At 37.4% G+C, this 287,167-nt stretch overlaps 10 protein-coding genes and 1 non-coding gene across 18 annotated transcripts; 7 read left to right on the forward strand and 4 right to left on the reverse strand.

The window, feature by feature from the left end:
- Positions 1–1,562: 1,562 nt before the first annotated feature.
- Positions 1,563–19,803, reverse strand: Sec24CD (COPII coat complex component secretory 24CD). Its single transcript, XM_076131195.1, has 18 exons — positions 19,689–19,803; positions 15,193–16,749; positions 14,605–14,765; positions 14,136–14,253; positions 13,910–13,995; positions 13,375–13,564; positions 11,773–11,882; positions 11,297–11,410; positions 10,973–11,062; positions 10,490–10,675; positions 9,929–10,076; positions 9,408–9,568; positions 8,917–9,085; positions 8,610–8,822; positions 6,421–6,615; positions 6,020–6,211; positions 5,456–5,649; positions 1,563–3,375 (listed from the first exon to the last, which is right to left on the reverse strand). The coding sequence occupies exons 2-18, from the start codon at positions 16,727–16,729 to the stop codon at positions 3,238–3,240; spliced, it is 4,002 nt and encodes a 1,333-aa protein (XP_075987310.1). The 5' UTR covers positions 16,730–16,749; positions 19,689–19,803; the 3' UTR covers positions 1,563–3,237.
- Positions 19,804–22,765: 2,962 nt separating this feature from the next.
- Positions 22,766–40,807, forward strand: GABA-B-R2 (gamma-aminobutyric acid type B receptor subunit 2). Of its 4 annotated transcripts, none has more exons than XM_076131123.1 (32): positions 22,766–23,034; positions 26,056–26,208; positions 28,456–28,559; positions 29,397–29,534; positions 29,947–30,114; positions 30,339–30,514; positions 30,876–31,050; positions 31,455–31,533; positions 31,727–31,881; positions 32,041–32,195; positions 32,442–32,588; positions 32,869–32,978; positions 33,346–33,372; positions 34,323–34,453; positions 34,690–34,812; positions 35,142–35,252; positions 35,457–35,585; positions 35,689–35,784; positions 35,871–36,056; positions 36,131–36,251; positions 36,341–36,434; positions 36,534–36,717; positions 36,942–37,106; positions 37,242–37,446; positions 37,597–37,710; positions 38,081–38,203; positions 38,636–38,711; positions 38,795–38,850; positions 38,930–39,006; positions 39,117–39,197; positions 39,283–39,604; positions 39,843–40,807. In XM_076131123.1, exons 2-32 carry the CDS (start codon positions 26,058–26,060, stop codon positions 40,091–40,093), a joined length of 4,230 nt encoding a protein of 1,409 aa, XP_075987238.1. In that variant the 5' UTR covers positions 22,766–23,034; positions 26,056–26,057; the 3' UTR covers positions 40,094–40,807. The 4 variants fall into 4 exon arrangements, with proteins under 4 accessions (XP_075987238.1, XP_075987240.1, XP_075987241.1 ...); XM_076131125.1 differs by having other exon boundaries at positions 38,081–38,188; XM_076131124.1 differs by lacking the exon at positions 22,766–23,034 and adding an exon at positions 25,338–25,524.
- Positions 40,808–41,511: 704 nt separating this feature from the next.
- On the forward strand, positions 41,512–78,179 carry Vinc (vinculin). The gene is made up of 25 exons (XM_076130856.1): positions 41,512–41,672; positions 58,262–58,369; positions 59,180–59,325; positions 61,014–61,119; positions 61,571–61,672; positions 61,931–62,063; positions 62,854–62,935; positions 63,063–63,180; positions 63,413–63,534; positions 64,529–64,595; positions 65,391–65,500; positions 65,659–65,761; positions 65,865–66,001; positions 66,375–66,505; positions 66,888–67,036; positions 67,397–67,462; positions 67,572–67,683; positions 67,763–67,856; positions 68,099–68,288; positions 68,470–68,709; positions 69,055–69,184; positions 70,617–70,729; positions 71,230–71,320; positions 72,656–72,720; positions 73,026–78,179. Exons 1-25 carry the CDS (start codon positions 41,616–41,618, stop codon positions 73,131–73,133), a joined length of 2,880 nt encoding a protein of 959 aa, XP_075986971.1. The 5' UTR covers positions 41,512–41,615; the 3' UTR covers positions 73,134–78,179.
- Positions 78,180–82,399: 4,220 nt separating this feature from the next.
- Positions 82,400–159,068, forward strand: LOC142983900 (uncharacterized). 3 transcript variants are annotated; one of them, XM_076131084.1, is made up of 98 exons: positions 82,400–82,472; positions 89,312–89,460; positions 90,415–90,564; positions 91,171–91,274; positions 91,458–91,602; positions 92,208–92,399; positions 99,084–99,165; positions 100,177–100,345; positions 100,693–100,868; positions 101,317–101,472; positions 101,873–101,964; positions 102,241–102,326; positions 102,678–102,792; positions 104,171–104,248; positions 104,728–104,849; positions 104,998–105,102; positions 105,356–105,478; positions 105,871–105,985; positions 106,269–106,346; positions 106,537–106,658; positions 107,208–107,300; positions 107,658–107,819; positions 108,514–108,727; positions 109,380–109,489; positions 111,193–111,304; positions 111,689–111,766; positions 112,299–112,414; positions 114,040–114,132; positions 114,435–114,593; positions 115,031–115,241; positions 115,462–115,571; positions 115,807–115,921; positions 116,010–116,087; positions 116,832–116,947; positions 117,539–117,631; positions 117,769–117,927; positions 118,051–118,267; positions 118,567–118,676; positions 119,089–119,203; positions 119,290–119,367; positions 119,704–119,819; positions 120,208–120,300; positions 120,473–120,631; positions 120,898–121,105; positions 121,398–121,510; positions 121,600–121,714; positions 122,030–122,107; positions 122,198–122,313; positions 123,207–123,299; positions 123,400–123,558; positions 123,631–123,838; positions 124,112–124,224; positions 124,506–124,620; positions 124,699–124,776; positions 124,900–125,015; positions 125,149–125,241; positions 125,411–125,569; positions 125,794–126,001; positions 126,372–126,484; positions 126,558–126,672; positions 126,850–126,927; positions 127,207–127,322; positions 127,410–127,502; positions 127,636–127,794; positions 128,200–128,395; positions 128,771–128,886; positions 129,158–129,272; positions 129,434–129,511; positions 129,934–130,049; positions 130,310–130,402; positions 130,603–130,761; positions 131,206–131,410; positions 131,747–131,835; positions 132,082–132,196; positions 133,509–133,586; positions 133,935–134,050; positions 134,679–134,796; positions 135,214–135,354; positions 136,032–136,165; positions 136,831–136,951; positions 137,043–137,120; positions 137,437–137,555; positions 138,200–138,292; positions 138,620–138,796; positions 139,059–139,346; positions 139,756–139,881; positions 140,605–140,718; positions 141,326–141,415; positions 142,130–142,246; positions 149,082–149,200; positions 151,636–151,768; positions 152,152–152,300; positions 152,798–152,912; positions 153,301–153,431; positions 157,808–157,973; positions 158,322–158,414; positions 158,584–158,658; positions 158,829–159,068. In XM_076131084.1, exons 2-98 carry the CDS (start codon positions 89,325–89,327, stop codon positions 159,051–159,053), a joined length of 12,297 nt encoding a protein of 4,098 aa, XP_075987199.1. In that variant the 5' UTR covers positions 82,400–82,472; positions 89,312–89,324; the 3' UTR covers positions 159,054–159,068. The 3 variants fall into 3 exon arrangements, with proteins under 3 accessions (XP_075987199.1, XP_075987198.1, XP_075987200.1); XM_076131083.1 differs by lacking the exon at positions 82,400–82,472 and adding an exon at positions 87,478–87,825; XM_076131085.1 differs by lacking the exons at positions 82,400–82,472; positions 157,808–157,973; positions 158,322–158,414; positions 158,584–158,658; positions 158,829–159,068 and adding an exon at positions 87,478–87,825 and having other exon boundaries at positions 153,301–153,556.
- On the forward strand, positions 94,563–96,098 carry LOC142983951 (uncharacterized). The gene is made up of 2 exons (XM_076131168.1): positions 94,563–94,802; positions 95,235–96,098. The coding sequence occupies exons 1-2, from the start codon at positions 94,658–94,660 to the stop codon at positions 95,825–95,827; spliced, it is 738 nt and encodes a 245-aa protein (XP_075987283.1). The 5' UTR covers positions 94,563–94,657; the 3' UTR covers positions 95,828–96,098.
- On the forward strand, positions 96,192–98,437 carry LOC142983952 (uncharacterized). The gene is made up of 2 exons (XM_076131169.1): positions 96,192–96,943; positions 97,875–98,437. The coding sequence occupies exons 1-2, from the start codon at positions 96,790–96,792 to the stop codon at positions 98,399–98,401; spliced, it is 681 nt and encodes a 226-aa protein (XP_075987284.1). The 5' UTR covers positions 96,192–96,789; the 3' UTR covers positions 98,402–98,437.
- TRNAT-AGU (transfer RNA threonine (anticodon AGU)) lies at positions 109,847–109,920 on the reverse strand. Its single transcript has one exon. It is a non-coding gene; the product is annotated as a tRNA-Thr (tRNA).
- A 70-nt stretch (positions 159,069–159,138) lies between the features above and the next one.
- Positions 159,139–169,924, forward strand: LOC142983902 (vinculin-like). The gene is made up of 15 exons (XM_076131088.1): positions 159,139–159,259; positions 159,625–159,737; positions 160,349–160,471; positions 160,922–161,098; positions 161,742–161,887; positions 162,964–163,098; positions 164,106–164,151; positions 164,771–164,799; positions 165,095–165,197; positions 166,781–166,890; positions 167,265–167,392; positions 167,887–168,035; positions 168,370–168,435; positions 168,761–168,957; positions 169,614–169,924. The coding sequence occupies exons 2-15, from the start codon at positions 159,648–159,650 to the stop codon at positions 169,807–169,809; spliced, it is 1,695 nt and encodes a 564-aa protein (XP_075987203.1). The 5' UTR covers positions 159,139–159,259; positions 159,625–159,647; the 3' UTR covers positions 169,810–169,924.
- Positions 169,925–170,847: 923 nt separating this feature from the next.
- LOC142983905 (vinculin-like) lies at positions 170,848–174,603 on the forward strand. 2 transcript variants are annotated; one of them, XM_076131091.1, is made up of 6 exons: positions 170,848–170,994; positions 171,489–171,575; positions 171,770–171,890; positions 172,455–172,567; positions 173,180–173,341; positions 174,090–174,603. In XM_076131091.1, the coding sequence occupies exons 1-6, from the start codon at positions 170,965–170,967 to the stop codon at positions 174,183–174,185; spliced, it is 609 nt and encodes a 202-aa protein (XP_075987206.1). In that variant the 5' UTR covers positions 170,848–170,964; the 3' UTR covers positions 174,186–174,603. The 2 variants fall into 2 exon arrangements, with proteins under 2 accessions (XP_075987206.1, XP_075987207.1); XM_076131092.1 differs by lacking the exon at positions 170,848–170,994 and adding an exon at positions 171,009–171,129.
- Positions 174,604–174,723: 120 nt separating this feature from the next.
- apolpp (retinoid- and fatty-acid binding glycoprotein apolipophorin) lies at positions 174,724–212,741 on the reverse strand. 2 transcript variants are annotated; one of them, XM_076131087.1, is made up of 56 exons: positions 212,575–212,741; positions 206,094–206,120; positions 205,654–205,850; positions 205,147–205,311; positions 204,639–204,788; positions 204,041–204,233; positions 203,540–203,703; positions 203,243–203,313; positions 202,741–202,906; positions 202,194–202,376; positions 201,623–201,775; positions 201,112–201,259; positions 200,516–200,636; positions 199,926–200,088; positions 199,330–199,530; positions 198,766–198,945; positions 197,367–198,635; positions 197,077–197,206; positions 196,203–196,578; positions 195,728–195,947; positions 194,948–195,102; positions 194,300–194,459; positions 193,591–193,815; positions 193,091–193,269; positions 192,277–192,388; positions 191,729–191,885; positions 191,164–191,333; positions 190,579–190,724; positions 189,888–190,145; positions 189,326–189,467; positions 188,747–188,891; positions 188,053–188,244; positions 187,435–187,676; positions 187,040–187,138; positions 186,902–186,955; positions 186,628–186,784; positions 185,906–186,087; positions 185,391–185,590; positions 184,430–184,559; positions 183,863–184,034; positions 183,346–183,464; positions 182,902–183,030; positions 182,164–182,310; positions 181,629–181,794; positions 181,034–181,239; positions 180,480–180,611; positions 179,982–180,086; positions 179,545–179,732; positions 178,952–179,183; positions 178,450–178,597; positions 177,838–177,975; positions 177,279–177,394; positions 176,762–176,885; positions 176,195–176,310; positions 175,622–175,816; positions 174,724–175,250 (listed from the first exon to the last, which is right to left on the reverse strand). In XM_076131087.1, the coding sequence occupies exons 1-56, from the start codon at positions 212,648–212,650 to the stop codon at positions 175,233–175,235; spliced, it is 9,909 nt and encodes a 3,302-aa protein (XP_075987202.1). In that variant the 5' UTR covers positions 212,651–212,741; the 3' UTR covers positions 174,724–175,232. The 2 variants fall into 2 exon arrangements, with proteins under 2 accessions (XP_075987202.1, XP_075987201.1); XM_076131086.1 differs by having other exon boundaries at positions 186,619–186,784.
- Positions 212,742–235,368: 22,627 nt separating this feature from the next.
- Positions 235,369–280,680, reverse strand: LOC142983999 (uncharacterized). The gene is made up of 4 exons (XM_076131261.1): positions 280,497–280,680; positions 241,377–241,623; positions 240,891–241,047; positions 235,369–235,445 (listed from the first exon to the last, which is right to left on the reverse strand). The coding sequence occupies exons 2-4, from the start codon at positions 241,557–241,559 to the stop codon at positions 235,369–235,371; spliced, it is 417 nt and encodes a 138-aa protein (XP_075987376.1). The 5' UTR covers positions 241,560–241,623; positions 280,497–280,680.
- Positions 280,681–287,167: the final 6,487 nt, after the last annotated feature.

Below are 287,167 nucleotides of genomic sequence, written 5' to 3' on the forward strand. Positions count from 1 at the left end.
TAGCCTTCCTCGATAAATGGGCTATCTAACACTGAAAGAATTTTTCAAATCGGACCAGTAGTTCCTGAGATTAGCGCGTTCAAACAAACAAACAAACAAACTCTTCAGCTTTATAATATTATTAAGTATTAAGTATATTAAGTATTAAGTATAGATAAGTAATATAAGTAATAAGTAATAAGTAATCCATACTAATATTATAAATGCGAAAGTAACTCTGTCTGTCTGTCTGTCTGTCTGTCTGTTTGTCTGCTACTCAATCACGCCTAAACTACTGAACCAATTTGCATGAAATTTGGTATGGAGATATTTTGATACCCGAGAAAGGACATAGGCTACTTTTTACCCCGGGAAAATGACGCATTTCCCGGGAAAATTCAGGTGGCGAACGAAGTCGCGAATAATCAATATTTTAATGACATTGAATTAACAAAATTCCGTTGTCATGGCAACTGTTTTAATGGCGGATATGCCTTAGCGCGACTTCGTTATATTAAGAGATATAAATAAATAATTTTGAGAATATTTTTCGTGAAAAAAAAGCATATTTTATATCATCACGCTACGACCAATAGGAGCAGAGTAACAGTAAAAAGTGTTACAAAAACGTGGAAAATTCTGACCCATTCTCTCTTAGGTGACGCAAGCGAGGTTGCGCGGGTCAGCTAGTAAGTATATAAGTATAGATAGATTAGTTACAATTAATGAAACTTCAGTCTCATACAAAATGTAATATTTATTACCTCTGAAATCCTTACTAGCTACTAAGATATTCCAAACACTCACTATACACTATTTAACAATAACCTGCTATTACTATAAGGTTCAGCTCGCAACAAGACGCACGCTACGCGCACACTTTTATAGAGCAATTCGAAAATACAACTTTTATTATACAATAAGATACACATTTCGTTGTGACAATGCAGAATACACCACACTTTGCAGCGCAACGCAGCAATCTAAATTCTCACAAGGAAATGTGTCGTGCTACCTACGATTTTAGTTGCATCTCGTGAGGTTAGGGTGGCGTTTCGTAGTCATAGTCTCCGGTCGCGGTCTCGCTTGCGAACTGCCGCCTTTACGAGGCGTCGCGCGGCGCCGCGTCTCGGTGTGAGCTGACCCTTGGGCCCGCTCACTACTTCTGACTAAGCGTCAGATATCTTATCCGATGCAATTCTGACAGTTGCTTTAATATATTTCCTGTCGCTTTATCTAGCAGCCACGTTATCTAACACTTATTCATAACTTGTGAAACTGGCCATAACTATTTTTAATGGAAGTTATTTCCTGGCACTTCAGGTTTCATGTATGTGTGCTAAGTATTCTATCGACAGTCGCTGAATAATTTTGTGAAGGAAATTTAACTTTAGCAAATCTAGATCTTGAGTTGTAGTTTTAAGTTTTATTATAGAATATTCATCGTTACGATCGACTTGTAGTTAATTATATTGAAAATATACTGATCACCTCATCAATCAATTCCATTATTATTATTTTATAATAATAGCACTTGCACACATCTACCTCACTCACTAATCTAAAAATAAGAACAACACAAGTATTAAATAACGCCATATTTTATTTACATTTACAATACATTCCAATATAGATAAAAATATATCTAGTTTTAATTAATATCGTACCGAACACAATTATACCGAATACAAACAAAAAACCTATAACTTATTATTTTTCATACATTTTATTTTATTCGTGTAGCAACACCGTTACTATACAATACTTTAGGGGTTGTCAGAGTCTTAACACTTTATTTAACAATTTCGCTGACAAATTATATGAATTTTAACAAGTGTTTAATAATCTCTAAGTTAATTAATTAGTTGACAACAAGAGACAGTCACGCGGCCGCGGCGGTCAGACGCATAGAATCATTATTGCACATCATAAGAATACACGTTTAACCAAAGTTAAATGTCAAAAATCTCTACATATTTTGACAATAAACTCAAGTTTACCGATAATCGTAGTTTAGTCCATTGAAACGTTACATTTAGGGTTGCTTTTTTTAAGGGACGCAATTCTTTTCTTATGAGTAAGTTGCAATAGGAGCCTAACTATATCATTAAGTCCGGAAAAATGCAAGATAAGGCCTAAAAATGTAACATTTCAATGGACTAGTTGCGTAAAAAGTTATTGCACCTCCAGTGCATTGCTACGGCGTCTGATCGGCGACACTACAAAATGACTTCTCTCACAAAAGTCACAATACAAATATTACAAATGGAAGTTCATTATTGTTCTTACTGCAGTTATTTGACTCCATACAAAACAACAAGCCTCTGTTTAGAAAAATAATAATTTTGTACAACTAAACTGACTACGCGCGTTGTTTCAAGACTGTGTTATTTTGTATAGGACTCAAATGTCAGTCGTTTGCAACCCCCTGTTATTTTGGACACGAGGGGTCGCAGTGACGTCACGAATACGAAAAATTGACATTGCGAAATTAGTTATAAATGCTGAATTGATAATGACTTGGATGAAAGACAAACCAAGCATTTATATACTTGACTTTTCAATGAAAACGGGGTGTATGAAATACACCCACGATTCGACATTTACAATGTTAGTCCCATGTAATAGGGGGCGAGCCTATTGCCATATACCGGGCACGTTAACACACTTCGAGCTTCTATAGAAAATGTTGGTTTGTCTTTCGCGCAAAAATACAAAATATAACGAAATATTTAACCATGAATGATTAAATTTAAACAGATGTAGACATACAGACAGACAAAGAGTGTCTGTGTGTATGCCTGTCAGTGATATAGAGATATAATTGATAGTTCACTCCACACAATGTCCGTCGGATCAGTCCAGTCTGAATGTACACGTTACTGCGCGACACTTCCGTGCAACGTACACGTACGTGCACGTATACGTACGAGGATATACACTTGAAAGATGTTTAGCACATGAGCATTAAGGTTAAAAAAAAAAGTAATAACGCATTTTAAAATAGGATTTTTAGTAGATAGTTGAATTAATCTATACGTCAGAATAAAGATTACTGCTGGGTATTTAACATACTTCTTGGCGAAAACTAATAGGAACGAAACGAAATTTTAAGTAAACAAATTTTAGATTTTGAGAAATAGTTTCAACAAACATAGTATTGAATGCTCATTGTGCATCGGCCATGAGATAGGGCCTGGTGTAGAGGTGCATATCCTCAGCGCGGCGGAGCTAGCCGGGCTAGTAGGCGTACAGGGGCTATAGCAGCGCGCGGATCTCCTTGTGCACGTGGCACAGGTAGTCCACGTACGACGCGCCGCCGTCCACGCCGCGGTCCTCCACCAGGAAGTGGCGCAGCACCGTCTCCAGCTTGTCGTGCTGACGCATTATCGTTAGCTGCAACAAACGAATTCCATCACTCTTCGGTTATATATGAGGTGTTTCAATGACTGAGCGTCTTTCAAAGGCCGATATGATGCTAGTGTCATTGGTAATATGTATAAGTGTTGTATTAATGATACCGTACCTGCTACAGGTTATAAACTTGCCTTAAGAAGTCAGTAACTTATTAAAACTAAATAAAAAATGATGTTGAATTTCGACATCGTGAAGATATTGAGACGGTCAATGAAAAATGGTTCACGAAAGTCCCAAGAATGTAAAATATTGAGAACTTGAGTGAAATCATCGTGCATGCATGTCCCAAATGCGAAGAGACAATAAATCTATCGATTTCAAAACCAAAAAGCATCACACAATAAGTAAAACCTTCAACCTTCACTCCTTCCTGCCTTCACCAAGATGTCCCCAACAAACTCACCCAGCAAATCTGATATTCCAATAGATCACCATTGATTGGCCAAATCCCACCAAATTAAGATCAAGACAGTGTGCATTTACTTACTACTGCCATCTTTTTAATACAGATTTTTGTCCAACACAAAAGGTACATTTTGAGCTACACATATATTTGGTTCGGCACGCTTGGCAATATTTACATCACAACAAAACCGACACTTGTTCAGCTCGTGCCGATCGGGTTCGCCGTTTTCTTCAATCGTCACAATTCGGTTCAAACATTTAGACGCGGCAATGTCGAGCAACATTTTTCTCGAACATTGATCCACACAAATTCGATTATGCTGCCCGGCAAGGCCGATTAATGACGAACCGAATATGTGTGTAGCAAGTCTGAGACGGTTGTAAGTAAACACACATTCAAAACCCCCAGAAAACCCGTCACACAGTCCTCCACCTGGGCACTAGGTACCCTCAAACGTACAGCAGTTTGAGCACCGCCTTGTGCACGGCCATGAGGTGCTCGGTGTAGTTGGCGGCGCCGTCCAGGCCGCGGTCCTCCACCAGCAGCGCGCGGAACTGCCCCTCCTGCTGCGTGTTCTGCACCACTACCCTCAGCTACCCACCGACGGCATGTTAGAGCGAGATGCAAGATGCACGTGCAACGTTTACAGTCTTTACAGGGTGGGACTTTTTTCAGATGAGTTAAAATGTGCAAGTAATTTACATGGGAAATAAGACTAAGGAGAAAATTAAAATAGTATAGTCTCACCCAAAAACTAAAGTTACTGTTTAAGTTAAAAATTATGGAGAAATATGTGTTTTGTGTGTCAGAATGTTTTACTATCGTGTACGAAAAATATAATGTAATATTTTTATACAGGTTTTGTGCCCTAAGGACTACTGCTTCTTATACTTCAGTTTGATATTTCATGCTAAACACATAATAACATGCACCACATGCTTACATGCACGAAATAAAGTCTTCAAAACGTTACTACTCAATTCATTTTCAGGCGTGTTTTCAATATTTTTTAGGTTTAAACTTTACTCTAAAGTGAAATCAGTAAGAATCTTTTGTCAAACAACAACCAGAGTGTTCAAAGCTTAGAAGCCTAGAGCTTCATTAAGCAACCTTATGTTCTATATATAGCTCCTTAGCTACCGGCAACAAGCAATACAGCGTTTCTTTTTCGTTAATTGTGGAGTCTACATAAAATCATGAATTGGCTACAACCTGTCACTTTTGAAAAAAAAGAAGTTGCCTTCAATTCGTCAATTGACGGTGGAACTTTGTTGAATACACATCGTTACTATGACAGACGACACTGCTGGTCGTTGTGTAACGCCATACATGGTCTGTTGCTTACTACGAAATTATACCTTTAGTAAGGTCAATTTGGGTAACTTTGAATCATTTGGGTAACATTGACAGTGGGAATTTGAACTAGTTTTAATTATTTATTTTTTCATATGAAACCGACACAATTGATAAAAGTTTGCAAAACTAGAATAAACCTTTATCATTTGTGTCGGTTTCATATGAAAAAATAATCGAAACTAGTTCAAATTCCCACTGTCTATGTTACCCAAACGATTCAAAGTTACCCAAGTTGACTGTAACCATAAAGAGTATTACTTTACATCTCAATAAGAAACTCCAGCGTGATGTACTCACCCTCATGGCAGTCCTCCTCTTGGCCCGGGCGTCATCCACCAGCGCCCGTACCGCGGCGGAGGCGGGCGTGTCGAGCACGGGCAGCTCGGCCACCTGCGTGTCGATCTGCTGCGGCGAGCCCACGCCGAACACGTCCCGCACCAGCTCCGGCGGCGCCGCCGACCCCACCCACAGGAGCATGTGCACGCCGTTTTCTAGAAAAAATATGCATTTAATACATTGCAAAGCAAATTTTATCGGATTTAATTTTTTTATCGGATTTAATTAAAGATAATTAATTAACGTAACATTGGAATCGTAAGACAAACTGATTTACATAACACCAAAAAGCGAGGGACCTAGATTAGGTCCCTGTGGAACTCCTATGACGCAAAAGTAATAGATCATCTGATCGATATTTAAGCTTTCTGGTCTAGGTTTCATATCTAGGTTTTTATCTTTGATCAATCATCTATATCCCCTTTTTTTAGGATAAAATCTTTAGCATAACCATATTTTTTTTGTTGGGAAAATATACTTGTATTATGTAATCAAAGGCTTTATTTATGTTGGTGTAATAGTTACCGAGTAGATAGACTCCCTGGTCGTTCATCTTGTCGACGGAGGCTCTGAGCGGCATGAGCGGCACGTCGGGCTCGTCGGCCAGGCGCGCCAGCGGCAGCAGGCGCGGGTACGTGTACACGACGGACTGCGACACGTCCGCGGTGAGTGCTCGGTACATGGCGCACGACCGGTCGTCGCACGTTATGTCCGGACCTGAGCACACACAACACAGATATAATTATGTTTTTTTCATAATTTATTAATGTTGTAGCATTTGATAAACAATAAGTTTTGTAGTATCTGTGGTGCAACGTTAAGGACGGTATCGATACGATAGTGTTGCGGTGCGCACGTGACAAAGATTCCTAATAAGAAGGAAATTTGTAAAGCTAGAAAAAATGTCAATAGAGTGCATGTGTTACCTCCGGCGATGGCATCAGAGCGCAGCACACAGTTGGTGTAGAGCGGCAGCAGCTTCATGGGCTCGGGCAGCACCAGCTGGCCGGCGGAGGACGGCGAGGCGCAGTGGCGCCGGTAGGCCGCCAGCGAGCGAGCACAGCGCGTGGATAGTGTCTCGCGGACCTGGCGCGGACTGTGCTCGCGCAGGGCCCACACCGCTGGGAATGTACCACACAGTTAATATGATTAGGAACCGGAAAAACCGTATACGAGTCCCCCTTAAGGTAGACTGACGACCTGACAAGGATCGCCGATCCGTTCCTTCATCCGAGTGGTCCGGGACTGGATGTTGTGAAATTATCTTGGTAAGGTCTACGACAGGAAGGCAGCGAATTCGCTATTGTATAGAGCAGCGCCGCCCGGATGTGTCCGTTACCTTGCTTGGTGAGGAAGTTGATGCAGGTGTCGAGCTCCATGCTGCGGTACACGTCGGCGAGCTGGTGCGCCACGCTCAGCGCCAGGTTCAGCACCCGCAGGCGGCGCTGGCCGCTCTTGTATAGAGCAGATGTGTCTGTACACGTTACCTTGCTTGGTGAGGAAGTTGATGCAGGTGTCGAGCTCCATGCTGCGGTACACGTCGGCGAGCTGGTGCGCCACGCTCAGCGCCAGGTTCAGCACCCGCAGGCGGCGCTGGCCGCTCTTGTATAGAGCAGATGTGTCTGTACACGTTACCTTGCTTGGTGAGGAAGTTGATGCAGGTGTCGAGCTCCATGCTGCGGTACACGTCGGCGAGCTGGTGCGCCACGCTCAGCGCCAGGTTCAGCACCCGCAGGCGGCGCTGGCCGCTCTTGTATAGAGCAGATGTGTCTGTACACGTTACCTTGCTTGGTGAGGAAGTTGATGCAGGTGTCGAGCTCCATGCTGCGGTACACGTCGGCGAGCTGGTGCGCCACGCTCAGCGCCAGGTTCAGCACCCGCAGGCGGCGCTGGCCGCTCTTGTATAGAGCAGATGTGTCTGTACACGTTACCTTGCTTGGTGAGGAAGTTGATGCAGGTGTCGAGCTCCATGCTGCGGTACACGTCGGCGAGCTGGTGCGCCACGCTCAGCGCCAGGTTCAGCACCCGCAGGCGGCGCTGGCCGCTCTTGTATAGAGCAGATGTGTCTGTACACGTTACCTTGCTTGGTGAGGAAGTTGATGCAGGTGTCGAGCTCCATGCTGCGGTACACGTCGGCGAGCTGGTGCGCCACGCTCAGCGCCAGGTTCAGCACCCGCAGGCGGCGCTGGCCGCTCTTGTATAGAGCAGATGTGTCTGTACACGTTACCTTGCTTGGTGAGGAAGTTGATGCAGGTGTCGAGCTCCATGCTGCGGTACACGTCGGCGAGCTGGTGCGCCACGCTCAGCGCCAGGTTCAGCACCCGCAGGCGGCGCTGGCCGCTCTTGTATAGAGCAGATGTGTCTGTACACGTTACCTTGCTTGGTGAGGAAGTTGATGCAGGTGTCGAGCTCCATGCTGCGGTACACGTCGGCGAGCTGGTGCGCCACGCTCAGCGCCAGGTTCAGCACCCGCAGGCGGCGCTGGCCGCTCTTGTATAGAGCAGATGTGTCTGTACACGTTACCTTGCTTGGTGAGGAAGTTGATGCAGGTGTCGAGCTCCATGCTGCGGTACACGTCGGCGAGCTGGTGCGCCACGCTCAGCGCCAGGTTCAGCACCCGCAGGCGGCGCTGGCCGCTCTTGTATAGAGCAGATGTGTCTGTACACGTTACCTTGCTTGGTGAGGAAGTTGATGCAGGTGTCGAGCTCCATGCTGCGGTACACGTCGGCGAGCTGGTGCGCCACGCTCAGCGCCAGGTTCAGCACCCGCAGGCGGCGCTGGCCGCTCTTGTATAGAGCAGATGTGTCTGTACACGTTACCTTGCTTGGTGAGGAAGTTGATGCAGGTGTCGAGCTCCATGCTGCGGTACACGTCGGCGAGCTGGTGCGCCACGCTCAGCGCCAGGTTCAGCACCCGCAGGCGGCGCTGGCCGCTCTTGTATAGAGCAGATGTGTCTGTACACGTTACCTTGCTTGGTGAGGAAGTTGATGCAGGTGTCGAGCTCCATGCTGCGGTACACGTCGGCGAGCTGGTGCGCCACGCTCAGCGCCAGGTTCAGCACCCGCAGGCGGCGCTGGCCGCTCTTGTATAGAGCAGATGTGTCTGTACACGTTACCTTGCTTGGTGAGGAAGTTGATGCAGGTGTCGAGCTCCATGCTGCGGTACACGTCGGCGAGCTGGTGCGCCACGCTCAGCGCCAGGTTCAGCACCCGCAGGCGGCGCTGGCCGCTCTTGTGGGTGTACAGCAGAGCCGCCTGGATGTATACTCCATCCTCCGCTGTTAGCTTGTCGTCGTGCTTGATCTCGATGCCGATGGCCTTGTCCGCGTCTGAGGAACGAAGATACAGAGATTTAGATTAGCAATACAAAAATATGTTTTAAAATGAAAGGCAAACAATATGAGCTGTAGCGTAGTATCTCACCGATGGCAGCGAGCTCGACGTCGGTGGTGTTGGACATGAACAGGTGTCCGTAGAAGTCGGTGGGCCTGACGCCCGTGGAGGTGCGCACGCGCATGACCGCGTCGTGCGCCGTGGCGCGGCTCACCACGCGCTCCACGTCACACATGAGCCGCGCGCCGTCCAGCTCCGCCTGCGCACACACATCTTATTACACATACGAATCTCGCACTCGCACTCCGCCGCAATTACCATAGGTGTGCAAGATAGTACGTCGGATCCCGATTCTGTGTTACTTCATATAATAAAATATTAAAAAAAGAACTTAATTTGTGTGTAAATAAACAAATTCTACAGTTATTGATTGTTGATACAGACATGTGCAGAGGCATTCTGCTTAAAAAAGCTACTGCAAACACAATCGCAGTACTCGTACCCCGCGTTTCTAAATCGAATACGCTATATCAAATGCTCTAAATGAATGAAAGAAACGGAAAGATCAAAGAGTGACATACCGTGAAGTAGGTATACTTGTGCAGCTGGCCGCCGGTGAGCCTGGCGAGCTGTCCCACGGTGGCGCAGTCCACGTAGGCGTTGTTGCACACGAACAGCTCTACGCTCACGCCCGCCGCCGAGCACAGCTGGCCCAGCTCGTTGTACGCCGTCGTCTGCGGAGCTGCAACACACACGTTACGTTACGATTGAACGGCGAGTGCACTGGCACGTGTCAACGCGGCACGAATTCCAATAATAGCTACGTCACTTAAATTAACATTGTCTTGTCTTTGTTTATAATTTATGCATAAGACTCGCGTGAATATACGAATGCAACCAAAACAACAAAACAAACGACCAATTCAGATATTATAAGGAAAGCTTCTCTAAAATACATATCACAAATATTTTCTTAAACCATCAGTATATAATACCGCCAGTGTATTTATTTTCAATATTTTTTATCACAACTACTGCCAACTCATGCTAAAATCTAATAGACACAATATAGTATAGTAAAATAAACCTTTGGTATACATACCTAGGATCTGTTTCTCCTTGTCGGTGCCGAGCAGTTTCCTGTCCTCCCTGTTGATGAGTTTCCCGGGCGCGTTGTAGGACGGCAGCGTGGTGTGGAACACGATCAGCTGACCTGATGTGTCTGCCGCCTTCAGCGCCTCTAGACCTGCCTGTAGTATAATGAGGTTAAGTCAAGTTTAGTTTTACGTAAATAATTACCAATAAGAACAACAAATACCAAGATATATAATAATATACGGAAATAACATTGTTTCATGAGAAAAGAGTTCGAGTTCAAATCAGTTACGTATTTTTGAGTTGTGACTGACTAAGTAATAAATACGTTTGCTGTAAGAAGATAAAAGCTTCTTTGTCAAAATAATCAATTTACTTGGAACCAAAATGGCTAAAGCATTAAGCTGTCTCAAACAACAAAATTTCACATGTTTTTTTACATTATGCACGCTAATCTGCACTGTTTATGTGCGTTACCTAAAGTGGAAGATATTGTTGTTTTCGTTGTGTCTATATATTTCTTAGAGTTCATTATGAGTCATAGTTGAAAGATTTTAGATAAAGGTACCTGGCAGGCGGGCAGCAGGATGGTCTCGGTCTCCTTGTTGTCGTGGAACATGGCGGGCAGCTGCTGCAGCAGCTGGCTGAGCACGGGCCCCGACTCCTCGGGCGCCACCAGGAAGCCCTCCAGCAGCGGCACGAACATGTCGCCCACGTCGCCCACCGACATCATCTGAGGCTGGCCCAGGGAACCCTACACACAAACAGACAAGTTTAATGTGGGTGATGCGGTTGCCGCTATCAATAGCAACTATAGTGCATAGTTATTTATCGTATCGTATAGTTAGTGGTCAACCAAGTCTCAAATTTGTTCAAGCCACATAAGGGCCTTTGATATACTAGATTTACGACTATAGTCCTAATGGACAACAATTTTACGTGTCCTCCAAAGTATGGGAATACTTTCTTCGCATACCACCGTTACTATGTTACAATAGATGATTCAATTAACTACGTCACATATTATTATAATGTATATTTTATTACATACCTTGATATTATAGAAGTGTACAGTGGAGCTGTACGTGATGAATCCGACGCGAGTCCAACTCTTACCGGTCTGCTCGTCGCGGGGCAATGACTGTAACAAACACACATAAATTAATACCATCTTATTTAACAATACTTCTTTACATTTTCTAATACTGACTGCCTCTGTCACCTGAGGAATAATGCATGCAACTGCTGACAACTATGTTTCTCGTATCCGTCTTGGGTTTGAGCCCCAAATTCGATTCATATGACAGCATACAGTTCAATGTTTCACGCGACGATTACTCAATAGAAGGAAAAGAGTTTAGTATATAATATGTACCTCGATAATCTCAAGTATATTGTCACAGACGGTCTGCACGAGTCCGTTCTTGATGGCGTTGTACGACACGTCGATCACGAACACTATCGCCGGCGGGTTCGGCAGCGTGTTGTTCTGAAAACATAACATCATATTTACACTAATAGAAAACAAACTTATGGAATTGTGAACACGAAGAAATTGTAAATAAATGACCAAACAATAAGGTTATGTTAATAAAATTTCAGTAACCCAACCTAAAATTTTCTATAGCCGACTAATTTGCGACCATGACCAGGTTAAAGGCTACTCTGATCATTCATCATTAGTCATTGATAAAAGTTTATAAACTGCTTGCTTGCGTTTAAATCTGTGTAATATAAGATTATATTTTTCTGTATATTGGGTTAATCAGTAAAACCAGAATACTAGCTAAAGATTAAAAAATGTCACAAGAGACTAGCCTAGTAGAACTAGTGTCAGTTTAAAGCACATACCCTGCAGTACTCCTTGGTGGCGACGATCTCGTAGGCCCCGAGCGCCATCTCGGCGGGCACGCGGCCGTACTGCTGCGTGCTGTTTATGTACTGCGTGTACTCCATCGGCACTGCAATATTACATCACCTTTATTTACACTGATGGATACAACCGAGTACTTAAGCTCGCCCACTGTCCCACTACCGGGAAAGGTTCTCGGTTCGAAATGACAAAGGGACTAAACCTTGAGGTCACCACACTGTTGCCAAGAACTTTGTAACCCTTCAAGAACTGTTTTTAAGAACTGGCATACCTATATAGTCCATTGAAATGTTACATGAGATTTACATTTCTTAGAGGACGCAATTTTATTTTTGGAACATGTAGGGGGGGTCTATAGAAGCTTAACTTGAAGTTTGTGGGGTCGGCACCCTTGTCCCCCGGCCGCCATCTTGGAAAAGGGGGTGGAAACACTTTTTTCGCTATATCTCGGAAACTATGCGTCTTACAATAAAATTGTAAAAGCATAATTTGTAGCAAATTATTTTGTCTTCAAATATGTTTCATAACTTTTTGCCCTAAATTAACAATTAAAGAAGTTATAAGCAAAAAAGTGCAATATTTTTTATGATTATTTTCTTTATTGCTCTATAACTTTTTTAGCGACAGCTGCGCGGATGTATCTGAGGTTAAGCCACGCTTGCCGAGGTTGTTTTGTGGATGGGTGACCATCTTACACATATTGAGTTCCTCCCTGTTTCGGAAGGCACGTTAAATTGTGGGTCCCGGCTGTCATTTTCGAAGACATTTGACAGTCGTTAACAGTACTCAGAAGCTTGAAGGTCTGACAACCAGTCTTAACGAGGGGTATCGTTTTATATCCCAGGTAAATGGGTTGTGGAGGTCAGATAGGCAGTCGCTCCATGTAAAACACTGGTATTCAGCTGCATCTGGTGAGACTGGAAGCCGACTCCAACATAGTTTGGAAAAAAGGCTAAGCTGATATGAAAATATTAAAAGAGTTACCTCAGACCAATCTTGTAGAGTATTTTTCGAGGAAAATTTTGCCCTATATTTTTTTTTTAATTTCATTAATTAGAAGCTCAGTAACAGCGCACCGAAATAGACCGGATTCGGAAAGAAAATTTTTGTAAAAAATATTTCACTTTTTTGCTTATAACTTCTTTAATTGTCAATTTAGGACGAAAAGTCATGAGACATATTTGTAGGCAAAATAATTTGCTACAAATTATGCTTTTACAATTTTATTGTAAGACGCATAGTTTCCGAGATATAGCGAAAAAAGTGTTTCCACCCTCTTTTCCAAGATGGCGGCCGGGGGACAAGGGTGACAACCCCACAAACTTCAAGTTAAGCTTCTATTGACCCCCCCTACATGTTCCAACAATAAAATTGCGTCCTCTAATAAATGCAATATTCGGCCCTCAAATTGTAACATTTCAATGGACTAATAATGTTTTATTTCGATACTTTTCTACACCATTGGAATACCAGTGATAGTAATTTCTAATACACGAAAAACGTTCGTACCCTTAACAACTTGCAGAAAGTAAGCGTTTAGACTCCTCAACTATAAAATCAACATCAAAGCAAGTGTTCACCTTCAGTGGTAGCCTTGCAGAAGGCACACTTGAAGTGCCTGCCGGCGTCGATGAACTTCATGTTGGGGCACATGTAGGCCTTGCAGCGCGAGCAGCGCACGGGGCCCATGGATGGGGAGCCCGTCAGCGCCGCGAAGTCGATCAGCGGCGGCTCCTGCTCCGTGCCCACCGTCTCCGCCATCGGGGAGATCTGACAAACACGAATTATCATGTTATATCTTTTATATACTTAAGGTTTGCCAAACCAGATGAACGGATAAATGGATTGATGGATGCTTAAATTGCCTTTCACGTGCAGCTGCTGAGCTGATTTAGATAGCACCTAGATGGCTAATTTATAATTAGGTAGCTCAACTAATAAGCAGTTACTTTTTCCCGGGAAAAATTGCTTATGGACTAGTTCAACTATTTTGTGTCATCTTAGTGTTGGAAACATGAACATTAATGCTTCTTGTTGGGTATTGTTCCGTTCACCACTAGCAAAAGAAAATATGTCACTAAAATTTCAGTATTTCTTAAGATATTGTATACTCACGACTAAGCAGAATGGCATGGAGGTCTGTTTGAGCAGGTCGGCGGTCACCGGCACCGTGTACATGGAACTTCTGATATAACGAGGACCTGCAAACATTCAATTCAAATTATTTACATACAACAATACACCTTCGTCATACGTCTCATACTATCGTTCTGTCAAATTATGTATACGTGTGTATACGTAATTTGACAGACACGTGGCTATATCGTATACGTGTACATACTAGCGTTTCCCTTGTCATCAACGATGAAGTCCGTGGTGGCGAGCGGCGGCACGAGCCCCTTCTCGTTCGTCACGAAGATGCCGCTGCGGTTCTGCTGGTCTTGGGCCATCACTTGGATCTGTGGAATAACGGTATTATGGTTAAGTAAAAGTAAGTATTTTTTGCCTTCCGCCTTGTAATTTATGTTTGTAAGTAAGAATTTTTTTACTCTAGAATAAAGTTTTAAGTTTATGATAAGAGAGTGAGAATCACAGTGAAACAAACCGAGTATAGACCGAAGGAGTTAACGTGGTCTCAAAGCTGAAAAATCACAGATATGTTCTAATTCTTCTAATTGACCGCAAAAAGCATAACCCATTTTTTTTTGTAAACAAAGAAATCTAAAACCCGCGTCAAAGATAAATTGCACTTTCTGTCTACTTGACGCATACGTTGTACAGCAAAAAGGAATCTCGTGTCCAGTACTTACAGGGCTGGGCATCTGTTCAGGGTCGAGTCTCTTCTGCTCGGGCTGCTGGTACTGTTGGCCGGGGTAGGGCTGCTGCTGGTACTGCGGCGGGTAGCCCGACGGCGCCGCGCCGTAGCTGCGCTGCTGAGGCGCCGGCACCTGGCCGGGCATCGGCGGCATGCCTGAACAACAATATATAGTAATTTGTACTACTACTACTACTACGTTATCGGATTGGCTAACGATCAGTGGATTGACCCCCGGTTTCTGAAATACATTTAGTGGTAGTTTATCTATTCCATAGCGTTTAATCTCATGTAAACATGACAGTTCGAATAGATAAACTACCTCTAAATGTACCACGGAAACCAGGCATAAGCAACAGGTGACCGTGCAGGCTCCATGCCTCGAGCACGACTGCCGTCAATCAATAAAGCAGTCGTAAGGTCTAATCATCAAATGGTCATAAGCCTTCAGGCGTCTTGAACAACTTCAACATTAGGTTGACCACTAACCATATAAGTGGTTTAACAATTTTTAAGTCCTCTATCCTAAGCTATAGCCTAGACTATAAATAAATACAACAATAATAAGTATCTGTTGACTCACCAGGATACTGAGCCACAGGCTGTGGTGTCGGTTGTTGTCCATACCCTGGTTGATTGGTGGTTGGCATGCCAGGGTACTGCTGCGTCTGTTGATTTAACGGCGGTGGCATATGTGGCAGACCAGGCATCTGGTTCTGCTGCGGGTACTTAGAGGGGAGCCCTTGTGGTATTTGTCCAGGTAGCATTGGCTGCTGCCCTGGCTGGGGTGGAAGCCCGGGCTGACTTAACATTCCAGGTTGACCAGGCTGCGGTGGTAGTAGTGGCTGGCTCAATTGACCAGGCTGGGATAGGAGACCCTGTTGGGGTACGTGGCTCGACTGTTGTGGAAGCCCCGGCTGTCCCTGCATTTGACCAGGCTGGGGTGGAAGACCTGGCTGACTCATTTGTCCCGGTTGTGGAGGTAGACCGGGTTGACTTAACTGACCAGGTTGTGGTGGTAAGCCCGGTTGACTCATTGGACCAGGTTGAGGTGGCATGCCAGGGTGACCAGGCATTTGTTGACCCGGAGGCAACCCTGGCGGCCCAGGTTGTGGAGGTAAACCTGGTTGTGGAGGCCCAGGTTTACCAGGCATTTGACCAGGCTGTGGCATCTGCCCAGGTTGTGGCATTTGTCCAGGTTGTGGCATTTGTCCAGGTTGTGGAGGCATCATACCAGGCTGCGGCGGAAGACCAGGCTGTCCAGGCATCTGACCAGGTTGGCCAGCTCTCGGCTGTGGGGGCATGCCAGGCTGTGGCATCGAGCTCGGTTGAGATTGCGGTGGCATGTTCATCTGTTGTCCTGGCTGTCCTGGCTGCCCAGGCTGCATGGGAGGTACACCCATCTGAGATTGTGGAGGCATACCAGGCTTCGGTGGCTGTGCACCCGGTTGTGGCATGCCTGGTCTTCCCATCTGCTGCTGGGGTGGTTGACCCGGCTGAGATATAGGCGGCATCTGACCGGGCCCTTGCAGACCTTGTTGTTGCTGGCTCATGGGAGGCATCGGTTGACTAGCTTGTGCACTCGGCGGTCGCTGCTGAGGAGGCATTGACGTCGGAGGCTGGAACTGCCTGCTCTGCTCCATGTTAGGAGTCTGACTTTGAGGAGGCATCTGTCCAAATCCAGGCTGTCCTCCCGGCGCCGGCATCGGTGGCATTTGGGGTCTCTGCGCCATTGGGGCCATTTGTGGAGCTCCACTGACTGGTGGCCTCCCTGGCATGCCTGGCGGGCGTTGACCGGGAGGCAGCTGTCCTGGCGCGAAATTGGAAGTAGGGGGATAGTTTCCAGGAGGGTACTGTCCAGGGGGGAGCTGGCCAGGTGGCAGTTGAGTGGGAGGAATGGACGGGAAACCTTGAGGGCCATTAATGTTCATATTTTGCATCTTTTGTGACATGTCAGTCTGGTCGAAGGGCTTGGGCTGCATCTGCGGGCCGTTGGGCGGCATCTGACTGTAGATGTTGGCGTTGTGGACGCCGTTGTAGTCTTGCGACGTTGGTGGGAACATGGGGTTGCTTGGCGCGTTGTTGTTCTGCCCCGGCGGAGGATACTGTGGGTTCATCATCTTGCGTGGAGCCGACTATCCTGCACAACATAATATGAAGAACTTAATTAATAAATATACCAAATTATTTCAATCATAGTTAGTGACATATCATGTATATATTTAAGGTAGGCTTAAATCAAAACAATATTTTGTTTGCTGTGTCAATGTGCATCAAGAAAAATAAATATTGAATTGTATGAATAAGGCACATAGGAGTCTGTTAATTATTTTTAAGGTAATAAGGCATGAAATTACGTAAATCTATATCTCTGCGTACACCTTTGAGTAATGGAGGCGTGATATTGTCAGTCTACAGTATTCCTGTTGCTAAACTTAGCTATTATTTAGTAACAATCTAAATCAGTTTGCCTTCAACATAACTATGGTTATTACATACAAAAAGAACTCTTTTACATAGCAATATTATATATAAATATCCACACTGTTTCCACAGTTATATTATATGTGACTAACTTCAGTTGTATTAAAAACAATAAAATTGTAAGTTGAAAAGTCATCATGAAATAATATTTTAAGAGATAATGAATTACATTTGATGATTGAATGTTATCTGATGACTTACTCCCAACACACGAACCGGCAATCAATCGTGACGAATTCGAGCTAACACAACATTTTATTTATATATTCAAAACTAGCACAAGATCTAATGCTAATTTAAGATGAAAACAACCTGAATGAAATAATCTAATTAGTTAAAATTAAAAACATTATTTATTCATATATTAGTTTGTAATTTAACAGTATGGTTTAACTTAAACTAAACTAACACTGAGCATAGAGTGAGGGTAAGCCAACTGAACTCAAAATTAAATATCATAATATGAAGGACATGTTGTACACAAGACACTTGTATAAATAAAGTGAAAGTATTATTTTAATATGAGTGAAGAGTATTGATGAATTGTCTGTATTACATCATATATGATGTAGTGACTCAGTGGTTAAAAGTGCACAGAGACTGTACATTTGATTCTCACACAACACAAAAAATATATAGCTTGTAACTGGAGGTCCCGTATGACAAGATGTATGTATGTAAATAAAGTAAGGGGATTTTGTTAAGTTTCTGGTAAAATGAAGAATAATTTTAAGGCTCAAATATTTTAAATAAGGCAGGTAAATAATTCATATACATAAAAAAAATATAAATCCTCGTATTTTTATTACATCGCATAGGTATTAATTTATATTAGTTATATTTATAACCTAGAAAAGCGGGCCTGGACTGTTTCTCTATTGTAATTACAACTTCATTCATGAATCAACCTCAATCAATGAAGCTAGATAAGGGACTGCTATAAAATTATAGTTCATTCAACAATTGGCATTGATTGACCAACAGTTTATTGACCTATGTTTAATTGAGCAATACACTGGCGTATTAACAAATAAATACTTTGGTTTTATAAAGGATAGCTAGCATCTTTAACATAGGCATTTTTTTTTGTATAAAATGCTTTGAAACGCATGTCTTTATAATGTCCTCAACATGATAAGTTGCTATAATAATAGACATTTGTTTCAATTTGTCATAGTAAGACTTACGATTTATCTCATTTTACTGCCAAGCAAATAATATAAAGATTTCCGCTTAACCTGTTTGCAAAATCTCATAACCTACAATGGCATATTTTTAATTTGCATGACTAAAACTATAAAGCATGAAATGCTTATAGCTTCACTAATATTTAAAATTTCCAAACACATATCAAAGCATTTTGAGCCTCAAGCAGAAGAGTATAATGTAAAATAATTAAGTGTTTATCTTTCATTGAAGTTGCAAGGGGTCAGTTTTAAAATTAGGTCAATGTATCACAACACACACTATCAACACTCACTGGTATATTTGTACAATGTTGTTTTTCATACTGCACACTAAGATAGTCCGGTCTTGTTACACTTTTGTAATAAACAATATTTACTTTGCAGTATATGAGTAGTCACATACTATAATTTATATGTCAGCCAGTAACCAAGACCCATCAAAAACTTTGACATCACCAGAGTTTTTGGAAAAGGATAGGAGGGATTGCTTGAGAACTTAAGAATTATTTTTAAAATATATCAATCAATGGAACATACATTTTATATTTTTTGGTCAACCTTACAATCAATAAGCTGGCAGTTAATATAATTTACATGAATTTAAACAAAATATTTCACATGCACCAATCATAGTGAAAGGACAACACTAATATATGTGACAGGAGTAATGTAAGTGCTTGATAATACACCTACAGTGAGTACACTTTCACTGACAAGCTACAGGTAACTAAGTATAATGTTTGGTAATCTCATTACTAGCATGTAGCACTGTTGTAACACAACACTACTACACAGATGCTTCATCAGTGTCTAGGATAAGATAACAACTTTATCTACAACTCTACCAGCTGCCACGGGAGCCCCTGTCGTCTGCTACTTCTATTTTTACATATAAACAATATTCAGAGGTAACTAATGATCTGTCGTGGGAATTGTTTGACGGAAAGTATGTTACGAAATTATCGTAAGGTAATGCAGTTTCGATCAAATTCATTAACATACAGACACGTAGCTAAGTTGCTATGATAAATATTATGTAGCTGCCGCTTGCAAACGATTAGCTACAGTAAATGTATGAAGAATTTCAAGAGTACTTAGAACGAAACCTGATTTCTTATACAGTGCAGTAATTTTGACAGGCTACTCACATACACAATAATTAACAGAAATAGCACTTCCCCGTGAGAACAGAGTTAACGTCACAGTTACTTGCAGAATTGAGCTCAAGATTTACGTTACATAATCTAAAAATAATTAAGAAATTAAGAAAAACACAAGAAAATCTTGTTAGTAAAAATTTGACAGCTGCAACCTCAACTTTGTAATTAATTTGTGTGAGAAACCCTTATGGTCACGTCAATGAAAATTTGTCAGAATAAAGAATAATAACTTATTTTTGAGCACTTACGGCTTCCGAGGAGATTTTCGTTGAATTAACACAATTAAAAATATAAACAAGACACACTAATCACACAACTTTGGGGCCACGTATTCGGCAGTGTTGTCAGTCGCATACCGCTTATGTGGAACTTTTCGATTTTCATTGTTGTCGCGTACAACGGAACGCAATCGCTTGCGTTAGCTTCGTCTAAAAACACATATGCAGCGGTTTTGAGAATGAATATAGCGTTTTAAAATTCACTACGCATAATTCATTTAGTAAAACGAATTTATTTGTAAAAATATAATTATATTTGTAGCAATATTTTATTAAAATTCCTAAATTGATAGTAATGAAACGTTAATAGTCAGTCTGGCAATTATGATTAATCATATGTCAAATTAAGTACAAGATGTGGCCAGATTTCAAATTAAAGACAATCTAGAGATTGTAATAACCAGAAATCAAATAAATTACGTGTACCTCAGACAATACAACACAATGATATTATGAATGAATCATCAGACAACGGTGTAACAGCTGCCACATGCCATCTCGGATTAAATAGATACGATACGTATGTAAATATTTTACCTGGGTACGTCATGGAGTTGCCTACTTCATTTTGAATTAGGTACTCTGTTTCCGTTTTTAGCAGGTATCATACAGAGATAGAATACCTAGTAACCAGGAATAGATCCCATATTAGATCAGTATCAGTTATTGTAATGTATGTATAAAATGTATTTGCTGCTCACGTTGGTAGAATAATACAATACACCTAGGTACCTGTCGGCTGTCTGTTATTTTCAATACATGGGTACGTTTTTATTAAACTGGAAATCGAACCTGTTAGGTACGTTAATAGTTCTGTGGCAATTGTATGGCACAAAAATTACTTTGTCGTCGTCATAATGATAATACCATTACACATATTTATTCTGGTGGGATATGAACACACGACTGGCATTGCTATATCTAATTTGACAAGTAGGTAGGTACCTACCTACTAGGCTAGGAATTACAAAAACTAGGATAACAGATGAAATATTTTAATAAAGAATATGCATAGGAACATTTACGTTGACAAATGATATATTGTAGATCTATACATCCCACAGAAGTTGAAGACTAAACATTTTACTTCTCTTTGACGATACAGTAGCTAACTTCACATACGGTAGCTACGCTTGTCATGATGGCCTGCTCTGAATAGCCACTTCACATCCCACGTGTGTCATAGCGAGTAATGAAAGTAACAATATGTCAGGTTAACAGCTCGTTATCACGTCATCAATCTGACGAATGTTATGTTTATGACCGCCGTGTCGCTTACTGTTCATTGTTACCATCTTTATGTACGTATATGGTGTTGTAAACGGATATTTGAGAGACGAAATTATGGTACAGGAGTTAGGAAATTTGGTATTTTGGATTTTTAGACTCTACCTACATTTCGTGATAGGTCAATGCTCTTTCGGGTATTTGGTTCTTTAGTGTCGAAGCAGTTTAGTAGAGTAGTCACGGGTTCGATTCCCTGGTCGTTTTAAGATAAATGGGACAAGATAGAGATATGGCGTTAGGTTCAGCAGTTTTTGGCACCTATTACATAGGTCTAACATTGTAAATATGGCTAAACGTGGTTATATTTCATACATCTCTGACTACATCTGGAGGTATAACAGGCAAAATGTTATATATTATTATGTATGTGATATTCCGTAACTTAAAAGCGTATTAGTTACCTAATTTATTTTAGGTAGTAAAAAACATAGATTTTTTCAGTTTACAAGTAGGTCCCCCGACACCAGGAGTCATTCAACTTAACCAGAGTACCCTTAAGGGTTCGTAAAGGGACTCATTAAACATTAATACACACTAGTGACCATCAATGTCATGCTTTGATGAAAGACTAAACGATATAGATACGAGCATGGCTTTAGACTATATTCAATTTTGATTTATCGCTTCGTAACGAAATTATAATAATATCATCTTTTAACATCAAATCCACTGCGGCAAATATAAGCTTTATATCTATTACCCCTACATTTTATTAAACCAATATCTTTTATATCATCTAAAAAAAATCCAACTCGAATCATAAAATAAATAAAAGCTGAGCCACCCTCGCAGACGGTTTCAATAAATACACTCATAACTGGAAGGTGGTGTGTATGCCGCGTGGACGTCGGTGCGTATCATCACGGCGCGGTACATAGCGGGCAGGTAGACCGCGGGCACACAGGCGACACACCCCGACCCCGGGGCGCGCATGCTCGGTCTAGCTCTCTACGTCAGCGAGTAAGGATGAGGGCTGCGTCGATATCGATGCCTTCCGTTATTTACTGAATAGGTACGAAGAAATGTAGTGTTCAATTCATCTATATTCGTAGTAAGTAAATAGAATATATGGATAAGTATTTGGGCTTATTTCGATTCGCACTGCATCTTGTGTCCGTGCTTATAGAGTCGTAAACTCGTAACACGTCTCAAAGCCAAATAACTTTCAATACTGATTACTGACCTAGTAATACTGATTACTAGGCACCAGAGCCTCACGGAATTAATTGCTTGAGTCCAGCAAACTCTTTTTCGGGTAGCGGACTTTACATGTCTTGAACTCTCTAAGCTTAAAACTTTAGGTCAATGTCCACTCGAGCCTCAAGGTTTCCACACATTTAAGTAACTAGGTTTTTCATCCTGTTAACGGTTGGTTAAATCAGGAATCAAATTAAAATAAGTAAGTGCCTAGATAACTGTTGTCTATAATACAACAGTCTTCTTATTTCCAACATCGACAACATTTTCCACATCACTAGGGTGAAAACCCACCCTCTATCGATTTCCACCGCCAGAGCCTAATTTTATCTGTTTGTACAAACCCTGCGTTCACCAACCGTCTGAACGAACACGACGATACAATCCAAACTTTACCTTGTAGTCTTCAATATAGAGACTACTTTTCTCCGTCTCGGAGATCCAAGTTAAGGCTTTGAGTATCGAACCAAAAATTGTACCATGGAACGAGGGATGTTAAGAATTGAATCTTATGCTGAAGGTAGTAAAGTTTGTTTTCCCGTACAGTTGGTCATTGGCCGGAGTGTGTAGAGCCCGGCTGCAACGCCTGGACTTATTGCTTCAGGTGAACATGTAGATTTAAGTTGCGCTTTCCGTTTTACACTGATTTTCATTCAAAATTTACAAAATAAGCTCAAATAAGCAAGTGGAGGTGATAAATTCGGTTAATTTGAACCAGAAATGAACAAAACTCAGTGATTTTCCAGTAACTACACGTTCGTCGCGTTTTAGCTGACCGAGCGTGAATTTTTGAACCGAAATTATATTTTTACGTGAAGATTTTTATTAAAAGGTGAGTGTTTATACATTTTACTAGTTATATTAAGAGATTTTGTGGAAAAAACTCAAGAGATTGCGTCCAAAATACCTAGTTAAAACCTATGAAGAACGAGAAATGGTGTCTATAAAATTGATTTGATGACCTTTTGGATTGAACTGTACCTTGAAGTGAATTAATTGTTATTGTAGAACATTTGTACCTGTAGTTTAATATCCACCCAGATCGATCATTGCTAGGAATGGGTGCTGAAGGTCTGTGTGTAGATTCTGTAGCTTATAGTCTGTGGTACAGTGGCTCATCTTAAAAATAGACCCAGTGTCCCTGGGTGATGGGGTCAATTGTGTGTGAAAATTATCTTTATATTGTGCTGCTTCAGTGGTTTCCCATAGTGCGGAAGTTTGATATAAAGAGCCCTTTTTACGGTTCCTGTGCGAAGATTCTAGAGAGACAGTGTCATGGTTTAAGGGATGGGTTTATCAGTGTTAGATAATATCTTGACGTAAGACTAACTCGCTGTGCAGTTATAGGTACGTAACTTGTGTACCTTTGATATTGGTAAAACTATTATCTATTATGTGTTTTTTGTATCTCGGGAATTCTGCGTCCAGGAATTTTGGAAGGCCTTGAGGCTTAGGCCAAAACGTAAAGGCTCTTTTTTAACGAAACGCTTTCAAAAAGACATTAGTGATAGAGATAGGAAGTTTCAAAACGAGACCATAAAAATCAAGCAGATTTTTTCTTAAAAAATTACGAGGCAAGTATGTTTTTGTGTATTAGTGATGAACCCACACGAAACTTTAGAAAAAAAATAAAAGAATGTTTTTTTTAACTCGTGACTATCCCACTGGACATTTGTGGGTTATTTTTTTTTTATTGACTGTACTACTGCCGGGCGAGGGTCTCCATCTGAACCAGGGAGGGGCTAGGCCTTAAGTCCACGTAAATGAATAAAAAAAAAACATAAAATTTATAGTTTGTTGTCGCGTAATTTTAATGGTAGATATGGTTTTTAAATTCTCTACCAGTACCACTATCACTAGTTCTGGTTTACCTGTACCGTATTCATTACACCCTGTATAATATAAACTTATAATTTGCTCTGTGTACTCACAACGCAGAAGCTCCATTTTGGTATACTTTCTCAGTTTTTGAAAAAATTGGAAATTATTCCTTGCGACATTGCTCATAGAGTACCTAGCTTTAAAATAAGTAAGAAGAGCTGATGAAGATGAATCTTGATGATGAGCAATGATGATCACTGAATCTAAGAGTTCAGTGATAAGATTTTGAACCTTGATGGAGTAGATCTAAACAGGGTGGAAAAACATTTGAAACTATTTTGAATGTGAATTTACCATTCACTGAAAGGAAATAAACTTACTTTTATATGTGAAAATAAGCACAGCTGTGTTCAAACGTTTTAGTTAAAGCAAGATGCCGATTAGCCGAGAATCGAACCCCTAAACAAACATTCGTACGTATTTCAAAACTTAAGAAGCCATCTAAAGTATTTCTTTTAATACCTACTTTTTTAATAGGTGTACTGGTTAAAACATTAACTTTGATTTAGAGATAAGAAATAGAATAAAATCAGCCAAGTGCGAGTCAGACTCGCGCACGAAGGGTTACGTACCAAAAAAGAACGAAAAAACGTTTAGCTACATTGTATTTTTTATTTAAATTTTTATGCTGCAGAAATACATAATTTCAGCTTGATAGCTATCACGGTGTATATGAGATACAGTCTGGAGACAGACAGGCAGGCAGCGGAGGCTTAGCAATAGGGTCCCGTTTTACCCTTTGTGTACGAGCCCTAAAAATATTTTTTTACATGTTTTTATTGGCGTGGGTACGCATACACATATTTCTAACGATTTACGTGATTTTGTTATGACTAAAGTAATAAATTATTATGAAACTCAAAAATGCATTTATTTCGTACATTTGCTAATTAACGATTAAAAACATCCTATGCAATGTTATTGTCAAAATCGGAGAAATAACAAACGTACAACAATTTGTAATATCCGATGAAAACCAATCAGAACCACATCCCCGTACTCGACATAACTATTATAGAGCATATCCTGCAGCAGACAGAGGCAGCAACATCCTTCCTATGTACCATAAAATCAATATTGCAGATAAAGTGCCTAGGTACAGCCTGGGGAGGCAGCCAGACAGGGAGAGCAGGGGGGGGGCCAGGGAAGTACATAGCGAATTACATTGCGCGGGGAGAGGGTCCTGCCATAGCTGTATACTAGTGTATACCTAAGTCTAGTGCATTCGGAGGGGCGATGCCGTATCGATCCAGCCCTGCTGTCTGGCGCAGGCAGGGCGTTGCTACATTATTTGCATCGAGGACTCCCTTCGAGCTGCACGCGTCACTCTAGGCTCTTCCTAGGAAATTACATTTTATTACTATTTGATTTTAGTGCCTTTTAGTATTATCTAGGCTATCAGTTCATTAATAATGGTGGCAGCCGCGAGATTTATAGAAAGGTAAGGCTTTTTTGCACATAAATTTAAGCACGCGGCGTTCTATAATTAGCAATTGCATTTAATCATCGATTGAAATTACCTTTAAAATCTTTTTTTACCGCACCAAATGAGGCAGAGAGACGAACACCGGAATATAAATCATTATCATCATCATCATCATCATCATCATCTCAGCCGGGAATCGTCCACTGCTGGACAAAGGCCTCCCCCATCGAGCGCCAATAGGACCGGTCCTGGGCCGCCCTCATCCATCGGACTCCGGAAAAAAATAAATTATTATTATGTTTATTAAATTATTATAATTATCGTAAATTATACCAGATCAGATTGGGGCGAGGTGGTCACCACGTTGCAGTCGGGGTGCATGGGCGCCATATTGGATTCGTTCTGAATTAAGATCCGCGTGATCTTCAAATAGCTTTAGGGGTCTTCGTTTCTGGAAACGTTTTTGCAACATAAGATTTTAATGCAGCAAAATTTACTTCAAATACTGTATTGGCCACTCCCATCTAACAGTTGGTATTGTTACAGGTATGATGTGGACACTGCTGCTCCTGGCGCTGGTGTCGCCCAGCCGCGGCCACCCCCAGAAGCCGAACCTGGACGCCATCTTGAACCGCCGCACCGACGTCTACATCGCTGGCTTCTTCCCCTTCGGCAAGGGCGTGGAGAACTCTAACACAGGTATGTTTTACAAACATTATTAGGTTTTTATTTTAGTTTCATTTAGGTTCCCAACAAGGGCGTTTCCGCCCGCTTGTGGGCGCTGGAGCTTTTCAGGTGGACAGTAACGGATCCGAAGAAAAATGGAGGGCGGCTTAAGGCGTACTTAGATTACAAGATTTTTTTTATCGCATCACTTACAATTCACGTTTATGGTAAATTTTATTATTAGGGCGACATTTTTAGGAAAACAGAGAATTGCTGAAAACAAGCCTTTTTCTATAATATTTTACGAGAAAAGAGAGCCGGACATATTGAAGTTTTAATCGATTGGTTTTATTATTATTAATTTACATTATTCCGTATTTGGTATGATTAACTAATATTTAATGATTTCATCTGAGGTCTGGGTGGTACTGTGATTGTTGGACACGATGTTTCGGATTCGATTCCCGGGTCGGGGAAAATATATCGATCTTTTCTTATTTATTTATGTACAGGGTGGTAAATGCAGGAAATCAACTTTAATAAATAATAATAAATTTAACCCATTAATGTCCCACTGCTGGGCAAGGGTCTCCTCCCGTAATGAGGGAGGGGTTAGGCCTTGAGTCCACCACGCTGGCCAAGTGCGGGTTGGGGACTTTGCATGCCCTCAATAAATGTTTTTAAACAAATTTTTTGGCATGCAAGGTTTCCTCACGATATTTTCCTTCACCGTTGGAGCATGTGATAATTATTTCTAATACACACATAACTTCGAAAAGTCATTGGTGTGTTGCCTCGGGTTCGAACCTGCGACCACTTGCGTGGGAGGTGTCAACTTATACCACTCGGCTATCACTGCTCTTAAAAAAAATAAAGAAAAAAATGAAGGCTTACAGAAATCGGTGAATCAATTAGAATTACGATGCCCCACTGCCGCAAAGGAGGGGGATTTTTTTTGAGTTCATCTTTCTCGCAATATTATGAACACGTCATGAATACCCTTTTATTTCAAACCCTACTTGTGTAGTGTGTAGGTACATAACACAAAATTAAATAATACCACCCCCAACACCCAGTAAACGCCGCTGAAAAACATGCTTTGAACAAATAAAACCTGTAGGTCTGAATTGGTTCTCATAATTATATTATACGGTATCACAGGGTCGAGGGTTAAAAGTACACACTAATCCAACTTTTTTTAATAAAAAGCTTCCTAATTGAACAGTTAATTACTTTGCTATCGAGCAAAGAAAACTAGTGAAAGAGAAACAAATCTTTACCTCTATATCAGCCCGTACTCCCAAGAGTTCACGATGAGTAAACATCTATTAAGAAAGTTTCCGTCGAGGTCATGATGTGTTTATTTATTCAGCGAGACATCTCCGAACAGTTCGGGACATTTCGGAACATCTCGGGTCGTTTCGGGACAACTCGGGAACAATCTCACTGATGGGAAAGTTTCACACTCACTTATGAAGTTATGGGACTATTTGATGCGTCACACGGCTTCCCTTAGATAAAGTACTTAACGTAAGCTTGTGAAAGTTTCGGACAAATCGTTTAGCTGTTTTATTAAGTTACCGTGAACTCGGATTAATATCTCGCAAATTAAATACAATAAAATCCTGTTATGATTTTTATCAAATGCTTATTACGAATCAATGGATTACATACCTATATGTGGTTTTTGTTTATTCGGTACTTTTTACATTACTGTGACTCGGTTAGAAAAATAAGAAAGTTTTATACTTTCAAAACAATGCCTTGTGCAGGCTGTTTCTGTAGTCGAGGTGGAAGTGTATACGACTGCTAATCACATTATAAAAGGCGTGATGTTACGTATCATGGGTAAGTTGGAGTGAACTCGTAAAAGGGCACATATTAAAATATAGAACGTACGTAATGGTGGCTTATATGCAGATTTGTATGAATGGATAAATATTTAGTACCTAGTCAGTTTGTTAATTCAGTAATTATTACGACGCGGTATGAAAACATCAAGAAGTTACCCATATTTTGAGCTAATAACCTTGATATTCTTCTGATCGGGTGATTAAAGCGCAATAGTCCTCGCCATCACACCCTAACGTTCTTTCATTACAATGTAGCTAAAGTACTCCCGGTTTCTGAGTACATTTAGCGGTAGTTTATGTATTCAATAGGGTATTTTTTGTATGAAGTTTTACGCTATTGAATAGATAAACTACAGTTAAATGTACCTGAAAAACCGGGGGTTATTCAAGTAGTTTAGCAGTACCTATACCTTCTGTCCTGCTGTAGGTCGCGGCGTGATGCCGAGCGTGAAGCTGGCGCTGGACCACGTGAACGAGCATGACTCCGTGCTGCGGAACTATCGCCTGCACATGTGGTGGAACGACACCGAGGTAACCACACACAACGATTAACTCTATACTTTGACTTTGTATCACTATACTTTGATAAGTACTTTGTTGTTCGTTCTTATGTCTCAAACCATATTTGTACAAAATATCATCTGGACCAGCTCAGTGGTTTAGACATGCAGGAGATATAATTAGATGACAGACTGAGTTACATTCGTATTTATAACATTAGCAAGAATATGTGATGTGACATGGTTGTTATAGCTTTTGTTTCCAGCAAGAAAATACATAAAGAAGATTTTTGTGTCATATACCATATACCTATTATTCTGTCCTATGCATCCTCCACGCACTAAGTTGTGCGATACGATAGTAATTGGAGACTGTTTCGATCGCTCTCCGAAGATAGTGGCCCAGCGATGGATACCGCCATTGCGGGGCCACGATCTTCAGTGAGCGATATCGATGCTTGTACGCAATTTAACCCTCCTCGAATGAGACACGGCTTCCACACGATAATCCTGTGCTAGACGGCAAGCACAGGATTATCGTGTGGAGGTCGTACCCAGCAGCACCCGACGACGATGACCACGAGGCCTTCACCAGCGACCGCGAAGACTTAGAGAGTGCTGCTCCACTTCAGCGGTTAAGTTGTTGTGAGTACCACAACTTAACCACTGAAGTGAGGCAGCTATCCTCAACCACGCACTGCTCAACACTCCTGCCGACCTGCTCTCAACTATACTGACAACAAGGACACAACCACACAACGACCAACTTTTCAACTTGATATCGATGTATTTACTTGTTACATGTATACGTGCAACTTTCCATTTCAAAATAAGACAGTCTAGAGTATGTTATTAAATTGTTGTTCAGTGCAACGCGGCTGTGGGCGTGAAGTCATTCTTCGACATGATGCACAGCGGGCCCCACAAACTGATGCTGTTCGGAGCCGCGTGCACGCACGTCACTGACCCCATCGCGAAGGCCTCCAAGCACTGGCACCTCACGCAGGTAGGAGGATAAGTTAGTGTACATAGATAAGTAACTTTAAAATATCTTAATTCTATAATAATATACTTCAATGGGTTTAAAACTAACAATAATGGAAAATAGGACTACGGTAATTGAACTATTTTCCTAGATAATGGATGGTTGGTGGGCTACAGCAAATTCGTTTTATATATTGCTGATGATACTTAAAATGCGAGAATCAACGCGGACAGCCATTTTACGCTGGAATGCCTGACGTTTCGGCGCAGGTTACATTGGCGCGGTTGCGAGGTAGTAATTTTTAAACGATTTGGAAAGAGAAATAAACACGCACTTTAAGACTGTAATCCTAGAATATGTTTGGATTCAGTCTCACATTCGGTTAGGGTGTGTTGTTGAGAGCGGTATTCCTCCTTGTCTCTGTCTACTACAGTTGTCGTATGCGGACACACACCCGATGTTCACGAAGGAAGCCTTCCCAAACTTCTTCCGCATCGTGCCCTCGGAGAACGCCTTCAACCTGCCGAGGATCCGCCTCCTGCAGCACTTCAACTGGACCAGAGTCGGGACCATCTATCAGAATGAACCGCGATACGCGCTGGTAAGTGTGGAACGGTCAAGCTAATTACCTTTTCAACCATCATATCGAAAACCTGGTTGAAAGTCTCGACAACCTCTTTGTTTAGGGATACAACTTAGTATAGAAGGCACTCCAATTCTATAGAGTTTTGAATTTCTAACTTGACTGCACATAACAGTTATTTTAATTCCTATCACAAATACCTTTATTGAGAAGTTGCTTAACACTTATTATTTTCCATTGAGGCCCACAACCGCTTGCTGGCCGACCTGGACACCAACGGGTTCCTGATCGAGGAGACGCAGAGCTTCGCCACCGAGGTGAAGACGGCGCTGTCCAAGCTGAAGGAGAAGGACGTCCGGATCATCCTGGGCAACTTCAACGAAACGTGGGCCTTGAAGATATTCTGCGAGGCTTACAAGTAATGCATCTCGTGTGATCATACACTCTTCTAATTTAAAAAGTACTTTAGTTTTACTTAAGATTACGATGTTTAAGCGAGAATAATTTCTGTGTGTATTACACATATAGGTAAATGCTATAAATATTTTTTCAATATTATACACCCTTCTAATGTTGCTTTATAATAGTTTATTTGGATGCACGGTTACCTGACTCCAAAAGTCCAAACTAGGAAATACTTGTACTAGGTATAGTAACTAGTACCTACTTTATAATTTTAAATGCATTAAGTTACATTCAATCTCAGAACAGCTCATGCTCATCACTCAAATATTTATCCTGGGTGGGATTTAGCAAACTTGACGATCATCTTCATCCAGTTTAGATATGTACGGGCGAGCGTACACGTGGCTGCTGCTGGGCACGTACAGCAACAACTGGTGGAACCGGCGCGCGCCCTGCTCCAGGAAGAACCTGACGGCGGCGCTCGACACCACCATCCTCACCGACCTGCTGCCGCTCTCCACCACCGGCGAGACCACCGTCTCTGGGATCGTTAGTAAACTATTACATGACGTACAAAAATCTGATCTAGGAATGATCTGCTCGCCGAAGCTAACCATGCTTAAGCATATCAAAGTAGGGCTGCTGATAAAATAAGGAGACTGATTCTCACAGCGCTGCTATTACAAAAAGTTTTTCCCTGACACGACAAAAGTTTATGCTCATAAACAATTACGACTTGAATAAGCGGTTGCAATACAACCTGCATATTATTATGAGAATCACGCTCTTTGGCGAATATTGAAGTAAAACTGTAGGCTAAAGAACTGATGAATTGAACTCTATTATACTTGAATTTTTGCTTAATGATGACTACAAAAAATCTGATGTTTTGCTGCAAGAATTATAGACTCTGAGCATTTGTTTCACTTATACACGTCAGTCGTTGGTTTCAGACGGCGAAGGACTACCAGGTGGAGTATGATAGGAGAAGAGGCCTGGAATACTCCAGGTTTCACGGTTACACTTATGATGGTAAGTTGGCATTACTATTACAGCTGCTCTTAGAAAATACCAACATTCAATTGGCTTATCGACTTTTCTAATGATGAAGTAGGGATAGAACATATATGTGAGTCAGGACTTACAATCAAATCGTAGTTAATTTTCCCCAATCAGAATCAAAAGTATGCCTTACCAGGGATAAAGATGTTTTTTTTTACTGCAGGGATATGGGCAATGGCACTAGCTATACAGACAGTGGCGCAGCGCGTGAAGTCCAAATACAAAGAGAAGACGGTGCAGGACTTCAAGTACAGGGACAAGGAGTGGGAGCTTCTGTTCCTCGACGCACTCAGCAATGTCACCTTTGAGGGGGTCACGGTAAGTCATTGTTACAGGAATTTGAGAATAAATTAAAATATAAATTAAATCAAGTTATGAAAGAAGAAAGTATCATAAGGACTCTAGCAATGATTCACTCTAGCAATATAGCGTAACGCAGTAGGTACTTGAATGATGTCTATAATGTCCCGCACCCAGGGCCCGGTCCGTTTCTACGACAACGAGCGCAAGGCGTCCATCCTGCTGAAGCAGTTCCAGGGCGACAACGTGGGCGAGGTGAAGGTGGGGGAGTACTGCGCAGAGCGAGACCACCTCGACCTCATCAGTGGAGAACCTTTCAGATGGTTTGGCAAGTACGTATTAAATCCTCTCTTTTTAAACCTTAATACAGAAGATTTGACGCACAACCATATGATGATGAGTTTTTCTAGTTAGAGCATAAATTTCCTATAAAAAATAGACCTATAAAAGGTAGACTTAAGTTTGAAGCAGAGAAGAAAGAGCCATGGTGGTCAGCTCTAAAGCAAATTCAATATGACGTAGTTTTACAACTGTATCCATAACAATTTATTTTTATCTATTCTGTCTACTATTCCCAGGAACCCCCCCAAAGACCGCACACTGCGTCTGATCGAGCACACGCAGGTGAACATCACGATCTACTCCATCCTGGTGGCGTGCTCCGTGCTCGGCATACTGCTCGCCATCGGCTTCCTCGCCATGAACATACACTATAGGAACCAAAGGTTACTAACATTTTATCACCATCCCTTTTTGTCCTTCTAATACTCGACACTTAGCTTGATTCACACACTGAATAGAGACCTTTTATTCATTGAAAAACATACACTTACTCCGTAGCCAGATATCGTCGGAAAACTAGATATACTTAACTAGGCAAAACTAAATTCGACTTAGAGGAATTAACTAACTAAAATGAACAGTAAATATAGATAGAGCTCAAAAAAACCTATATGTATGTATATTGTCATACTACCTTCAATATGGTTCCTATTTACTACACAGGTATATAAAGATGTCATCTCCTCATCTGAACAACCTGATCATCGTGGGCTGCATGCTGACGTACCTGAGCGTCATCTTCCTCGGCCTGGACTCCAGCCTCAGCTCCATCGGTACGTACCGCGCGACGTTGCCAGCTCGTCTGTCTCTCGCCTTATTATTAATGTCTTTGTGTCCTTACTTGCGCGGGATCCGAAGGTAATCAGCTTCTTTACTGATCTTTTGAGATAGGCTGAGAGGAATGACAGGTGGTAATGTACTCTTTGCTCATTCGGGACATGATGAACGGGATGTTCGTGATGATATGGCACATGTTCGATCACTTACCATCCTGCTTACCTCATCCAACCTTCTAAACTAGCAAAACTAAATTGAAAATCTAAAAGACTAACGTTAAAGCACATTCAATTCGCATGTTGCTAGCACGATCATGTCCACGCTACTTGGTCATCTGATCTCATCATTGCCATTGGTTCTTAGGTCTTTCTCAGGACTCGCCGCGCGGAGGTAATCGCTTGCTCCCACCCCAAAGCTTCAGCTTGTATCCTGTGATATGGATCCTTCAACCAAATTTTGGGAACTAACCCTACCTTATGTTTAATTCTGAGAAAGACCTAGGCGGTTTTCTAGGTCGGAGGAGTCGCCAGCATGTTTCCAAGTTTTGGTTTGTTTGTTCCTTTCATCATGCGCGATGCTTTTGTCGGTCGGTATGTCTCAGACTTATATTATAGCTTGGTACTCGTATGCTTCGTATCCACAGATCAGAGTTGTGCTATAAATCGAACTAAATTATAATCAATCTGCGGTTTCGACATCTATGATCTGTTTTTGTTTTATACTTTTTCTCTGTCTGTCTCGTCTCTTGTTTTACATACTTTCAAACATGTGCACTATAATTATTTTATTAATTATATTTCATTAAAAATTGATTTTAAAATATGTTCTGTTTTATTCTTGGTGATTTCCTTTGCTACTAAGCATGCAAAATTATTATCATTTCGCTGCACAATGTAAATAAACAAAGAATAAATGTAAAATGTATAAAGTTTTAATAGAAAGTTATTTTATGTGTCAAAATAATAGTTTGTAACGAGGTCCAGCGTCTAACATAACATTTGTCACCATACATCTTCATTAAAATGGAATAAAGCCCTTCTATGACTACTACTTCTACTTAATTAATTATTAATAATAATTATTGACTCAATGCGCATACTATAATAACTACTGGCGTTCGTTTATAATCATAATCAATTTCATAGTCGTAACAATAAAAATACATGATATGTTTTTGTATCATGGGATTTTTCCAAATACATAAGATACACAAAGTAAAGCTTATCAAACAAACTACGAGTAGTTGGGCCTCGACCATGTTTGTAAATACACGAAGTTGTGTCAATATTCCCTGATGTTCCACCTCCGTATGCTCACCCCTCGTGGTCGTGTCTCCACAGCGGCGTTCCCGTACATCTGCACGGCGCGCGCGTGGCTCCTCATGGCAGGGTTCAGCCTGGCCTTCGGAGCCATGTTCTCCAAGACCTGGAGGGTGCACTCCATCTTTACTGATGTCAAACTTAATAAAAAGGTTAGTTAGTTTGTTTTTATATTTCTGTAAGTATTTAATATCCTTGATAAAAAAAGTTGTCCGATTTACAAAAAACATTAAAGAGTTGTTAATTCAGTTCGCGTCCGCTGGTAAAAAAAATATCCAAGAGTTTCAATATCAACAGCAACATCGGGCATAAAATTTTATTAAATACTTTATTTAAAGAACAATTCTGAAAGTGAACACAATAACCATTAAAAGGGTAATCTTTGCAGGTTATAAAAGATTACCAGCTGTTCATGGTGGTGGGCGTACTGCTGGCCATAGACCTGGCTATCATGACAACTTGGCAAGTCTCGGACCCCTTCTACCGAGCTACTAAGCAGATGGATCCTTACGTAAGTATCTCAAACAGCAACCTTATTTTACTAACACATTATTGCTTCACACTTCTACTAGACCTTTCCAGACCTTTTTGGCTCAACCATTCGCACATCAGCATATTGAACATGAGAAATTCAATCAATTCGAGAATAGAGAATAAGAATCATTTTGAATACAACTTGTTTTTTCGACAACTTATCTCGTAGTTTACATAGAAGTTTAGAACAGAAACAGTAAATGAAGTGATATTAATAATTTTAATGTACCTACAACTTACATGTGTAGTACTTAAATACTGTTAATGTAAGGCGGTAATAAATATATAAATAAATATTGTTGACAGCCGCACCCGACGAGCGAGGACATAGTCATCGTGCAGGAGAACGAGTACTGCCAGTCTGAGCGCATGACCATCTTCATCGGCATCATCTACGCCTACAAGGGACTCTTGCTGGTAAGCTTTCACTTTTTATTTCAATTAATATTTCATAGGACCGAGAGCTAACCTTAGCTTAGCTTTGATATTTGAATACAATCAGTATCTACAACAATCTCTTGAATTAATATTTTTTTCGGTCGTATCAACGCTTGCTCTTTGAAATGATATTAAAGGTTAACACTTATTTTAAGAACTTAAAAAAACTCATTTATTCCGCAGGTGTTCGGTGCGTTTCTAGCGTGGGAGACACGTCACGTATCGATCCCGGCACTGAACGACTCGCAGCACATCGGCATGTCTGTCTACAACGTGCTCATGATGTGCATTGCTGGTGCTGCCATCACTCTTGTAAGTCACTCACTTAATACCTACAATAAGTAAAATTTTGAGAATTCATTAAATATGCAGTTAAGGTTGTTGTTATTTAATTTTATTAATTTGTTGGTTCCAGGTGCTGCAAGACCACAAAGACGCATTATTCATCATCATCGCAGTGTTCATCATATTCTGTACAACTGGGACACTGTGCCTGGTTTTCGTACCTAAGGTAAGCACACCCAAACTAGGTATACCGCTGAGTAAAGAGCCGCTGCTATTATAAATCTTTCATAATTATCAACTTATTTTCCTCAGTTACTGGAACTCCGTCGCAACGGTCCTGGCGGCGCTGGCACGGGTCGTATCCGCGCCACCCTGCGACCGGCCTCCACCCACGAGTGCCGCTCACCTGGACCTGAGCTAGAGAGACGACTGAAAGAACTGAGGCAGTACAACAACCGGTACAGAAGGACTTTGCAGGCAAAAGAAAACGAACTGCAGGTAGAACTTTATCCATGCCAATATTGAACAATTAAATGTTGGTCATTCATAAGTAATGGGACATTGCTTCCCAGATGCTGCTCAGCAAATTGGGAAGTGATGCCAGTTCGGAGTCGTCAACTCGTGGAGACTCACGCTCACCAGCGACACAGAGAACCAGACTACCAGTTCCTAAGGAGAATATCAGTCATCCTGGTAAATATTTTTACTACTTAGTTCTTCTAGCAGGTTTCTTTTATCTACCTACTCATACTGAGAACCTTACAAAGATATGAAATTTGCAGAAACGAGTGACATAACATCAGTATGTAGTCTGAGCGCATCTGCTGGAGCTGAAGCCGAGTACATCAACCTGACGAACCAACAGCACATTGACAAGTAAGACTACTAGCTTACAGCCTTCTGAACCATTTGAGTTCCATACACGTCATAAAGTACTAGAGCGAATAGAAATATGGCCTTATTTTTCTTCTGCAGGCCTAAGCCCTCAGCCCCTCCCGAACCCGTGCTAAAAGACCCAACACCGCCAAAAGAACCGAAGAAGGAGCAGACGAAGAACGTATCATTCAAAAATCACCTGGACTACACCAGTCCACCGTCTTCTAAAGCTGTTCCGGAGAAAGACCAACTTGCTAAACTGCCTTATGGATGGACTGCAGAGGTAACAAACACAATTCTGAATCAGTATTTTCGGAAAATACTCAGTAATTGCAACGAAGTGGTATGATCGCTTTCATATACAAAGAATAAGCTAGGCCAGTCTAAGAAGTACTACAACCAATATGAAGCTCTTTAAATTACGAGCCTGTTTCTTTCCGAAACACTCATCTCATATAGATTTAGCTGGCATTTTTCTAATATAGCCTCCGAATTATAATTTCACAGGAACCGTCAGAACCTCCAAAGGTGACGAAGGTACCTGAACCAGCGAAAGCGGAAGCCAAGACAATACCAGCTCTGAAGACAAGCGACACTCCTACAGTCAAATCCGTGCCAGCCAAAGTGCAAGAACCTATGTATACTAAGGCAGCCACACCGAAAATAATTAAGGTAATGATTTTTAATCAATTCAATGAGTTTTTAATCAATTCGAGAAGAGTAGCCATGATGGGAAACTACACGTATTAATAAAATCTATATATTTATATTTTAGTTTATAATTGCTTAAATTTGATTGTTTTTCAGACACCCGAACTGCAAAAGAAAATTATCAAGACGCAAGAGCCAGTATCCACAAAGACCACACCATCGAGAGACCACAAACCTTCGTCAAGAGGTCACAGAAGAATGTCAAGTGTCAGTCAAGGAGCACTTCTGACTGACCTGATGCATGTATCCGTAGACCAGGATGACCTGGAACCTCCACCAGGAATGGAGAGAAAAGTTATAGGTAAGATATCACATTCACATAACTACAAAACTGTATTATCAAGGAGTGATTTATTTTAGTTACAAGACAAAAGCAATACGTATATATTATGTTCGAAGTTTCAAAATGTATAGTAGAATTTATAAATTGTTTCTTTTTCCTATTTTCTAGGCCAAGAACGAGATCCACCTCTTCCATTAAAACCAACTCCATTGAAGCAAGAGCCAGAAGACATTCTCGACGTAGACCACGTTGATTACTCTTCTACAGAAAGAAGAAAATCATGTAAGTATCGACAAAGTTACACTTTAGATTGTTACATGCCTAAAAGCATATTCTCACTGCGAAAGTATTTGTAAGTAGTATTTTGTGATGGTTTAGGGTTCCAATTGGTTAAAAACAGTGGAATATTTTACGTTGTTTAAATTGTCTTAGGGTAGCATCCAATCCGAGGTCCGGCAGGGTCTCTGGTCTGCAAGTATCACGGTACGATATTGGGAACTCGTCCTCATACCCCCTTCCTTATTCCCTGAATGTACCAATGTACAGTGCGTTGTGACTTGTGACCAATATCCGTTACCATTTGGCCAGACTTAGTGAAAATCCCCTATTAAGGAATTTATTCTTTGTCTAAAAGTGATCTGCTCTTTTCCAGGTCAACGTAGGGATTCAGAAAAAAGGAAGAAGGAGAGTTTCATAGTAGTACAAAGTGACTTGTGGGATACGAACACGTTTCAGTACACGTGTCAAAAATCACCGCCAGGTGAGATCACTCCAGGTGAATTAAATTTACTGATTTTTGTAGGATCATAGAAGATGGAGGTAGCGTAGTACCATTTCATCATCATCTTCTCAACTGCTGTAAGTCTTTACTGCTTTCGTATTTCATTTAGAAGAGTAGAACGATGTGGATGTGGTCTTTTACTACTTTTCTCGCTCTGGTAAATTACTACTGTGTTCGGTTGTGCACCTTACACAAATCTATATCTTCGTGTATTCTATAGATGTATGTATATAGCCCAAGGTATCTTAATCTGTCTTTCTCCTGTTGTAATATATGTTAAAATCAGATAAAATCTTTTTTGGTTTTTAATCAATCTATTCTTTGCTGGATATCCTATACTAGTCTGAAATAACTGAACTTCAGTAATGTATGTGAATGAGTTTTATCTATTATTAGCATTTGTTACTATATGATTGCTGTCTGTAGGTCATCACCACTCTCCAATGCAACGAAGTGTATCAGAAAAGACGAGACAATCACAGTCTTCACCACATCATCACAGGTAAATGCTTCATAATTGTTTTACTATAACTTTATAATTATAAAGACTCAGGTGGTTACAAACAGTTATTTTCTTTATTACAGGGAAACAGATACCAGAAGTATGGAAAGAAGAGCTTCAAATGCTTCTATCAATTACTGTGAGTTATTAATTTGTGTTTAATAGATGTACTATCTGCAAACGCAAAGATTCTTCTAAAGATTAATTTGTATTTCCAGCTGGTACGACGAGAGGCGGCACTCCTGAAGGTTACCGGGAAGCAGAAACACTTAGAATGACAGATAGGTTATCAAAAGTAAGACTACCAAACTTAATTATTACTAGCACTATTAGGTACTTAAGTATACGAAACAGATCGTAAGATAGAATTGGTTGCGTCTTAAAATCTTATTAATATTATTTCAGCGACGTGGGTCAGAGTTCCCTCAGCCCGTCAGCACCCCTCCACAACAGAGTCTAGTTAAAAGAAGACAATCTTCAGCTCAAGTAAGCAAACAAATTACATAAGTTTTCAAAACTCATTGTCATTAAAAAAGCTAATATTTGACTGACTGAAATTCTTCGTCTCCAGGTTAGGTCATATCAAGAAGAAAGGTTACAAAAATCTGAGGCACCAGAACGAGAAAGAACTCCTAGAAGACACGACGACATTCCTAGAAAAGCACCTCCAGTCCATGAGTCCAGCCTGGAGTCGGACTCGTACAAGCCAGACCCTGACACTATCAGGGTGTCGAAAAACCAAGACTCGCCGGCGAAGAGGCTAAGGCAGGAGGCCGAACCTTTGAAGAGGGCGAAGGGAGTGGGAGACTCACCGAGGCTAACGCAAGCCAGCCACCAACCCAGACCTGATCACCATAAGAGTAGTCCTAATGTAGCGTCGAGGCATAAAACGGGTGTGTTGATGACGGTTATTCTGTTCAAGTTTTCTTTTGTTTTACATGTTTAAGGTAGAAAGCCCAAGTAATTTATAGATTTGATTGAGGCACTTCATGTCACGAAGTTAATTAGCCCTCTTACAGCGATAGACTAATACCTAATTATATTATATTTTCAATCTTAAATATAATTCCCAATAAAACATTAATGTTGAATCTGGTGTATGTTTAATTAATAACTTGTCCTGTTTTCCAGATTCACCAAACAAACGCGAAGACCGTAAATCAGCGACGTACAGAAGCGACTCGAAACGCCAGGACTCAGCAGACCAGCGCAAGATGTACACGGCCAGCTCGGAGTCGGAGCTGTTCGAGTGCGCCATCCTGCCCATCTTCCACAAGCTGCTGACCGAGCGACACAAGAGCCAGCCTCACGGACTCAACCTCAGCTACGGCGTCAGCTGTCCTAATATATCCATCAAGTGCGATATAGTTGAATACTTGTAATATCTCTGTATATTGTATGGGTTTTTGTATCATCGGCATTAGAATAGGTACATTTTTGAGCGGTAGGTGGTCTATCTTATAGCCTGTAAGTCAGTTACTAAGGTTACTCTTTTGTAAATCTTACAAAGAAATGTACCTATTTTATAAAGCTTATCTTTTGATTCGGCTATATGTCTGTTGTTAGTTGGTGTAACAGAAGATAGTAAATGATTCTAAAATAATGTAGGTGTAATGAAATCATCGACAAGTTCGCTCACGGGTCTACAATGTAAATGTAAAGAAAATATCGAAAGTATTAATTTTTTTAACATCGAATATGTGTATAAAGTTTTAGTGGAATCGCACCGGATCTGTTAACGCACAACGTTGCCATCCCACTGCTGGGCAAACTTCGCAAATATGTTTCTTTGTGATATACCTACCTAGTCAGATTAGTTGTTAGATTTTAATGTGTTCAGTTGTTTATTATAAAGTCTATCTTATTTGTAGATACCTGATAGAAGATAAAGTATAGTCGTCAGTCGGTACACCGCATTGTTCAATTATATCGACCTACGTGTTAAAGTTTATTAAATGTATATTGTTGTAGCCGACTGTAATATGATTTTTTCCTATTGTGTAAGAAACATTTTTGTCTATTTGCACGTAATTTTAAAGACTTGATAGTTTTTAAGATTTATTTATAATGTTAATTAAGTAATAAATAATTTGATTACTGAAGTTTTGTGTTTTTGTTTATTAAAATACCATGACAATAATTTTACTTCACAAAGCCAAATAAAGGTGAAATATAGAAAACACCAAAACGCTATTATCTAACAAGTCTCTTTGAAAATTGCAAGCCTTTCCTACATCCCCTTCATTCAGGGTCGGCAAGTACCTACTAAGTAGATATTAATACGACTATATCAGTTTAAAGGAGACGATTGTCCTTACTTGGTTAGTGGTAGATAACTTCCTAACTTAGCAGCCTATCTGAGACTTAGTACACAGGATAAATAGGTACCTACCTACCTGCTTATAATATCTGGTTAGGTAGTAGTGTGGACGTCGAGCTATAATCCTGTTAGGCCTGATGTAAAGTGCAATACTATATTAAATATTTTAAATATACCTTAAATTATAAGCTGTTTTCTGACTGAGGATCCCCCTTATTATAAGTCAAATTCCAAACAATGATACCGATTTTAGAGCGAAGTCTATATTTAACCAAAAAATATTAATCATCTGGAAACTATAATATTCAAATCATTTCGTTACTTATCTATGATATACATAAATAAAGAAACAAAACAATGTAATTATTTTATATCGATACTAATTATGACGTTACAAGACCATTTCACTACTCTAGTTTGACGTATCGATGCAGCGCCTACGCGCGCAGCTCTATTCTGTCAGTATTTTTCTGTCTCTCTTCTCGTTCGGTTGTGTTATTTTTATTTTGTGAATATTGTGTGAGATCATTGTTATTTGTGTTTATTATCTAATGTAATTACAAGTCGGACATACAAAAGTCAAAATGCCGGTGTTTCACACGAAGATTATCGAGAGTATTTTGGAACCTGTGGCTCAACAGGTGAGATTATAACTCGGAATTATTTATAGATTGTAAAATGTATAGTTTCGCCGTGTAGGTGTGAGATTCTTAGATTATTGTTTATATTTGATCGTTTACTGAAAGACTATCAGTGTATTATGTCATAGCAGTGATTAAAGTAGGAGGAATGCGATGAAAATGTCTATATTTGGTGTGGCGCGGTGTTACCTTCTGAGCGCCTGAGCGAGTGATGCTGGGTGTCGTATAGTGTTATAACCTTGGCCGGTAGATGTGTGAAGTGATTCAGTGGTCTCTGCTCTGTTGTCGATTACAAGAAGTAGGTTTTATTGGTCAAAATTAGGCAGAATCGATGTGTGACTAATTATTGTACAAGTTCTGTGAATAAAGATCGGCGAAAACAACAAAAACCGTTTTGTAAACCGACAATAATATTCATGAGTAGGTTTACTTCAATACTAAAGCACGAGAAATTCACATAAAACTTGTTATTCTGAGTCACATAACAAAATACTTTATTAGTCTAGAAGTCTTTCTACTATTGTTTAAAACTAGAAAACAAACTTTAACTTTCAAATAAACAAATTGCTTGAAAGCAATCTGTAGTTTGTACCTATTCTAAGCTGATTCTGTAATTATCATTTACTTAAATTCAATAAGATCCCAATAAGAGTGAGATAAACTCCAAAATGATACATTAGAGATTTCATATATATACCAAATTAATTTCAAAAGTGCATAAAAGTACTTGTGATATCATGTTTTCTTTACAAGACTATATCACTGACTGTTTACATGTTTCAAACATTTGTTTTAACACCTCTCAAAGTTAGAATTTTAAACAGTTAACTATTTACCTGAGTGAATGGCTTCATGTTAATGCTAATTAATTCATTACCATGATCAATAAAATAATGTAGGATTAAAACTACCTATCTAATCAAAATACGGTCAAGAAAAAGTAGGTATCTACATTAGTAGTTGTGGAATGTGAAGGTGTGCTGCATAGTTAGATAAAGTTCATATAAAAGCAACAATATGAAATGAGCAAGGTACTGGTGTACCTGCTTATTATTTTAAATTCTTATTGCAATTAAAACAATTGTGTATTAATTGTGTTGTAATGCATTGACACATCTTTATTTAGGTTTTATGTCTTTATCATGGCTAATAACTGCCCATGTAAAACTTGCCTTTTAGGTAAATATTTTATAGACAGTTTAAAAAGTAACAAATATCGGAACTATGAACAATTAATGAAAGTTATAAGTCCTTTACCATATTATGTACAGGCTTAACAATAAATATCTGTTTTTAATGTTATATAAAACAAAATTGGAGTTCTAATCACTCCACCTGATCATCCTTGAGTCATAATAAATTAGTGAATGACAATAACATGGCTCCAATTCATTATAATCACATTACACTGATGGAGCAAGTGCCCTACGCATATGGTCACTGACTCATCTGTTTATGTTATGACTGGTTCAAAGGTCACTTGATTGCAGGTTTCAGTTCTAAGAAATAGGAGAGGTTTGTCTAGTTTGCCTTTTGGAGGAGAACCTTGTAACATTATGATGAAGTTTTTAAACTTGTATGAGTATAGATAGACAGACAACAACATAATAACTTTAAAATAATTTAAAACAATAAAAAAATATACATATATATAAAGTTTTTATGTGTCCACATTACATACTGATTACATTTCATTGTAGATAATGTAAAATAATCAGTATTGATGGAATTTCCTTTATAATTTTGTCTGTGTATTTTTGCACTTACATACCTACTTGCCTAGGTAATTAATTCCATATTTACTCTGCACTCACAAGTAAATATAACAAACTTATCAAAAGTCAAGGCTTTGAATGCAAGGTCCGCACACTTAGGTATTTAAACAAGCCTCTGTTATGATAACAAGCCCACTCACTGTTAATTCAGGTCACCGCAGTGTACAAGTGCATCAATATGTACGAAAGAGAACATACGTTTTAGCACAAAACAAATAAACACCTGTTTTTATCTGGTGATATTTTATCTGTCAGACGTATTTGGTGATTATGTCTCAATTTGTATACCGGTTACACTTATCGAGTAAACTGCAGTTTGCAATGTCATTCTGTTAAATATTTTGTGGATTTTTAGTGCAGCATTATTTGGTTTGTAAATTGTATGCCATCAAAAACATTCTGTAAAAACCTCAAGTCTCGCCGTAAAAAGTTGTGAGATCTATATAATACCAAGTCGATTAATCTATTTAGTCTCTACTTAAAGGACCTTCTGTCTTAAGTTATTACGTATGTTATTATCATGCCAATTTAAAAAAAAAATACCTCTAAAACAAATAGACCGACCTGGCCATCGCATGATTTGATTATTAGTATGTATCACACTACACAGCACGACGAGAAGTTAATGCTCCTGAAATGTTAATGGCGAATTTGTGTTTTCTTGCGATGACCAAGTCGATCTATTCGTTTTAAAGGTATTTTTTTTTAAATTGGCATGATAATAACATACGTAATAACTTAAGACAGAAGGTCCTTTAAGTAGAGACTAAATAGATTAATCGACTTGGTATTATATAGATCTCACAACTTTTTACGGCGAGACTTGAGGTTTTTACAGAATGTTTTTGATGGCATCTCACTTCTTTTTGTAGAGCGAATAGAGCAAACATAAGTCCAATTTGTATGGAAAGCCGTATTTTTTTCATAATTCAACATATTTTCCTATGGGAATGTTGTTCAGTTTCATGGGCTAAACACCCTTACCCACCCTATACCCCCTCCCGTTATGTCTCATATAGTAGATATATATTTACACCTATTTATTTTATTTTCTACAGCAATAATAATTTAATTCATTAACTGCAAATTTAACCTTGTAATCTTATACATTTATATGGGATTACAAAGTTATTGTTGCAGTTAGTGTATTTAGAAAACTTGACCGAAATTAGAAAATATTGAATTTTTCCCATGATTAAGACACTAAACCCTATTTGTATTCTAAATTTTAAGCTTCTAAGTCTGCTAGAAGTACCTTAGACTTTTGATGATCGGTGAGTCAGTGAGTCAGTGAATCAGTGAGTGACAAAATTCAAAATTTTAACAAGTTGTCATTCTTAAACTACTTGTTCAAATTGACTGAAATTTTAAATATACCGTGTTTATACAATGACTAATTAGTTGCTGAAAATCCAGGCTTCTTGTTTTATCCACTACGAGATTATAGGGGTGTCAAAAATAGCCCGAATTGCTTCGAGAAAAGGATGTTACGGCCGTGCCGCTTTTTTTTTGCTCGACTTGCGGGGGCACTTCCGTGCCCCCAGATCTTTTTGCTGTGTTGTGTTTTATTGCTATTGTAAAACTAGGTTATAATATTTTGTTAGACAAAAACATAAATAAGAACAAACAAAAAGCAGTAGTTAGTCATAAATTTAACAATAGAGTCTCAATACAATCCCTGCAATCGCCATTCGCTATTACTACTACTCTGAAAATAAATATTTCACAAGATATTCCATCATATAATAAAAGATGCACTACATATCATAAACACTTTACAAAAATGCAGGCATCTGTCTGATTTACGGATTGTTTAGTCTTGTTATCTTGTAACAAAATAGTTTTGTGTCATAATATTATATGGTATGCAGTGTTTTACTTGCTGGTGCTCTAAGGAATAGTGTGTGGTTATCTTATAGACCTGTATTAGAATAATTTACTTGATCCATATCCTTTCTCAAATCTGGACTGGTTGGAGATGTCCACTATTTAAGATTTTGCATGTATTAAAAGTATTAATCTAAATAACACAATCAGCCCTAATGTACCTACCTACCTTTCTTGCTTTGCCCAAGGAACTTACAGGGGCCACCAGTTACGTCTAAAAGCATATTTCCTAAACACTATGTATGTCTAACTGGAGGAGCTCGTGGCTTAGTCTACAACAGCCGCACGGATCGATCTCTGAGGTTAAGCTACGCTTGCCGAGGTTGTTCCGTGGATGGGTGACCATCTCAGACATATCGAGTTCCTCCGTGTTTCGGAAGGCACGTTAAATTGTGGGTCCCGGCTGTCATTTTCGAAGATCTTTGACAGTCGTTAACAGTAGTCAGAAGCTTGAAAGTCTGACAACCAGTCTTACCGAAGGGTATCGTGTTAATACCCAAGTAACTGGGTTGTGGAGGTCCGATAGGCAGTCGCTCCATGTAAAACACTGGTATCCAGCTGCATCCGGTGAGACTGGAAGCCGACTCCAACATAGTTTGGAACAAAGGCTAAGCGAATATATATATATGTATGTCTAACTGATCGGCCCTTACATCCACTCGTTGCGATTTCACCAGACCATAATAAATCAAATCCGAAGATTACAGGCAATTTAGATTTACAGCGGCCAATCCTTTCCTTCACAGAAGGCGCCAAGCATGACTCACGACTCCTCCGGGTGAATGATGGCAATCACTTGATTGATCAGTTGTCAGCTGTTACAATATGAAATCATCATAGCACAATGCGCCATTATATAACACGCCAACCGTGAAGTCTCGGGTTCGATGACTGACATTGTTTGATGACAGGTCCTCGCTATTGTCTGTTTGTTTATGCGTTTACTTAGTATTTGCCGAAACTGAACGGTTTTCTAAGACGTAGTTCGTTTTTAAATCTCTTATTTTCCGAAACTGTCGAGTGTCGACATATAGGTGATTCATAGTCATAAAAGGTCCCCTTTTCTGTTCTCTTGCTAATACCAATGAAGTATTTTGATAGGGCCGTTTTGAAACTTGGATCGTAAAGTTTAATCTTCATATTTGTCTTGGTTATAAACTGGTCATCCTAGTCACCGTTTCTCAAAAAAATAGTTATTATAACAAAAAATAGCCACCGAAAACGGCTTCAGCATTGAATTGGCTCCATTTGTCCTTAGTATCGACATTGCTCTTGTCGAGACCAGTTATATCAGTTATTATGTAAAAGAACTGAAGCTGAAAGATTTGAACGTCGTGAAGTGAAACGATCCAGTGTTATTCCCACGTGTATAATTAGGGCAGGTGCGCAACCTCGTGCGTTTCCGCCGCTATTTCTAACATGGGACCGACTGCCCTGTCGCTGAGGTCGCCGCAAGGTTGATCCGGGGAGCCCTTTCCCTGTTGTTGTTATTTTTGTAGAAAATTCTCGAAATGGCGCTTATTGTGAAGTGGCGAAAGCCGTGACATGATAGGAGGAAAACGTATGTTGCATGACCGCAAAAGTAATAGATTAAGAACAAGAAAATTGTGCTTTAAACATACCTTTAAATATAAATAATACCTTTGTTTAACCGATTGACGGTCACTGCTCGAGCTGGATATCCTAATAGTCAAATTTCGTAGCAAGAAGAACAATCGAACATCATTTAGTATCTATATCATTACATTAATATAGTTTATTGGACCGTATTGTACTAAACAAAGAATTGACAAGTAGTAACAAAGCGAAATCAATTAGCGCCACTTAGCTACTGAATATCATACGCCTATCATTCAACACGTAGGGGTCATTCTACCTTCGTTGTCATCGAAGGTCTTGCGTAGGACTACCACTATTATCTACTATGCTAATACTCTTGATTTATGACGTACGATGACATAATAAACGTGAACACATTCTTAAACAGATGCTTGTAGTTTTAATTAATTCCGTTACATTTTGGTGCTGATCCTTGGTCACTTCCGCCGCTGGGTTTATTATTTAAACGAGTGGTGTTCTCCGAGTCTTTTGTTATTCAGCCGGGTTAAAGCACGGATGAGTACTCTGAATACTTTAGTATCTTTTACAAGCTCTTTTATGATCGGTTGATAAAGAGGTGTTGAAACTTTCTCCTTGTATTAGTGAATACTTAATTCGATACAATCTCGATTCTAATGTTATCTTTTTGAGTTAATATTGCTGCTGATTTGTAGTTTATTCTTCTTTTCTCTAGTCCAATTTCCTTGCAAATTCCATGAGCGTAGTTTTAGTATCTTTACTAGGTATTTATTAAAGTAAAGGTTGCTGGCTGTAAATAGAAAACAGCTGCAAAGATTTACTTACCAAACAATTATCTGTATCGAAACGATTCCCCAGCTAAATAAGTAGTACAATATACGGGTCCTTAGTCACCATTTTCCACGAAGATCCAATATCCAATTTACATTCGTAATTTATCTCACTTAACCTAACAAAAGGGGAACCATTATAATAATATTGCTGGTCATATTCCAGCAAGTTTTGAGTAAAGCTCACCATCAGAATATCTAATTTTGTTGTATACTTGTGTGCGCAACTTTTTCTGCTTTGAGAGATTTTCTGAGTTTCCTCATTATATTGCGCTATAAAATTGAGAATGTACCTAATTCTTTGGAATTCCGAATTCCTTCTTTGGAAACACACAGCATTATAAATTACAAAATCGATAAATTCAGCGCGTCAAGGTTCTCTTGTAAATTTTCGGACTAACGCAAAACTTTCCACAATCTGTTCCTCAGTTTTAGAGATAATTCTCATCAAAATTTTACTTCATCAGTGTCCATGTTATCTTCAAAAGTTGGTAGTAAAATGGATAGTTAAGTGCAAAACGGACATGAACAGTATTAAGTATTCATCGGACGCGTTTCTGTCTCTATAAATAAACTGGTCCCGGCTGTTGCAACCTTTTTGTTCCTCGCTGTCTGCGCCCAGGACACTGCCAATGCGAATCTCTTCAACGGGAACATTGTTTCTGTTTCATGGAAGTTTTTGGCGTTTATATTGTTTTAAGATGATGTTTGCTGGACACAAGAATCCTTGAATACATGTATTAAGTAAATTCTGAATGAGTAATGTTTTTCCTTATTTTTGTAGTGTAGTGTTTGCGTTAGTTCTCAAATAGTACATTAAATAGACTAGCTAGCCTAACTATTGATCTTTTTGCAAACAAGGGACATTTCACTGGATAAAAATATTTTGAAGAAAAGTAGAAAAAGCATTATTTCTCTCACACATTTTTTTAAAACATACAGGGAATTAATCGCCATCTCGAAAAGTCTTTCTTAAAACCATTTCTAAACATGATAGTGCATAACTTTAGCCTAAACTAAGAAGATTTCTAGACTAGGTAGTACCCGCATTAACTATGCAAGACATCGGCGGAGAGCTAGCCGTTACTTAGAGCTAAAAGCTAAACCTAGTCACTGCTCGACTAGTACTCTGCTAAACGTAATTTATAGCTGAGAACACTACACAGTACAGTTTCAAGATGTGTCAAGCACGAAAGAGTGCGTGTGTAAACTCCATAAATACTTGGTGAAATAAAACTGAGCTTTAATGTAGTCGTTAATTTGCTATTGTCAACTGCTTCCATAGTTTGAGGATAATGTTGGTCTATCACTGCTAATTATATGGTCCTGGTATGCTCTCTCGAGCATGGGAAATTTATAACTTGCTTGAAGTTTAAACAGACTAGAAAGTTTGCTAGCGCTTGGTGGTTCTACCTTTTCCAATACAGTGTGTTATTGGCAATTTCGTAGGCCAGAGGTGGAAACATTGATCAATAGCGAAATAAACTTAATTAATACCTTGTCCACTCCTTTGGGAAACCAGGGGCAATAATTTTTAAAATAAAATAAAATAAAGATGTGAGAAACACGAAGGTGCGTGCACAAACTTCATAAATAGTTCATAAAACGGCGACCTTTAAATGAAGTCGTTAATTCCCACATTCGCCACGCACAGAGACTTGGTCAACACGACTCTGTTGACTGTATACAACACGATAATGTTGCCAGGTGATTTAATACCAATACTCTAATTTTAAACGTTGACTCACGCACTGGCTGTTTGTTATAGTTTTCGCGCGCTCTGTTGGCGCTTAAATTTAAATTTGGAATCTCCGCAGCCATTTTGTAATATTTTTTTTTTTATAGAGATTGATGCTTGTTGATTTGAATGATTCCTTTTAAATGGAGTGTTATTGATTAATTTGGTTAGTTAATGAGTGATATAAAACAGAAGTGTGCTGGGTTACTTCAGCGTGGATGGGAAGAGTTGGTCGTAATGGGGTCACTATTACGTTATGTTTGTAAATATAGATTAGATAACCACGTGGAATCACGACGCACAAACTACGAGTAGGAGGCATGTGGAACTGAGCTAGGGAAAGTTAAATGTTTATGTATGAAAGTGTAGCGTATTGAGAAAATACTAACTATTTACACTATACCTAGTTATCCCTACAGTGCCTTCTATCACCTTCTATTGTCAAAGCAGAATAAATGGTTTATTTTTCAATAGGTTCAGTATTCGCATTCGAAAGTTCTTCCAAGTTTTACTGTCTAGAAATGTCTAGATGAACTATCTTGAGACCTCTATCATCAACATCTTGCATCAATGTGGTAGCTCATTGGTTCTTGTAGTTATCATAATAGTTATTCATGTGCTTGATAAATCCATTCATTTATCATTTGAGCGGTACTAGTGCCTAATGCACTAAACTCTATCGCTTCTTATGTACAAAAGCAATAAAATCCTAGTCTCCATTCACCAGTAAATATAGGAGAGTAGTTTATGACGAGTCGTGAAGTACTATACATCTGTGCTAAGAAAGACCCGCTTGTTTCCTCGTTCGTCTGAGCTGGACAATGGTACAACTGTTTCTTGAAGTGTACAATACTTAATAGTGGGTATAAATAAAGATATTGTTCTAACTAGTAGCAGAGAAATATTGGTAATATTTCTGAAAGTTGTTTCTACATTTTCCGATATTTTCTATAATGTAATCTTCCGTATCTTGGCACAATAGCAAAAAACGCAAAGCCGCATTCATGACCTGTATTTTGGCAAGCGATAGATGTACTTGTAAAACTTTCAGCTTTCTCCTGGATTCACACAGACATATTATCCTCAAGTTTAACGTGTACCTATTTGATTTAGTCTGCAACAATTAGTCACACCAACACACAAAACGGCTGAGCTCCTTTTCAAGTGACACTCAGTTAACAACAGCATTTAGTTTTAGAGTAGGTAGTACTTAACGGCTAAAGCTGTCAGTACATTGTGGCGTTCATAAAATACTGATTGATCTACCAATAAAGCTATAAAAATGAATATGTATGATGTTCCCAATATGGCCGCTCTTCTATTGAATCATAAAACATCAATTTGTTTACACAGCGCTATAAACGGAGATTAGTTGTGAGTGTGGCAACACTCGTGTTATGATAGTGTTGCCACATATTAATATTGAGTTCATTAGGGAGAAGCGTGTTTATAGTGTTTATACAGTTCCTTGATAGTACAATAGGAAAATATACTGCTATTCGTGGTGTTACAGGTTCTACACTCAATTTTGAAAACCTGGTACTGGATTTATAGCTTAGATTATTTTTGTAACCGTATTTTCTCCTTTGTTAAAACGGTGTCTATTATTATTCTGAGGTATTAAATACAAACTGGGGAGGTTTCCAATTTTTTTTAGGTACTGGTACTAGTAGTATCTAATAGTCAAGTAATGATCATACCAAACAGCCAGTCCACACTAATTAACACCTCCTGCAACAGAAATATAACCTATAGTTTAAACAATTGATAAAAGATACATCTTCAACAGATAGCTTCACTACATATTACATAACAACGGCTATATTTGTTACTGTTTACATAAACAAACAGTCTGTCTAAATATCTGTCTAAAACAGTCTAAATCTTAAGAGAATAGAAGCCAAGATGTTATGTTAACTAGTCATTGTTACCGGTTCTGTTTGTTATAAAACGAGGCCGGGCTATAAATAACACTGAATGTGTCTATGTGTTTATTATTTGTTATAATAAATCCTGCATCTGGTGTAAGGAGTGACTTCAGAATTGAAACAATTAATTTGTTTTATTTGCGGTCAGTTGTTTTTGACTGATTCATTCATTTATGCTGTTATTGTTATGACCTTTTTATGTGTCACGAGTTTGTGTTTAAAATTAAATAGGTGCTCATTGCAGTTATAGTAAACGACCTTATCTTTTACTGGTCCAATTTATGAGCTACCTAGCTTCTGCCCGCAATTTTGTTCTTTGAGAAAGTTTCTTGAGGTTATAAGTATCTTATATGTTAATTCAGGTTATTATCTGTCTGTGAACGAAATTTCATAAAAACAGTTCAGCATTTTTGGCTTGATTGAATATCAAACAGCCATCCAAACATCAAAACTTTGTCATTTATAAGGTTAGTAGGATTTGAAACCTTCCCGATGTATAACTATTATCTTTATTACGGGAATAAATGCGACCATCTATTTTTCCTTGAGCTTGTTTGACATTTCGACCAATTCACCCTAATCGTAGTCGCAAGCTATATCGACTTCTCAAGTATGATTGGTTTATGTTTTAAACACTTTCTAGCTATAGGTATGCTTGTAAATGTCTACATCAATAGTGCAAGCTGTCGGTCCTTTCACTGGCGAGCTGTCTATTCGTTGATTTATTACCATCATTTATCTTGTAAGTCCCAATAGACATGTTGTCTAACATCATAATAGTCTTCGTTGTAAGGACTCCCCTTACCCTTTTGCGCTCATAATCCGATTAGAGGGTGTTCGGTTCCGTTTCCGTCTTAGACATTAACTGGTGTGATTTTTTACATTACTTTAGTAGTTTTGTTAAGGAATAATAAGGATTTCTTTTTAGTTTTTCCTCTTTTTATGACAGTGACCAAACACCGTTAGACAATTTAAAACTTCCATCAGGTTCACTTTTAAACTCTCGCGTTGCATGTTTACATGTGTACATATAATAGGATACGGGAATTAACACGAACACGCATTTTACCTTAAAATGCCTAACGATTCGGCGCAGTTTATCAGTTGCACTCGCCGTGGTCGCAGGCTTACTATTATATTCCATGAGGTTATCTATCCGTAAAATAGAGAGGACTGGAGTAAAACAGCATGTAAGGGGGCTTATGCCCTACAGTGGGCCGAACGAAACTGATAATAATAATAATGGGGTTGCTTTAGGAAAAGTGTACAGTAATCAGGAAAACCTGTATTCATTCCACCAATTAGCAAAAGAATCGTACCTATGTTTTATATTTATTTTATCAGTAGCAATTATGAAATAACTTCTGTCTACAAAACAAAGCTCGGCATCTTGTCGCGAGAGACTTTTCAAAGATGCATGTCATGGTCACAAAGTACACAAAAACATAAGCTATGTATGGGTATCCAGCATACAACACTGGAACCACTTAGCCATTGGTTAATGCTTATTAGAAATATTAATAATTAAAGAAAACAAGAGCAATAATTCTTGCTAATTATAGGCTATTGAACAAACAGCATGCCATTTAAATATGATAGTTCCAAACGTCACAAGTATTAGTTCAGCCGTCAGTGCTGTCACCATATGGTCGTCGCCCACGCGTGGACGTGGACTTATTGAACACATTACGACACCCGGCTTCATTTTTATTTGCCATATTTTTAAACGTGGGCGTGTAAAGAACTGTTATTTATGCAAAAATAGAGGTTGAATGCTACTAGAACCACTTTGAGTCTATTTTAGTGCATTACAAATAAAAATTGCGTAAAATTCAAATTAATTAAACTAATTAATGTCCCAATGCTAGGCAAGGGTCTCCTCCCGTCGTAAGGGAGGGGTTAAGTCTTAAGTCTACCAAGCTGGCTAAGTGCCCGTAAGCAGTGCATATTATTGAAAAGCTCAAAGAGATACTGAAAAAAAGCTTCTCTTTCGCCAAATATCGGAATACTTCACACGACTAGGAGAAAACTAGTAGCCTTAAAGTAACAATAATGTTAAGAAAGTAAACAATTTGATAGTACAAGGTGTCCGTTATAATTCCTGGAATGCAGGAGCATTGTCTCACATTCGTAGATAACCGATGAAGCTTTTAACTCGAGAATGTCTTTGAACATCAATAAATTATATTATTATTACTGTTACGTCTTTAGGACATTAAATACCGAGTAATACATGAGTGTTTTATTACTCTTACATTTATTGATACTACATTTTACAATCCAGTGATATTTTTTTTAGTTTGTCTAATTCAAACTCTATTTTGGTCGTGCTATTTTCTAGAAATCTCTTAAACCCTTTGTAATATAACCAACTACTGTACTGTATAGCAAGAATTACGAATGTAAATGCAGAAGAACCTTGTAAAAAAAAAGAATAGGAAAAGTGTCATTCTTTGGTCTTTCTATGCTTACCCTCATGGGAAAATACCGTGATTTCATGTCTACCACAATACGAATTACAAATAAAGCTATCATTTGTCTTATTATGATAAGACCTAAAGAAGACACTAAGCTAAATTACAATGAATATTTCCAACGACCATCAATCTTCTAATCCAATTTCAATCACTTTTCCACTCAACAATACAGAGCCTACCGTGTAAAATTGTATTACATAAATCTGAATACTTTATAATAGAATCCAGGCACAGACTGAAAGCCTAAACCGAGTTGGGCACGTTTCGTGTCGCCTTGACCCACGGCCTCGGGCGGTCTCGGGCGGTCGTGTCGATATTGTCATCTGAAATTGACTTTGCGATGTTTGTTTGGTACAAATGTAACTTTATTATATTCTGTTATAAGTAAATAGGTTTCAAGTACCTTAGCCTAACCTAACCTGATATGTTTATTATGTTTATTTGTTGAAATGTTAAGCACTCATCGTCAGTGAGTAAACTATTAACTATCAGTCAATGGAAAACTTTCCTAGGGACCATACTTTTGGCCTGAGCGTTTCTGTGCTTATAAAAAGTCACACTAGATACTCGGTTTAGCTTAAGACATCTATATAGTACATGTCTTAGCTCTGATACAAGTTTACTGTATCCGTGGCGCAGCGGTTTAGGTCGCCACGCCAATACCATTGCGTCGGGAGGTCGTGGGTTCGATTTCCACACGGAGCAACGATTATATTTGTGCGATCCACAAATAGTTGTTTCCGTTGTTTGAAAAAATATAAATCCAACGCAGCGCTTAGTTATCACTGTACTGAATAATATTTTATTTATCCCGTTTGTAGAGCCACTTGTATTATCCCGGAGCGTATAAAACTTGTAAGATAGAGTTTGACGAAGTCTCAAGTGACGCTTGTATAATACAGGCATAAAGTAGGGAACCTAAATGTAGTTATGAAGGTCTAGTCACCTTGACCCACGGCCCCAGCTCATGTCGATATTTCGCTCAAATATGAGGGGCGGCTTGCGGAAACCGTCCGCTGCATTGACCGCTGCATGTTATATGTATTTCTGTGCTTAAACACTTCGTTTCCCTTTCAAGTGGTGTAAAACGAGAGGACTGCTGACATTTTTTGTTTTGTAGTAATTAATGAAATCTTTACCACTGTTTTAAGTTTCTGGTTTAAACCTAGGCTTTCAGTGCAACAGAGACCGTATGATCTAAGCTAGAAGTTAGTTTGAAATCATCACTTTTTAAATGGAGTTACTTCCTCAAAAATATGGTTTAAATCTGAGCCTAATCTTCTTTTGATGACTGCCATGATGTCAACTCCTGCCGTGATCCAGAACGAAGCAGATCTAGATAAAGGATAACCTCAATAACATTTATTAGTGTCACCTCTAATAGACTTCATAAAGATCCTGTGGGAGTGACTGGCCGCTAGGCATCAGGCACGATGTATTTATTTCCCTGCCGACCTATGTATAGCAGGCGCCAAGTATCTGTTGAGTCGCAAACTTGAACAAGTAAAATAATAAAACCAAGGGATTAAGGAGAGAAGTATGGGATGATGATTGAGAAGCTACAACGACCATGTCCATACATTCCGTCAACTTTACTCTTCTCTTAAATCTCTTGCTACTATTTTTATTTTCTTGAAGCAGTGTTTGTGCAGCTACTTGCAGCTATGTTCAGACATGCAAAGCTAATTGGCGCGCGTGAACTTTTAACTTATTTTTTCAAATCCGTTCAAGTTGTGACTGTTTAATAGCTTACAATAAAAGTGCAATTTTCTTTCCTGTTTTTCTTCGTGTTTTATAGCTTTTGAAGCTGTTCAAGCTTGACAGCTAGTCTTTTAGGTCCGCTTATTAAACTTTTTACTAATCTGACATAGACATGACAGCTATTTCCTGTACTTTGCTTGTTAAAGGCATTTAGTAATTACCAAGAAATGTAAATGTCTGCTGAAGTTCCTTCAGTACAGGCATTTAAGTAGTTGGCTTGATCCTCAAATCTAAAACTACAAAATATTAGTCATCCAAGATTGTATTCTTATAAATTGTACTTCTGTTATGTATTGGATTTTGTGCGACAAAAGAATGACTGGTGGGCTGCAGTTGTCTTTTTCTAAACGAATAATATTATTATTTACTTTATTACAATTCTAAACTCTAAAAAGTAATAAAGTTAACATAGCAGTTATCAAAACACCACTCACTGCAGACAAAATAAAGCAATAACTTGCCAAATCATCCCTCAAGGCTGGGGGTTGGAGTAAATGCCGCGCCCTTTCCTGGCCAGCCTTCGTCCCGGGGGTGACTCGGCGCAGACAATCAAATGAAGCGATATTTGTCGTCTGCCCCACATTACGAGTGCTTTATTGTCGACGGACTAGATTACTCTTTGTTTTAACACGGTCTTTTACCTTTATTGAGAGGTGAACAGACAGACTGGGTAGGATTTCGATTTAGTTTTCGCGAGTTTTGGTTAGTCATTGCTGAAAATAACTTGTCATTGTTTTAGTTGTGATAGAGTTGTGGTTAGACTATGATTGATGTCTCTAAAGCTGTTTTATTATAAATTTGGTATTTTTACTGTTTTATTATATGTATAGATTTTCGATCATAACTAATTTATTATGTGGATATTGCCTGTTTTAATCGTAGTGTCACCTCTAATAGACTTGCCAAAAGAAATTGATGATTGAGAAATTGCTAAAAGAAAAAAAATATGACGTTATAAAAATAACTTAGTAACTAAACCATAAAAGTCATACGCTATTTATTTACAAGATAAAATCGAAAGTACATGTCTGAGTGCACGCTACGAGTGCGTACAAAAAACGATGAATGAACGAACGTTGTGGCTCATAGGCAGCGCGCACGCACGCGCCGCCCCGCCTTGTATGGACGAGAGGCGCGGTATCTGCTCGCCAGCCATAATCGGCAACATTAGCAATACTTTTAAGTTTAAGCCGTTTATGAATATTTATTTATCGTATCGTTAACTAATCTCGAAGTTGTTTAAACTTCCCAAACTACTATGACATGGATGTAATACGACGGTAATTGTAATTAACCCAGACCAACTTTTTACGTGCCCTGCGGAGCACGGAGACACTCAGTTCAAATACCATTTATTTTGCGTGTAGGTCATCCTCCTGGTCATCCTCTATGAAATGTCCCCGCTAAAAGTTGCTATACCCATGATTGATCGACGGGTGAGCGCAACTAGGTATGAGTGTCTCGGATATAAGCACACATGGTAATGCCTGATTTGCCAATCGGACATTACAAACCTTTGCTCTATAAGAAAATCTATGAAATTCGAGTGGGAGTGTGTTTCCTTTAGTATAGTTACGAGTATTACTAAATATGGAAGATGTTATTATGTCCTATGAAGTTCGTTGACTCTTTGCATGAGGTCATCTATTAAAAAAAGATTATTTTAAATCAATTAACTGTTTTTTTAAAAGAAAAACTGAATACAAACTGACAAGAACGTGCCTAAGGTGTTAGCAAACCAAGAAGTAGAAGAAATGATAGACAAAAATGCTGGGCAAGCGTATAGTCATTACCTAACTAGTAAAGCCCGCGCCATGAATATCCTCTCTTAATGGCTAGTGCTTATAATTTCTTAAAATCCGATGGTATTTTATATTATTTATTTTATTTATTTATTATTTATTTCCATTCCAAGTGATAGTCCGCACTTAGGCAATCGTCTGATTTTGACTATTAAACATTGTGATCATACGGCAAAGCAAACACGCTCTATCATACTAAACTGTTTCAAAATAAACCTGAACAGACTAAAACAAATGCTCATTCAATATACAATTCATAAACAGTATCGCATTTACGTGCCGAGTACAATGAACGTTGTAGTACATAATATTTCGCAACAGCACAGCGGCTGCGGTGCGGGGTCTCACGGCTCGAGGGGCGGTATCTGTGGAATGTGCGCACGCGCTGCCTTTGTGCTCCTAACTAACTAACAGTGAAAGTTCAACGTAATGAGACGAAAGTTCTAGTGATAACGGTGGGCTATCCTGTAGTTGAGTAGGTATGCTAGGTTTTGTTATACGTAGTGTAGAGTATAAATGTTACCGGAGTTAAATCTTTGGTTGATATTTTCGAACAGAAGTGACATAAGAAAAAACGTTAGCTTAAAGAAATTGTAAAAGTGAAAGTCTTGGGTAGTGGCTTCCTTTTTGCCTATTAGTATAATGGAATATTGGCTTTCCCTCTTATCTACGATGATCCATATTAATTGTTCATAATACACTCGAATTAAATAGCTAACTTACTCGTGTTTTTTTAAATTTCTTCTTCCGTGGTCCACAGCATGTCTTAAAATTATTTGAGTTTAAACTAATTAACGTTATTGTTGTCTGCAGGTATCTCGACTGGTGATCCTCCACGAAGAAGCTGAAGATGGCAACGCAATGCCAGACCTGGCACGGCCAGTGCAAGCCGTGTCTCTTGCCGTCACCAACCTTGTCAAGGTGAGCATCCTTCTGTATCTATCTAACTACCTATTATTGTGTCCATGGTACTACAGAGCAAGTGGTTCTACACTCATGGTATTGGAACGAGGTTAAGGACCTGAAAGTTCCTCACAATTAAGTTTCAAAATCACGTAAATTACTAAATTATCGTGAAAGAATCAAAAGAGCTTAATACACATGCATTTAAGTCGCGAAATCTCCCGCGACGCGCCTAATTGGCTCCATCAAAATGCCAATTACGCGCGGAGATTTGCAAAGGGACGTTGGCATTTCCGTTCTCATATCCTCAAGAGGCTGTTAGCAGACGTAACTAGTATTGAAAAGGAAGCTTTGAATATTCTCTGATTTGCAATGGACTTTTTAATGGGCTTAATAATGGGTTACCGTAGCTTTTGTTGCGAATTTCGATAAATAGAAACCATCTGATTTTATAAAACATTTCCTATTTTCTTTAACGCATCTCTGTGCCACTGCTGGGCAAGGATCTCCTTCCGAACGAGGGAGGGGTAAGGCCTTGAGTCTACCACGCTGGCCAAGTGCGGGTTAGGGACTTTGGGGAGTCAAGAAATGTGTTATACATTTCTTGAGTCCCCAAAATGTGTTATGTGTTAAACATTTTTAGGCAAGGTTTCGTCATGATGCTTACCTTCATCGTTAGAGCAAGTGACAATTATATCTAATACACACATAACTTCGAAAAGCTTCGGCCTCGGGTTCGAACCATCGACCACTTGGGTGGGAGGTGCCAACTTATACTACTTGGCTATCACTGCATAGTCATATTTGAAAGCTGGTGTTGTTTCGTAGGTTGGTCATGAGACCATCGAGTCGTCAGAAGACGCGATGCTGCGGCAGGACATGCCGGGCGCGCTGCACCGCGTCGAGACCGCCGCCACGCTGCTGCAGCAGGCTTCCGACATGCTCAGAGCTGACCCTTACTCGGGACCTGCCAGGTTTGTGACTTTAAGACTATAACTCTTAAGTATCAACCCCATCTGACACTTCCAGACATCATTTAAGGAAGGTATCATTCGAAGGATGATTCTGCATGGTGTAATAACGGTAGATTTGCATTACATGTGTCGTCCTCATCATCAGGCCGCATTCGTTCCCAGCAAGATATATGACTGCAACAGCAAGTTACTATACTCTTTATTTAGACTATTTACAGCTGCCGACCACTTAGAATACCTTGGAGCTTTACGCTTAAAAGTTTTATACGATTCATATGCGCAAAGCAAAGCCTGCAAAAACTGACAATTATGTGCATAGTTGACTACTGCGCATCTGCTAATACATAGCACTTATCTGATTACAAACAGTGATTGTTAATTGACATCCTGTATACTAACATCCTATAATCACTCACGGCCAAGGCTCGCTCCACATGACTGCTCCCTAGTCGCCTAGATCCTTAACCCACGAACCATATCGCACACCTTCGAGCGACTCGTTCTAATAGCTTTGTCATTCAATTATTGTCTACGTAAAGATTAATTCAACATTATGTAAGTACTTCATTTACTGCCGGTCATTGACCTGGTTAAATCGTGTTTTGTTTTTTTGTTTGGTTATAAAGCTTTGTTTTGCTACATTAAGCGGTAGTTTATCTATTCAAACTGACATTTTTATATGAGCTTAAACGCTATTGAATAGATAAACTACCGTTAAATGCCCCTCAGAAACTGGGAGTAAGTAGATTATGTTTGTCGTATTGTATTGCTGTCTTGCCACTTGCAATCTTGTCTCTGAGTTTCCATAAAAAATAACTGTCATCTAAGCTGTCTGAAACAGCTAGCTTCACAGATGTCCTCAGACTTACATCTGAAACATCACTTCACTTTTTCTTTTATTCAGAAAATCTTAGGAGGATTCTATTATCTGATGGTGTTTCGTAGCTGTCTTGTAACTATACCATGTCAAGTATAGTAGGCAGAATTGACACAACATGTTTTCTTCTATGATTTTTATCAAAAAAGTATTGATTTTCGGACTTAAGTTTTTACTCTTTATAATAAGCGGTTATTTAGCATTCTTCTTCCAGTTCAACGTCCGATAACTAAATCCCAGCACTTGAATTTGACGAGCAGTAGCCACGTTTCGCGTGTCACCGCACTTTTAAACCATTTGTTTAAAGTATTGATCTTTGATGCACTATGAGCAATGCTTCAATGTCTGTGAATATATTCGCTAGTTGGTTTGCAAGGTTGGTGGTGGCTGTTCGCAGTTGTGAAGGCTTGAGGCTGAAGTTTGTGGTGTGGTGGATAGAAAGGCGGCTCTATGATTTCTTTATTAATCATATCTCAGTACGTAACGTTATATTCGCTATTTCACAATTAAAAGACTCTGTTTGTCTATTTAAAGCAAATAGAACGACATCAATGTTTAATTGTTGGGAACTTGGGACTTTCCGCTAAGAGACTGAGATTAAGTTCTTGAGTCTGCCGAGCTAACCAAGTTCGCGATACTGACGCAGTCGATCGTTGAGCGAAACGTCCAAATATTTTTTGGAAATAATGCGGCCTTGTATAACAATAATTTAATCTTCTGTCTTCTGTCGTATCGGTTTCAATAAAAGGACTGTTTCGGCTTTCGTATTATGCTAACTCTATTAAATGTGTCATTTTTTTATTTCTTGCAGGAAAAAGCTGATCGAAGGCTCCCGTGGTATCCTACAGGGAACATCAGCTCTCCTGCTGTGCTTCGACGAGTCCGAAGTTAGGAAGATTGTCAAGGAGTGCAAAAAGGTAACGTACTCTATTTGATTAAATGACTTAAAGAAAAATAGTTCTTACTTACCTTAAGTCCTTGTATTTACGAAACGGTGGTAGAACAATGAAAGAAAAGTAAGAAAAAAAATGTATTTGAGAATATTTTAATTTTAAATCTGTCGTTTCGATGAAAAGTTTAAAGTCCCCCTTTTAAGTCTTGCGAATGACCATAACCTAAATTCAAAATGAAGAAAGTGAACAGTTATTGCAAAGTCATAATAACGTTCTAATTATTTTATAATTACTAAACTTGCATAAGTCCCTTATCATTGCTATTGTTACATTGTTTGGGATTACGAAATGTTCACATGTTCATGTGTTATAATTAAATATGCAACGTTTGCAACCGACATTGCTAATTACAACTTAGTTTTTAATATGTGTTATATTTTGTTGTTGATTTTGTAACTGTTGTGTATGTTGTCAGGTGCTGGACTACCTCGGCGTGGCGGAGGTCATCGACACCATGGAGGACCTCGTACAGTTCCTCAGAGACATATCTCCTGCACTCTCCAGGGCAGCCAGAGAGGTAATGCCACTGTTTATTAACCACTTTTGTTATATTAGTTATAACTTACATTAATGCATAAACCGTTGGTAACTATCCTATGGTGGGAAGTTCATGAACTTCGACGACAATTTGTATCAACAGATTTTATTTTTCAATTGGATATAGAGAATAGATATCTGTGACACATATACACAGTGTTGGATAACATAATGTTTCAGGTTCTTTGGATCTCCACATTGTTATTAAATTAAATAATTGGTCCTGTTTGTGTTGTAGGTGGCAGCCCGCGCCGCGGAACTCACCCATCCTCCGCACGCGGACACCCTGAACCACTGCCTCGACAGCGTCAAGCAGCTGGCGCCCGTGCTCATCTGCTCCATGAAGATATACATACACATACTTACTGAAGGTATATTACTATATATACACTTTACTATAGAATACCTACTTAGTTAACAACAGTCGCGCGGATCGATCTCTGAGGTTAGCTTCGCTTGCCGAGATTCTTCTGTGATGGGTGACCATCTTTTACATGTCGAGTTTCTCCATGTTTCGAAAGGCACGTTAAATTGTGGGTCCCGGCTGTCATTTTCGAAGATCTTTGACAGTCGTTAGCCGTAGTCAGAAGCTTGAAAGTCTGACAAGAAATCGTACTGCAGGGTATCGTGTTATATCCTAGGTAACTGGGTTGTGGAGGTCAGATAGGCAGTCGTTCCATGTAAGATAATATTATTCAGTTGCATCCGGTGAGACTGGAAGCCGACTCCAACACAGTTTGAAAGAAAGGCTAAGCTGATATACTATAGCATACCTACTACTTCAAATAGTGCTCATTAGTGGTTGAAGAGTATCAATGAACTTGAAAGATAGCATGAAGTATCAGTTTCACTATTTACAGATAAATTACTTATTAGTTAAGGGACAGTAGACAGTAAATATACTAAATAAATCTGTTAATAATAAATCTGTCTTGTAAAGCTAGCCAACATTTATTTATACAGAGGTATTACGTAAAGTATACGAAGTGTATACGCTACGAGATACAATGCGTATACGCTTCCTCATCTTTACGTATACCTAATATTTTAATCGGTGCTTTCGATTAATGATTTTGCTAATAATGGTAATAATCACATATAGTAATACGATATAATTTTCATGATAAGAGTTTAACGTTATCATTTTATCTTTTGTTTCAGGTGGTAAGGGTATGGAAGAGGCAGCTGAGAACAGAAATTATTTAGCACAGAGGATGGCAGATGAAATTCATGAGATAATTCGGTAAATTAAGATTTCGAACTACTTAGAATTTTTTCTATAAAATTTTACCTATTAGTTTACATATAATGTATTCGTCTTCTCTAGTAATACTTAATATATGAAAGTAATATGTGATGTATGTTGGCAGCGTGCTACAGTTGACGTCGTACGTGGAGGACGGCGGCGAGAAGGACAACGTGGCGGTGCTCAAGGCGCTGCAGGCACAGATACACGGCAAGATGGGCGCCGCGCACGAGTTCCTTAATGTTAGTATATATTCTAAAGCATAATATTTTAATTTACAAAAGCTTTGTATATTGATGGCTTAAATATTTTTTTTTATTTTTTTAAATAAGTGGTATAGGTATATTGAGTCTTATATTTCTTACTTGGGTAGGCTTAAGTAAATCGATGAATCAACTCACTTGTTCAAAATGTAATTGGTGTTCTACTAGTAGTATATTGGTGTACGTAATTGTTGTTGTCTGTTTACCTCAGGACAGTGAGGCTCAGCGCAACACGCCAGGCGAGCGCGCTCTCCGCGGAGTGTTAACATCAGCGCAGCGCGCCGCCGAGCACCTGGCGCCGCACAGTGCTGATAGTGCGCGCAGGATCGCACGGTGACTACGTCATTTTAATTAACTTAGTCAATTAAAAATGTGTTCGATACCTAGTATGAGAAAATGCTGCGGGACTACTAAAAAACTACTACATTGAATGCTTCAGTGCAATTTTTATTTATATAGACAGATTTTCGGATATGGTTAAAACGCTAAATGCGTTTTTGCGTCATGGAAAAATAGACGCGAAGAAGACACGAAGAGATCTATGTATTTTTTGTATACCTAATATTTAATATTGAAACTTCTTTGCTTTTTCTATACCAACATTTTATATTATAGATACCAAAGAATAACTATAATTTACACTGAAACTGATAATATTTTCCAAAGCGTTAACGATTAATGAGCATGCACCGGAACAAGTATAGATATCGCGACGTAAACCAGACGCTTTAATGTAAACACGCTCTCACTGCAGTATCGCGAACAACCTCCAAACACATAACACGACACTCTTTACAAAGAAATTATTATACTAAAAAAAACGCAAAATTTATTGAAAAATCATACAAATTATAATAAATTGTGTGTCTTTTAGGCAATGATAAAGTGACTTTTAGTGGAGACTATTTTTAGACTTGCCCAATTTTAACCTACAACATTATTCTATTGCAACTGGTAAGAGTTTAATGCAATCTATCTATCTATCTAATCAGCCCGTATCCACCCACTGTTGAGTATAGGCCTCCCCCTCAGCACGCCACTTTATACGGTCCTCCGCTTGTCTCATCCATTTCGGCCCTACACATTTAACAATGTCGTCCGACCATCTAGTTGCAGGCCTTCCTTGAGACCTTCGCCCATTCCATGGCCGCCATTCAGCAATGCAATGGTTGCCAGCAACTCTCAGAGTGTGTTCAGAAAACCTACTAAGTAGGTTTGTTGGCAGCAAGTGGTCTTTGAACGTGGGTTATTCTATTATAAACATTGTATTAATTGTAAACTTTAGTCATTATGTAGATTCTAATTGCCTTTTTGTGTTTGTGATCAGATCGGGTGGTATAAACGCTGATCAACTGTGTGATGAGCGACAATACGGACATGGCAGAGAAGCTAAGGTACACTATTTATTTTACTTACATATTCATTGAAAATATATTTCATGTCATGTTTCTACTAATAACTCATCTATCACAATGTTGTATATAACTATTTTTAACTTATATATTGGTGTTCAAAAGTTGTATTATAAAGAAGTACAGTCATGAGCAAAAATTTGTACACCACTTGTTTTGTTATTTGGTTGAAATACACGTTTTTTTGCTTGTGACTGTACAGTGTACAGAATCATTATTAAGATTAACATACTAACATAATTGTACGTCTTTCCATGTAGAGTTAATCCACGCTTGTTAAATTAACTCACACTTTGTTTCCTTGACCGCCGTGCACAGTGCAAGCCAGGATTCGGACTACATTTCACTGTAGGTATATCAGACACTATTGAAACGCATGCGTGTGACTTTTGCATGTATTATATCGTAGAATGGTGCATTTAAAGAGAACGAATCTACGTTAAAATAGCTCTGAAGGATGGAGGAAGACCTTTACTGTCCAAATTCCATGGAAATATAATTACATTTATTGTTGACAAATATTTTACACGACACGATAGTGCGACTTAGCGGAGACCTCAAGAAAAATAACCAGTAAATAATGCATGATCACGGAAATTATAAAAAATTACGGGTCAATGAACCAACTTTCAAAACACAGTAACGATAATGTTTTAAGTGAAAAGATTATTTATTTACTTTTTGATTACTATGCATGTAGGTAGAATAAATAGAAAATCCATTTTTCAATAGAATTGAGAGATGTATTTGCTAAGACGTTGATTGTTTATCATCCAGGCACTGAACCTGGCGTCAGACCTGCGTTCGCAGATCAAGGAGCTGGACTCCATCGTGAACGAGGGAGTGAGGGCCGCGGAGAAGCAGGGCGGCAAGACCATGCAGGCCAGGTAATATACAGATATATTGGTCTATAACATAGTAGACTAAAATTCAGTGTTCAATGTTTATAGATAGAATTAATGAAAGATAAAAGTGTCCGCTAGACATTTGTAAATCGTTTATGTTGACCTAGAGTAACGGAATTTATAATTTATATTCTATCTAGGTTGGAGACAGCACACAAATGGTTGTTGCATCCAGGCTGTGACCCAGCTACCAGGATCGAAGGACAGAAGGCCATTAACAGCATCGTGTCACAAGGACAGAGGGTAAATACTACTTGAAGAAATATGAAAAAAATAAATATTAAACAGTATTCTACGATGACTGATGTTAATATAAATTTTGTTAATTATTCATCACTGTCCATAGATCGCAGACGGACTTCAAGGACGTGAGAAAGCGGAGATCATGCAGCTGTGTTCAGAAGTGCAGCGCTTGTCCGACAAGTTGGCTGACTTGTGCGCCAGTGGCAAGGGTGACAGTGAAGAGGCGCGCGCTGTTACTAGGTATGTAACTTAAAGACAATATCATATTGGTAACGTCTTTCTAAATCGTCAGGGGTGTATTACTTGTAATCGACAGTTTTTTATGAGAAAGTGTATGAAATGAAGCAAAGCAAGCTTATAGGAATGATAACACAACTCCCGCACTATGAATTGCTTTTGTGTCGCGTTTTTACAAACATACAAACAACAGACACAAAATACCAGACCCAAAAAAATTATATGTGGATCGCACAAATCGATTGTTTCGTGTGGGAATCGAACTCACGGCCACCCGACGCAATGGTAGCGGCATGGCGACCTAAACTACTGCGTCACGGAGAAAGTAGTAATAGGGTTATTATCATATTGAGTTTATGATGTTGTTTTCTCTCAGGGAGCTGACCGACAAGCTGCACGAGCTGAAGCGCGCCACGGAGCGCGCGGTGGTGAACCGCGTGGTGGAGGAGTTCATCGACGTGGCCGCGCCGCTCAGGCACTTCACTGACGCCGTCAACGCGCCGCCCGGTAATATTACTAGTCTAGTTTAAATACTAATGCTACCTTTAGTGTAGATTCACTTCGTTAGGTGATTTGCAAGGTTTCGAAAAAGGCGCCGAAAATGGTCGATTCCGTGCACAGTATAATATTTTTGTTGATTTATAAAGGCAAAATTATGACTGGTGTTGATAGACACAAGTTGTTTATTCTTTACTAATAAGAAGACCAAGGAAACTGGTTCACAGTAAGAGGTTAAGAAATGTATGAAGGTGTGTAAGAATGCTACATCTCTATTACAAGGCATGCGGTGGTTTATATCGCGCAATACACCAAAACACAAACTTATAGAACTGCTGTTTAAAATAAACAATACCTGTACATATTAAGTAACTCTTGTCAATACCTGCAGGTACCCCAGGTCGCGAGAGCAACTTCCACGACCGAGCAGCAGCACTGCAGGCCTTCAGTGCCCGCGCCGTGGGTGCTGCCAACGTGGTGGCGGCCGGCACCGGACACAACAAGAGACTTGCGGATCAACTGTTACATAATGCACAACAGGTATATACGCTAGTTACTTTCGAGTTGTAAGCGTTCGCTTCTCTCACCTTGAAAATCAATACTTCCATACCGATATTATGAATGCAAAAATCCATCTGTTAGCATGGAGATAGTTAGACTCCGGATTACTACGACACCTACTAGTGGTAAATGTATAGACATTTTGTTTCTACTGAATTCCTAAGAGTAGATCCGAATGATTGGTGAGAGATCTAAAATTCATTTTTTACGCTGTACCGAGACTTAACTTTCTTTATTTTATTATAATTATTATATATTGATAGAACTACAATTTATAAGCAGCAATGGCGGCCGAAGTAACTGATAAAAATGAAGTCAAAAATTGCTTGTCTCTTCTAGGTTGAGAAGCTATCACCACAACTAATCGCAGCTGGCAAGATCCGTCTATACAACCCTGACAGTAAGGTAAGCATACTATTTTGTACCTGTATTGTTTAATTGAGTACAAATTTGTTTTGAAAAAAGTTATATATTGTGATTTAGAAATTTCCACTAAATGATTTGCAATATGTAGGTTGCGGAGGAGCACTTCAACAACTTGAAGACTCAGTATGCGGACGCGGTACTGCGTGTCAGAGATCTGTGCGACCAGGCTGTTGACCCGCTAGACTTTGTTAGAACTGCCGGTAAGTTATCCTCGTTGTAAAATAACTTACTTGGTGATTAGTGAAGTAACTGAGTGTTGGTATTTATTGTATGTTTCAGGTGAATTGATGCAAAAGCATACGTACCTGTGCGAAGATGCCATTCGCAATAATGACTCGCAGAAAATGGTGGACAATACATCGGCTATTGCCAGGTAATATTAAATACTATAACGCGCGCTATGTATGATTTCGATTAATTAGGTTTTTGTGGGAGCTGATAAATATACGTTTGTATGTGAACGGAGTGTATGTGAACGGAGTGTATATGAAATATATGTGAATTGGCACGGTGTCAATTTTTGCTTTGAGAGTTTTGTAATTGTGTTAATTATTACTTGAAGTTGTAATTTGCCTGTTTAAACTCCAACTCATTTATATTCTATGTTATGTGCAGGCTCGCGAACCGCGTGCTGCTAGTGGGAGGAGCCGAGCGTGACAACACAGAAGACGCAGAGTTCGCCCGCTCCTTGAGTTCAGCTCAGCAGCGCCTGCAGGCGGCCATCGCGCCCGCCGTGCACCGCGCCAAGGCCGTGGCGCTCGGGGACAGGGGACAGGCCGCCGCATGGAGGGCCGCTAATGCTGAGGTAATATAGCATAAACATACGTTTACATTATGTGCTAAATAACAATATACTACTCATTTTGAAATCTTGTAACTTTTTGTACGTCGATCACGTATCTGAACACGATTATTACGTGCACGTACAATGCAATGTGACAAATTATGTGCATAAATATTAATGTGTTTTTTGTCCCTCCTCGCAGATCATCAGCGCGGCGGGTGAAGTAGAGGCCGCTCTAAGCGGTCAGTACGCGCCCCCGCCCCCGCCCCCCGCACTACCGGACGCGCTGCGGCGCCTGCACGTGACTGACACCGCGGCACCTCCCCGCCCCCCGCCACCACAGGGCGCCGCCCCCCCGCCCCGCCCGCCGCCGCCCGCTGACACTGATGATGAGGGAGAGGATATCTTCAGAAGACAACCTCACCCCAGCCATCCTATCTTGGTAAGTCTTAAACAATTTGATAGTAAAAGTGCCTTAATGCAAGCAAAAGTGATAACTGAAAGTAGTCACCACTTTACAAACGACGTGTACAGTTGTTAGTTCTATTCCTACAAGGAACAAATGTTTTATGAAGCACAAATTAAATATCATTTTCAATTCCTTATTATTATGTATACGCTGTTCCTATCCATAACTAAATCACCGTAACATTCGAAGACATGAAAATCCAGGCATTGGTGCAGCTCTTGCACAAAACTATATATAATAGTATGAAATCAAGTAAAGTGTCTTTATGAAAGTAATAAATCTCTATAATACAACTAAATACTTGTATGTAATCTCCAGGTGGCGGCACACAACCTGCACAAGGCAGTCCGCGAGTGGTCGTCGAAGGACAACGAGATCATCGCGGCCGCCAAGCGCATGGCCATACTCATGGCACGACTCTCCGAGCTCGTGCGCTCGGACTCTAAGGGTATGTACATCTTGTGCTTAACGCTGTTTGCATAATAATCATGGATTATTGTAATTTGTTGGTATTATTTTAATTAAATACTTAATAGAGTCTGCAAACAAAATGGTCAACCAGCTCACACAAAATATGTGGACGGTGTAATGTACGCGGCTGTTTATATGAAAAGCACCGGGTCTTCGATTATGCTTAAAATGATCGGATAAATAAAAAATAATAATGCTTTTTTTTAAAGTAGCTCTTTCCACCCTTGTGTTAAAGTATATTCTTAAATAATGAAGTAACCACTATTTAAAAGAATACCAACAGATCAAAGTAAGATACATAATGATTGAATTGTGTGTATAATATTGTACTTATATCATCCAAAAGCCATATGAAATATTGATATATTACGAACTGTATAGCTTGCTACGATATAAGCTGTGTAAGTATGCTGTCTGTGTGCACTGTTCTACGTTCATGCTAACACATTTATATGTATATAGTCGAGCGCATACTACACAATAATAGTATTATAAACACATATATCATATAATAGATATAACAAATTAATTGTCTGAAGAGCCTTTTGGTTGGGAACGCTATTTTTTTTATATCTTTGCTGCTATATGCCATAGTGCAGCATTAAATTTTATAACACGATTGTTTTATAATCAATCAAGCCTGGCCTTTTACTTGTAACTTTATGTTTTATGTTCTGTCCTATTAAATAAAAATATATATAGAACATGAGTAATGTGATTAAAAAAGATAATTGCCTTATAATATGAATGTTAAAATTACAACAAATATTTTACCTAATAGTTTTACTGTCTAATACTGTGTTAGTATGCGCTCACCTGTTTCACTCATAACATAGTATGTGTATTCACTGTATATGTCTCTCGCATCGCTCCCGGACAGAGGTCGCTATGAACCTGAGCGGTAAGTTGCAGCCCTCTATGTACATATATGTATATAATAGACGATATAGCTTTGTATTTATTGCAAATTATCGCAGCTTCATATGAGTGTTCCGCGTTGCGTATACAACCGTATACTTAATGATTTCCGTGATTAAATACAAATACGTGCATGAGTACATCTTGATAAAATTGAGTTCTTTTTCATAAAACATACACATAATATTGAGTCTTTTTTAAGGAAATTTAAAATAATAATAACAAAGTAAAATAAATTAAACGTAATTGAAGAAACTACGAATTTTGTAAGTGATACTAGATTAGACATTTATATCCTTATTTATGCTGGTTTAAAATTTTAGTTTAATTTTACTTGTTTTGTGCCATATACTTTTATCATAGAAAAGCACTGTTCAATAATAGTTGTTTATCATCCCTTTGCACTCAAAAGCATGAAATATTCGATCACAGCCGAATCAATACACATTATTATAGATATATATTAAACATGTATCGTATTCACATTGCAGGTAGTAAGCGTGAGTTGATAGCGACGGCGAAGGCGATCGCGGAGGCGTCGGAGGAGGTGACGCGCCTCGCCAAGAAACTGGCGCTCGAGTGCACCGACAAGAGAATTAGAACTGTACGTATATACACTAATAATTACCTCTACACAACAACACCGTGTTTAGAATATCAACAAAATTATAAGATGAAACTCAATCAATAATTGTCATTGATTTAAGTTAAGCGATGACTTTGTTGATAAATTCCCTGGACTGTGAAAGACTCACAAGCCTGTAACAGCCTACTCACCGATTAAAGAGGCGGTGAGCTCTAAACCACTTGGTTGTAAAACGTCGATATAAGACTATCTTAGTGCTGAATAATGGTTCTTTAGATTTCTTACAATAGCATTAAATTACGACTTATCCTATGATGCCGTTTTCAGATTGACTTTACTCCTAAGGCATTTTTAAGACGTAGAAAGTGAAATGTAACTTATACATAAACAATAATAAAACACTTCATAATTATTTTTTACTATAGCTAATTCACAAATATCTGCGTGTCTTAATCAGTCTCGCATTACTATATGTAGTTGAGTCTCTACATTATCTAATTTAAATGCTTTGTTTTCAGAATCTGCTGCAAGTATGCGAGCGAATCCCGACGATCGGCACTCAGCTCAAGATACTGTCCACCGTCAAGGCGACCATGCTTGGTGCTCAAGGTAAATTAAAACAATACCTTAGAAACCACTACACCTATCACTATTTACTATATAACTGTCTAGCTTTCTGCATTTATGTAATTCACGCAACGTATTTGGAAATAATGCTTTTTATAAGCAAATTTATTCTTTATTCTACTATTTACTACACATTTTTTTTTCTAATAATGACTATGACAATTTTAAATATGGTCTTTATAATGCTGCATTATTTGTCAGCTTATTATTCACACTTAAGGGTCTAACCCTTACTTGAAGAGACTCGTGCCCAGCTACTGAGATAATAAAAAATCCTTATTTATTTAACATGTCGCTCTAATAATACAATAGTGTTGTAACTCAAAACACATCGACACAACTACAATTAGACTTAACATTATAACCATACCGTATTTTTTTTATTTAATAGTAACTAAATTATCTCATCTATTTCATTTTTTCATTTGTACTTAATAAACAAATTTTTCGTCGATTCTGATAAAAGTTGTATTTTGAGTGACATTTGACTATTGTATTATTAGTGCGATATTATTTATTTGCCTTGCTTCATACTATATTTTCTTAACATATAGTTATATTTACTTATGAATTGCTTTATATTTAACGCTGCTTCTCGCGCTAACAGTCGGCATGCCGGACTACAAAGGTATCTATCAAACATATCTATTGAACATAACTGCACTGTATACACTCATTATGTTCACTGCTCATTATATACGTATATGTATAAGTCTCATGGTACATTTGTATACTAATATTTGAGGTGAATGGTACTACGTCGTACGGTATGGTGGTACGTCGCATGTCAAGACACTACGGAATGTCCATATAATCCATACTTAGCAATTTGGCATAGTTTTATAATCAGTATCGTGATGCCCTAACGCCTATCCACTATCGACAACCGACTATGTGTAGAGAAATTTGTATGAAAATTTTATTAACGCCTCTAGCTCTAATTACGTGGTACATTTTAAATGTTAAACTCTCGATACTCGACAGAATCGACTGTAGAGATTAGGGTTGCATAGTATGGCTCACATTTTTCTGACCTCGTAAGATATTTGTTAAAATATTAAATTGAGTACAGAATTTGTTTATTTTAATTCTTAGTCAAATTATTTAAAGAGATATGAAATTGATTTCAACAAGTTCTAAATATCATCGATTTTCGTGTGTACAACAAATACTAGAAGTTGAATATTTAAAATATACAACTTCTAGTATTTGTTGCCTGTGGTTTTATTCGACACTAACACGCTACATAATGTGTAATGCGACTGTTATTCTTGTTTACTAGATTTGTGTTAATGTATTTGTTTGTTCTGTTTACAGGTAGCGAAGAGGACCAGGAGGCCACTGAGATGTTGGTCGGCAACGCACAAAACTTGATGCAGAGTGTAAGTTGAATTATATCTCTAAATATTTTGGTATACTGAGCTCAGAGACAACTTCTCAAATCGTTTTTTTTCGCAAAAGCATGAGAGTTTTTCACTCTCAAGCACTATGATATCTGGTGCTAGCCCAAAGTTTTTGAATCTCGTCAATGCCCGTAAGGTTGTGAAAATAATAAGGGTCGCTACTGACATTGTATGCTAGATTAGAAGATGCATGCTGATAGGTCTCCAACCCATTTCGGGGGGACATTAATTGGTTTAATTTGTTATTTAAACTCGTGTTTATAAGGTTTGTCTCTGGTGTGCAGGTGAAGGAGACGGTGAAGGCGGCGGAGGGCGCCAGCATCAAGATCCGCACGGAGCAGGGCGGCTACCGCCTGCGCTGGGTGCGCCGCTCGCCCTGGTACCAGATCTAACCGCCGCCACTCGCCAGACGGTCAGATACACCATATACACTGTACTGTTGGTCCATAAGGTTCAGGCAAACTTGATTATTGCAACATATAACTAACCTTACTGCATGATTCATGATCGACGAGCGATTTATGTAATGTCAAAGTTCAAATCGCTAAAAAGCCATTGATATTTTGGCTTTACGACTTTTAACCGGGAATCAGTTCAATTGCTATACAAAACAGAACGAAGTGTATATGATTAAAAAAAAAAGTACATAATATCACTTAAATATTAGATGAGGCGAGTTTATTTATAATGCAAGAATGAGACAGCTGTAGTAATCTTGTTTGTCTGATTGTTGTGGACGAGTAAGTAAGAGGGTGGATAGAGCAATAAGTAATAATAGCTGTTGTTGATATGTTGATTCATTTAAGTATATTGTTCAGACTGTATTTCTTACAGTGTAGTTACATTAGACTATACAATACAATATTGCCTAGAAAATCTATATTATGGATTCTTCCAAATACTGAAGTAACTTTCAACTTTAGTATCACTACAAAATTAATACAAAACTTTTTTCGTGTTTCAACAATATATAGGATTATTTTTAATAATTGAACACTGTTATTTATGATATCATGCAATTAAACTCCGCCTTCGTGCGGAAGGAGAACCTTGCCCAGCAGTGGGACAGTCATGGGTCAAAATTAAACTCCAATAAACTACACTCTATCGAAAACAGTCATATACCATGCGCACATGCATCGTTATAATAAAAGGTATGTATCTAATAGTGACGTCATACTTACGTCATACTGATGACGTAATACATACATATAAGTTTAACTTTAACTATGTGCCGTTTGTGTGTATTTATTTATATACAATAATTATGTATTATGTATATGTAACGTGATGTCATAGCAATGATCTTCCCAACTGTTTGTATGTGGTTAAGTTCTTATTTACTTATTTATATACTAAAATTTTATTGTACTTTTTAATGTAGTCATATTCTCCGGTGTAAAATTGTAGTCGATAATTTGATACTTTGTCTGAATGGTACCAAATAGTACTTTGTACAAAGTGGTACGTAGCGGTACTTTATAGTACCAAGTTAGTGATTCCGGTAGCTCTTTACAATGTAACAGACAATAATGTTATTATATTTGTTTGTTTCATAACTATAAATAACATTTGTGTATGGTATCGTATAAGTTTGGCAGCAATAAAACTTAACTAAGTAATTGACTAACCCCCGGTTTCTGAGTACATTTAGCGGTAGTTTATCTATTTAATAGCGTTTTTTGTATGGTTTTTAACGCTATTGAATAGATAAACTGCCGTTAAATGTACCTCAGAAACCGGAGGTAAATAAAGTTTATTATAGTTATGAGATGAACAAAATACCTATCCCCTCCTTGGTTGTGAGAGTAGCCACATATTTTCGTTATTTTAACCGTAGGGCACCTCCTTTGCCATGGTTTCGATGTATATACCTCTATATAATAGGACATTTGTTATTTTGAGCTCGAAGCAAATATGATTTGATCTACGGATTCTTGTTGCATGTGCTGTTTGAACATAAAACTATGAGCACAGAATTTGTAACATTAGATTTCATGTGAGATATTGTATTCCAAAAAAATTTTTTTTTTCTCCAGTATGAAATTCGTTATTTGCACTAATATTATTTTAAGTTTGTTTATAAATTAAAGTTTAAATGAAGTGTGTGTGTGGCTGCTCTTATATTTATATTGAAACAAAGTCTTGTAGACAGTATTGATATCGCAGCTTATGATCCCTACCTCTTCCTCTATATACTATTACATATATATACACTTTTACAACCCTAGTATGTATGTAGTATGTATGTCTTAAAATGGGATATCCCAAAATAAAGTTTGTTTAAGGCCCTGTTTTTCCACTTGGAAATATCTACCAGATAACTTATGATATGTCTTTTGGCATTCGTTTTCATACATAGAGCAGTGATAGCCGAATTGTATAAATTGGCACCTCCCACACAATGGAAGTGGTCGACGGTTCGAACCCGAGGCCAGTGACGTTTCGAAGTTAAATATTATGTGCTTCAAAAATAATATCACTTGTTCCAACGATGTAGGAAATCGTTATGCAACCTTCAGCCTGCCATGCCTGAGAGTTCTTTAGAACAGTTCTTGAAGGTACGCGAAGTCCCCAACCCGCACTTGGCCAGCGTGGTGGACTCAAGGGCTTACCCCTTCCTCATTACGGGAGGAGACCCTTGCCCAGCAGTGGGACATTAATGGGTTAAATTTATTATTATTTTTATCACACATATGCCGTTACTTTACCTAGCAGATAAATTATCTGATACTTATTTATAACGTGTTAAACTTAGCCTTTAAATTGTACATTAATTTAACAAATAATTAACTTAAAGGTTTATTTACTTTAGTTTATGTACAACGAATATGTGTTAACATTACAACTATTGTATAGTGATATCGTGTGATCAGATCAAGTAAGTGCCATTATAGTGCTTTATACGTAGTTAGTTGTAGGTCCCTGTCTTTGACTGTACCGATAATGATAGTAATCTAGCTAACACGGTAGTTTGTCTCTTTAGAACTTTAATATTAAGAGTGTAATGTGATTTTAACACACTTTTTATAGAGTTTGTAGAGGTATTTAATATTTTAGAGCTTGGCAACACTAGTGCATAGGGTTACCAGCCTTTATTAATTGAAAAATAAATCTATTGACGGTAAAATAGAATTGGTGGAAGGCTGTAACAATAGCAATAAAAGTTAGCCTTAAATAGACTTTTTTGAAATTAATTGAAAATCATGAATGCAACAAAATATGAAAAATATTGTAAATAGTGTTCGCAAGAAGAAAACAACATACATTACCAGACATTTTCAATCAAAATAACTTAAGAAAAAAATATAGTTTTACCCTACTTTCTTAACATAAAAAAAACTTACTTATAAATCGCGTAACTTATGTAACTTCTATAGGGTATTTTTCTCTTTATATCCCTTTTCTAATCTTTAATACTTATAGTGCTTTATTTGGTGCGTGTATTAACCAATCATAATTATCACATGTGTGTATGAACCTATGTACTATGTACTGAAGAGCGAAGTTTAGTGATCTGAGTGGCCTATATACATTGTAAGAAGGTAATATATATCACTTCTATTTTATAGGATTTTCTTCCTTAATGTAGGAGTCATAAGGTTTAGTGTCGTTTGTACTTATTTGTGAATGCTTAAGAAGGTTCTGAAAGTCAGTTGTACAATTCGATTAATACATTCTGCAGTTTTTTTAAATTAAAGATTTTGTTCTTGGGATTATTTTGATCATGAGAAATAATTTATAAAATAAAGTATAATAGCAGTAAGAGTTTTAGTCGACTGTGAATTTCTTAAGTAGAAGCAGAACACTAGTGAATAGGGTTACCAGCCTTTATTAATTGAAAAATAAATCTATTGACGGTAAAATAGAATTAGTGGAAGGCTGTAACAATAGCAATAAAAGTTAGCCTTAAATAGACTTTTTTGAAATTAATTGAAAACTATGAATGCAACAAAATATGAAAAATATTGTAAATAGTGTTCGCAAGAAGAAAACAACATACATTACCAGACATTTTCAATCAAAATAACTTAAGAAAAAAAAATAAAAATAGTTTTACCCTACTTTCTTAACAAACAAAAAATATAACTTACTTATAAATCGCGTAACTTATGTAACTTCTATAGGGTATTTTTCTCTTTATATCCTTTTTCTAATCTTTATAACTTATAGTGCTTTATTCGGTGCGTGTATTAACCAATCATAATCATCACATGTGTGTATGAACCTATGTACTGAAGAGCGAAGTTTAGTGATCTGAGTGGCCTATATACAGTGTAAGAAGGTAATATATATCACTACTTTTTTATAGGATTTTCTTCCTTAATCTTGTGGTTATAAGGTTTAGTGTTGTTTGTACTTATTTGTGAATGCAATGTGTTAAGAAGGTTATGAAAGTCAGTTGCATAGTTCGATTAAAACATTTTGCAGTATTTTTTAAATTAAAGAATTTGTTCTTGGGTTTATTTTGATCATGAGAAATAATAAAAAAAATAATACTAGTAAGAGTTTTAGTCGACTGTGAATTTCTTAAGTATTTTCGAATAAGTACATTACTATCTATTAGTCTCTTGTCACTATCATCTCTTAAACTTAAGGGAGTCTTTTGTAAACTGGAGGACGGCAAAGGGGTTGAAAACACCGATACTTTGTTAAATATTACTTTTTAGAACACAATTTTTTGACTTTAAAGGAATTAGAGTCACTTTAGGAGATGTTGGTGATTCGATACATTAAGTTCCGTAGCCAATAGCAGCCTTATATAAAGCACTATTTACTATCAAGTACATAAGTGTGTTGTGACGTCACTGGACAGTGGACCGAGGCGAGAGAGATATTTTTGTATGAACGAGTAGAGTTAGACTAATGTAGTACATAATGTAGGTATATACGAGTGAGCTGTATGTTTTATTATTGTTTCTTTGTTTTATATCTGGCGCTGATTGTGACGTGTAAGTGTGTTCGGTAGATAATAGCAGTTGTCAGTTCCAGGTTTGATTCTTTGGCCGGGTTAAGATACATATATCTAAAAACGTTAGATGTGCTTGAATTGTTTGCTAGCGGAACCCCTAGAGGAAATACCGTGATGTTTATGTTGTTGTTCTTTTTATTTTATCAATGCAATTTTATTATTCTTACTTGTGATAAAAAATATTGACAACTATAAGTACAGGGATATTATTAGTTTCATAGAAGGTTACACCTTTCTGTATAAGTATCAGTTAGCCGATCGAGTGGCAAACTGACAGATAAGTTATCCAACACTTACCTAAAGGTCGTAAAACTGGCCCTACGTCGGCTCTTATCTACTGAATACACCTACAAATAGTATTTATAACTAAATCGTGTGCTTTATATTTTTAGTATCGATATCATTTACACAATTTTTTGTTATTAATATTTTATTTATTCTAATAAAGATTTTTTTATTTAAATTACTTTGTTTTATTTTATTTTCTACGCTGATGTGATATGAAAGAAATGTGAGAAACTCCATAGAATAAGTTTATAGTTCTTCGAGTGCCTAGATTTAGCGTATACCTGTTCTAAGTTACGTGCACGAACTCGCACGTAACTTAATAGTTGCACGTATTATAGTAATATTATTTAAGTAAAAACTATGGTTTTCTGAATACCTTTCTTCTTATCTAACTTAAGTAATTAAAGAGTAAATAATATGTAACAGATAATTCCTAAATCGTATTAGTCTTATGAAAATCGTCGCAAATGTGTATTTTTATATAAAAATAATTATAAATATTATGTATGTATGTAACTTTGTGTCGTAATATTGAAGCCCCACTCAATTTAAACGACGTTACACTGTCTCTAAGTACATGTAAGACTGACGCACAAATTGCAGTATCTATCGAGCAACAAAACCGACTCGAAGCAATTTTTTTGTGTGCGACCGTCACAATTCGGTTCAAACATTCAGGCGCGGCGAAGTCGAGGGATATTTTTCTCGATCATTCACACATATTCGGCTTTGCCGCCCGCCTAGGCTGATTAATGCCGAACCAAATATGTGTGTAGCAAGACTTACAGTTATAGAGTCAGAAAGATATTTATATCGTTAATTGAGTGGCGTTTCAGTATTTGGTTCTTAGTGATAATTTCAATAGTAGCGTAGTGTAATGTACCTACTGTAATTATAAGTGATATAATTAACGCAATGAGCAAGTTTCCATCTGGCCTAAACACGTAGCTTCAAGTTTATCTCCTTCTAACTTCTATCTAGTACTATTCACGACTGCAGGTTGATTTTTATTCGAAAGTTAATCGAAATAGAAGTATTTATTCTGTGGTGGCGATCCTTAGTGAGCGCTAGAGTTATTCGCAATGGGCGGCAACCGGCTTAAAGACAAGTAATAAAAGAATACAAAATAGATATAAAGGGGGCACTGGAATTCCTTTTTCCTTGTAAATGAGGCCAGACTCCGTGAAAGGATAACCTATGATTTCGGTCAACTGTTAGCACTTGCGATAGTCGTTACAATTACTGCATCTACCACCAGCGCGAATAGTGTAGAACCTTATGAGAATAGCTAACAAGAAACTCACGGATATTCGCCAAATGATTAACGCGGTTAACGATTGAACTACAAAATTATATTTGAACCATGAGCCTCTTTTAATGATTGTTGAAAAAACAAGGAAGGAAAAATATTCAGTTACATTATTGATGGAAACTACAAATGGACGTAAATCTTTACATGTATATAATTAGAATGTAAGAATATAATTTTTATATATATTTGATAATATTTAAAAAAAATCAACCTGTATGTAAAATATATGATTGTATAATTATGTCTGCGTAGAGGCAACTCTTTCTATTAAATTCTAGAAGTAGACTTCTTAGTCTAGTCCCTAAAATAATCTTCGGATTCTAAGGTGACTTTTATCATATAAGATCTCACTTAATGTATTTGCAAACTGGGAAGTAATTTCAGCACTTATGATCGCCCCACTATATATAATTGTTTGTACCTTGTGGCAAGCTGAAGCACTAATTAGAGCGACAAACAATGTACTTTGAAATCAATCGCATTCGCACGTGGTCGTTCGTCAGACCCATTGTCTAGCAAACACGTGCACGTGCGACAATATAGGTATATGAGTGATAGAGTACTCCCGGTGTGTAAACACTGTTTTATAGACCCTACAGTCTAATTGTACAATTACTTTTTGTTGTATAACATTTTTTAGGAAGCAAAACCTCTGTGTTCGTTTATTGTGGCGAGGTGGGTTTCAATGAGCAAAGTCTTGTTAATCAACAAAAAGGAACTGCAATGAGAATGCAAGTAAAGAAATGTACTCCCCGTTTAACTTTATGTGTCGGAATATAGCAACGAGCTATTGTACAACAGGCGAAGAGTGAAATAACAGATATTTGATGCAACGACGTCTCCATCCATCAATTCTGTGATCCACACTTCTCTTCTATGTTTCTCTGTCAACGCACGCGACTCGCTTTATTCAGGCACATAAAATTAAATGGCGCGTACGTTTAGTACATAATACTAATTAAACTTTTAACACTTATATATAAAATAATAATCTGTGACCATAGTAGGTAACATAATGGAGCTGACAAACAAACATTGATAAGTCTGTTGTCAGAGTCCTTACACGAGACTTGTACATTATGTACCTACGTGCAATAGATAGTGATACATAGATGCTAATATTTTCCTATAGAAATTATAAATATTCTTATATTTATGTGTTTTATTTAAACCTATATTTTCCTACCTTTTTCTTGACATTACATGCGCTATACAAGTTGTATAGTGCTCGAAAATTACCTTTACTTTGAGTGTCCTGCGTTTGATTTATCACACAAGACACGTATTATATAAAAGTTGTTTACGGGTCATAAATTATGTTTTACTTGGATTTTCTATTAAAACAAATGGTATTGAATTTTTCTTTGAAGAATAGTTGAGCTGGTGCTGCTGCCGTATTTCTTTTGATAAACAGTGGTGAATGTGACGTAATAATATTATTATGATAAAACAATAGAAGTATTGTAGACCCAATACCTGGATGTGGAATTTTATGTTTTCTAGTCGCCATAGCAACGAGCTTACAAGCACCATCTATATCAATGGACTGAGTCAACTCCCGCCCTCTATAGAGCCAACAATACCAGCCTATAAATTGAAACTATGCCAAAAAGGTGACCCTATAACAGGAGACAACAATGATAAAACATTAATATAATATATTATGTATGTTATGTTAAGTACAAGGAAAGGACTCAAAACTCATTAAGGTTACTGATAGCTTACCTATTAAACTATCAGTGAGATAAGAAACGTTGTGAGTCGTCCATAAATGGATAGACAGCTGAGTGTCTGCTTACGTGTCAATGACCTTCAGACGACGAACATAGCTTTGGTATAATGTTGTATAGTGTATATTTTACACGAAAGAAAGAAAGTAGAAGAGTATCTGCTGCATGTTTCAGTTTAGTATCTTATACGACCTTCCATAGAACTTCCTGACATAGACGGTCATATCGGCTTTCGAGTTGCAATGTTTAAGGCCCACACTACACTACCGAGAAGCTGAGGGTTTAAACCTATGACGATATGACGGATATGATGATACGGATTTTAATATTACGCCTTTTCCCATTGGGATAGGTAGAAACCAATAAACGCGACTTGGTACGAACCTTACAAACCCAACACGTAAATTTTCAGCTAATTTGATTCCATTAGTCCTCTCAATAGTTTCAGTGGCTACGTTATCTCTTATGTTATTCTACAATGGAATGCTTCACAATAACAATACCTATACTTATTTTAATTAATAACAAGGAAAAATCTCAAATATAACTGTCAGGTATGTCGCATAGCTGTTCTAGATTATATTTATTCTGGGAATTATTTAGTCATGTCCATGTGAGATCACTTTTTATTAGGTATCTTTGAAAAAAAAAGTAAGTCGGTACTTAAACTTATCTTTGGACAATATAATGGTTCTTTGATTGCAAACTAAACAGAGACTAATTATACTAAAGTAGCCAGACGACTTTTAAGCCTGGTACAAATATAGACTGAGACTGACTGACAGATCCAGACTGACTAGATTCAGACACTCATTTATATGTAGGTACACCATCCCATAAATATTTTCGGTACCTAATTCGACACCCAGTGCAGTTGTGTCAGTGGCGAGATGACCACGTTTTCTATTGAACCAAAATGTAAAGTGCAGTGGCAGAAGAGCTACAATATACTTACAACAGAACTTGGAACACAAACGATAAACTTAGGTTAGCATCCCTTCTAGCCATTACCACTTCTAACGTTGCTGGTTTTCAATCTTACGATTTATAAGGCAACTAAGCTCGTGATGATGTGTCCCTTTAATTAATAAGTAAAGACACAATATAAGTATTGAATTAAAGTTAGCTATTTGTATTGTGAGTTTTGCTTAACAGGAATTTTCGACCGTCAGATATATATTTACCTTTTATGCTGAGGCAGCCCACATTAACTATATATGGCCAAATAATTTAAACATAACTATTTCCCTGCTTCAAATAAGGTCCAGTGAGATACAAAAAATTACAATGAACATGGAACAATAGTACTGAAACGGCTACATTTTGAGGAAAACGACGGATGAACTCATATCCTTGCGCCTCGGAGCCAGTTCGTTGATGTGTTTGTAGTGAGTGACACTGTATTGGACACTGCGCCACTGGGAATTATGTGAGTACTATAACATTTTATGTAAAACTAACCACCCACTCAGGATTCACTTGAACAAATTATACCTACACTAAACCCTTCCTTGAGAATTGCTCTATCTATTGGTGAAAAGTGCGTAAAAATCCATTCAGTAAATTTTTGAGTTAGTCGTGAATAGAGACAGACATAGCGTGCGACGGTTTTTTTAAATATTAGGTCGGGGAAAAAGTGTTTTCGCATTATAGTATGTATAAACTATCTTAACGAACTATGGGTACTTCACGAGCCCGTGTGATTTTTGAAGCCAAAGAGATTATATTACAAGTTCATACATAGTATAATGCGAAAAGACTTTTTCCCTAACCTATTATGTAGTGATAGTGAAGCTTTAAGCCAGACTAGAGTAATTAAATATAGTATAAGTGCTTATGTTAAAATATAACAGAAGTTCATTGTATGCAAATGCAGATGAATTCTGAGAACACGTCGTATGTACGCAAGGATAAATATATGTTATTTATTTAAATGTTACATGGTTTGACATTGATAAGATTAACTGAACACTGGTATAGCTTATCTCGATGCACAAAAATATATATTGGTTATGTGTATAAATCATTAATTTAGAGAGTTATGTACAGATATTTGATTATATTATTTAACTAATCAGTAAAAGAATAACATGACACCTTTATTCCGGGACTTAAATAATAGAAAAATAAGACTCTTTTTTGGTATCACATGAAAGCCTGAAAACCGATGTATAATGTACACTGTGTAGTGGTTCCTGGGGATACGCCCATGTGGTATTATTATTATTTACATAAATACATAGTAGATTTACCGGTCTCGTACAGAACTATAGGCAGACGTCGCTTATTATTATTATGATGTTAGCGGTTGTTTGTTTGATGTGTATTCTCCTTTTTTTAAGGACTTTTACAAACATACAAACAACGAGTAGAGCCGAATAAGTCAATTGTGGATCGCACTAATAATTCCTCCATATGTGTGTGGAGTCAAACCCACGACCTCCGTACGCAATGGTAGCGGTATTGGCAACCTTAACCACTGCGCCAGGCTGGGGAAATAAATAGTCAAAAGTATTGGACTCTGTAGACTCTATGGTTGCTTAAATCACCGCATATTTACCGCTCAAGTGTCCCGGGTTAATAGCAAAACAGGAAAACACTCCATGCTAACAGTAATCAGTTTCAATTACATATTTTGTACACAATATTATATTTATGCTTACAAGTATAGATAAAAATAATACTAAAATTAGTGTTATTTTTTAATAGTTAGCCGACTGGCCCGGCTCGTCCGGGTATAGGACATATTAATATTGTCCCCGTTTGTTCAATCCCGTGGGTATTTTGATCCCATCGATCCCATAGAAACCATGCTCGACAGATACACGCATATAAAAAAAACAATTTAGTTTAGTTGCTTAATAGTTACGCGCGAACATGCATTTCGGTGATTCATTTTTATTTAAGTTTAAAGAATATCAAGTAATTTTTTTATTCTTAACAGTTAGTTTAATGATACAGCCGAAAATCCCTGGGAAGTTGTAACTTGATTTATAGTATAGCACTTAGCAAACCATTTGCATCATTGATGACATCATACTATAAGCTTCTGTACGAGTACTATGCACATGACATGTGTCCTTTCTGAAGGACATAATTCTGATAACGTCATGCATACATACATACATACGAACCTACTGCCATTAATCGGACACGTTACCATACTTCGGGCTGTCATTGAAAAATCTTCTTCTATACATATAAAATTACTTATCCTCACTGATAATCATAAGCCTAAACTATAGAAATTACAAACATGAAATTTGAACATAGGGTACTTTTATTATGTAGGCACTTCCTGAGAAAGGATTTTTTAATAAACCGCCCCTTAAGTTAAATAGGGGATGAAAGTTTGTATAAAAGTTCGTCATTTTAAGAGCTAGAAGCATAATACTTCACTTTTGTGATGTTCTTTTAAAATAAATATACACGTGTTTCAGTATTTTTGGACACTTATCTTCTGAGGGGTTAAAATATTGTGTCACACACGCAGTCAGTTTAACTGTATTCGGTGTAAATCAAAAAATTAACTTTTCAAACTTTAACCTGTAAAATAGATCAATGATCGTGCCGTAAATATTTTATGTAAGGTAATCTTGGTATTTGTTTGTTAGAGTAAATATTGGGATTTACTGATGGTTTTTTGTCATTGTTGATGAGAGGAAACGTGTATTAAACACATTTCCTCATCTATTGTTGATCCTAGAGGATAATCCGCAATAATGTATTTTTATTATTAAAAAAATTAGGTATTTGCCATGGGTGTATATATATTATAAAGCATTTTTGAAAACAAGTGCGTTTTCAATTGTATTAAGATCAGTTTTCTAGAAAATTGGACTGTAAGTAAAGGTTTATTTTAGTATTCTAACCCTAACAATACCGAAGTTACCCACCCCCCATGAGACATTAGAATTCTGTCACTTGCATAAAGTGTCTCTTACCGACAGGACCCTTCATTTATCGATACCCAATAAATTCCTAGTCCGTCTACTATCATTATATTTGTACGTTTGTATCGGCCACGTCGCGCGCCCGTTCGGTTGTAGCGTTGGTAACGTTTTCCCTGTAGGGACAAGCATGACACATACGTATGTACATAGTTGGTACGATACGGAAGAATACTATATTTAATACATATATCATCATATACTACCTACTATTAGCACAAGAATATTTTATACTATTTATAAACTCGCCGTGTTAAGTGCTTCGAAGTGCGTGTTGTAGTGTAAGTTAGTAGCAAGCCTTGGTGTGCGTGATTTATTCAGATTATAAATAACGATTCTGTGGATTTCCAAAATAAAATTGCTGTATCAATATTGACTACCAGTCAAATCAGCTACTCTTTATGAATTGACAAAAACACATTTTATTATAGAGTGACGTCACAATAGTTTCGTATTTTTGTTGGTATCACATGAGTAAAATTTAAAGGATTTTTCGTTAACCCACTCAACTACTCGATTGGTACTATCACTGGACACAAGTGATAAGGAAGCCAGCGTCATGGATGGATCAATCAATATGGATTTTTCTTATGAATTAAATTGCTAATCGCCACAAAATTCTTGATGGTAACTCTTAGGGGAGTAGGGCTGTAGATACGAGCAATATAGGGGTGTGAGATGCGGTTAAACTATTAATTTCATCTTCCTTGGCTTCCTTGTTTAATGTAATGGATACACCTGGGATATCCTCATGGATCACTTACGATACCCACGAACCATGCATACGAGGCTCTACTAAGTCGATAAATAAATAAATAAAAGTTATTTGTCTTAAAGAACACATTAGGATTTGCTAAGAGGATAAGATTATAATCACTAGACTCGAAACCATATATCCACAAAGATCATACAATACGCACAAAACAAGTTTCAAGATTCATTCATAGTTATATACAATCAATGATCAAGTTGATGACTAACACGGATACTTTTCTCTCGAGCCGCTCAAACCGGTCGTTAACATCATCGTTATAACTAAATGAGTCAACAACGTGAACATCTGATGACTAAAGTATTGCTTATCTCATCTTCTACAGATAATAAAAAACAAAAATCCTTCTTCATGCATTTCCCATGACGTCACAGGGCTTTTTCGTATAGGCCTGAACTTAATGTGTGTTGCACATGCATATTGTAATAATTACTTTTTGACTTATTTTTGTGAATGAAAGTATTGAAACGGCTGTAGTTAGGAAATGGTGACGTAGTTTTATTTAAAGAATAAAGGAGATCGGCAGATTTCGTACAGCTTAAAGTTTGTGTTGTTTCGTAACAGAATTTGTACCACTTATTAAGGGGACTAAGTCACTTATTTTTATTTGGGAGTGTTATTTTTAGAAGTCCGGATTAATTAGAAAGTATTTGTTTATTTAAATAATATTTTTTGGTCCATGGCTTATATTTGTTGACAACTAAAGAAAAAGAAAATCTCATGAGACGTCACTTTTCGTCTGACGTCTACGCATCCGCCAATTTGCTGTTGTTTTGGATTGTGGTTTTGACAGCATCTGAGCAATTTAGCGAACTATCGGGGCTTCTAAAAATGGACATAACTTTTACCTCCCAACTTTTGAAAATATAAGAATTTTAAAACAAGCTTGTCTATCATATTAGCTACCAATTAAAACAAAAAGTAAACCTAAACATGACATTTTATAAGCTGTACGAATTCTTCATATAAACCTGCCGTTCGCCTTTAAATGGTAAATATTTTTGTTGCTTGAACATGGCTGTGATGTAATATTATTATACGCCGAATCAGTAATAGTCGGTAAATTTGTGCTGTTTTTATTCTTAATCACAAATTAAATCTTAATTCTTCTTACAAACATAACATTGTTTGTAATTATTGTGACAGTAGATTACTTATTTAGAGTAGATACATAAGCCTGTAGTTTTTATTTACGTTATTTGCATACGTAGCCTTCGAAAACCTGCTGATCAAGCTAGGTTTAATGATCGCTATGTAGGTTTAAAATAAAAATAGATTTAAGACCACAGAGCAACAGTTTGTATTCGAACCCTCTCATGCCCGGTTTCTGAGGCACATTTAACGGTAGTTTATGTATTAAAACTGTCATTTTTATATGAGTTTAAATGCTATTGATTACATAAACTACCGCTGAATGTACCTCAGAAACCGGGGGTAATTCAACGCGAGCCAAAGTTTCATTCAAATACAAATAATACACATTCCGATTCAAATAGTTATCAAGTAAAGGATCTTACGTGTGATATTTGTTTTGATTCACCGATAACTGATGAGTGGACCGCATTACACACACAGGACCACACATGTCACCTTGCAAGGCTCTCGGCACGTGCGTTCACTACACTACACACACTATAGTATAGTTAACTATAGCGGCTACAGTGGCTTTAGTGATTCATGCCAATGATTCAGATTGACAGTCAACACTCTTACAACACTCGGACAAGACGTACCGATGGTTTAGAGTATATTTTTATACTTAAAATTGTTTAGTAAAAGTGTCCTTTGGATTTTGTGATTTTTTTATTTATTTTATAGCTGTGATATTAAGGACATTTATGTGTTTATAAATTGATAATTTTATAAAGAGACCTTGTTGTATAAAAGGATTGTTCATAAAAGTTTAAAAATCGAAATAAGCGCGGCTTTTTATCCAACTTTACGAAGTTGAAAGAGTGTATTGTTTTAACAACTGTGTGTTAAACTGTGATAGCGTTAAAGTGGTATAAGCTGTGTTCTATTGTGATTTGTGTGTAAGGAGTTGCACTTATAAGTTAAAGGTGACTGTTCAATGTATTATTCATTCTTATTCATAGTAATCATGTCATGACAAATATAGGTGAAAGATATGTTTTATTAAACAAGCGGGGACTGCATATGTGCTCATAGCGACTTTGGGTGCGCTCACCGGTAAAGGGTCACTTGTTTAAGCAACTTTTAGTGCAGACATGCCATTGATGGGGTACCGCGCAGTGGTCATATTGGCTTCCGTGTTTTGGAGGACGCGTATATGTAAACGTTGTTGTTAATTAAGGTACCTAACTGTTGTTAAGTTACGAAAAATACCTTTGAAAAGGACTCTAGGTTGACCCCTAACTGAGTACCTGAACGATAAATAAATAGAAGAGTGCATTCACTCATTAGTTTTAGTTATATTATTATTGACAAATTGATATACACTACTGTATTAATTACTGATATTAAAATATTTGTATTAGTAGTTAATCTGGCCTTGTAAGTCGTATCATCTTATTTTATTTGAAAAGACAGTCCGCTACTCTAGATGTGACTCTATAATAAACTAGTACCTACATAAAGATTCTGGTGTTATGCCTTTACTAATTAGTAATTACATAGATACATCATACAAGTCACCAACATTTAACAGCCAGATTGAAATAACAAGCACATAAAAAGTGTCGTCTAGGAATCGTACCCACGATACTTATTGTTGTGGTAGAGGCGTGGCGACAATCTTAATTATTGCGCCACTCACTTCCAGTCGGAACAGTATCGCTATTGTGTTACTAAAGCGGAATACTATTAGTAATTAACTTTACTTGGTATAGTCACTTGTGATTGTCAAATAAAGTCGATAAGGGTATCATTTGACTTATAATCACATTATTGGTTTGAAGTAAATAATATCAAAGGCTAATCTTACCGAACTGTTAGCCGCATTAAACTTTGTCAACAATGTGATTATTCGTCGTATATGTATTATAGTTGCGTATCGCCTTGATACCGCAAACATCTTTTGTGGTAAATTGGCCTGTTTCATTTTTCTCTAACCTTCCACTGGCTTGTCTATCCATTTAATTTGTCACATATCTGAGTGAAAAGGATTTACTTCCTGAGCAATGCTAGAATGCTCTTAACATAAGCAACATAACTAAGCAACATTTATTGTGTGTATTAGATATTATCTACACTTTCTTAACTCCGAAGAAAGATCTCAAATCCTTGTATTCCCTAGAGTTAAGTGTCACCAGTGCGTCGACAGGTCGTAGGTTCGATTCTCACACGGGACAAAATATATTTGTGCGATCCACAAATAGTTGTTTCGGGTCTGGTTGTACTTTGTGTCCGTTGTTTGTACCTATGTTTCTATAAGTTCCCACCACACAGGAGGAATTCTTAATGCGAGAGTTGTCTTTTTTAAAGCAAAAAAGTTAGCTTTAAGTTTTTTTAGGGTTTCAAGGTAACCACTCACCCTTTCTGGGGAGCAACTTATTCAGCAGTGTAATTGCTGTTATATTGTTGCAGTATTTGATCGAGCATGGCGCCGCTGTCGCTGAAGATCATCCTGGACGAGGGGGCGGTGACGCGCACCGTCAAGTTCACCACCAAGAACACCGTGCGGGAGGCGCACGCCATCGTCAAAGACAAGGTCATCGTCAAGGACCCTAGCAAAGGTAAGCTATTGTAGCCTAGCCTTTCTATTTCTGTCTTCAGCCTAGCCTTTCTTCCAAGTATGTTAGAGTCGGCTTACAGTATCACTGGATACAGCTAATACCAGTGTATTACGTGTAAAGCGACGGCCTATAGGACCTCCAAAACCCAGTTACTTGGGTTATAACACGATACCCCTCGGTGAAACTGGTTGTCAGACTTTCAAGCTTTTGACTACTTTTAGTGACTGACAAAGATTTTTGATAATGACAGCCGAGGCTCACAACTTAACGTGTCTCCCGAATCATACTATAATATGGAGACCCATCCACTACCTAACCTCGGAAAGCTAAGCTTAACTAGAGAGATGGATCGGTGCTCCATTGTTACTTAGGCACGAGCCCCTTATATCGCCTCGTGAGCTATTATAGTGCAGGTGATTGATCGGAAGCGATATAATATGTCGGTGATATGTCTTCATCACCCCAGTACAGCATCACTCCTCTCCGATGTTATTTCACTTACACTACAATGTTATATCAATTTAGCACTTGCTGGATCAATTTCATTCTTTTGATCAATAGGCCAAATCTTACCGTTTATGCTTCATCGTTAAAGTGCTGTCAGTTTGAAAGAGCTACTGAATAAAAATTGGTCGTCCTTTCTAATTCCCGAATAGTGTATCCAGGACGTATATAGATATAGATTTGCACAACAGATTGTGGTGTTCCTCCCTTCCTCTCATATTAAATTCTCCGTGCGAGCAGTCTGAAGTTAACTCACTTATTACATGATATAAAAAAGCCTACATTATGGCATACAAAATTTATGAGACTTGTATGTCACTACTGGACTCATGCACTCAGGAATCGAAACAGGAACCTTGAGATTTGCAACAAGATACTTTGTCATTTGAACCTTCCACTTCAAACTATTATTTTGTTCTACAAATAATTATATTTGTGTCATTGTTCTAGAATACGCGCTGTTTTTACGATCGACGGACAACGAGTTGTCAGGCATATGGCTGGAGAACCACCGCACCTTGGACTATTACATGCTGAGGGACGGAGACTCGCTCGACTACATCTGCAAAGTCAGGAACCTCAGGGTCAAGCTGCTGGATGGTGAGCACTTTAATAAATACACTGCTGTAGTTCGACAACCTGGTAGAGAGCTTGGCATCCACGATTTATCTAGATATTTATAATAAAAAAACCGTATATGTTTCTTAAAAAGCATAATTCAAGCCGCCGTCAGCTGCATATGCTTGTGTGTATTTTGTATGCAAGCCGCAAATTTTAGATACATACACGGCTTTCTACTAAGTTGTTGGACTATAATAGAGCGGCACGTTGTATAATAGAGCTGCCTTATCACAAGACATGGCTTATCAATAGCAAAGTTAATCCGCACTCGTATCTTGTATGTTTTTTGACGTAAATTCCTGAATAAGTATAACTTTCTGAATAAGTTATAGTGCCATAAATAACTGTAATCAAGATTTCATATTGTCACTTACGCACCTAAATCTCATAAAGTCTCTTTTAATTATATCTCGAGGCTAAACGGCCTAATAACAAAACAATTTTGACTCGATTAGACACACAAATACTCGTAATAACTGTACCTACCCAAATAGAACCCAAGAAAATGAGCAATTTGGCAACCACTTTTACCACAAGACTAAGAGGTTATCATCTGAAACTAACAGTCTGATGTGTATTGTTCAGGTTCCGTGAAGACGCTGCAAGTGAACGAGGGCAAGACGGTGAGCGAGCTGATGGAGAGCATCTGCGGGAGGCTCGGCATCACCAACCATGATGAATACGGATTGGTAAGCAGCTGTTCAGATACTACATAATACATTTTCGGTTGATTCTGAAACTCGGCTTGAGCCGATTCTGTGTCGATAAATGTGGAGAGACCCTTATTCGCAGTATTCGTATCCCCACCACTTGAAACTTAATTCCTCGAGGATCTATCATTGTATTACTTATCCCACTTTGTTGTCCGCAAGTGTCCTGAGGAGGAAGACAAGCCGGAGGAGCCCAAGGACATGCCTCACACGGGCACGCTCACGCTTGGCAAGCGCAAGCACCCGCCCAAGGAGCGCGACGAGATGCTCGACAAACTTAGCAAGAAAATACAGACTGATGATAATGGTATGTAGCAATCACTTATAAAAGTAGAGAGAAAAATGTATGGGAACAAAAGCTTAGTTAAGCTTCGTTCGACGATATTTTCAGGATGAATTGATTTTATTTTCTCATATTATGCGCTCTGAACTGTAATTTATTTGAATTTAATATTTAAATTTGTATGACCGTTGGTAAATGTGCGGAAACCGAATATTGGTAACACCCTGTACCTACTCGATATATTTTGCAAATAAAAATATTCTTACTCTTGATACTCTGCCTGTCTATGTGGTCTGGCAAGTAGTGTATCAGAATGATGATAACGAAATCACTGGTTTGATTCCTAGGTCGGTACTATTGGTCTTTTCTAATAAGTATTATTTTTTTCTTAATAGTAGTCCGTTGTTTAGTAACGTGCCAGGTATATTGCAAAAGGCTCGCCCCTCATTATATTAAAATATTCTTATATAAATCAGAAAAAACATCAGCACTTTACTAAACTTGCGATTATAACATACCCGAGATGGGCAGAGTAACACCAAGACGACAAGTAGTAGTAGCCAGTAAATTGTCCACCAATCAATAAGAACCACCTATCAAAAATCCTCACCATAACCTCCCCTCCTCAGTGGAATGGCTAGACCAGCACCGTACTCTCCGCGAGCTGGGCGTGGACTCCACGGCCACGGTGATCCTCAAGCGGCGGCTGTTCTACTCGGACCGCAACGTGGACGCGCGCGACCCCGTGCAGCTCAACCTGCTGTACGTGCAGACCAGGGACGCCATACTTAACGGACATCATCTCGTCACTGAGGAACAAGGTCAGTGGAAACGAGAAGAGAAAGGATTGCTCTTGTGTCGCGGGGACTTCTGCAAACATACAAACAACGGACACAAAGTACAACCTCACCCGAAAGATCAACAAATAGTTGTTTCAGGTACGGTTGTATTTTGCGTCCGTTGTTTGTATGTTATTAAACAAACAATAGAATCATGCAAGCCATTTTTTATAAAATATAAAATCTTACCTTTACCATGCCTTTATATATATGAAGCTGCAGTGTTTGTCAGGCAAAACCTAAATTTATTTACTTTAGCTTCAAAAGCATCTAATAGACTGCAACGCGACACATACCGTTTATGTATGCGCAAAACAAATACTGCTCTAATGCAAAAAAGTATATTTCACATGGCTCCCATAATCTACAATAAAGTACCCAAATATATAAAGACATTGAATGTTACGCAATTTAAAATAAAATTAAAACAATTTTTAGTAGAAAAATGTTATTACCACTTATCTGAATATCTGAATGACAAATTAGATAATTAATGTATATTTAAATAAATTGATCATTTAATCCCAAGTTAGCTTCTATCAATATTGTCAATGTTATCAATGTTGTTAAATAATATCTCATCAATTCCATATTATGTTGTTTGTTATAATATTTCATTAATTCTTATTATGTTATCTGGTATATAATTTAATTCATTCTCATTAATTCTATAATCAAAATTATTATAAATAAGTCGTGCAATTTTTATTTTTATTTATAAATTTTTTATAATCTTATTTTATTTTGCATGCCACATGGTACGAACACTTGGAACTGTATACCTATATTATGTAACATCTTTGTAACAGTGTTTCAGCAAACAATAAATGATTTATGATTTATGATTTATAAATTCCCTGTGAAACAGGAGCAATTCTTAGTGAGGGAGTTGTCTTTAAAAAAGTTTTTTTTCTTGTTACTGAAGAACAAGGCAAGAAACCTAATTTTGTAGATTTTGATGTATGAAAATATGTTTTATGGATGTGCAATACTTCTTTGTTATTGGTTATTTTAATTTTAAGTAATTTTGTGTCAATATTTGAATGTGGATTTCGATTTTAATAGCTCTTCGTTTTGTTACGGTGTATAAAATAAGACTCTACAAAGACCGATACGTTTAACGTTGGAAAAAATATTTCGTTCGCTTTTGGGAGTGGATTTTAACAGAAAATATTAGTATCTTTAGTTAATTTTAGTTAAACCGTCCAAAAACACATAATTAGTACAAAACGTTCATTCTTTAACACAAATATAGTAACATTTAAGAGTTTTGTTTAGCGCCATCTACCGAAACGCATAGGAAACACAAATACATTACAATACCAAACTACCAAGCAAAATAACTCTAGACACTAACAATAAATAAAACGAAACATTTTTCTTCACTATTTACTAACTTACTAACAAAATATAATGGGTTGCTAAGCAACGGGTCAAAATAAACAATGTATAAGTTCGGTGCGTGGTCGGCGACGACCGGCGACGTCAGGCCGACACGAGTGCTCCGACATGTCGAGCGCGGCGCGTCTGCAGCGGCCGCGAGCCCCCGGTGCCCCGCCCGACTGTTGTTGTAGCTAGCTCACTCTATGCGGCCGGCTTACATGACGGCATATTATTGATTTACAGCCTACGAAATATTTGTGGATATAAGCTTTCAATGGTGGCGTGATTTGATCTGTTTTCTGTGTTATGCAGGGATAGTTATTTACATGCGGTTTATTGTGCCATTGTTTAATTACTATTTCTAGGAATAATTTAATGTTATCTCCATATCTCCATTTTGACAACATAACTGTGGACAGAAGAAAGAGTTAAAAAAAATCAGAATACACGTGGGGTTTTTTATTTACTAGTAGGTGCTACTTTTCCTCATGTTATTGTGCATAAGGAATACTGAATTTAAATTATGATACCCAACCAATAAAATGAAACAGTCACGTGTCACCCCTACTTTAAAGTTAGTTATTCGATTTTGGAACAGGACCGAATTATTTAAATTACAATGACAACAAGATCTTTTTTGACACGTGTCACTGAAAAGAAAAAGCATATTCGATTACGCTGATAAAATCACCAACAAGTAAAAAATATTAATTATCTGCACCGCGTCATATAAACCTCGGCGCCGTGAGAGCGAGAGCGGTCGAACACGACCGAACGCCGACGGAACGACCCGACGACACTTCGCTTCGATCGCGGCGACCGGCCCGTTGCCGATCAGTGCATGCTACACGTTCGCTATGTTCCACGAGAAACTCGACGTCAAGCTCATTCGCCTGGTGAAGGAGAACCCGGTGCTATACGACTTTAATAATGAGAAGTACATGGACTTCAATGCGAGGGAAGTCGCGTGGCAGAAGATTGGTGACGAGCTGCGGAGACCAGGTTAGTAATACTTTTAGTGTTTACGATTGTTGATGGTACCATTTGTTTTGTTGTTGGTTGCGAGTGAAATGTGCTTGTGCGTGAGATGTGTTCGAGATTGTTTTTGTGTAGGCATTTGTTTAACATGGTTGTCAGTGGATTAGAAATAGATAAATAGAATAGAATAGAATAAAACATGTAGATTTATTTAATTATGATTTTTTTACTAGAAGATACTATCAATGTTTTTTTTTTTTTCATTTATTTAGAAATCGGCACATATAGTGTTACTGTTAAAATTAGAATACAGGTAAATCTGTACGTTTGAATGTTGTTACGCTCTCATGGCTGAAGTACTGAATTCTGTTTATTTGACCATAAAGTCTAAAGTAATAAAATAAATATTTTGATGTTTTCGTGTTGTATGAAATTCATGTTGTCGTTCGCTTTCAGCAACAGACTGCAAACTCAGATGGATCAACATCCGCGACGTACACAGACGAATAATTCGCAAAACTCTCGAGACGGGCAAGCGTGTCGGCAGAATGTACAAATATGAAGGAGAGCTGGTCTTCATGAGGAGCTTCTACAAGGACGTGACGGCTCCAACGCCTTCCTTCGACGAGGACATGGACAAGACGGGCGACTGGAACGTGGTCATCTGTCAGGAGAACGAGCAAGACGTACAGGCACAGAACAGCGACGACTCGGACAAACCTGTGAAAAGAAGCAAGGCTAAGAAGAGAAAGGTTAAGAAGAGAACAGAGTCTTGCGAAGCTGAGGAGCAGCAGCCGCCCTCGACGTCGTTTAATGAAGTCCAGACACCTACAGAACTTGACGTCACAGATCCTGTGGATGCGTTTCTACTAAGTATCGGCGCTACATTGAAGACGTTTTCTGCTTATCATTTAAATATAGCCAAGTCGAAGATCTTCGCGGTGGTACAGGAGCATGATTTACAACAGATCGTTCAGAACGAACGACAAGAAAACGTTGATGTCAAAACATCGGCCACAGACACTATGTATACTATCAACACTATGTAGACCTTAATGTATAATATTTAGAGTTTAGTTTAAGTGAAAAAGATCTCTGAATTTATCGATATAAATGTTAAGCTCTACGTCTTTCTATTCTTTGTTAAATTAAAATTATTTTTATATGTAACTATTAGAACGATTATATTACTTTTGTGTACTTACAATCGTAATAAATAAAGAAGCTATTAAAGAATGTAATAAGAAAAATATTCATTTTTCTCCGGTTTATTTTTTACCGTAGGTACAGAAACAAACAAATAAATAATATCTGATTGATCGAGCCGCCTTTCGCAATAACGACCATCTTTTTAATATATTACGATCTTCTTTATAAACTAATACTATTGTAAACTCTTTGTAAACTTATTTTCCGTTCGTGACATTGAGTGAGTGAGTTTCGAGTGCACGTCGTAGTGGTCTCGCCTGTAACTGACGCAGCTCGCTGGCGGGTCGTCGATCGATGCCGCCTCATCTCACGCACACATCGTCGCGTCGCGCGGTCGCTCGTCGGAGCGTCTGCACGGTGCACGACACGCGACAACATCTAAGTACATAATATATTATAACACTATTTTGTGACACTTCATGAATGCTTCAACTTTAAGTAAAGTCGAACACGCGTTTCGATGTTGAGATTAGATATCTGGATTCGAAAACCTAAGGTTTCGTACCTAATTTTGATTGTCTGACTTAATTAAGGCCACGAGATAGGTAAACTACAGAACGATTACTACAAAACTTATCAAAGCAGACATTTATAAATTGCATTTGGATGGAATAAATGATCGAGTAACAATGGCACAATGCGCGCCATAACTGGCTAGACCGGTCCGTCTCGGCGACGTATCGGAGCGGGGCGCCACGTTGCCGCTCCGCGCTCGCCGCCGGTCGCCAGCGGCGCAGTGCGCAGTCGCGCCGAGCCCGCTCCGGCGTCGTCACGCGCCCCGTCACGCGCCCTGCTCGTCGCCATGCCGCTGCCCTTCAACAAAACCCTCGACCTCAAACTACTACAGCTCGTGAAAGACAACCCCATTTTATACAACACGAAGCACTCCAAATACTTAGATTTTGATTCAAGAGAAGTCGTTTGGCAGAAAATCGGAGACGCTTTATCCAGACCAGGTGAGTGTAAACATCTTATTGTCATACACATAAAGATCATTATTGTTTGACAAGATTTGTCACAAGTCGTTTCAGATATCCATCCCAATATCAACCTTATTTCCTAGATTTTAACTGTCAATATAGCTTGCCATTGATTGCAGTTGACTTCATACACGCATTATCATTGTTGTCTGTGTTCATAGGTGGGCTCTTATCAACTAGTAAATAAGGTTTTTATTCGCGTGTCAAAGTCGTGGTGTATTTGGCACGGTGTAGTAATAGGGACCGAGATAATGTTATCAGTGTTTTGATAATTCGTGTTCTTTAGTAGAAATAGTTTGTAGCATCAAGCTGTGTAGTTGCTTGGGTGGGCAGAAGTTATAGATTCTATTTGATGTGGGTTGACAGGTAGTATTTTACGTTAGGAACAATGGTTAATTAGGTCCCCTGGCTGTTGTTATTGCGCCGATTGTCATAGGTACGATTTGTTGGATTAGGAAATTAGGAAAAGTAAATAGATATAAAGTGAAAATAATTGAAGGGGAAAATAATGTGAATAAAATAATTAATAATTTAAACAATATATGAAGTCACATGTGATAGGTATTACTTATAGTTATATTTTAATAATAAATAAGGAAATATATGATTACATACTTAATATTATTATTTATTAGTTAGGTAATTGAAAACCATGCAAGACTGCGTGTTTAGAACTCGCTGAAATTTAAGGAATTATTTACAGTTAATTTATTTTCCTGGACTAAATAATGCGGATTATGTGCGATTCAAATTAGGTGAATTATGTAGGCGTTGCGTAACAGCAGGACTAAAAACTATAATTATATTGTCAAACATACCATGTCTTTCAACAGCTTGATCATTCTCTCATTAAATATCAACAATCAAATCATTTAACAACAAAACTCACAAACTATTAACATTTCAGCGTTAATCTGCAAATCAAGATGGGTGAACATGAGAGACATGATGCGGCGGAAGATCCGAGACCGCCTGCGGAACCCCACCAGCCACAGCTACAAGTACAAGTACGAGGACGAACTGGCCTTCATGATGCCCTTCTTCAAAGAGATACAGGCTTCAGGCACCAGCGATGACTTCCTAGAATACGAGGACACAGCCTGCGAAGTAGAAATGCCGACTGAAGTGTTCGTAGACGAGACTTTGGACTATGAAGAGCCTAGGGAAACGAAACCAGTGTTGAAGAGACGAACAGAAGACGGCCAGACTTCCAGAGATAATCTATTCCAAGATAATAATATGTATCAAGAACTTAACCCAGCAGATCCCTTAGACGTGTTTCTGTTAACAATAGGAACGACGCTGCGGAAATTCAGTCCTTATTATCTGAACCAGGCTAAGAGTAAGATCTTCCAGGTGGTGCAGGAGTATGAGCTGCAGCAGATAGTGGACAAGGAAGACCAAACGCCCGGCAGTAGTAGTAGTATTATTTAGTGTTTAGTAATAAATATAGTATTTTTTTAATTGTTATTTGTGTGTTTTATTAACCCTTTGTTTTTTAAGAGTAGCGCCTTGGGTTTGCCCGGATGAGCTATAACTTTAGATAAATATCTAATAGTACCTTCAACAATTTTAACTATCAATAAATTAAGTATGTACAACGTATCTTTCCGATGGCGAAAGCTTCTTTCAAATAGGCAAGTTCGGCATTTCTAGTGATTACCCGAACACGTTCAGTATAAACTTCTGAATGTATATATTATTATGTAACCTGTTGTATTTATACCTAAAGGTGACAAAAAAATTAAGTCTGGTATAGGCAACAAGATAATAATATTTTTGCATTATCAAAATGTCCTTCGTTAGCTCGCAAACACCGTACATTTTAAAGGTAGTATATTAAACGAAGGTTCCTGCAACAAAACTAATAGCAAGCAATCGCACTAAAGTTGTATTGCTACTATGTACAAAGAGAAAAATCGTAATCCAACCATTAGGATCAAATATTGACACATAATTTTATAAACAAATAAATATATTTTCTACCAGTTTTAAAGGTATTACGTACCAGTAAGGTAGTACCAGTTTGTGAGAAGAACTGGCAAGAAGCTTTTGGCCACTCTTTTCGATTACTTATTACTTTTATCGTATGTTAATGATATGTGGTGTATTATAGCGGCGGAGTTCGCGGGTATTCAATGTCAGATACACTTCGAAGACTTCCAGGAAGACAAGCACAAACCTGGCTTCATTGAAAAGTAAGAATTCATCAACTTTACCTACATACTAATCAAAAGTCATACTAATTAGTCCCAAGCGCGATTCCTGGAGTCTGAAAAGTAGGCTTTCCTTTTTTCTATTTAATATTTCTATTAAGAATAACGAATGTAAGTAGTTACCTACCTCAAAATAATCTAATAGGTGTAGTGTAGAATTAATCTTAGATAAGATGGCTGCTAAAATCATAAGCCGGGTTTAATTCCCTATCGCATCAATGCTTAGTGTGACCCTCAAAGATTCTGGTTTAGAAGACTAGGTACAGCTAAATCAAATTGAGCTGAATTTAAGCATTTGAATTTAGCTCAACGTAGCGAAGTTACGTACAAAGGAGAACAGTAGCCCTACCATGAGTTGGCGTAGTTAAAAACTAGAGTAGTTAACGTGAGAACGCAACTACAACAGTGGGCTCAAATAGGGAAAGAATGAACGACAAAGCCAATCTACATTCACTGTTGTTTAATTTAACTACACGTTATTAAATATGGCGACCCATGGTAGCAATTTTGGTACCTTAACTATCCGCTAGAGGCGCTGTTCGAGTTTTACGAGAACTACAGTGTCTCCGGGAGACTATAGTTACCAACTCATGGTAGCGCTACTGACAGACCTTTCTCAAAGAGACAAAATCATACTCTCGCGACTTGTACTCATAATATTATAATGTCGGGTAGACAAATAAGATATCTTAACCTTCAATTTTCAATCGCGTTTAAGACCCGTTACATTATAATATTACATATTAGGTCGGGGAAAAAGTCTTTTCGCATTATAGTATGTATGAACTTGTAATAAAATCTCTTTGGCTTCAAGAATCACAAATGAGTGCACGGTTCATTAGATTTCTTTCAGTGAGCGCGTGAGGTACCCAAATATCGAGCTATTTTGTGTAGAGAAAAGATTTTATTACAAGTTCATACATACTATAATGCGAAAAGATTTTTTCCCCGACCTAATATATGCTATATTACAAATTACCCATATCCTCCTAGTTTGAGCGAGTACCTCCCAGAACAATACATCGGCGTGTGGGGCATCGAGAAGAAGCTGCTGAAGCAGTACCAGAAGCACAAGGGCCTGTCTCCCCTCGACGCTAAGAGCCTGTACATCAAGACCGCCAGGGATCTGCCCACGTATGGCGTCACCTTCTTCTTGGTCAAGGTAAACATCGATTAATAGTTGACAAGATATAGAAATACACTGCATCTGCTGTCTAAGCGACTGCTAATCACCGAGTGATTATGTGATCTCGAGTTCGATTCCCGGTTGAGGAAGAGTGCTATTGGGCTTTTGTAATTGATACTAGAAAATTAACAATGATAATAGAAGTGCGAAGATTGCTAACATGCCCGGTGTGTACTATTATATGGGATTTACAAAGCAACACGACCGCAGCGTTGCAGACGCGCTGCCTCCGCGCGGCATTTAGTGGCAAATTGAAGGCACCCTTATACTTAACACCCAAAATTCAACTTCTGAATCAGTTATCTGTTACTTTCATATAACAGGAGAAGCAAAAAGACAAGAAGAAGCTGGTGCCGCGGCTGCTGGGCATCAACTCGGAGGCGATCCTGCGCCTGGACGAGAACACCAAGGAGATCCTGCAGCAGTGGCCGCTCACCCACGTCAAGACCTACCACGTCGGCAAGTCGGGCACCTTCACGCTCAACTTCGGTGACTACAGGTGAGAGCCTCTTACCGCTTTTGAGGATCCTGTAGTAGAATTTGTTGAACCACTTACATAATACTTTAATTAAAGTCGAAACTCCCTATTTCCTCTCCTACTCTTCAAAGTATGTAGAGGTGTATGTAACTGGTTCAAGTGGTTATGATTATCTGCTGTTATGTGTCTATTCGCCTGTAGTTCCGTAGTTTCTGAACAAGTGAAACGATTTGGGTGAATGTTTTTTCCTAGGGGAATGCTACACTGCTAGGCAATAGCTTTCCGCCTGGTCTTCCAAATAAGGCATTTTGGAAGGTGGCACAATCATCTCACCATTGCGGTTAAGGTCACAGTTAACCATTCTGATCTAACATGAGATCAATAATAGCTCACGTCGGTTTAGTCCGGGGATCTCGGTATTTAACAAACACACATTAAATCTACTAAAAGACCTTAATTTGGTTCGTAGTGACAAGGAGTACTGCTGCAAGACTCAAGACGCGTACCGCATCAGAGACATCCTGGAGGGCTACATCGACCTGATCCGTCGCCGCATGCTGTCCCGCCCCGCGGCCGACCCTGGCGACTCCATGGCCATCTGCCAGGACAATATACAACATGGACAGTGAGTCTATCTATACTTTTATAACTAATATTATGAGTACGAAACTTTGGATGTTTGTTTCTAATTATGACTTAATTCTTAAACATTTTTTTTTATTTAAAGGATGTCTCCCGAACTATGAATTGTCTCATGTCTCAGGGGGACTTTTACAAATGTAACGGACACAAAACACAACCAGACTCTAAATAATTATTATGGATCGCACAAATTATTGTTCCGTGTGGGAATCGAAGCCACGACCATCCGACGCAATGGTCCCGGCGTATTGACCCGTAAACACATTAAATTTTGATAAAGTTTGAGTGCATTATTTGCCTATGCCCATGTAAACAAGACAAAAGTACTTATATAATACTTAAGTACTATGTCTATAATGTTAATGTGTTTGTTTGTTACCCAGGAGTCATATGATCCAGTTCGTTCAGAACAGCGCGAGTAAACCGATGACGGAGACCTTCGTAGGACCCAACAGGATCATATCATATGATCAAGGTATAGTACCTTTGATAGAGATGGACTTGTGACTACTGTCACTGTAAAGCATCAGTAGTCAGAGTAGCAGAGAATCCCATATAATTACTCTTCAGTTTTTCAGTTAAGAAACACTTAACGGACTGCCCGAAGTTAGTAAATTGAGATAACACACCTTCGTGCCCCGGAGAGCACGTAATGCTGTCAGTCATACGCTTGATCTCTCTGGGTTTGATTTCCACTCTAGTTACTTGTGTGAACCACATATATTATGCTAAAAGTTGTCAATTCGCACAGGTCAATCAGCTCAGCAAGGCACGCAGATGATGACGATGCAGCAGATCATACGCACCAACCAGATGAACAACCCGCAGAATGCTAAGGTATACATTTTCACAACTCTTTATTCATCATCCATGCTCAAAATATTTTTTTTACGTTAAAATATTTTCACTTCGTCTTTTTTACGTATGCTTAGTAGTTAAAGAAATAATTCGAATTAGATATAACGGAACGAAAACAATATAATGAAACCTTCCACGTTAGAGTTTTTTAAACCATTCCTCTATGGAATGCAATGTCCTCAATCTGCAATCTGTTGTGCACTCAATAATTGAAAAATGCCTTTATGGAAATGTGAAATACTCAGTTTATTTCTAAGAAATAGTTATACTATGTCAAGATGGTTTGAGTTTTATGTATTTTAGATTTGTTATAATGTATGTTATGTTCAGATGGGAGCAGTGGCGTCGGCGAGCGAGGCCGCGCAGCCCATCGAAATAGACGAGTGCGCCAACAAACTGAAGAGAATGAACTCCACCTCCGTGCAGATTGTCACACTACTTACTGGTATGCACTCAACTATTACTATCATGATCTTTTATTTAGATAGGATTATGTATGCCTGATTATTGCTTAATTATAAGAACATTTGTCTCACTGTTTCCACAAATGATAGATGGTTTTAACTTTGACGGTTATAAACGGAAACTACTTTTCAAAAAATTCGTTTGGAAACTGTTGAAGACCTGTAGGCAAAGATGGTATAACGTTTTTTTTAAAACACTGACATTTTTACCTAAATTATAGGTTTTTTTGATTTCACTGTTATGTACTATCGAACCAACTGATTCATGACCCATTTTGCCGATAATTCGCTTGACACCGTCAAAACAGTAAGAATTTCGTCTCTATCGTCAAAGTTGCACTTAGGACATTTTAATCATGCATACGACTGTGTTATGATGTATCTACTACATACAACTTTGACCTTTGTTATTACAGTGCGTAGATACGTTTTCGATAAATCACTCTTAATTTGAATGTAGAATGTAAATAGTCCAAACTCTTTTCACTACGAAAAAACCAATTTGTGTCAAATATCAAAAAGCACGTCATTTAGAAATCTGTGAAACGATTAGGGTAACCATTATAGTAATTGCCCATCATACAGTGATTGCCAATGTTAAGGAATAATACGTTTATTTTAATTTCTAAAGTAACCAGTTCAAATTAATTGCCATTTAAGTCACTTTTAGAATATTGGTAACATTTTTAATTTATAGAACTCATGTCCGACGTTTGTGCGACAGGTTTGTAGTTCGAAAAGAAAAAGTAAGTTTGTTGCAATATTTGTTAAGGATAACACATTTGAATTAACAGTATGCGCTAGTATTTCTGGTTTTTAAGTGTTTTATATTGAATTAGTATAAAGTTATTGAAACAAAGGACTGATGTTCTTTTAGAAATAATATTTAAGTTGCGTTTATAATAGAGTTTTTGACAATGTTTTACTAAATAAAGATACTATTGACCAAAATTGTGTATCAATTCCTTAACCGGGTAATAACTATGCTGGTTACCCTATATTATTTAATTTTTATAGTTACATTATTTCCTATAATGGCCGAATAAACCATGCCCTGAGTGGGTATCGAACCCACTCCTGACGCGTGGCAGTCGTAACATCAACCCACTACGCCACGGAGCCTGTTGAAAACGATAACAAAGCATTATTGTATTGGCGGACAAAGATTTGTCGCAATAATGACAGATAACAAATTCATTACCAAGGAAACGAAGGTTCAAGCCAATTTCGACCTACGCGTATATAGACGTGTTTTAGAAAATGAGCACATGGTGGGTCATGATTCAGTTTGTTCGATAGTACTATATTGTCACGTATGTTGATTGTTGACCTATAAAACTTATGTAATTACTTGTGCAGATCCAACGGAGGCCAACATACAGAACAGTCAGATGTTAGCGCAACAGTTGCAAGCTAATCTCCCGGCCGTTGAGAATGGTAAGATGAAGTTATTTAACTGAATACAGTTCTTTACACCGATTACTTGTTCTTTTATCAACTGTTTGTAACTAAAAAAATTACCAGGAAAATGATAATAAATGAATAATGTAGACATGACACTAACTAACGATAGTTAGGACGTAGTTAAGCAGAAAGGACTAAATCCACTCTTTGACCACAATGGAGTTATGTATGCAATCATTCTCTTGAGGGTCTAATCTATGATGTAGTGAAATCCCTATTTTTAAAATGTACATGAAAACTACTTTTCCTACTACCTCGACTCAACCCACAGTATCAAGAGTGTTCAAAATTTACCCTCATGAGAGTCCAAAGAAAAGATCCAGAGAAAAGTCAAAGTGTGGATTGAGTCCTTTCTGCTTCACTACGATCAGTTTATTAATGCTCAAAAACGATATAGAAGTATACTTCTTTGAAGCTTTGTTTAAAGAGTATTCTTTATTATTTATGTGTAGGAGTGAAAGCCACAGCTCGCAAGCAGACCATCGAGGAGTCGAAGAAGATGCTGCTGGACGAGATGCAGGACCTCGTCAACTACGTCAACAAGCTCACTGCCTGCACGCAGCCCGGACAAGTCGTGAGTATAATATAACGATAGAGTTTATATACTTTCCGTAGCTTAATTAATTTACTTATTAGCCTATATGACGAGATGAAGAAAATCGTACAAAGTGGCGTTGTTTGGTCTCTGCTTTTGTTAATAAAGCAATTATTGTTTTGTTCAGGATACAAGTGAAGCGAAGGATGCTGCGGAGAAGATCGCGGCACTCACTACAGACATGTACTGTTCGGTCGACCCCAACAGTGTGGGGCGCAGTGAAGTGCTTAGAGTAAGTATATTAGGGTTATACGGATAATTTGTTGTAATTTTAATTATATACGGTATATAAGCTCGTTCCGTATTACATATGACTAAAGTTGTTAATTACAAGACTTCGCCTTAAGACATTTTCGGATATGGCATGTATGATATTTTAAAGAAGTAGTGCGTAATTGCGTTGCTTTCAACAGTGACTGCCGTTTGTTCTGTAGTAGTTAGCTCTTATGTACAAATTATTCATATTTTATTTACTTTGTCCTCAGCGGTCAAAGAACAGTATAATAGCAGGCGAGAAGAAGGACATGTTCATTCGCCGCGAGTCCTTCATGGCGGCCTCCAGCTCCGCGCTCACCGGCATCGACCACGCGCTGCACGCCGTGGAAGAGGTAACTTCTTCCTACCTATCGCTATATGTGTACAACAGGGAGGCAAAACGGCAGTGATCCATTTTCCAGGCCACTAAAAGGGCTTAAATTGATATTCTTAAGTAATACCTTTTTAAGTGAAAGTCGAGATATTTGGAAATGTTACGGGCGTCCAGGTTTATTACTTACGCCTCTCAACTAACTGCTGCGAGGAGGAGCTAGAATATTTTCAAAGTTCATCTCTAAAAAGCATTTCTTCTCATGTGAACACGACTGTGCTTGTTCTATCTAGAATGCATAGTATCCTACTTGATGAACAATTATTTTTCAAAAAGTGTGACTGCTATTTACTAGCATTTTGAGGATTTTTTACAGAGAAACTGAAAGTAAGATATATTACGTGTATTGTCCAGGAGTACCGCGGGCCGGCCATCGAGGAGGAGCAGGCGCGGCGCCTGGAGAAGGCGCTGCAGGACCGCATGGGCAAGCTCAACGCTGCGCTCGCCTTGTACCTCACTGCACATTCTGGTGACTAACTCTATTATCGTCATAATCTTTTTGTGTAAAATTCAAGATAATTCTGCTTTGAAACCTCTTTTTTATTGCCATTAAACTCTCAATTTAAAAGATTTTTAGAAAATAACATTGTATTCCTTTTGGAATTTAGTTGTCCGATGGAGAACCTACACGATAACACGGCGTCGTATATTTGTCGCACAGTATTGATTCCAGAATTATGCCCTTTAAGCTGTTTAAAGATGTTTAGTATTTTTCTGTAGGCAACTTATTAGTTTCTTATTATTTGTTTCAGATCCGGACAACATAGATTACGCCGCCGCGATAGACTCTATGAACACTATTAACGAATTGATGCCGAAAATAGCTAGAGGTAACATAGCCATACCTATAATATATTTCAGTAAATTAAATGTGAAACTTTGTAGCCAGAAAGTGTCTGAATAAGCGCACTGAAAATTAGATTAGATAAGTAAAATAATCAAAAGAGACCCTCTCTTTTGATTATTTTATAAGTATAATACTGAAACAGAACAATTTTTAAAATTGTTGTAATCTTATAGATGCACAAATGCTGGGCAGTACCAAAGACCCAGTGTCACGCAAGGAGTTACAAGATGATCTGCGAACTTTGCTCGATGGAGCCAAGAAACTGTGCTCACTGACAGGCACTGATGATCACGAGGTCAGTTTATTACGATTTATTTTAGGAAACTTTGTTTCTTTCAAGTATTTCAGTGGTTAATTAGCACTATAAAGGTACTTTACGTAAATAACATTAATTAAAAATATTTGTAATATGCAAGTGGTCGCAGGTTCGAACCCGAGGCAACACACCAATGACTTTTCGAAGTTATGTGTGTAAGTATTAGAAATAATTATCACATGCTCCAACGGTGAAGGAAAACATCGTGAGGAAACCTTGCATGCCTAAAATTTGTTTAATACATTGATTGAGGGCATGCAAAGTCCCCAACCCGCACTTGGCCAGCGTGGTGGACTCCAGGCCTAGCCCCTCCCTCATTACGGGAGGAGACCCTTGCCTAGCAGTGGGACATTGCACATTGTACAATGGGTTAAATTTATTTATTTATTTTTATGACTATTTCAAATGTTTTGTACGAAGTTTACGAAACAAGTAGTCAGTCTCATTGATGTTCTATTTCGTAATATGTGTTATCAACAAAATGTAATATTTTTACTAGCAATTCTTTAACAATTTCGTTGTTTACAGAAAGTACAAGAAGCGGCTAACAGTTACGCGGATATCGCAGACAAACTGATCTTCAAGTTCGCTCGCGGCAAGAATGCACAGAAGGAAGACGAGGTAACCATAATGTATTGTTGTACTCTCATTAAAAATGCATATTCTATTAAAGTTTTTCAAAACAAACGATATACGATGAAAACTTCTAAACAATTTATAATAACAAATCTATTTTTTTAATTCGCCTGATTTTACCTCTTAAGTCATACGTTTTTATAGCGCCATATCTAAAATGATATTAGTATTCTTTTTTCCACCCATAAATTTGTTTATTTATTGACTTTATATACAAAATAGAATATCGACGTAATGTCTTAGAAAAAAATTCTATGCCAGTGTCTCTTAAAGCGGCGCAGAGAGAAGAAAAAGACGAGAAATTGAAACTAATATATATTATTAATTGATGATTTGTTGTAGATAATCGAGCTAGCGAAAGAAGCGGGTGCCAAGACATCCCTGCTGCTGATGTCAGCGGAACAGCTGAAGGGCACGGCGCCAGACGAGCCGGCTGCCGAGGAGGTGGACCGCGCCGGGGTCAAGAGTGCCGCCGCCGCCAGGGACCTGCTGGCTTGTGCACTGGTAACACTGCTTAACTACTAGTTTACTATACTTAGTGCTGTTTGATGAAGAGCTGAGTTAGATTGTGAGGAAGTTTCACAAGCGATTCTTAGTTTAGGTAAAATATATCAATGTCTTTGTAATAATATGAGGAATTACTTAAGTATCATGCAAGAGATCTGTTTACACAAGTGATACAGTTGTTATTTAATTGCACATGACTTTTAGAAGTCATAGATGTGTATGCCTTTCGCCTTCATTGTAAAAGTATAAAATAGTGTAGTCTTATTTGGTAACTATATTTATTTTAAGTGCCTTTTTATTGATAATGGCATGGGGCGTTCTTTGGTCTCTGCCTATCCTTATGGGAAGATGCGTGATTTTAGGTTTACATAATATTAAGTATGTATTAATAAAGTAACTTATTAGATAGATACATTATCACCCCATTTACCTTAACTAGGGTTTTATCCACAGTCTATTTGCAATTATTCGCTACTTTTAAAATTTATAAGATTTTTAATTGATGTGCTTCAAAACTTAGTAAATTATTATATAGTATTGACTGATATTTTAACGTTGCGAACTCATCATAACTTTTAAACTCTCGCGTTGCATGTTTAATGTATAATAGAATACGGGAATTAACGCGAACACGCATTTTACCTTAACTTTACTATTAGGTACATTTCTTAACACTTCCTTTTCTCCCCAGCTGACGGCGCCAGCTATCCACGAGCCGCACTGCCAGAGCGCGCTGACCGCCGCGGCCGAGGGTCTGTCGTCCTCCGTCCAGCGCCTGTCGGCTCGCTGCCGGCCGCTGGCCGAGCGCCCCGGACACGGCGCGCTGGACGCTCAGCTGCACCAGCAGGAGATGGACGTGTACCACGCGCTGGATAGACTTAAAGATGCTTATGCTACGCTTGGAGGTAAATTAGAACGAGTCTGTGTTTTATATATTAGGTCCGGGAAAAAGTATTTTCGCATTCTAATATGTATTAACTTGTATCTTTTCTCTACACAAAAAGCTCGATATTTGGGTACCTCACGAGCTCACTGAAAGAAACCTAAAGAACCGTGTACTCATTTGTGATTCTTGAAGCCAAAAAGATTTTATTACAAGTTCATACATACTATAATGCGAAAATACTTTTTTCCCGACCTAATATTTATTAATGCGGAGAATTGTGATAAAAAAAGTAATTATTGGGTATATTGTCAGAGAGTGTGCGAGTATGGGTCCGTTATATCGTCCAATCGCTCTTTTTTTGCGAATTATTACAATACTTCATTTACAAAGACATGTTATGCTAGCTAATCAATTGTTAGAGGAAATGACAAAAGTGTTTATCATGTATTTTACGGATTCCAATTGTGTAATTATTCAACATAAAAGTTTTTTACGGAAGCTTTTTATAGTTACCTACAACTGGCATTTTTTTTAACCGACTTCAAAAAAGGAGTAGGTTCTCAATTCGTCGCGATATTTATTTTTTATTAAATATACATATGAACTTATTTATTAGCTATGATTTGCACATCCAATTATTTCTCGAATATATTATAATTTGCATGTAACAGGAGCGGACGACGAGTCTCTACCTCTGAAAGAGCGTCAACGTCTCAAGTTTGTGTGCAGTCTGTCGGGCGCCAAGAACAACCTACAACCACTGCCTGACACCTGGGGCAATGTAAGTATACCCTACAACATTATTACATAACAAATAAATAAATATTTTGAACAACTCACTCAATTACTTAATAATAAATACTAACATTTATGTTTGTTTGAACTATTTGTTCCGTATAGCAATCGAACCCAACATACATAATATGTTGGCATTGTAGTTAATTGCTTGGGAATCAATTAACAAGAATAACTGATAACAAAAAGTGAATGTATTGTAGAGCGTTCTGTCGCCAAAATAAATAAAAACTAACAAAAAGAAACGCGATATTTCATGAATCTAAGTCATTATTTCCAAAATAAATACTAAATGTGTAAAAAAATAAAGGAAAGAATAACAAAAAAGGTTAGTTATGAACCAAGGCCCCGGCGAGATTCGAACTCGCGATCTCCTGTTTACTAGACAGGCGCTTTAACCAACTAAGCCACGGCGCCGTGTTTGTACCAGTTCAAATTACTGTTCATATACAAAGAGTATCTTTAATACAGCTGTGACGTAATACAAAAGGGTATGATGGATTGTTATCATAAATACACTTTGATAATAAAAGCGAATAATGATTATTAGAATTTTGATAATAATCTTCACTAAAATATATTGAAAATGTGTAGATTGGCAAAAAATGTATTGAAATCGACATAACGCAACTTGATTACAATGGTATCTTTTTAATTGCAATAGTACATTAAAAAAGCTTAAAATATTAAAAAATACAATTTTAACAGATAAATAAATAAATTTCTTAATTAGTTGATAAATAAATTTAGATAGTTAAACATTTACGTCCATAATACAAAGAAAAGACATGGAAAAAATTTACCTTCACACTTATGTACTTTTAATTTTATTAAGATACCCTCGTGTTTGTACACACACCTTAGGGCGAAGCCAGTGAAGCTACAACACTGTGTTTTGTTTCTACTGATTGCAAAAACGATATCGCACAGCTGTACAAGATTTTTACACAAGCGATGTACTTAGTCATAATACTTATTATAATGCTACGGGTCTTATACGCGATTGAAAATTAAAGGTCAATCACCCCACGGTCGATGTAATTCGACCGAAACTTCGGGTAAACATACAAGGTATCTTAACCTTTAATTTTCTATCGCGTTTAAGACTCGTTTCATTATGATATTATGTGTACAAGTCGCGAGAGTTTAAAATTGTTAAGTGTCGTAAATATTAGTAGCGCGTCGTCGCAATAGAGTGTTGCGGACTGGCCCTTATAGACAACTTAGTAGAGCTGGTTATGCAAGGTTCGCGAAGGTGTTTAAATTGAAGCTCCGAATTTAGAATAACTGTGACCTGAATATTTATGCAGCTGACGGTGGTCTGTTTGGTATAGCTACTTTATTTCGCGAATAGGGTAGTTAGGTACACAGAATTGTTAACTTTAACCTAGATAAATCGTGCATGCTAAAACCCGGCCCATTATCGGAATCGGCAAGGAAATGGCTTGTTCTAGATCCCTATATGCACACACGTACAAATCGCAAATTCTGTCTTGACATGCTTCAGGACTCGTCAATAACCCAATAGGCGTTTTAGCATACCAAAAAATAGTTTCCGAGTGTGCGCTTGCATGTAGAAATGCTAAAGGATAGTTTTCTTTGCCGATGCCGATAATGGGCGCAGGGCCTAAGGCTTTCTAAGAAGTTGATTATCAATAGTTGATTGGTGTCGATGGTCTGGTCCCCCAGGGTCCCGGAGGTGCAGTGTCCCCCCAGCAGCAGGAGGAGGCGCGGCGCCGCCTCGCGCAGCAGATAGCACAGCTCAACGCGGCCATCGCGGCGCTCGCTGCTGCCACTGCAGGTTTGTATTGAATGATGTTTTTATAAGTTTGAGTAATTCTAGTCAATAACGGACATGTTGCAAGCTGTGAATAAAATTTGTATGATATATTATATTTTTTATGTTTTGCTGAAATTTCCCCAACCGAACTTAGATTTTAAACTTCACTGACATATATATCGTTGATTTTTTTGGATATAAATGTATTCTATGTAACGGTTTTTGTCTTTTGTGTACCCGCGTGGGCAACACGTGATTTGATGTATTTCGTGTTACTTTTTTTTTCGTTTGTTTCATAGATGTACAGCGGTGTGCTAGAGTCTCACCGTTGTCATTTAATGTGATCGAGTGGACAACGGTCAATATTATGTATTTACAAATTTATTATTTTATATTGTCACACAGATCCCGACAATGTGGACTACGGCACAGCACAGCTGGCTCTCAACACCATATCTGAGTTGATGCCACAAATCACTAAAGGTAAGTTGTTCGCAAGTTTCTTTTTAATAACATTCATAAAGCTTTTATTGTATGTATATAGATAATAATAGTTATACTAATTAATACTATTGTGTATTTTTTATTACATATTTTTAGGGTAGGATAGTTTGTTTTTTGTACCGGTTTCGCAATAATATGAGGTCGGGGAAAAAGTCTTTTTGCATTATAGTATGTATGAACTTGTAATAAAATCTTTTATCTACACAAAAAAGCTCGATATTTGGGTACCTCACGAGCTCACTGGAAGAAACTTAATGAAACGTGTACTCATTTTGGATTCTTGAAGCCAAAGAGATTTTATTACAATTTACAAGTTCATACATACTTTAATGCGAAAATACTTTTTCCCCGACCTAATTCATAATTACAATATCGGCAGTCTGTCTAGCAGAGCTATTATACTAGTTAAATCTTGACCTTACCTTTAAGATATCTTCCAAGATTTCTCAGACACTGCGAGGCTTTCCTTTCCCCTATTTATATAATATAAACATAAATGTGTGTTCCTCAGAGTCGGAGGCGGTGGCGGCGGGTCAGGACGAAGCCACTCGCGCATCGATGAAACAGCAGCTCGCATCCCTGTGCGACGCCACCAGGGACCTGTGCAACAATGTGGAGAATCTAGACGTGAGTGTACTTTATTGTACCTATAAGAATAATGTCCTCCTAGCCGATATACGGCTGCGGCGGTCAGTTTCATTGAAACTGGCCATCTGTGCAGGCCTTTGTTTATAGTGTCCAAGTGTGTGCACAATACACAGGTACACTCTCTATTCCATCACTCTCATAGTTTGGTGGGACGGATAACCGACACGACCAGTGAGAGGTCAGGCGCAGGACCGACGGCTTTACGTGCTCTCCGAGGCACGGAGGTCTTCGACCTCAACTTCCTAACTCCGGGCAATCTCTAAGAAATTCTTGACAGAAAATCTCAGAAAAGACTTTTTGGCCCGACCCAGGATTCGAACCCGAGACCTCTCGCACCGCAGTCGCATATACTACCGACCGCGCCACAGAGGCAGTTAATTATTGTACCTACTGGTAGTTTGATAAGTAGTCATTAGGTTAAGTACTTTTGTTCCGGGCGTTGTATAAATGGATGATCTCAATGTCGTAGAGTTTGGTCAACGAAATATGACCAAAAGAAGCCGTAGTAAATCGAAAATTAAATAATTAATTAAAAATTGTATTATTAATATGCATCGAGGTTTACAATAGCTATTGTAAAACCTGGATATACTGATAAGGTGTCTCAATAAGCGTATGTAACAACTTAGGAACTAAGTATACAGCTGTAATGTATAATTTTCTGATAAGTAAAAATGCGGCATTACATAAAAAAACAAACGTATAATATAATTATTGTGAAATCTTATGACAAAAGAGGTTAGACACCGCTTGAAAACTTCGTGGAATTTTCTCTATTTGCTTCTGAATGCTCGTTTATTTGCGTTAAAAACGCAACGAACCCCTCTAACCTTTATTCGCAGACTTTACTGAAGCATTATTACGCAGAGCATCTTCGTCATACTTATACGCATTGCAAATAAAACAAGAAACTTAATACAACGCAGCATTAGGTACATAATAATAGTTTTTTAAACTTTTTTTCTTTTATTTGCTTGTACTAATCTTCAAGTTGCTTTAGCTCTCTGAATTCACCAGTTTCAAATAAATTCCAGTTATTTTATCAAGTAGTATTGACAGTAGTTTTCATACATTAATATTAGTATATCTGTTCGTGTATCAGTAGTAAAATTAGTTCACATAAATACAAAGTTGCCTCGACGCTCGATAGATGGCGTTGTACCAAGTTCCTAACTCGCGCTATGGTTTCGTTACCTGGTTCACTACAAATAGCTTGAAAGTAAAAGGTTCATGTACATAGTTATAAGATTAGTTAAAGTAGTATAAATAAGTATTGAATGATATAAATTTTTGTAGACCAACCTTTTTGGATTATACGTCCTGGGGGTTGGTTAAGAATACAGTTTAAGAACAGTCAACTACGAAAGCTAAATGAATACTTCCGTACATCATGGTTCTGTACTTGGACAAAAATTGAAATAAGTAGCAATTTATAGTTTCTGTCAAATATTGTGATACGATATATTAAAATAATTGTTACAAATAATTGTTTCGTGTGGGAATCGAACCCATGACCTTCCAACGCAATCGTGTGCTGACACACAACGTGGTGATAGTGAAAGTTTGAAAATTGTGGAAGTGAAATGATTTGTACATGTTAACAGGACATGGCTGAGTCGGCGGGTAAATTCGCAGCGGCGTCCAGCAAGCTCTCGTTTCTCATCAGTCCTGGCTCTGATAAGGCAAAGGAGAAGCAGGTAAGATTTATTTCATTTATAAATATATTTGTTGTTATATAATCTCATTATTAGCGTAAGAGTTTAACTTTAGCCCCCTGCGACAACTAAGTGTAAAACTTTGCACCTTTCGAAGAGCTATTAAAAGATTTCCTCACGATTTTTTTATTGCATCCTATATGAATAGATATATCTTCAAAACACTAAGAAACTTAAAGCTTTTCTCTAACTAGACAGCCTGTAACTATTTTTTTTCTGTGCATTGATGACTTACACTTATAAGGAATCGAGTAGACATCTACTAACCATTTTATTCTTCACAGATAACCCAGTTATCATCGAAGGCGTACGACAACGCGTCAGACCTGCTCGCCAACGCGCACCGTCTGAAGGAGAAGCTGACCGGTCCTGCAGCTGCCGAGATCGATTACAAAGGAGCCGACGCTGACTGCGCCGCGAGGTCGCTCGTCACTGTCGCACAGGTACTGTGGAACCTATACTAATGAAATAATTACGAAAGATTGCATGTTTTTTTTAATCCTAGCATAAATTTTCACGTGGACGAAGTCGCGGGTAGAGGGAAGTGAACAATAAGTGTGAGCCTGTAAGAAATTTGTGGTGCTGCATATAGCGTGGATTCTACATTTTACTTTTATAAATAAAATACAACTCCTGCACCAAGAATTGCTCTTGTAGACCCGAAACAGCTATTTGTAGTTCGCACAAAAAATTGTTCCGTGTGGAAATCGAACCCACGTCTTCCCAAAACAATGGAAGTGGCGTGGCGACCTCCTTAACCACAAAGTTTACGATTGATGAGCCATTCAAAGACCTTGAACAAATTTGAAACCAGGAAGATGTTGTTGCTCGATGAAAATTGGTTACAGAAATTAAATGTAATAAATCTCCAATCTCATAGGTGACAGCACCAAGTATAGGAGAAGCGCGCTGTTCAGACGCGATGGCCTCCGCAGTGGAGCAGCTACGAAGACGAGCAGACGAGCTGTCTGCGGCCTGCTACCCTCACCTGAAGCCCGGCAGCGAGGAGATGCAGGAGATGCACCACAGCCAGCGACAGCTGCACAACAGCCTCGCTGAGCTACTGGGAGCTTGTCAAGTAGATGACAGTGGTGAGTGGACACCTCACTTTTCTTCTTTAGGATATTATAGCACTACCCATCCTTATTCTTCATTGTACTTTTTTATCAGTTCAATGAAAGCATTTAAGTCAGACGGGCACAGTTACATTTGAATTGGATCGACACTTTTTCTTTAAATGGTATAGAACATGAAGATAGAATTCTTGAGGGGTGACAATTTAACAATTTGTTTCTGTTATTCTTCTATCAGATAATGTCGGTATGACACCAGAGTTGAGAGAAAAGAAGCGTTTACAATTCGTCAAGACTATGGGAGATGCGAAGAAGAGACTCAGTGTCGCCGAGAAACAAATGAAAGAGGTAACATAAATATCATTACGGGTTACTACTATATACCGTAAAAAATGCTAATTCAGGATAAAACCCGATGTTTTCTGTATTCTACGAATGATGGTAACATAAATCAATAAGCTCTTTTCAGACCTAGTATTCGAAAAAGTTAAATTTCAAATGGTCAAGTTTTAGACAGTACTTTACTATGACTGTACTTTTAGTGCGATCCGTAGTGTTTTTAAACTGTTTTGGTTTTTTGTAGCCACTAGCCTGTACTATGATGCGTGAGGAGGACGGTGCAGTTCTGCAGCAGCAGCTGTCAGACAGACTGGCGCAACTTAACGCGGCCGTCGCCGCGCTCGCTAGAGCCACTGCCGGTATGGACACATTTGACTCTTGGCTAATATTCTTGATACATAGTTCAACACTTTAGAGAAACGTGTAACGTGTATCGTTTGTGTTTAGATCGTGATAATCCTGACTATGAAGCTGCGCAGAAAGCAGTCAATACCATCACTGAACTTATGCCGCAACTTGTACGTGGTAAGTACAATCACAATATTTGATGTGATTTCAAGTAATTTAAGTTAATTTCTGAATCGTTTCATGATGATACTAAACATTAGTGTTTGATTTAACTATGGTTATGTTTCAATTCTCCTCTTTCCGTTAAAATCGGTTCAGCCGTTTACGTGGAATTAACAGGTACATGGATATGGATAGTCACTTATACTTTTATACCATCAGCAGCAAAGATCCATACTAATATTATAAATGCGAAAGTAACTCTGTCTGTCTGTCTGTCTGTCTGTCTGCTACTCAATCACGCCTAAACTACTGAACCAATTTGCATGAAATTTGGTATAGAGATATTTTGATACTCGAGAAAGGACATAGGCTACTTTTTACCTCGGGAAAATGAGCATTTCCCGGGAAAATTCAGGTGGCGAACGAAGTCGCGAATAATCAATATTATAATGACATTGAAATAACAAAATTCCGTTGTCATGGCAACTGTTTTTATGACGGATATGCCTTAGCGCAACTTCGTTACATATATTAAGAGATATAAATAATTTTGAGAATATTTTTCGTGAAAAAAAAAGCATAATATTTTGTATCATTACGCTACGACCAATAGGAGCTGAGTAACAGTAAAAAGTGTTACAAAAACGTGGAAAATTCTGACCCATTCTCTCTTATGTGACGCAAGCGAAGTTGCGCGGGTCAGCTAGTTTACTATAATTTAATAAATGTGCAAGATTTTCAAACACTCTGTGTTTGCAGAAACATGTGTGTTGGCCAGCACAAAGGATGGAGAGGAACAGAAGAAACTGTTGCAGCAAGTCAAGCAGATATGTGACGCAAGCAAAGATATCATTGACAACGCTGGGGACCCGCAGGTAATTAATATCAATCAATCCTGTATCTAGCTTACCATGTCTTGGTAAGTCTATAGTAAGTATATAGTCTCTAGTCTCCTGTTCATAGTCTAGTGTCATTTGAGATAACCTATCCTGTAAGGTGGTGTTTGATGTCTTCAAGTCCTGAGTGTGTTTTTCATACAACACTTTACTTGAAATAAGTTGTTCGCTACAGGTGTCTAACTCTAATATTAAATCCCTACGTTCATTTGTCAATTCATTGTTATTATTGATCAATGATTTGATTTTATTGTTGTACCTGCTGGAAATTGAAAATGTTGCCCAATACTTATTCTAAACATTCCTCTTCTTGAACCCGCACTTCGTAACTAATTGTGCTTTACCTGTCGTGTATATGATACTACTATAACTATACTTCACTCCTGAAAGTCATTGACTCATAGCCTTCTGTACAAATCATATAATTTAAATCCGCTATCCTTCGGATTTGTTTGATCACTCTTCAATCTTCAATGTTGCTTCGTGACAGCACAACGTATATTCTTCTCCAAAAATATATTGTAAAGACAAATTTTGTTGAGTGGTATTGAAGAGTGATGAATATTTCAGAGCCTGAACGAGGCCGCCGCCAAGTTCTCTGAAGCGTCGAGCAAGTTGGGCACCCTCGTCAACCCTCGCAGAGATAACAAGAGGGAACAACAGGTAACGCTTGATTCATTTTCTTCTCTTTCTTTTGTAGAGCAGGTGATAATGCCCCCAGAAAATTTACTAGTAACCTTGGTTATTGATGTCTTAGAATTTTTGCGACGAAAATGACTACGATTTTTCTTGATTGGTAGATAATAGACCTATCAGCGGGAGCATGTGTCCGCGCGTCGGAGCTGTTATCTCAAGTGCAGGCGCTCACACAACAAGTGCGCGGCGCGCCCGCCGAGGACCTGGACTGCAGGGGTGCCAGGACCGCGGATGCTGCACAGGCACTACTCACTACTGCACAGGTAAAGTCCAATTTTATCTTGTAGAGACATCTAATAAATAACTAGCTAAGTCATAAGCTGCTACGAATTGATAACCATTATTTCGATCAATCTTTCTCTATTGCCACTATCCTTATCGATCAGGTGACAGCTCCAACCATATCCTCGCCCCACTGTTCTGCCGCGCTGGTGGCTGCAGCGGAACACCTGCGTGGGTCAGCCAAGGACCTGACCACTGCGTGCAGTCCCCACGTGACTCCTGGACAGAAGGAACAGCTGCAGCTGCAGAACTCGCAGCAGCAGCTGGAAGCAAGCCTGGACAAACTGGTGAAGGCGTGCCAGGCTGTTCCGGCTTTACCTGGTTAGTGAAAATTACTATTAATCTTTAGCTAGTCTAAGTAAATCTCATGAGTAAGCCTTCTATTGAATAGGTATGCTTTTTTCTTCCAAATATTTTATGACTACAAGAGATTCCCTTTTTTACTTTTTATAAATCTGACTAGTTTTTTATTCCGCGTGAACTAATACCTATGGACTATTTTCTATAATGACATTTCTACAGTTCTTAAAGCAGTCAGTACTAGTAAGCAAATCCTATAGAAAGGTGATAAATTTAAATCAAAGAAGTGATTCTTTAACAAGTGGTATTTTTTCATACAGCCAAGCCGGGAGTGTTACCAAAGCCTCAAGACAAACAACGTCTGCACTTTATCAACAGTTTGTCCGGAGCCAAGAGTTGCTTCGATGATGCACAGCATCAACTCTCACAGGTAACAAGGAGTAGTATTAAAAGACATAATATATTTTAAAACCAAGCAAATTAATTTTGAACTTTCCCGACATTTCGCCACGAATTGCTTTCAGACTGGTCTTTAAAATGTGACACTGAATTCATCATGTTTTTGCGTTTCTTCTGTTTTGTTCCGTGGTGGCCAATTTCGTCCGCCTCATGATGTCTCGCCTCTTGCTTATATATTTTGAAGTCAGTCTACTGCATAAATTTAAGGGACCTCCCACGGTAGTTTTTACTTGGTCAATCCATCGCATAAGTACCTTCACCCGTGATCTGGTGCCCTCGCCTTTCCTTAAGAACCTGACTTTGATGAACTGGACCTTTAAGACCTCTTTTGTATAACTAAGAGTTTTGTTACATAAGTTATATACATAATCGATTGTCCGTAGCCGGTAGTCTCCACTACGATGCGTGAGGAGGACGGCGCAGTTCTGCAGCAGCAGCTGTCAGACAGACTGGCGCAACTTAACGCTGCCGTCGCCGCGCTCGCCAGAGCCACCGCCGGTATGTACACCCGACAAAAAATAGTCTTAATTTGAACAAAAATTAAAATTAAAATGTATATTATATACTATAAATTTTGTACGTAGATCGTGAGAACCCTGACTATGCGTCTGCGCAAGAAGCTGTCAACACGATCAGTACATTGATGCCGCAACTTGTACAAGGTATGTTCATTTTCACTTTTATTATCACAGTAAGCTCTTACAAGTATTTGCTTGAACTATTGAAATGGTTAAACTACTGCTTGACTTGACTGCCTCTGTGGCGCGGTTGGCGGTGTATTTGAGCAAAACTCGAGGTCCCGAGGCAAAGTGCTATTGGTCTTTTCCTAATTCTTTATAGATTACTCAAAATAGAAGTCGTGTCTTTCAGTTTGGTAACTTGTCCGATATATTGCAATAGGCTCGCCAATACATTGGTCTGCCGTTACGGGGAAACGAGGGTGTATTTCTTATACGTCTGCCTGCACCTTCGCTACTATATATTTTTCTAACTCACAGAGGCGAAGACTCTTAGTGGAACTAAGGACGGTGCGGCGCAGGCGCAGTTGATACAACAAGTACAACAACTGTGTGAAGCCAGCAAGGCCATATGTGACAACGCTGGACAACCACAGGTAAGTTCATAATGTACTTGACATGATTCTAAAGTTTGCAAACGTTTTTCAAGAGTTTTTGGTAGTTTTTGTAGTTTTTTAGTTAGTTAATGCAATAAATAGTGTACAAAATTACTGAAATCGCACATGGAAACATGACGCACAGAGTAAGGATTTACAAAATTGGAATATAAAGAAAAAAATCTGATGGAATTCCGGTTTCGCTTACAATTTAGACACGAGCTAAAATTTTAAGAATTATATTTTAATTCTTCAACAGAGAAAGATTAGAAAATAATAAGAATCGAACTACCAATTGATCAAGTTGTCTTGTCGAAATAACTATGTCCTTACTTATTCGTACTTCCTCGTCTGTAATTATTAGAAGGTAATCAAAGCGCACTTGCAGGGTCTGAGTGAAGCAGCAGCCAAGTTTTCTGACGCGTCTGGTAAACTCAAGTTCATCCTCAGTCCAGCCAGATCTCCTGGCAAAGAGAAGCAGGTAAGATTACTGAAAAAAACTGTTCTAAGTTCTTCATGGGAGTTGCAGGAAAATTATTCCATACTTTGTTTTATTATGAAGTTTGATGCTGTCTTCTTTGTCAAGTAAAAACTAACTGTTCCCAATGTTTTGTTAAGTAATTTTTTTTTAGTTATTGGTTAATTTGTCGTAGATAATGGACTTATCCACGGGAGCATGTGTCCGCGCGTCGGAGCTGTTGTCTCAAGTGCAGGCGCTCACACAACAAGTGCGCGGCGCGCCCGCCGAGGACCTGGACTGCAGGGGTGCCAGGACCGCGGATGCTGCACAGGCGCTACTCACTACTGCACAGGTCTGTGCTTAGCTAATATGGTGTTTTTTTAGCCAGTATTTATTGTTATGTAGCGATCTAACTGTCATTGTCTTCATCACTATGTTTACCAAAAAACGTCCATTATTGCTCAGAGGATTCTCCAACGCCCGATCCTATATTTCATCTAATGTTATTGATCTTAATATAAAAGGTAAGCGCCAGGTAAGGCACATTCTCAATGAAAAAAAAAGCAATGTCAGTATTGAAAAGAATACGAAAGAAATACTTAACATTTTTCGGAACAGGTGACATTTCCGACAATATCATCTCCCAAATGCGCTGTGGCCCTGGTGTCAGCGGCGGAACACCTTCGAGATTCAGCTGCAGAGCTGACGGACGCGTGCCGTCCTCACCTGCCTCCAGGACACAAGGAGCAGCAGCACCTGCAGGCCTCACACCAGCAGCTCGACGATAGCCTTGACAAACTGGTGCAAGCCTGCCAGGACTGCTCTGGTGAGACACTTTACTTTTTAATATTATTATATCAATTTCAGTGATCAACTAGAGTTGGGAAATTTATGTGTGTTGTGTATGGTGTTTGGCCGGTTTATTTACTGGCCAGTTATATCTGCCGTTCTATTCGGCTATGAAAAGGTTGGAAGTTTCAACGAAACTCGTGTCCAAATATGGGCCTATTTATGTGTGTAAAAAGTTTTGATATTCAGGGTTGGGTCTTCTATAGTCGTAGGCTCTAGTTGGTCGATGAGAATTGTAAATGAAATCTGTGAAAATGGTTGTATGTCAGGTATTCGCGTGGTACTGTCGCCGGAACAGAGAGAGAAGCAACGACTACAGTTTGTGAACAGTCTGTCCGGAGCCAAGAGTTGCTTCGATCAAGCGCAGCAACATCTTAAACAGGTAACATTAAACTACTACTTTCACTACTAATTTTACTTTATTTATTTACTTCTCCTGAAGAGTGAGCTAATAGCTCTGGTATTCCACAGCCGATAGCTTCATCGTCAATGCGTGAGGAGGACGGCGCAGTTCTGCAGCAGCAGCTGTCAGACAGACTGGCGCAACTTAACGCTGCCGTCGCCGCGCTCGCCAGAGCCACGGCTGGTATGTAGCACTTTATCATACTTTTTCCATGTAATTGAATAAGGGCGCGTGAGTAGTTGTGCTCACCGGTCGATATACGATCAGTTAAGCAACCTTGACGCGGAGTTTCTATAGATGAGTGGCCGCATAGTGGTATTTTAACTGAGCGTCTCCGTGCTTTAGAGGGCACGTACAGAGTCGATCCCAGTTGTTATCAATAAGATTTAGAGAGAGAACAGTCGTTAAGCCATTCCAAAGGCCTTTCGGGCGGCTTGAACGACTCTGACACTAGGTTGACAACATCGAATAAGGTTCAAGGTTTTAATTTGTTGTTAGATCGTGAGCACCCCGACTATGCGTCTGCGCAGCGAGCAGTTGACACTATCAGTACATTGATGCCACAGCTTGTACAGGGTGAGTACCATTATATTTGTATGGTGATACTGTTTTTTTCGATGATATTTTCATAAACATCGAAATACCCATGGTATTATGTATCTGCAGACACTCGTAAGTTGTGCGGTGTGAAGGAGGGTGCGGCTCAGCAGAGCTTGTTACAACAAGTACAGCAACTGTGTGATGCCAGTGACGCCATCTGTCACAACGCCGGACAACCGCAGGTAGTGTGGACTCAGATCGAAATATCTTCTGCTAAAATGGTGTTTTATATACTCTTGAGCAAAATGCTAATAATATACTGCCGTCGTAAATGTAAACACAGTAACTTAAGTTACTGTGTTTATAGTTTGTTTAGTTCTTTGGAATCAGGAGACCGCGGGCTATTTGAGAAAGTTTTCGGTTTGTTTGTACGATGGATAGTTACCGAAATACATTAAATAAAAACACAGTATTTTTACAAAAAAAACAATTTTTTTAATAAAAAATACAGTATCTGTGTTATTTTAAATTAAATAACAGTATCTTACTACTAACTGTGTTTTTTTAACGTGAATAGATTTTAATTTTTCTTTTTTTGCTTGATTATAACACGGCTTCTTCAGTTACTGTGATTGCGTATAAAATATTGTTCAAAGATAAACAACAAATACTTGAATAAATCACAGTATCTCATTTACTGTATTACTGATTTTATACGTATTTCTAAGAAACATAGTTATAACACAGTATGTACATACTTACTGTGTCGTAATTCCCCTAATGTTAATATCTTTACAAAGTTACAACACAGTAATAGGTAAAACTTGGTTACAACACAGTAACCGTTGAGTTACCGTGTTGTAACTTAAAAAAGAAAAAAATATTATATTATTACCCTAGCTTAAAACACATTATCTAATTTTATTATTTATACAATAATAATATACTAGATATATATATACAGAATCAAAGATTTAACTATATACTAACATTAAAAGTTGCATGAAATAACATACAATAATTAGTATCTTCATGAGAGCAAAAATTAACCATTAAACTTCAACCGCGTTTTTCTCAAAACGCATATTTTGAAGTTACTGTGTTTAGATTTACGACGGCAGTATAATACTTGCAGGGTCTAAGTGACGCGGCTGCCAAGTTCAGTGACGCGTCTGGAAAACTGATGTTCACACTCAGTCCTTCCAAGTCACTCAGCAAAGAGAAAGAGGTAAGGATGTGACTATAATAATATTTATCAATAACACAATGAATATGGCTTTGGTTATTTGGAAATTGAATTATTGTCATATATGATGTGTTTTCTTTAGATAATGGATCTATCAGCGGGAGCTTGTGTGACTGCGTCAGAGCTGTTATCTCAAGTGCAGGCGCTCACACAACAAGTCCAGGGCGCGCCCGCCGAGGACCTGGATTCCAGGGGCGCCAGGACCGCGGATGCTGCACAGGCGCTGCTCACTACTGCACAGGTCTGGACTTAACTCTTCATCATACTACATCTTCAAAGAGACGTAGTACAATTAAGTTATTATCGTTGACAGGTGACGTCTTCGACCATATCGTCTCCCAAATGCGCCGTCGCCTTGGTATCAGCGGCGGAACAGCTGCGAGGATCTGCTGCAGACCTGACCTCCGCCTGCCGCCCTCACCTGGCTCCAGGACAGAAGGAGCAGCAGCACCTGCAGGCCTCACACCAGCAGCTCGACGACACTCTCGACAAACTGGTGCAAGCCTGCCAGGACTGCTCTGGTGAGGAATTGCTTTACATGAAGGATTTAGACTTAGATAACCCAGATTCCGAAAGTTCAGGTGCAGACCTTCGTACCCTGGGGAACCCTCTTACTGGGGTATAGAGCGAAGGAAAAGAGATTGTGTGAATGAAAATGGCTAATCTAATTAATAAGTAATATTTTTTCTAAGACGAGTTTATCAAATAGTATAAATTAAGGCACCACATAAGGGACCCTCCATTTAGTTGAGTATTGCAAATGTCTTTATATGTGTTGTATTTATCTGTGTCAGGTATACGTATCGTGTTGTCGCCGGAGCAGAGAGAGAAGCAACGTCTACAGTTTGTGAACAGTCTGTCCGGAGCCAAGAGTTGCTTTGATCAAGCACAGCAACATCTTAAACAGGTGAGAAACGTTTAAAAAATCAGCAACTAAAATACAAATAAATATCTATTAGTTTTATGTACCGAGGTCGTCCAAGGACTCGATTTTATCTAACTCGCTTCTTTAGCCACCTGTCAATCGTGTTTTGTGTTTATTTTGTCCAGACCTTCCTTGGTAGTTTTTACTGCAAGAATTTTCATCCGAATTGGCCGAAGTTGATAACTAACATCCATCAATGGTGTTCGAAATACCCCCTTATGAAGTAAAGAAATTCATGAATTAACTAAACGTGTATCTCACAGCCGGTAGTGTGCAGTATGATGCGTGAGGAGGACGGTGCAGTTCTGCAGCAGCAGCTGTCAGACAGACTGGCGCAACTTAACGCGGCCGTCGCCGCGCTCGCCAGAGCCACGGCTGGTATGTAATACTATAACGTTTTATCACCTCCCTTACACATATGTTTTTGAGATTATTTACAATTTTTTTTATACATAGATCGCGAGAACCCCGACTATGTGTCTGCGCAGCGAGCTGTTGATACTATCAGTACATTGATGCCACAAGTTGCACAGGGTGAGTATTTTTTATGACAGATTATTTTTTTCAATCCTCATCTATATCTTTCTCTGATTTCTTAAAAAAACTATTGTCATTAACACAAGATATAAAGTTATACAATGGTGTATGTATCTGTAGATACTCGTAAGCTGTGCGGCGTGAAGGAGGGTGCGGCTCAGCAGAGCTTGTTACAACAAGTACAGCAACTGTGTGACGCCAGTGACGCCATCTGTCACAACGCCGGACAACCGCAGGTAAAATAAAATATTTTCTTTTGACAGACTTTTGTTACTCTCTCCTAAATGCTCTTCTAGCCTAAATCTGATAATCTTAGTAGGATATTTTTTCATAAATCTGGGCAAAGTGCTACTAATGTTATATTTGCAGGGTCTAAGTGACGCTGCGGCTAAGTTCGGTGACGCGTCTGGTAAACTGATGTTCACACTCACTCCTACCAAGTCTCCCGGCAAAGAGAAACAGGTGAGTGACCCTAGTAATAATATCATCAATTTCATTCATGTTTTTATGGGACACCTTTCCGTGTTGCTGAAATCTAATTAAAATTGGCGTAACACTGTCATGAGACTTAGTATTTTAGTGATTTACTTTTGCTGACATTTTATTTACTTCCCGGATGCATTTTCTTTAGATAATGGATCTATCAGCGGGAGCATGTGTGCGCGCGTCGGAGCTGTTATCTCAAGTGCAGGCGCTCACACAACAAGTTCAGGGCGCATCTGCTGAGGACCTGGATGCTAGGGGAGCCAGGACCGCGGATGCTGCACAGGCGCTTCTTACTACTGCACAGGTCTGGACTGAGCTGACGTGATAATTTTAAATCCTTCACTCTTTGCTAAGCAATGGCCCAATTGTAAATTTCCCAAATGGGGGTTTTGAAGACCCCATAGACTTCAATTTGGGGTCCCGAATCCCTGTTACTCTTTCGCCCACACGATACGATACACTTTTTATCAGTTTTCGACCTACTATTGAAGTCTAAACAAGTGTTTGAATGAATATTTTGGTGAACAGGTTACGTCACCAACAATATCGTCTCCCAAATGTGCTGCCGCCCTTGTGTCAGCGGCGGAACATCTGCGAGGGTCTGCTGCAGAGCTGACAACTGCCTGCCGCCCTCACCTGCCTCCAGGACACAAGGAGCAGCAGCACCTGCAGGTCTCACACCAGCAGCTCGACGACAGTCTTGACAAACTGGTGCAAGCCTGCCAGGAATGTTCTGGTGAGGAACAAACTTTCGTCAGAACAGAATTGATAAATGATGCAATGCTTTAAACCTGTTACTGACTGCCAGCAAGGAATATATTATATTCCATCACAGTCTGAAAACAATATTTGCTCTGAAAAACATAGTTGAACGAAGACTCAATGTCAAATAGGTTCTTGCAGAGTTTGTCGAAAACCTTGGGTACCTTTATAAATGCTTCAACCAAAATAAAATATCTAGCAATGGTCATTTTATTACTGCTAAATTATTGAGGTTATTATGGTAATACATTAAGTATTGGTCCAATGTATTTAAAAGTAACATCGTTTCAGCATACTGTAGATGTTCATTTTCGTTATGAAACGTGTTTATTCTTCTGTATCAGGTATTCGTGTCGTTCTGTCGCCGGAACAGAGAGAGAAGCAACGTCTACAGTTTGTGAACAGTCTGTCCGGAGCCAAGAGTTGCTTCGATCAGGCACAGAAACATCTTAAACAGGTAAAGCTGAACTACAACTCAGTGTTACATACTTTTTCCTGAAGAGTGAGCTAATAGCTATGTTATTCCACAGCCGATAGCTTCATCGTCGATGCGTGAGGAGGACGGCGCAGTTCTGCAGCAGCAGCTGTCAGACAGACTGGCGCAACTTAATGCTGCCGTCGCCGCGCTCGCCAGAGCCACCGCCGGTATGTGCAAAACTATAATAATAGATAATTTCGACTTGACACTATGTCATTGCTAGGCAGACGTATATAAGTAGGATGAAAGCAGGGCTATACATATATACATAGAAACTTTCACATGTTTGCCGTTTTGGGCCTTCAAGTTGGAACTAGTGTGTAACCGGCTGAGTTTGTTGTTAGATCGCGAAGACCCGGACTATGCGTCTGCGCAGCGAGCCGTCGACACTATAAGTGCATTGATGCCACAAGTTGTACAAGGTGAGTTACTTAGTTTCTATGTGTGGATAATGTAATTTTGTGTTTACTTTCTTTATAAGGTGGAAAAGCTTTTGAGGACTTTTATTTTACACAAAAATCTTTCTAACGATGAGTTCAATAGTTGAGGCCTCGAACTTAAGATTTCTGGTATGAGTTTGACCCTTCTTATAAAAGCCTAACTGTAGAAATTATGAAGACTGCTGATGTTATCATCTCACAATGGTAGTACAAAGGAAAGCCGTGGGTGAAGTCGTTTTTCAAAATAAAATATGTCTGTAGACACTCGTAAGCTGTGCGGCGTGAAGGAGGGTGCGGCTCAGCAGAGCTTGTTACAACAAGTACAGCAACTGTGTGACGCCAGTGACGCCATCTGTCACAACGCTGGACAACCGCAGGTAGTGTGGACTCCAATATAAATATCTTCTGCTAAAATGGTGTTTTATATACTCTTGAGCAAGATGCTAATAATAATGTACTTGCAGGGTCTAAGTGACGCGGCTGCCAAGTTCAGTGACGCGTCTGGTAAACTGATGTTCACACTCAGTCCTGTGAAAGCACCTGGCAAGGAGAAACAGGTGAAGACTTTTATAGCTGTTGATGATTTTTCTTCGAAGGTATTTGTGCCATTCGGTAGAAAGATTTCTTTACTGTGTCCGTGAAAGTTTTGTTTTATCAGCTTGTTGGTAATTCCTTCAATATTTATCGTAGATAATGGACTTATCAGCGGGAGCATGTGTCCGCGCGTCGAAACTGTTATCTCAAGTGCAGGCGCTCACACAACAAGTGCGCGGCGCGCCCGCCGAGGACCTGGACTGCAGGGGCGCCAGGACCGCGGATGCTGCACAGGCGCTACTCACTGTTGCTCAGGTCAGTTGATAAAAGCCATGCCTTATAATATTTCTCGGTAAGACTTTTTTGTAGCCTCTGTGTTTCACTGCTAGGTAAAGGTCCCTTCTCTTTTGTTCCGGCTCCAATCGATTGCTAAATCATCGCGTTACTTGTGCTCTGATCGTCTACGACTAACATGTCTACCATGTTGGGTCCGGTCCGCCACTACACTCACCGGTCTTTGTCAATACTTACTTGAGATATGGCCGTCCCAATGTTTATTTTAAATTAGAAATTTTTCATGCAGGGTGAAGTCATTGTTATCATTCTGACAGTGGAATGACTATGATCAATATGGTTAGCACAAGTCCAGTATGAAGTCAAGGACCAAACAAATAATTACCATATTTTATCAGTATTCATGTCTGCCTCTCCATCACGCAGGTGACATCTCCAAGCATCACATCCCCGTCCTGCCGCACCGCCCTGGAGTCAGCAGTATCGACCCTGCGCCAGTCGGCCGCAGACCTGACGGCCGCGTGTCAGCCGCACGCCTCAGAACCTGGACGGCAGCAGCTCCTGGACTCACACAAACAACTCAATAATAGCCTGGATAAGATACTTCTGGCTTGTCGACAACGTAAGTGGCTTTTAAGCTTAACTGCGTGATTGTTTTTTAAAATTATAGGGAAACTTGGTCGGTCGTATAATTTGCTTTGGTTTGCTTTACATTTTGGCATAGGAATGCCAAAACGTCAAGCAGTACAAAGTAATGTGGCTAACTGATGAACCCTTTTTTGATTCCATGTTAAAATGTAATGAACTATTATATATTATATATCATATTATATATTATATTATCTATTTATATTATAAAAAAATACAATTCTGTACCTAATATTGTTGTATAATCTGTACGCTTTTAATTAGATCAAGAAGTTTTAAAAAAATGGGTTACAATGGGTTCCCTTGAATTTACTTGTATGTTCCTATAACATTTGTATTTACTCTACAGCAAGTGTCCCAGTAGTGCTGTCACCAGATCAGAAAGAGAAGCAGCAGCTACACTTCATCAACAGTCTGTCTGGAGCCAGGAGTTGTCTTGATGATGTCCAGCTACAGCTCAAAAAGGTAAAAGCCTGCATATGAGGTAGAATCATGAATGCGATAGCCTATGGTAGAAGACTTCTTCCTTTAATGACAGTTATTGGAAAATAGTTGCTACTTAGGACTAGTTTTTGTACCTTTATTTTGGTACCTTGGTGTATGTTCATTTTATATAATAGAGGACAATCAAAATAGTATATTGCTTAGAATGGAAACCTGATTCTACTGATTGTAGTGTATAAGCAACTTCGCATGGAAGTCTGTCATAATTCAACTTAAATTTTTATTACTTCAGCCTGTGAAGAAAGAGCAATTGAAGGAGGGAGAGGAGAATGTTCTTCAGGACTTGATATCTGGTAGACTGGCACGACTCAACGCTGCCGTCGCCAACCTGGCGAGGGCCACAGCTGGTCAGTATATCCATACACACAGTCTGTCTGACTGTTAAGCTTTTACAGCTAATAGTTAAATAACCATTATCTTAGACTGAGACTTGGAATGGCTCAGCTATACTGTCACATATTTAATTAAATCTTGGTTTTATTTCAATTATAAGTGTTTTTATATACAGATCGCGAAAACCCCGACTACGCGGCTGCACAACAAGCGGTCGATACTATCAGCTCATTGATGCCGAGACTTGTACAAGGTAAATAAATCATTATAACTGGCGATTATACATTTTTATAGTTAGCTAGCTAACCCGCGCAACTTTGCTTGCGTCATATATTCCCCGTTTTTATAACATTTTTTCCTGGTACTCTACTCCTATTGTTCGTAGCCGACAACAATAGGAGTAGAGTACCAGGAAAAAATGTTATACTATGTTACAGAGTAAGGCTATATAACATCACGCTGCGTGATGTTATATAGCCTTACTCTGTAAATAAGCTATTCAACAGTAATATAATTCTTCAATTCGCACCAGTAGTTCCTGAGATTAGCGCGTTCAAACAAACAAACTCTACAATTTTATAATATTAGTATAGATTTTGAAAATAAAAGTATATCTGAAAATCTATTGACTATAGCCGATATCTTTCATTTACCATTTTAAATGATTTTCTGTAGATACGAAGAAACTGAGTGGTACTAAGGATGGAGAAGCTCAGAAGACGTTGTTACAACAAATACAACAGCTGTGCGACGCGAGTAGAGACATCTGTGACAATGCTGGACAACCACAGGTATACATAAACTCTATCACTCTTACTCATAAAAATATATGAAGTTATCAAAGGCTTATAAAGTGTTTTGTATTTTTCACTCCTTAGCGAAATGAAAGAGATAAAACATATTTTAGTAGTTGTTAAACTAAAATAGGTTTATAGTGTGTTTATGAATAAGAGGGTTTATCTATATTTACATCTATTTCAATTACTGAATAAATTGACAATGTGATCTTGTGCAAGTTCTTTATAATATTGTATGTATATTTTCCTCATAGGGTCTGGCTGATGCGGCTGTGAAGTTTGCAGACGCGTCCAGCAATATGATGCTTGCCGTCAACCCTACTCCTGACAGCGGTGATGAGAAGAAGGTATGATACTCTTTGTCATTTAAAGATTTTGCCAAATTCTATTTTTATTCAAGCGTTTTCAAAAAGTTTTTTTTTTGGTATGCCTAAGAGATGGTTTTGGTTTTTCAACAAACGTTTAACTAACCGTGATTATTAAATGAGTGTTAAGTTTTGTAAAAATATACATACTTCTAACTTTACTTAGTAATATTTTTGTATAGATAATCGACTTATCCACGGCATCGTGTGTCCGCGCATCAGAGCTGTTGTCCCAAGTACAAGCTCTGACCAAACAGCTGGGACCGAAGGAAGCTGCTGCGCTGGACCAACGCGGGGCCAGCACTGCTGATGCTGCACAGGCCTTGCTCACTGTCGCACAGGTACTGCGGTATTAACATAAAGAACATAAGATAATTTTGCTGTGGAACTCCCTCGTTCCGGGAGGGAGTTTTGAATTATATTTTTGTACTTAACTTAACTACTAGTATTGTAATTAAGTAAGGTGTATAAAATCTGAGAGATATTATATGTTTCTGCCGATCAGGGTTTATGCTGTAACGGTAATAGGTATGGTGATATGAGGCTAATAAAATTTTGTTGGCATCTCAAAGCTGCCTCGGTTTTTCATTAAGCGGCTGTACATATGAATCCAATAAGACTTGTCTATTTTTTACAAGGCAACAAAGTAAACGGTAAAATGTAAGCATACATATTTAAGTAATCTCTTTTTACGCCTTAAGGTAGGTTCTCTCTTCATGCATCATTTATAGTCATTTCCGTCTCCACTATTGGTGTTAACATCCCTTCCTCATTCCTCCCTGCAGGTGACAGGTCCCAGCATCAGGTCCCCGCACTGCAGCAACGCCCTGGAGGCAGCAGTACACAGTGTCCGCGGCTCGGCCGGCGAGCTCACGGCCGCGTGCTCCCCTCACGCTGCGCCCGACGTCCAGCGCCGCCTGCAGGCCGCGCAGCTGGCGCTCGACAACAGCCTGGATGAACTGCTGGAGGCCACCAGGAGTGCACAGTACTGTGAGTTTACATAGATAAAGCATTTAATGTATGACCTTATAATTTCTGTTTACACTTTACGAGTAGTATCAAACATTGGTAAGCATTAGATTTTGATTAGAAAAAAAAATATTTTATAATTTTATTAAAATTATCAGCAACCAGTTTGTTGGTCAGGTAGTCCTAGGCCCAGTGAGTTTAACTTACATCAAATATTTTTGTATAAGGACCACTCCCGCACGAAAAATTTGCTCTCGTGTCATACAAAAAATAGATACAAAGTACAACTAGACTAACTTGTATATAGAATATTCAATTAGCTATCATTAACATATAATATAACTAACCTATTCCCAGTGCAACCTGAGAAGCAGCGCGTTCAGTTCATACGCAGCGTGTCTACAGCTAACAGCTACATCGATGAAGCTGAGAAACAACTACAAGAGGTAATTTACTGAATACCATACTTTTTTGACATAAAACTTGCTACACACATATTCAATCCGGGCGATAAAATCGAATATATTATGTGAATGAATGATCGGAAAAAATGCCGCTTGACTTTGCCGCGCTTGTATAAACATGCCATGCCTTGGTAAATACTGCTGGATCGACCGACCCGAATATGCGTGTAGCAAGTCTGACAGTGTGAATATTTTTGAAGTTAGCATTATAATGTTTTGTTTTTATAGAAGGAGGTGTGTACCCGTATGTCGAGCAACGAGACGGCGACGTTACAACACAACCTGTGTCGACGTCTGGCGCAACTGAACGCGGCCATCGCTGCACTCAGCTCGGCCACTACAGGTCAGTCATTTACTACGCTGTGACTTCACATCCTACTATATGATAAGTGCGAAAGTTTGTAGATGTATGTATGTTTGGTACCCTTTCACGAACTAATGGACGGATTTTATTAAATGGGAATGAGTGACCACATTATGCATACCGAGTTTCTACGTGTTTCGGAAGACTTTGACAGTCTCACAAACAGTTTTACCGAGGGGTATCGTGCTATCACCTAGGTAACTAGGTTGTGAAGATCCAATAGGCAGTCGCTCCATGTGAATACTGGTATTCAGCTGCAACCGGTTAGACTGGAAGCCGACTCCGACATATTTGGAAAAAGGGCTAGGCTGATGATGTTTGTTAAAAGTAAACGACGCATGGTCCACAGCTTGTTTATTTATTGACATAGACTAACTTGAAACACAACTAGATAAAGCTTAAATCTCAACAACTCTCTCCCTCGATGAATATGTGCTTGCAAACTTGTTGTATATAAAACAAAATTTAGGGACTTTCGCAACAAATAGCGATAGACACAATTACAACACTAGAAACAGACACAAATTAGTAGGTCCCCATCATCGTTTACACAAGGTGCACAATTCGTTTGTAGGTCTCGGCATTCGTTTCTTCAACAAGCTTCCAAAGCACATCATGGATTTACCCCTGCCAAAATTCAAAGTTGCTGTTAAGGAACATCTCGTTAGGAAAGCTTATTACAGAATTGATGAGTATCTAAACGACAATACCTCTTGGGATTAGTCGCTCGCTTGATTAGGATTCTTTGAAATTAGGGAACTTTGCTATAAATTGTATAAACTCAGTAGCGGTAGGTCTAAATATTGTAAAATATGGGCAATTAATGATGCAAATGGGTGATGTTACGTACAATTTGATGTTATTCATAAAACTGTCACTTTTTTTCTTTTTTAATGTTCACAACCAGTGTGCTCACTTGCTGCCCATATTCTTATTATCACATGCTAGTAGGTGCTCAGATACGGTACGATCAGAGACTAATAAATAACCTAGCTATATTCATCTAACTTAATTGACGTTTAGTCTATATCGCTGATTGTTGGCAGCTCCTCGCATGATCAATTATTGTATCCACCACATTGTAAAACTTTTTGGCGATTGAAAAGAGTGGCCGTGAGTTTCTCGCTAGCTCTTCTCATAAGGCTCTACCCCCTTTCCGAGCTAGTGGTAGATTCAGTAATTGTAACGACTATCATAAGTGTCAATATTTGACCTAAATGAATAAATGATTTGATTTTGATTTTGATTTTGAATATTATTTGAAATTAAAAATGTGTTCGTTTATCGTTAGATTCCAAGAACCCTGACTACCCGAGAGCTGAGCGTTCCATCATCACCATCACTGAGCTGATGCCGAGGGTCGTTCAAGGTGAGTTCATTTAGTACTGAGTTAAGATTGTGGCACGATTTTATACATTCGACACTATCAACTAATAGAGTTTAATATTTATAATTTAGATAATGCAGTAATAGTAAGATAATTCGGGTGTAGATCACTGTTTGAAATATTTCTTGTTGTCAACTGCTATTCAGTTCTCATCAATAGTATATAGTAGCTGTATTGCCCTTCTGATCGTTAAAAGCCATTTGCTTTGTTAGTTCTGTTATACCGCAATCCATAATCTTGATATGAGTATCGGGAAAAATGCTTTTTGTAACATGGTCAAAATAGTATTCTGACATAATAAGTAAGCCTGACTGACTGATATGTCCTCAGAATCCAAGAGCATGAGCTGCCGGTACGACGACGACACGCGCGGCGCCATGCAGCAGCAGCTGCAGGACATGTGCAGTGCCAGCCGCACCATCTGTGACAACGCTCATGACGCCAAGGTCAGTACCTTCCATCTCCATCTGTTGCTCGTTTAAACGTTCACTCTTGAGGACATGAGTTTCGGCCAAAGATGTCATTTTAGCAGTGTGCATATATATTATCTGTGAACTGTGAAACAATAGTAAAAATGTCTACCGGGCCGGTATTTGGACATCTCGGGCAGCTCGATCGTAATTGGCGTATATAACTAGCCAGTTGCGGTCACTGGTCGGTAAGCAATCTGTGGGTTAAGCAAACCCTGGCGCGGACATTCCATAGATGGGTGACCATGTAGTGGTATTTGAACTGGGCGTCTCCATACTCCGGTAGGCACGTAAAAAGTCGGCCCCGGTTGTTATCTCCTACGATAACAGTCGTTAAGCTACGTAAAGCTTCGGGCTGGTTGAACGAGGTTCACCACTAACCATACGATGAGAAAAAAAGAAGCAACGTGAATGTTTGTGTTTTAAAACAAGAACAATGAGGTCTACCTAGACTAGATGCAGCTATTTCAATCGTAATTAGCTAAAAGGGCATGATATTTTTGATACGTCCGTAGTACACAGAACCATAACCCGGTGGGTCGGTATGCAGACATTACCAACGAAGAGTAGATTTACTTGCCTAATAAATATATTGTGATGATAGAAACTGAACGAGGCAGCAGCCAAGTTCGCCGTGGCGTCGGGCGAGCTGTTCACAGTCGTCAACACTGCGCCGTCACAGGACATCGCTGACTCCACCATATCGGCTGTTAAAGGAAAAGGTAACATTATTATGACAAAAGTACGAGTATAATAAAGACATTGGTCGTTTGGTAATTGATCAACGGCTAGCCACGTTCTAGCTTGGTTAAGTAACGTTACTGTGATTGAGTTCGAGACGAGTGATAGTGACAAGTCATGTTTTCTTTCAGTTTTTTTTTGTGATTTGTTGTAAAACAAACTTATTTTACTTATTTGTAGTTTTTATCTTATTACATATCTGATATCCCCATCATCTGTAAATGAAATGTCATGGAGATAAAATAAAATTTAAATTTTTCTTAGATATCTAAAGAGATATCTAGATGTTATTCACTTAATATTCACTTTATTATTGTAGAGCCAGAATATTTAAAGTTTGTCCAAAATATTTTTTTGAATAATCCGACGCATAGTTAAACCCATCATGAACCCTTTAGGTCCAGGTCCATCGGTGCCCAAGCGCGCCGGGTCGAAGCCAGCAGTGCCGCAGCGCAGGTCAGTGGCGTACCCGGTACCCTCGCGGAACAGCGCTGATGCACAGGACTTCCTCAACGCCATGCGCGACCAGGAGTGCAGAGGTACGTTGAAAAATAAACCCTGGTAAATTGGATTAGATACATATGTATAGCCTGATAGCCTATGTGTTCTCCGTGTGGAGCTTCAATGAGGTGATGGAGTTTTTTAGGTCTCAAAGCTTTTCTATTCACACCAAACGGTCTGCTAGCGGAGTAGTAGTGGAAATACACCACATAACCCAACATTTATCCCCTAAGCAGGTTGGGCAGCCGAAGGGATTTTACCCCCAAAAAAAAATCGAAATTTCATTCATACATTCAGTTTATACGGTTTTGTAAAGTTTAGTTTATAATAAACTATCTGTACCGGCTCGTGGTTTTCCTTGTTAGGCTACCAAATGAAATATTTTTTTTACGATTCTATAAGGGACATACGTACAGTCAAACATACATTTTTATACATCGCCGGGGATCGGCTTTCCCATCAAATTTTTCACGAAGAAGTAAAAACCTTTTAACATCGTTATTTTGAATTTATAGCAGAAATCGCCCAGGATGACATTATTATCAATACAATACAATGTTTACAATTCTTACAAACACCAGTATTCCAATTAATTGGACACGCATAACAGGAGACAGGGGGGATTGGACAAAATTGGGGACGCTTGTGCCTAGCAATGGGACAGTACAGGCTGACAAAAAAAATAAAAAAAATATTTGATTTATCTCGCTAACAGAGAACGCAGTGCGCGTGGTATCGTCGGAGAGCAAGTCGAAGACGGACGAGGAGAAGCGCGTGCAGCAGCAGTTCCGCCAGGCCGTGGACGACGCCGGCGCCGAGATGAAGCACGCCAAGGAGCTGCTCTCACAGGTAAACTACATAACATTAGTTCTTTATTTATGAATAACATTCGACCTGTGTGGCGCAGTCGTTAAGGCGGTCGCCACCAGTACGTCGGGAGATCGTGGGCTCGATTCCCACACGGAACAAATATTTGTGTGATCTACAGATAGTTGTTTCGGGTCTGGCTGTAATTTTGTAATTTGTGTCATGTTTGATAAAGTCCCCGCGATCCTAGATCAATTCTTAATGCGAGAACTATCTTTTTATAAGAAATAAAATAACCAAAACACTAGGAAAACTTTTTATCTCATATTTCAACTGCCTATAAGCTTTTCCAGGTCTTCATCCATTTCCGTGTAATGTTTCATCAAAATTGGTTCACCGGTTTTGGTATTTCTAAAATGCGTTTTTGACAAATTAAAAATGTAGTTGCTTTGACTGTAGTCAACTACCCTATTACCCAATGTATCATTACGTACTAATAAGGTCTTTGCTCGGCACATGACTACACTCTCTATTTTCTTTTTCTTTTAACCCACTACTTGGTCTTACTGCTGGGCAGGGATTTCGTTCTAAACGAGGGAGGGGCTAAGCCTTGAGACCACCACGCTTGCCAAGTGCGGGTTGGGTACTTTACATGCCATCAATAAATACTTCTTACTTCTTATAATATAATATATTTTTGTCACCAGCTCCAAAGTTTGAAGCAAGTGCGCAACATTGAGCCGTTACAACTGGCTCGCCATGAACAGAGCATGGAGGAGACTCTCGCCAAGGCAGAAGTACAAGTGGCTGCTATCGTTGCTGCTAACTGTAAGTATATGGAGTTCTATTACCATCCTTGTCATTTGATCAAATCTGTTAAAAAGCAAGAAAGAGATAATATACGCTACTTTTGTTTCAGACGCAAACAAAATGGATCAGAGAGCCGCGCTGGAGCCGATCTTAGCACTCACAAAGTCAGTCACTAGTGCTGTTGATGGTGTGTATTTATAATATTGTATTTTTTAATTATTTCTCTCACGATCCTGCATTCTGAATAATGATCACTAGCTCTAACAGTGACGGAAAACATCGTGATAAAAACCTCGCATGCCCTGTTGTCAGTTGTTGTTGTTTTTAGTATGCCTACGTGCCTGTCCATAGGCCTAAATTTGTTAATAAATTTGACATGTAAAGTCCCCAACCCGCACTTGGCCAGCGTGGTGGACTCAAGGCCTTCGTTCGTAAGGAGACCCTTGCCCAGAAGTATTGTTCTCTTGAAGTAATGTACAATGTGTTGTTCTGTACTACGTCAGACGGCAGCGCCATGTACAGCAGCCTGCCGGAGCACAGCCGGGACTCGTTCGTGAGCGACATGAGCGCGCTGTGTGCGGCCACGGACGACATCTGTCACGCCGCGCTCAATGATAGCCAGGTGAGTTCTTTTAATATATTACATACATCATTTCAGAGAAAAATAAAGAAAAAAGATAACATTATATTATTTATAGCTGAGCCGCGCAACTTCGCTTGCGTCACATAAGAGAGAATGGGTCAAAATTTTCCCCGTTTTTGTAACATTTTTCACTGTTACTCTGCTCCTATAGGTAGTAGCGTGATGATATAAAGCCTATAACCTTCTTCGATAAATGAACTATCTAACACTGAAAGAATTTTGCAAATCGGACCAGTAGTTCCTGAGATTAGCGCGTTCAAACAAACAAACAATCAAACAAACAAACTCTTCAGCTTTATAATATTAGTATAGATTATGACCATCAAACGTACAATCAGCTCCAAAAGTCGCTGAACAGAAACAATTTTCAAAATACCTGTATACAATAAAATGCCACAACTCAGAGACGAGGTTAAGAAACAAAATAACCTTTACAGTGGAAATTTACAAAAGTCGCTGTACATACACGAGTATTCCAAAAGTCGGTGTACACTAGTTGTACTTGATGGCGAGACTCCTTGTACATGAGGCGGACGAATAATCACGAAAACTCAATTTTTGTTTTTTTTTTCTATCGTACCGATGAAAAATACTCATTTCTTTATTTATATTTGTTTGTGTAGAAACTGAACGACGCCGCCATAGCCTTTGGCAATCAGTCCACCAAGCTGTTGCGAGTGGTCAGCTGCGATGTCAACCCTGCCTTGGAGAAAGAGGTAACATGCTTAACTACTATTTATTCGGTTTAACCTTTCTACATACATTGTAGGATCTTGAGATAATTTATCAATAATTCATATATTTTTATGAACATAATGATAGTATTGATAAGTTTAGCCTCTTTTGTTCGCATTGCATGCATAACATTACACCCGTTATACCCCAAGGTGTACGAAATACGCCTACGTTTTGACATAAACAAGTCTCATCTGATAGGGGTGAAAAGACCAATAGTAATTTGCCCGACCGCGTCACATCTTTTATTTTGTTGCATTTAAATTATTTTGTATGAAGAATTATAATGGCTCATAATCTTTTCTTAGGTGATCCACCGAGCTAAAGCCATCGGCGACTGCGCGTCCCGCATGGCGCTGGAGGCCAGCACCGTGGCCAACAGCGCGGCCGCTGACGTCACGGGCGGCCAGCGCCGCGTGCAGGACATCTGCACCGCCGGGGCCAGCTGCGTCGACGCCGCCGGGAAACTCGTCTACACCGCCAAGGTAAACTCATCTCTATTTGTAACTTCTATTGGGACAATTTTGGCAGAAGCTACTCCATAGATAGATACTATATCTTCACAACATTTGTATTATAAGTAGGAAAAAAGGCAAGAGACTTTAGTATTACCAAATATTCTTTCAATACCAAGTAACGTTTAAACTTCATGTTATATCTATCACTTAACTACAGAAATGATTTATAAAATCACCTAAAAATGTTGTCTTAATAAGCGTCATTGAAAATTTTTATTTGCCTCCACAGCTGGTCGCCCCCTCAATGCACCACTCCACCTGCCAAGAAGCGCTCATATCCTCAGCAGACACACTCTCCACGAACCTGGCCACATTCTCCGAGTCTTGGAAGCCGTTAGCGTCGTCTTCTCACACGAAGACCCTGTCTGCAGAAGCACAGACCTTGAGGGAACTGCTGGAGAGGCTGAAGGCTGATGTGAAGAGTGGCAGGCTGGGAGAGAGGAAGACGGAACAGCACGTGATAGTAGTGGATACTCCGTTGAGACAGATGACTGTGCAGCTCATGGAGAATGCTCAGGTAACTTCTCATATAAATAAATTGGAACAGACCAATAATACTTTTCCCGACTCGGGAATCGAAACCTGATTTATCAGTGACTATACCACAAAGACGGAGACACTTCCTTATATTCAATTTACTAATTACAGAGAAATATAGACTTAGATAATCTTATTTTATTGTTGATTTTGAATTAATATTTAAAGGAAGAATATTTTTAGAAAAAATTGTAAAACATTCGATCTCGTACTAACTTTGTTTTTACACTGTGGCATTTTTATTCTATGAATACATTCGGCAACTATATCGACCGTTCGTACGATGCTGTTATATTTTGCCGTATGTATTCTTAAAAGAAAAAAATCTATTTTAATATGCCTTCCTAGTTATGAAAGTGTCATCTATAATCCGTCATGGTTGTGCACAGAGCATGTCGGAGCACAGCGACTGCGCGGCGGAGCTGAAGGCGCAGTACGGCGCCTACAGCGGGCAGCTGGCGGCCGCGCTGCGGGCGCTGGACCTGGCCAACGTGCGCTGCCAGCGGGCGCCACGGGTGTGTAACACTTCATATAGATCATACACTACATATCACTTTTTTTTTTTTTTTTTTTTTTAATAACCCATATCTGTCCCACTGCAGGGCAAGGGTCTCCTCCCAAACGAGGGGGAGGGGTTAGGCCTTGAGTCCACCACGCTGGCCAAGTGCGGGTTGGGGACTTTGCATGCCCTCAATAAATGTATTAAACAAATTTTTAGGTATGCAAGGTTTCCTCACGATGTTTTCCTTCACCGTTGGAGCACGTGATAATTATTTCTAATACACACATAACTTCGAAAAGTCATTGGTGTGTTGCCTCGGATTCGAACCTGCGACCACTTGCGTGGGAGGTGCCAACTTAAACCACTCGGCTATCACTGCTCTAATAATGTTTAATTTGACATGTGTGTACCAAACTGCTGGCCGAGTGTCTCCTCCCGGACTGAGGGAAGGATTGGGCCTTAAGTCCACTACGCTGGCCGAGCGCGGGTTGGGATTGAATACCTTTTAAAATTGTTCTAAAAACTCTCAGGCTTGAAATGTTGCATCACGATATTTTCTCTCATAGTTGCATCGAATGATATATAACCACATAACTACAAAAAATCTTATATACCACTCGGCTGACACTGCTCTAACCCACCCAAAAGTTACATTTTAAAAGTCAACTAACAACAACGATCAGTTTTTCGTTGAGCCTACGTAGTATATTTTTATAAATTGTATTGTGTTGTGCAGAACAAGAACCGTCGCAACGAGTTGGAGATGGCGATACAAGACCTGCAGATCTTGTCCCTGCAGTCGCGACCCTCGCGCGTCGGACAGGAACAGAACAACATCGTCGACTTTAGAGTAAGTTACCTTAGCAACCTTAGTTAGCTTTACCTTAGTTAACCTTAGTAAGTTGACTTTTTTTAAAATGTTAGTTAGTTAACTGTAGTAGGATAATGATAGTTAGTTAACCTGGTTAGCCAAGGTTTATTAAACTTAGTGCGTTTAATACATAGTTAGTTAATCTTTATTATTAAACTTTGGTAAGTTAACGGTAGTTAGTTTACTTTATTATGTTAACCTTAGTTACTTTACTTCACTTAGTTAATCTTAGTTAGTTAACACTAGTAATTGGAAATGTTTTAAAGAACTTTTAAGGGTGTCTATATACATCGTAAATGCCAAGGGTCTCTACTAAGTTTTCGAACATTATAACCCTACTAGCTTTTACCCGCGACTTCGTCCGCAACCTGAATTTTCCCATGGGAATGCGCAATTTTCCCGGGGTATAAAGTAGTCTATGTCCTTTCTCGGGTAATAAAATATCTCCCTATCAAATTTCATGCAAATTGGTTCAGTAGTTTAGGCGTGATTGAGTAACAGACAGACAGACAGAGTTACTTTCGCATTTATAATATTAGTATGGATAATATAATGGTGGCATAACTAACAGTTGTAATATTTGCAGGACTTCCTCCAAGGTCTGGTGACGGAGTCCCAGCAGCTGCAGAAGACAGCCGACAAGCACCAGGCGGCCACCGGCAAGAGAGTGGCTGATGTAAGTTACCTTTTATTATTATTTACTTGAGGCGCTCATAGCCAGTTGCACTCACCAGTCGGTAAACGATCTCTGGGTTAAGCAACCCTTGGCGCGGTATTTTTTTAGATGGATGATCGGTGTTTGAACTAAGAGTTTCTGTGCGTTGAAGTGCATGTAAAAAGTCGGGCCTTGTAGTTGCTTATAAATATTAGAGTTGGTAACCATGCCAACATTTTTCCTTTTCTTCCTTAACAATTATTTAAATTTACTCTGAACTGCATGTTTGACGCAATGGTTAACGTGGTCACTTTTCCGCAATAATTGTAGCGCTGCGGGTGGTGGGTTCGAATCCCACCCGGCTCAAATATTTGTGTGATGAGCACGAGTATGTGTTCTGAGCCTGGTGGTTCATTTATCTATTTAGGTATGTATTTAGAAGTATATAAGTGTGTTTATCAGTTAATTGGTTACCATAGTACAAGTTCGGAATCAAATGACCATGTGTGCGTTGTTAAATTATATTTCATATTTTATTTTCTCTAATATTAATGTCGTATAGTTTCTAAGCCCATGACTACATGCAATTCAATTCAAAATATCCTTTATTTCGTAAACTTCTTACATAGTATTTGAAATAGTCAATATATTGTATTTTTTTGTATATATATGTAATGTAGTGGTAAGCTGCTGTTATACTAATTGACTTATGTATGTATGTGTGTATGTGTCCAGGATATGAGGATCCTGTGCAGTCAGATCAGCGAGGATGCGACGCGGCTGATGAACCCCTCGCAGCACATCAGCAACGACAGCTGCGACGAGATCATGGACATGTTCGAGTTCAGCCAGGTCAGTGTGTACTCCCACTATATTAGTAGACCTTGGCACGGTCATTCTGTAGATGGGTGACCGCATAGTGGTATTTGAGCTGGGCGTCTCCGTGCTTCGGAGGGCACGTAAAAAGTCGGTCCCGGCTGTTGTCTACTAAGATAACAGTCGTTAAGCCATGTCAAAGGCCTTCGGGTGGCTGGAACAACTTTGACATTAGGTTGACCACTAACCATACGATAAGAAGAAGAAGATTTGAACTGGACGTCTTCGTGCTTCGGAGGGCACGTAAAAAGTCGGTCCCGGTTGTTGTCAATTAAGATAACAGTCGTTAAGCCACGTCAAAGGCTTTTCGGGCGGCTTGAACAAATTTGACTCTAGGTTGACCACTAACCATACGATAAGAAGAAGTAGAGAGCCCTCCATGCAAGATTTACAGCTGGCGGATATATAAATACGTGGGCCACTACTTATATTTTGAGCCTAACTATGAAAAACGGTAAATATGTGAGTGAAAACTACTTTATCGTGTTCTCGGGTATTCTTATGCATGATCTAGATAGATTTTTATCCGATCGAAATATTTTTTTAATATTTTTTTTTCTTTCCCGAATACCCCTCAAAAACAGGGTGTTTAAAAGCATAACCTGTTTCTTGTGCCGATGAAAAATCAAGGTTAATGCTATTTATTCTTAACGTTTTGGAACTAAATAAAGTCATTTAATGTCAAACTGTAGTGTATGGCGAGAAACTTATTTATTCGATTATTTTCGTGCACAGAACAGCCGGTTGTTTAACAAGATGCGTTGGGGCGGGCATTGTCACTATGGCACTCGAACTGTAGGATTTTGAGGGTTTTCCATATTTTAAACCAGTCTTTCGGTAAGCTTTTGATTGTAAATCAATAAGAATTAACCATTCTACATTTTTCTAAAGACATTTTGGGCCGTGGCAACGTTTTTATAAAAAATCAAGGGACTATTTGTTTCGAAGTGCTTCGAGCGCGAAAACCTTTTTCTGGATTTGGTTCATCTTAAAGCATCCATAAAGGCGACTGACGTTTACTTTTCGGCTCATGCGCATAGATCCTAGATCTGTGGTCTATCACAATTTGATACATGTATTTTGAAGCAAAACGATAGAATTTTCAAGCATTTGTTGGCACTAATCGGCGCGAGTACCTTTGCGAATTCTTGTAGAAAAAAATTTGCTCATTTAGAAAAAAACTTCTAAACGGAAATGTTCTCTCCAAATATTTTATATCTAAGAGTGGAAATAATGTATAGGATTGTATCGATCTATTGATGTGTCAGGAAACGAAAATGCATAATTAATTTTCGCACAGCATCGATTTTTCCGGACACAACTGGTGACCTTGGACGACCTTCAGGAATTTCATTGGTGAGGGAAAAATAATCATGATAGAACTCTACATATTAGCGTTTCAAATTCTCAAAAGATCGGACTTTATCGCCAAAATAATAAATAAGTCGATATAGACACGACTGTTTCTATAAGTCACGTCGAAAGTCGTAAAAAATACTTGCACGAAAATGTTAACATCCTAATACCATTTTTCCGCACATTTACAATTTTCGATCGACGATATTGAAAATATTTTCAGCGCAGATTTCAAAACTTTCTTAGGAATGTAGTAGTCAAAAAGGTCAAACTTTACGATGAAAAAACCCAATGGGGTCTAAAACAATCAGATTCGTCAAGGCTCAAAATATAAGTAGTGACCTAAGTATAGAAAAACTGTGATCTGTGACTTATATAGCTGACGGTTCGCTGTTTGATACAGCTACTATTTTGGAAATATACAGAATACTTTCTTAATATTAAAAAGGCTTAGTTAACAAACAGCAGCGCAGCTCGATATCTGAGGTTAAGCTGCACTTGCCGAGGTTGTTCTCTGGATGGGTGACCATATTATGCATACCGAGTTTCTCCGTGTTTCGAGAGGCGCGTTAAATTATGAGTCGGGTCCCGATTGTCATTTTCGAAGATCTTTGACGATCCTTAAAAGTAGTCAGAAGCTTGATAGTCTGACAGCCAGTCTTACCGAAGGGTATCGTGTTCTATCCCGGGTAACTGGATTGTGGAGGTCCGATAGGCAGTCGCTCCATGTAAAACACTGATATTCAGCTGAATCCGGTGAGACTGGAAGCCGACTCCAACATAGTTCTGAAGCAAGGCTAAGCTGATAAAAATGTCGACAAAATTGCTGAATCGATTTACTTGGAATTTAGTTAAGCGATTGATTAATCTGAGAAATCAGATTAATCAATTGCTTTCCGTTTAAAATTCCAAATAATATTATCCAAGCGTGTGCGAAAATCCAGTGTTCTATTATTATTTACCTATATGTATAATAAATACATATAGGTAATTAGTTTTGATTGTTTTCCTGATAATTAGTTTTATTTAACTGCGTATGACGTGCGATACAAATATTCCTTGTTGTTGAAGCCTATTATTTAGGTTATAATATAAATTATATGCTTGTATGATTAAATGGCGGCTAGTCGTTACTTTATAGGTTAGGTACTAGCTTCCTCCTGCGACTTTGTCCTCGTGAGAAGATTTTCCGTGATATAAAGTATCATCAATTTGGTAAAACGAGTTCAGTAGTTTTCACGAAAGAGACAAAACAAGCACGAAACGTTTCGTACAAAAAGAAAACACGTGTGTCGTATGGGATCCCCCATATATTTTAAATTTTTTTAGTATTTGTTGTGATAGCGGCAACGGAAATATATCGCTCCTTCAATGCAAAAGGGCCACAACTCAAAAAAAAATGAAAATCGTTTTATTGCAAAAATGACACCTGAACCGACTATATTTTATAGTAAAAAAAAACCCCCATCATTTTTGCTTATATTATGGCTGCACTGACTTACTGCCCTTTTTGCATTAGCTCACTTTGACAGGTAATGTCAGTGCAAAACAGCCACTTTGCGAGTTGCGCCCGGAGATTCAACGCAAATGCTCGTCAGTTGCATGAAAAAGTGCCACAATCCAAAATATGTCTGTGTTGGGTGCAAAATTTCAAGTTAATGTAATTATATTTTACAATACAAAACTGCCATATTTTGGAAAACGTCCTTTTTGCATTCTAACTATAGTATTTGTTACCATATTTTGTAATACAAAAGTGCCATATTTCTGAAAACGACCGTTTTGCATTCAAACACTAGTATTTGTTATTATATTTTGTAATATAACAGTAGCATATTTTCAAAATACGTCCCTTTTGCATTAAATTATTGTGGAATAAACAATAATTTTTAGCGTGCTAGAATAGGAAGGCCAGAAATATGACCGTTTGGTATGATAATAATTTTAGTTTTCGTTACAATTTTAAAAATAAAATAATACATTTTGATGCAGGCAAAGTAAAGAGGCACCCTTTCCTTTCAAATTCCTCTTTCAGGGGCTAGATCCGACCAGTCCTTTTCAAATGCGTCTAGGTCATCCCGCCATCTCCATTTAAGTCTCCCGCGTCTGCTATGACCATCTTCTGGCATCCAAGTGGTAGATATGCGGGTCCACCTTTCCGAATGCATATGGATAACTAGCTGACCCGCGCAACTTCGCTTACGTCACGTAAGAGTCATATTTTCCCCGTTCTTGTAACATTTTTTACTGGTACTCTGCTCCTATTGGTCGTAGCGTGATGATATATAGCCTATAGCCTTCCTCGATAAATGGGCTATCTAACACTGAAAGAAGAATTTTTCAAATCGGACCAGTAGTTTCTGAGATTAGCGCGTTCAAACAAACAAACTCTTCAGCTTTATAATATGAGTATGGATGTGGCCGGCTCAGTTCCATTTCAGCCAGGCGGTCTTCTCCCTTACATCGGCTATGCGTGTTTGGGAGCGCAGTATAGAATTTCGGACGTGATCTGTTCTTTTGATGCATAATATACTATGCTCCATCGCTCTCTGGCTCTTTCTGGTTTTCCGTAAGGGACCATGTTTGGGCAGCGTAGGTAAGGACGGGTAGTAGATATAAACATGTCGACGAGCTTTCACTTACACCAGGATCTCTTTCAGGCACTTGTGACACGTTTGTCCAACTCTTTGTCCCGTCGGTTGTTAAAAGAGGTTATCTGGCCCTAGCAAGTGTACTCATCGACATAGTCTATGACGTGCCCGTCTACCTCGACCCTACGTTTTGTGTTGTTGGTCATAACCTGGGTTTTTGTACGGTTCTTACTCAGTCCAATCTGAAGGTTTGCCGTGCTCAGATCTTTGAGCATTGATTCGAGTTCCGATGCCGAAAAAGAGAAGAGGACTATGTCATCTACAAAACAAAGGTTTGTTAACTGTTTACCACTTACAACTATGCTTTTGATTGCCATAACACCGCCAGGCTCCTGAAAATTTCTCTGAGGGTGCTGGTAAATAATTTGGGAGATAGCGGGTCTCCCTGCTTGGAATGATATTGTTGTCTATTGCTTTGATGAGTTTGATGTATGAAGGTTCGATTCTACATAGTATCTTTAAGTAGGACTTGGATGGAGTGATGATTCTATGGCGGAATGAGTAATGCTGTCAAAAGCTTTGGAATAATCCACGAATGCTAAATATAAAGGCTTATAAAACTCAAAAACCTTTTCTATTATCTTATTTCTTTAATACTCCCGCTGCACTCAGTCTACTCGTCACGTTACCCATTGATTGATGATGATGATTGATGTTTAATTTTACTAAATCATGAAAGTTACGCACAAAGTTGATCTCAATAAGTTTACTTACTTAATAAAAAGTTAAGATTTTTTCATTTGGATTGTTTAATACAATGTTTTCCTGGTCCATTCAGTTATGGTTTTACTTAGTAATTATTATTAAACTTTTTGATACTGTTTTTTTACCAAAAAAGTACAATTAACCATTTTTATTTGTAAAACTGTGTTTAATTTTGACATATTTCTCATAATATTGGTTCAAATTTTGAATGCAAAAGGGACTTATATGCTTTTTTCTCTTAATAGGTAACAGCTATTACAAAGTTTATTTTGTAGAAAGATAGAGCTAAAAAATACGCATCTAATGATATATTAACATCTTATATTTAATAAATAAATATATGAAATGTTATAAAAAAACAGTTTCAAAAATTTGTTTTGGCTCTCCTGTAAAATTTATAGATTTCGATTTGTGGCCCTTTTGTATTCAAGGAGCGATATAATTTGTGACAATTTCATACATCATTCTATCACACATCATAATTATCATTATTATTACATATAATATAAGTTTAAGCAAAAGAGTTGACGATCTGCGGGAAGCGAGTGTAGTTTCGATAGTTTTAATAAATGGTTAATAAGCTCAAAATGATTTTTCATTTAACTTTTTTTTCAGTCAGTCAGTCAGTCACTCATTTACCCATTCATTCACTCTGTCAATCAGTCACTCATTCAATCATTTACTCACTCATTCACTCACTCAATCACTCACTTATTCATTCACTCACTTAGTCAATCTGTCAATCAGTCTGTCATTTACTAATTCACTCACTCACTCACTCACTCATTCAATCATTCACTCACTCATTCACTCACTGCGTTACTCACTCATTTAATCACTAATTTACTCTCTCATTCACTCACTCATTCAATCACTAATTCACTCTCTCATTCACTCACTCATTCACCCACTCATTTACTCCTTCATTCACTCACTCATTCACTCACTCACTCATTCACTCCCTCATTCACTAATTCACTCATTCACTAACTCACTCATTCATTCACTCATTACTCACTCATTACTCACTCATTCACACATCACAAAATTTCAGAAACTCAGTGCTAGACTGAGAGTTTCTGAAATTTTGTGATGTGTATATTTCAAATTTTGCTTGCGTGTAACTTTTAGGGCGTAAGTAACTAAGATGAGATTTTGCGATATTTGACTCCAAAGGAGTAGTTTTTGAGGTTCATGATTTGTATAAAATGTTGTTTCTGCTTGTGCTAGGTGATTCAAATTGTGCATAGGAATTACTTTTAGGACATAGGACCATTAGGTGCTTTACATATCTTTATAACCAAGCGAACATAATCGCGGGTAACAGCGGTAATACATAAGGAAAAAGAATATTAACCACATCGTCGCTCATTGCGTCATTTGCGTTATTTATCATTAAATAAACGTATGTATCTTTGCTAAATATATCGAGTCCTGATAACTGGGGAATTTATTTAATATCAATTATATGAAACTGAAAGCTGTGATAGCTGAGCGGTATAAGTTGGCACCTCCCACCCAAATGGTCAACGGTTTGAACGCAAGGTGACTTTCAAAGTTATATGTGTATTAGAAATAATGATCACTAGCTCAAACGGTGAAGGAAAACATCGTGATAAAACCTGGCATGCCTAATCGTTGTTTAACACATTTCTTGGGCATGCGAAGTCCCAAACCCGCACTTATCCTGCGTGATAGACTCAAAGCCTAAGCCCTCCTAACCTAAAATCCCTCCCTGGAGGAAACCTTTGCCCACCAGTGGGCCAGTTATGAGCTTACAAAGAAAATTAAAAATGTCGCCTTCGTTGGACAAGCGTAGAGGGAGATTGGACAAGATAGGGAGTTCGGAACCTCTGATTGATTGATAGCTTCTGGATATGTAGTCTAGACGGTAGTGCATAAGACTGCTAATTATGTCGTCTTGAGTTCGAAAAATGATTTACATTTTTGTTGTTGAAACGCTTGATGACATTTTTGATAAAAAATTCTTCTACCCTTAGATTATTGGAATCAAGGATAAGTATATTTTCTGTGCGAACCCGTGGTACGAACCCGTGCTCTCTACCCGGCAGGCTTTAACTGAGTTGGTATTGTTTCAGGAATGTGACGTGTTAGTGAAGGAACTGAGTTCGGCGATACGAAGTGTGCCTGACGCAAAGGCGAAGACTCAACTACAAGCCCGGCTGTTACCTCTCGCTGAACACTGCAATCTGCTCAGGTAATTACACTTTTCATAACACGACTGCCTCCGTGCGCAGTGGTTTAGGTCGCCAAGCCGCAACCATTGCATCGGGAGGTCGTGGGCTCGATTCCCACACGGGACAATTATTTGTGCGATCCACAAATTTTGTTTCGGGTCTGGTTGTACTTTGTGTCCGATGTTTGTTTTGTAGAAGTCCCCACGACACAAGAGCAGTACATAGTGCGGGAGTTGTAAAAAAAATGAAAAAAAAAACAACGTCGCTTGTTCCGTTATTTCCGATTAACCTGTTTACAAAATATGAAGACATACAATGGCATCCCAACTAGCACACAAGCTGCTTATACAGTCGTTATACAGCCTGATAGTTGCATAAGAGTCGTTTAAATGCTGTACAATTTTCTTTAAGTTGTATGCTAGCTATTTAAAAAACCCTTTAACAGCTAAGCGGGACAGTAGCCGTTTAGTAGGAAACTAATGACTTATAGTGATATATGAGCATGTAATTGCATCGCTAGACAGCCTAGGGAAGTTTTTTTTATTAAGTTCACTAATATTTACAATTTCTATATATATCCCGAGGCAGCGAGCAGATCGGTAACATGTCCGGCTTACCCTCTATTAAATGTAAATGTCATTGTGAATGCGTGGAAACGTTGATGTATTCCATACACCTCGACCAAGCCTGTGTCCTTCGCTCAATGACACGCGATATGGACCTACAGTCTAGCCAATTGTAATGCAAACACTACAAAAAACAGGCCATGTGCGAGTTGGGACTCGCGCACAATGAGTACCAGAACAAAAAAATACGAAATTTAATTTATTGTAAAGGAACCCGTTTATGTTTTTTTGTTAGTATTTGTTGTTATAGCGACAACGGGAATGCATAAATTGTGAAAATTGCAGCTTCCTTGCTATTACGGTTTATAAGATACAGCCTGATGACCGAAGGGTAGACAGACAGCGGAGGTTTCGTACTAAGGTTCCGTGCTTACTCTTTGGGTACGGAACCTTAACAACGACTATAGCGCATTCTTTCGGAGGTACATCTTACGATCTTGCGATGATATTGTCTCGCTCGACGGGCAACGCAAACTCGTCTCTTTGTACTCGTACATACGGTATATTTTTTCTCGTACCGATCAGCAGGCTGCAGTATGGAAGTGTTTCATCTGTTTCGTAGTAACCATTTCCTAATATGGGCTTCGATGTCCGACTGACTGACTCATTGTAAGATTTTGACAATTATCGCAGGACTTAAACTGTGAAACTTAGAAATATCAAATTTCGGATTCTTAAACGTCCTACTCCTAAGGGATTCAAATAAAATACTAATGTAGGAATTGTTTACTTTTGAAGTTAAAAGGTAACAAGAAAAACTTGTTTGAGAGTTTTCAATAACTAATTATTTGATTTTATAGCCTTAAACTTTTCGTTTGGGTTTTTGATCTATATAAAAATGAATTGCTCTTCGTTAGTCCCGCTAAAACTCGTGAACGGCTGGACCGGTTTGGCTAATTTTGGTCTTGTATTATTTGTGGAAGTCCAAAGAAGGTGTAAAAGGTGAATAAATTTGAAAATGCGGGGTATTAAATAAAAATAAGAAAGCGTGAACGGAGCTGCGTGGGTCAGCTAGTAAGAAATAAATATTTAAATGTTTTAGTTACTCAGCCCTAAGAGGTTATGGTATTAAATTTTTGATTTAAAGTAAATAATTACCTGATTCAGTGTTATCAAAAAGCAAGTTAAAATACGGATGAAAGTCAACTTTTATTTCTTCTTACAAACGCGAGCAAAGCCACATGGGTTGACTATTGTATATATATGAATTATAAAAATATTAATCACGAGTATTTGAATTAAGCCTACACTAAACTGGTCAGAGGAAAACACTTGAATGAATGAATGAGTAATAACATTATTTGTGCCCGTGTGTATCCAAGCTGCTATAAATGAAGGAGCCGGCTCCATGATGTTCTCATTCACTCTCAGCGAGACACAAAGACAGACGTGTCGACTGTAATTAACAAGTAACGTGGTTTAATTTCGATTATATTATTTATTTTAAAGCATTGATAAGTTACGTTTTCACTTTCGCGATAAACCGATTATTATATCATAGCTCTTTTGAACTCTCGTGACTTGTAGATACGATGGAAAATTAAAGGTTAGGATACCTTATTTATCCTAATCTTTAACTTTCAATCGCGTTTAAGACCCGTTACATTATTGTATCATAACTCGTAGAAAAATATTGACAACTTCTTTTGTTATTGTTTTTCAAGGTTACACGCGAGTGTTTTGCGAGGCAGTCATCTATATAAATACCAGTTTTACCGCGCTTTTACACTCGTAATTTTGTAATTCGGCCAATATTTATCAAGCAGTTATGGAGATTTATCCTTCAAGTGTTTCTTTCTTCAAGTATAACATGTTATATCGTGGTACAGGTTTGCGACTAGCACAGCATTGACCACAGCTAAGTCGGCAGCCTTCGACGCAGCGCAGCAGGATCTGGAGGACTTCCACTCGAACACCATCCCGGCGCTGATACAACACGCCCACACTGTCTCCGAGAACGAGGTACCTCACACCACTTATATCCTACACTTAACCTTACACACCAGATATAACTCTTTCTATATATGTATATTATGTATACCTACATACAACTCAAAGGTGACTGACCGACATAGTGATCTATCAACGCACAACCCAAACCACTGGACGGATCTGGCTGCAATTTGGTATGTAGGTAGATGTTATGATGTAGACATACGCTAAAAAAGGATTTTGATCGATTCTAGCTCCAAGAGGATAAAATAGGGGACGAAAGTTTGTATGAAAATTCGGTCATGAGTCACAAACCATGCGGGCAACAGCTTGTGTTGTAGTAATTGTTTTCTGATTAAAACCGCCTGTGAGCTGGCGACTTCCGCGATACTAGGTAGAAATCTGTATTGCAGAAGTCAGAAGCAGTCCAGTCCAGGAGTTTGAGGAACCGCGCACAGATTGGTTTGTTGGAAGCGACTGCGAGCGCCGCCGCCGGGGACCCACTGCTGTTACACAGAGCGCTCACCGGCTACAGCATGGCCGCCTGTGACGTCACCACCACGTACGTACATTGCACATCATATTTCATTACACACGATTCTTTTCTGCCAGTCCAAGTGCAAATTACATCATATCGCCAATAACTGCAAACGTGAATAAAACTGAAGAACTTAGCAACTATAGCATCATTAATGACGTTACAACACTAAGTATCATGCTGCAACAACTATTTAACTTGTTAATTGATATGAATCCGAAAACTCTAGTTAATAACGAATAATTCAATCAAACAAAAATCCCAAAACATCAATTATATTATGTATTGACTCTTCATTTTCGATATGTCATTATTATCGGACCTCTCGCTCACACTTGCACAGTAACTATTATACTCGGGCCATTTCAAACGTGCGAACTATTTCATGTCATTTTATCGGCGATTTTATAGTCACTTACACATTGTCATATTCATTTTATTCTTTTGAAAATGACGTAGTTCGCACGTTTGTAACGGCCTGTTTATGGTGTTGTATGTTTAACCGTGTTTTTTGAATATAGGCTTAGCGAACACTTAGAGTCAATGGTTGATTCCGTTGGGGGCATAGTGGACGAAGTTTGCGTGAAAAATAACGTTGGTAACCTTCAAGCAGCCGCGAGGACACAGCATGACAAGGTTTGTTCTTATGAAACATTATTTTATGTATCTGAGTGCAAAAAGCTGCAAAACCTTAAAAAAACGTATTTTTGAAATACATAGTACAAAATAGACACAAAAGATTTTACACGGTAGTGTAAATTTAGATCTTGAAACTGGTTTTTTCGACAGGCACAATAAAGACTCTCATTGAAAAACTATTGTTAGTTATTAAAAAATAATGTTTAGTACAGTCGCTGACAACTTTGCTTAATATTATATTGATACTTTTTTATTACTATTTATACTTTTACAATTATAATTTACAAAACTAACGCAACATTTCTATTTCAAACAGAGCTAGCTAAATTGCCAATAGTTTATAGGTCTCTTGTTTGATATCTTCCCGTTTTGTTTTGTATGTCAGAGTGTATATAGCATCGAAGAGCAGATCCTGCAGCAGTCTCAGGAGCAGCTGATCGTGCCGGTGGTGGCAGCCGCTGACATCGACACAGTCCTACAGGGTGATGACGGTCCAGTAGTCCAGGGGACCCCTCAGTAAGTCGCATCGACTGATGCACGAACGTCTCGTGTCGCAGAAGGTCTTTAGATAATAAAAATTTAAGCTAACCTTAAAATGTTGTGAGAACCTGCATTTATTTATAAATAAAAATGTTTATGTACTTAGGTATTTGGAATCTTCTTTCCTTACCTGAACTGGAGTAGATACTATAGTTAATGTTTATAAACATTCTATGAGGTGATTAATGAATAAAACATACACAAAATCGCGCATTTACCCCATATGGATAGTCAAATACAAATAGTGCCCATTGGTAAGATCCTTACAAACTTCCCTTGCCTCATTCACATCCATACATGTTGTCGTACATGACAGTCGGTTACGAGTACCACACACCTGACCTTTTTGCAAGACATCGCCGGAATGACCTGTATATGTCTTTCTAGAGAGTTCATTCCAAGCGCATTCCGCACAGTACATTTTAATCATCATTCTACAAACCATATTACATTCAATATTCATTTGCAAATAAAAACAAGCATTATCGATATCGTAAAAAACTTTTATCATAAAATAGCAGTTGAAGTTACAAACATTGAAATTCATCGAAAAACACAATCCAAACAGCAACAATATTAATCAAGAACTGACAAAACTTATCACGAGTTCACAGCGACACTGACCTTAGGTTTTAAATATATTCCAATGCATACAAAATTAGTGTTTACCAGACGTTCAAATTTATCACTCTACATTAGGAATACATAATGCTTCAAATGTCTATTTCTTGGAAATGTTGTTCAAGGATACAAGATATGCTCATCATTTCCTGTTATGTTTGTATGTAGATAAAATAGTTTTACAATAAAAATGACCGATTTTCGGCTACGGCCAGTTTGGGACCAGCCAACTGTGCAGGACTATGATTATGGTGGCCAAGTGTGTACACAATACGCAGGTACACTCTCTATTCCCTTACTCTCATTATTCGGTAGGACAGCTAGATCGACACGACCAGTGAAAGGTGAAACGTAGCACCCACAGCTTAACGTCCTCTCCAAGACACGGAGCTCTACAACCTCAACTTCCTAATTCAGGGCAATCACCGAGAAATTCTTAACAGAAAACTATTTTTAGCGGGACGCAGACTTCGACCTCTGCGCGTCATTGGCATACGTTACCGAAGGCGGCAAACGCAGCCAAAAAAGCAATAAAATCGCAATAAAATGACTGGTACGTGCTAACAGCAGGAAAATAGTATGCAAAGGAGCTTAGAGCAAAAAACTAACGATGAATATGAATGCGAAACATGCACAATATAAAAACAGTGAAACGTAATTCAGATAGGAATGACAATTGAGCGCAGACTTAACCTTTTCACCGCCAGAGTAATATTGAAAATCGGTGTTCCCCACGCCAAGCAATAAATTCCTTCGTTTATACCTACAAAATAATAGTCACGGGAAAAGTGTATATCGATAAAACTTCGATTAATTTTACGTGTTCTTATATTATGAGTAAAAATTGCATAAAAGTACCACAAAATTTTATTGAATTTCTCCCATGTGTCAACTTTACACTACTCAGTACTCATTACCCAAAAATAACAATGATATACACGAACAATTTGCATAAAAAAAGTACTTAATTCAAATATTTTATTCAAAAAGTCACAGCACTAATCCCAGTTGTGACGACACCTTTTGACGTTAAGAAACGCCACTGGCGTGGTCAGCGCTGCGATTTCAAATTTTGCCGCTTTATATTAGAGATGTACCAGTGTGACCCGCTCCTGCTTAGCACGGGTATTTAATAACAATATTTCTCCACTATTTCTTGAATGTAATATTATACATAAAACATTCCTTTTTAATCATTCTATCTATTAAAAAAACGCATCAATATCTGTTGCGTAGTTTTAAAGATTTAAGCATACAAATATACTATGTAGTGATAACATATTTCTAATATTGAATAACGACAAAAGTAGTAACTATACCTAAAAGGTACAATAAACATAGATAGTACGTATTGGCATGATAACTGTGTTTTTTTGTTAGTCCTACAACATTAATAATACCTTTATTGTTTGTTTAATGTATTCAAACAATAACTTACTTCTAAATCGTCACTCCTTAAAGATTCTGCTTCAGAATATGTAACATCATCTTCTACACCTTCTAACACTCTCAACAGCTCTTCTGTCGTCATTTGACTTGAAGACATTTTTGTGGCGCAGATGGTGTACGAAAAATTTATTATACACAAGAATTTATGTACCTATTATTAATAACGTATTGCAACAACACTACGAGTGTCCAGCAGCGCGGGTGACGTCAGAGCGCGCCGTCTGATTCCGTCAGTGGCGTACGAAGCACTGTAAGGGATTCCGCTAATAGAGATGCGCGAGAGTTGCCACAAAATGATCGATTTGCACTTATTTAGTCATGAGTTTATCACTAGATATGGTAGTTTTATTACATATTTAGGTTTGTATTGAATCTAATTTAAAACATATCAGACAAAAAATTTTTTTTTCAGAAAGGAGTGAAGTATTTCAATTTGTTTTCGAAATATTGCATAAAGTGTTTAGATTGTAGTCCTTTTCCTTGCACATCACTAGTTGACGCGTCTTCACGTCTGTGGCGTGGATTTGCGGGCTAAATTTATACATTTTGCATGATGATTTACTTTGTTTTTTTTTCAGGTACAACTGTCTAATTATTATATGTCTTTGTGTAATAATGTAATAAATATGTTTAGGTAATAATAACAGGAGAAAGAAAACACTTGAAACGTATTGTTGTATGTTTATTTTGAACTATAAAAAAGTGATATTTTTGACGTGCTATCACGTCGATGGCGTCGTGAGCGATTTTCAATTTTACGTCTCTTAACGTCCGTGGCGGTGAAAAGGTTAAACGATGTCTTAATACATACATCATGCCTGTTATACTCTAAGGTGTAGGCAGGTGGTGTGTCACGCCTTATGAATGAGTGTGCTATCTACTGGATAATGTGATAGTAAATGTATAATAGCTGTCAAAATTCCTCGTTGTCATCCCGCCATCTAGTTGTAGGTCTTCCCTGCGATCTTCGCCCGTTCCATGGCCGCCACTCCGTTACTGCTTTGGTCCACCTCCCATCACATCTAGCCAAGTGCCTCGCCTACTTGCCATTTCAGATTGTTAAATAATAATCTAGGTTTAAATATAGGGCTAGAATAACCAATCTTGTCTTTAAACCTGACATTAATTAACATTATATTCACGCAAATTAATAGTCCGACAATTTAGTAGAAGGCCTTGAACAGCAATGCCTATCTAAAGTATAATTAAGAGATCTACGACCACAAAAACTAGAGGTAGCAACCGTCGGCAGTGAACGTCAGGGGTGGATAGTAGTCTAAATTCAATTTTTTTATGCTTTGTGTGCATCTTACCTAAAAGCTCCAAGTTTTAGGACTATAGACGTCTCTGCCTACCTCGGTGGGAAACAGGCGTGATGTTATATATGTATGTAGATTACTAGATGTACACACTGCTAAATCCACATAAAGAATCCGTGACCAATAATTGTGTGATGAGCACGAGTATTTTAAAGTCAAATGGCAATTTATCTGTGTTGTCATCCCACTACCGGCGTTGCCGTTTTTAAAAGTTATTTGATAAAAATCCTTCACAATTTTTACACATAAACTTTCCTCTTGAATCACTCTATCTATAAAAAAATGCATCAAAAACCGTTGCGTGGTTATAAACATCAAAGCATACATAGGAACAGGTAGTGGAAAGGGACTTTCTTTTATACTTTGTGGTAATACAGGTCTGAAATACATTGGGATCGGTCAATAAATTTTTATGCAATACGAATATTAGCTTCATATATTATTCATACAAAAAGTAAATTAGTTTCGAGTCTACTTGTACTTTGTGTGTTAGATATACATATATGTTTAGTAAAAGACCTCGCGACACAAGATTCATTCGTAGCGCAGTTTTACATAATAAATAGTTGCAAATATTCCTCGTGTTGAAAACCGGATTGTATGGCAATGTTATCAAAGCGAGAATTATATTGTAATGATAGATTTTCAGTCTTTATCTTTGTGACAATTATTATTTTTATAGTTCAACCCATTTATTTTCTTTTTAACGTTGTATTGGATTCTAAAGTGGTATACATCATTAGATATATTTTTATTTTTGAAAGAATATTAGTATCTATACATATCTGAATTCGAAACATCACCACTTACCCCCGGTTTCTGAGATACATTTAGCGGTAGTTTATCTATTCAATAACTTTTAAACTCATATAAAAAATATTATTAAATAGATGAACTAGCGCTAAATGTACTCAAAAACCGGGCTTTGTCGATTTTCTGTTAACACGATTTCATATTGTACAGACAACTGGAAGAGAGATTCCAGCAGGTGTCCACGAAGCTGTGCACCATGAGCGGCAGCATCTTCCTCAGCGTGAAGAAGCCGGAGACCCTCACGAGGAGCCTGCACGCCACCGCCGACGCGTCTGCACAGCTCATCGCCACTGCCAGGGCGCTCAAGAACCATAAGGTAATATTATGCTGGAACTAGCAAGCTTAAAGATTATTTTGGCTATTTTTATCTGACTTCAAAAAAAGGAGGAGAACCTCAAGTTGACTTACATTTTTGTTAACGTTTCTTACCTCACAACTTGTTATTTTTTTTTTCAAAATGCATTTTTTTGTAAACAGTGATGATATGGTCAAAGTTGAGTTTTGAAGTATTATTTATATAAAACAAATCATTTAGGTATTAAATATAGATTACTATTGATTTGATAGTACAATCCTTGATACGGTAAGAATCTATAACAAACAAAATTATGGTTAGGTATCCGTTCTCGAGATAATTATATCGAGGTGTTTGTCGAACCAACAGAAACCAGTTCAATGCAAGAGAATAGAAGACGCTGCCAGTGAGATGAAACTCTCCACGTATAACCTGCTGAAGACTTCAGAACTCGTCTGTCAGGTAAATACTTATACATCTTGCGTAGAAAGATAATTATTTAATTGGGTCATAATTAACTGTGGTAGTCGTATCAGTCTACCACCCCGTCCATGAGAGTGATGATACAAAGACAGTTTTTATTGACAACGGTACGCTTTACGTGAAAATTATTCTGCAACTTGTTTTCCAGAATCCCAATCACCATGATACCAGAAGGAGGTTGATGGAAGCCTGCCTTCGTCTTAACGACTCCATCAACAAACTGGTAAGGAACTTATACTTTCTATTGAATACTGTGTCCTCATCTCTGGAAGTTGCGATTATTCACCGAATAGCTGCTAAGACGCTAACTTATAGTTAGAGCGGGAAACTGTTCTGCTTTCCTTTTCTGTCATTTTCCCAAAAATCTTCTTTTGATGGAATACTTTTGTCCAGAACCGCGCTGTCCACCCGGAGCCTGCGATATCTCGCGAGTGCAACGAAGTGCTGCGCAGTTTGCAGTTGCAGCGCAGTGTCCTGCAGGTGACCGCGCAGCCGGCCGCCGCCAGCCCCTACAGCCACTGCATCGACGCGCTGCACTCGCAGCGAGATGTGCTCAGTAAGTATACTGCCTCCTGCTGCTGCTGCTGCTGCTGTAGCAGCACAGTGTCCTGCAGGTGACCGCGCAGCCGGCCGCCGCCAGCCCCTACAGCCACTGCATCGACGCGCTGCACTCGCAGCGAGATGTGCTCAGTAAGTATACTGCCTCCTGCTGCTGCTGCTGCTGCTGTAGCAGCACAGTGTCCTGCAGGTGACCGCGCAGCCGGCCGCCGCCAGCCCCTACAGCCACTGCATCGACGCGCTGCACTCGCAGCGAGATGTGCTCAGTAAGTATACTGCCTCCTGCTGCTGCTGCTGCTGCTGCTGCTGCTGCTGCAGCAGCACAACGCAGTGTCCTGCAGGTGACCGCGCAGCCGGCCGCCGCCAGCCCCTATAGCATCGACCCACCCGCTACCAATAAAGCAATTAAAAGATCCTAAAGAATGTTGGACAGTGTCATGTTTTTTGACATGAAGTGTATTTTATTTATTGCTATTTTCTAAGCTATAGCAATAGTGCGTATTCATCGTAGTAAATGCTAGTTATTTTAAATTTATCTCTTGCGTTGGTACCAATATCTTCTCACTTCGTTAAAAACGGAACATGATTATGATATCTCTTTCGTCTGCTCATGTCAATATGTATATTCCAGCGAAGCTGAACAGTGATCAGGCGATGTCTCGCGAGGAGTTCCTGCAGAGTATGTTGTACGTCACCACGGCTGTCAGCAACACCACCGAGTACGCCGCGCACGCCACTTACTTGGTACGTATGGCTATTGAGTTAAGGTGGGGCAAGAATGTCGCAGATTCTATGGCGATCTATACTCGTTTCTGGCACTATCAGTTAAATTTGTTTTATTTTTGGTGAAATGTCACACAGTCACTGAGTTTACTGACAAGCAATACTCTAGATGTTGAGGTTGCAGAATCTAATAATTTGAAAAGAACGTAAGTGCGTCAATCCTTGTGCAGTGTCTAGAGTGCCTGACTTCTTACCAGCTATGTCGGCTGTCATCTCACATATGAGTGGAATAGAGAGTGTACCTGTGAATTTTGTACATACTTGGACATACAGACAAACTGGAGTCTGGATTCGATCGAAACTGGCCGCTGAGTAGGTCTGTGTTGGGTGAAACATGCGCATGGGCCTTATTAAGTTATAAACTAGGGGGAGGCAATTTGTCAGTGGCTAGTTGTGGACTGAATAGGAAATTGTAGGTCGCCGTGACCGTTACCCAATATCGGCTATTTACCCGACTGCGCGTTACAAAGGAGGGTATTGTTTTTATGAGTATATGTATGTTTGTTTCTGATATTGCATTGCGGGAACAGATTTTTAATGAAATGTTCAACTAACTTATATTTGGTTACCAGCTGGCTGTATCAGAGAAGGACAAGAGTATAGCGCAGGAGGGTCTGGTGGACGTGCCCAAGGTGATGAAGGGCATCGCCAGCGTGTACGACACGTGCGTCAGCGTCGTCATGGACCCCGAACAGGTAACTAGCATGACGAAATTTAACAAATATATTTTTAACTACTGCAGCTGGTACGTATTATATGTAAAGTTACTTAAGGTGTTTTTTTTGTGTAACTGTTTTGATGATATTTCTTATTCCCTTTGTTGGGACTTCTCGACTTAATGGTGGTGCTCGCCATGCCCACCACCATTGCGTCGGGAGGTCGAGGGTTCGATTTCCATGCGGGACAATTATTTGTACGATCCACAAATGATTATTTCCGGACTGCGTGTTTGTAAAAGTCCCCGCGAAACAAGATAAATTCTTAGAGCGGGAATTGTATTTAAAAAAATAAATGAATAAAGTTTTGGAATTTCGATGTTGATTTTGAATAATTTTGCTCACGAAAAATATAATAAAACTTTTTTACTTTTTATCTCTACCAACTACTTCTCTTATGTATGTTTGTTGACATCTCTTGTACTCCAGGCGCCAGAAGAGAAGAAAGTCCTGGAGAAGCACATGGAGGAACTGCTGAGAGACCTGGACGACGGAGTGCAGAAGACCAAAGACCAGCAGATGAAGCAGATGCTGCAGGCGTGCAGGCAGACCCTGGACACCTCCGCCAAGACCTTCTATGCTGTTGTTCATCAGAAGAAGTCTACAGTAAGTCGTTTTTTAAAAGTTTCTTTAGGATTTCTACTACAAACTATAAATAAAAGTAAACATTTTTAAAGATTCGATTCAACTTTCTTCATTCACCAATTCATGTATCAATCTTCTTATATTATGTGAATGAAGCAATTCAGATTTGCAACGATCATACCAAGTGGTGTTCTTCGGTGTATGCCTTCCCCTAATGGAAAATGGGGGTGATTTTATGAGGTAGTCCATTTAGAGCAGTCTGTTCGAATGGCACCTAGCCTAGTCCATGCAGAGCACCTGTCAAATATAGGTGAGTAAGGCTAAGTGCTATTAGAACGGGTGCTCTAGATGGACTATCTCGATTTTATGCATGTATTGTCATTACTTATGAGGAGCTCGTGGCTTAGTTAACAATTGCCGCGCGGATCGATCTCTGAGGTTAAGCCCCGCTTGCCGAGGATATTCTGTGGATGGTTGACCATCTCATACATATCGAGTTCCTCCGTGTTTCGGAAAGCACGTTATATTGTGGGTCCCGGCTGTCAATTTCGAAGATCTTTGACTGGAAGAAGAAGGCTGGAGACTGGAAGCCGACTCCAACATAGTTTGGAAGAAAGGCTAAGCAATGATGATTGTCTTTACTTATCGTAATGCTTCTTATCAGGACATAATAAGATCGTCAGCGCTGCTGCTGTCCCGGCGCGTGACGGTGGTGAGCTCCCGCGTGGAGCGCGCGGCGCTGGCGCCCGTGGCCGGTCCCCTCGCCCAGGACACGCAGGCGCTGTGTGACGATGTGCTCAAACATTCCACGTTAGTATACATATATACGTTAAACTCTATACCTCCATTTCGCAAGTCAAATTACGCGACTGCCGTGCACAAGTCTCGAGTTCAAATCCCGTGTCGAGTCAGTCATTAAATCTCTAATTTTTCTGTCAAGAACTGCTTAGTAAATTGTGAAGAGTTAGGAGTTGGTAGTCGACCTCGGTGCATCGGAGAACATGTGTCATTGTCGGTCCTGCACCTGACCTTTATCTGGTTGTGGTCCCATGTCTGACCTCTCCTCGGATGTGACGGTTATCCGTCCTACCTGACTATAAGTGTGATAGAATAGAGAGATTATCTATATATTCATCATTATATCAAGCTATGTCAAAGACCTTCCGGGCGACTTGAACAACTTTGTCACCAGATTGACCACTAACCATACGACAAAAAATAATCTGTATATTACTTATTGTTTTCAATTAAACCAGTCGCCGATATCAAAAACCAGAAAAGGAAATCATAATTGTATTACCATTTGATGAAGAATTTTTTCAACACAATTCTATCCTAATAGTCTTACTTAAATATATCTTACTAGCTGACCCGCGCAACTTCGCTTGCGTCACATAAGAGAGAATGGGTCAGAATTTTCCATGTTTTTGTAACACTTTTTACTGTTACCTACTCTGCTCCTATTGGTCGTAGCGTGATGATATAAAATATGCTTTTTCTTTCACGAAAAATATTCTCAAAATTATTTATATCTCTTAGTATAACGAAGTCGCGCTAAGATATATCCGCCATTAAAATAGTTGCCATGGCAACGGAATTTTGTTAATTCAATGTCATTATAATATTGATTTTTCGCGACTTCGCTGAATTTTCTGAATTTTCCCGGGAAATGCGTCATTTTCCCGGGGTAAAAAGTAGCCTATGTCCTTTCTCGGGTATCAAAATATCTCCATACCAAATTTCATACAAATTGGTTTAGTAGTTAAGACGTGATTGAGTAGCAGACAGACAGACAGACAGACAGACAGAGTTACTTTCGCATTTATAATATTAGTATGGATTAAATCAACATCAGATTTTAACATACGCCTATCCTATCTGTCCAGGGCATTGCTGACATCCACCCAGGACCTGATAAAGGAAGTAAAACAGACCCCGGAGCAGTCGGAGGTGAGGTGGAGTGCCTTCAGCAAGAGGAAGGAGGTCCTCGCGGCCTTCGACGCCTTGCTCAAGAGTATCAAGTGAGTACTATTCACTCGTTTCAGTGTTAATATGAACACGACAACAATATTATATTAATGGTAAAACACAAACTACCTACTGCATCTTTATTGCCAACCTCCGTGGCGCATTGGTAAGAGGTGCCGCCACGCCACTGCCAGTGCGTCGGAAGGGCATGGGTTCGATTCCCATATGGGACAATTATTTGTGCGAACCACAAATATTTTTTTCGGGTCTGGTTGTACTTTGTATCCGTTGTTTGTATGTTTGTAACCCACTTTTGTCCCCGCGACACAGCAGAAATTCTTAGTGCGGGAGTTGTCTTTATAAAAAACTATGTTTTAACTCATAAAGGCTAAACAGCTAAACGCACTACTTAGCATTTTTAACAACAAATACTAAAAATATAATAAAAAAAATACTTTACAGCTCCCACCAAGCAAAAGTGGTTTTATGCCGTTTTTATAAATAATAGTACGGAACCATGCGTGCGTGAGTCCAGTTCGCACTTGACCCATTTTTTTACAAAACCCGTCAAAAAAAACGAGCGTAAAAAAAACGATTGAAAAATGTTTTTATTATATAAATACCAGGTATTACTGCTATTGATGCAGTAAAACATATTTATGTTCAGATTTTTTTGTTTAACCTTTCCTGTAACCTTCAGACAATGCAATTTAGTTATCATTGTGTTCTATATGCATACAAATTGGTTTTCTATTCATATTCAATTTGTAGACATCTTGTATACAAGTAGGTATTGAATTTCGATTTTCATAGACAATTGCGCTCATTGGTTGAGTTATGCCGTAGATGGGTGACCGCACAGTGGTATTAAGGCTGAGCGTCTCCGTGCCTCGGAGAACACGTATAGAGTCGGTCCCGGTTGTTGTCAATTGAGATACACAACAAGTTAAGAACAGTCGTTAAGCCATGTCAAAGACCTTTCATTTTAGAAAATTTCGAAATACATTAAATATATTAACTAAGCTTATAGTCAGAATTAAAAACAAATAAACTTTTGCAGATCAAACGGGCAAGATGCCAGCATACTGGAAGCTGATGCAGAAGAAGTAAGTTGCAAATAAACTTAATGTATTCTTTTTGTTAGCCTACACTGTCCCACTGTCGGGCAAAAGGATACCACATTTTTTTTAAATCATCCTTCTGCTGATAAGCGTCTAATACATTTTTTGTGGCTTTATACTGATAACACAGTATTAAATGATATATATCCGAAAATATTTAAAAATCGTATTTTACTAACTGCCAAGCAACCATGTTGAAGCAAAAAAATCGCGTGTCTTGTTACTAACAAAGGCATCTGGATCGTCACGCCAGCGCTTCTTGGGGGCAAGGTTGCCAGATCCAGGTTGATCATTTCCGGGACATTTCTGAGGCCACGAACGTTACCTATATTAAGTAGGAATGACCAAAAAAATAAGTCGTAGCATCGTAGCTTAGTAAAAACAATTATTTTTTCATTCCGGGACAGCTGAGTAAAATTACGGAACACGAAAAAAATCCGGACAATCCCGGAAATCTCGGCTATCTGGCAACCCTACTTGGGTCTGCCCCGATGGCGACATCTCTCTGTAGGCACCCATTGAGTGCTGATCTGTACCTATCTTTCGGGGTGCATGCGGCTAAATAACATTTCATGTTTATTAATTTGTGTATTGTAATTTACAGGGTCAGAATAAGAGCTACGTTGAAATACAGTAAGTAAAAATGCCTTAATTTAGATCAATACAGTAAACTAATTAATTATTCAAATAAGTAGACTATTTTACACATTGAGTACCTATTTAACAAAAAATATGGAAATTCTAACACATTAAGCTAATTGAAATTTATCTCAATTTTATATTTTTTTTTACATTTCGATATTATTCCTACTATTACTACGATAGTATTTCCTTAAAGAAATATATTACTATTAAAACTTTTATTTATTACTACTTCTAGAGTCAAAACTTACCTGTATTGTAGTTCATTGTGATTTCAATTGTCCAGGTCTGAGACAGCGTTCAAATGGCTCCACAAGCCGATGACCAAGAGTGACGTCAAGGCTAAGGGCCAGGAAGCCGTCAAGAACCTCATTGAAGTCGGCAGAAAGGTAAATAATATAGTCTTCATAATAATTTATACTAACTTGATACTATCATACTACCATCTGTTACGGGTAAACGGCTGAAAAGATTCGAAAATGTTTTTTTTTGCGGGCGAGCCTGCTAGCCAATTTGCTAGCAAATTTGGTATAAATAATATTACAATATATAAGATTAGCCCCTTTCTTTACTTTATCAGGCGGTATTAACCTCCTATTAACGTTAGAGTTAAAGTTAACGTCAATTAGTCCATTGAAATGTTACATGAGATTTACATTTATTAGAGGACGCAATTTTATTTTTGGAACATGTAGGGGGGGTCAATAGAAGCTTAACTTGAAGTTTGTGGGGTCGCCACTCTTGTCCCCCGGCCGCCATCTTGGAAAAGGGGGTAGAAACACTTTTTTCGCTATATCTCGGAAACTATGCGTCTTACAATAAAATTGTAAAAGCATAATTTGTAGCAAATTATTTTGTCTACAAATATGTTTCAAAACTTTTTGCCCTAAATTAACAATTAAAGAAGTTATAAGCAAAAAAGTGCTATTTTTTTTATAATTATTTTCTTTATTGCTCTATAGCTTTTTTTAGCGACAGCCACGCGGATGGATCTCTGAGGTTAAGCCACGCTTGCCCAGGTTGTTTTGTGGATGGGTGACCATCTTACACATATCGAGTTCCTCCCTGTTTCGGAAGGCACGTTAATTTGTGGGTCCCGGCTGTCATTTTCGAAGATATTTGACAGTCGTTAACAGTACTCAGAAGCTTGAAAGTCTGACAACCAGTCTTAACCAGGGGTATCGTTTTATATCCCAGGTAAATGGGTTGTGGATGTTAGATAGGCAGTCGCTCCATGTAAAACACTGGTATTCAGCTGCATCTGGTGAGTCTGGAAGCCGACTCCAACATAGTTTGGAAAAAAGGCTAAGCTGATATGAATAAATTAAAAAAAATTTACTCAGACCAATCTTGTGGAGTATTTTTCAAGGAAAATTTTGGCGTATATATTTTTTTTAATTTCATTAATTAGAAACTCAGTAACAGTGCTCCGAAATAGACCGAATTGGGAAAGAAAATTTTTGTAAAAAATATTTCACTATTTTGCTTATAACTTCTTTAATTGTTAATTTAGGACAAAAAGTTATTAGACATATTTGTAGGCAAAATAATTTGCTACACATTATGCTTTTACAATTTAATTGTAAGACGCATAGTTTCCGAGATATAGTGAAAAAAGTGTTTCTACCCCCTTTTCCAAGATGGCGGCCGGGGGACAAGAGTGGCGACCCCACAAACTTCAAGTTAAGCTTCTATTGACCCCCCTACATGTTCCAAAAATAAAATTGCGTCCTCTAAGAAATGCAATATTCGGCCCTCAAATTGTAACATTTCAATGGACTAAATGTGGGTAACTTTGAATAATTTGGGTAACATTGACAGTGGGAACATGAACTAGTTTCGATTATTTTTTCATATGAAACCAACGCAATTGATAAAAGTTTGCAAAACTAAAATAAACTTATTATTATTATTTAAGAGAGATAATAAGCAAATAACAATAAGAATTTAAGCAACTAACCATTTGTGCCAGATGAGTGAGGACCTGTCGGGCGCGGACAAGGAGGACATGCGCCACCTGGTGGAGGAGACGGAGCAACTCCTCACGCACTGCAGCAAGAAGTACGACCAGGAACAGTACAGGTATATCACTTAGGGTTCAAACCGTTAAAAGACAGAAGAAAAAAAAAACTAGTACATTAGTGATATTCATAAAGTATGATGGTTATCACGTTAAACGTGTAATATTATTTTTATAATACTTTTTTATACATTTTGAGTCTTTCTCAGGTATTCTCAGTTTTTGTACTTTTAAGTAATACATAAATATACCCGTAACCCAAAACTGTCCTACTGCTGGGCAAGGGTCTCCACTCGTCATAAGGGAGGGGTTAGGCTTTGCTTTGGGTTCGAACTTTCTTTTGTGGGAGGTGCATTTTTAGACCACTGGGTTATCACTGCTCTTTATAAATAGTCACATTCATGCTGTATTACTTATGGTGTTATTTTTGGTTTAGTTTGTTAATGGAGCGTATCCGCGAGCTGCGCAAGGCCATCGAGCGAGCCGCCGTGGTGAGGGTGGTGGAGGACTTCATGGACGCTGAGGAACCGCTGCAAGACCTGGACATACTGGCTGATGCTGCAGGTAGGACAGCTGCACTCTTGCTATAAAGGCTAATTCCTTCATCAAAAGTAACAAGTTTAGGGGTGGAGAAAAAAATGACAGCCAAAGTTGTCTCTTCACGAATTTACTGATAGTTGGATGAAGAAATAGATTTGCCTCTCGTATACAAATGTCAAATAAAAGTAGATGGCTTTAGCGGTTACTCTAGGTATGTATGAAGAAACTGTCCGTAAGTCACTAATAGTATTTAAAAATCACATTCACACAATTTTGTGTAAATAATAATCTCATACATATCAAGTTCCTCCGTGTTTCGGAAGGCACGTTAAATTGTGGGTTCCGGCTGTCATTTTTGAAGATGTTTGACAACCAGTCTTACCGAAGGGTGTCGTGTTGTGTCGCTCCATGTAAAACAATGGTATTCAGCTGCAACCGGTGAGACCGGAAGCCGACTCCAACATAGTTTGGAAGAAAGGCTAAACTGATATATATGTAACGTGTATTTGTTTCCTCAGATGAGAAGACGCGTCAGTTCCTCCTGGAGCGCAAGATCGCCGAGCTGCTGGCTCAGCTGGGCCGCGTGTCGCGCACCGCGCGGTTCATCGCCGACACCGGCACCGGCGGCGCCAGGGTGCACCAGGAGCTCAGGACCTGCAGCGAACAGGTACTGTAAAAGATATTCTAATAATACATAATATTATCACACAGTGAATATCAACAATAATGCGATATTTGAGGACTACCAAATCTGATAGACATACTTGCTATCGTCGTCGGAACCTTTTTTGTGGTCAACAGAAACTGAACTCATTTTGGTCCCAAGAGTAGCAAGGGAAATAAGTTCTTCTTTTGGTTTCTGCCTTCCCCTATGGAAGAAAATGCGTGATATTATGTATGTATGTATGACGTGTTAATGTGTTATAGCGTTAGCATTTTGGATAATTAGTTATTTTAGCTAGTCGCAGTGTAGTCCTTTATTGCATAATTTTTGTTTGCAGACTGAACTGTTGGCTCCAATGTTGGTGAAGGCTGCGCAGGAGAGAATTCACAAACCTGATGATAAGGTACACTTATATCTAAAATCTTCATAAATTTCAATTAAAATAATTTGCTTAGATTTATGCCGTACATTAATAAAATCTGTTTAAAAAAAAATATTGTCCTTTTAATTTACCTTACTTACAATTTTCATCAAGGTTAATTGATAATTAGGTGAAGTTGTATTATATTTTCGTTTTTAAAACCAAAAGACTTACTTAACTAATATTTTAGCATCAGGTAAAATTACTAAACTCAAAACGTCACGAAATATATTTCAATCGAATTAGTTAACCGACTTCAAAAAAGGAGGAAGTTCTCAATTCGACTATATTTTGTTTATTTCTCCAGGCGGTGATAGAGAACTACAAGGCGCTGCTGGCGCAGTTCACGGAGTCGCTGTCCAAGGTTCGAGACCTGTGCGACCAGTCCGTGGAGCCCATGGCCTTCGTGCAGGCCGCGGGAGACACCATGCAGCGCATGAGGGAGGACTCCACCAGTGATGGGGATCCTATGAAGTGTGCGCTCACTTCCACGGCTATTACTAAGTGAGTAATACTGGATATTGTTTGGTAACTTGATAGAATGGGCATTTGATACCGGTGTGAGGTTTAACCCACGATGGACGGCTTTATGTGTTCAATGAGGCATGGATGTAAAATTGTTGCAATCTCACTTTCCCGATTTTTGGCAATTATTGATAATTTCGTAGTAAAAAATTTTACCACTTGTGATTTTGTAGTCCTAATGTGTTGAAATATCTGGACTATCTAATTTGGTGACTAACCTATGTTAGTATGTTATTTATATTTGTATTTTTGCACTGGACATTAAAGGTTTTATTAGTTACACGCGAATCTCGTACTTATTAAAGGCAGCACAAATAATAAAGAATTTAGTATTCAGTCTGTGTAACTATTTTGAAAATGCACCTGTTCAGAGTATAAATATACACACAAAAATATTTGAAGTTATGAAAGGCTCATAAAGAGTTTCGTTTCTTTCACTCCTTAGCGAAATCAAAAAGAGAAAACATTATAATATTATAGTAGTTTTTAACTAAAATAGGTTTGTAGTGTGTTTATGAATAAGAGGGTTAATTTTTACAAACTTCTTTGCGGTTAATTAGGTTCAATGTGTTTCAGGTCACCGACTCATCAGTCTCGAGACATAAGTTTAATCACAACGTTGTTCATGTCCGCAGGCTAGCGAACCGCGTGATCCACGTGGGTCTCTCCTCCAGCACAGCTCGCGCGGACCCCGAGCTGCAGCGAGCCCTGGGCGAGGCGCAGCAGCAGCTCAGCGCCGCCACGCCCGCGCCCGACACCCGGGCTAGCAAGATGCCGGACTGGAAGGACACCACTGCCAAGGTACTGGCTTTACTATATAGGGATATGTAGCTGCAGCGAGCCCTGGGCGAGGCGCAGCAGCAGCTCAGCGCCGCCACGCCCGCGCCCGACACCCGGGCTAGCAAGATGCCGGACTGGAAGGACACCACTGCCAAGGTACTGGCTTTACTATATAGGGATATGTAGCTGCAGCGAGCCCTGGGCGAGGCGCAGCAGCAGCTCAGCGCCGCCACGCCCGCGCCCGACACCCGGGCTAGCAAGATGCCGGACTGGAAGGACACCACTGCCAAGGTACTGGCTTTACTATATAGGGATATGTAGCTGCAGCGAGCCCTGGGCGAGGCGCAGCAGCAGCTCAGCGCCGCCACGCCCGCGCCCGACACCCGGGCTAGCAAGATGCCGGACTGGAAGGACACCACTGCCAAGGTACTGGCTTTACTATATAGGGATATGTAGCTGCAGCGAGCCCTGGGCGAGGCGCAGCAGCAGCTCAGCGCCGCCACGCCCGCGCCCGACACCCGGGCTAGCAAGATGCCGGACTGGAAGGACACCACTGCCAAGGTACTGGCTTTACTATATAGGGATATGTAGCTGCAGCGAGCCCTGGGCGAGGCGCAGCAGCAGCTCAGCGCCGCCACGCCCGCGCCCGACACCCGGGCTAGCAAGATGCCGGACTGGAAGGACACCACTGCCAAGGTACTGGCTTTACTATATAGGGATATGTAGCTGCAGCGAGCCCTGGGCGAGGCGCAGCAGCAGCTCAGCGCCGCCACGCCCGCGCCCGACACCCGGGCTAGCAAGATGCCGGACTGGAAGGACACCACTGCCAAGGTACTGGCTTTACTATATAGGGATATGTAGCTGCAGCGAGCCCTGGGCGAGGCGCAGCAGCAGCTCAGCGCCGCCACGCCCGCGCCCGACACCCGGGCTAGCAAGATGCCGGACTGGAAGGACACCACTGCCAAGGTACTGGCTTTACTATATAGGGATATGTAGCTGCAGCGAGCCCTGGGCGAGGCGCAGCAGCAGCTCAGCGCCGCCACGCCCGCGCCCGACACCCGGGCTAGCAAGATGCCGGACTGGAAGGACACCACTGCCAAGGTACTGGCTTTACTATATAGGGATATGTAGCTGCAGCGAGCCCTGGGCGAGGCGCAGCAGCAGCTCAGCGCCGCCACGCCCGCGCCCGACACCCGGGCTAGCAAGATGCCGGACTGGAAGGACACCACTGCCAAGGTACTGGCTTTACTATATAGGGATATGTAGCTGCAGCGAGCCCTGGGCGAGGCGCAGCAGCAGCTCAGCGCCGCCACGCCCGCGCCCGACACCCGGGCTAGCAAGATGCCGGACTGGAAGGACACCACGGCCAAGGTACGAGCTATGTACCGGGGTATAGGGATATGTAGCCGGATTATTTCATTACTTTTATTAAAGTCAGCTGTAAAAATTCCTACAAAAAATGGCATTTTTTTTAATTTTACCAAATATGCCTATGTCTAGAACCTACAAAACTTTGTGTGCTTTTTATTTAAATGTGTTTACTCCAATATTTATTGAAATAAATTATAAATCGGTCAGAAACTGGCACTAAAATACATTATTATCACTCACTACAAAATTGAAGCTTCCTGACCGTGAACGTTGCAATATTTCCTAGATATTAATTAAATAGATTTTCTTCAAAGATAGGTACTTTAACTTATTATAAGTGATGTTCTGTTTATGTCTAGATCCTGCGTGCTACTGAACAAGTCGAGTCTGTGCTTGGAGGAGAAACTATATTTAAGAAACAGCCGGAACCTAACCAGCCTATCTACGTAAGTATACTACCAAAAATTATTCAGTAACATGTTGAACACAATATTTGCTCAACACACACACACAACAAGTTATTTTCAATATTTGCACTAAATTAATATAAGCCGAAGAAAAAACCACTATAGGTTGCAATTATTTTTCTAAACTGATTTGTTTACAAGTCTACATAATATTGTATCTATGTATATTACAGAACGAGGCACTGAACCTGCACGTCGCGATCCGCGACTGGTCGTCCCGTGACAATGAGATCGTGGCCGTCGCCAAACGCATGGCCGTGCTCATGGCCAAACTGTCGGACTACATGAATACAGGTATGACATTATATTCATTATCTTTAATACTCTCTGTAATGCTGTTTAGTGTCCTACTACTGGACTAATCCCCGGTTTCTGAGGTACATTTAGCGGCATTTTATCTATTCAATAACATTAAAACTCATACGAAAACAAACGCTATTGAATAGATAAACTACCGCTAAATGTACAAAGAAACCGGGGGTAAGAGTCTCTAAAATGAGAAAAGTACCTAGTTTTAAGAAACCAGAATCAATCACCTCGAACGGATTTGCTATCAGTCACATCAACAATGGATTCGGACAAACGAATAGAGAGAAAGATACAGTTTGACATTAAAATTGGCAGAGATTCCTTGTAATAAAACCTATGGAAAAGAGAGCTGAGAATGAACTCGCTAGCACCGTTATAGACGGCAGATTCCCTTAACTCTATTTGTATTCTCTGAAACTTTCCAGTTACATCGTTTTAGAAGCAATTGCTCTAAGTGTCATTTGATTTTTATTTTATTTAGGTAGACATTAATGGAAAATGCTTGCTTTTACACCATATACCTTACTGAAAATAAAATATAATTTACAGACAAGCAACACGAAGTGCTGACGACGTCCAAGTCGATAGTGACGGAGTCTCACGAGGTGGCACGGCTCGCCAAGAAACTGGCGCACGAGTGCTCCGACCACAGGATCAAAACTGTAAGTATTGCACTAATAAACTATACACAAAATATGACAATACATGATTGAGCTTTGCAATCATTTATAGAAGAAAATGCAAAAGTACCTTAAATATCAATTACTAATGGTTTTTGACTATTTTTTTTATAAATCATTGCTTGATATTCTCGTCTGAGTGGTAGTGTATGTTATTGCGAATTATTAATCTCTCAGGTTTGGTTCTTTGATCAGGCTATGTGCTATCAGGATTTTACATGTTTAATGCTGTTTAACAGTATGTGGGTCTAGGTCATTATAAACTCATCTCTTAAGGTTCTTTGCCTTATCTTGTAATTGTAACACCTGTCTTAGGTACATTTAACGTCAAAATAAGATTAAGATTTTGCTATAATTAAGTGTATTTCTCTACACTTATTGTCAATGGCGATTAATTAAACTCAATAGGTGCCTTTACACATACATGCTCTTTTTCTCGCGTGAAACAACAACAGAAAGAGCGTGCGCCGCGCTCATCTGTCCGCGCCCGCGAACATTTCGTTCACAGGCGCGGACAGATGAGCCTTCACGCGCCAAATAGCTTGTGTGTAAATGACACTTAATGTTTGTTTACTAATATTTGTTTTGTGGTAGAACCTGCTGCAAGTATGCGAGCGGATCCCCACGATCAGCGGCCAGCTGAAGATGCTGACGACGGTGAAGGGCTCGTCGCTGGGCCAGCGCGGCGCCGCCAGCCCAGAGGACAAGGAGGCCATGGACATGCTCGTGGGCAACGCGCAGAGCCTCATGATCAGTGTATGTATGATATATCTATACCTACTATACTAACTGTACTCGGGCCATTTTAAACGTGCGAGTCTCTCGCTCGCACTTACAAATTTTCACATTCATTTCATTATTTTGATTATGACGTAGCGAACAAGGTTGTAACGGCCTGATCCTAGTGCAAGACTTGAGAACGACTCGATTAATTTGACTGATTATAAAAGCACGGTGAAGATTTTTAGGGGTGGAAGATAATTTGGTAAAAAATCTCAATTTACACATAAATGGAACTGTTTGAGCCAGTTAGCTTTATTTTAGTAATCAATTTTATGAAAAAGTTGACTTTAAAATTAACGAAAGAACAAAAAGATTGGAAATTTAAATTCTTTGTAGCGAGCAGATTTTGTGTGTGTTATAAAATAATGTCGATCGAATAATCGCGTTAATAATCTTATGATCAGATTTTAGCGATAATATTCCTAAGGTTCTTTGAAATTAATACTCTAGTTACCAGAATATTTGTTTGATATCAAAAATATAATAGGCTAGAGTATACTAATTAAAATTTAGGTTTATGTTAAAAAAGCCTTAGCAAACAAGCAACCGTCTGCATATGTCTAGGAGTGAATAATTATTTTCTTGCTGAATTTCGCTTGCCTTTGCAACCCGCGCACCTTGCACGCTCGGGCTCTCTAGCCAGTTGTCGGGCTATAGAACACTCTGTATTCTAAGTGTCTAGTATAAATAAAATCTATAGTATATTTTTATTTTTTCACAGATCTCGGACGTAGTGAAAGCGGCCGCCAGTGCCTCAGTCAAGATCATGTCTCAACGAGGCCCGCGGATCAAGTGGGTGCGCAAGACATACTACTGAACAAACAAACCATTATTATTACATAGTATTACTATAATAGCATAATAAGTATTATTAATAATAACAACCAAATGTCCAACCAAAACATTCCTTAAGTGCAATTAGTTTTGATATTACATTCTGATATATTTTTATGGAAATAAATGTATTTTCTTATGTAAGTTTTGTACTATTTTTAAGAAAGTTAAGTGTCCTTGTGGTATAATTTATTTCGGCTACATTTAATTTAAATAGGTATAACAGTTTTGTCTTCAAATGATTTCTGTGGGATAATATTCATATGTACGTATTATATAATTTAATAGCTTATCACTCCTTTATTAATAATTCATTTATACAACTTCAGTCAGAGCTTCAAAAAACGCAAAGTTTTAAATAGCACTCTAAAGACTTTTAGTCATTATCCTCACTAAGTGACAGAATCGCCAGAAAAATATTATAATTAAGACCCTTGCCCAGCCGTTGGACAGTGGCGGGTTACAAAAAATATTTTTTTAGAAGTTTGGAACTATCAAAGAGGTGAAATAAAAGAAATATATTTATTAAATAACATATTTTATTAAATCTAATACAGAGTCGTCCATGATTATTTAGTACCTTTCGGTCTTACGGTACACAATTGTTTCGACGACTTTTAATATATTCCTACTATGACAACGTCAAACAACATACAACTAATAATTCTACCAAATTAGTAGTATTTTTATAACTAGCAAAGGCAATTTTCCCCAAAAAATGGTAAGATTTTTTTATTGGCAACACTAGCTTATAAACTGTCATTAACAGTTATTACTAGTTAAATAATTTATTAGATGGTTAGATATTTGTCCTTTGTGCCTTTCCACTTCTATAATTAATTATACATAGTATTTGTAATTAATAATCTAATTAATAAGTATGTCGTTTCAAGTTTCCATAGCGGAGGTGAGTGTGTGCGAGTGAGATGCACGTATACGTTGAATGCGTGCGTCTCGCTCGCACACGTGTTACTATAACGCTAGAGTATTTGGTATTTGGCACTTGTCGATCACAGTTTCAGCTCAGATCTTACTTCCTTCTGCGAGCCTGCGGACAAAAAGAAATAAATTAATAAACTAATACAGTCATTCATTCATATCTATGAATGTGTTTTAGGGTCCAACATGTCGTATAATTTTAAATTAGTCACATAAATAGTGTTTAATTATTTCTGGTTTAATAACATACAGGACAAGTTTGTCAATTGTCATCTGAAACACGTTTCGAAACGCTGGGCTGATGTTAAAACATTTCTACAGAAATACGAAAGAATAATGTGTCTAACTAACTCGGGCATCAAATCCAGGAGCTCTTGATCGAAACTTTCATCTTGGATCGACGTTTTCACAATATAATTTAAAACGCAAGATTTAATTTGGGGGGGAATAAATATAATGCAATTAGTTAATTGAACTTACCACTTCCTTCCTGTCCTTGTTGACACAAATGGAGCGCACCCTTAAGGGGTCCACGTAAGTGCACGTGCAGTCCTGGACCAGGGTCTCGTGCAGCATGCGCTGGTTGATGGCGGCGGCGGCAGTCTGGATGTACTGCTTCTGCTGGCCGGCGTTCATCTTGTGGAAGTTCGTCGCAGAGAACACGATACCGTCGGTCTGGGGAGAAAATAATATGTTAATTGATGCCGAGAAAAAAAATGAAATTGAAAAACTAGGTTTTAAGAAAATCTGTACTAACTAGGCCTTATTTAAAGAGAGAGCAGTTTAGACATAAATGCAAGAATATAATATAAACAACTCTCAAAATTGCATTTGATAACCTTTCTGATAGTTTTTCAGAAGTATTAAAACTGGACATTGTAAACTGAAAACTTTCAAATGTTACAGCATTATTCTAACTTGATTGTCCGCCATATGATTTTTGGTAAACCTTTATTAGAAACAATGAACTGATTAACACCAAAGACTAATCATGCCTTTGACTGCAAGACGACGTCTTTTGTTCTCAAAAAGCTATAAGGTTTTATTGCTCACCGATTCAACGAAGTCCCTGCAAGCATCGTCGGTCTTCTCGAGAGTAGACCTGAGGTTCTCCGCCTCCTTGCCGACCTTCTTGTCTCCCAGCATGATCACAGCACGCTCGGTGTAACCTAGAAGATTAAATATTCCGTGAGAAAATGGCTACAGAAGAAATAAACTGCTTATAGGTGGTTTTAATTGTGGATTATGTGACTTGGATAAAATCTTTAAAGAATTTTTGGAATGTCGTATTCAAGTGATTTTTGAAAAAAATAATTCCACGTGCAATATTCAACTAATTAGTTGTGCTGTTATACATAGGTATAGACAGAAATGTTCCTTTACTGCACTGCATAACTAACTTAACTGAATTTGTCGAAGATATCATAAAGTTAATAGTTTTAGTCAGTGTTACAGCTTTAGCTAAGTTTCAGATAACCTACTTACTAGATAGGACAGTAAATATAAAAACACTGTCAAAATTCTATCTAGGAAGCTATCTGATTGCTGATGACTTATCAATGTCAATTAGAATTCTAACTTGTAGTTAAGTGACTGTTATATTACAGTATGGATACTGACCGACAATCTGGCTGTACTGCTTGCCGTTTCCGATCTTGAGGGAAGGAGTGACGGTGACCAGGGAGTGAGAGTACGCCATGTTTTCGAACATAGCGCCGAACGCCACGGAGCGAGCTGCTTCCACCTGAGGAAAGAGATATTTATTAGAAATATACTTGAAAATCTTGCACCAATTTTTGGCTAGAGTATGTTTGGATAGTTACTTTGTACGTCTTGAAAAATTCAATTTAAATTTCAAATTGAAAATGTTAAAGTTTAACCCTAATCTGTAAGAGGGACGATTTTCTACCACTATGGATTGTTTATAACCGATTACCTGTCAAATAGTCTGTGAAAATACAATCAGCGCCACCTACCGCATTCTATTGGTATTGATATTTCAAGTCCATCTTAGTCCATGCACTATATAAATGACATGGTCTTTCTACGGTTCCATTTTGCTTCGAAGATAATGATCGAATAGCAATATTGATAATATATTTGCAGTTTTGCACCATGAACCTGATGGTCTACTTACCAAGAAGAATTGGCTGACGCACTCTTCGCCGACGACGTTGATGGTGTGTTTGATGGCTCCAGCGCGGAGAGGCAGGTCGAAGATCGAGGAGTAGCTGGCTACCACGTTGGTCAGACCTGAATTAAATCATTTTAGGTTTAGTTAGGATATACTTGAAATTTATGGTTTCTTTAAAAACATTTATCGTAAAAGTTACTTGAAAACTTATTTGAATTTGCTGTAGTATACTGCACTCATGATTATAAATAATAATAAGTATCGACAATTTTTTATAAAATAACCGTTCAGCGCCCCTAGCGTATTTTGCAGGAAACTTTTTTAAAGTGATTTTAAATGTCTAACACTTAGTCTCGATAATATTGCCTTTAAAAAATCGCGCTACGGGTGTAATACTATATCATATTATGGTTGTTACATAAAGATATATTAATTGCATCATAAAACAATAGTAAATTGTGTGTTAAGTGCAGACATAAGTTAAAAGAATGAGAGAGAAAGAGAGATGAAACAAAATATTGGTCAAACTTCTTCAAGTAGTAATTTGTATGGTGTGTCTTACCAAGTTGTATGGTGAGTGCATCATAGATGTTGGCGACGACGGAGGCGGCTCGCAGCACGGGGTCCTGGCCGTGCTCGATGTTGTGCGTCTGGTAGCGTGACTTGTCCGTGAACTGCACCTTAGCGTTCTTCAGTTTCGCTGCAAGGCAATACAAGGTTTGTTGAGCATTTGGTTTAATGGAAATACTTGACTATGTAGCAAAAAGCCTAAATTAGGTAATTGGTGTGGACGGTTATAATTATGTTTTGAATCGTTACAACTTCTTAAAGGAACTTAAAGTATTTAATTACTTAAAAAACTGAAAGAGGTTTTTGCTGGTATTCTTCTTATATATTTGAAATTTAAATTAGCAATGCAAAATTATGTAATTTGAACTTTTTAGGTCAACTTAAATATCAGTTATAGGTATATATCAAATTGTTTTTAAAAAGTGTACAAGCAGCTTTGTAATTATTTCTCGGAAACATTCACATTCAATTTAGTCAATTAATATGATGGATTGATCCTCCTAAAATAGCTAACGTAGACTGGCAGAAAATGTCCCCGGCATTAAGCCTTTATACAGCTCTGTATATAAAGTTTGAAATAAATAAATAGCTAAAGTGTACTCACGGTCAGTGTCATAGACGATGGGGTACGGGTACTTGGAGGTAATACCGACGAGGTATACCTTCACGTCGTTGACGCGCTTGCTCTTCAGACTGTCGATCACTTGCGACACCAGCGGGACCACGATGTCCTTGTAGTTCTTCTCGTTGTCCTACACAAGAAGATAAGGGGTTTAGAGGTGATTGATTTATACGTAAATTAATAATAATAGTTTTTATTTCTGTCTAAAGGTAGTTTATATTAAAATGTCAATATTTCATTTATTAAGCTTGGCAAGAATGCCTATATAATTTTAGTGTTGAACAATTTCATTATCGTACTAATGTCTTGGTTTTAAAGATCTACCAATTAATTTTGATTATGTCGATATGATTTTGATTTTGGTTATGTTATATTTTATAATGTCAATCTTCTTGACAACAAAAGGATATTTAACCATTTGACGTGGCTTATGTGATCCTATACTCATTAACTTCGAAGCAATTAGTTACAATTCGGTACTTACAATGGTAGTTTCGAAGGTGACAACAATGTCAGCCTGCTTGTTCGGGACCTTGAGTTCGTAGCTGTCTCCAACGTTCCTGGGCTTGTCAGCGTCTCTGCACTGCACACACACGTCAGGCAGGACGGCTGGCAGCAGACTGTTGACGGCCAGGGCGGTGTAGCCTCGCGCCAGGTCACAGGCCTGCTGCAAGGCCTCGGCGGAGTCACCGGAGCAAGCGTGGATGCAAGCTTGTCTGCAAGGAAATGGAGCATTAGTAAATTGGAAATGTTTTGTACTCGCAATATTGTTTCACACCTTTTACTAAATGACTAGTATATATTATTAAATTTTATTTAGGGTGCTCACTCAATTCACACACACACCATCGAAGTTTACTCTGCTATTTCGCCGATTTAGGAATTTAACGTGGTTGATTTAACAAGAAATATTTACTGTTTGATTGCGAATTTGTAGCTATATCGATGATATTACATTTCATCAAAATCAGTGCAGCGGTTTTGCCATAAAAGTGTAACAGATGGACATACTTTTTCATTAAGACTGTACGGAAGAAGACATAAGCTAAAATGCTTTAAATTGTATGTTGTAAGTACCTGAAGGGAGCGATGTCCATGAATAAGCCGATGGGCCTGAGTGGTGAGGAGCCTCCGAAGACCTTCTCGCACGCTGGCGGCAGAGCCATGTGGTGCAGCTGGTGGTGGTTGTGCTCGGGAGCCTGGACTTGCGGGCAGCTGCGGGACAGGCGGTACGCGTTGCCGAACTCACTCTCTGATTCACACACCTGTGGGAGAAGACCATGATAAAGTTGGGAACATTTCGTTTTCATTGTCAAGTTTTTATGAAATTATATTTGCTATATGATTCTCTAGAGCTTCATCATCAGATTCTATTCGAATTATGGATCTGATAAATAAATATGTGTATTTACGAACAATGAAATATGCGTAAATTTTGTTTTATCTAAAGACAAGTAGTATCATATTATCATCTATCATAAACTACAAAATGTAATGTGAGTTGTACACGTTACCTTGCCGTTGGGTAGACGGAAGTCATCGAAGGGCTCGTTGTTGCCGTCTCCGAGAAGACCGCGCAGTTTGCCGAGGTAGTAGCCGTTCACTTCGAAGTAGCAAACCTATAGTAGATAAGTATAACGTTAATTACTCTGTGGCTTTTAAGAGGGTAAAGGCTTACAATATATTATGTCGTAGCACTTTGTATGCTATCTCTAAAACTATATTTTTTTTTAATTTTAGTTCTTATTTTCTTGAATCCAAGTGCATTTTGGATAGACGTCGCGTCGTCGGCTTTTGCATATTATAACTTGATATAATTACTAGCAGATAGCTAGGATCTAGATGGATTTAGTTCTAAAAGGCGTGTAGAACTAATTTTTCTCTCGCGGCGACCTTAAAAAGTTTTCATGTTTGATCAGTTTGGTCATGATTAAGCGATTTTAATTGGTCTGCTCTGGTCTGGGGACCTATTTGAACATCATCAAGTTATATTATACTCCTGTTTCACATACCTCAAGTTTAGGCGAGCAGAAGGCCATGATACCGTACAATGATCCGACTCCAATGCGGCCGTTGGCCTGACGGAACGCGAACGAGTCCTTCTCGATGACTGGGTAGCCGTGGTTGGCGCCGTTCAGGGTAGCCTGCGAATGATATGGAAGGTTAGTATGGCTCAGTTATTCTTTAACTGCTTTAAATTAGCTTATTTATTGAAACCTGGAAACAATTATGATAGTTAAAGTTAAAATATAAATGAAAATACACATTAATAAATTAGTTGCTGTGCATTTAACTTAGAAAATCTTAAGATATCTTTTTAATGACCACTGTATGGATCATAAAAAATTCATGAACGACTGCCTTTAATGGCATGTTTGTCATTTATGGGTCTAATGAGAAACCCATAGCATAGATTTAAACCATGAAGACCTTTATAGTTATTCTCATTACAATTCACATTCACATTTTTATTTCTATCACACACTTACTTCTATCATTACAATCGTAAACACTTATGCAAACTACCTAATAACAAATATTCAGAATAATTATTTAGAATCCTCACCTGTCCATTATCCTTAAGTTCAATAATAGCTCCATGCTTGTCTTCCAAGATGAGAGACTTGGGAGCTCCGTTGACGAGCTGCATCATGAGCGTGAAGTTCCTGTCGACGTGGTCGTGCGCCAGCACGTAGCGGCAGTTGCCCGGGAAGGTCAGGTGGCGCCCGTCGAACGTGAAGATGTGTTGCCCGTTGATGACCACGGCGCGGACTAAAGGGGAAGAAAAGGGGGAAGAGGAATTAAAATAAGGTACTTACTGGTTTCTTTACTGTTACAATTTGGATGGATTTTCATATATGATTGTGGTCTTGAGAAATTGCTGAAGTTTTGACTGATGTGTAGATAATACTGCTATATGTGATACGTTGCCTTTTGACTGCAACATATTACAGCTTTCACAGGTCATCATAATGTGATCGACAAATTGTTGTGTAAATTATTATATGTTATAAACTTTTTTCATAGCAGTAAATTACGCCTAAAAATCCTCATATACCTTATTTTCTTATTGTTGGTACTTAGAAAAAAGGGTAAGATTTCATTATTCTTCAGCTGTGAAACAGTTTTAGTAGTAAATATAGAGGGAATGATAAACTTACGTTTAGCAGGCACCTCGTCGAAGGGATTCAGGTTCTTGGGCCTGTAAGCCTTGATCATGGCGATGACGTCAGGTACGTCTCCCTGCAGCAGCGATGACAGAGGACTGGCAGACGCCGAGCCGCCGAATGATGGAGCGGATTGCAGTTCTCCGGGAGTGAACGACATCTATGACAATGTTCAGGTTAGTTTGTTTCAAAGACTTGGCGTTTGAGAAACGTCTTGAGTCATTATAATAGGAGAGCCTTAAGTATGTGTCATAAAGATCATGAACAGAAGAAATTGCTTGGTGCTACGATATAATTTTAAGTGTAAGATATTTTAACGAATTATTGAAGAGTGATATTATTATAGACTGATTTATTTAATCCTCCATGAATACAGTGTGCTTATATGCATGAAGTTTAGAAATTATCACATAAATTTGAAACAAACACTTCAATAAATAGATGATTTGATTTTAAATGATTCAACAGAATCTGAATATTTAGTTCTTTTAATTTTTATACGGCATATAAAGTACTTCGGATAACTTACAGGGTTGAAAGATCCGACAGGTCCGGTGACTCCGAACTGTCCGAGCTGTGTGCGGATGAACTGGATCAGCGAGGTGATGGCGGTGGACAGCTTCTGGTACACCACGCGCAGTTCCTTCTGGTCGTCACACTTCTCTTGCTTCAGTTTCTGTTGAAATATGGGTTGGTTAGTTGTTGTTGTTATAGTCTATCTATCTATCTATCGTATGGTTAGTGGTCAACCTAGTGTCGAAGTTGTTCAAGCCACCCGGAAGGCCTTTGACATGACTTAACGACTGTTGTCTTAATTGACAACAACCGGGACTGACTTTTTACGTGCCTTCCGAAGCACGGAGACGCTCAGTTCAAATAACACTATGCGGTCACCCATCTACCTATAGAATGACCGCGCCAATGGTTGCTTAACCTACAGATCGTTTACCGACCGGTGAGCGCAACTGGCTATGAGCGCCTCGGTTGTGTAGTGAAAAGGAATATAAGACTTAACCTTGATGGAATCTCTACAACTTTATTTAAAAGTTGAAGGTATAACTAAAGCTTCATAATTAATTATGACAACTTAAACATGAGGCAACAAGTAAACCTTTGGTTTTTTGCCAGTATAAGGGCAATTTATTCCTCTTTTGCGACGAACTCTTTAAGGATACCTATCTCAAAAAAATCTGATGTGAAATATACTTTAACAATGGCATATTGAGCTTGAATAGGCACCTGGTTACAATGTAAAGTGAAGTCTTACCTTCATGACGTAAGCGTGGAGAGCGTCAGAGAAGTCTCTGGTCTCGGGAGTGGGCATGAAGGCACGGATGGTGTTGTACACGTCCTGGAGGAGAGCCAGACCCTGTTCCGGTACTGCTAGCTCTTGGAACTGGAAGTAATAAGAAAATTAGTATTCTGAGCTACTGCATTTACGTGTTTAGAACTATTCTGGAGTTACGGAGACAAGTAGAAAAATGACAAACGTAAAGTACCAAGACTAAAAAAAACTTTTTCTAATTAAATAGTAAGCTTATCAAGGATGCTGCGAAAAGTTGGAGAACAGCTTGCTTGATCACCTCTTTATTGCACCGCTTAAGTTGTACTTAAAAGTACATGTATCTGTTTTACTTTTATCGTATTGTATAATACCATGGTTCCAGTTATTCAGTAATACGTTTTTTTTTAAATTTGAGTAAATTCTTACCTTCTCCTTGAGTAAAGCAACGATGGGCAGTTCCTTGACCTGTTGGGAGAGCTCAGCGGTCAGCTGAGTGACGCGGGCGCGGAACTCCTTCAGTTGAGCAACCAGGAGGCGGGTCAGGTCTGGTGGAAGAAATGTTTAGATTAGTCATATGTTAGTAGAATATTGGTGGTTTAATGCAGCTTTTGCGTAAGGATGTATTTTGAAGAAAAATATGGATCATATTTTGTTAATTTTACTGTAGTTCTACTGAGTAGTCGAAAATGAGATTTTAAGGAAACAAAAGACTTATTATTAGATATTTTGCCATCTTAATAGTACGATATTTTTTTTGGACTAGAACTATATAGATACAAAGATGCTGAATGATATAATAACAAAACTATGATTTTAAAAAAAACATCCGAATCATACTGGCCATCTATAAAAGTAGCTAAAAATGTTTTGTTTGGGCAATTAAACTGACTGATTTTAAAATCCTGAAGCCTCCATTTATAGTATCGTTTTATTTTCAACTTACCCTTGAAGATGCTGGTGAGCGCGTTGGTGAGCTCCTCAAGTTCGGGCTTGTGCTTCTGGTAGAAGTCCTGCACCATGGCGCCGATGTGCGCGACCACGTCGATGATGCTGTCCAGGTACTCCTTGACGGCGTGAGCGATTGTGTCGTAGATCTGCTTGATCTGAGGCTCGATCTACAAGTAAATAGGTAGGTTAGTATTTGTTAATTTCTTGTTTAACATTTTTTTGTCATTTGTTATTGTGAAGTTAAACAATTTCTGTGGAATTGTATCAAAATCAATATTCAATAATCGGCGGCCCTTGGCTGATATGTATAATGGAATTTTCTTAGATTTCAAGTTTTATTTTTAACAGATTTGAAGTCTTATTTGGGATCTCCTTGTAGATCTTCATCATCATTATTTTGAAATAGGTACAATTTTACTCACATATTTATGTAGCGTCTTTAAACAAAAAAAATACTAGGTGTTGTAAGAAGATAGTAAGTTTTTCGGAGAATGATTACCAAAATTATACAAAATTGTTGAAGTTGATAACAAATTTCGTGTTTTATAGTGTGATAGCGTACCTTCTTCTCATACATGTCCTGGATCTTCTTGGCGGTGTCGATGTAGACCTGAGTCATCTTGTCCACGATGGGCTTGGTACCCTGGATGACGTCATCGATGATCTTAGCCAGGTAGTGCACGATCTCGTTGCTGTAAAACAATAATCCATACTAATATTATAAATGCGAAAGTAACTCTGTCTGTCTGTCTGTCTGTCTGTCTGTCTGTCTGTCTGCTACTCAATCACGCCTAAACTACTGAACCAATTTGCATGAAATTTGGTATGGAGATATTTTGATACCCGAGAAAGGACATAGGCTACTTTTTACCCCGGGAAAATGACGCGTTTCCCGGGAAAATTCAGGTTTCGCCACCGGAGTCGCGAATTACCAATATTATAATGACATTGAATTAACAAAATCCCGTTGTCATGGCAACTGTTTTAATGGCGGATATACCATTAAAACAGTTGCCATGACAACGGAACAACGGACGGTTATTTATGTATTAAGTATGAGATATGAATAATTTTAAGAATATTTTTCGTGAAAAAAAAGCATATTTTATATCATCACGCTACGACCAATAGGAGCAGAGTAACAGTAAAAAGGTGTTACAAAAACGTGGAAAATTCTGACCCATTCCCTCTTATGTGACGCAAGCGAAGTTGCGCGGGTCAGCTAGTTGGTTAATAAATATACAACAATTTACCTTCCGTCAGGAAAACTTCGAACTGTAACAATTTTTTGTAATAATTCCAATTGAAAATCCAAATTTGGGGTTCGAAATCAAATTTGGGGGTCATTAATTAAATGAGGTAATGGGTAGTTTAACTAATAATATGCCAGTCCACTAGGTCACAATTTGTTTGGGTTAATCCAGTTAGTCATCATTAAACGAGACAAGCGTCGGGACAATTTTATAATTTTCCAGCGGCATTTACACATGGTAATGTATAAGTTTCATGTTCGGTATACTTACAAAGCGTGTGAGATTTCCTTCAGCGCCTTATCATCAGCGATCTCCTGGTAGAACTTCTTGATGTCCTCGGCGTAAGCCTTCTGCACGTTCTGGAGAGTGGGCTCCACGCGCTTGAGGGTCGCCTTGAAGTCGTTGTTGGCCTTGTCTCCCAGCTGCTTGATGCGGGCTGCCAGGTTGTCCAGGTCCTTCTTGAGAGCAGCCTGGAAGAAGAGTCTACGGTTAGCTAGGATTCTTCTTTGTGAGGTTGCTGATGGAAAGTCTTTGTTGATCTTGCCTAACGATCATATAGCTGTTTGAATAACTGAATTTTGTGAAAAATGTGTGTAATAGTAAAGTAACCTAAGTAAAGAAGCAGCTTATATTGGAAACTAGACAATTGGAAGTTTCACCACCGCTACATTATACGTAGACGTTACAAAGATAGTCAGCAAGCAAGCTTATTTTTTTCATGAATTCTTGAGATATTTTAAATACGCTTTAATTTTGTAAAACTTGTGCTATTTCAACAAACTTACGAAGAAGTAATTGAAGTTCTCCTTAGACGCGCCATAGTCGCTCTTGATGAGGTTATCATCGAGGAACAGGGCTCCGTGAACGATGTTCTTCTTCTGTCCTCCGAGCACGATGTCGGCGCTCACGTCCACGCGCTTCTCCGGCTGGATGTGGCCCACGATGGACAGCTTGCGGTCTGATTCATCTGTTCAAGATAAAAAGGTTAAGTTTGTGATGTTTTACAGCCGATATTAATAACCAATGGATAGGTTTGCTTATCTTCTGTTAAATAATGACAGGTCTTCCATATAAAGTGTGTCTGGAGATAAGTAAATGTATCCATGGATAGCATATTAATATCGGCTATTAGTTTTGAGAATTACGAGATTGTGTGCCAGTGCAATGAAAACTAGAGTCTGTTAAAATGCCTTAGAATAAGTTTCTTACTTCATAGTTACTGTCTTAGTCTTAAAATTCTAAGGTCTCTTTATCAAGAGATTTATGATGACTATGTATGTGAGATGTTAATCAGTTCATTTGCAGCAATAGCATTTTTTTTTTGGCATTATCGAGAACGACGCTATACTTAAAAGGTATTTTGGTTAATTTTCAACAACCCAGGAATGTAAATCTACAATAAAATGGTCAATATGAACACAAACAGACGCCACGACATTTGACGGGCTCACTTAAACAGTTCTTAAGTTAAGTTGCACGCCAAACATTAAATAATCACCGCTATAACCTGTAGTGAACTCGAAGTATTGGTAGTCCTTGGCGATGGCGGTCACTGCGACGGGCTTGCCCTCCAGCAGACAGAATTTCACTTCAGCCTTCTGCAAGTTGTCGTTGACAGTCGCTGTTCCTTCTACGTCGATGACTTTCACGAGAGGAGTGTTGACCTGCAAGAAGAAGAAGTTTAGTATCTGCGGCTTTATCACGTATCTGATGTATTGATGGTCACTATAAATATAATAGTCAGTTATATCGATAAATTTATAAACAGTGAATTTACTTACCAAAACCTTGACGTGGGTAGGTGATCCTTCAAACAAGATCTTAGATTCGCGGGTCTGTGAAAGAATAAAATTTCGTCAGTAAAATACAAAGATAATTAATTAAAGTTTAAGTTGAGTTTGTGTATGGCGTGTACTTACAGCTCCAAGAGCGGGGTGGGAGACGGAAGCAGAGGTCTCAATCTTGACGGAGTTCTGAGCTGGGCGCTGTACTACTCCGCCAATCTTCACGACGGCCTCCTGCAGAAATAAAGATAATTGTGGTCAGTTTTCTGTAAGAATTACTACTGCTATTTGGTGACGTAGAAACGTAGACGTGTTGTGATGAAGAAAAAATAAAAAGATAACTTTCCAGAGTATGATCTCATGAAGACTTACACAGCCACCTACTTATTCTTGAAGGTGGTTAAAAATAGATGGAGAATCCTATTTATAAAGCCAAAAGACATATGAAAAAGTCTATCTCTTAATGGATTGGACCAAAAACCAATTTCTCAAAGTAACTTTTTCATAGTTTTTCAAAATCTACTACACACCTTGTTCATCTTAGGATGGTTGAATCCAAACTCGGCGACAGCAGACTGTTGGTTCTCATTAGACACGTCGAGGTCTACCAGGAACCTGGCCGAGGTCTTGTGTCCTTGCTTGTTCTTGTCCATGTCGAGGCACACCTCGCCGCGGATGGGGAAGGGCAGACCCTTGTTGGTGGGGTACGTGACCACAGACTCCAGGGCCAACACGCGGGTGGGTAGGTTCACGGTGATTCCAGATTTGGCGTCTGGGAAATAAGATTGGTTGAGTATGGTTTTTGTAACTGGTAGATGGGTTTTGGATATTGTGTTTTTTCGTCGTTTTGAAATGTGTTGATAAAGGTAAGTTTAACTTTACATTCTTCGAAGAGTAAGCTATCATTGTTGGTCCGCATTTGATATTTCTGGTTTAATATACACATAACAAAATTGAATGTAAGATTAAGATTCTAATAGAAAAGCTAAGAATCCCTTATTTTGATCCAAGAAATGGGACCAAATCTTCAGTCTTTAAAGTAAGTGACAGTATCGGTACATCTAGCAGCTACTACAGTTTAAACAAATGCTCTATTCACGAAGCTGAAAATAGATATATTTAAATAGTCAAAAGTGTAATAGACTTACTTCCATGTTCAGGAGTGTTGTAGACATGGAGGTGGTACTTCTTGTCTTCCTTGTTGATGTGCACGTCCATGGTGTACTGCGGCATCTTCTTGTCTGACACCTCGTCCTTGATGTTCAGACCGAACTCGGGAGCAATGCCCAGCTTGCGCAGGTCGAAGCCAGCTGTCACTACGTTCTGGATTACTCCAGGCTCTGTAGGGAAAATAACCGTTAGTTTTCTTATTACATGGTTTGATAGGTAGGTATTATAAGATTAACGATTTAAAAGTCTCGCGACTTGTACACATAACTTTAAATTTTCAATCGCGTTTAAGACTCGTTGCATTATAATAATATATTATAAGGCTCATGTTCACATTTGAGAAAAAGGTTTATTTTCGGTCATCATACAAAATTGAATACATTATGCAGGGTAAAAGTTAAAAACTTATTATGTTTAGTTTGGGTATGTAGACATTAGGCAAAAGTGCCGTTTTTCGAAGAAGCTAAATTATGTTTTATAGTAAGTACTGTTTATATTAAGCGCCAACGCTATGAAAAAAGTCAACAAATTAAGAAAAACTCTGTCTTTCGGAAGAATATTGTTTAAAGAGAAAGGAAAGGTGAGTGCATTTCATACACCTCTGCCTACATCTTCAGGCATTATAAGTTTCACATTATATATTATGTATGTAGAGAATGAAAGTAAACTCACTGGAGATATCGATCTTGGAGTTGATCTCAGCATGGGCGCACTGTTTCTTCTCCTCGCAGTACACGTAGGAGTTCTTGTACTCAAGGTTGGTCACCCTGGACTCGGCCACGTAGCTGCGCTCGCCGATGGCGATGTTGAAGAAGGTCTAGAGAACAAAAGAGTACGTTAATATTTGGAAGAATATGTAGGTAGATCAAGAATTTATAGACAAAGGTGGTTAATTAAATGTCATTGATAGCATGAATTAACTTTTTTTCTATTGGTATTAAACTTTTTTTTCATCTCATGGCTGTCCTATTACTGAGCGAGGAGGAGGCTTTTCCTAACCAACGAGGGAGAAGATAAGGGACCTTACTTCATGCTCTCAAAAATGTGTTAAAAATTATAAGGCACGCAAGATTTCATTACAATGTTATGTATGAAACTTTATATGTAAAATTATTTTATATTTCAGTACAATATTTCTGACAACTTATGCACTCAGAATAAATGTTTGTAAGGATTCCAATTTCAGTTATAAGATACTAATAGTAATAAACTTTGACCTAAAAAACGTAAATTATTTGTTCATGTATTTACCTCAACACCCTTCTCGTTTCCTTCTCCCAGGATGGTGCGGATGTACTTGAAGTTGGCGGACTTCTGCTCATCCTTCACCTTCACGGCGCCTGAACCTTCGATGATCATCTTGTCCTTCTCCTGTTTGCTGATGAACGAAGTGCTGGACACGAAATAAATATGTTAGTAAACGTTAAGTTCTAAATATTTTATCCTTATATGTATAAAACAACCTGAAATCTAATTTTTATGAATATTTTACACTCTTATACTATAAAATACCAACCTATTGTTTGATACTAAGCAAATAATAAATACATTTGAACGATTATTGAAATAATTGTCATCTGCTCTGACTTTGCAAATATACAAACAACGGACACAAAGTACTACAAGACCCATAACAACTAAATGTGGATCGCATAAATATTTATTCCGTGTGAGAATGAAACCCACTCTCTCTCGACTTAACGTTAGTGGCGAGCAACCATCTTAACCACTGCGCCACGGTATACTATTTAAACCGACGTAAGCCCGAGAGTACTATTTTAAATGTTGTTAAATATAATCAGTATGTTCTCACCTTCCACTAAGAACATTCTTGTTGTCATTTACTGCCTTAAATTCCAGCCTCTTGCCGTTAGAAGTGTCCTTGCTAGCGATCTCCACCTGGTAGTTCTTGTAGCCAAGCTGTTCTGAGTTGGCGACCATCTTGAAGGCTACGTTGTCCTTCTGGATGCTGGCCTCACTGGTCAGGTCGGCGGAGATGTCACGGATGTTCTCTACCTTCATTTCTACCTTGCCCTGGGTTGAGCTGAGAGAGCTACCTTTGATGTAGAGCCTGAAATTTTGGGAATGTGTTAGAATTTGCTGCTTATGTTTGAATCTGTTTTTGATTCGAATGTTTTTGCTCTATTCTATAAGGAGTTCCTATGCATATTCCCTGCCGTATTTTTAGGAAAAAGTCTTGATTTTTTATTGTTACATGCTTATTTGTGTATTTATAATAAGCACTATTATAAATATAGCGTGATTAGGAGATTTTATGCTATCTTTGAGTTTGTATTGTTGTTGTCTTTGTATTGAGCGTTAAATAAATTGCAATAATTCGGAATTTTAACGCAAGCGCAAAATACAAATGACTTAAAATTGTGATTAGTAATTAATTGAAATAAGGAATAGTTTTGGTTCAAGAGCAAACTTCCCTCTGAGGGATATCGACTGCAATTATAATGGGTTTCAATATTTGACTTCTGGATCAGATAGATAGTTACCTGCTGGTCTTAGGGCTGCTAGGGCTGGTGTACTTGACGTCGATGAGGGGGTGAGCCTTGGAGAACACGAACGAGGAGTCGGACTTGTAGACGCGGCCGTCAGCGTCGATCAGTACGTTGGATACGTACGTGTCGGGGGCTGGGTTCTGTGGGAAAGAAGGTGAATTAGTGGTAATGAACTTAAAGAGTAAGTTAAACAAGACGTAAAGTGTTTAGAGAGAAAGCTTCTGTAATGATTTGTTAAGGATGCAAATTAATTTGCTTTTATTAAGATTAAAATTTACGAAAATTATATTGAAGGTAAAAATATGAAATACAATAAAAATCATACTAACTACGAGTATAATAATAATGATATATACAAAAGTATTAGAAGCATACACTTGTACGTATAAATAGTTTTAAATTATAGGTAGTAAATCAGTGTTAATATGGTGGGTAGGTATATAAAATATATCTTGGAAACGTTATAATAGGATAGCTAAAGTTAGTAATAAAATCAATTTAATTTCGTGTAAGGGTACAACATCTTATGTTGTCTTCAAGACCTAAAGTTTTGAGAGTCAAATGAGTGAAGTTCTTTACCTTGGAGTGTACAGTGAACTCAAGCCTCTTCAGGCTCTCGATGTGAGGAGTGCTGGCCTTGATGCTGAGGCTGTTGTCTCTGGGGGCGACGGACGCGTCCATGGCGACGGAGGCCGACTTGCCCTTGCCGTACTTAGCTTTAACTTCGGCATGGCTGTCGATCTTGTCGTCTGAAAGATGATAGGAAATTAGTTTCAATGTAATTTTTTATCCATTGGTCTAGGTATTTTCTTTGGGTAAGAGAAACTAAGCCTCCCATTAAACAGATTATTTTTTAGACTCAAGGCCTCCTTCATTCGGGTAAAATCCTTGCCTAGCATTGGGACAGGCATTGGTTAAAAAAAGGGAAAACAAATATATGGCAGCATTAAAATTGCTGAATATTGTTAAGACATTCAAAGGATCTAAACCGCTTGGCATTCATAATAGCAAATGGCATAATAACTTAGGACATTCTTTATTATATAAGCTCATTATTTTTACCCTCCATGAAAAAAGAGGAAGAGGTTCTCAATATGTCGCGATATCTTTACTTATTCACGTCAGTGCACTTGTTTGAACTCACCAGTCTTGTCGTTCTTGTAGTTGACCTCCAGGGTGACAGGGTCCACGTGGGGCACCAGCAGCTTGACGGTGCTGAAGCCGCTCTTCTCTCCGACCTTGCCGTTGGCATCGATCTTGTAGACGTCAGCGTTCACTTGCACTGATTCCACGATGGTGTACTGTAGAACAAAAAAATATCAAGTAAGTAATGTGAAAAACCACGGCTTTTTTCCATGGGGGTAGATAGAGATCATAAAAACAAATTATACAGAATAATATCATTTCTGTTATATATTGAGTTAATGAAATTAGTTGCCAAGAGGTACATAAGCACTTTTTCTGGCCATCATATTAATTTTAACCGCCAGATTGACGGTTACGAAAAGTGTCTGATAGCGTTTCTGAGAGATAAATAGCGAAAAAATCTGTTAATTTGTCTCGATAAAGAAGTTGATATTTCTACAAAAGTATTAAAACTACTCCTGAACGGAAAAAGAAGCGAAATACAGAAACAATGATTGCTTAATAATCTGTGCTATTGGGTTAGTAAACTAAGTTTAAAGGTATTACCTCTAGTTGGTCCTTGTTCTCAGGTTGCAGGTACAGCACAGTGCTAACGTACTTGATGTCGTGCGCCTTCTCGAAGGGCAGGCTGATAGTCACCGTGTAGTCGTCCAAGTATCTAGGGATAACGAGAATTTATATTAGTAACTAGCTGACCCGCGCAACTTCGCTTGCGTCATAAGAGAGAATGGGTCAAAATTTTCGCCGTTTTTGTAACATTTTTTGTTGCTACTCCGCTCCTATTGGTCGTAGCGTGATAAAATATAGCCTATAGCCTTCCTCGATAAATGGACTATCTAACACTGAAAGAATTTTTCAAATCGGACCAGTAGTTCCTGAGATTAGCGCGTTCAAACAAACAAACAAACAAACAAACTCTTCAGCTTTATAATATTAGTATAGATGAAATAAAGTATTCAATATGATGACACTCTTTGGAAAATTGACTGTTTTTTTTTAAACTTTTTTGTACCCTGATCTACAGAGCAACGTCAATTTTATTCTATGACGTTTAAATAACACGCACGAATTTTTCAATTATAAATTTTTAGAGAGTTATTTTAGTCTGAAGTAGACTTTAAATTCTTCCCAAAACAACTATGACAACATACAAAAAATTAAATAGAAAAAAAACCTAGATTCGTAACTGATTCAAACATTCAGTTATACAACCCAACAAATACACAATAGTTAAACGGGTCAGACACGCGTTTAACTGCACGTTTCGTATTATGTATATAAGCGATAGTTTAAAAGCTTTGAAGAATCATTCATTCAGAATCAATTATTTCATTTCAAGAAATCTGTTCTTGTGACTTACTTCTTGTCACCCTTGTCCAAAGCCTTGACTTCCAAGACGCCGGTGACTTCGAGGTTGGTGTCGTCTCCATAGTTGGCCTTCAGACGGTATTTGTCGTCGCGGTTGGTGGTGGAGTCCAGGTAGATGTAGTGGCCGGAGATGGAGGCTGGCTTAGGCGCCAGGTTGCCGGTCAGCTCGGTCTAGAGGAGAATATGGGAATTAGCGTTTGGGCTACCTTTCAGTACAATATTTATGGATATCGCCATTTAACCATTTTGCCATGTGTTCAAACTGTTCATTCCCTAATTATCCTACCTGATTGATCATTTTCTTCTATGGAATAGTTACGTTTTGAAAGAATATAGATTTGTACAAAAACGTATGGTTTAGGGAATTCATTGAAAGGCCAGATAATAAGTCAGTAAATCGCCACCTTTACATGGTATAGAATGTTAAAAATAATTAAAATAGAGAATTGGTGAAATACAAAAGTGGTGGTAAATAAAAGGTCAATGACTCACCTTGAAATCGAACTTGAACTTGTCACCATCAGGGTTGTTCTTCAGGAAGAAGGTGTTGAGGAGTTTCTTGCCGCCCTTCAGCTTGAGCTCCACCTGGCCTTCGTAGTTGATGATCTCCTTGTCGAAGTTGGTGTTGGAGAGCTTGCCCTTGTAGCTGATGGTGGAGGCTGCTCCTCCGCGCTTGGTGGCGTCGGAGAGGAGCACCTCGGCGTGGCCGTTGTAAGTCTGTATGAATTAAATATCGGTTTAAAAAGTGCTAAAATTCGCTATTTTAATGTATAGATATGGAGATAGGTATTAAAGACACAGCTTTTTGGATCTCCAAACCACATACCTAATAAGCATGCGTGTGTTTGTCTACTAGACAAATCATTTGGTTGTTAATTTTTTTAAGCATTTTACAATTATATTTCGCCAAATTACTACTATTAATGAACATTTCTATTTTAAATCAATCTTCAATAATATTCAGAAGTTACGTCATACTCATTTTCAAAGATCTTTGACAGTCGTTAACAGTAGTCAGAAACTTAAAAGTCTGACAACCAGTATTTGCCGGGGCTATCGTGTTATAACTCAGGTAACTAGGCTGTGAAGGTCCGATAGGCAGCCGCTCCATGTAAAATACTGATATTCAGCTGCATCCAAGTGAGACTGGAAGACGTCTCCAACATAGCTGGGAGGAAGCTAGGCTGATTATTTTACTTACGTCCTTGTTCTGTGAGACATCACGGTCGACCTTCAGCGTGAGGCAGCGGTCGGTGGGCAGCACCAGCTCGAACAGCGCGTGGGTCTTGCCGACGGTGGAGTACACTCCGTCCTGACGCACGTTCAGCTCGAACTTCTTGCCGTTGTACTCGAATTTGTTCCTGAAAATATACTCACGTTAGATACTTTGGAAACACGTTTAAATCATGCTTGTTTTGTATGAAGTAGGCAGTGGCCAAATATCGGAAAAGAAGTTGGTCTTAAGTGAGAGTACTCAACTGACGATTCAATGAAGATTAGGTCGAGAACAAATAAAGGAAAGATTATGTAATAAAGTATTTCGTCAGTACTATTATATGATTTAGGATTATGAATGTTCCGAATTTAAAACAATGTAAAATCTGGAATGACAGAAAAAAGGGTTAGGAAACCGAACAGATTCATAAATATATAATATCCGGACTCTAAAAAAAATTATTTAGAATAAGATCAATAGCACTTTGTCCAATCTGAGAATCGAACCCGAGATCTTGTCTTTAGCTGTCAGATACACTACCGACGGCGCCACAGAGATAGAAACAAAAAGTAAATCTCTAAGTGTCAATCTAGACTTTAAAAAAGTGGTTATATAATTTTTTCTTGTACTTACTTGGTGTCAAGTAGTTTCTCAGTCTTCTTGGCGGTGGCGCTGTAGTGGATCTTGTCGTGGTTGTCCTTCTCGTAGTTGAGGAAGATGTCCACGTCAGCTCCGTAGTTCGGAGCCTTGGCTTGGAACTTGAAGTCTCCCTTGATCTTGCGCTGGGCCTGGAGATAAATATCTTCGTTAAGCAATTGATTTTACTAGGAGAAGGTGTTTGGTTCGTAGATTATTCGTAGGTATTATAACAAACCTTATTATTTAGCTTTCGGTAGCAACATTACAAAACGGAGATTAAACAAAAAATAATAAAATTGGACTATAATTTCTTTCTTACTTTTAAGGCTTTAATGTTCAATCTAAAGTTAACGATTTTCGACACAATATTTTTTTTTTTTTTTTTTTTTTTTTTATTTCTTATTAAAAAAAGACAACTCCCGCACTAAGAATTGCTCTTGTGTCGCGGGGACTTTTACAAACATACAAACAACGGACACAAAGCACAACCAGACCCGAAACAATTATTTGTGGATCGCACAAATAATTAAAGATTATTTACTATTTACTTTATATGAACTGATTATTTACTTTATATGAACTTTATATTATAAATTAAATTTATAATATAAAGTTCATATAAAGTTAAAAACGTCAATCTAAAGTTTCGTTTTTTCTAATTCATGTATCGCGGGATAAACATAGTGTTATTAATAAATCATCCAACAAATCGTCAACTTTAATCAAATTTCAATTCAAAAAGTTAAAAAACTATTGGTTGTTATTGTCACTTACCTTCACGAAGTCCACAATGATCATTCCATTGCCCTTATCATCAGCCACCTTGAATTGACCGTTAGCAGAGATGGTGTTCTTGATGACTAGTTTCAGCTGTCCGTTGGCGTTGGGTCCACGGTTGAACTTCAGCAGGTAGTCCAGGACCTCACCCTGGGACTCTGTGACCTTGGCGTGAGAGGAGTACAGGCTGGGGGTCTCGATGACACCGACGTCGAACCTGGGAAAAGACGTATGAATGATTTAAATTGGCTGTAATAGGTGCGTTGAATGGAATGTAAAAGAAATAAATATATTAAGATTTGCTACATCTAAACCCGGTTTCTGATGAGGTACTATTTAGCGGTAAAAACATACAAATAAATAGCTCTTTTAGTTGAAGCATTAGAATCAGAAAAGTCTAGATATTTTGTAGTATATTATATTTTGGCAGTCTTTTTACTGTACATATTTATGTGTTCATAAATTTACTCACTTGATATCCTGGGCCTTGCTGCCCATGGTCACCTTCAGGTGTCCAATAGCACCAACATTCATGTCATTAGGCTTAGTCTTATGGAGAACGACTCCAGACAGCTCATATTTGCCGATATTCTTGAACTCAATGTAATTTTCCAAATTAGACTTGTCAGCAGAAACAATGTCCCTCTTCGAGAAGACTTCTACTCCGTTCTTGTCGTAGAGAGTCTTGATCTTCAGGCTGTAGTCTCCTTGTTTCTTGATGTGAGTCCTGGCGTCCAGGTCGAATTCGGCCTTCTTGTCCATGTACTGGCCTGAGGCTTCGATGTCCAGTTTCTTGGGGTCGATGTCAGCGTCGAAGCGGGCGATCAGGGGGATGGCGTAGATTTCGACTGTAGAAGAAAAAATGAATGAGGATTTCAGTAATTTTGAGATTCTTCTTCTTATCGTATGGTTAGTGGTCAACCTAGTGTCAAAGTTGTTCAAGCCGCCCGAAGGCCTTTTACATGGCTTAACGACTGTTATCTTAGTAGACAACAGCCGGGACCGACTTTTTACGTGCCCTCCGAAGCACGGAGACGCCCAGTTCAAATACCACTATGCGGTCACCCATCTATAGAGTGACCGCGCCAAGGGTTGCTTAACCCACAGATCGTTTACCGACCAGTGAGCGCAACTGGCTATGGGCGCCTCTGTGAGTTTTTTCAACAGAATTTTGAGATATTTCAACATTACACATTTTACATTTGGCAAAATATACCAAGTAAGTATCTTTAAAAACCTACTCATGACTCTGAAAATTATAGCCAGGCAATTTGTCATTCGCTATTATTTTGAAGCGTAACTTTTTCCTGAACAAACAAAATAATGGTCTTTAAAGGGATACTCACACTTGTTCTTGGTGATGAGGTTGAAGTCTTCCTCAGAGTTCTTGTGGTATTTGTACATCTGGCCGAAGCAGACGCGGTTCTGCTGGTTGCGGAGGTCGCCACCGTAGACCAGGTCGATCTCGTTACGTGTCTGAGAAAGCAATATGAATTAAGACTACTGCCTTATACAAAAATATGAGCTTTTCGACATTGCTTGTACTAAGCAATAATTTTGAAATAAATAATGATGATAATTGCCTTAGATATAAAGACAATATCAGGCTATTTATAAAGTGTGAAGAAATACTTACAACTTGGTCATGTTCGAAGTGTCCCTTCAGCCTGAAGTTGATGTACGGGTTCAGTTTGTTCATGAACTCAGCAGTCACATCATTATTCTTCAAAGATCCCTTGAAGTTGGCCAGGTCCTTGACAACAACATCGAAGTCGAAGTCCTTAGCGCCAGAGATACCGGCGTGACCGTCGATGCAGATGGGCTCCTTCATGCTGGGCAGGTTCAACTTCACACCCTCAATGGTGTACTTCCTTGTAGAGTCATGGACTTCTTCAATAACTTGGCCAGAGATTGGAATGTTGTGCTTCTCTTTCTCACCAGGCATCTTGTATTCAGCGATAGGCTTGTACACTGTACGTCCGCCACCACCTTGCACGTTGAAACCAACTTTGCCGTAGACCTCATTAGCATCGTATTGTCCTTTAACGAGCAGAGTCAGTTCAGATGGGCTGCGGGTCATAGCGACCTGGCCGTTGATGACCTTAAGAGCAGAGTCCAGAGCGAGTTTAGCTCCAATCTCGCGTTGGCTGTAGACGTATTCACCAGACAGTTGAGCGCGACCGTGCTTGGCACCTTCGGCGTCAAACAAGATCTCGAATCCTCGTCTGCCGGCTTCATCAGCGCGCATCACACCCTTGATGTGGTATCCTCTCAGGTTTTGCTTCTCAACCAACACGCGAACCTTGGCAGATCCAGACAGTGGGTAGCTAGCAATGAATTTAGAGATTGAAGCTTGAGCCTCAGGTCCAGAGAAAGTGAAAGGTACGTTCATCTCTCCGCAGACAGTCAGACCCAAGAAATCGGCAGCCTGGTCGAAGCATCCGGAAGTTTCCTTCATGGTGAGGTCAGTCTTCACTGGGGTGTGCTTCTCGGGTTGTCCCTTGACAGCGTAGAAGTAGACCAGATCGTTGGAAGCGGTGATGATCTCCTGCTTGTCAATGGGCAGACCGACTTGCAAGTCGAATCCACGGCCGTTCTCCAGAACCTTGGCGATGACATGACCACCAGTAGAACTGTGCAAGTTGACGATGACCTTCAGACCAGCGGAGATAGCATCAGCATCTACGAGCAGAGCTCCGGTGATTTCGATGTCAGTGCTGGGCACCAGCTTGATGTCAACCTTGGCGTCTTGAGGACTCTTCAGGCATTGACGGATGTCGATGTTGGTGGCGGCTTCGAAGCGACCAGTGGCGGAACCGATGAGGTCGAGTTTCAGAGGGAGACCGGTGGAAGTGGGGTAGGCGAGCTCAGCGTCCAAGAAGAGAAGGTGGGCACGTACTTCTTGCTGCAAAATAAACAGAACAACTTAATACAAGTCCTATTAAACAACATATTTCGTTATTAACCGACTTCAAAAAGGAGATTCTCAATTCAACTGTCTTTTTTTATTGAAAAGTTTTGCTAGTGTTTGTTACCTGGAAGTGCTTGACTTCATTGATGCCCTTGTTGACGTACTGCATGAACTGGTCGACGACCTTGTCCAAGTCGAAGCCCTTGCCGTCTCCGAGAGATAGGAACACAGCATCAGTACCGAACAGCTTGATGTACAGGTCCAAGTCCAATTCGCTGTTGTAGGGAGTTGCTTCGGCTTTCAGCTGCAGGAAAAATACATTTTTAATGAATGGTAAGCTTTTCAGTCTATCTTTTCATTATATTTGGTTAAGTAAATGCAAATGAAATTTAAATAATTATTATGTTGATCGTACCCAAATGGTTTATATTGAAAGATCTTTAAAATTGTTGTGTTAAAAGAAGCCTTGTATAACCTTGGTTGGTTGAGAAATAATTCACTAAAAATATAAAAGCGTAAGTTTGTTAGTAACTAAAAAATGACTGAACGAATTTTAATGAAATTTGATACACAAATAGTTTATAACCAAGATAAACAATAAACACATAGGATACTTTTAGTCACGGGAAATATTTTCACGCGAACGAAGTCACGGGCGAAAACTAGTTTGATTATAAAGACTACTCACGTTCTTGTCAAAGCTGTCAACGTCAGTCTTCACGGAGCGGCGGCCTCTGGACACGGCGCTCTCAGCCTTCTGCTTGTACTCGTCCAGGGGCTTCACGATGAAGTTCTTGTAGATGTTCTGAAGGTCCTCGGTGCGGAAGAAACCTTTAGGTCCCAGCAAGTGCTCGGCGACGCGGTCCAAGTTGCCTTGACGACCACCGACCTGGGAGACAAAGGAGATCGATTAGTTAAATAGTTATTAGGTACTTCATATGGGAAACGAAGATTGAGACACGCGTAGGTAGATAGTTCAGCAAAATTAGGGAGTCTTATTAGTGTTAACAATGTAAAAATGTAAAAAGTTGTTTGTTTGTCACGTCAGACCGGCTGAATCAATTTCAATATGAATTAGCTAAGTGAAAGATTATATTATAGACCATACAACACATAGGCTACTCAATTTAATGGACAGAGCCACCTACATAAACTATTGTTTAACAAATCCGAGAACTGGATAATCAAGAGAATGGTAAAAAGTTTAAAAGCATTTGTCATGATTTATTTAAAACAAAAAAATACCTTCGCTGGAAGATTCAAATGTATCATAGAAGTGCTTACCTCGAGAACGTTCAAGCTGTGTCCAAAGATCTCAGTGGTCAGGTTCAGGGAGACAGACCTGGGCAGGAACGAGTCCTGGGAGTAGATGACGTTCTTCTCCACGTTTCCACCGAGACCGAGGGCATCAATGTTGAAGGATTCTTCAACGGAGAACGAGTATTTCCTGAGGAAAGAAGATTTTTTATCAATAAAATTCACTTAAAGAGAGCTTTATCATCACATTCATATTTGATAACAACTTTTACAACGTATTAGTTTATATTTCAAATACAGGAAAATTATTATCTATTTCTGGACATTGCTGGAAAAAGCAAAAATAGTTTTACAATGGTCAATGGTCATAGCAATTTGAACTTAGCGCCTCTGTGCGTCAAAAGTCGGTCCAGATTGTTGTTAATTAATAGAACAGTCATTAAAGCCATGTCAAAGGCCGTCCGTGCTCGAACAACTGTGACACTAGGTTAACCACTAACCATACGATGAAGAAAAACAAAAAAATATTAAAATTGTTTCTTTTTCCTAGTTTGGTTATTTAAAGTGTCGAAAGGGCCTATTCCTCCCATAAGATAAGACAGAGTTTGTGTATTTACCTGACATCGTTGTTGAACTTGTTGGGAGTGCGGATGAGTCCGTAGTGCTGGCGAGCCAGCTGCTTGTCAGGGTTGGAAGACGAGCGGATGTTGCGCAGAGACGTCGAGATGAAGTTGCCAACTGTAATACAGAAATACATTAGTTTTTATTCATTAGCTGAGAGCTTAAGTTTAAGTTTTCTGTAGTTTTGCATGACATGTGAAAGAAATTTTATGAATGTGTTTCTATTATTGTAACAAAATTAAGTGATAATTGATAAAAATGTTAATAGGCATAAGAAGATCAGAACATTTAATTTATTATTTATTAGGAGACAAATATTTAATAACAGTATTGTTTTGCTCATTTTAAAACTTATAGCTGGGAAGATACAATAGCTTCTACAGTCGGACCAAATGCAGTATTTTATTGCACCAGTTCCACTAATTATTGCATTAAAATTACTTAATAACTAATAGAACTCTTGACCGGTGGTCCTGTATGACAAGATATTATTTGGTTTTAAATGAAGCAAAGGGAGTTTGTGGTTGTGGTCTCTACCTACCCCTATGGGAAAAAGACGTGATATTATGTATGTAGTAGCTTTGTTAGTTACCTTGGTGAACAGGCTCATTGTCCAACAAGTTCTTGATCTCAGAGGCGGAGTGTGAGCAAGGGCAGGCGATGACGGCGAGGTACGCCTTGATGCGGATCTCGGAGTCCAGCTGACGGTTCTTCATGAGGTCGATAGCGGTCTTCTTCAGCTGGTGAAGGTAATAAGAGAATTAGTTGATAGTGTATGACTGTTATTGTTCACTATTAGGTAAAGTGTTATCCAAATAACTTTGCTTCGAAACTTATATGTGGGTAGTTACAATAACTTTTAATATTTCATATAATAAATGATTAATTGTAAAACTTAAATAACGTAAAATGCATTTATTTTTTGTCTTAATTAATTTCAAAGCTGAGAATATGAATTAACTGAATTAAATATTTTTTGTAAGTATGTATAAGTTAAAGTTTTATTTTATAATCTCAAATATTAAAAAAAAACATTCTACTGGGCATCGTAGACTCTTGTAGTCGTTGTTCGTTTTGGTATAGTATGTTTAAGTGTATCTTACCTTGGAAGCACAAGGATCAGCCTGGAAGGCTTCAAGAGCTGCAGCCTTAACCCTGGCCTTGACGTTGTTGTCCTGCGCGCAGTGGGACAGCTTGTCCACCAGGTTGTCTTCCAAGTGGTGCATGTTACGGATACCCTTCAGCACGGCTACAACCTGCACACAGGATAAGAAATACGTTAGAATTTATACATTGGTTTAAACGTATAAAACAGATTTTCAGAAAGAAAAATTCTTGATATGACCGATTTTTAAGAGATTTTTTTCATAAAAAAATTTATTATTTGCTTTGTGAAGCTTCAAAATAATATATATTTTTTAAAGGCTACAATCGAAATAGTAGGCTTGTATGTACTAAGAACTAGTCTTACAAAAAACACATTGGATACAAATTAGATGTATGTAGACCTCTATGTAGAACTCTCTGTACCTCTAGAACAAAACCCGAAATGGGTACTTGTGTTTTTATTACATATTTGTTTCATAGAATGAAGTTCATTACATTCATGCACAATAGTGCCCACCTTAACTTTATCTTAATCGGTTATATATAAAGCTGTGTGTTCACACTTACATTGTCCTCATCCAGCTTGGTCTTCGGGCGGCAGTTCTGCAGCTTGCCGGCGAACTTCTGGCTCAGGGCGGCGATGCCGTCGTTCCTGACCTTGTGGCACTGGTGCTCGCGGCAGAAGATACCGGCGAGGGCTCCTACTCCGAGGTATACTTCTTTAGGCAGGTTAGCTGTGTCCAAGATCGACTGCAAAGAAAAATGATGATATAGACAAAGTTTGATAGAACCTAATATTTGCATATTCTCGCAATAGAGAATCAAAGTAGACATAACATTGTTTCTAACTTCTAATTTTCGGTAAAAGCCTAATTTTGTGGCACAATAAAAATAAATATTTTTTAATATATCAGAGAGAATGAGAAACAGAAGATTTTTTATATGGTAAGGATACACTTTTTTGTTTATAAAATTATGCACAATTTTGGCATTATCCTTTTCATGATAAAATTCAAAATCTTACGTAAATAAATACTTAATAGTATTTTTGAAACGTTATACTAAAGAAAAATTGTATTTTATCTGAATTAAAATGTATTGTCAAGGTACTTACAGCGGCAGCCTTAACAGCCTCATTGTTGACGTGTCTGGCGTTACCCAGGGACAGGAAGACCAGCTTCTGCTCCAGGGGACCCAGCTCCTTGCTCTTCAGCAGCTGGATGGAAGCTTCGATGCTGTAGCCGGTGCCGGCGCGGATCAAACCGTCCAGGAACACACGTCTAGAGGAAAAAATGCAATTGATTAAATATTGAGTCACGAGCAAGATTTTTATTTTAAGGTGATAATTTTCAAATACAAACGAATCCTGGACTTCGAAATTATGATTGTTTATTCTTATTAGAAAGATCGTAAAAGCGGCCGATTTAAAAGTAATTTGTTCCGTTTAAAAGATAAAACCCCGATAAGGACATAGATATCTTTACCCCAGGATTTTTTTACGCGTACGAAATCACGGAAAGAAGCTAGTGCAGTGCAAAAACATTACCTAAAAGGGTTTACATACTAGTAGTAATGACTGTAGTGATAAATAATATATTGTTTTAGGATATACTTACTTCTCAACATTGTTGCCCTTGACGTGGCTGTATACATTCATGAGATCGGCCTTGTTGCATGTACGCAAGATCTGAAAATTTCATGTTTCGTTAGCATAGTTTAATAAAATAGTACATTCACTTGATTTCTGCGTTATTTTAAACATTTCTCTAAAAATTTTCTGATGAAATTTTTATTCTTTTGTTTAGCATTTTTACTCTTTCCATGCCACTTTTTTTTAATAGTAGACTTTATAATTTCTATATTTTTCTGTAATCACTAATACAAATGAAAATCTGGTGGTATTTAATACTAACCCTGACAAGTTGAGCGAAGTTGCCAGCAGACTTGGAGCCTGCTTCATTGGCGAGGGTCTTGGCGGTCTCCTTGACGGCGTTCAGGGCGGAGTGCATGTTGTTCTGGTTCATGGCTACACCATGGGGGTTCTCGAAGATGATGGTGCGGGATTCTGTGCAGTGGGCTGAGGAGAAGAAGCCTCAAGTCAGTATTTTGTAAAAGAAAATAATCTTATGATTGTGTATCTTTTGTATAGATATTAATGTTATTAACTTTTGTTCATAAACCCCATCACACATTTCATTAATGTAGTAATAATACAGTTGCAGTAATAATTGAAAATTACCGAAGATATTACTTCATTATAATATTACAATTTAAAGTCTATTGCATAGTTTACTTTGGGCACAATTTTTAGCGTGCAACTTATGTTTCTTATTTGCCCAGATTAGCAGTAAAAGAAGCTTAATTTTTCGAGAAAATGTATGTTATGAGTAGAAGAAAACGTCGTAGACACTTACATGGAGCATTAGCAGCCCTAGCCTTGCCGGTCAGCGTCAACTTGGTGTGGACCTTCGCCCTGGCGCCGTTCTCTCCCACAGAGAAGGGTCTGTAGAGGTACTCCTCAGTGGCGGCCACCTTCTCCGGCACGCCGTTGTTCACCTTGGTCTCCACGTTCATGCTGGAGCGGAGCACTTGGGTGTCCTTGATTTCCTGATGATTGGAATAAGTTGGTTAGAGAATAGTAACTTTAGTGGTCTACTTTGTGAACAATACTAAAATTGTGTGAGATTGTTTTAAGTTAATTTTTAGTTTTCTCATAAGGGTGGGCTTATAAGAGGCTTTCGTGGAGACATGGCTAAAACATTTTTTAATATTTTTTAATAACTCCCGCATTATGAACTACTATTGTGTCGCGGGGACTTTAACAAACATACAAATAACGGACACAAAGTAAAATCAACCCCAAAACAAATATTTTTGGACCGCACAAATAACTGTTCTGTAAGGGAATCAAAACACGACCATGTAATGATAGGGGCGTGGTCATTTAAAAAGCTTACAAAGATTTTCTACTATGAGTGTTGTGTAGATAGGAGATACTATAAGTATACTTACAGCGTTAGGGTTGAAGATGCCAGAGATGAGCTCATGCTTGCCCTGCTCGCGGTGTCCGCAACGGGACAGGTCGCGGCTGCGGTGCACCAGCACTGCGCCGCCTTCCTGCGACGAGGACACGTCTGTGGGGCAGGTGCCGAAGATATCCACCTGGAATACAATGTAAGGTTAATATTTCAGCCTTGAACGATTTCAATCTTTATAATGGCATTGAATAGAGTGTCTCCTAGTTCTTCGAGATCTCTTATACGATACACAGCGTTTTTTTTAAATATAAATTCTGCTTCCTTTCTCGAGGCTTACTTAGGATATAAGGATGTCCTTGTTTTTACTAAAGATAACTTAAAAGTAATATTCGTTCAATTAATATTACGATTAACGTGACTATAAAATGTTACGAATGTCTATATCATAAATACTTCAAGCTACATGAATTAGACCGGCGCACTATAAAATACAACTTTTGTTGCAATTAAGCGTTCGAAGTTCAGAAATCTAGTAATGGTACCTGGGTGGAAGACTTCTGTTCGGTCTGCAGTAGCGAGATGATGGCTCTCTTAATGTTGAGTGAGCGGCGAGTGTCGTCGGCCTCCGAGCAGATCTCAGCACCGATGCGGCCATCCTGCAGCGTGAAGCGCACTGGCTTCTCGATGCCGGGCGGGCTCTGGTGTTTCTGTTAGAGGAAAAATTTGGTTTAAGAACTGGTGATATTTCTATAGAACCGCTAGAATGTTGGTGGAAAAATTTTGCTATTGTATAACTGTTTTGGCTCTTCACTTAACAAATGTACACGTTTTAAGTGTTCAAGATAAGATGTAGTGATGTATAAAGATTACAGTATCAATAAAATTCATGTTCGACTGATCTTCGTTCATTGAATCAATTCTGTAACCTTATATCATTTACGTCGTAGTATTATTATTATTCAGTCAACGAGATTTTTTTCTAGGAGAAGAAGACTTAAGGATCAAAACATTTAAAGATAAATAAAACCTAAAATCGATGGGTAACCAACCTTGCCATCAGGCCCAGAGATGACCAGGTTCTGCACAGCGAGTTCATGCACGCAGTTGCCGACAGCAGCCACGGAGACCTGACCCAGGAGCTTGACGCTGGTCTCCTGGTTGGAGGCTCCGGTCACATAGATGGTCACGGTACCTTCGACGCCATAGTTGTATTTGTGACCGTTGAGGAAGGCCTGGGTCGTTGGAGCTGGAAGGAAATTATTTTGTGAATAGAAATATAATATTGAATATTTGGAATGTTGTCAAAAAATAAAAAACTTAGATATTGAGAAATTTAATGCAATATTACTGAAAAGCGAAGTTGTTTTTTATGGTGAACTAATTAAAAAGGATTTTCAGCAATCAAAATAGAGTGAAAATAGTAAATAAAACTTTGAAGAAAATACATTTTGCAATGGAGAAGAGAAAGAGAATTAAAAATAACACTTACATCCTGTGCAGGCTATGGAACATTTATCTGAAACAAACAAGGTGATTTGCGTCAATTAATTAGTTATTACACTCGGCAATCACGACCGTATTAAAAATAAATATAAACATCACGGGCATTGATAATGATTGGTTACTATTTATTTTGCTTTATCTTTGTGTTGCTAAGTTCATTGGAAACAATAAAGTAAGGACAAGATGTACTTTTGTAGGTCTGATATGTGTTTAAAAGGTAAATATGCGATTAATAACTCTTTCTAAATGTAATATAGAAGCTTATAAATAAACTTTGCTTAGTTAACAATTTTAAACTCTCGCGACTTGTACACTAGTATTATAATGCAACGGGTCTTAAACGCTATTGAAAATTAAAGGCTACGATACCTTATTTGTTTACCCGACTTGCTTAGTAAGTTAGTTGCTAAATTGAATTTATTTAAAATGGAACAAAAGACTTCAGTTAGGCCTTTGATTTCATACAGCAAAATTGCATAGAATATGGTGTACTTCAAGGTACTGCACTAGATCCAATCCTATCTATGAAAGTAAAAGGCATACTGAACTCGAGTATAACATTGATAAGTGTGTGAAAATACATAAAACGTACATTAAACTTGTCAATTCAAACAATAAAGGGCTTGACATAAAGCCCAATGATACAATTACTATCAATCTTAATAAAGTCAGTCGTGAAGAGAAAGCAATCGATCATTTACAAGCAAATTGACCCGGGGCTATCGTTGAGTAAATAAACTAATACATAATTAGACATGTATCAGTTCAAGGTACTATTCCACTATTTACATGTATACAACAAAGTAGATCCCGGATCAGAGGTCACAAGTTATCAACAATGAATCAGCTAACCACATGTGTATCAAGGCTAATTTGCGAGTGTAACACATGGAAAATATGATAATTAATATTAATTGTGACGCTACAGGTTTGATTCCTCTTACTTTAAGAAAACCTTTAAAATCTGGGATAGGTATTTTTGCCCTTGCGTTTCACGTTATCAACGTTATGTATTTGGGTATATTCGTTTTCTGTTACATTATTTCTTGAACTTGTCTATATAAAGTCATATTTTCGTTATATTTTGTTGGGAGTGAGTTTGACCAGCAATATTTGACGGGCACGAGAGTAGCTGAAAAAATCTGGACCAAAATTGAACTTTGCTCAGTGCTACAGTATCTAGAAGTACAAACCCATAACATCACGCAGGCAATTCGATTTACGTATGTGAACAAAAAATGCATTATCCTAAATACCTTGACATTTTGTTATCGTTCATCGTTTAAAAATCTAGGTATCTGTGCGTAACTGTTGCCCCCATGTACTTGTATTACGTGATTTACATAAATATTATTATGCAACCTGAATCTCGCATTTTTCTATAACAAGTCATGGTCATTAGAATTAAATTATATTATCACCCGTAATTACATTTTTAAATGTTATTTATATATTCTAGGTGCCATTGTTTCATATACTGTTGTAAAAGAAGTGAATTAGATCAAATTTAGTAACAAAATTTCGCTTAATTTTCGTATTGGAAAATAAATATTGTGTCACAAAGAATGTTATACTGTTTTCTATTCATTACTTTTACCATGGCAAAATAATTTAGACGTATGTATGAGACTTTGAAATAACAGTTGAAACAAAAATGCAGATAATAATATGGACTCATTTTTTTATCACTTCTCTTCTTCTTCTTTATTCTGGCAAGAGGATTTTTGTTACGATTGTTAATTTTGTTTACAAAAACGCAAAAAAACACGTTACGAAGTTTTAACATGATGTTAGAAGAATGTAATATCCTTATAAAACTGTGCGTAAGTATAATTTATTAGAAAGTTTTAGTACATTTTGATGGAGGACCAAGGATCAGTTGGTCTCATCATGACCCCTGCGCAGTCGCAACGATTATCCAATTCCACGCAGAGGGGACTGTCTTGCTGGGAGTTTGGCGACCCGGCCTGACCTCTAATGTTTCATATTCGACCCATATTCAGAACGTTCTGGATTGAAATGAGATAAACATTGTATTATAATATGCTTACCTACTGATAAATGTGTGAAAGACTACTTAAAAATGAACAATGGCTATTAAATTCTGTACGTTTTCATTATTTTAATCTATCATCTATATAAATACAAAATATACGTCTTCGAAACGTATGAACGAACGTAACTTTTGAGCAACTGTAACAAATTGGATAATTCTTTTTTTAATTATCGGATTAAGGTTTGTATGGGATTGCCTGGATCTAAATTTCCTCTAATGGGATCAATGGGAGGAAATAGCAAAGGAACTTGCTGTTGCACTACATAGATCTTTTTTATGTCTCTTTATTTTATGCGTTTGTGATCTGTTTCTCATGTGATTCATTCTAAACTCGTAAACTAGTCCATAATATTAATTCCGCATCTGTCTTTTCGGTAGCACTTCCGTAGGAAACGGAACTGGGCTCTTAGCCGCAGTTAGTCTAAGAGCGTGGCTAAACAGTTGCATCCGTGCACAGCGGGGAAGTGCATATAATTGATACTGTTGTACTGACAACTGTCAGACTACGATGACTCACTGTCATTGATCGATTTGCTAATTAATTGAAATAAAAGTTATACATTGATAAGCATCTACTATATTAATTTTAGGAGGAGTTGCCCTGCATCGCTTGGGAAGAAACTCTGGTCCAGAAAAGTGGCAGACATTAATAAAAAAAAATCTTTTGACATCAGAATAAAATTTTTGAGGCGACTAGGACAGTATTGAAAACTATAAAACGTGTTCAAAATGTTTTAATATCATTTTAATATCTAAGCAATAAGTGATAAAACAAAATTCAGCACTCTCTTTTGCCTAATTTATTCGATGTCAATTTGGGCAAAAGATTGCAATCTTAACCCATAAAGATAAAGAAATTGCAGGCTTTATTGATTCATAGGTGTCAAGTTAATTTGTGTCTAATAAACAACCGGTATCATGTGGAAAATAGAGTTTCACAAAAGACATAGTAAAGACATTTTGAAAATAAATGGAGAAATTCTCTTCCAGCTTTGATATTAGATACTGTCGTTGAGTTTAAGCTATATTATTTGGTTTTTCGAATTCGTCTTCATCTTCATATTTATCTTTGTGATCAATTTTTTTTCTGACTGATTCTTAAAAAATCTAAATCCCACCACGCGATACAAATTGTTCATCTTTCTTTCATCACCAAAGTGGAGAGTAGTGATGTAGCATTACCCAGTACCAATTAAATTTTACGAGCCAGTTTGCTTAATCGTAGAATATTTTACGGTACTGTGTACGTTAAAACGTAGCCATTTTTATATCGTACTTGAGGCTTTCATAAAATCTTTATGTTTTTCGTTTACCGGATATACGCAGCGATTGATGGTTGCAGTATCGATAGTATTTTTATTATTAAATAGTCTCTCTGATATCCTCTTGGAGTTTTTATAGTCCGTTCCTTTTATTACATTATTGTTTGAAACGAAATAAGCTGGGATTAGAGTGCTTTTAATATAAAACTAGGAAGACATTTTTGCTGTTGACCAAACTTTGTTCTTTAAAAGTGGACTTATTTCTGACCATAGGTATAAGGTAGATGTAATGGGTATAGATCGTAGAGAAAGTACAAATATGGTTCTTTAAAGTCACAATTTTTTTCCACAGCGTTCCGTACCCAAAACGGGACCCTATTACTGAGACTTCTTTTTCTGTCTGTCAGTCTTTAGCTCTATTCTCTGCCACTATAGACTACCGGCTACCGAAAAGAATTGTATGACAAACGGATCAGCGCCTATATCGGGCGCCGTAGAAATAATTTTGCAGTACATTTTATGTTTCAATTTCTCGATACTCGATGGTTTCAATTGTACAGAATCGCGCTACTGTTCGTCATGTTACTTATCTACTTAAAACTATTTTTTAAGATGCCAAATGCCTTGCTATTGCTATACGCCTCCTTAATTTTCCCTAAAGCATATTATTATCCGACTGCTACAGTGAAATTAGCGATAAACGTCCACGCGACCTTAGGTTATTAATTGATAAATTTAAAGTTATTATTAAAATAATTATCTTGAAAAATCCTTGACAATGGCCGTTGTTCACCGATGATGAAATAACAACATGATAACATTTACACTTTACATCAAATTATCTCAATTTATCTTGTTCTGTTCATTGTTGGGATGTAAGAAGGTATTCTGTTTGGCTTTCAAAGAAGTCTTTTATATACTTCCTCGTTTAATAAGGTGTTATCTACTTTGATAATTAGGATTACTGAATAGATCTTTTTATTTTCGTAATGTAAGTATTTTTTCTAGACTAGATTGGTTAGCGATCAACTTAATGTCAAAAAGTTGTTCAAGTCGGTGAAAAGCCTTTGACGTGGCTTAACTACTGGCATCTTAATAGACAGCAACCGGGGCCGACTTTTTAAGTATTCTTTCGAAGCGCGGAGATAACCAGTTGAAATATCATTATGCGGTCACCCATCTATTGAATGACCGTCAAGGGTTGCTTATCCCACAGATCGTTTACCGATTGGTGAACGCAACTAGCTCCATTAAGCTCTTCTTTGTTACGACACGCGTCCCAGCGGCTATTGGGGCAAGGTGACCACTTTAACCACTGCGCCAAACGTGCAGTTAATAAATTCAGTATCCTGTACATGATCTTCAAAACTCAAGGTATTCAAATAATAGTTTAATTAAGATACCAGGTCCATTACCCGTTTCTGACATTGGACCGCAGATAGCACAATCTAGGGTCAAGAGTCTATCTATCTTATGTTTGTTGCAAATAATAATTGTCACGTTATCAACGGTCGTTAACGGTACTTTGTCATCTACCTAATACGGAAAGTTTTTAATTTTTATTCTTGCTAGTCTTTACCCGTGACTTTGGCTACTTTAAGAATGAATATTGGCCTTCTGACTGGTTCATTTCAAAGTTATTATAAATATTCGGGGAATATAGTTAGTTATTAGGTTGTTCGAAAAGTAATTTCGTTTTCTTGTGGAAGGGAAACATAGTTTCTAGCTTCGAGGATAATCTTAGGCCTTTCAAGTAGTCATAGACTGTGAAATTTATTAAATTCAATTAGTTTAGACTTTCTGAATTACCTTATAGTTTTTAAAGGTAATGCACAGTCTTTCAGGCATTATCAACTAACGGACCAACAGGGTAGTATAAAATAATGTAGTTTTCATATTACTGGATCATTAAATAGCATCATTTTAGATTGTATGATGGTATGATTGATTGTAGAGGCGTGTCCTTGTCTACGCCTTTTCCTATTAGAATCGAATCTAGACCATTATCAATCCACGGAGAAACTGCGGGCACTTTCCCAGTAAAGTCAAGCTTTAAGCTTTAACCCATCTTTCTGGAAGTTTTCCTTGCAATGGGTCCAATTTAATATATAATAGGATACGGGAATTAACGCGAACACGCATTTTACCTTAAAATGCCTAACGTTTCAGCGCAGGTTGAATTCGCCGTGGTCGCAGGCTGACCAATTTACCTAGTATTTATAACCTTTCCAACTATGAATTATTATTGTTTTCTAAGCAAATTATTATTGCGATAATATAGAAAGAAGATAATGTGGTAAAATTGTTATCAACATATTTTATTACATTCAAATTCAAGAGAGGTCAATTTTTATCTTAACTGACTTTAAAATAAATATATTATTATGATTTTCTCTTTAATCACGTTTTTATTTAGACTAGCGGCCGCCTGCTACTTCGTTCGCGTAGACTTTAGCTTTCAGCTCCACTCCTATTAGTCATAATCTGATGCCATATTGCCCAGATTTCCTCCTAGATTTTTCAAGACGTACCAGGGTATTTTTGAATAACTTTTTATTGAAAGTATAGAAAATGTAAACCTTTTTACGGCTGGTAAGCGATCGGTGGGTTAAGTAACCTTATATGCGTACAATCTTAAGATGGGTAGCTTAATGGTATTTTTTATGAGTGCCTCCGTGCTGTGGAGGGTGCGTTAAATGACTGTTATAGAGTATGACTCATTCAGCCAATTGGACGCCTTGAACAAGTTAGAAAAAGCTCAATAGGTTTTTAATTTAGTCTAAAATTATTCGCCCTAGTTATTTATTTATGGCTACTTTCGTAATTATTAATATTTAACTACTTATTATTATTATCCAGCCAAAGTTTATGGTTACGGTTGATACTAAATTTTATTATTTTTTTGTTTGACTTTCTTTGCTAGAGATGTATAGTTTTCAGTTTAATATTTTGTTAACTATATGGCGTAGTAAAATAGATACAGTTAAAATTAACATATTTATGTTTTTTTTTTAAATACGTATTAATCATGCAATTTTAGATTTAAGATGCACACAAATATATTTTATATACTAATCAGTTATTACACAACAATTTTAAAACAACACAAATTATTTAAAAAAATCTAAAAAATAAAGGTCTGAACTCACCATTGCCGAACGCAGGTTTCCAAAAAACGGATACTAATAAAATAACACTTAAAACGCTAATACTACTCGTCCCCATATTGCAAGGGGTGAATATACCACATAAAATATCAGTCTTTAGAAACAACAATACTTTAATCCGTCGGCTGCCTGCTTCCGAAGGCAAATGCGCCGGAGTCAATGTCTACTCTCTCTTTTATAGACGATGGAGTGAGAGAGAGAGAACACTTAAATTGTATTAACGTTTATTTGTTGATGATAGGCCATAGGTCATTTTTGTGTGATAGATTTTGCGTTAGATCACTGTTTAGTTGTACTTTAGTTAATAATAATAATAAGTTTTTATTTCAGACCACAAAGATTCATATAGTGTTAGTAAAAATAACCTAAATCTAACGTTAATATATAACTTATTACAAAAAATATCACTATTCAGACTTTATTTAATGTAGTTAAGTTTTTATTTAAGTTAATGCTTTGCCCAGCAGTGGGACACATAAAGGGCTAACAAACAAAAAAGTGCTTAGTTTAGAATATTTTGGGATAAAAATTTAAGCTTGAATTATATTTTTATGAACGCGAAAGTTTGTACAGATAAATCGGTTTTTATAGTTTATCAGAAGTTAATTCAAAACCTGAATAAATGCGTAAGATTTTTTTGTATCTGCCAAACGTTGCGTGGCCAAGTACGCGGATAGAAGCTAGTATTTTTTTTATATGGTTAGATCTATAGATTTATATTAGGTCGGGGAAAAAGTCTTTTCGCGTTATAGTATATATGAACTTGGAATAAAATCTCTTGGCTTCAAGAATCACAAATGAGTACATGGTTCATTAGGTTTCTTTCAGCGAGCTCTTGAGGTACTCAAATGTCGAGCTTTTTTGTGTAGAGAAAAGATTATATATTATTTTAGTTTATTAGGACTTTCGAGTCCATCTTCGTCGATAGAACATTGGCGAGTTTTCTATTCTAGGAAGTGATTTTCATGATATTTATTTATATTTTTCTTTGAAATTACTTGTTTATCTATTCATGTTTAAGTTGAGTATACCTGACAGCAGGAAATGTACATAGATCATAATTATCTTTTCCTTAAATGGAATAATGTCAAATGATTCTTGTAAAGCAGATATTACTACAGATTGAAAGATAAATGCAAAAGTTATGAGTATCTTTTTACTACTTTAATTTCATCTGCAATTTCAAGCCACAATTAGTGAAATTAATAAAGAGCTTTTTGGCAGAAAGAAAATAAATTTCAGAAAAATCAGTTCATCTTAGAATTCTTTAATCATAAAAGAGAAAAATGTAAATTATCTGAAGTTGACAGAATTTTCATACAAAATGTCAACCCCTATTTTACGCCTTGGGGGTATAATTGATCGAAATCCTGCCTTAGCGGATGCATACGTCATAACATCTACTTTCATGCCAAATATCATCCCGATTCGTCTAGTAGTAGTTTGGGCTGTGTGTTGATAGATCGCTAACCCCCGATTTCTGAGGTAAATTTAACGGTAGTTGAGGTATTTAAACAGTTATTTTTATATGGATTTAAACGCTATTGAATAGACAAACTACCGCTAAATGTACTTCAGTAACCGGGGGTATGTCAGTTACCTTTGAGTTATATAATATACATATTTTGATAGAAAAATGTGAAGCAATTAAACAAAGTATATATAAATATATTCATCTATATATCATAATTAATAATACACATGTAATAATGTTACTAAGCTGTTCTAAGCTACAGTTTATCACAAGTAATTATACGAGCATACCTATCACTATGTCTTATACACGTGGGCTATGATTACACACACTTAGGGCAGAGTTTATATGTTAAGAGATAAGTAGGGGACCTGGCAGAGTTAGTTCTGTTAAGGTCTGAAAACTATGTGTAATACTTCTGTTATAAAAGTTTATAACTAAGATTAACACAGGGGATATTTTTTACCACTTAAAACGGGAACGGAGACTACTAATAAATATTTTATATTAATATTTTAAAGAGATTTTTGAAACTCAAGTTTTCAACTGTCATCTTGCAAAATATCATCATTATTGGCTCAATGGTTTGTCTGCAAAGTGCAATAGACAGGCATACTTTTGCATGCTAATACCATGCTATAGAAATATATTAAATCCTTTTTCGTGAGATGTATACATACATAAAAGTTAAATCTAACTCGTAGAAAGATTAGTAGGTACGTTTAAAGTGCATTAACTTTTTAAATATTTTACAACCTATTTTTTATTTCCTTAGGTACTATTAAAACTATTTACAAGAAAATCGTTATTTGAAAACAAAAACTATGTTCTTGAAAAAACGACCCTAATCTATTGTCGGCAAATTCTTTCTATAATCCCCAAACAAAACATTCACAGCTTTAAACAATAGGGTAGTTAATAACTACTAGTTATCCCCTATTGTGTTCTAATGGGGTGTTTTTAACAGATTAGTGTGTTTCTAGAAGTCAATATGGATTATCTTTAATAGGTTTATGATGTTCAGGTAAACAGAGGGTATTATATTACCTTCTCATTACTAGGTACGGGTTTTCTTCTAGAATGTGAGCATGTGACTTAAGTCACATTGACTCAAGTACGGGTTGTGAACTTTGCATTCCTTCTTCAACTGTATTCAGAATAAAGAACCTAGGGTTATGTGACCGGTCTGTTTGATTTTGTTGCTTTGTATTTTGAAAATCTGTACTGTTCTTATTAAGAGGTGGAGATTTCGTGAACTTTTAAGCATTTTGAAAGTAATCTCCGGAACGACTGTATGTATTCGGACGTTACAGCTCTACGAAGGGAGACAATCTCAAAATATTTAAATAATATTATGTGCTTTCAACTCTGAAAGGTGTGTGAAAAACACATTTATTTCGCTATTAGAAAAAAAATGCTTTCATGTAATATTAGGCACGTCCTAACTCGGGACTATTATGATAATTATTCTAACATTAATAAGGAAAAAACAATATGATCTTGCCCCACTCAGGAATCGAACCTAATACCTAACGGTCGGCAGTTGTATACTTAGCCGCCCAGATTACAAAGGTAGGCACAGAGGCTATATAATATGCTACCAGATATATCTTTTAAAATTTATTGTAAGCTATAGCCTAGAACTATAAATTTTTCTCCCTTAGGTCATTATCACTACCCAATTTCTTGCTGTCCAAAGGACGCGTTATCATTAAGTGTTGAATTAAACTCGATATATCATTACATTCATTACTGTACGTATTTGTATGTACAAACAAACACTGGACTTTGTTATAGAATTGTTTAAGTTGTGAAATAGTCTTGGAACAAATTTATGTGAGAATATTCTATCTTTATGTGTGCTTAGATACAAAAGTATTTTATTTATTACTTAGTTAACTGTTTGATGGTTTAAAAGAAACCGGGTCTGTAATGATCTAAACGAATTTAAGTAAAATTACTTTCTTTACCTATGCATAATAGCCGCTGGTTTAAGTCAAGCATTCCACTACAATGCAAATGGTCGAAGGGTTGACTTTTAGAAGTTATGCATGCAAGAAATAATTAGGTACATAAAATATAACCTTATAAGCAGAAAATGCAAAGATGAGAATTGTTTAAAGCATTTTTTAAAATATGCAAAGCCCTTAAACCTTCAATATGCTAGCGAACTTGGGGCCTTACCGCTCCCTTATTCCAGGGAGGAATTATTGCCTAGTAATGGAACAGAAAATGGATTATTTTTAAGACCTACAAACGTCTATCTGATTCCAAACCAAGCAGAGATCATTTAGATTGTATAATAAGAAAATTATCTACCTACCCTCGTATGTGAATGAAAATTATTCGAACCTAAAAATACAATGTAGGTACCTATTCAGACAGAATCGTATGAAAATCTTGATTTGAAAGAAATGGTAAAAATAATATTATCTATACTAATATTATAAAGCTGAAGAGTTTGTTTGTTTGTTTGTTTGTTTGTTTGAACGCGCTAATCTCAGGAACGACGGGTCCGATTTGAAAAATTCTTTCAGTGTTAGATAGCTCAGTTATCGAGGAAGGCTATAGGCTATATAACATCACGCTACAGTCATTAGGAGCGGAGTAACAACGAAAAATGTTACAAAAACGGGGAAAATTTTGACTCATTCTCTTAAGTGACGCAAGCGAAGTTGCGCGGGTCAGCTAGTATAATAGAAATTCGTAAATTAATTCACTTCAGAATGCCTGACGTTTTGGCGCAGGATACACCGACACTGTTTGCAAGGTGAGTGGATCACCAACTTCATAATATATACATTGCTATTAATTCTTGTACTTCGTGATTCAAAGCACAGAGACGCTCAGCTCAAACACCTAGCTGCTGTGTATAAATTGATCTCTTCAAATTAGTATGGAACCGATCTGTGAGTGCAAGACTGTAAGTGAACTTTTTATTTGTGGTTTGTAACTGTTATATTGAAATATTCAAGATGGCAGATTTCGCTTATTTTCGAGATTGCCTCATGATTCCTTACATAGGTAAGTGATTATTGAAATGTAACATATACTGCGAAGTACTGCTCTATAAAAATAATTAACTGTCTTTAGAGACATTTATGGTTTTATTAATATTTTTTTTTTTATGTCGACGTAAAACGTCACCTTGAGTAATTCAAACAATATACTAAGGTCAGTTTGTGGGGTGATCGTTTCATAAGATATTTTTTGTCACTCTTTCTTCAATGCTTTGAATACCATATGGTAGTGGGGTCAGCCTTCCTGATCTTTGTCCTCAACTACGCTCTATCCTCAACATTGTCTTTGGAAACCTCACACTCACTTATGTATATCTTTTTGCACTACAGTTTCCGCGCCGTCTTCTAGTTAGGTATATTATTCTTTCTGCCCATACCTAGGGAAACGCATGTACGGGTACCAATGCTATATAAACAAAATTTGCGTATATAAACAAAGGGTATTTATGTATGATTTGCATAATATATACAATGTAGTGTACACAGATAATTTTGTACTTTTAAACCAAATTATGAATGATTTTGTATAACCTTCAAATCTAAAGTTCAAAACAAAGTATTATTTTGAGTTTGAGTTCAAATTCAAAACTGTCATTAAGATAAGAAACAGAATCACCCTTAAGGTTGTTTACGTTTAGTTTATCAGTACATATATTTTTATTTCAAAGATTAACCAGTTTATTTTTAAACATAGTACTAATTAGTAATTACTAATCGAGCTGTTTGTTTATATAAAGATGGTACTAATTTCTTTTAATGACCCTTTAGTAAATGTGTTTGAGAATAATAGTGTTTTTATCTAACGAGATGAATGGCGCAGTGGTTAAAATCATTAACATATTAGGTCGGGGAGAAAGTCTTTTTGCATTATAGTGTGTATGAACTTGTAATAAAATCTCTTTGGCTTCAAGATTCACAAATGAGTACACGGTTCATTAGGTTTCTTTCATTGAGCTCATGAGGTAACCAAATATTGAGCTTTTTTGTGTAAAGAAAAGATTTTATTACAAGGTCATACATACTATAATGCGAAAAGACTTTTTCCCCGATCTAATATAAGAATCACAAAGAACAGGTTTGAGGGCTTTGATACAATTGAATTCTGCCTCCATGGCGTGGTCGATAGTGTTTCTGATTTGCTGATCATGAGGTTTCGGGTCTTATTTCTGGGCCGAACAAAGAATTATTGGTATTTTCTAATTTATATTATAATTATTGAATAATTGTTGCTCGGAGTTTCCGAATGAACAACTCGCTTGATAATATATTGTATGCTAAGGAGTTAAGGAAAAGTAATACTGAATTTCAGCTTTCTTAATCAATCATAGTACGATTCAAGTTAAGAATAATTAATGAATCATAAAAATTAATTGTTTCAGCTCTTATAAAACTCTGTTTTCTGTGACATAATATGGTGCAATCATTATCGGTTGTTGTCAATCAAGGTAACAGTCGTTAAGTCATGTCAAAGGCCTTTCGGGCGGCTTGAACAATAGGTTGACCACTAACCATAATCAATACCTATATATAAAACTCTTCCGCTACTGAATGACTGACTGACTGTTGAACAACGCACAGCCGAAACTACTGAGCGTAGAAAGTTGTTATTTGGTATAAAGATTCCTTAAGCAGTGTTGCAGTGCACTATGATGTTTGGAAATTCCACTTTAGAGGGGTTGAAATTCCACACAGTCAAACGCACGGGCGAGAAGCTTGTAATATGATCAAATAAAATAACAGCAAAGAGCTTAATAATTACAAGACCATGCAAAATTTAACTCTCCTTGTCAACAACTAAGTAACCATGTGGTCAAGTGAAAAAGGTATATACGTACAATGATATACAACGAATGTTTGTTAAGATAAGTCAATGTTTATAGTCCCGACCGTTGCTCCGAGATACAGGAGCCAATAACAGTTCTTTACGATTCTTTGTTCTAAGATAACTTTCATATTACTTATTATTGTTATTGACCAATAATGGATGAGTAAAGGACTTCCTGTAAGCAACAAACATAGATTTAATAATATTAGGATGAATTTTGTTATTTTCATCGTTTTTATTGACCACTTTAATAATTTCTTTATTCTTTACTAGCAGCCTTACCCGACTTCGTCCGGGCATAGTATAATAGTTGATTCCATTCCCGTGGGAATTTTGCTTCGATTGATCCCAAAGAAAACTTGCCCCGACAGTTACAACATATTTAAAAAGAAATATCTAATTCAGTAGTTCACAATTAATGCACATAAGCACATACTTTCGTTTATTATTTTATTACATAGATAATCTGAGTATGTACCGGGTTTATTGGGACTGCAGATCATGATTTAATCCCTTTGAGTTGTTAAGTTTTCTAACTTTTACTTCGTACGTTCAATATTCTTAATAGTAGCTCGGAGTTTAATAACATTGGTTGCCCTCTACATTGTTAATTGTATAAGAGAATATGGGAATGAACGCGATTAAGCGATTTGCTTTAAAAGGCCTGACGTTTCGGTGCAGGTTTCAATGCTACGCAAAAGTTTAACTTTATGTTGCAAAGAGTCAGACTTGCTACACACAATATATTCGGGTCGGCATGTACGGCTCGGCAGTATTTATCGAACAACAAAACTGACTCGAAGCCATTACTGCACTTATTCAGCTTCTGCCAATTGGGTCTGGTTTAAACATTCAAGCAGCAATTCCGAGCGGCATTCTCCCGAACATTCACCTACACGTATTCAGTTTTGTGCAATCCACAAAAATTGTTTTGGGCCTGTTTCTAGTATGTGTCCGTTGTTTGTATGTTTGTGAAAGTCCCCGCGACACGAGAGCAATTTTTAGTGCAATTCGATTTTAGTTATAACGTTAAAGTAGACGCATTTATTCCACACAGTAACGTCATTCAAGAGGTCATTGCCCTACACTTGTATTTCTGAATTAAATATAAAAGATAAACTTGATAGTTTGAGAATAGATTAGGTGAATACGAGTATTTAACTACTAAATGTTTCTACGGTACAAGAGAATATTTTTAAAATAGAGAATGTTATTTTGTTAAACATATTTAAAGTTTATAATTCACAACTCCAAAATAGTTGGAAAAAAGGCTAGGCTGAATTCACAAGGCACGTTTAATTGTGGGTCCCGGCTGTCATATTCAAAGATCTTTGACAGTCGTTGACAGCAGTCAGAAGTTTAAAAGACTGACAACCAGTCACTTGCTGCTGCTTGAAGTTGTGTAGAAGCAACTGACCGTAATCAGTCCCTCCATGTCAAATACTGATATTAAGCTACATCCGATGAGACTGGAAGCCGACTTCGACATAGTCGGAAGAAATACTAGGCTAGCATAAGTATAAATTTGCCCTTAGCCAGTTGCGCTCACCGGTCGGTAAACGATCTGTGGGTTAAGCAAACCTTGGCGCGGTCATTCCGTAGATGGGTGACCGCTTTGTGATATTTGAACAGGGCGTCTCCGTGCTTCGGAGGGCACGTAAAATGTCGGTCCCGGTTGTTGTCAATTAAGATAACAGTCGTTAAGCCACGTCAAAGGCCTTCGGGCGGCTTGAACAGCTTTGACACTAGGTTGACCACTAACCATACGACAAGAAGAAGTATAAAATTATATGTATAACATAAAATTGTCTTTCTTTTGAGACGTCATGGGACGTCATGAAACGGTTACACGATCTGTAAATTAGGTAGGTAACAGCATAATGAATCGCACAATATTGTAACGTTCTGCACACAAGAAGTTTATCGTATCGCTCAACTTTACTCGCGATAACCTCCTGCAAGAATACGTAGAGCTTGTGACAAATAACTGTGAGTCAGGCTTTACATTACAATATAATAATATGTAATTTAATAAGAAAATGTCGACTTTTTGTACTAATTTGACAAATTGAGGTCACAGGCAGTTTTATTATTAACTCCAGTGGGTTTTTGTAATAAATTGTTGTAGATCTTAGGCATGAAATGTTGACGGTCATTTCCATCACCGTTAGATGATAATTATTTGTAACTAGCTGACCCGCGCAACTTCGCTCGCGTCACCTAAGAGAATGGGTCAAAATTTTCCCCGTTTTTGTAACATTTTTCGTTGCTACTCCGCTCCTTATGACCGTAGCGTGATGTTATATAGCCTATAGCCTTCCTCGATAAATGGGCTATCTAACACTGAAAGAATTTTTCAAATCGGACCAGTAGTTCCTGAGATTAGCGCGTTCAAACAAACAAACAAACAAACAAACAATCAAACAAACAAACTCTTCAGCTTTATAATATTAGTATAGATATACACATAATATCTTCGAAGTCATTGATGTGTTGCCGTCGACGGCTTGCGTGGAAGGTGCTAACTTAAACCACTTGGCTGTCACTGCCGAGGAGATAGGGTTAAATAACCAATGGAGATAAGGTTATTTCAGCAATTAGAGCTGAACTATTACTCCCTGAAATGTACATGTAAGACTGAATTTTGGAACAACTGCCGTCGCTGGTGAAGACGGCTATAACTATAGGAGGCAATTCGTCGTAGATGGAAAATGAAAGAAATTCTAGGGTGATCAAAAAATCTCTATAATTTCGAGAAGTATCTACCAATGATTGCATGACGAAACGAACATTTCTCTCATAAATGATCTATGTCCGCCACGTGCAAGTAACATCCGGCATTTTGATAAAACGCTGCAAAACAAACATTTGCAACTGAAACAATGTAGTTTTATTATAACAATCATATTTGTTATCTGCGACGATAAATTGTAGTAATTAATGGAGAGGAACGAGCTGTTAGGGATGTTCATTCATTAGTACAAACACGTGACTTTGAAAATTTTGATGTTACTGCAGAAATTGTGTGAAAGGTCAAACGGATGTACTGAAAAAGTCAGTCATGAAAGTTAATTTGAAAACTTGATTCATCGTATTAGGAATACCTAAAATTGCAATGAAATAAACTTGGTTGAAAAAGAAAAGGCTATTAGCCGATTATATTTAGATATTCTAATGGATTTAGTTAACAAAATTGACGATTTAAGTTTATAAAATATTGTTACTTTCTTATGGAGTCCTGTTAAGTCAGAGGTTTTCGAAAGAGGGTTGACGTCAGAAAAGTGCAGGCAGCTGGTTAAAAAAACATCAGGCAAACCCTTTCATAGTATGTTTTCGAGTAAGAAAAACATGCAGTGGCGATCGTACTTAACGTGGGATAAGGACAAGACAAAAAAGGTACATAACATTTTAGTGCATGGAAACCAAGAAAATTATGATTTTTGTCTTAAATTTTAAATCTCACACTTCATTACATTGTCTTAAATTAAATTTAAATCTTAAATGTATATATCTTTTTAAATTTCTTAGATATGAGATTGGCTAACTATTAGGTAAAGTATCACCCGGATTCATCTATAAGTACTTGCCCTTGAACTTTGACATGCACGTGCAACTGAAGGAAGTTGCTTACGCAAAGCGCTATCTATAAAATGCTGAATTTGCAGCTATTATCTATAACTTATATACCAGAGTTACTAGAATGTTTCAGTTATTAGTAATTTCTTCTTTAGTTCTGCTAGTGTACCTGCAGATATTTCTTTTTAAGAATTAAGAAATCTATCAATTTGACAGTCTCTTAATACAAACTGACGTATAATACCTGGGTAAAGATTTAGTTTAGATACTAAACTACACTAATACAAATTTACAATGCTTCGCTTTCTTAGTGTTCTAGCGATGAAATATTTTTTTACTCGGGCATAAAATCTATCACCATGCAAAACGAATCAGCCATTTTCACTTGTACGAAAAATATGTCAAAAAACGCCTTTAAATTTAAGATAAAGAAATGGATTTCAGACGTGGTTTATCAGGCGACAAATAAATATTTTTACTTTAGTTTTATTTCTGGCCTTAAATTCCTTGCTAGGTCGTCTAATAAGGCTCTACTTCCTTTTCCGAGCTGGTGGTAGATTCAGTAATGGTAACGAATATCATAAGAGTAAATAATATTTGACGTAAACGAATAAATGATTTGATTTGTTCAGCATATCAGCCTTAGGTATTTTAATTTGAAGAATACCAATAGTACATTATACATGTAGGTTTTTATTATATTAAATGAATATTTACTAATAGTATGAATAAAATAGCAATCACTTACGGATCAATGATCCTATGGACAAAAAGATAAAGGTTTAAAAAAATGGCTTATTTTATGTTTCTAGTTTCTAAATATATTTCTTAATGTGCATACTTTTGTCCTTTGATGCTTTATTGCAAGAAAACTCAATTTATGACCGGTTCATTCCAGACAATCCTGATTTATTTTTTTGATAACATTCTTTATTGTTTTTCTACACAAATTGGACTGTGAATCATGACTTTGGATTATAGATAGCATTAGTTAAACTTTTTGTTTTTCTATAAGTGATACAATAAATAGGTATTTTCTTCTAAAAGTCGACTCTAGCAATAAAATCTAACCTTGAAAATATTTTTTTTAAATCACAAATCTAAACCGAATAAACCTGAAATAATGAAATTCAATGACAAACATGTATATTTCTTGTGATTCTCGCACGCGGTGCAGTAGATAAATAACCAATATCTCGCTGATATGTATCTAAATATAATATATATAACTCAAAGTTGACGGACTGACTGACATAGTGACGCACATACCAACGCACAGCCCAAACCACTGGACGGATCAGCCTGAAAATTGGCATGCAGGTAGATGTTATGGCGTAAGCATCACCTAAGATTTTGATCGATTCTATCCCCAAGGGCATAAAATAAGGGATGAAAGTTTGTATGAAAATTATTAACGCAACTTCGTCCGCGTGGTTTGTGACTTAGTCACAAACCACGCGGACGAAGTTGCGGGCAAAAACTAGGAATGCATATTAATTTATATCCATGTAGCCTTGTGTACGAAGGCCCTTACTTTTTTAAAATAAAAATTAATAAATAATAAGCTCTGAAGTAGTTGATTAAACGTTATAATACGCTCATGTTAGGCTAAAATAATTCAGACATCCTTTCAAACTTTTATTACTATCTAGGATACCTAAGTCATATTTTTATACAAGTATACTATCTAAGACACAATACAACTAATAACGAACATTCTAGACTTCTTCAACATCTAGAATACTACTTCAATACGTAACTATAAGAACACTAGACGACATTATTGACAATAAATTATTGAAAACAAAACTCTACTTATTTGAAAAACTTCAATAAAATCTGTTATTTATTGAGAAACACAAGTTATGGGCTCGTTTTAGTTTGGTATTTTTGTTTGAAATAAATAGATTTGAACAAAATATCTGCAAGTAACTTGATTTGTGAGTAATCGTTTTTGAAATGGGTTTAAATCGAAAATTACTAATACATCTTTTTAGTTTTTTACGTCTCAGTTAAATTAGAATCTTTAATGCAACAAAATGCGTCGCGATAATTTGAAGCAATTTTTTATTTTGTAAGTTTCCTCGTTATTTTGTATTGATTTAATGTAGGGTATTTATTATGGGTGCTGAAAATTATGGACAGTATTGTTTGCCAGTATTTGTTATTTTAGGCAATATTTTATAGTTCTTACTAAGAATAAATACACGTTTTCAAGGTTACTTAAAATCTTCTCACGGTCAGAATGATATTCTGAATTTTAATTTAGGGAATAAGACTATGGAAAGCTAAAATTAAATATAAAGATTGAATTAAAACGTAATTTCTTTAATAATAATCTCATGCGTATATTCGTTAGGTACCTGACCTAAACGTGCGGGGTTCAATGCCGGTCGTTGTCTATTTTTTAAACTGATAACTCACTTCGTTAAATAGTTGATAATGAAATATATTTCACCATTTAGATTGTAATTAAATAACTAGGTACTGAGGCCAAGTTCAATATTAATTCATTCATACAGACTTAGCACGCTTTTTTCTCATGAAAGAATAGAATAATAATGTCGTCTAAGCTGATATTCGTCCAGTTTTATTGATGCTAGCCAACTGTGCAGAACTTTGTTTATAGTGTCGCGCGTGTGTGCACAATACTCAGGTATAGGTGCCGCCAAATAACTTGAACAATTTCGCTACACCTTAGTGAACGATTTTTTGGTTAGTTTAGGTAAAATAGTTTTGCGCAAAGGCGAGGGTGTTTCAGCTTCGACTACCCGACTGGTATAACAGCCAACCAAGTGTCCTCTGCACTGGGTCTATATTCTATTTACTTTCTAATACAGCAAATTATGTTCAAGTTGTTTGGCGACGTCTATACACTCTCTATTCCTTCACTCTCGTAGCAAGGCGTTACGGTGTGACGGTTAACCGACACGAACACTGAGAGTTAAGGTGCAGGAACGACAGCTTTAGAATAATTAAATTAAATATATATAGCATAATAATATTATATTTATATGTAACGTAAATGCGAAAACGCAATACAAACTTGTAGGTCAATGAACTGAAGCGGGTCAAAATGAAAACTGATAACTTTAGATTTACGACATTACATTGAAATTACGTCATAGTTCAAAACACGTGCTCAAATCCATGATTATTTTATTATTATCAAGCAAAATATTTCTCTTTGTCAGTTTGTTAAACATGCGGCTAAACTACTGAACCAATGTCGGTGAAATTTTAGCAGTTCTATAGCTTGGATTGCGGGAAAGGGTATAATTAAGATATGAACTTTTTATTTGCCCAAAGTAACACATTCATTTACGGTTATAACTATTTTTGTAGTACCTATTGGTTTATATTTTCATGAAAATCGGTTCAGCAATTTAGGCGTGATAGTCTAGCCAATAGGAAGTCAGACTTTTGCATAGGTTTGGTTGTTACTAAATGTGCTTTATAAAGTAACTGTATTGTATTAATTTAATGAAAAAATATTAATGTTTTGTGATAGAAAATGTGGCCGCACGTGATTTCTCTATATTTTTTGGAATTACAGGCTAAGGCGATTCCTTATTGTTGATTCTTTCTTGATGACCTTTTACCTTAATCCACTATCGTCCCACTGCTCGGCTATAAGGCTTGAGTCCAACATTTCAAAAAAACATATTTTGGAACACATGTCATTCTGATAAGAAACTGATTCTATTATTTGTTTTATATTGAATTAGAGCAGACCCCCTGTTGTTATATACTCAGTTATTTAAATATTTAATATAAACAATTATTACAGTCACGGAACTCACGCATGATAGATAACACAGTACGAGCTACGAACATTTAAAATGTTTCATTTAAATTAATTTGTTAAGGAAAGTACTTCAGAGTTCTACAAATATTTTTGAAAGATAATAAATAAATAAAAATAAATAAATTGAACCCATTACTGTCTCACTGCTGGGCAAGGGTCGCCTCCCGTAATGAGGGAGGAGTTTGGCCTTGAGTCCTCCACGCTGACCAAGTGCGGGTTGGGGACTTTGCATGCCCTCAATAAATGTATTAAAAAAATTTTAGGCATGCAAGGTTTCCTCACGATGCTTTCCTTCAGCGTTGGAGCGCGTGACAATTATTTCTAATACACACATAACTTCGAAAAGTCATTGAAAGATAATAATAATGTTAAATTAAATTGTTGGCCCCCGCTGTCATTTGACATTCGTTACCAGTATCAGATAGAGTCAGAGGCTCGAAATTCTCACAACTAGTTTTACCGGGGGGTATCGTATTAAAACTCAAATACCTGGGTTGTAGAGGACCGGTATGCAATCGCTCCATACAAAATCATGGTATTCAGCTGCATTCGGTGAGACTGGGGAAAAATATTTGGAAGAAAGGCTAGGCTAATTATTGTGTCCTACTTATCGATTGTGAAACGGAACAGTAATGTTTACTATTGATTCAGCGATTGTTTTGATTGTATTTCTACATAATTATATGTTATAATAACATGAAAACTTTCCTGTTTACTTCAGTTTTTTATATTATATTAGAACACAATGATAAGGTTGTCGAATAATTCCGCTAGTTCATTATTATTCATAACATCACGCTCACCCGAAGGTCTGGACAGAAATGATTGAAATAAACCTTATTCAAGATTATTTTTGAAGGAGTATGAAATACTATAGTCCGTGAATTTCTTGTAGCTCTCCTCATAAGACTTCTATTCTTTCTAAGTTAGTGGTAGATTCAGTTATTGTACCGAATATCAGAAGTGTCTTTAACTTTGAGCCTAAATATTAAATGATTTGATTTTGATAAGCTATAATATTATGCCCTGGATTAATTAAATCTTTAGTGAGATTAAGACATCATTCATCTATGTATATATTAGCTGAAAAGTTAACCTATTAGAAGGGCGATCTATACAAAAGTTTTACGAAATTTTCCGGTCAAAATGAAAAGTTTACTTGGATGTTGTAAAAACATAAACGTACAAATATAGTGATAAAAACATAAAACAGAACTATCGAGTAACTAGAGGCCGCCCGCGACTTCGTCCGCGTGGAAACCCTTCCCGTGTAAATCCCTCAGGAACTCCAAGAAAAAAAGTAATCTTATGTGTTATTCTGGGTCTTCAGCTACCTACGTGCCAAATTTCATCGTAATCGGCTCAGTAGTATTTGCATGAAAGAGTAACAAACATCCATACATACTCACAAACTTTCGCATTAATTTATAATATTAGTAGGTTACATAAAAAATAAAGGTTTTAATACTTTCTCGATGTTTCGGCCATTAATAAACTCAATGAGTAATTGTTTACGTACACTAATTAACGGGATTCCCAGTAATCTGTACACGGATACACATAGATCATTATACAGTGCACTTTGTTTATTTAACATATAAACACCTACTGATAATACTGCTGCCTAGATTTTTGTTTTTGCGGAAAATTAACAAGCAGTTTATTTGGACCACAACAATTCTGGAAATCGCCTATGAGTCATAGTACTCAAACGGCACTCAATTTTAAGTTAGGTCTTAGTAACAGTACTTAGGTAAAGGGCAATGATGCAGGACTTTGTTTATAGTGTCCAAGTGTGTGCACATTACACAGGTACACTCTTTATTCCTTCACTCTTATAGTCTGGTGGGACGGATAACCGACACGACCAGTGAGAGGTCAGGCGCAGGACCCATGGCTTTACGTGCTCTCCGAGGCACGGAGGTCTACGACCTCCTAAGACTTCCTAACTCCAGGCAATTTCTTAGTAATTCTTAATAGAAAAATTTTAAACTCTTGCGTTGCATGTTGATTGAATACGGGAATTAACGCGAACACGCATTTTTTTATTTTACTGGTCCAGTCAGCCTTCGACCACGGCGAGTGCAACCTGCGCCGAAACGTTAGGCATTTTAAGGTGAAATGCGTTTTCGCGTTAATTCCCGTATTCTATTATACAGAAAATTTTCTATTATTATTAGTACATCAGTAAGTAAATGTCGATTGATACCAAGGGCCTACCCTTCAAGATAGCAATGTTCTTGACATGGCCAGTAGGTCTGTGAGCGTAGGGCCTGTAGAGTTATTGACACGATAACCCGGACGTTGCTCTTGTGATACTGACCGGCTTGGGGGTAACGGGTTTGATGTATAGTTGATGTAAGAACGTTATTGATATTATTTATTACTACAGCAACACTGAAGTAGATATATACTAATGTAGAACAGTCCAACAACTTAGTAGAGAGATTTGTGTGCAAGGTTCGCAGTTGTCGGAGGTATACAAAATTGAGAATTCACTCTAAATGAAATATTAAAATATGACATTATAAAGTATCTCCACCCTTGAGTAACGTGCCTAGAAGACTGCATTAACACACTTCTTTGCCTTCACCACTTTGCCTGATCCGGAATCCATGAACCGCGATATACGCACTATCGCATTGAACACAAAAGCAGAACCAGCCCCATGAAGACATATCTCGTTTCAGACAATCACAATAGAATTCCGACAGCTATTTTTACTACGTTCACTCGTAAAATAAAATAAATATTATAAAATAAAAAATATTTACTTCTCTTCAAGTTTTAATTTAAGTTCAATTTTTCACTGTTACAGTGAATATAAAAAAAAACCTTTGTGAGCCTTGGAACCTAGGGAGCGTTTCAAGTAAAAAAAATGGTAATTTTTGTAATGAATAGTACGTTTAGTAAGCGTTGAATAAGATAAAGAAATGTTTAACCAAGATTTGAGTAACTGTAGTATAAATAGCATCTGTCAATTTGTTCAGCAACTGTCCCACAATCTTATAAACCTCCTAAAGACTTTGGAGTGACAGCTCGCCGCAGCTCGCTGGGTCGCGAGGGTCGCGAGAGGTCGGTTACTCTCAGTTATCGGTACCTACCGCGCGCTTCAACCAACCTACGCAGTACGCAGTTACCGCTCGACTTACCTACTGAATATACCACGATAGCGTATTTTTAATGAAATTGTAATCTATCTTTGTTGAGAGTTTGAAGATTGTATTTGAGTAATAGAATAGGTTTATTTTATCATATAACGCATTTTTTTTTGCTTTTTGCTCAGCATCGTCGTGTTTAAAACGATGTAATAAAATATTTTTTTATAGCCAAAGCACGGTACCCGGCTAGAAGAGTAGTAAATCTTGTTTATTCTTACAATATCTCTTATAATAGGAGAAAAATTGTGGGAAAGTAATTTATTAGTATGGGCTAATTGAGTTGCGATAAATTTTATAAAATTAGGCTTTTTAAGAGTGTACCTGTGTCTACAACAGGCATTAAAGTAATATAGATAGATGCAATTCTGTAGAATCTACTTAGTAATAAATTACTAATTTTTAAGCATCCCTGCCTAGTCCATCATATTGGTTTATAGGGAAAAATCTTTTAGAAAAGCAACGGTTGGTAATCGTCATGAATAATCAATAGCGTAACAGTGACATTTTCAGTACTAATTTAGAAATGTGATTAGTGTGAATGAAAAAAGGCTTACGAGTTTAAATTGCGAATTTCTTCATATAGTTTTATACGCGATCGGTCATATTATATGAAATAAATTTTGAAGGTAAGTAGTTGACTGACAGTTTTCCCTATATAGGAAAACTGCCCAAGAGGGTCTTAGTTGAAAATTTAAATATAGCCCGAACCCTACCTTGTGGCCTAGGGGCGACAGTCAAATGTACTGCGTTGGTGACCATATCAATAATTTTGTACTTTTTGACACCTGAGGTCTTTATCATGTCGCTATGTAATATACAAACGTAAGGGCAGCGATATCTACAACCTTAATTCGACATTTGTATGCACACGGAGATAGTTTTGTTTTATTTTGTATATCGAAGAAATGCAACCAAGCATTTCATATTAATTAAGATGACTTATTAAGACTTTTCAGGTAAATTATACAACTCTATGATGAGATAACTATTGGGTGTGGCTTGGGGGGCTATTTTGAACCTTAAGAGACAAATGTTTTATGACCACCGATCACGCCTTTATAACCGTAGGTGTAGGCAGAGGTGTATAAAAAAGGCCCATGTTTCGCTATTGAAAAAGTTATCCAGACGTAATAGGGGGTGTGCATATTGCTTATACCGGGCATGTACCCAAACTCCGGGCTATTATTGAGAAATATTCTAATATACTGTTATCAGAATGTTTCTCAAGATGAAGATCAATAGCACATAGTCTAACTCAAGAATCTAACATAGGACCTTATGATCGGCACTCGGAAACACTATCGACCGTGACTGATTTTTTTTTAGATAAAATTAATAAAATTTGAATGAAAGATCTTATTTTTCTTAACTGTCTAAAACCTTGACCTCAGGTCCACAAAATAGGTCTCACGTATACTGATAACATAGATTAACTTTAAGTAAAGAGAGTTATTATACACTCAGCGGCAGAAAAAGTGGCCCAAGCGCTTATCGTGAATTTGTAAACAAATTAAGTAATATATGAAAGATATATTGTTGTAAGTAGTTGCAAAGTGATCTGTTTAGTGTTATGAAGTGTTGAATTTCAGATTAATTTAAGTGACGGATGACTTTTTCTAACAATGTGTGTTAGAACTGAATTCAGTGTTGATTCGAGAGGTCAGTTGAATTCTGCATTTTGAAATATTGCTGCACGGAAACGATTTTCTTTATGATTTTTATTGATTATTGGTCTATTTAGATTTCAGAAAAGATTTGAAGATGCCACTTACTGCTGAACAAGTGGCTTAGGTGGTCTTGTTGTCCGATCAGGGCCATTACCATTGAGAGGTGGCTGCATTTTTCAATGTATCGCGTACCACTTTAAGGTCTGCGATTAGGAGGTATCGTGAGACCGGTCTCTACACGCGGCGACCAGGAATTGGAAGAACACGATGTACATCCGCAAGAGATGACCGATTTGTTAACCTCGAGGTGCTGAGAAACCGCTTTCTGACAGCGTTTGAGATTCACTAGAGGCTTCAAGCGGCACGCGGAGTCATTCTTAGTGAACGGAACATGAGGCGAAGGATAAAAGAACGTAATTTACGGGCAGGAAGACCAACCCGAGTACCAGAACTCGAGAGACACCATCGAGTTGCGCGATTACGATTTGCTCGTAAACATGTGAATTGGCTATCGACCAATGGAGCAAGTTCTTGTTAACCGATGAGTGCTGAGTAGCATTAAGAGCACCAAATGGTCGTGAGAGAGTGTAAAAACGCCATTAAGGACGGTTTATTCCCAATACAACACGTCAGACGGTCAGTTACAAAGGTAGGTCAGTCATGGTATGGAGAGGTGTATGTTTGAAGGCACGTACGGAGCTTGTCATCGTAGATCAGCGCCTAACAGCAGCCGGGTACATTGAAGAAATCTTCCAAGACCATGTTGTACCACTTATGGATTTCATTGGTCGGGAGGATTAACTCTAATGCAGTTTAATGTGCGCGCTCATAGCGCCCGCGTTGTGGAATCGCACCTTGCTGATATCGGGATTCGAAAACTGGCTAAGCCTGCTCGCAATCCAGACATCAACCAATAGCACATGTCTGGCACATGCTAAAAAACAGTGTATGTGCACTGCCCAACCCACCAGAATCACTTGGTGAGCGAAGAACCGCTCTAGTCAGAGTGTGGGATAAAGTTCTTCAAGAAGTAATTAAAACATCCTCCAAAGCATGCCAGAATGCATGCATGTCATCATAAATGCTAGAGGAGTTAACACGCGGTATAAACTAGATTTTTTCTTTGGTGCAGAATTAGTTTTTTGCAAAAACTTTCAATAAGCGATTTCGACAAAAGCTGTATTTTTTAATTTTTCCCATTTTTGATTAAAAATTACGACTATTTAGTGTAAATTGTAACTTAACTTGTGTATAAACTGTTTAACTAATAGTTATAGCCAAAATAATAACCATATATTGATATTCTAAAAAGTTTTATCGTAGTTTTGCTTTGGGCCACTTTTTCTGCCGCTAAGTGTATATTGATACTAGCTGACCCGCGCAACTTCGCTTGCGTCACATAAGAGAGAATGGGGCAGAATTTTCCATGTTTTTGTAACACTTTTTACTGTTACCTACTCTGCTCCTATTGGTCGTAGCGTGATGATATAAAATATGCTTTTTTTTCACGAAAAATATTCTCAAAATTATTTATATCTCTTAGTATAACGAAGTCGCGCTAAGGCATATCCGCCATTAAAACAGTTGCCATGGCAACGGAATTTTGTTAATTCAATGTCATTATAATATTGATTTTTCGCGACTTCGTTGAATTTTCTGAATTTTCCCGGGAAATGCGTCATTTTCCCGGGGTAAAAAGTAGCCTATGTCCTTTTTCGGGTATCAAAATATCTCCATACCAAATTTCATGCAAATTGGTTCAGTAGTTTAGGCGTGATTGAGTAGCAGACAGACAGACAGACAGACAGAGTTACTTTCGCATTTATAATATTAGTATGGATATCGATGAAACTTATCCCATACACCAGATGTTAAAAACGAGCCCCTTTCTAGGACTATGAGAGTGATGGAATAAAGAGTGTACTTGTGTTTTGTGCACACATTGGTCACTATAAACAAAGTCCTGCAGAGTTGGCTAGTTTTCATGAAAACTGGCCGCCGTAGCCGAAATCGGCCAGGACGACACATAATTTTTTTTATCATTCACAAACAAATCTTTTTTGTGAATGAAAAATCAACTACGTTTTGTAGTAATTTCCTAAGATTGCCACCTACATACCAACACACGAAATGGTTGTTATTTCTTTTTCATTTGAACAAAAAAGTACAGCCAGTGCAAGTTTTCAATTTCTCACACGATAATAATAATATTATTTAGTAGCTCGATTCTCTACTACTATCGACTACCGACCGGCTTGTCATCGAGAAACTTTGTATGAAAATCTGACCAGCGCCTCTGATGGGCGTCGTAGAAAATATTTTGGCAGTACATTCTTAATGTCAAACTTTCGATACTCGATAGTACCGACTGTAGAGAATCGCGCTATCGTTTGACAAGAAACACATGTCATTTGGCAATCTAACTTGCACACACCTGTTTCAAATAGGTCATTGTTTGGTACATAGAAACATACTGCATTGTGCAATATTTACATACACACATTATTGGCCTAGATTATATAATTATTTTGTTAATTCCGGGTCAATGTCCTTGTTAGGAAGCTAAGTCCCGAATGTTGTTATCTAAGTGAGTCATGCAGGAGTCCAGGGTTCGATTTAAAGACGAGTATCGGATACAAAAAGGGTTGGTTAAGAATGCTATAATTTGTTTAGATGTCTGAAATAATGCAGTAAGGCTCACTTTCTATTATGATATAGGCCTTTTAAATAAATGAATAAATGGAGTCAATTGATGGTGTCATATCAATCATAAAATCAACTTTTAGATATCCTTTTAGAAAAAAATAAGCACGTTAAAAAATATATACATATATTATTATCTTAAACAGCGCGTATTGCATCATAGTATTTATTTAGCCAAAAAGCGTTTTACATTCCATACGCGAAATGAGATTTTCCTTTTTTTTGAGTAAGTAGTTTCAGGTTTTATCTACGTACGAGTAAAGACCGATTTAATCATTTAAAGAAAGATTTAATCATTCAAATATATCGACAAACACTCTCTAAATGGCAAACTTTCACGTAAATATGATTTTTATCAAGTTTGACTTTATAATAAACTAATCATTTATCGATAACAAAGTGCAACTTTAATGTTTTACGCACATTAAGATAACGCATTATACGGATGTTTTAATATCATTGTATTTTTATTATTATCTTTATTACTTCAATACAAGTTCCGAGAAATGTTATGTTTATAATAATCATATGTCATAATATTTGCTAATATTTTAGACCATTGTTTAAACTTTGAGGTCTAAGATGTATATGATACTACTAGGTTGCGAAACTTAAGGTTCGATATCTGAGTCAGAAAAAAACACTATCGGGCTTATCCAAGTTTGATTTATAGATAAGTGGTAATGAAAAGTATGATTAGGTGAGATTGGCCTATTGAGATAGAAATGAAAATGCTAGGAGACGGCGTACATGCCTTAAAAGTGCTTTAAACCGTTTCTTTTTTCTGGGCCTCAAATTAACGACAATACGTCTGCATATTTTGTAAACCATTCAAATTCAAACTATCCTTTATTTCGTAAACTTCGTACATACTATTTGAAATAGTCATATATTGCATTACTATTTAACCATACATAGCTTGTTCTAAACATATAACTGAACACAACAAGCTATTACAATTATTGACACAAACGTTAGATAACATTATACCTAATGAGAATATCTTTATGCACTTTGAGACCATTACCGTAATTAACACCGCGTGTTAGGGCCCTTACTCACTATAATTAAACGCGGGAACGGCTAAACGCGCGGTTAGAGTTTAGTATTCAAACGCCTGTTTAACCCTATTTAATTGCGAGGCTTTTGAGGCTGTCGCACAAGCCTCAAAAGCCTGGTAGCTCCTGTAGTTGATATATTGGATAGTCCCTTAAGGTAGCATTGCATAACGATGTCATTTAGAACGGTATTTTTTGAAAAATTAGTCTGTATTTTATTTTAAATACTTTTACTATATCATAATTGACTGTCAGCAATATGGACTTTTAAGTCTGGAAGAAAGTTTTCTTATTATGTAAATAACCATATATCGGGACTATAGAGTTCCAGATTTTTGGAAAGTGTGCGTATGGCCGAAGCCCACACGTAGAGGAACTTTTACATGCTGGTTCGTAACCTGGACGAAACGGAGCCAAAAATCTTTCAAAAAGATTTCAATATTTCAAAACTAATATATATTTTTTATTTATTCTAGCACTTACCTCAGCAGCACACTACTAGCGCCATCTGTCGCCGTGATGAGTAAACCGCTGTAGACGCATAAGCTTCCTTCAGCTTCACTGAAAAGAAGTTAACTAGTGTTTATGATTTACTGAGGAAATTAGCATTTGCATAAATTTACACAATTTCTTTACCGAGAATTAAATATAGTACCTCTTCTGTTTACATGAGTTTACAGCTTGAACCTAGTCTGAACTCTCTGATCTGATATAATTCATGAAGCAAAGCATAGATTATTTGAAAAACTACTTTATTAATAAGCAAACAAATATCAAACTACGTTAAATGGCAGGATAATAAACTCCTCAATTCGCCCAATGTTTTTCCTATTCTTCCTTTTTTCTTTTCGCCGAGTCCATTCAAAGACAATACATATAAAACGCAATTAAATAAGAGCTCATAAAAGCAGCTTTACACAAGAAGTCATTGCAATACAAACTGTCCTAAATAAACAAATAGAGTAGCAGCCAACTCCAACATCCAAGTCTATGCGAGCGCAGAAATTTTACTTTAAAATTTTATAGCCTTGCAAAAGGCATAATTTTTGATATATCGTCGCCGTTATAAAGTATGCGTCGCGTAATTATAAGGATACAGCCTCTTTGGCAGCGGAGGGCGACAAGCGGAGCGATAAAATTGAGTTACGACATCTCCTACTGAACGTCCGCTCCAAATATCTAGAACACTCAATTTTTATTTTCATTTGTTGCGTTTCTATGTACGTTTTTAACTCTTACGCGAACACTGGCCCTTATTCTTTATGCTACAATGCTGTCTGTTGTAATTCTCTTTTATTTATTAGACTAAATGCAAGTTTGGCTTCAGCCAGTTTCTTAAGTCGTTTTAAGTCGGCCATAAATTGCCTGCGGGCATAAGTTTGGCTTATTTTAAAAGAATAATAATATGGCTTGTTTTAGAATGCAATCAAGTTTTTCTTGTTATATGAAAACCTAAATGAGAGGCATCTAAAAGTAAATGAACATGAATTTAATTATTAGAAGAGTTTCGGTAAATTGAGTTATTTTTTCATATAAAGTTTGATGAGTAGTAATACTGCAATCGTTTTTTCAAAGCATGTGAGATTTGATAACATGTTATAGTATTACGGACTTGAAACAAGTATGACAATAAAATGTAAATAGATTCAGTCCCTGGTATAAAAAGTGTACGGGAACGGCTACGTTTCACCGTTAATATATATTTTTGGTATATCATAACAGAGCCGCAAGGCCATGTGTTTAACAATTGTTAAATTGCCAATCTTGCCATATTATAAGAAAGTAATAGTCTTATGAATTAACGTATTACGTATTTTTGTTTCCTTTAATCATATTTGATATTACCTGTGAGAGAGAAAGACGTAACACGGATTAACTACTCCAAGCAAACGCCATGTTAATTGTTCTTTATTTTAGAAAGGCAGTACATGTATGTACAAATTTGTGGTCCGAGAACAAAGAATATCATACACTCCGCAACAACCACATAGCAAAGCAGTATTTTGCATTTTTGGTTTTAAAAAACATAATATAAATTGTGTTGGTGGCCGCTGGCTGTAAATCGAACCAGCCTGGCGTCCGCCCAAATGTTCGCTTGTATAGCCAACCCCGTAACACCCCTTAGGGCGCAGGCATTGGGAACATTAACGCGAGAGCTAACATTTGAAAAACATAGAAAAAGATTTTAATGTTAGTGCGAAAGAGATGGGGAATGTTCGATAGAAGTTTGCGGTTGTTGAATGTAGATGGCGTTGTTTTAATAATATATTTTGATGTCTAATACTCTTTTTAGCGTAATGAGTATTTATTTAATGAAGTAATGTTTTAGACCGGTAAAGTTTATGTTTCGCCACTATGCTTGAAATTATTTGCGACGTAAAGAGCCATAATAATGTTTATTTAATTGAAGCGTTTGTGTGTTCTTTTCCTTTCATATAAGTTTTGATAAGGTAAAAACGTTTTGTTTCCCTTTGTACGTAAAAAAACTAGCTAAAGCAACAAAAGAGCGTTAATTATTGTGACTATTTTCTAATTACCTAAGTTTATGATATTCCTGCAAAAATTTAGAACGACTTTTCGTTTATAACATAGCTTGTTAAAGTTTAAATGGAGATAAAAAAGTGTAGTTATTATCGAATTTAATTTATTTAGTAAAGTAATTTTCAATAGCTACTATTGAACTGAAAAATAATCCAAATACTTAAAACTTATTAGCATAGAAATAAAAAATACCATTACAATATTTCGTTCTCGCAAAAGACACAGTTCTAAAACCTCTATTAAGAAACTATGTCGAGCATTGCCCCCAACATCCAAGGATCTTCCATTGAACTCATGTAATAGTACAATTTAAACTAACTTTAGATATTTTACACCACAAATGCTTGCATTATTTCAAATTCTTTGTAAGACTGACCACCGACTCATGATTTGAAATTCATGTTTCGTTTTACATAAGTAATAATTCGTTTTCAAAAAGTGGAGCAAGCAAACGTAACCTCACGCCTGTTATACCCGAAAGTGTAGGCAGAGGTGAATGAAATATCACGATTCGCAACAATTATTATATTTAAACTATTACGGCGGTCCTGTATGACAAAATGTATATATGTGAATGAAGCCAGGGAAGTTTGTAAGGATCGTACCAAGTGGTTATCTTTGGTTCTACCTACCCCTATGGAAAAAAGAGCGCGATTCTTTGTATGCTTGTTTGTAAAGTGTTACTATTGGTATTACGGGGATGATTCTTCTACAGAAATGAAACAAAGATCGGCCTTTGTTCTAACTACATACTTGTTGAAAACTTTTCATCCACTCAAGTACTGTTTAAAGATCTATAGAATTGTGTAAATTTTCATTAACTTGTTTGGTACTTACTATTTACTTCTCCAGTCATTAAGTAGCTCCATAAAATTGAAGTTCATTTCTTCTCTTCAAATCTGAAAATTGCACGATAAATGTTAGAACTAGAAATAAATCCTGCATTTTTAAAGTTATAGCGATACTTGGGTATAAAAGTAAGGCTTTTGTATAAGTTTTATTAATTATTGTATGTAAAGACTATCCATGTATTCATCAACCAATAGGGTAGTTGACTAGTATTCAAATGAAATATTGTATAATTTACGAAATGTTAAAAATCTAATTTTATAACAGAAAGTAGACAGTTTTAGTTCTTTATCCGTTCGTTCCTTGCCCCCACTCCCATTTCTCAATAAAAAAAATACCTAATAGTACAATTTTAATAATAAGCCTTGTCAACTATCCTATTTAAGATGAAGAAGATCAAAAAGATGACAACGAAGACATGGTTTTTCATCTATCAACCTAATCTATATAAATAAAAATGAATCACCGAAATTCATGTAGGCGCATAACTTTTGAACGTCAACTAAATTGGATATTTATTTTTTGATTTGTTTGTCTGTCGAGACAAGGTTTCTATGGAACCGATGGGATTAGAATCCCACTAGAATAGAATCAACGTGATAAAATAGTCCTATATAGCCAGTCCGGTAGCACCAAATAAACCGGTTCATTAAACAAACAAATAAATACATCTAACGTACAATTACCACGCACTCTGCATAAAAACAAAAATGTAGTAGGATTCTATTATGGACCGAGAATAGGTCCTTGGGGGACACCCGTCGTATATCACACGAAACATGTCGTAAAATCTAATTGAGGAAAAGGGTTACTCTTGTAATACATTGTAGATGTACGATCTTTGATAATATCTTTCATAACAAAGCACTACTAAGTGAACTTTCTCGATTCAAGTATAGTAAAGTAGTTTTTTTGAGTGATCAACTCGATCGAAAGTTGTAGTAAAGTTGAAACTTAAGTGCTGTAAACTTAAAGTCGATTTTTAAAGAGCATTTTATATGTAACTACTTTTCCTGAAATAAGAGAAAATGTAGACATGCTCATAAAGGTATATATAATAAAGAATGTCTGAGAATATACATCGATACTATATAATATTTGGCTTCTGAACTATAAAAAAAACTATCGCTTTAAGCTTAAGAAGTCATTTAAATAAAAGTTAAACCGAATGAGATTATTTAAAATATTCTAATTCTATATATTTTTAAGAAATTGAATAATACTCACATGTATCCCAGGGTGTGGTATTCCATTTAGATATATTCTAGTCGATCTGTAAACATACTTAAAGAAAAATTGACAAACACAACAATATAACATATTTTAAAAAGTATCATCATTAAGAAGTCATTAATAGATGGGCCATTTCATAACATAATACATTTAAATTTAACTTTGTTGTAGAATTGTGTAGACTGGTAAGTGTAAAGAAATGATATTATATGTGTGTTTATTAATTTGGTTAAGAGTGGGTATTGCGTAAACCAAAATTATCTTAAAACTCAATAATAAATAGATTCCTAAAGAATTATCAGCCAATAATTCAAAAGGGATCTTCAAACAAAAAGGGAAACGAAACAAAAGGCCTACAAGAATTTAATCAAGTTAATACAAAATTAAAGAACGCTCACTAATCAATCCCAGAGGGAAAAGGAAAAAGAAAAATCAAACGGTATTCTATTATCTATCATGAAACATTATTATTTATGTGCGTCGAGTGCCAAGCCCCTTTCAGATCAAGGAGGCCGACAATACGCAGATAGGTTCTCGCTACACCAAATCGAATATGTTAATACGACCGAGACTCGAGACACAGTCCAGACGAAATTCCCAGACCAATGATGTCACTCTTTGATTAAGATCGATCATACGATTTTTGCCTAAAAATCAGCCTATTTTTATGTCTAATTGGGTTCGAATGGCGGAGTCTAGACGGAATATTATAGCTATTTAGTGTCGTGGACATTACTGGGGCGTAATGTTGTGACCCATTTATGCTGTAATAAAAACACAGGTCCTTGTTTTCTAAGAGTTGGGGAAGTTTGAGACATTAGTCAAAATGTTCCCTCCGTTAGGTGTGGTTAATTAGCTTGAGGTATCTTGACCTCTTATAATTCAAACTTTGGACATTTGGTGCCTGTTTTAGTTTTATCTGTTATATTTTCTAGGTTTGTTATTTTCTTTACTTTATACTTGGTGTCTAGCTTCTAATGGTAAGTTTTTCGAATTTTGCTATCTTTTTACGCACCCTATCCCGTAGTTATACATATATATTAAAGGTAAGTTGGGTAGATTTGTCTTAAACGCAATAATGAAAATGAAAAGAAATGAAATTAAAATTATTGCAAAAGATTATCAACAATGTTATGGTTGACTGGTGTATAGGTGTGTAGGAGTGAGTAGCACATGTTTGTTACGTATTTTAGCTAATGTTTTATATAATGTGTTTGTAGTGTGTCAAAGAAGGATTGTTTTTGCGGCACGTGTGTTGCAAAGAACAGTGTTTGCATGCCTATATCTGAGTTGTTTTCTATGTTATTGTTCGTTTGATATTTTGTATCTCAGTGTCATCCTTATCATCATCATTACCGGTGTTCGTGTGGTGTGTATGTGTACCTCTATGTGCTATGGCAATGATCTCTCTCATCGCGTGTTCGCCGTCTGTGTCGTGGTGGCGCGGCGGCGGCCGGGGGTCGGCGGCTCGCGCCAGTATCTGCCGCACCACGTCGCGAGGCGGCGCCCCCAGTGGCGTCGGTCGCGCCGAGAGCCCCAGCTGGAACAACCAACATATTATAAACTGTCCTTAAGCAATTTGACTGAATGGTATCGGATTTGCAGTCGAAAGGTTGAAGATTTGATGTCCACTTGATGCGTAACATAAATCAATTTCTTGTGTTTTACATTTGTAACTATTTTACCAGCCAGTAAACGAACAGTGGATTAAGAAGACGCTTGGTTCTGTCATTCCACTAGTGATTGCCGCTGCTGTCTGAGCGTCTCCTCGTCTCGTATGTTGTCAACGATTGTCAAGACATGTCAAAGGTCTTCTGGCAGCGTGAACAACTTCGACACTTACTATACGAATTTGCATTCTTCACTCACCTTGGCTAATATCTGTAACTTGATGCGCTCTAAGCGCTGTGGGTCCGCGGGGTGCGGCGTGTGGGGTGAGTGGGGTGAGTGGGGGGAGTGGGGGGCGTGTGCGCGGTGCGCGTGCGCGGTGGAGGCGGTCGCTCGGCACGGCGCGAGCGCGAGCGCCGCACACACGACGAGCCAGGCGCGCATGGGCGCCTAGCCGCGGCGCCTCACCCGGCGCCATCGAAGCCGCGCCAGCGCGACATCTCCGAGCCTGATAACAACAAACAATCAAAATTAATGAAAATAACAGAAAAATATCTTAACGGCGAAGTTCTAAAAGATCAAGTCGAAATATGGCAGTCATACACCGTAAAGTCTATTAGAGAAGTCTGTCTAAATGTGAAGGTAGATCTAAGAATAAACAAGAATAATTAGATAGAATTCATACTGTCCTGCAGATCACAAAATTACGTCAATCTGCGCAAGCAAATAGTTAGCCTCTCATTCTGTACACTCTATACTAACAAAGATAATATAATAACTACGTATTTTGGATACTAACGTCACTTGACACGAAAGCTGGACATTAACGTGTGTCAAAAAAAAAATTCGTTCTGAAAATTTGTTCTATAAAATTTAATTTTATTGGCAATAGTTGTGTATAAACTAATTTCAAATATAATATTATGTAGTAGATAACATACAAATCATGTCACATATTATTCTCATAAATAATAATTATAGCCTACGTTAAGTCGCATTAGTAAAAATATAAATACATCAAAAATACAAAATATTTCATTACAAAAAAATCTGCCGCTATTTCTTTTGCATCTGTTAAAGCAGACAAAGGAAACAATACCTATACAGCCTCGTCTTCCTAAAATATTCAGTACGGATTATTTAAATAAGTTAAAAATAGAAAACATATTTTATTTCGAAATTCGAATTTTGAATTGGCCCTAACTGCCACCAAATAATAATAATATATTTTTTTAAATTTTATTTTTTTATTGTTTGGTGGAAAACGGCGCCATTGAAGCACATAGTTCTTGCAAAAATCCGCTAGTGGCGCTGATCAATTTTTCATACAAAATTTCTCGATAGCTAGTCGGTAGTCGATACTCTATAGTTGTACAGAATCGCGCTACTGTAGACTGGATTATGGCATTATGTTCCGATTTTGAAAGTCTATAAAAATAAATACATATGCTACTTCATACTATCTACAAATTTAATGTAAAAGCATCATTACTGTACATATTTAATGCTAATGAATAAATGAAGATATTACTAATGTATAAAGCGACTTTAGTTTTAGATTTTTGCGACCCATAAGCAATAATTTTGTATATCTAATGCCATTTGGCAACTGACATACAATTTTGGTTGAAATTAAACTTTTATGCACGTTCTTAGCAAATTAATTTAGTTTGGTTATTTATACCTAATGGCATAGAAAAACTTCCACGTTCCGCCGTACAAATAAATAAATATTTTGAACAATTCACACATGGTCAACTGATTCCAAACTAAGCAGAGCTTGTACTATGGTAACCAGACAACTGATAAACATACTTATATACTTCTAAATACATACTTATATAGATAAACTAGCTGACCCGCGCAACTTCGCTTGCGTCACATAAGAGAATCATAATTTTCCCCGTTTTTGTAACATTTTTCACACTGGTACTCTGCTCCTATTGGTCGTAGCATGATGATATATAGCCTTCCTCGATAAATGGGCTATCTAACACTGGAAGAATTTTTCAAATCGGACCAGTAGTTCCCGAGATTAGCGCGTTCAAACAAACAATCAAACAAACAAACTCTTCAGCTTTATAATATTAGTATAGATTAACATCCAACAAAGTTCTTTACTTTAATTCCTTCGTTAATTTTAATGAGTCACAGTACTATTTAAAAATGTATCTAATAATTATAGGGTGTTTTAAAGCAACCCTCAATAATTATTGACAAGAGTTAAAAGTTCTTAAAACTAGGTCAGATGTCAAATCGATGAATTCATTAAAGTAATAGAAAAGTTTTAAATGTCTGACTGCAAGATGTTTCATTACTGTTTTAATGTTCTTTTGATAGATGCGATGTTATCAATGTAACTTGCAAAGATTAAGTGCAGTGTTGGGGACACTTTCTGTTTTCATGACTATGATAATAACATGGCTATGGTAAATGAACATTTATCATAGTCATGTCATTATTTTTATCTTGCTAAGTTAATATGAGAACTCATATTAACTTAACAAGAATTGACTATCCCCCGGTTTCTGAGGTACAATTAGCGGTAGTTTATCTATTCAATAGCGTTGAAACTCATATAAAAAACGCAATTGAATAGATAAACCACCGCTAAATGTACTCAGAAACCGGAGGTTAAACTGACTAAAGATATTTAAAAACATAGGCTGTTATAAATAGATTTTGGTCGCATGTTTTAGTATTTAATATACTTTTGAACAATGCAGAGCATCAGCTCCAGAATTGAGCCCTTAAGCCTCGCATTTATTCTTTGCTTCTTTACGCAAAAAAATTAAGAATATTTTTTATCGATATCAATACTGAACGACTATACAAAAAGCAATGGTCAACCAAAGTATTAATTTATATCAAATAACCTATATAAAACGAAACGAACGCCCATCCAAATCCAAACCTAGCAATCACACGCTTAACATCAGCTGCTAATCTAGTAATCTGCGAGAGCAAACGTATCATCAAATGTACCTGTGCCATTGTTTCAAGGTTACAAATAAAGCACGTTCCCAATTAAGTTATGAAGTGAAAGTGGGTAAGCAGAGAATTAGGCCATCAATTACTTCCAGTTGATTTATCGACGGTATTATATCAAGGACACCGGGAATAAGGGTAGGGTGACACCCTTAAGGGGTTGGTTTAAGTTATAAGTGACGGCGATTTGATACTGACAATATTTTTTAGGGATATACTTCAACGATTTTTTAAATATGCTTTTTTTAATTTGCCTGTTTCTCTATCTCATTTTTGAGCAAAGGCCTTTCCCTGCATTTTTTATACGAATTATTTAAAAAAGGGACTGCTTAAAAAACAAAGCTTATAAGCTAATTTGATTGACATTTGTTATTAATTTCACTCATGTTTATTTTAAAATAAGCCTAAAACTTTTATATGCATAAAGTATGCCCACTATATAATATGTTACACATATACGCAGTTTCTTATTACTATTTACAAAAAGTACGGGATTCAATTACCACGTACCGGGCATGACACCAAACCCTACGATTGTAAAATATTAAAACTCAAATAAGAAAATTTCAACACCACTTTCCCCGACTGGCAAATGGTATCCGAGACCTCGTGATTATTAGTTATAGACCATTTCCTAAGACTATAGAAGCAGTTATCATAAAGTCCCAAGAAAGTTTAAACTCATTTGTCAATTTTAGTACATAATTATTATTTTATTTAATCGCTCTCCGCCTATAACTCGCGGCGTTCCCAATATTTTACGAGCAACACTCACGTCAACTTTTACCTCGGTACCGTTTAACTCCAGTTTAGTTCCCGGCCCGACACTTTTTAGTGCTGTTACCGTACTTTCCTGAATACAACTACATACATAAAATGGGTTCTATAACTTCATGGGGAGATTTTGGAACGATATTTTATAGTATATAAATTGTAGTATTACTATTTTAAAAGATTTATATATTAGTGGGTAGACATGTCTATAATTATATTAATACCAATTAATTAAATTAGTCTGTAAAGTATATTATGATATTATACATACATAAAATCACGCCTTTCTACCGTGAAGGCAGGCAGAGGCCAAAGAACACTACTACGATTGGTACAAAATCTTTTGCACAAGCATATACACATTTGTTACCCTATTATAAGATAAGATAAGATAAGATAATATTTTATTTTGCAAATATGGGTACAAAATATGTTACAGATGTTAGGTACTTAAATATTTAACATTGTTCAGCCATATTTAACCTAGAGGTATGCAAAAATTATACCAAAAATATTATATTTACAGAAATTCAAAACAATAAGTAAAGTTATTATTATTGTTATTAAGATTCTAAACAATGACGAAGGAATTCATGCAACGCGTTTACACCCTTTAGGGCGAGAGTTCATTGACCTAATCATGTTGGGTTCCTAATTTCAGTGAACCGTAATAATATGTCACATACTTCTTCAAGAATGTCTATACTGTACGACAAAAAGTATTTTCCTAATTCGTTTTTTATTCAACACTAGCGGCCCGTCCCAGCTTCACCCGACTTCACCCGGCTTATAAAAATATTTACACGTAAGCTTGAATCACATTATCTATTAAAAAAAACACATACACAAATTCCATTGCGTAGTTATAAACATCTAAGTATTCATAAAGACAGTTAGCGTTAGTCTCATGGTTTATTAAACAACCGCTATCCAGCAATTATCCGTAAGTGGTTAAACAAGCCTTAAAAGTTATTAAGCGTGTTAGTCATCAATTTAAACCACCCCTCTCTGCCACACCCTTCAGGTGTAAAGTTTTGAATTTTATTGCCAAGTGCCAAGGTTAAACAGTATTCAGTTTGCTTTTATATAACTTACTTGAAACATTATGTTCTTTGTAATGATATTTTCAGTGCTAAGATGTAATATTACGTTTGGAGGACTTTTGACTAACGTTTTTATTAACTAACTAGTAATATTGTATTGTAATATTTACAATACAATCAAAAATCTAAAAATGAAAAATATTTTATTGACATAAAATCTGTTACAATATCCACACATTGTCCTGACATCTATGCTAGCCGAAGATGTGTTACAGATGCCAGTGTCTTCAGCCCTTATTTAAGAACATGTTACAAACTAATAGAAAACAAGTATACAGATAAAAAAGGCCTAACTCTCGCTCATTATGGGAGGAGACCCAGAAGTGGTCGAGTGAAGGGTTGTATTTTTTATTTTTAATTTTGTGAGAGATTATAACCTTCAACCTCGGTCTACCTCTATGTGTACAATATATGATATCGTCCATACGCTACCTTTAATAAAAATAAAGTCACCATGCCTGTTGCAACTGTCTGTTCCTCATAAATTCAATATCTACTGAACCAATTTGCATGCGTTATTACCAATACACAGATAATTTCTGGAAAGGGGGTTGTAGTGTAGTGTATAAATTGTATCATTATATTCTAATTCAACAGCTCTTAAGGGCGATCTAATTAACGTTAAAGTCTTATTTGTTATCCGACATTGGTTTAAATCAGATGGACCAAAAGAACAATATCTAAAAGGGTCAAAGAACATACCGCAGCTGCCAACAAATCCGCGATAACTGAGCACTTATTGGAAGCAGGAACCAATCACTAAATAGAATGATCTACATTAGCCTCAGGTCCTCTTCACCGATCGTCAATATTATTCCGGGGTAATACTTGATGCGGTTAAATTCAACAAAATACTAATTTCAACCGGGAACATGGTTACTACTTATCATCAATATGAAATCATATTTGAAAAAAGTGCAACCGTCACTAGCATTACATAACGCAACAACAATGTAAAGATGGTCTAACGTTGCAGTCCCGTCAATTCCGAACAATTAAAAATAGTGAAAACCAAGTGAGGGTAGGCGTAGAAACTCACGCTACTAGGAGATGACACTTAACATCTACATCAGTTAGCTCGTGACTACGGTCGATATAATTCGATCGAAACGTCGTGTTATCAATAAGATAATCATAACCTTTAATTTTTAATTGCATTTATTCGTTGTATTATAATTCTATTATAATATAAGTGTTTAAAATTGTTACTAGTGTATTAACTCAGTGCATATTTGCTGAAACCGGAGCGAGCTGCTAGTGAAGGTATGTTTATAAGATTTTATTTGTATTTATTATGAAAGATTCCTCTGTGACGCGGTCGGTAATGTATCCGATTGCTGAACTCAAGTTCGTTGCTGAATTCTCAATAGTAGCCCGGAGATTTTCTGGAGAACAGTAATCGAAGTCTCAGCTGGCTATTAGCTTGCACCCCTACCCTTAAGATAAGCCAGGAGTTTCGTAACGTGCCTGACATATGGCAATAGGCTCGCCCCCTATTACATGGGATTAACATTGTTAATTAATGGCGAAAAGGGTGTGTATTATTAACCTCTGCCTACCCCTTTGGGTATAACAGGCGTGATATTAAGCATGTACTATGTAAGCACATATCGGTTATAACAAGACACGAAATATAGCAAAATTCGCGATATCTGCCCTTGTTGCTAAGGGTTGTCGAATCATTCCCCGCGATTGAACCGTCGACCTTTTGTTATTATGTATGGAATATGTGAAATGAATGAATGATGTATGTATGAATTGAATGGGTTCTTTGAGCTTTGTTGTTGAAAAGATTGGCAAGGAAGGTTGGTTGGTAACAGGTTGCTTTAATTAGAGCTAAGTTTCTTTATATTAGAACATTATTTTATTATTTATAATTATCAGCCCATATTGTCCCACTGCAGGGCAGAGGCCTCCCTTCCCTCTTTCCATCTATCTCTGTTTTAAGCTATTTGGTAATATTAGAATAATATTAGAACATTATGCTAGAGTTATTTTTTATGTAGTTTTCTTTGAAAGGTAGGAAAGGATGATGATGAAGACTGGTTCTACCACAGTTAGGCTTAGATTTGCGTTAAGCCGACGTCCGTGCGGTCCCATACAAAATTGCTCCGTTGTCTTCACCCACCTCACTCCATAGATGGGTGACCACATAGCAGTATTTAAACTGGGTGTCTCCGTGATTCGGAGGGCACGTTAAAAGTCGGTCCCAGTAGTTATCTACGACGATAACAGTCGTTGAGCCATGTCAAAGGCCTTCGGGCGGCTTGAACAACTTTGACGCTAGGTTGACCACTAACCATACGATAAGAAGAAGACCCACCTAAGTGCACTTAACGCTTGTTCACGTATAATAATTTCATTATTCTACTAAAAAAACTATTAGAATGGTGCCCGACAAGAGTAAATTATTTTATACTAGCTGACCCGCGCAACTTCGCTTGCGTCCAATAAGAGAGAATGGGTGAAATTTTTCCCCGTTTTTGTAACATTGATTACTGGTACTCTGCTCCTTTTGGTCGTAGCGTGATGATATATGGCCTATGTCCTTTCTCGGGTTTCAAAATATCTCCATACCAAATTTCATGCAAATTGCTTCAGTAGTTTAGGCGTGATTGAGTAGCAGACAGATAGTCAGACAGACAGACAGAGTTACTTTCGCATTTATAATATTAGTATGGATTTTTTACGAGTATATACTGTAACCGTTTATACCGCAAAAATTAATATCGCTATCAACCAGATATATTTCAGGGGAAAACAACTTACATTGTTGCAAGGTGACAATAAACCACACAATATTTACAACCTCTGTAATTTGAAATAAAAGTGCTCACTTTAAAATTACGTCATTATTTTGTAAACTACCTTTTATCTGCAATTTTGTACCAGTAAAGAAGTTTCTAGAAGTATAACCTACGGTATTACATTCAGAAATATTTACCATTTTTATGATTGAATGTTATATGAAAATCAGTTTGGAGGTTTCAGAGATATGCTCCTATTAACAAACAAACTACCTTCCATTTTGAAAGTATTTTTTTATAGATACATACATAAAATCATGCCTCGTTCCCATAGGGGTATTCAGAGACCAAAAAACGCTACTTGGTATGATTATATTAGATTTATTAAAGGTAAAGGTACATAGATATAATTATAATATAATAATGTTGTCCCCGAAATTGTAGGCCGAAGTGTAGAAAAACGCTCCGCCATTAAGAATGTTAGTCTCATGTGATATGGGGCGGGCCTATTATCATATACGCGTTACCTATCTCCGGGCTACCATATACATATATATTATTTGACTTATAAGAAAAATCCTTTAGAACTTTGTCCCATCTAGGAATCAAACTCGAGACCTCGCGGCGCAGATTACAGAAGCAGTCTTGGTATATATTTATCTAAAATTTATACAATACTAAAAATCTCTCACCCATTCTCTCTCTAACTCCGCTATTTGACAAAAGCATTATGATCCTCGCCTGTACAGTAAATACTATAATATTATATTTTTACGATTATTCCGACGATTATGACGTCATTATCCGCTACGATTATGTCTTCGAACGTGTCTCAGACTGCTCTAAGGGATGAAACATCCCTTCGTGTTGGCTCTTGCATAGTAATTAACATAAAAAACTAATATTGGGAGGTCATGAGCTTTTCAACCTTATTTTTGTTTACATTTGCTATCTTGTGTGTTGAACCGGTCGTGTTTCTTGCTGTCTCTTTTCACGTGTAGTAGGTTTCGGTAAAATATCACGAGGGTTTTAAGTACTTGTAAAAGAGTGTAGTCAATAAATAGTCTTTGAAATTGTATCATTTCCCAAAGGTGCATAGAACTAGCAGTTAAAGAAAGTTGTCTTAAACGTGGTCACTGAAATGTGCGGTTTGAAAACTTTTTTTAAGTAAATGGAAATCACAATTTTATTAAAGGATTTAACCTTGTAAGCAAGTAGATGAAAATTACAATCAATTGTTTATACGTTTGAACTCTCGAGCAAAATTACAGATTTACGAAAAACTTAAACAACTTTCGACTCATCAAAGTATCAATCGATATTATTTACTGAAAAGTTGGTTTTCACAATTTTATCTGCCTGCGTTTCAATTCCGCTCATACCTCCCTATAACACCATCTCGGACTGCCAGAAGAAAGAATAATTTGTTACAAATTTTAATATTGAAATTCTCCAAGCATTTTTTCTTTATGTATCTTTGCTAATATACGTAACTAAATATATCTTCAATATATAACATTTAGTACAACAACAGCAGTTGTACAAGATATATGTACTAACTTGTGTGTGCACATAATTCTTGCAGGTAGAGCAATGAGAGCGCAAACTGGGGCACTGTCCCTTACATGCAAATATTTAGAGGTAGCGATCGGAAAATTTAAAGAAAGTTTTGAAATATTTTCACTGTTGTGCTGCTAAGTTATTAGCTTGCACAATGGTGCAAATTATTTGATACGTAATCTTTAATTATGTAATCTATGTTATAACGACATAGTTTACAGAGGTTTAAATGTCTAAATAACCTATTAGTTACTGTGTAATGGTTTCTTTAGGATTGAAGTAGTGTACATAAAAAAATAGCTTAAGTTTACTTTTTAAAGGGGTTGCATTAAACATAAAGTTTAAAAGTTAGATTTAAAATATATGTAAAATGGATTTAATGCCTACAGAACTATAATTTAGTCTGAGACAATATTTTAACACTATGATTCTTAACGCTTTTCTAGAATTTTCAGTCTCGAAAATGGTTACAATGAGTAATCAATAAAGTCTTACCTCGTGTAAAAACCGGAGACAAATATCAAAACCACTCCAATAAAATACTTATTTTTTTCAAAAAGACAAAAAAGACTTAGGTTTGAAAAGACTCAAACAAGCCTTAAGGTCTTCTGAGGTCTGTAAGAGACAAAAATAAGAGTACGACTGAAGTTCTAACGAGTAGAGCCTCCTTTATATAGAGCCTACGCGTTGCTTATAATAATGTTCAGTAAACGATTTTGATATGTGAGCCTGAGATGTACCGAGAGGTAGAGATACTAGATGTGGCATCGACACAGTTTTGAGTTGTAAGAGAATTGTACGTACAGTAGCTGTTGATAGGTATAGCACGATTTTTTTTGTAAAATACGAGATGAAGGAAAGAGTATTTGGAGATAAGATTAGAGTAGTTTATTATGCTACTTTTGTAATTAAATTATGATTATTCAATAGTGGAGTGACTGCAGTTTAGTTGATGTTGCGGTTTTGATATGGCGTGAATAAATTCAAAAAGTAACAAAAAATCTGTTTGATTTGGTGTTTGTAACATAATATGAATGTTAACGCATGAATAAAATATAAGTGCATTGTAATTTCTTACTTAAAACCAAAACAAACTTAATTGATCATTTCAAATTATAACCCTGTCTTACAAAACCTTTTGTTTTTCTAAATTGTGATCATAACCTTTGCAGTAATAACCTTACCTAATAACTGAAGTTATTTGTTTAAAAGACACAATTTAATGGAATCACAATAACGCTCTCTCGTAGACACGAACTACGCTCACTACCTCTTTTCTAACACATCTAGTAATCTCTCTAGATCAATGTAAAGGGTGCCCGTGGGCGATACCTATTAAAAGTCCAATACCTTCGGCATTATAACGATATATCATACATACATACAAAACTAAACAACTGGGACGTCTGTGCGTTGAAAAAAATGTTTACACATATTATTTTTGGAACAAATTGTTCTGTCGAAGTAATTTTAGATAATATATTAAACGATTTTCTGGGTCAGTGTGTGGAATGACGTCTATGAAGCGTCTGGAACTTTGAATAGGTAAGAAACGGTATAATAAAGTTTTTTTTAGTCCCTTTAACTTATACAGACTTAAAAAAAAGACAAAAAGGGGTATAATGTTCAAAATGTCTTGAAACAAACCACACAAATGTTTTACTTTGTATGGGAATTGAACTCACAACCCCCTCGTGAAAATACGTGCTCGTCCTGATTTTAAGCGCTCTTATAATGGCTATCACGCCAAAAATACTTTGTTTTATGCAAGCGGGATTATCGTTTAAAATAGAAAATCAGTTTGACTGTATGAAGCTAAGTCAGAATAATAAAAAAGAAACATTTAAAAAATTAATAAATATTAGATTTACGTGACAAATGTGGATCAATTCGCGAAAATATAGTTGTGAGTAGATAGATTTGTGAGAAAAGCTACAATGCTTATAAGAACAGTTGAAAGCCTCATAGAAACTGCATAGCTAGTAAGACATACGACCGGAAACAAGCTAGTCTTGGTAATAATCCAGACCTAACAAATTTAAATTAATAGTAAAAAGTTGGAGAAACTTGTAAAACTGGGGCAGGCATAGATATATTGAAGTTACTTGTCAAATGTGAGGTCGTTTGTATTTGTCCAGGGTTCGATTCTGTTCTCGGATCTTATGTGGAAAGCTGATTTGACAGTTTAGTTGTAAAACTCGCCGATCGCTTATAGTCTAGAATAGTCTAGCGGCTAGACTATTCTAGAGTAGGCACTGAAATAGGCAAGAGTCTAGCCTATTACAGCGGTTTCGGGTTCAGTTTTGAGAAAAAGGTGGATAGCCTTTTGATTAACTCGGAAAAGAAAAATGTAGGTGTAAAATTTAAAAGTATTTAATGTCTTAGCTTTGCCGTGAAAAAGTCACACACAGATTGAATTTCATATTTATAAAATTAGTATGAATTGGGTTTGATTTAAAAACAATGCAGATTGTATTCACATTTACTAAAAATCTTAATCCATACTAATATTATAAATGCGAAAGTAACTCTGTCTGTCTGTCTGTCTGTCTGTCTGTCTGTCTGTCTGTCTGTCTGTCTGTCTGTCTGTCTGTCTGCTACTCAATCACGCCTAAACTACTGAACCAATTTGCATGAAATTTGGTATGGAGATAGTTTAATACCCGAGAAAGGACATAGGCTACTTTTTACCCCGGGAAAATGACGCATTTCCCGGGAAAATTCAGGTGGCGAACGAAGTCGCGAATAACCAATATTATAATGACATTGAATTAACAAAATTCCGTTGTCATGGCAACTGCTTTAATGGCGGATATGCCTTAGCGCGACTTCGTTATATTAAGAGATATAAATAACTAGCTGACCCGCGCAACTTCGCTTGCGTCACATAAGAGAGAATGGGTCAGAATTTTCCACGTTTTTATAACACTTTTTACTGTTACTCTGCTCCCATTCTCTCTTATGTGACGCAAGCGAAGTTGCGCGGGTCAGCTAGTTTAGTATATTTTTAAAGGAGTTATAGGACATGAGAAAATTATTATTCATCATCACTTAATCAACGATGTCAATAAATTTATGCCCGATTTTTAACATGATTCTTGTACACATACACTAAACCAGGGTGGTGGCCTAGGGCTTACCTTCTCATAATACTACAATTGTAAAAAATATATTTGGCGATTAAAAAGGTATATTCGCCTACAGTATTGGATGAATAAAATTAGTAGAACATTTATAGAATACTACAAATTATTTGATTTTAATTTAACTAGAGGCTATTGACAGTAAGAACTAAAATTTAAAATTTTTGACCAAGTAAATCCAGTAGCAACCCCTTGTACAGCATCTCATTACAGTTATCTCCAATATTCGGTAGTAACAGGAGCGTGAAGAACTAAAGGTCACCTCCCACGACTCGCAGGTGTTCGCGCGCTAATATAATTGGAATTGTTGCTATGTTAGGTACTAAGTTAGATGGGAAATTTATCTGAAAGATCTTTATAATGTGTTGACTGCCTGGGTTGGTTGTGTATCCGACGGCTAGTCTTGAGATCTCGGATTCGATACTAGTTTGAATATTTCTCAAAAGTATTTGCAATAAGAAATTGTTATTTATTTGTTAACCTTTTTTTTAACGTCATTTACTCCCGTCTGTTTTCTGTCCGTTTATCACCAGGCTGTATCTGAATCTCATAAACCGTAATAGCTAGGAAGCTGAAGTAAGCTTAAATTTTCACAAATTATGTATTTCCATTGCCACTATAACAACAATTTACAATGCTGTATTTTTACAGCAATTTAAATACAGCAAAAGGAGCACTCTATGAGACTTTATATATAAAGCTTTTGAAACGCATCCATTGAAAACTTCACATGAAATGTCTAACATACAAATAGTATATAAACTAAAACCACAAGCATTAAAATAAAACGCCGAACAGTAGACGAGCTCTATGATTTACAGCACAATATCTAACGATCACTTTGTACTGCACGGGAGTCGAACTCCCGACATTATTCACCAACAACTTTAGTAACTGGGGCAAGCTCAGTTCAATGACTTTGCAATTTTAGTTTTGTATGCTCAGTTAAAATGTTATAGAGATATTGGGAGTTTTAAATTGAGAAGTAAAGATGATTTTAATGTGCAAGGGTTTTTATTTTATAATTATTTTCAATGGTTCTATATTGTAATTTAAATTGCACGTAGTAATGAAACAAATATTGTAACATTTATATATAAAAACATTCCACAGTATAACAACAAAATATAAAAATATGCGAATGTTATTCAATAGTTTTAAGAAAACGCCTGTCAAATTTGTACTAGCAAACATAATAGAGACAAATCTCGATTCTAAATGTTTTGGCAGACTTTCTTTAACATACCTCAAATTAAAACATTCATTAATTTAGGTTAAATACTGTCCATTGATAGACAAGAATAAATAAAGTGAGTTAACCACTATTTCGGAAAGTAGAGCCAATAAAAAGACCTGACAGAAACCTCCTGGATACTATTTAACGCCAAACAATTTTCTAAATATTCTATTAAAAAGCATTGGTGTTAAAATCGAAATTACTTCCATACCTAATACGTAATATCATAAAACTAAACAACAAACCACCAATTTAAAACAATATAAACAAAAACAAAACAAAGTCGATTTCAAACACAAACAAAACAAACAATTAAAAGAAAAACAAAGTATTCCATTAAAACATTGAGTCAATTTACTTTGTACTTGAATACATACGACCTCTAAAACTTTCTACGATTTATTCAAACTTAGTGCTTTTAATATTCTTTATTGTTTTTCAATATTACTGAAATTAAAAGGTCAGGTGCGTAGTACTACGGCTAGGACGCGGAGTATACAATTGGAGGTACCGCGTCCTGGCCACTTTATGGTGACTGTTGAAGGAACTCCGTCAGATTTTTAGTCGGTATGCCCAAATTTTAAGCCGGAACGTCTAGCCGGCGGGAGAGCCCGACAGACCCCCGCTTCCTCCGTGGAGCCGGGAGCGGGACATGCAGTAATGTATTTTCCTGACGAAAAAAAACATACTAACTTCCCTTGTGCTGTTCTTTGGTCTCTGCCTACCCTATCATACTCATGGGAAGAGTATAAGACAAGTACTTATAAGACTTTTTGTTACGGAATCTTATAAAATGTCTGCCTTAAAATAAGGGTATAGCCGTAATTAACCTAGTAATAAAAACTTGACGCCTCTTCAAGAATTCTTAGGCATGTAGATTCCTGAACTTTTTAAACAAGTAATGAATTTCTTATACGCGCATAACTCGGAAAAGTTGAAGGTATTTAGGTTTGAACCCTAACTGAAAGGGTGGAAGGGTAATGAACCACAAAACTATGTTTGTTATTTAAAGTAATTTATATTTAAAAGAGCTACCCAATCATTGCGTAAAGATGAAGCTTCAATCTTTTTTATTCTTGTCCACGAACAATATCCTTCTAGAAACACAAAATTAATTATTACAGTTAATCATTTTCATCAACACTAATTGTTTCCTTTGCTAATATTTTAAAAGTGATACTCGTGATTATATTATGATGTATGCTGTTTTAAACAGCTAGATAGGCATTTACTTATTTACTAATATAAGAGCTATGTTACCCTATTTACTCCAAATAAAGATTTATTTATTTATTTATCATTTAACTCTTGATATTTTACTATTGAAGTTTACTCTCCCTTACATAAATAAAACTAAGCAAGTCCTATCTTACACCCCCTTACAGCCTAGACAACCCCCAAAAACAACCCCTAAGAAGCCATCAAAGGCGATATTAAACAGTGAACAGCCATCACACTAACTCATGGTAACTGCATCATAACTTGTCGGAAGCCTATTGGAACTTGCCATACAACTTTCCTATTAGTTAATAGTTTATAAGTTTGTGTTGCTATAGGGTTGGGTTATAAGGGTTGAAAATGGGTTATAATTAAAATAATATCAAGTATATGCCGATCTCTCAAAATCTTTAAAACAATTTTTGGTTGTGTTAAAAATGTTGTATTTGTTGTGGTGATTTGTTGGGCCCTGACGCACTCATAGTCAGTTGCGCTCACCGGTGGGTACACAGTCTGTGGATTAAGCAATCTTAGCGCGGACATTCAATAGATGAGTAGATGTTATGTGGTATTGGAGTTGATCGTTTTCAAGCTACAAACGATGCAAAATAAGTCAGTAAGATAACAATCGTTAACCCAGAAATAAAGTAGGTTCTGTTTCAAATTATGAATTGCTTTTAATTATATTGATCTCAAAAATATTTTATCTGTCATAACTTTTAAACTCTCGCGTTGCATGTTTAATATGATACGGGTTTTATCAGTCCAAAATCCAATTTCCGTTATTGTATGCATATTCAAATCTATACAAACAATAGTCTCGCATAAATTTGAAATGCGAAATAAAATTGTATTACTTTCTGAAAACGTAGCATTGCTATTGAGCAGCTCGGAATAAACAAAAAAAGAAACAGCTGTAAATTCACTCCCAAACTATTTATGCAACAAAATTCTTGGACAGAAACACAATAGATTATAACAAACATCATAACGCTACGAATCTCTGCTACGAAGAAGGCTACGCCGCAGCTACGGTGGAATGGAGTCAAGGCTACACGTGCTACGCCGTAGCGGATCACATGTCTACAAATCAGCTACGAAGCTTCGTTTTACTTGTTTTGGTGAATAATACCTATTATTATGTAAATTGAGACCAATGTTTTTATAGAGTGTTTTGATCTGGTGTGATAAAAGTACTTCGGAAATTTTTAGGAAAATTGACCTCATTTTGAAGTGAATGCAATATTAATTATACTCGGCCACTTAACCTTGAGTCGAAAAATTATATGACTATTTCAAATGCTTTGCACGAAGGAACTTTTTTTGGAACTTAGGAAGTAAAGGATATTTTTAATTTCAAATTGAATTTGATTGGGATTATATATTACTAGCTGACCCGCGCAACTTTGCTTGCGTCACATAAGAGAGAATGGGTCATAATTTTCCTCATTTTTGTAACATTTTTTGTTGCTACTCCTCTCTTAATGGCCGTAGCGTGATGTTATATAGCTTAAAACCTTCCTCGATAAATGGTTTATCTAACACTGAAAGAATTTTTCAAATCGGACCAGTAGTTCCTGAGATTAGCGCGTTCAAACAAACAAACTCTTCAGCTTTATAATATTATTAGTATATTAGTATAGATAACATCTGTCAATCATATATTCGCTTAGCCAAAAATATAAAATGCGATTTTGTTGCGAAAAAGTTTTGTTTCGTTACATCGCAGTCAGTCGATTGAATTGGGTGGAAACAGTGCCAGGTTTTTAAAAACGCAATTTTTTTTTAAAGACAATTTCATTTCAGGCTCTTGAACACAACAAAATAATAAAGTGCTTACGATTACGCGATTACAATAACTATAAAAAAGTGTTTATGTATATGTGTTATTTAAAAAAAAAAACATGTCAACCCCTTTACAAAAAGCACTAGTGTAATGGAACACTAATTAACGTTTAAACTCATAAACTAACATTAGCCGAGTGTGCACAAAAAGATGGATGGCGTTAATTTTGAAGTCTATTCCGATGATGGATCGACTTGTATTGAAAAAGAACACCCTGTTTTTTGCTGTAAGATATTAAGTTACTGTAATTTCAGCCATCTGGTTGTACAGTCAGCGTCCAAATAAGTACAACCTGATATATTTGAAAATGAATTTTATTATTGTTAATGAAAATGGTACAATTGCTTGTGTTTATTGAATTCAAAATCATTTTATGTCACTTTGTATATTCTGTTAACTTAAGCAATGTTAGAGGCGCTCATAGATAGTTGCACTCACCGGACGGTAAACAAGCATTGGGTTAAGCAACCCTTGGCGCAGTCATTCTTTAGGTGGGTGACGGCAGTGGTATTTGAACTGAGGGTCTTCGTGATTTGAAGGGCACGTAAAAAGTTGGTCTCGTTTTTTGTAAATTAAAACACCAGTCGCTAAACCGTGTCAAAGGTTTGCGTCAATTGACGATGTGACAGTGTGTACATACTTTTGACGCAGACTGTACGTTTATTTGAGGTTTTCTTTGTGTTTGATTGGTATAGCCTTATCTTGTAGGCTGCTGCACCCACGCATTTTGACCTTTTGATATTATCATTGTTCAGATTTGTACAAAGATTCGACGTTAAGAATTGTATTTAATGTATTTTCGGAATTGGCATAAGCATTTTTCCATGATGTTGCGTTTAAAAATATCCAAGAGTATTTTAAACAAAATAATTCGTTGACTTTTAGGGGATGATTTAGATGTATGAGAAGAAAAAAAAATTCGGACCTTTAAAAATCTGCATACATACATATACACTTAAAATTACGCATTAATGTGACACCATGGGGATAGGCAGAAACCAAAGAACGCCACTTATTAAGATCATACACTACATACTTCGTTCACGTTCATACATTTCCATACATCATATTCATCACAATCAGTCTAATGTTTTAGACGTGAAAGCGTAACATACAGATATGTTCACAAACTCTCACATGTAAAATATTGTATGTAGTATGAAAAATTATAACTTATTCCCCATAGGAGCAGGCAAAGACCACAGGAAGACTGAAGCTAAAATCGTCTAACAAATAACCCGTATTACTTCAACAAGCACTTATAACAAAACCAACCCATAATTAAAGTGATACTCACATCGATATTGTAGTCTTGTCTCACGGAATGAATAATAAATGTAACGGTTGATGCTAGGTTGTGCAATACATGTAATTAACACTTTAATAATGTAGGTCTGTTTATGTTTTAACTATAGGTTAAGAGACTAGACCTTTATCGTATTATAACATGGAGGGCTATCACGTATTTCAGTTGACAACTATTTGAAATAGTCACTACTGAACATTGTTTTTTGTTGCAGAGGTTAATACGTTACGTCGAAGCAGTGTACTGAATAGTGACCATAATTTGACGTACCCTAGTTACCAACCGAGAAATGGGATATGCGTACAACATGAAATAACATAGGGGTATATTCTTTTGGTCCCATGTTTGAATAAATAACACCATTTTTGGTAACAGTTCCTTTTATTTTTAAAAACAAGTCAAAATGTGAGTCTGGAATATAGTTATCTGATAAATGCGGAATCGGCTACAAATGATTTCATATTGAGATGATGTCAAAACTATTTTAGACTTTAAGTGAAGGAAGTGCAAAAAAAACTAGATTTTTTTTAAATTAGACGTGCTTTATGTAATGCAATAATTAGTACTAAATTGATGTTTCAGAAGTAATTAAATATAATTTTATGGAACCATAAAAAAGTGAAGGTTTTTTTCAGAAAGAGTATAGTCGCGTTCCTGTAAGTAGTCATTGATATAAACAAATCGATACACAACTTATATTTAGAAGGATGGCCTTCTGATGACAAATGAATTGAAATTATGTGTGTGATTGTATGACATACATTGTTTCAATGTAGAATCCATTATTTGAGTACACATTGTAGGAATAAAATTACTCCTTTTACTTATGAAACAATTGAATCTGTTTGTAATAGATTTTTGTACATTACTACTACTACTGATCGTATGGTTAGTGGTCAACCTAGTGTCAAAGTTGTTCAAGCCGCCCAAAAGCATTAAAAGTGGCTTAACGGCTGTCAGAGACTGACTTTTTACGTGCCCTTCGAAGCACAGAGACGCCCAGTTCAAATACCAATATCCGGTCACCCATCTATGGAATTACCGCGCCAAGGTTTGCTTAACCCACAAATCGTTTACCGACCTATGAGCACAACTGGCTATGGGTGCCACAACATAATAAAATGAAAAATAATTTTATGAACATAATCAAACAGCCTAAGACCAAAAGTCTTCAATACACCCACTTACGATCACCATAGCTGTAAGGTCGTGACGTCACAATATTTACACGCTGTCTGCACAAACACTTACGTAAGTACTAGGCTCTAGTCACGTCTAGCTTGACCTAGGAGCACTAGACGAATACTATATGATTAGATTATAGGACTTACGATTCGATTTGTTGAGTGTTGGACATTGATTACATTTTATTTTGATAAAAAGTAATCGTAACCGGCGGTCTTGTATGACAAGATGTATGGATTTTAATGAAGCAAAATTAGTTTGTAAAGATCGTACCAAATGGCGTTCTCTGGTCTCTGCCTCCCTTTAAGAAAAAGACGTGGTTCTATTTAGGTATGTATGTATTTAAAGAGTAGAGCGAAATTTTCTTCGCGTTCAAGATTCATTGTCTGACTACAATAATATATCACTACACAACACAGACACACATGACACATTGCAATCAATAGCTTAAACACGTAATTAGAATTCATTTTGTACGATCACGTTTGTGAAACTCGAAGGTGTAGACAAAATTGATACAACACATTTTTCCAGCATTTTTGCATTTCATTTATTTGGCGCAGTTTTAGAAAAGGACCTTTTTTCATATATACCATGATTGTCTTCGGACTTGAGGCTACTACTGCGCATATTAATATAGACATAGGAAGATACCTAATCGCACTACGTCTTAGTGAGAGAATCTAAGAATTGCACAAGGATTTCACTCATAAGTGAGCAGTCGTCATAGAGCAAAGCAGAGTTTTGATCCATCTCTGGGAATACCCTTAACATTTGGATATATATATCTAGGTACCATAGATAAAATTGATCACTATACCTCCATATTATTATACTACTATCGTTCAAACAAATTCGTATCATACAAAAATAATTTGAAATCCAACAATAAAATTCTAAATAGAGTTCTTTTGCCGAAAAATCCTATTAAAATAGATGTACAGTTGATGCCAAATGTATTCGGTGCATCTAAAGCTATGGCCGCTTGTTTAATACACTATTAAAATGATATACTACTAGGCTTGCAAGGGCTCCCGTACATTTTAAAAATAATGGCTGACAAATGATTTATTTTGCTCATTTAGTTTGGAGTTACTTTAAATTGTGAGTTTGATTTAGGGTTATATAAATAAATTTAACTTATTAATGTCCCATTGCTGGGCAAGGGTCTCTTGCCGTAGTAAGGGAGGGGTAACGCCTTGAGTCCACCACTTTCAGGCATGCAAGGTTGCATCACAATGTTTTACTTCACCGTTCGAACAAGTGATAGTTAATTCTTATACACTTGGGCTTGAACCTGCAGCTACATGCGTGGGAAGTACTAACTCTATAAATTTAATATAAAACTGTAAAGTTTGTTTTTTGAATTCGTTAATCTTAGAAACTACTGATTCGAAGAAAAAGTATTATTGCGTTGAAAAGTCCATTTTATTGTTTGGCCGAGGTTATAAATATAAAATTACGCTATGATTAATAGAAATGTAGGGATAATAAAATATGTTGCAGCTTGCCGTCTGTGGCACGTTAAATTGTGGGTCCCGGCTTTCATTTTCATAGATATTTGACAGTTATCAACAGTAGTCAGAACCTTGAAAGTCTGACCACCAGATTTATCGAAGGGTATCGTGATATAACAAAGGTAACTGGGCTGTGGGCGTTAGATAGGCATTTGGTCAATGCAAAACACTGGTATTCAGCTGCATCCGGAAATACTGGGACCGACTCTAACATAGTTGAAAGAAAGGCTAGACTGATAATAACGTGTATTGATCCGAAATACCGAAACAAAATCTCAAATACAAGCAAAATCTAGTCTATAGAAATGTCTAGAAAATAACGTACCATTTACAAAAAGCCTTACTCATTTGACCTGTCAATTGTACAGTAAAGAATAAGTTAGTAAATGTACAGGAAGGCTACATTTTAGGTCAGACTCGAGCCCAGACGGGGTATTAACATAAACTGTATGTACCATATCCGTTACATTGTTGTGTGGTTAGTCTATTGTACTATTTGGTATTGTAATGTTAATGGACTAGGCTGGAGTTAGATCTTATGTGCTTTTTGTGGTAGCTTTTACTAAAGGTATAGTATTAGGCAGTTTTGCTCACCGGTCGATAAAAGATCTGTGGGTTAAGCAAACCTTGGCGCGGTCATTCCATAGATGGCTGACCGCATAGTGGTATTTGAATTGGGCGACTCCGTACTTTGGAAGGCACGTAAAAAGTCGGTCCCAGTTGTTGTCAATTAAGATAACAGTCGTTAAGCCACGTCAAAGGCCTTGCAGTTTAAACAATTTTGACACTAGGTTGACCACTAACCATACGATAAGAAACTTGCTACAAAAATATGTTTTTTTTTGTACTAAGTGAAGCAAAGAAGCTATAAATATAAAAACCAAACATTTTCTTATGCATATCAATACATTTTCCCCCAAAATTAAATGGAAAAAATACTCCACATTGCTACAACAAGCCATATCTCATCCCAACATCAACAGTTTGAAACATACGCCATCAGAGACATTCGCTTATTAGATAACTTCAACTATACTTGAACTGTAAGGAAACGAGGGCAATCTTAATAAAACGAGATAAAATACAGCCTTCAAACGTCATGTTTGTAATAAATAACTGCTATATGAACCATTGAAGTGATTTGACCACGTGGCTTACAACACTACAAACAAAATACGACCTTATTTCGTGAAACATAAGGATTAGTTTCGAAGGTGAAGGTTTTTAAGGAAAAGGGTTAGTTGTATGTTATCTGGTCGGAGGGTTCAAATATATCTGGAATTGAAATAGGGATAAGGTTCTGTACTGTATTTAGGCTGTAATTTTCACGTAGTAAGGGTAAGGGTGAGGATTATTGTCGTTACAACGAAGTAGGGAAAATATTGCAGTCAATTGCATATAGGAGTGAATATAAAATGCTTTGATAACTGAGCAAAAAAAATGTGAGAGAATTTTGGAATGAGAGTTTTTTAATATATAAGAAGCTTATGTACTCTTCGTACCATTATTTATAATTTGTATCTATAAAAATATGTTTATTAGTTATATAGATACAATAGCACAAACTCTGCTTAGCTTGATATTAGAGGGATGATCTCCTACTACTACAGTCTGTCTAAAACTGAACTACCTATCGAGAAATTTGAAAATTTGCATCATAGGAATAATTTTTGCACTACATTTTAAGTGTCAAACTCTTGATACTCGATAATACCGACTGAAGAGAATCGCCCTTCTGATGATCCTATATAAGTTGTCCAAAAATATTTATTATTTATTTATTTGTCTTACCACACTATCTAAAAGAAAATTCCACAAAAATCTGACTGACAAAGGCATCATATTTCACAATCGAAGTCGTACGAACTGCAATTTAAATACAAATGTAAACTGAACGCTTGAAACTAGTTATAACTAGTTGTCAGAACGTCCGGCGTGACCTTCGCGACACTTGTAGTAAACAATGACTCACTTACTATTGTACAGGGGATTTGTAAAACGTGCCTGAAAATGCCTGTGAAGTTCAGCATTTTCTCAGAAGCCCAATGTCAGCCAGCCCTTAGGGTTAACCTTAGCCATTTAATCTATACTAATATTATAAAGCTAAAGAGTTTGTTTGTTTGTTTGTTTGTTTGAACGCGCTAATCTCGGGAACTACTGGTCCGATTTGAATAAATCTTTCAGTGTTAGATAGCCCATTTATCGAGGAAGGCTATGGGCTATATATCATCACGCTACGACCAATAGGAGCAGAGTAACAGAGAAAAATGTTACAAAAACGGGGAAAATTATGATTATCTTAAGTGACGCAAGCGAAGTTGCGCGGGTCAGCTAGTATATTATAATCATGCGAACATGTGGTCGACATACTCTCGTTTACATTACAAATACAAAGTTTTAACGATTTTAAACTCTCACGACTTATAATAACACATAATATTATTATGCAACGGTGGGTTATCCATACATCTAACCAAAAGGAAATGTATTGTAAAGAACTAACGTATTCGCGTAGACAGTAGAAACTAAAATACCATAATGCAACGGGGTTTTAGCGCCATTGAAATTGAAGCTTAAGATACCTTAATTGTTTTATTAAATTTGTATACATTGCGTTAACTTATAAGGTATTGTTACCTTAAATTTTCAATTGCATTTAAGACCCGTTTCATTATAATATTATAGTTTCTACTGATTACACGAATACGATAATTCTTCAAAATAAATTTTCTTTTGGTTTTGACCTTATTTATATTATTTTATGCTCATGGAACAGTATCCCTAGCATACGAAATATTTTTATACTATAGTCTGAATATTTCGGATAATTGAACCGTGATAAGAAAACACGTTCAAAGAAAATTCGTTTTTCTTGAAGTTCGATTGGGCTCCCGGGAACGGTTGCTTAAACCTTGATGCATCGGATGTCAAACTGAGAGGTCGCACGTTTTAATCCCACTTATTGAACAAATGTTTTAACCTTTAACCACAGGGGTAAGATCTCAATAGGATAAAATAAGATGAAAACAAAACTACTAGTGTTGCGCTGATAATTAAGCTTATTTTGATTAAAGAAAACTTTATATTTCTATTATTTTTTGTTTATAACCTGTTATTTCAAATCTTTCATAAGTGAGTATACTCTAGAAATTCATAAGTTAGTGTACTCTCGAATATTTGATTACAATAAATAATAAGAAAAATAAACAACCCGAAAAAATTGCAAAGCAACGTAAACATGAAAAAAGTATTCCTAATCACACACAATTTTAATCAAACCAAAAAACGGGACCTATATTCCTAATCAATCTGTACTGGCCAGTCCTTAACCTTAGGAGCGAGACAGCCTTGGCTGGCGCCGACAGGTCTCGGCGGGGGGCCATCCTCCCCCCACCCAGCCCACAAGAGGGGGGACAGTCGGGCCCCGGCGCGACTTATACAAGAAATAGGCTATGAAAACTTGTGTTTGGGTGTCCTCACTAATGATGTGTTTCAAAAACTTCTCCTTATATGCCTTAAGGACCTCAAAAATGTTTTTTTCTAAGTCTGGAGTTTCGTAATTTTTATGATTTTGGTTTGTAGTCAAGAATTGTTCCTATAGCGATAGACTCGAAAGCTTTGGTAAATTCTATGAACTTTACTTACTTATTTTATTTGAAGAGCCTGTAGTTGTTACATAATTTCAGGATTCTAATTGTTTTCCTTCTTTAACATCTTTATCAATCCTTCGCACATTTCCCAAATGAATTTGACCAACATTCTATCAAGAAAGCCATTAGTTATTTGGCATATTTTAGTATTACCTACATAAAAGTGCTTTTATCTAATTTAACTGCATTGCTGCAAAAGCTAAAACAGAGATAGGAAGTGCCAACTTTGCAGATAAAAACTATAAAAATCCAGTAAAAAATGATATAAATCGTGTGAGTGCCGCAAACGATCGAGTTAGGTTTTGATCTTATTTTATACGAATATATCGTATTTACTCGTGTGAACGTGAGAAGAGAAACATCGAGAAAAATATGTATACATTGTGTAAGACATGATATCAGACAAAAACAAGTGACTGATGAAATAAATAGTGATAAGAAGTACCTATTAAATAAATATTAAAATAGTTATTAAATAAATATTTTGGGACAAATTACATACGGTCATTTGGTTTCAAACTAAGCAGAGCTTGGACTATGGTAACCAGATAACTGGTACACATACTTATACACTTCTAAATACATACTTATAAATATAAATTTACAACCAGGCTCTGTACAAAAACTCGTGCTCATCACACAAATATTTCTCCAGGGTGGTATTCGAACTACACGCGGCACTACGGCTATTGCGGTGAGGTGACTGCGTTTACCACTACGCTAAACGTGCAGTTAGACACCCACACTCATATATGAGAGCAGTGACAGGCGAGTCGTCTTACTATGAGCCTTTATTCAAGTGATCAAAGGTCCGTGCCCGACAACATTGAGATGACAGCTTGTATACCTGAACTCTCTAATAATTTGATCTATGCTTGGCTAGCGTGGTGAACCCAAAGCCCAACTCCACCTCCATTCCGGGCAGCCAATTGCTGAGGATACTTAGGATACGTTTGCTCAGTAATTAGGACAGTACCGGGTCAAATTTATTTATTATTTTTACTAATGCAATACATAATGTGCGGATTAATTACCGAACCCTTAGAGAAAAAAGTATTCCCTGATCAGTTCCATAAATATTAGTTAAAATGTATGTTATGATGAGGTAATAGAAAGATCATTCTATAATCAGTTTTTAAAAACAACTTTACTACATATTAGTTGTACAGTATTTCACTTATATGCAGTTATAAAATTGATTGAAAGTGACTAAACCCTGCGTAACTAATCAGATTTTACGAGATGTTTATAGAAAGACAGTAAAAATATAAAATGACTTCGATTCCCTACAGCATTTACACGAAGGATCCACATGACAAGAAGACATTACCTAACATTGCATTTTACAAATCTCCACAAAAATATAGGTCAAAGAATAAAACATCTGTTTATAATAAAAAACAGCAACACGAACACATGCCACCGTCACTTGTTTATCCACTAATAAACATAACATACTCACAAAAATACACCAAAATAACACAAAATATGTCCGTCTGTCATGACAAACACGTTACGTGGCGTATGCTGCTAATAATAAAATAATAGCTATACTATTCCCCCAGGCTGCGCCCGCATCAATCGATAAATACAACGTACAGTCGCACTGATAACCACTATCATTATCCCAGCTATAACTATAAAGTATGTATAAAACAATCGTAAACCTCGCAGTCATAAAACGTCGCTCGTAAAACAAGAAAAAATATATTTCTAATATGCTAAAGTTGGTCAAAACTCTTCTTTTATAACGGTTGACATTTTTTTATAGGAATTTAAGGTCGCCGAGGGTGATACAAATGCGTAATTGGTTGTAAAAAGGACTTTGTGGTGATACAGCGACACCTGGTGGTGGTATTGTGTACTATAACATGAAGCACATGAATACATTAACTATACTACAAAAATTCTGCCTTATTTCGCGTCGTATAAGGTTGAATTTCGTATAATAATATTATTATGTTGTAATAATATTTTCATGTGGTCTAGTCGTATTGTTCCACGTGTTTTACTACATTGTAATAGTATCCCTAGATGCTAGGAGTAATTTAGATGTTGTTTACTAAGATCGGAAATATAGAGTCCAGGTTTAATCAGTGATTTTATAGCACAAAGTTATTATTTTATGCTTACTTGCGCAGAATTTAGTATTGGTCAAAGAATCGTTCCTTGTGATACGCTGCAAATCACAAAGGATTGAAGGTTTAGAACTAAAGAAATGTCAGTAATTTTTAATTCAGAAAAGGACGGAAAAGTAATGAAACCTTGCATATTTGGGAATTTTTTAAACTGTTCTTTAAAAGGATCTCCGACACGCACTAAACATTCTCTCAATTTTGGGAAAGAGAGTTACGCCGATTTCAACTTTAACAATGTACACAGCCTAGAGGTACAATGCAAAAAATGTTTATTTAATTTTTATGTCTGAAAAAAAAAACGTATTTCATATATTTTATTTTCTCCTAAATATAAATTACGCCATAACTAATTGTACTACTTTCTACACTTCTAATGTATCAAAAATGAGTTTAACTATACATTTTTCCACAGTAATATACTTGCATAAAAACTCTAATAAAATGCAGAGCTGTAACCGTTTCGACATTTTATTAGGAAAGTTTCTTCCACGTTTTCCTTGATCATCGAATGGTCGTAAAAGTACAAATTTAATATAATATGCCTGAACGCCTGTAACGGAAAGTGTGCAATCAACACGAATGAATACGCTTGTTTACTTGCTTTCATTAGGAGGTAAATTGATGGGATTTGTACAATAATCTCCATTTGATGAAACTAGATCAAAATTGTGATTTTTTTCTCTAGATTGGACTTTCGATACATTTTTCAATGCTTGTCATATAACATATTATAATTGTGAATAAGAAATACCAAATATTGTAAATTGACTCAAGGCTTTACCCCTCTTTCCGTTGGGAGAGACCCTTGCCCAGCAGTGGGATAGACATGGGTTAAAAAAAGAAAAAAATTAATGAAAATGCGAATTTCATCTTTCTTATTTACTTACTTTTGAACTGATTTCAATGATATTTTGTATGGAGATACTTAGATGGCAGCCCAAAATTATACAAAAGACATTTTTTTTAAACTACTCTTTTATGAGAAACTAACTGAATCTCGCGGCTCTTTTATATATTAACGGACAGAATTTTCGACTCCCAATCTTATAGAACAGTTTTTATAAAATCCTGTAAAATAATCTTTTAAAAAGGAATACTGCTCATCCACTCATCTTTTATAAAGCGGAAGAGACTTGATGTACATCGAAAATTAATAAGGACTGACCTTAATGAGCTCGGCTTGAAAAATCTGACCTACATGTTAAGAGAGCTTGTGCAGACAAGCGTTCACTGAAACTTTTTGAAATTAACACTACGAGACTGCTGTAAAATTTTACAAACCACTTTTTTGCTGTTTTTTTTGTTACTTGTGTGAAAAAGGTTTCAGCGTCCCTTGCGTTTTCTGCAAGAACTGTACTTATAATTTGATATCTTACCTATACATATGCACGTAACTTATTAGTACAGAGTGAATGTGTGACGCTTCTGTTGTATTAAAGACTAATTTAAATTGAAACAGAATCATTTAAGTTAGTATGTAGGTAGATACCGTATTTCTGATTAATTAATATTGTTGAAAGAAGCAGGATATAAAATTAAAACCTTAACTTGATTAACTTGGAATATTTGACGTTTCGGCGCAAATTACTCTGTTTACTACCATAGACTTAATTTGAATTTAAAAAGTCCAGCTATTCAAGGTAAAATGCATGTTTCCGATAATTCTTATATGAAGATAATAACAATAAACATGCAACGTGAAAGTTTAAAGTAAAAGTTATAAAAATAGTTCGTTTTAATACTAAATATTCTAAAATGCAATACAAACAGAACCGCGAAGGAAATGAGACAAAGATATGCAACAAACATAAAATATTGTTATATTATGTATATAGAGGGAGTTGTGCAAATGACACCTCGTTTTCTGGAAACTGGGTTAATTGTTCACTGCTGGTCCCAAACTCTTAACTAGGTAAAAGTTTAGGTTTTACCGAGTTTAAGTGAAGTTAAGTTTTTAAATCTGGGTAACTTACAAGGTTTTTCTACAACCTAGGTTTTTGGTCATACTGAATATATTATACGATAACCAACTGTATTTCCTTTTTGTGGTGTATTATAGTATACAAAATTGTTTAGAAACTTTAAATGTTTTTAGAGTACTTATTTGTAACAAATTTTCACTGTTTTATAATATAATTTGAAATTAATACACATCAATATTACAAAAAAAGCTTCAAGTGGTAGTAAATTAAATACATAAATAACAACCAAGACTAAAACTTAAGTTATTCTTCTTAAAATCTTTTCTTTTTTGTTTTCTATTACTTTGATTACAAGTAATTACATAGGTAATTAAGCACAATATTGTGCTTCAAATGTACAACGTCGTCTTCGCAGAGAACCTTTTAAGTCATACACTTAGTTGTGTATGTATGTATAATAGTCTAAATTATTGCATTTTGTATAAATGAGGCTAATTATCATAGGAATATGATATTTGACTGCCAAAAAATGTCAACTGCCCTCTTAACTTTGAACATAACTATGGTTTCAATAAAATTTTCACATAACTACAAATAAAAGGCTCGCTCCTTTATTCCATAAGATTAACATTGTTATGGCGAATCGTGGCTGTAATTTCAAACACTTCTGCCTACGCCTATAACAGGCGTAATAATACGTATGTATGAAAAAAAAAATACTTTTAAATCACTTTGTGTACGTACAAGAAATTTTGTTTCTTTGATTATTTTCAACAGTAATACGTATAAGATTTTAAACTAAAGAATATAACTAAATAATAAATAAAACCAAAACATGGATAATTCAAAAGACACTCAAACACATTACGCATTTCGTAGTGCCGCCAAATCGGTCAAATACTTTAGTGAACACGACTAAAATATTGTATACATCCTATATAAGCGCTTGCCAAGGCGACGGGGAGGCGGGCGCGGGGGTGAGGGGGGCACACGCACACACACACGACGTATACATGCACACCACACACAGAGATAAAGGCGCTAGGGTTGTGTACAGCATGCTCGGAATTTAGCTTTATTTTAATTGGTCCAATTTTGTGGTGTTCGCATTGTTTGATTGTAATTGGATTGTATGCGGGTCTTATGATATGTTTTTATGGTTAAAAATATACGTATACTTGCATATTCTTAACCATAAGTGCCAGATTGTAGAATACGAGGTATTTATTATTTGTTAAGAGGTAGAAGGTTACATAGAAATGATATTGTGCTTAGTCACTTAGAAACCTACATCATTTTTATCGTTTATTGAGATATAGCCGCTTTTTTTTCTATTACTTAACTTACTTGTTGGTTAGTTGTTTCATCACGTTGATAAAAAGTAATTATCTTTTATTGCTGTTAAAATAAAATTCGAACAACAACCTGCAAAAAAAAATTACGTGCCGTTGCATACATTTTGCTCACTTAGTTTTGCGTTCTTTTGTTTCTGCCTACCTTTATTGGCAAAAGGCACGATTTATGCATGTATTATACTATTATATCATCGGCAAATTATTTTCTATTTTAATCATTTCGTGCATATTTTTCTTAAAAGTGGCAGCCCTGCCCATCTGCAAGATCAACCCGACTCAGCACAGCAATAGCGCTGCATTATTGCAAATTTAATGTACTTTGGACCGTCGTACATACACTATATATACTATATACATAGATATATATGTATACATGTTCAGTAGCAGTTAAAACTTGACTGCTACGTGTAGATTGTAAACATCAATGTTATGAATATCTTAGCGGGTTGGGGACTGATCGATTGGGGTAAACTATCTATTGGTTTATAGATAGATAGCTAATAGTCTAAGAGTCAGTAAGGCTGATGACAGATAATTGGTTGTGTTTGAGAAGGCCTATCGAAACTTTAAAATATATAAATATTACGCAATATGGCCCAGTAGGCAAGGGTTTCCCCCGAAATAAGGGAGGGGTTAGGCCTCGAGAGCATCACGTAATTCGCGTTAAGGACGTACAATACCATCAAGAACTGTTTTAAATAATTTTAGTATAAGGTTTTATCGCGATTTTTGCCATTGCCGTTAAAACAAGTGATTATAACATACGCATATAACTTCGAAAAATCATTGATGTGTTGCTTTTGATTCGAACTGTCAACCACTCGGCCATCACTGCTGAATTGTTTTTTTTTTTAAGTTTGAACGTTCTTTTCTTTTTACAATTTTAGCAGTAATATTAGACACAAAATACAACTAGTAGAGCAACAATATCATTATAAGTACTTTTTTATGTCTTAATGTTTCAAGAAATAAGCGTTTGGTATTGCTAGTTACTTAAATCATTGTTATAAAGTGAATACAGGTCTAATTTCAGTGTGATTTCTTTCAGATTAAAAAAAAAAACAAAAAAGATTTAATAGAATGCGTATTAAATAAGTCTGCTTTTATTTATTTTCTAAAAGCGTATGTTTATAAAGGAGTGTGTGTTTTCATAAAATTAATAAATAAACATTTTATTCACACGATCATCCCAAACAATTTAATCAAAAGAAAAACATTTTACGCTGCGCCATCTGCCATTATCACACGAAGCCAAAGTAAATACTCATAATAGGGCTTAGACTGTTTCAATTGACTTTGACACGTTTGACATCTGTCAATGTCAAAAATGTCATCTTCGACACGAAAAACGTTTAGTTTTTGCTCACTCTAATCGAAAAAGAAAATGTTATACAGAAATAAAGTGATTCTATGTTTCTTTTGAAGGATAAACGGGATTAAGCATAGTAAATATTTTGGTATATTCTATAAAAGAAAATTGAGGGATTTATTTTTGAAAATGTTTTTGAAGTTAAGTAATATATTTTGTTTTGTTTTATTAAATTGCATTCTTGATTTATTGTTAATTTTGTTGTTTATCCGATTTACTATTCGCTTTTTATAAATCTCACATATTTTAGTTATTCGACACATTTTTTTTTAAGTATTTCGTTCAAATGGCTTTCATGTCAGATTAGTGTCTCAATTACCTATATAGCATTGCATATTGACATGTCTATCGAAATATTTAGTCAAATCTCTAAACGTTAAACACTCGTTTACTTTTAAAAGTATCCAAATATGAGACGAAGCATAGCCAACCCCAAACCTGCTATCGATCGAACAATTATTTGTCGTTCCTCTTGGGAATTGAACTCACGACACTGCACAATTAACGTGAAGTGGCAACTACTTCAACCATTGTGCTTTCAATTCTTAATATATTCTGCCTATTCTCTACAGAGACGAGTCGTGATACAAACACAACATGTAGTACATTCCTACGATGTTTTTCTTACATGTGAGGTAATAAATAACTATCATTATATTTACGATCAGGTCGGTACACGCCCAGGATCGAACTTGAGACGCCGCGGTTCAAGGTTATATTGTACTGTGTTGTTGGTAGGCTGAGAACAGAATTTGGGAGAGATTTTGTATTTTTAGGTTAGTTTTGCTTAACTGTCGACCAAATGCAAATAGAAGAGTTTAGGATCACTGATCGCGAGGTACTTGTGTCAAATTTTCAATATACAATTACCCAAATAGTAGTCTTGCAGAATTTGCAAATGAAGCTGATCTATCTATTTATTTATAAATATCTCGATAGCTACTCGACTATCGATAGTTAGTAGAGGCAAAGAAGCACTTTAGTTGGTAGAAGTATTTCATACAAATAAATTATTATTTAATTTCTTGGACTAATTACACGATCCTTAATACTTTTAATACGTATGGTTAACTCTTTTTATAACTTATTAATATTTAACTAGGATATTACATTCTACTAGTATGTTGTTTAACAGTTTTTAACTTCTGTCTTTTCATCCTTTCCCTATTATTCATAAAAATATATGAAGTTATGAAAGGGTACAAAGAGTTTTGTTTCTTTCACTCCTTAGCGAAATGAAAAAGAGGAAACATATTTTAGTAGTTTTTTAACTAAAATAGGTTTATAGTGTGTTTTTTAATAAGAGGGTTAGAATGTTAATTAGTCATATTAACACCACCATAAAATATAAGTGGTTGTACTTTTCATTAGTACACTCCACATTTGAAGCAAGTAAAATAATTTTAATTCTAATTCTATTATTTACACGAGGAATTACATAAAAGTTTGTTATTGGAAAGATCTTATTCACGTCTTCTTAATAAGTAAAGATCTTTGTTAAGTAACAGTCTAACAAAATGAAGCTTGAAGTTGAACAAAGATATGACAAACGGAATCCCGACGCACCTCTGATCACCTGAACAGAAATTTATTCGGAAAGGGACGCGCACATTGTTGACATTGAAAAAAACTTTCTATCGAGTTAGTAAGTTTGCTAAACTTCGCTATCGAACTTGACGAACACAGTTATACTTTTAAATGGAAAAAATATAAAGTTTTTGACTATAATTTAGTTAAATCTTTGGATTATCTTGAGAGATTTCGATTGTTTTTGAGGTAGGAATGTTTCTTGATATATTATCTTATCTTGTTAAAAAAGACAACGCCCGTACTAAAATTTGCTGTTGTGAAGTGTTGTGTCGGATTTTAATCAACATTCATACTACGGTCACAAAGTACAACCAGACCCGAAACAACTATTTGTGGGTCGTACAAATAATTGTTCTGTGTGGGAATCAAATCCTAAAGATTTTCTCCGTGTGGAAGGAAATACTTAAAATTAGTTACTTTATTTTTTTATATAGTTCCTTTCAAGATATCTTACATATTTCTCGTAATTAAACATAGTTCTAGCCTGACAAGATTTTAATTTTTCTCCTAAAGAATCAGAACAACCACCAGAAAATGTCCAATTTTCATGAATATTTCAGATTGATTTCCATCATCAATAACAACAAAATTAATAAAAAGAGGCCTCTAATATAAGGCTTAGATATTACAAACAGGCAAATTTCGCGAGCCGTTATTTCTTGACCTGACCTGATTTTTTTCGTCTAGACTCATAATTTTTGGATCAATGATCGGAACTAAGCCTTCCTTGTGGTAAAGGCTGGTATTAAGGCTTGGAGTACGACAATCTATAAAGTACTTGTAGTAAAATAAGCCCAACCCGCACTTGGCAAGCGTGGTGGACTCAAGGCCTAACCCCTCCCTCATTACGGGTGGAGACTTTTGCCCAACAGTGGGACATTCATGGGTTAATTTTATTTTATTTATTATTAATTTATTAGTAAAATAAGTAGTGATATAGTCTTCTTCTTATCGTATGGTTTGTGGTCAACCTGGGGTCAAAGTTGTTCACGCCGCCCGAAAGGCCTTTGACGTGGCTTTACGACTGTTATCTCAATCGACAACAACCGGGACCGGGACATTTTACGTGCCTTCCGAATTACGGTGTTACTGTAATCATATTATTATATCATGTGATTGCTTTAGCAGACCTTACACTTTGTAGTAACAAGATTCCCTTCATCGAGTTTTGATAGTGTGACTTTAAAAATGTCCACCAAAAATAGTTCCTTCAGCACTGAACAGATTTCAATACAACATTTTTCAATAGGTAGCTGGTTGTATAGTCAATAGTGGTAGAGAAATCTTCCAAACTAACCATTGTTCCGAAAACTTTGAGTTCGATAATGTGCCCGGTATATGGCAATAGGCTCGCCCCCTATTACATAGGACTAACATTGTCAATGGCGAAACATGGGTGAGTTTTAAACACTTCTGTCTAAATTTTCTGCTGTAACAGGCGTGTTAATATGAATGTATGCATATACGTATTACAAATTTCAAAACCAAGCTTAACTTTTCCCCTAAAAAATGTATTTCACGTGCAGTGGACTTAACCGATCGTGAGTTACGACTATATCTGCTGATGTCACGTGTTATATTGTCGTTATGATATGTTTGGTTTCACGTCAACAGTTTTAAAGCTCGTGTTTGGAACAGGGAACTTTGTGTGCACTTTTTTTGTAACATTTTATAGAAAATATTGGAGTTTAACTGCCGCATGGGAATGTTGTGAAAAGTTATATTAATAGTAAAGTGTTTTGTCTTTTTCACTCGTAATGTAGTTTCACTTGATCGAAAGTGACAAAATATAGATGATATTAATTTCTTGACTACTAATTAGGCAGATACGGATTATTTTATTTTAATCCGAGTAGCTCTACAATTTTAAAGCCAAAACAAGTAGATAGTTGTAGTTAAAATATTGTCTACTTAAATGTCATTCAAATTATTGTGATGATATAACTATTGTTTTAAAGTTATGTATATAAAATTATAGTTTATTAAAGTCAACTAAAATGTTATCCAAAAAGTTAAATTTAAGTGTAAAACTAAATCTGTGTTAAGTACTTACCAAACACTGTATAAATTTAGTTCAAGTATCTTTTAGCTAAATATCTTAATCTAATTAAAGAAGTCTTTAATTAAATAACCTTTCGACCTAAAAACAATTCAATACTACAAATTCGTTAATTGAAACTCCCAGAAATATCTATTAAAATATCATTAAGACAACCCACTCAAAACAAATGAAGGCTAATGGAATATAACTTCAACGAAAGTCCAAATTTACTTAGGCGTATCTTCAACCAAAATTATCTTAACAAGACTATTTTCGGCCTAATTCATCAAGATTTTCTCCTGCTATTATTATATTTCATTTTCGTTTCATTTTGCCGGCGAAATATCAAAGGTCAGCCTTTTATTAGACCTAAGGAAGTCCTCTCAACACATCAAAAGGTTTCTGAAGGCAACTGAAAATAGATTTTTGTTCCCTTAGAAATATATTTCTGCTATTTCTGGCCATTATCGTCTTCAGATGTCAATGATATAATTCAATAACTTTTACGTAATTCTCTACTAAATATAAGTTCTTTGCAGTTATTTGAGACTCTTGACATTTGATGAAATTGTATTACTTCTTATAAAGTAATTGGTTGGGTCTATATTGCTGACCTTTCGTTTCGCAAAAAGTATTATTTGATATTATTACGTTCTCGAAAGATTCTATAGAGATATTTAATTAAATGTGGGTTTTTGCGAACACACTAAAGTAAATTAGAATCACTGTAACTAAAAATACGGGAGTTCAAGCTTGATTTTTATATTTATTTCTTAATAGATCCATTGTGATTTTTTCCTAAATAGATTTTTTTAGTTCGATTATGTTTAGTAGTTTAAGTAGCTAACTTAAATTACACCTACATTAATATCAATTTTAACACAAATATATAAAGAAATTATGAAAAATAACATAAGTACGATGACCATCCTTAATGAAATCTTACCATTAAATTACGCACAAAAAAGTCTTCATTACTCCAAAATAAAGGTGAATATGCAAACATGTAAATAAATGCAAATTAATTCCAGTTTCTTCAAAACTACGGGAAAAGAAATCAGTGAAAATTTCAGGCAAATGATTGAGATAACTGATCGGATGTCATGAAGGCACGAACAGGAAGTAGGGGTTTGTGGGCAACAGCCTTTTAACGAGCAACCCCTAGTAGTAACCCCTTTCAATAGGGGAGTTTCAGACGTGGACAGGAAAAATCAGTCCGTTGAAGATGTGATTGCGGATAAATTAATTATCGTTCTGTGGAACATTTCTTTGAGACAAGTGAATTGAATTTCTTTGCAATTATAATGATGGTCAGTTTGTAGTAGTTAGATAATTGGGTAATTGACTGGGTTGACGAAAGAATATCAAACTTGTACGGGTAAAAGGGTTAGCTACAATGCTCAGGCTATGTGATTTTTTTATATACAATGTTGAAATTGTAATTATAACAGACTGAAACATTTTATTAGGCACTCATTTGATACTAACGAAACTATGAAACTCTAACGTGATTACACTGTATTTCTATAAAAAAATGTGTTTTTGACGTTCCATAAAGAGTAACTGATTTGATAATCAAGTGAGATACATATAAGATTTTTTTAATATGTAGCTGTATTAATATTTAAGTTTGTGTGCCAATTTTTGCACGTGTCTCTGGCCGACTGGAAATATTTCATTAGGATAGAAGTATATCTTATGTTAATTTAGGTTTCAAACTATCTATGTTGCAGTGTGTATAATTTGTTGTACAACATTAAAAAATATACATCCATGTGAAAGTTGTAAATGCCGCCCGAAGGCTTCTTATAAATATTATAAAATTAAGAAGAAGATGAAGAAGATTTGGGAATGTATTATGTATGTATGTAAGCTTTAATAGACTTTACTTTGATGTAACTTCGTAAAAACAAAATTTGGACTTATTCATTCTAACTGGTATAGTAATACGATACGCGCAAAGTTTGACCTCTTATGGCTTAAAAGTACAAAGATTCAAAAATATATATCTATGTATTCCCTCGAGTTTTCAACCTTCTATTATATGTATGTGTGTATGTAATAGAGCGACTCAGATTTTTACAATATTAGTATTTATTATTTTACGATCTAAGATTATAATAACTCGATATTATCCCAGTCTTATGTTCCATCTTCTGGATTTGATATTATTACAGTGACTGTTTTAAAATTACATTTAAATGATCCATTAAAATGAATCAATGTATATCAAAGTTAAAGTACAATTTACCGCCATTTTGGTAAAACTTTGACATTCTTACATATTTTGTAAAATTACGAACTAAAGAGACTGATATACATAGTATTATAACTTGCGTCTAAATATGAGTATTTAACGTTAAAAAGACAATATAACTTACATCTCATAAATGTATAAACCTGATATATTTTTTCTGTGATTATTTTTTTATTATTACCCCTTACTGTCCCACTGCAAGACAAGAATCTCCTCCCAAACGATAGAGAGGTCTGATCATTATATAAAGTTTAAAGTTACGATAAATTGGATACTCCACCGTATCGAAATATACAACACAAGTATCAATATCAAATATTACCATGGCGCTATTTCTATGTCCAAAAGAATGCTATCTTACAAATTAAAATCCTATCATAAATTATGTAAAGTGATGAAGGTTATTTTACAATCCAACTAAATAGCTTAGGTTTGTAAGACAAGATATATTTGCCAAAAGGCATTGATCACAACTGACAAGCCTTGAGAAACTTGAAGAACAGAAGGCCAACATAGAATAACAAGTTACGGATATTAATAGTTTAAATGCAGATTTTGTCGACCACAATAAATAAGTCAATTCCTCCGAAAATCATAACATCGAATTTTTTAGGGACCTAAAATTATGCCTTGAAGGACACCACTTCTATAAAGCAAAAACTACTTGTTTATCAATATCAATAGATCCAAAAAGTCAAGTTCTCTGATCGGAAATTTAAATCTTATTCTCATAGTTCTAAGGTTCATTTTCAAAGACCTATAAGTCTAGATGCTGACCACATAAGTCTGATTAATACTGAGAGGTTCTTAGAGACTGATGCGAAACGCAATTTGTATAGAGATCTCTACTTTGCCTAGAGTGTACAGACTATTTACATGAATAATAATTAAGTAGACATGATATAATATTTCGTTGTAACATACAAAAGTCGCGATACCAAGGATAAAAAGTATGGCAAAATAAATAAACTCTAATTACAAGTCGTGTGAGACAGCCGCGACCATGCGCCGCTCACGTGGCGTACGTAATATAATATTATAACATAACTATCAACAGACGGTCAGTCTGGGTGTAGGCAGGATTCTGTAGGTCATCAAAGACATCCGGGGCGAGGGGTAAGTACTGGCTGTCGCACGCAAATGATACGCGGGCAACGCGCCCCGCATCGATCGCCCATGTGCCGGGCCGCAACCCTCCCCCCGCACCGCCGAGACACCCTACCCCCCCTCTCGTCCTCGCAACCTCCCCCACCACCCCTCACCCCGCCAGACACAAACACCCGCACGCACAGACGCACACACACCACGAATCTAATGTGTTCTACCAAATGATCCGAACAGAATATTAATTCATCTATGTAGATAAAACTGATAGTCATACTGGATTATGATAGGCATTTTTGTTGAACTAACGAGTTAGGCTTTATTTCATATGCTTCTTTGATATTATAATAGTAAAAACGATTTAGGTCATTAATTACCAATTAAATTTTTTAATTAATATTTGATAATAATCAAATCTTAAGACAACTGTTGTAATCAATTAGAAATACAGATTCAATTGAATTAACACAAATACAAAAAAAATACAGAATATCCAAAAAAAATATGACGTATAAAAGTGTTATTTATAACAACAGTTAGTTGTACAGGTTTTCCATGAGTGAAAGTGTGCGTGCCGACCCCGTGGGGCGGGTTAATTGAGCACACAACCACGTGGCAGCAATTATTTACCTTCAGGTAACCACGTGCCTTCGTCCACATAACTCCGACTACGTTACATTACTCAACTTTACGTTGCACAGACAGACACTCCAAACAACATACATCTAGATGTACATAGCCACTAGCGAAGCATTGCGGAGGAGCTAACTAAAAATGAAGAAATAAGATGGTGAATTTACAGACATTCGGGTTTAATGTTTCTATTCAGAGCTAAACGTTCAATTCTAGACTTTAAGTTCTTGTGATAGGGTTCAAACTACAACGCTACCGTCTACACCACATAAATATACGCAAAGACACTCAGTGGAAAAGTCTAGTTTTCGGTAAACGGCTAGGGTTGATACTAAAAGATAATAATGACATGAAAAGAAGTCGTGATTTTGAATGATTTATTGAATTACAAACATTTATCGCACGATGCGGGTGACATATAATACATGACAACTAAGACACGCTCAAAATCGCAAAGCATTTGCGATCGCATGCGTTCAATACAGATGACATCAACATTTTACGAGATGATACAGTTGAATGACAGTAAGTGTATCTGTAGGATCTACTGAAGCACTACACTACACATCTATTACTACAGAAGCATTGCCTGATTGTAAATAAACGTAAAAATGCAGCATTTGAGGGTTCCGGCGACGACACCCCAAATCTAGGGCACGTGATCCGCAGACACACGCCGCCTCAAGATCTGAACTCACATTAGCCACAAACCGGTACAGTCACAGACAGTCTTATACTAGATGTTGAATTAATTTGAACTAAAACAGAGTACACAGTCAACAGTAACTGGCCGGTGTTCTCGTGATGAACGGGGTTCGTTCGTTCCGCGGAGTACTCATTTGGTTGTTTCTAGAGCGCCATTGGACGTGCGACGCGCGCGGCGGCCACGGTTCGACTGGGCGGCGCACGGTCCCCCCGCGCCCCGCGCCGCCAGCGCCTCCCCGCCACCCCAGTTGCATCCTTCAAACGCTCCCTGATAATCGGGAGAAAATACTACATACAGCTGCAATTGGAATGCCGCATCGTACTCTTTTTTGGCTATGAGTCAGCCGGTAATCGCATCATCTCATTGGCCGAGTCTGTCGTTTTGAATCCAATGCAATTTTTGTCAAGAAAAAATAATCCCTTGAGAAGGATTTAATCAGATCATTTGTGTATTTTCGTGTTTTGTGTCGATCGTCAGAGCTAGGACGTCTCGTATTTTAGAAGACTATAGACCATGAATATAGATGTTTCATTTTGTCAGACGGCACGTTTTCTTGTTAAATTATGACTAGTTGAGATGAGACGAAAAAAAAATCATGTTCTGTTTGTCCTATGACAGTAACATCTAAGATAACATAAATTAAACCGTAGATGGCGCGATGTCTGACTCGGTTTTGGTTTGTAAAAAAAATGATTTTTCTTTTCATTTAATAAGATGTCTGTACATATAAAACTGGCTCGGTTTGTTCTGTAATATTTGAAAGTAGGTGTACAGTTGTTACCCTCGACAATATGTTCACGCGGAGTCGTTTATATCATGAGATTATTGGAGTAAGATACCACATTACACAACGTATGCTAATGAAGTACAAATGTTTCCTCTCTACCCGGAAAATACGTACACGCTCTTAAATAATACACTTAGGGGATGTATGTAGGGAACAGTAGTTTGTTTCGTAGAGGGCCTACGGATCGTCTACGGTTCGTAGCAATGTCGTAGCAAAATGCTACGAGTTTAATACAGAATCTTTTAAAAACTTTTTTATGTACAGTATATGTGTTAACCAAGTACAGTTGATAGTCCAGTCATAATGTATGTAAATTTCTCAAGTCATAAACAGTGAACGAATAAAATTAGTTTTTATTTGACTGCAGTTTTATTTGCAGCTTAAAGATAAATGGTGTTTGTTTAGTTGTTTTTTAAGTGCTTCTTGGTAATAGATGACCACTATTATAATAAATAATGACCTTTGTGATAGTTTAAGACATTTTTACTAAAGTTATAGATTCTTTTACTCTGTTAAATTATCGTGTAGAGACTAAACAAGAGTCGGTAAGTAATTATTCAATCACGATTCCGTAGTTTGCCTTTACGAGAAATTGACTTGTGATAAAAGCGCGGCTGATGCAATAGTTAAACAGATTGCTACCGAGTAACAACTGTATATTGAGTCCTGTGTTCGATTTTAAGATACAGATAGCTACAAATTCCTAAGTTACTTAAATGGGCATTTTTTATCTAACTAGATTGTGCACACAAAACTAAAGCCAAATTATTATAGAAGATAGGCCTTTTATGAACCGTAAATAAATATTAATCGGTTCAGAAGTTTAGCTTATGTTGTTATTGAATAAATGAACTATGAACTTAGCCTCGAAAGCGAAACAAACAGATTTTGAAACTATGCACCAAAATGATCTTTTTTTTTTCAACACATAATTTGTCACTAAACATTTGTCAAAGAATTTACAAAAACTACACAGTAAAGGCCACTTGCTTTATGTTGTTACAATAAATAAGAAAACTAATAAAAAATGATAATATAAACGCATGAATACGGAATGAACGTCGTGATAACTCTTGCACTCGATTCTCTACATGTGTTCTTACATGTACAGGCGGCGACGCAAGTGGTAGCCCTGAGAAGGGAACACTAGATTTAAGGCTATTTTTATTTAAATATTTGATGTTTATTTGTATTTAGTACTAACTGACTCGTGCAGATCCTTTCACAAATATTTTTTATCTCTTTAAAATCCTTGTTGTCTTTCTTAAAGACAATTATAAAAAAACAATAAGTCGAATTAGTTGAGCCGTTCTTGATTTTTATTCATTTTGCGATTTATTTTCAAACATGAAATTATTTTTTTCCTTGTTTAAATTATTTATTAACACTTATAACATGCTAGGACTTAGATTGAATTGAATTAGCTGATCCGAGCAGATTCTTTCACTTACTTAGTTTCAACTCCAATTTCAACCGCTAAACGGTGAATTTTCGATAAAAATTGTAGATTCGGTTTAGTAGATTTGCGTTAATTCCCGTATTCTATTATTCAAGAAAATATTATTATTAAATATTATATATTAGCAAAAAGACAAACAGACACATTTATACATTCATATTCGCTAGAGATTTTGTATTATGTGTACTAATCGCGATAGTTTAAGAACTAAGAAAATAATAATAGTCATTTAACCCTACTCCAGTTACTAGTACTGCAATTTTCAGGACTATAAAATGCTAACACCGTCGATGCAAATGGCTGAGTCAGACGCAAGTTACGACTCACACTCACAAACTAATATACGACTATATCGATCTTCTCATCGTATGGTTAGTGGTCAACCTAGTGTCAAAGTTGTTCAAGCTGCCCGAAGGCCTTTGACGTGGCTTACCGTTATCTTGATTGACAACAACTGAGACCAACTTCTTACGTGCCCTCCGAAGCACGGACACAGTTCAAATACCACTATGCGGTCGCCCATCTATGGAATGACCGCGCCAAAGATAGCTTTACCCATAGTTCGTTAACCGACCGGTGAGCGCAACTAGCTGAGGGTGTCTAAGTATATCGATAATATTACAACATACCTTACCCTTGAAAACAATAAAAATATGAAACCAATACTTTTCAAATACGACCATTTTGACGAGATTTTTCGAAACTTTATTTATGTCTTTTGAACTTTTTATGTTAAAACTAGCTCTTGCTATATGTCTGACAACTTGGTAGAAAACCTGTGTATTTTCAAAGTTAAATCACGGAATCAGACTAGCACCATCAGTTGCATAAGCCTACAGGTCAAAAATGTTATAAAATCTGAATTTTGTATACTACTGCCATCCCTAAACCTTGCATACAAGGCTCTATCCTAGTTTTTGGACTAGTAAAGTCAAATTCTAACATGAGGTAGCTTTCATATACCTACTGCGTGTGTTTATGTGTTTAAAGTTTGGACAAATCTCGAGTGACTTTTAAAAGTGTGTAAAAACAGTCACCTATTTTACCGTTTAAAGGAAACATCGTGAAACCTTGCTAGCTTGAGAGTCTAAACAGTTTTTGAAATTAACAAACATACAAAATAATACTGAGATACATTACCTTGACACAAACCGCATATCAAACTTATATAGTATTATATTCATAAAAATATATGAAGTTATGAAAGGCTTATAAAGAGATTTGTTTCTTTCACTCCTTAGCGAAATAAAAAAGAGAAAACATATTGTAGTTGCTTTTAACTAAAACAGGTTTATAGTGTGTTTATGAATAAGAGGGTATGTATTTAACTTTCGGTACATATCGCACATAATAATAATATCATGCCTGTTATAACCGGTGGTGTAGGTAGAGGTGTATGAAATCCTGCCACGTTTCACCATTAACAATGTTAGTCCCATTTAATAAGGGACGAGCTTATTGCCATTTACCGGACGCATTACCAAACACCGGACTAAAAAAGACCAACATAAATATACTATTCCCGACCTAAAAATCAAACCCGAGACCTCACGATCAGCAGTTGGTTACACAGACCGTGAAAAGATAACACAATAATTTGTCTCATATAGAAACCGAACCTACGACACCTTGTGCAATATGAGTGGTGAGACGACCATCATAACTATTGCGTCATTCAGTTCCAATGAGTAAGAAACTATAAAAATGCTTTGTCATAGATTCTGATATTTCCTAAGAAGTATGAGATAATTCTTGATTCATCCTAATATTACTTGTTCCAAGAAAATAAATGTATATTATTAAATACAAATGGTATTAAAGTAAAGATTTCATAAGAATTTGTAGAATTCCCGACATCAAACTTTGCGCGACGATTTTAAGATTTAGTCATAGTATTCTAGAAAATCAAGTCATTTTATTGAAAACCCATAATTTTACCAGAATTCAGACGTGGTTTGCTAAGTAAGGTCTTAGAGAATGGCATTGCTGAAGTCTAAGTTTATAATGGTACGTTTATTTTGCAACAAAAAACCTCTACCTGAAGCTTAATAATTAAAATTGCATAAAAGGCTGTGTAACTACTGATTTTTTGCATCAAAATACTACCTGACCCGTGCGGTTTTATTCACGCATCTCTTCTTTCCCGTGTCTTAAATACAATTTTACAAAAATAATAAGTCGAATTTATTCAGTTGTTCTTGATTTTTGCGATTAGCAACACACAAAAATACATCCTATGGCAGTCTAGCGCTAAGCAACCTCACCACCAATTTTCAGCCAAATCGGTTCATCCGTTCTTGAGTTATAAATACTGTAACTAACATGACTTTCTTTTATTTATAGAAGATATAATATAGACATACAAAATCTCACCAATTATGTTCAACACAATTTCCTCAGTCGTCTCTGCGATTTTCAAAATCTACACATTAAGAAGTAAAAACTATATATTTTTATTTTCCAAACAATTTCCATTTAACAAGCCCTATAAAACAACGAGCAATTAGCAAAACCATTGAACCCCATCGAAGTGCATTAACCAGCATGTGGTGACGAGTCCCACGTGACCTTGAGCCATCTCCCATCATCCCTCTACAACCGGGTGAAGTATATTTTAACCCTAAATAAAGTGGTGAGATTTCCTCTGACTTTACCCGCGCCGGCGGGTCGCGACTAACCACTTAACGACGCCAAAAGACTTAAGAGCCACATTTCGATTTACTATTTTCAACCTTAGTGCAATATTAAAGGGTGTATTTTGGGTTGGGAGTTGAATTTTGTTGCAGGGGTGTGTAGTGGGCTTGTTCGAAACGTCCTCTAAGAAAATGGAGACAATACGATTATAGTATCGCAGTATATGAAAGGATTTTAGATGCCGATTTGTATCTATATTTTTTTTTGGACGAAATTTTATCTTAGAATTCTGAACTATTTAACGTTAGGGCACATGATTAACATAAGTTACAGTACTATTTTTTACTAACATTACTTTAAGAATTTGTTTTTAATGTAAATTTTTAATATAATACGGTAACTTAACATGTAATACAATTTAAAAGAAATGAAAATAATTTATATTTTCATACAAACCATGTCACCACCTACAACTACAAAACAATTTGTATTTGGTTTTTGTTAATCCAACAATAAAATCCAATATATCAGATTCTTTCGCAGAAATAAAAACCGACGACCACTTCTTGAAAGCCAACACATTTTCATCAGCCGTCACAATAATCAAACTATCTGAAAACTTCCCATATACATTAAACCACCCGAATATTATTATGTATAATACAATAATTTAGACTATCCTCTCGCCGTCTCTTTCCCACTAACGTTCCAGATATCTTCCATCCCTTTCTAAACCAGTCTACAGCCGGATTTCGCGACGGTTTTTTTCGATTTTTCACATTTGCGCTACAGTACTGATTGATAGAAGGATAGGGGGTGAAACTGGGGAGGGGGAGGGTTTTAGAGAGCTGTAGTTGAGTGCAATCCTCCAAAGATGTCGTTTTGAGACTTTTAGCTTTATTTTCTTGCTAAAGGGAATAGGATGTGTAATAAAATACGCATTGCGCACGCATTTTTTAAATGGCGTTGACCGGCCTTTGGGCGGCATTCCAAGTAGGTGCATGGCTGTTCGGAGTCAGTATTCTGTTATGGGTAGCAGGTTTTGTTCTTGTTTTGGTTAATTTTAGACTGTGTCTTCTTGGACTCGTACATGTGTTTGGTGGTTTTAAAACTGTACAAAATATGAATGGATTAAAATATGTATAGGAATAAAATTTTCGTAGCTTCACCCCTTTAAAGAGCTTAGAGATAAAAGCAGTACCTAGTGTATTTATGATATTAAATTAATAATATTTAAAAGATTTATTAAACCTCTGCTCTTTTTTTTCTAGGCGTATTTTATGTTTTCTTGAACATTTTTGTTTAATTTTGTGCGTAACGTAGTTTTGACGTTATCCAAAGACTTTTTAACTTGTCACGCAGCTATATTTTTATTTAACCTGCGTCGGTGTCCCACTGCTGGGTAAAGGCATCTCCCGTAGAGTTCCAGACCTCTCGGTCTCTTGTATTTCGTAGCTCATGACGGTTGTTTGTTGTTTTAAATCAACCCAAGCCGACAATTATTTTTGAGCTGAGCGTTTCCGTGCTTCGGGTGTTCGTAAAAGTCGTTCCTAATTGTTGTTAAGATAACAATTATCATTAAGCCATATCAAAAGTCTTCGGTTGATATAAGCGACTTTGTCACTTTGAACAAATTGATAAATAATTAAATACTACTTTGAAAATTATTAATTAACAATATACCAGTAATAAAAATTGCTCCTGTGACGCAGACAGTAGTGTATCCGACTGCTGGTCATAAGGTTCGATTTCCGAGTTGGCAAAGTACGATTTATTGCCATCT

The sequence above is a fragment of the Anticarsia gemmatalis genome, chromosome 25 (genome assembly GCF_050436995.1).
Source record: "Anticarsia gemmatalis isolate Benzon Research Colony breed Stoneville strain chromosome 25, ilAntGemm2 primary, whole genome shotgun sequence".
Classification (NCBI taxonomy): domain Eukaryota; kingdom Metazoa; phylum Arthropoda; class Insecta; order Lepidoptera; family Erebidae; genus Anticarsia; species Anticarsia gemmatalis.

Excerpts from the sequence above, each read along its gene's own strand:
- Sec24CD (XM_076131195.1), bottom strand. The coding sequence starts at position 16,729 with ATGATGAACCCACAGTATCCTCCGCCGGGGCAGAACAACAACGCGCCA. Across the intron at positions 9,569-9,928 it reads CAAGGAGAAACAGATCCTAG|CTCCGCAGACGACGGCGTAC; the intron begins GTATGTATACCA and ends TGTGTGTTGCAG. Across the intron at positions 5,650-6,019 it reads CCAGGGAGTCTATCTACTCG|AAAACGGCGTGCACATGCTC; the intron begins GTAACTATTACA and ends TATTTTTTCTAG.
- GABA-B-R2 (XM_076131123.1), top strand. The coding sequence starts at position 26,058 with ATGATGTGGACACTGCTGCTCCTGGCGCTGGTGTCGCCCAGCCGCGGC. Across the intron at positions 30,115-30,338 it reads ATGAACCGCGATACGCGCTG|GCCCACAACCGCTTGCTGGC; the intron begins GTAAGTGTGGAA and ends TTTTCCATTGAG. Across the intron at positions 31,051-31,454 it reads AGACCACCGTCTCTGGGATC|ACGGCGAAGGACTACCAGGT; the intron begins GTTAGTAAACTA and ends CGTTGGTTTCAG.
- Vinc (XM_076130856.1), top strand. The coding sequence starts at position 41,616 with ATGCCGGTGTTTCACACGAAGATTATCGAGAGTATTTTGGAACCTGTG. Across the intron at positions 67,684-67,762 it reads AGACTTTGTTAGAACTGCCG|GTGAATTGATGCAAAAGCAT; the intron begins GTAAGTTATCCT and ends TGTATGTTTCAG. Across the intron at positions 69,185-70,616 it reads CGTGCGCTCGGACTCTAAGG|GTAGTAAGCGTGAGTTGATA; the intron begins GTATGTACATCT and ends TTCACATTGCAG.
- LOC142983900 (XM_076131084.1), top strand. The coding sequence starts at position 89,325 with ATGGCGCCGCTGTCGCTGAAGATCATCCTGGACGAGGGGGCGGTGACG. Across the intron at positions 130,050-130,309 it reads ACAATGCTGGACAACCACAG|GGTCTGGCTGATGCGGCTGT; the intron begins GTATACATAAAC and ends TTTTCCTCATAG. Across the intron at positions 133,587-133,934 it reads GATGCCGAGGGTCGTTCAAG|AATCCAAGAGCATGAGCTGC; the intron begins GTGAGTTCATTT and ends ATATGTCCTCAG.
- LOC142983951 (XM_076131168.1), top strand. The coding sequence starts at position 94,658 with ATGTTCCACGAGAAACTCGACGTCAAGCTCATTCGCCTGGTGAAGGAG. Across the intron at positions 94,803-95,234 it reads TGACGAGCTGCGGAGACCAG|CAACAGACTGCAAACTCAGA; the intron begins GTTAGTAATACT and ends GTTCGCTTTCAG.
- LOC142983952 (XM_076131169.1), top strand. The coding sequence starts at position 96,790 with ATGCCGCTGCCCTTCAACAAAACCCTCGACCTCAAACTACTACAGCTC. Across the intron at positions 96,944-97,874 it reads AGACGCTTTATCCAGACCAG|CGTTAATCTGCAAATCAAGA; the intron begins GTGAGTGTAAAC and ends TTAACATTTCAG.
- LOC142983902 (XM_076131088.1), top strand. The coding sequence starts at position 159,648 with ATGTCTCGCGAGGAGTTCCTGCAGAGTATGTTGTACGTCACCACGGCT. Across the intron at positions 164,800-165,094 it reads AAGAGCTACGTTGAAATACA|GTCTGAGACAGCGTTCAAAT; the intron begins GTAAGTAAAAAT and ends TCAATTGTCCAG. Across the intron at positions 168,036-168,369 it reads TCAGGACCTGCAGCGAACAG|ACTGAACTGTTGGCTCCAAT; the intron begins GTACTGTAAAAG and ends TTTTGTTTGCAG.
- LOC142983905 (XM_076131091.1), top strand. The coding sequence starts at position 170,965 with ATGCCGGACTGGAAGGACACCACTGCCAAG. Across the intron at positions 171,891-172,454 it reads GTCGGACTACATGAATACAG|ACAAGCAACACGAAGTGCTG; the intron begins GTATGACATTAT and ends TATAATTTACAG. Across the intron at positions 173,342-174,089 it reads CGCAGAGCCTCATGATCAGT|ATCTCGGACGTAGTGAAAGC; the intron begins GTATGTATGATA and ends ATTTTTTCACAG.
- apolpp (XM_076131086.1), bottom strand. The coding sequence starts at position 212,650 with ATGGGGACGAGTAGTATTAGCGTTTTAAGTGTTATTTTATTAGTATCC. Across the intron at positions 192,389-193,090 it reads TTGGACAAGGGTGACAAGAA|ATACTTGGACGACTACACGG; the intron begins GTAAGTCACAAG and ends CGTTATCCCTAG. Across the intron at positions 186,956-187,039 it reads CCCACCCCGCTCTTGGAGCT|ACCCGCGAATCTAAGATCTT; the intron begins GTAAGTACACGC and ends ATTCTTTCACAG.
- LOC142983999 (XM_076131261.1), bottom strand. The coding sequence starts at position 241,559 with ATGCGCGCCTGGCTCGTCGTGTGTGCGGCGCTCGCGCTCGCGCCGTGC. Across the intron at positions 241,048-241,376 it reads AGTTACAGATATTAGCCAAG|CTGGGGCTCTCGGCGCGACC; the intron begins GTGAGTGAAGAA and ends TGGTTGTTCCAG. Across the intron at positions 235,446-240,890 it reads CATTGCCATAGCACATAGAG|TGAAGCTGAAGGAAGCTTAT; the intron begins GTACACATACAC and ends ACTTCTTTTCAG.